At 34.2% G+C, this 288358-nt stretch overlaps 17 protein-coding genes and 1 pseudogene across 29 annotated transcripts; 10 read left to right on the top strand and 8 right to left on the bottom strand.

Annotated features, from left to right (window-relative positions):
• Positions 1-54404: 54404 nt before the first annotated feature.
• LOC129950034 (toll-like receptor 13) lies at positions 54405-72976 on the top strand. Of its 2 annotated transcripts, none has more exons than XM_056061803.1 (9): positions 54405-55607; positions 55946-56362; positions 61286-61508; positions 61579-61715; positions 66159-66311; positions 70960-71140; positions 71207-71346; positions 71408-71586; positions 71676-72976. In XM_056061803.1, exons 2-9 carry the CDS (start codon positions 55978-55980, stop codon positions 71703-71705), a joined length of 1428 nt encoding a protein of 475 aa, XP_055917778.1. In that variant the 5' UTR covers positions 54405-55607; positions 55946-55977; the 3' UTR covers positions 71706-72976. The 2 variants fall into 2 exon arrangements, with proteins under 2 accessions (XP_055917778.1, XP_055917777.1); XM_056061802.1 differs by having other exon boundaries at positions 54406-55344; positions 55403-55607; positions 71408-72976.
• A 12940-nt stretch (positions 72977-85916) lies between these two features.
• Positions 85917-87216, top strand: LOC129951023 (uncharacterized). Its single transcript, XM_056063012.1, has 3 exons — positions 85917-86158; positions 86226-86412; positions 86469-87216. Exons 1-3 carry the CDS (start codon positions 86139-86141, stop codon positions 87060-87062), a joined length of 801 nt encoding a protein of 266 aa, XP_055918987.1. The 5' UTR covers positions 85917-86138; the 3' UTR covers positions 87063-87216.
• Positions 87217-87357: 141 nt separating this feature from the next.
• LOC129950513 (putative nuclease HARBI1) lies at positions 87358-88703 on the bottom strand. Its single transcript, XM_056062446.1, has 4 exons — positions 88341-88703; positions 87847-88282; positions 87654-87795; positions 87358-87596 (listed from the first exon to the last, which is right to left on the bottom strand). The coding sequence occupies exons 1-4, from the start codon at positions 88460-88462 to the stop codon at positions 87358-87360; spliced, it is 939 nt and encodes a 312-aa protein (XP_055918421.1). The 5' UTR covers positions 88463-88703.
• Positions 88704-98061: 9358 nt separating this feature from the next.
• Positions 98062-113413, bottom strand: LOC129951050 (polyadenylate-binding protein 2). Of its 5 annotated transcripts, none has more exons than XR_008782126.1 (5): positions 112911-113412; positions 112380-112778; positions 109066-109211; positions 108930-109000; positions 98062-98684 (listed from the first exon to the last, which is right to left on the bottom strand). XR_008782126.1 is itself a non-coding variant. In XM_056063046.1 (5 exons), the coding sequence occupies exons 1-4, from the start codon at positions 112995-112997 to the stop codon at positions 108958-108960; spliced, it is 663 nt and encodes a 220-aa protein (XP_055919021.1). In that variant the 5' UTR covers positions 112998-113413; the 3' UTR covers positions 98062-98684; positions 108930-108957. The 5 variants fall into 5 exon arrangements, 4 of the variants coding, with proteins under 4 accessions (XP_055919021.1, XP_055919023.1, XP_055919022.1 ...); XM_056063046.1 differs by having other exon boundaries at positions 109078-109211; positions 112911-113413; XM_056063048.1 differs by having other exon boundaries at positions 108930-108997; positions 109078-109211.
• An 851-nt stretch (positions 113414-114264) lies between these two features.
• On the top strand, positions 114265-118423 carry LOC129950511 (viral IAP-associated factor homolog; annotated as a pseudogene).
• Positions 118424-121708: 3285 nt separating this feature from the next.
• Positions 121709-142179, top strand: LOC129950853 (uncharacterized). 3 transcript variants are annotated; one of them, XM_056062773.1, is made up of 4 exons: positions 133252-134175; positions 134240-134368; positions 140005-140081; positions 141893-142107. In XM_056062773.1, exons 1-4 carry the CDS (start codon positions 133998-134000, stop codon positions 141956-141958), a joined length of 450 nt encoding a protein of 149 aa, XP_055918748.1. In that variant the 5' UTR covers positions 133252-133997; the 3' UTR covers positions 141959-142107. The 3 variants fall into 3 exon arrangements, with proteins under 3 accessions (XP_055918747.1, XP_055918748.1, XP_055918746.1); XM_056062772.1 differs by lacking the exons at positions 133252-134175; positions 140005-140081 and adding an exon at positions 121709-121961 and having other exon boundaries at positions 141893-142179; XM_056062771.1 differs by lacking the exon at positions 140005-140081 and having other exon boundaries at positions 133511-134175; positions 141893-142179.
• On the top strand, positions 142061-144131 carry LOC129950852 (snRNA-activating protein complex subunit 3). The gene has a single exon (XM_056062770.1). It carries the CDS (start codon positions 142195-142197, stop codon positions 143440-143442), a length of 1248 nt encoding a protein of 415 aa, XP_055918745.1. The 5' UTR covers positions 142061-142194; the 3' UTR covers positions 143443-144131.
• Positions 144132-154911: 10780 nt separating this feature from the next.
• LOC129950190 (28S ribosomal protein S17, mitochondrial) lies at positions 154912-155628 on the bottom strand. The gene is made up of 2 exons (XM_056062038.1): positions 155417-155628; positions 154912-155341 (listed from the first exon to the last, which is right to left on the bottom strand). The coding sequence occupies exons 1-2, from the start codon at positions 155522-155524 to the stop codon at positions 154982-154984; spliced, it is 468 nt and encodes a 155-aa protein (XP_055918013.1). The 5' UTR covers positions 155525-155628; the 3' UTR covers positions 154912-154981.
• A 2077-nt stretch (positions 155629-157705) lies between these two features.
• On the top strand, positions 157706-172271 carry LOC129951133 (RNA polymerase II-associated protein 3). The gene is made up of 9 exons (XM_056063144.1): positions 157706-157971; positions 165039-165120; positions 165445-165640; positions 165694-165902; positions 166162-166289; positions 166366-166635; positions 171747-171836; positions 171890-172082; positions 172152-172271. The coding sequence occupies exons 1-9, from the start codon at positions 157822-157824 to the stop codon at positions 172235-172237; spliced, it is 1404 nt and encodes a 467-aa protein (XP_055919119.1). The 5' UTR covers positions 157706-157821; the 3' UTR covers positions 172238-172271.
• Positions 172272-172386: 115 nt separating this feature from the next.
• LOC129951132 (peptidylprolyl isomerase domain and WD repeat-containing protein 1) lies at positions 172387-178273 on the bottom strand. The gene is made up of 12 exons (XM_056063143.1): positions 177876-178273; positions 177618-177821; positions 177369-177552; positions 177068-177300; positions 174030-174124; positions 173845-173963; positions 173596-173788; positions 173426-173535; positions 173237-173355; positions 172957-173077; positions 172678-172897; positions 172387-172619 (listed from the first exon to the last, which is right to left on the bottom strand). The coding sequence occupies exons 1-12, from the start codon at positions 178009-178011 to the stop codon at positions 172473-172475; spliced, it is 1881 nt and encodes a 626-aa protein (XP_055919118.1). The 5' UTR covers positions 178012-178273; the 3' UTR covers positions 172387-172472.
• Positions 178274-180491: 2218 nt separating this feature from the next.
• On the top strand, positions 180492-189872 carry LOC129951582 (RNA polymerase II subunit A C-terminal domain phosphatase). The gene is made up of 7 exons (XM_056063813.1): positions 180492-180780; positions 180892-180985; positions 181054-181490; positions 181611-181792; positions 183960-184931; positions 188872-189054; positions 189350-189872. Exons 1-7 carry the CDS (start codon positions 180563-180565, stop codon positions 189484-189486), a joined length of 2223 nt encoding a protein of 740 aa, XP_055919788.1. The 5' UTR covers positions 180492-180562; the 3' UTR covers positions 189487-189872.
• A 2749-nt stretch (positions 189873-192621) lies between these two features.
• On the bottom strand, positions 192622-201091 carry LOC129952094 (unconventional prefoldin RPB5 interactor-like protein). Its single transcript, XM_056064523.1, has 5 exons — positions 200924-201091; positions 200564-200862; positions 193246-194530; positions 193007-193183; positions 192622-192951 (listed from the first exon to the last, which is right to left on the bottom strand). Exons 1-5 carry the CDS (start codon positions 200963-200965, stop codon positions 192826-192828), a joined length of 1929 nt encoding a protein of 642 aa, XP_055920498.1. The 5' UTR covers positions 200966-201091; the 3' UTR covers positions 192622-192825.
• Positions 201092-202521: 1430 nt separating this feature from the next.
• LOC129949750 (mediator of RNA polymerase II transcription subunit 30) lies at positions 202522-204130 on the top strand. The gene is made up of 2 exons (XM_056061385.1): positions 202522-203318; positions 203375-204130. The coding sequence occupies exons 1-2, from the start codon at positions 202616-202618 to the stop codon at positions 203593-203595; spliced, it is 924 nt and encodes a 307-aa protein (XP_055917360.1). The 5' UTR covers positions 202522-202615; the 3' UTR covers positions 203596-204130.
• A 5479-nt stretch (positions 204131-209609) lies between these two features.
• On the bottom strand, positions 209610-222032 carry LOC129948817 (ATP-dependent 6-phosphofructokinase). Of its 3 annotated transcripts, none has more exons than XM_056059883.1 (11): positions 221691-222032; positions 221400-221600; positions 219891-220232; positions 219667-219821; positions 219419-219527; positions 211856-212044; positions 211520-211798; positions 211290-211453; positions 210606-211225; positions 210312-210534; positions 209610-210259 (listed from the first exon to the last, which is right to left on the bottom strand). In XM_056059883.1, exons 2-11 carry the CDS (start codon positions 221547-221549, stop codon positions 210118-210120), a joined length of 2373 nt encoding a protein of 790 aa, XP_055915858.1. In that variant the 5' UTR covers positions 221550-221600; positions 221691-222032; the 3' UTR covers positions 209610-210117. The 3 variants fall into 3 exon arrangements, with proteins under 3 accessions (XP_055915858.1, XP_055915856.1, XP_055915857.1); XM_056059881.1 differs by lacking the exon at positions 219419-219527 and adding an exon at positions 217831-217939; XM_056059882.1 differs by lacking the exon at positions 219419-219527 and adding an exon at positions 218964-219072 and having other exon boundaries at positions 221691-222031.
• Positions 222033-235998: 13966 nt separating this feature from the next.
• On the bottom strand, positions 235999-255659 carry LOC129948845 (14-3-3 protein zeta). Of its 4 annotated transcripts, none has more exons than XM_056059949.1 (7): positions 255518-255659; positions 240578-240765; positions 240366-240479; positions 240178-240304; positions 238936-239059; positions 238652-238815; positions 235999-236516 (listed from the first exon to the last, which is right to left on the bottom strand). In XM_056059949.1, exons 2-7 carry the CDS (start codon positions 240637-240639, stop codon positions 236361-236363), a joined length of 747 nt encoding a protein of 248 aa, XP_055915924.1. In that variant the 5' UTR covers positions 240640-240765; positions 255518-255659; the 3' UTR covers positions 235999-236360. The 4 variants fall into 4 exon arrangements, with proteins under 4 accessions (XP_055915924.1, XP_055915922.1, XP_055915923.1 ...); XM_056059947.1 differs by lacking the exon at positions 255518-255659 and adding an exon at positions 250565-250722; XM_056059948.1 differs by lacking the exons at positions 238652-238815; positions 255518-255659 and adding exons at positions 238172-238335; positions 250565-250722.
• Positions 255660-260965: 5306 nt separating this feature from the next.
• Positions 260966-262009, top strand: LOC129951979 (mRNA turnover protein 4 homolog). Its single transcript, XM_056064380.1, has 3 exons — positions 260966-261102; positions 261158-261405; positions 261467-262009. Exons 1-3 carry the CDS (start codon positions 261075-261077, stop codon positions 261935-261937), a joined length of 747 nt encoding a protein of 248 aa, XP_055920355.1. The 5' UTR covers positions 260966-261074; the 3' UTR covers positions 261938-262009.
• Positions 261951-263280, bottom strand: LOC129951978 (SAGA-associated factor 29). The gene is made up of 3 exons (XM_056064379.1): positions 263121-263280; positions 262438-263056; positions 261951-262269 (listed from the first exon to the last, which is right to left on the bottom strand). The coding sequence occupies exons 1-3, from the start codon at positions 263157-263159 to the stop codon at positions 262067-262069; spliced, it is 861 nt and encodes a 286-aa protein (XP_055920354.1). The 5' UTR covers positions 263160-263280; the 3' UTR covers positions 261951-262066.
• A 5470-nt stretch (positions 263281-268750) lies between these two features.
• Positions 268751-284200, top strand: LOC129951321 (uncharacterized). Its single transcript, XM_056063415.1, has 9 exons — positions 268751-268991; positions 270051-270124; positions 270185-271215; positions 271280-271426; positions 271489-271632; positions 271693-271760; positions 282692-283293; positions 283363-283523; positions 283592-284200. Exons 2-9 carry the CDS (start codon positions 270056-270058, stop codon positions 284157-284159), a joined length of 2790 nt encoding a protein of 929 aa, XP_055919390.1. The 5' UTR covers positions 268751-268991; positions 270051-270055; the 3' UTR covers positions 284160-284200.
• The last annotated feature ends 4158 nt before the right edge of the window (positions 284201-288358 follow it).

The following is a 288358-nucleotide window of genomic DNA, read 5'->3' as shown; positions in this document are numbered from 1 at the left end:
AAACAGACGCACATATAAAACGAATCCATAATGAAACATCTCTCTTCTCTTTGGCACTTCTTCAGCACGATTGTGCCGTCTTCGCTTCGTTGTCGTCGTGTAGCATGATTGAGGAACATCAATATTAAGAAGCTATTCCAGGCCAGTAAAAACTAACTACTGTAGCAGGAATGAACGTCCCCGATTCCAATCCCCATTCCCATTCCCATCCCCATCCCAAACCCTTACCCGATTCTGTTCCCTTCTAATTCTGACTTCTGAGTATATGTCAGATAAATAGATGTGACGCCAATCTGAATTGATTGTGTTTGACTCTGACCGCATCAAGATTTCGCCAAAAAACATTTATTAAATGAATATCGATATGACGCATTGTTTGAATAATTGACTGGCAAAAAATTAAGAATATTTTTGTCGTGCTCGCTTGTTTAGTGTATGGCGTTGATGACATGGCGCAGTTGCACTGCGATATGCTATGCAACACTCTTTCTGTTCTCCTTCTTCGATGACTTTGGAGCATCAGGACGCAAAATGTGGCGTTGTTGTAGGTATGCCAAAGCGTAAAAGAAGAAGTATTCGGCGATCCATCAGAACGTTCATATACTCGCATGGGAAGGAGAGTATACGAAAAAAACTTTTATGAAGACATTTGCTAGTTCAAATGGATCCAAATTAAGAGTATATCTTTGTTTTAATGTTACCGTCATTATGTTATGGACATGGACGTGACGCTTCACAGTCGTATGTTTTATATGAGAACATGGACAAATCTTGCCAAAATGTTTAACATTCCATTTTCTTTTAATATTATATATATTTTTTTCCCGAAAAGGGAAAAGAAAAACTTCAAAACTTCAACCCGTTAAATTTTCAGTGGATTAGTCTTCTTCCGAGCATCACCAAAGTTTTTGAGATCATCAATAGGGCTTTGACATAGTGGGCTGCGGACAACAAAATAATTTTGGCAAACAGTTCGGGTTCAAGGCGGGTCATGACAACCAAAGGCGTACGCCGACGACCGACGCACGGTTTAATTTTTTACAGAAAGGCCCGAAAGGTTGCAGTTATTAGAATAAATTGAGTGATTTCGACAAGATTCGGCGATATTGCGAGTTGCGATGACTGGGGCCTGATTATGGGATCCGCGGCGAAATGTTTTGCTAGCGAGTTAGTCATTTTTCAATTATTGCATTCGCCTGCTTCGTTTTGAATTCGACCAATTAAAGAATTCGAAGGCGAATTTGAAATGTCATAATGTTTGTTGTCGAGTTGAAATCCGAAAGCTGTTTTTTGGCGGATTCACATGCGAAAAAATGCTTACTATTATTTACTGTTCGATTTCTTGATTGTAATTATATAAAAATGTGAGTTAGCTTTGTTTTAGTTTTTATATAATTTATCCACAATCCACAATAAAATGTTGAATAAATAACCACAAATTTCACAAATTCAATCAAAACGAAACATAATTTGTGGAAATCACTGGAATATTGGAAGAAAAAGTCAAATCAAAAGTGTCAAATCACTGTAGGGAGAACTTTTTTCGCTTCGCCACGAATTCGTTAATAAGGAAATACCACGCTAGTCAAGTTTGAAAGGTTGAATTGAAAAATTCCGCCGCGAACCTCATATACTCAGGCCCCTGGAAGTCCAAAAGTCAGACAAAATTCGATAATTCAGGACTCCGTTAGCTAAAGCCACGTGTAAGAATGGACGCAAATAGTCATCGTTGATCTTCATGGGCGGCGATAAACGTGCGAAAATGTAGTGAAATACAACGGTACTTGATGCGGTCTGCTTCAGATGGAATGGCAGTTTCGCTAATCTACTACGTCAGACGAAGTGGATAGACAAGCGACTCCTTTACAATCGGGACGTCATGGCACCAGATGAGGAAGAGTGTCTTCGGTTCCGTAGAACTGAGTCCTAACCGGTTTTGTTTAGAACTTACCTAACCAAATTCATTGAATAAAGTAGGAATACTAGTTTTGGTGGCTTCAATCAGCACTTGACAATAGATAGACAGGATGGGGTTTAAAGCCTTCGTCGGCTATCATACCTGTTTTATAGTTCTAGGGTTAAGTTTAAGTAGATAAGACATGATGATATAATACAAAAAAAGACGAATCAAATAATAAGATTTGCTGCTGTGGTTGTTTAAATAGTTTTTAGGTAGAATAGGTAGGCGTAGTCAGTTTTATTCTAAGGACCAAATTTTAAGTAGTATTTAAGTAAATAAAAAAAGATATTGAAATTAGTTAATTAGTTTGAATTAATGAATAAAAAAGAATTAAAAAAAACATTCTGTCCTGTCAATTTCTTCGAAGAATCCGAATTTTTGTCTATCATAGAAATTCAAACGCATTCAACTTTAAACATTTCTACAACTTATCAAATATAAAATCATTTATGCTTCCACATATAATGACTCAGATGTTTAAAAAAAGTAATTCCTCTCGTTTCAAGAATTCGGAGGGTGTCTCTTAATACGATCATAATATTTCTTCCAAAATGGCATTGTATTTAACTTGGTATTGCGTCCAAAGGTTTATAATAGCTTATTAACTATGCTTTTCTCTTTCTAAATGCTAGATTTTCATTCATGCGTTGTAATTTCTACCATAGCCTTGTTAATATCAAAAATTGTAGTACTATCCGTTTGTCACAACGGACGTTAGTTATTGCCATCTAGCTAATTGCCAGTACTTAACTTCGAGAGAGTTTGTGTTCTTTTTCTTTCAGTAAATATTTTTAATTCGTGTGGTAAGCGCATCAATATTTTAAATTTTTGCACATTTGTTTGCATTTGGTTCTACTGTGCGTTGCCGCCGCTGACGCTTCACATGCGCGATGAAAGAAAATCTTTCGGCTCTAAGGCCGGCCTGGTTCGTTGCAAAGTATGTGCATCAATAATAAATGAAATGTGGAATGCATTTTAAAATTGTTGGAGATTTCAATATATTAAATAATATTTTGAGGAATTCTCAAATATTTTCCCTGATACAATATACTTATGTACGTATAGTATAAGAGAGTATTTTTGCTGAGGATTTCCTTTTTGGTTAAACGAATATGACATAAACGAAATATCTTAGACGCATATACCTATAAAAGTTGGTTGAACTTAAAAATTATAGCCAACAAAAATTTGGTACATAACTTTTGTTTATGAGTCAAAATAATAGTTTAAATATATAAAAGACTATAATGTCTTCATTTGATCAAGTGACATCGGTATAGTGTGATGGGCAATGTACCAGCTGTAGCTCATGAATTTAGCCGTTCTTTCTTTCTTGATAATCATTTAACTAAGAACTATAACAGAAGGATTCCAATGAAAATAATCGTGATGACAGCTTAGTAATACTTAGACTTAGGACTTGTTCCACAATGTAAAAGTAAAGTCATAGTTAAGCTACTTGGAACATAATCAGCAGATAAAATTGACATTAGTATTTCACAATAGCTGTCTATTGGTCTAACCAGTAGCTAATGTGTCAAATAACTTTTTGGGTGGATTAAGTATAACTAATAAGCACAAATTAAAAAAAAAAAAAAATTGGGTGGCGCAACAGTCCGTTTGAGAACTAGGGCCTAGTGACTGACAACTCTCAACCATTCCTGTGTGCGAGTACTGTTGTTAGGGATGGAAGGGACCTACAGTTTTAAGCCGAATCCGAACGGCAAATTTGAGAAAGCACTTTTCATGACAAGAATTACTCTTGGAGAATTTGTCAATTCCTCGCAATAGGCAGTACCCGTGAAAAAACTTTAGATGACATAGGCAGGGATCGAACCCAAGACCTCTGGCATGACAGTTCAACGCACTAACCATCATGCTACGGGTACTACACAAATTACTGACACTTTATTGAAAGAAAAAGTGATACACTAAATGCTTTGTAATAAAAATTGATGTTTTTTTTAAAACATTTCAGGATGAATGCATTCGATAAACTTTATTTTCAGCATTATGAAGCCACGAAGAAATCGTTTAAGCAAACTTAATGGAATCTTTGGGCGAAGAAAGCTTTCATAGTATACGCGCGAAGTTTTCAACACCACACAAAGGCTTGATAAAAAACATTCGAATAAGTAAACTCACATCCTTGATTGACTTAACTTTCTCACCTGTCATTTGTCAAAACATTGTTGACACTGGAATATTGGAAGAAGTAACAAGTAGTTAGTCAACACATAAATTTATAAAAAGGAAATATGTGAAACGCAATATTTGCTGATGGAAGGTTTTAACTGGATAGTTTATTAATCGGCGGGTAACTGCTCACAACTTCACATTTACATTGTGAAACAGACCGTTGGGGTAATTGTTTGTACCATATTGATCAGGCAATCTATTACGTTGACCAACTTGAGATTTTAATACAACTCAAGCAAGTTAAAATTTCCTTTTATTCATCAATTAATAAATAAAACAAGAAATTTAATTTTGCATTAATGTAGTGTGTTCCAAAACTTTAGCTTCGAGTCGAAATTTAATTCAGTATTCAAGCTACATTCGTTCTTAAAACAACTTTTGTTCACTTATATTTCATTCTCAGTCATTGCTCCAATATTGTATTAGAAAATGTTTTTTTTTGTATTCTATTTTATTTTTTTGTATTTTGAAATGGTTTTAGTCGGACTTCGGATCAGTACCTATAAGTTAAATAATATATTCAATTAATTTAACAAAATTCAAACTTCTTGAACTAAAATTGTGCGCTAACGACCTGGCGCATGTCTAGAACATTATTGCATTACTACAACAACAACGTGTTTGTTTTACCACAAGGCTAGTTTAACATGTGTTTCACGGGTGCCAATCAGTTCTTTCATATTAATTAAAAAACTAATTGAAATAAATGCGTTTGCAGAGGGTAGGCCCACAAAATAACGCTAAACAGTTTCCTATAAAATGTATTTACAGATGCAGTTGTACTTTTGCAAGCACTGTAATTGAAATCATATCGAGTATGCACCTGATACATTTTGAAACTTAGTATAAATTAAAAAAAAAAGAGGCTGGGATGCGACTTACACTAATAAATTCCCATCCCTTCTATCGATTTGTTTTGCTTAAAAGTTTCTAGGTTTTCCTGTTGGGTTAAAAAAATTGTCAGTTAAATTATTGTTAAAAATTTTTAAATTACCAACACTATTTTCCTTATAAAGAAATAGTTTAGTTTAAAATCTAGTTTTGTTAAATAGATTTTTAGTCGAAAATAATTTTTTACCAATTTTAGTAGCACTTCTTTAATTTTTACAAATTGTATGAATGAAATTAATTTGAGAAATATCAAAAACCGAACATAAATTTTTACAAAATTTGAGTACTATATTTTGTAGATTTTATTTTTTCATGCAAATACGGACAGTTAGATTTTTATTAAAAAAAACTATTTAATATCGAAGACAATATTTTATGTTAAATAAAAAAAGTTTGAAGACAATATTTTTAATTTTTGATTAGCTAATTGGGTCGAAAGTAAATGTTTACCAAGTTTTAGTATTGTTTTTCTTTTAGAATTTAATTTTTTATAAAAAAAACTGTCAATTAGATTTTTCTCAAAATTTTAATAAATGTTGACAACAATATTTTTTAAAAGATCAAAGAAAAGATATTTGAGTCAAATATCAATTTTACCAACGTCTATTAATTTTTTTAATGTTTATTTTTAGGTTTTTTGTAAATCGATTTTTCGATTTCTTATAAGATAAAATAAGTTTGAAGCCATAATTTCAAGTATTTGAAAAGATATTTGAGTCGAAATTCAATTTTTACCAACTTTGAGTAATGTTTTTTTGGTTTTTATTTTTTAGAAAAAAACTGTCCATTTGATTTTTGTTAATATTTTACCAGATGTTAAAAACGTTATTTTTCGTTGCACAAAATTGTTTTTGAGATGAATTAATTTTTTATTCGCAAAATTTTCGAGGTATTCGACATTTTTTTTTCATTTTTTTTTTAATTTATAAAAAAAAAGCCGTTAATTGTTTTTTTCCCAAAAATATACTGGTATGGTATCACGCTACAATATATAATATAAAACTTAATTCAAGTCTCTAGCGTTATTGGTTCGTGAGATATTTAGGGTTTACCAACATTTTCACGTTTTTCTAAACTGCTATGGTAAAAAAAACCTACGCAATTTTCTTCTACAACAAAATTTATTTGAAGTCTATATCTTTTCTGGTTCTTGAGTACGGCGCGAACGTACGTACATAGCACGCACAGACGTCTTTCTAAAAATCTATTATTTCGACTCTGGGGACCTTGAAACGTCGAGAAATGTCAAAATTTTCAATTTGACAAATCAGACAAATTACAATAACTTCCTATGGGAAGTTAAAAAAGCAAACATTTTAAGCTGACTATGAACTTAAAAAAAAATTTAGTAAATAAATTAAACCTAATAACTTATCTGATATTGTTTTGTTGACCTTTCCTTTTGGGCAGGAAAAGATCAAGCAAATGCAGAAGTCAACATCCATTCATGGTTTTTACAAAACTTTAGATTAAAAATAAAGAGGATTAAAACCCATAAGACATCTCATAAAACCAAATACTACGAACATTAAATAAGATATTAAAATGATTAAATAAAGATTTGTTCTTTACAAAATCACCAAACAATATGTGGAAAAATGTGTTTAAACTTGTCTTAACCTTTAGGCTTTAACAATCGTTTTTGGTTGTCTAGAATGACATATTTTAAAAGCCTGATGTGGTAAAAAGTTGGCGAGGTTTGAACTCAGGTATCGCACCAGAAAAAAGACCTATTTTTTCGTTCATTATAATATTTATTTTTTTAATTTAAAAACAAAAAACGAACAAGATTGTTTTTTACTTGCTTGTAATTTCAATCCGGAAGCATATCTTGGGATATAATCATGTTCTACAATATTAACCAGAGCTTGGAATCTTGTCTGTAGATCCAATAGTTTCCGGCTTTAAACTGCCTACACATCATCGGTGTCACACATGAAACATGACTTTACACAAAAAATCAACTAATGGAAATGTAAAGACAAGTTTTCTATTAAATTCCCGAATTTTTCTTCTTGCTCCACCGTGAAACTTAGTTTTTCAATAGAATTTATACTACCAAAAAGAATATGAAAATGAAAAATATAGTACAAAGTATGTTGACTTTTTGTGTCCAAATTAATCAATTATTTGAAAAAAAATCAATATTTTGGGGTTTTGAAATTATGTCAGTGTACATTATCAGCGCGGTAGAGTAATATGAGCAACTTTCGAATAACATTGCTAAAAGATTTGAATGTCGTTTCCAAACCCAATTCTGGTAGGTTGAATCAGCTCTAGAACATTTTTTGGACCAACATTTTAATTTTAGATATGAAGGTGGTGACATGCACCTCAGGCCAACAAAATAGACTCAAGTTGCACACTAACGGTTAAAAGACTCTAGGATAAATATGTAGAGTTTCTTTTTTTTTGATTTAATGATCTTATGGCTGAAAATAATAGAAAATATCAGCTTGAGAATTCATTATAAAGCTAAAACAAAATATATTAATAAATAAGCTGGAGTGCAATCCCCACTGATAACTTTCTATCCCGTTTATCGAATTTGTCTAAAACTTTGAAAGCAAAATATTAATAATAATATTTTGAGTGAGATAATAATTTTGAAGTCGGAATCTTTCTTTTTTCTCCTAATAATTGAGTCGAAAACCATTTCTTATTAGTTTGTTGATGATTTTAACACTTGGACAGAATGTGGTTGTTTTTTTATGCTGTTCCTATGGGAGGATTTTTTGATTGTAACGCGAAACGAAGCCCCCCTTATGGTTTTACCATTTGTACCCTTTCTTTTTTTCATAAAATGTTTCTTTGAAGCGACGGGTTATGAAGAAAGAAGGTCCAATAATCCTTCAGCAACCTACTCTCTAAATTTTCAAATTTACATTGCACTTTTTGTGGTTTTTTTGTAAACTAAATAAGCATTTACAACTGCCATTCCCAGCAAAAATTCAATGGCAATTTTCCTGTACCACTTTAGACGTCTTCTTAGTGTTGTAGCATTTGAAGCCATTTGATCCGATAGATCCATGCACGACTTGCCTTTGTTATATTCAGTAGTAGCAAGAGGGTTTTAACGATTTCCCTGGCGTTGGTTTATTCTCCTGGCTCTACTGGTGGATGTAATATTTGGGCAGGAATCGATTGGTCTGATACGGCAGCCATAACAGAACCATGTTTTGTCGATAGCATCCTGACATCTCGCGTATCGTTCCACTTAAGAACAACAATGCTGTTTTCTTCCTCACGCACTTCCATTTCTCCTCACTTTAGATGTGCATGTTCGCTCGAAGTTGGAGCGTGCCAGTTCGTAGCTCGTATACAAATTGTCAACTAATAGAGTGCGACCTTCTCCATTCAAAAAAGAACTCAGTTCTTTACAAACATTTTTTGCCAAACCAACTTCTCGAACACTTGTTGAGCTTTTGCCGGAGTAAATTTTAGTAGACCAAGTGAATCCTTCTGTCGAGCAAAGTTTGAATAATTTAACACCATAAGGATGAGCTTTGTTTGGTTTGGTGCCTCTCCAAGGAATTACCGTTTCATCTGTGACCATATTTTCGCCGAGTATAAGCACCCTCCGAAACTTCGTGTGCAGCATGTTCGGAAGAGATTTTAGTTTTCCAATTCTATCTGCTGCCGCTATGGAGGTGTTGTCAGTAAAATGAATGAAGTTCAGAAGAAGTTGGAAACGATATCTGGACAAAGTTTTAGCAGGAATGCCAAAATTGTAAAGATTTTTTTTAGACCAATAGTCTTCCAAAATTCCCACCTTTACGATGCCCATCGATAGTAAAACCCCCAGGAATTTTCTTATCTCTGTGGCATTTGTGCGGGAACCCATTTCTTTTTTCTTGATGCACGAGTTATTGGAACACGATGTATTTGCTGCTCTGCATACTTATTTGTTTCCAAAACTATAAGTTATATAACCTCATCATCAACTAAAAGGTAAAAGGCTTCAATACAGCTTATAGTTGAAGGCAGGTCTATTAGGAAACCGGACTTTCCAGTAAAAGTAAAGGTTTTTTGGCGGGAAGAAAACTCCATCCAGCGTACGTTGTCGCCTGTATCAATCAGGGTTGGTGTTTCCTGGCGGTTTCTTCAAGCATCTCTCCCTCATCACTTTCTAGAATTTCCGCATCAACCGCATTCAAATCTTTACGTTCCGAGTCGGTATCTGAGTTAGGATCATCTTTTGGTAGCCAATTATCATCAAAGTCCAAATCGTCGCTTGAAAAATCTTCGACACTTTCTCCCTCTGCACCTCATTTTCATTCAAATTTTCTCTTTCCATTTCAAATGCGAACGAATCTCTATACTTGACAGTACGACCGAAGTTGGGCTCGAGCGTATATTGATGAACATTCCTAGAAGCGCGAGTATTTCGGTTGAATTGTTTAAGGGGAGGAATGCAACTGGCTATTTCTTTTGAGCATATACATTTAAAAATCGGTAAAAAAGCCTGAGACAAGAAACTTTACGATGTTCAAGCGACGTAAATTATCCTACGATGGTGTTATCACCGATTAATTTAAATGCTCTTCGTTCAATGCTGTCCAAGAGGCTTAAGTAGGTTGCAGGTGCACCAGCCCAGATATGGGAGTTGTATTCAAGCTGTGGACGTATATAAGTTCTGTAAATAACAGCCAGATCAGAGGTGGAGAAAAACTTCTTACACCGCCTTAGAAAACCCAAACATCTTGCGGCATTTTTGGCGATATCGCGTATGTGATCATTCCACAAAAGGTGGTTGGTGATACACATACCTAGAATATCGAGATGTTCAGTCTCCTCGATACAAGTGCCATCTATAGATAACGGCAAGGGGGGTATATTACGCTTTAACGAAACAAGACAGCATTGGGTTTTCGAAGGATTAAATTCCAAACGGTTTCTTATTCCCCATTGTGCAATAATGTTTAGGGCGTAAGTTAATGAGCTTATCACATTTTGTCGTCGCCGTTCTACATCCGAAGAAGAGGGATTTGAATCTGAAAGCTAAGAGTACTATCAGCGAAACAAATTATTGGACTTGAAAGTTGCAGATAGGAGATCATTAAAAAAATAAGAAAGAGTGTTAGGAATAGAACACAGCCTTGGGGCAGCCCAGCATTTATTTTGTGGTTTTCAGACTTGAATCCATCCAATACAACCTGTATTGAACGATTTGAAAGGTAATTATTAATTCAATGAAGGAGGGATTCATGAAAACCGAAAGCAATCATTTCAATAAGAGAGCCAGATGCCAAACCCTATCAAATGCTTTTGAAATATTAAGTGCAACCATGAGATCACCAGTGGACCTGTTGCTGCGAAGCAGTTCTGCAGGTCATTAAGAAGCTTTCGGTCTTCGAGATATTTCTTAAGCTGATAATTTACCAACGTTTCCATGACCTTGGAAAGGAGGGACGTAAGTGCAATCGGTCGATAAGTAGAGGGTGAGAAAGATTCGCCTTTTTTGGGAATAGACTGGACAAATGCAGTTTTCCATACGCTCGGAACGAGACCAGAGTAGTATGATAGATGAAAAAGCTTAAAAGGATACCATCCGGACCAGCGGATTTATGTGTATTAAGATCTTTTAGGACTCTCGCCACACCACGAGTGCGAAAAAAGATTGGCCCCATAGAATCACTAACGCGCTCAATGACAGGCGGAGTCATAACACCCACTGGCGCGTTGAATTGGCGGCGAACTGCCTAATGAAGAGATTAGCTTTATCTAAAGAACTAACAAATGGAGTGTCATTGACGACGAACGTAGGAAGCTACAAAGAAGAAGAATTCCTCATATTTTTTACAAATTACCAAAAATTTCTACTGCCTTTGGGACATTGAAAATTTGGTCAGTCGAATATGGGTGTTGCAGGCCTTCCTGGCTTGCTTGAACTTAGTGGAAACTAATACGTTCTTGACCCTAACAACATCTTTACAGCGCATATCGAACCATGCGTTTTCCTTAGGTCGGACGCTTTTAATTCTATTCGGGATAAAAGTTCTTATTGTCAGGAGAATCAAACTTGTGATCATATCTGCGCCAATATCTTTAATTTTTGCCAAGATATCCGAGCCAAAAATCAATTTTTACCAACTTTTAGTCATTTTTCGATTAGTTTTTTTTTTGTAAAAAGATGTCAAAATGTTTTATTCATCGTTGCATAATTATTTTGGATATAAGCAGTTTTGTTCGTAAAATATTCGAGGTGAAAAAGTGAATTGAAATGTATGGAAATTATATTTGTTTGGTGTCAAGTCACATTACATAATATAAAATTTAACTGAAGTCGCTAGCGTTATTGGTTTTTTGAGATATTTTCGTACGAACGTACGAACGTGCGAACATACTTAAAAACACACACAGACAACTCTCTAAAAATCTTTGATTTCGATTCATAAACCTTTAAACGTCAAGAAATGTCAAAATTTTCAATTCGACTAATCGGGTCGATTACAATAGCTTAAAAAACATTCTTTTATTTTTAACTATACTACTTTTTCTTTGGCTTGATTTTAGGTATGTTTTAGGAAATATCAATGCAAGTTTGTCAATAAAATTTCGGGCTGTCTTTTCATAACTATTTGGTAACTATAGGTAACTGCGAGTCGAACTTAATACTATAACTTGTACATTTTTAATATAATAATCATTTCAACCGCAAATAACCAACCACTATTGCATCGTCTTCTGTATCTTAATTTTAATTTATAACTTTTCCAAAACATATACAAATTCATTGTACCGTATTTGTATGATTTTATTCACGTATATTCCGCATTAAAAACATTCTGTGTAGTGGGGAAGGCATCACAATAGCCGCTTAACTTAATTTGTGTTATCTCATGAGCAACTTAAAAGCATAAATTGTAATTTCTATTTTAATTTACTTTTGAAAAGGCCAATCTATGTAGGTACTTGATTCAATTAAAATGAGGACGATTAATTACAACTTGCATCCTGTTTAAGGTTAAAGAAAACTTAGTGGTTCTTTGATAAACTCATCTTTACAAGAAGCAATTTTGTTCATATTTTAATCACATTCTGCAGGAAAAGCTGAAAAAGACTGATTTGGCCTAAAGGTCTCTCTCTATATTCCCATTACGAAAATACCCTTTCGATGTTCGCAGTAATTATCTAAATTCTGTGGTTAACCATCACTTGATAATTACAATTAAGCTTTGATATTATCTGGAGTGAAAATTTGTTTGTCCCCAAGCTATGTATGAAAAGGTAAACGCACAGTGATTTCATAACGTCGATTTATTTGACTAGCTTTTTGCCGACGAGACTTATTGTCCACCTGTTTTATAGTACCTTTGTGAAAATATATAAACCAACAACGTTACAACTTGTATCCATCAAATTCACTTATACGTTATAGTCTGTTTTCTTATTTTGTATCCTTAAAATCTTTATATAACCCAGAAAAATGAAAAATATAAAAATAAATGATAACACACCCTCAGGGTGCAGAAACACACACGGCTTGGTAGTCAACTTGTAAGGCAAGCAAAGGCAGGTAGACAGAATAAGTTATGCTGATCTATACGTCAGGAAGGAAAGCCGAAGCACCCATAATTCCATCCCTTTCTTTTGGTCCTTGAAACGATGTTACCAAATTAATATGTGCCTTTATGTAACAAACAATCGTTACACTGCATACTGAAGGTCGAGTAAAGGATGTCGATGTCGCATAAGGGGATGTGCCATGCCGCAGGACATCAACTTGATGTAGATATACAGGGAAGGTCTGTTCTCATTTTATCTTCCTGATATGTACTTTGTACAGTATACATATTCTGATGCGAAATAAAATTTGAATCCTCAATTTTGACAACAAATTAAGGTTTAACTTCAACTGAATTACAAAGGGATCGAAATTAGATTTTATCGTTAAGAGTATTTGAGATAACCTCATATTGGAATTGAATATATTTTTTAGATGTCACCCAAAACCTTCGTTCTTCGTATGCTTTTGTACATACATTAAGCTTTATACATTGAGAAGTGGGTTTATGAAGGAATCGATAACCACTTGGGTAAAAAGTGGGTTTTGTCTGGAATAAGTTTATAGTACCTATGTGTATGAAATAGCTGCTGGGGATACATTTTAATCAAAAAAGTATATACCTGTGCTTTAGATGGATTTATTGTGTACTGACCTCCTTAAAAGGTATAAAATTGAAATTATATGTGGATGAAAATACAAAGTTACCTTTTGAGCATGTATAACTTGATACTGGACACTTGTGGTGCGTGGTATTAATAGAAAATGTCTCATTTTTTTCCTTCGTCAATTCGTGGGGTTCTTAAATGAAGTTATTATAATAAACTCCTTGACATTTACCTATTGTATAAAATAAATTGATTTAAAAGTGGCATTTTACAAAAGTATAGTAGATGAACATTTAGTGTGGGTATCATTTTTTGTAGTACCCGTGGCGTTATGGTTAGTGCCGAAGGACTGTCTTGGCCTTGAAAGGTCTTGTGTTCAACCTTGTGCCACCTTAATTTTTTTTCATGTATACTGCCCCTCACGAGGAATTGACAAGTCCTCCAAGAGTAATATTTGTCACAAAAAGTGCTTTCTCAAATTGTTCGTCATCGATTTGGCCTAAAAACTGTAGGTCCTTCCATACCTGCTGGAGTTGTAAGTCACTATGCCCTGGTTTTGTATTCTATTCTTTTTAGGCACTTGACAATTGATTTCAGGTAGACTCAAGGTAGACATTATCTTTTCGTTAACTCAAGATAAATAAAGAAGAACATTATTTAAAACTTTTGGTCAGTTTGAATAAATGCTTGGGAAACAAGTTGTAACCATTAGTAAATAGTTGGTATAAAAATGTAATGCGATACTCATAGTACCTTAAAACTACTTTAAAAAAACTTGCCAAAACCCTTAATATTTTTCGGTTGGCCCTACTTTTTACAAATATAACGTCCCACGCTATTTAGAACTTTAACTGGGAATTTGATATGCACTTCTTTGGACGTGGCTATCCTGTTAGAAAATTAGGAGCATATGTAAAGAATCTTATATTATCAGCTTATATTCCATCATGCAAATCCTGTTTGTTCTCTAATTTCTACAAAAGATACAGATGACAATCCAAGTAAAATGTTTTACCGAAAAATGTTCTTTGTAACAAAGACATTGTAGGTTGTAGGAATATTCAACACAAATTTAGTCAGTATGCAAGGGACATAAGCATTAAAAAGCCAAAGAAGAAAAATGTTTTTATATAAAAAACCTTTCAATAAGGCATATTCAAAAAAAAAATTCTTACAACGATCAAGAAATTTCTATTATCATTTTCAAAACCATGTTCGGGTTTTTTTCGTATAGAAATTTCACAGAACAACAGCTTCAACTAACTTTTTAACTAACTTATGCCACTTTGGAAAAACCCAAATATTTCAAAACTAATTTTAAAATATGTAACGGAATACAATTTACAAAAGTACCGACAATCAACACTTTATTAATGATGTGCGCCCAACATTTTGGTATATGAAATTTTTCAATATCATTGATAGTTTTCGATGTTGATCCGTATTATGTTGATCCGTTTGCGAACGATCTTGGACGTGTAGACGGAACACAAACTACAATCATAGCCCCCAAAAGACTCAACATCGCTCAACATTCAGCCAGTTTCTTGTAAATTTAGCAGCATAAAAACGAACAAATGCCTTTTAACATTTGTATACACAAGTACTGCCATACTATCTCAAAGTTTATGCTTACATTTATGAAGTCAACTTTGGCAGTAGGTACTGCGGAAGTTTGAAAATTATGAATTCAGCCTTAGTTTCTTCGACCAACTGCAATTTTAACTGTTTTTTGGTACAAAATAATCAAACTAGTTATTCAAAAGTGAGTCCATAATTCCTAAACAGGCAATCATTCCGATCAGAACAGGAAAAGACGTATTTTTAAGACGTTTAATGAATTATTTAAACAATGAACAATATGGAAATATGTAAAAAAGCTTTTTAATTTATAGACAACAATAAAATCTTACGAGAAAAATACTGCCCATAAATAGCAAGTAAGCGATTTTTAAACTATCTTCTTTTAAGTCACTACGACTACTACGAGAATCATGTTGGTAGTTGTATTACCAAGGTTATATTTAACTTTAGACTAATTATAAGCATTTTTCCGGCACAAGCAATCATATCAACCTTTTTGCCGCCGAATTTTACAATGAGCTGCAGCCTTTGCATAATTTAAAAATCGGAGATCAATAATGGATGTAGCCAATTGGACTTAAAGATGACAAGTTAAGCCAGATGGTTCATTTGCAACACTATGCAGCACAACAGCTCGCACACTGTCTTAAAAACGATCGGCCTGAACCCCGTTCCTCTAAATAGTTTTAATTAAAATATTAGCGAAATTTTCAATTCATCATAACATTCATAACAAATCGTTGAAAAGAATGGAAAAAAAAAACAATACTTTTACAGCGGTCTTCGGTAACTGCATACGTCCATAATAACTGAATTAAAACCCGCATAAAAAAAGGAGTTCTTGTTTTACATTAAAAAAGCTATCTAGAAGATCGGAAGGTAAACATTAGTACCTAAAATTTGATTTTATCAACTCAATATTTCTTTAATTTAGCCTTTAAAACAACGTATTATCGATTGTAATCATTTCTAAAGATCTTTATTTCAAAAACTTAACCTTTTGAAGACTAAATTCGATAAAATCCTTGCGAAAATCCTTTTGATCATAGAAAAACAGCTTTATTTTGTTCCCCAGTGTTATAGTGGCCTTGTTTGACCTCCACAATTTAAATTCTCAACTTTAATACGAATAGTTAAGCTTCTCCCGTTGCCGCCGGCTTCAGTGAAAAACCTCAAAATTTCTTCCTTAAATCTGTTTCAATGTTAACCAATCAATGACGAATCCGTCCGCAACAGGGGCATGATTTGATTTTTTAGCTCATGGTGGCCATATTGTTTCTTATACTTTCTATCAAAATATGTTCTTTTAATCAGTCACTACACACATCATGGCAAGTTACAGCGTCGAGCAACATATGCAAATGATAAATTGGTTATCTCCAGTCGCAAAGATTTGGTCGAATCATCTTTAGCAATTAGGTCCATTTTTGAATGAATTGGTGCCCAATTGTTCCAAATGATCTCCACCCAGCGAAGTCAAGTTGGGCATTTAGGCGATTTTATATTGTTACATTATACACTTCAGAATTTTCAGAAAGTATAGTAAGCTTATAGCAAGCGTCAAAATACTATCAGAGGCTCATCATAAGTGCATCTGTTAGTTGTTAGTAAAAAATACAAAACAAAATTAGCATTTAACTATTACAGAAAAAAAAATAAAATGAGAACGTTTACGATAGTGGTTCTAAACAATGATTTTAATCCCCCTTATTTAAATTTAAATCTATCGATGAACAGTTTAATTTATATAAAATGCTCATTCGACCTAAAGCTTCATTCTTGCCATAGTTAGTTCTATGGAAGTCTTATGATTTGATGAAAAAATACTGAGTCATTATTAACACGCCTTTGATGGAGAGATTGCATTTGAAGAAGCAGAATACGAAGTTCATACTGAGGCAGATCATAAGGATCATCCCAAGAAGACCCTTTAGGGCAAAGCGAATGAAATCGAATGAAATTATGTTGAATTGATTCAATACGTTTTCTATGAATTTCGTAATAGGCAAGCATATTCAAGATGAGGACGAACATGGCAATTATACAAAGAAAGGGTAACATAGGGATCATTGAACTCCTCTGCCCAGCGTTTTATAAAACCAAGCATAGAACTTGCTTTATTAACAATAAAACTAATGTCATGTGTAAAGTTGGAACAGAAATATAAGTTTTTTTTGTAAAAGTTATCGTCTGGCATTTTAAAGGGTTGAGGTCAAGGCTATTTTTCTCACACCAAAATGGGAAACTATATCAATGTCGGCTTGTAAAAGGATAAGGTGGACTTTATAATCTTAAACATTTTCATGTCATCAGCAAAAATAAGAACTTCACTTGAGCGTAGACATTAGAATACATCGTAAATAGACAGGATGGACAGAAAAGGGCCAAGTTGGCTTCCCTGGGGAACACCATATTGAGCAACAAAATATTCAGAATGGCTATTTCTAAATTTTACCTCATTGGATCTGTTTTCAAGGTATGATTTGATCCAAGCTCTAAAAATAACGGTGGTAAACCAAGAGCTTAAAGTTTAAATAATATAATTCCGTGGGTAAGTCGGTCAAAAACTTTAGAAAAGTCACAGTCAACTTCATAACCTTGAATGTAAGGAGATTTGTAACGGTTTTTTCACAAAACCATGTTGCTCTTCGCAAATGAGATTTTTACAAAAAAATGCTACACTTTCACAAACAACTTGTTCAAACAATTTAGGAATGCAAGAAAGCTAGCTTTGCAATGTAGTTGCTTATTTCCGTCTTGTGACCTTTCTTGAAAATTGTGTTAGAAATGACTTTTTCCATACACTGGGAAATTTGCCTGTTTTTAGAGAAAGTTTGAATAAAAACGTAAGGGGTTCAACTAAAGCATTACTACACTTTTTTTAATACTGTCAGGGGAATACCATCGGGACCGGCAGAGCAGTCATCATTCAATGCGGATAAAAGATCAAGGACCGTACTCTGTAACACAGGAATGTGACTACAGGTAGTTTGCGAAAAGGAGTGCAAATTATGAAAATATAATTCATTAACTTCTACAGGGCTATTAAAAAATGATTAACGGAAATTTATTGCGAAAGCGTTACAGATATCAACAGTTTTATCTAATGAAAGGTTCTTGTAAATGAAGTTAACTGGAAAGCCATATGATTTTTTCTTTAAGTTTACAAATTTCCAAATTTGTTTAGGATCTTCTTTCAAAGAGGTGCCCATATCAGTAACATAGCTAGCAAATAAAAAAAAAATTGAAAAGAGTTCAACATAAAAAGAGAAGTTGGTTGGAGACAGAGTAAATACATTTTCCATGCCTTATTTCTTTTGTTACGCATCAGTAAACGCAATTCTTGATTTTCTTAAAGGTACATTTTTTTCCAAACAATATAATTAAAGAACTTATAAAAAGTTAAAACTGCTTCGTCAATGTTAAGCTAATGTATCAGCAATTCCAGAAATAATTCAATCTTCAGACAACATCTGGAAATTAGCTATTCTGAAAACAAAAATATATATAAGTAATCAAAGGAATTACTGTGTTCAGTAAGGTAGTCAAAAAAAAATCCAAAGGGGCGATATTTATCAATATTAGTAATTCCAGATCTAGATTACTAATAACGTCAGAAGAAAAGACTAAATCGAGAATTCGATTTTTTGAGTTTTTAATACAGCTTGTTTGCTGTAAGTCAGTAAGAAGGACTTTATCGAGAAGAAATATTAATATTTTGAAGAAGAAGGGGAGGCAGGATTCGTCTTCGGATGGAATCCAGTCAATGTTTAATAAATAAAAATCACCTAGAAATAAAATATTGGTCTCAGCGCTGGACAAATTTATGAGATAGTCTAATGCCAAGGAGAGATCGTTATAACCAGACTCCAAAATTTTTGGAGGAATGTAGACGTTTATAATGAAAATAGTCTTAGTCTGTACCATTACCTATATACACATACCAGTTCAATTGATAATACAAATGGAAAAGATACAGAAGAAGAGAAATATGTATTTTTTACCGCTATGAGAACACCTCCACCTAAATCCTTTGCATTACCAACATGACAATCGTTTCTGTAAACTTCGAACTCTTGACTGAAAAGTTCTGTGTCGGAAAAGCTTAAATTAAGCCAAGTTTCTGCCAAAAAGAATACGTGGTGTGGAAATGATTGGGAGTTAGGAAAAATGCAAGCAGTCTTGCTTCGAAGTCCATTAACGTTTTGGTAATAGGGACAAGCCTATTTAAGTTTTTTGACTTGGTTTTCAAAGAAACGCCTTGTTTTTGACATTGTTTAAATTCTTTGACTTAAGTCTCTGTGGGCGATATATTTGTGTTGCAAATATAATCGAAGAACGTAGGATGTGTTATTAATTTAAAATAAGAAACATAGCTTTTTGGCTTACTGATCTTAGAACAGCTAATGGATGAGGTGCAAGGTATGCTCTTGGTAGATATACTAAGTGGGAAGTTATATCTTATTATTTTTGGTTTCGAGACATTTTTGATAGGGATTGATAGGGCTCTTAAATAAAGATAAAACCTTACTGATAAAACCAATCTGCCTTTTATGGAAACTAAAAGCATGTCGGTATTTCAGAAGTATAACGTAATTGTGGAAATTGTAAAATGCTTTCATTTTTTGATTTTAAAAAATAATTAAAAGCAAAATTGTAACAATAAATTTAAAATAAATGGTGTTTTTCGGCGCCAATTATAGCTAACATTGAAACCGATCCGGAAAAATTCTTGAATCGATATTTGACGGTGTTTCCCTTTGATTAGAAATGAAAATTATATATATATTGGTATCAGAGTTTTTTTTGAGAAAAAAAAGTTTAGTTGCACATTTATTTCTTTTCTAAAAATGTATTTTTCACTTTCCTGAAACAAGGAGTTCGAGGCAAAACTTATAATGAAAGTGAAGAATCATATTTGTCTTTATGCGAAAAATGACCCTCATTACAGCAATAAATATCGAAAGCAGGCTGCATGGGAGGACATATCCTGTATTGTGGGTAGATCAGGTTAGTAAAATTGACTAATACTTGATTATAAATACTCAAAATATATACTTAAAATATACTTGTAGTGGAAGAATGCCAAAAAAATGGAGTTCTCTGAGGAATCCGTTCCGAAGCTACTTCAAGATATAGAGCAATGTTCCGAGTGGTTCAGGCTACTCGGACAGTATAAAATGGGCCCATTTCCAAAGCTTGCGGTTCCTTATTCCTTACATTCTCATATGCTTGCCATCAACTGCTGCTAAGCAATTTGGAAAGTTCCAGGTTTTTAAAAAGCCATCCGTGATATTTTGCCATTCCTTCGGATACTGACACATATGTTGGACTATAGATTTTCTTGGGACGATTATTGATAGCAGAAATTGTTTGAATGATGCAATTTCGAACAGTTGTTTTTTCCATCAAAAATCGGAATGAAAAATCAGCAAAACTGGCTCCAGGAGCGAGGAATCTGTTAGTAAATCAAGCAATTAAATATTCTTAAATAAAATATGCTTACAATTTGTTTTACCGTAGTGTGAGGCAAAGTTTTTCCTTTTAGCTTATAAAGTTCATCGTTTTTCGGAAAAAAGATTATTCTTTGGTGCAATATCATCTTGGATTTCATTTCAATGGATATTTTTCTAAACGCTGAAATAATGTAAAATATTCTCTGTGAAGTTCTCGGGCACGATATAAAGGATGTACTTGGTAAATTCGTCTTCGGAAACTGTAACTTTTTCTATTTTTTAATGGTATATTGCCAAAAGCAACAATAATTTCCTTCTTTTTCGTACATATACATAATTTTGGAAAAACACTTTTCTTATTTTCTAATATTTGTTGCAATTTATTTATTGAGAACAATAGAAAGAAACAAAAAAAAAAACAATTCATTTGAATCACTGAAAGAATTTTCAATGACAGAAATTTTCAATGATGGCTATAAACGACCTGTCAATAAAATTTCAATATTCCTTTTCAATGATGAAAACCAATGATAGCTATAACTGGCTAAATTGACTTTCTGTGGACAACCACTATTAAATGCAATTATTTTTTGGATTTTTGAAAGTTTAATTAAAAATTTGCCTTCTCTCAAAACTTTATTATCATTTTTATCAAGATCTTTAAGCTTCGTAATATATTCATAATTTTATACAGATCAGTTTTCATTCGCCCTAAGTCATTTTTTAATTTTGCTATAACTCAAAACAGTTCCCTTTCTAAAAGAAAAAGACAAAAATTGTCAAGTCCGTGCATATAAAACATCATTAAAGCCACTGCATCAACAACAATCTTGCAGTTTACAATCAAAAAAAAAAAAAACATCGTGTTTGCTTAGTTAAATGACACAAAGTTAAGGTAAGTACCTACTTACAAGTTAATTGTTTGGTAAGTTTGTGTGATTTAACCATACACCACCACTTTGTACAGAAATACCATCAACAACATTAACAAAAAGGCAAAATCATGTTCATATTAACTTAAGGTTTAAAAATGGTCTTCAGATCATTAATAATATCTTGTGTTTTTATTGCCACAAGAGAAGAGAATTGCTTTGAACCTAATTACGCGAAAACCATTACTAGAAGATAATTTTTCAAGATGGTTATCGTACCTTCATTAATAGCAACGGCAACATAGCAGCGAGCCTTCTCAAAACTAAAAACTAAAAACTGAAATCATGCAACCAGGACCATAGAGAAGTATAGAAGTAGAAGTGCGCATGAAGGTTCGTTTCGTATTTATATTGTGCTGCACCCTGCCTACTGCCACTAAGTTGTTGCGTCTTGTCCATGGAAATGGCCAAGTATAATAAATAATAAAAATGTGTTACGAAAACAATAAATTGCACGTCACATTTTCAGGTGAGAAAATTACAGCTAGATTGAATGATGTCTACAAGAAGTTCCGACAAAAGAAATGACGCAAAACCCATGGAAAGTTGTTCAGTCCGGTGTGCATTGATGTGTGTTTTGACTGATTGCCATGGGTTTTCGTGACATGTCATCAGGATATTTGTGTAAATGTCTCTAAGCACTGACATTTATCAGGAGCCATGGACTTGGTATTTAACAATATTAGCACCATTAAAATAAACACATTTTTTAACTTGACTTTGTTAATGTTTTTGAATATACTACTCGTATGTATGTAAATACATATGATGATGATTGCTTGCCCGAATTTGATGAATAATCTTGATGATGAACTAGTATAATAATAATTAAGCAAATTTGTGTGAAAAGGGGGTTTTAATGGATTTAATGTACCTAACTTTATAATAATCATAAGAGAAATCAAGAACCATTCCCTTTTATATATGCAATAGTAAAGGCACCCAAACACAATTTTGGTCAGAACAATTTAAAAAAATTTAAACTCTTACGTGAAATTTTCCTCTTATTTTATAAATACAATAAAATACAATAAATACCCCTGCATACATAATTTAGTGACATAATTAAAAGAGTTATTAAGTAGCTTTTTTAAGACAACTGTTCACTTAGAAAAGTAACACTGATAATGCATAACACGTCTTCTAAGATTGTAAGGTATATTATCCTTCTAAATTGGAATTTAAGAATGGTATTCATGAACTAAGATCTCAATTTCGGTTATCCTAATGCAGAGTCGACTAATGCGTTCAGTTTATTCTGATCGGTTTCTTATTTTTTGTAGACTTATTGTGGCATATTCATAGATGTTTGCTAAACTCTTGCTAGTTAGCACTGTTTGTTATTAATAAAGTCCAGAGTTTAGGCCATTTATAAATAAATTTAAACCCAAGTTTAGGGCTTAATCTGTGGTTTAATTATAAACATAGCAATATTTGTGTTTAAGTTGTCATTGTCACAGCTACATAAATGTCATATTTGATTTTTTTTTGTGAATTTTAAAGCTAAAAAAGTATATTATGTATGTACATATATCAAATAAAAATGTCGATGGATACCGCAATTGAAGAAGACATAGATTTCTTAGAGCAGTTTGAGTTATTTAGTGATCTGCCACCAAGAAAAAAAAAATATGCATAACGCGGATCAATACATTTGAATTAAGCGACAAGAGTTTTTAGAAATAATTTCGTTTGGATAAAGAAATTCGAGGAATGACAGCACAAAATATTAAGTTTGAAAATATAACAGTATTTTTTTGCTTTGACCTATTATTTTAAGTATAATTTTATGAGAATACAACCTTTAACCTGGTGTTTTACGTAACACATCTGGCAAATTGTCTATGACTGCCTTAAACTATAGATTAAGAAATCACGACTTTAGTAATGCTCTATGATTACGCCCCATTTAGTTTTGTTTTAGCATTTTATTTATAGAGAACCTTTCCTTTGATGGTATTGGTATTAAGTCCTAGTTGTATGGATTTTGAACTTTATTGGGACAATCAGTTGTAGACCTTTATCTTAGTTCTGTTTATACAAAATTGCAACTCCAGAACCATGTTGATGAAGATCCTGGAAAAATCCCAAGAACATCAAATCGATACCAACCATCTTGTCATCGATTTCAAAGCCTTTGGCATCCCTGTCAAACTCGTCTTTTGTGCAGGTGACCATCGCGCTTCTCCATAAAGGTTGGAAAAAACTTAACAGAACCTTTCCATGTCAAAAAAGGATTTAGACACGGTTATGCACTGTCATGCGATTTCTTTAACTTGAAAAAATAGTGCAGAGCATCCACGTCAACACAAGTATGTCCAAATACTAGCATATGCTGATGACATTGACATAATCGGAAGAACATGATGTCAATGGGACTTTTGCAAGCATTGAACGAAAAACTTGTTAAACGCTATTTCATTGGGCTAAGAAAGTAATTGAGTAGCAAAACCCTCTCTCGAGGGACCAAAGTGTCGCTATATAAATCCCTCATCATTCCCGTCCTGATGTACGGTGGAGAAGCATGATTAAAAGACCTTGGGTCGTTTCGAGAGAAAAGTTCTTCGCGTGATCTATCCAATATGCAAAAAAGGTGAGTGAAGTAGAAGATGGAACAACGACGAGCTGTACGGTTGTACAGCGAAGTAGACTTAGCCTGAAGGGTAAAAGTCCAACGACTGAGGTGACTGGGTCACGTAGAGCGCATGAAAACCAATGCTCCGGCCCGGAAAATCTTCGAATCCACACCCACAGGACAGCGCAGTAGAGAAAGACCGCGGATCAGGTGGCGCGCACAAGGATGGAAAAGTTTGTGGGGTGAAGCCCTAGTTCATACATCAGGACTGTAGCGCCAACTATAGTAAGTAAGTAAGTTAAGCCAGAATGGTTTCGTTTGGTAAAATATACGTGGATGTATGAAAAATTCAGTCATAAATATATCTTATTTTCATTCTTAACGATCAAAACCCCACAACCCCGATCCGAATGCTTATATAGGCCAGTATAAGTCTGTCTCCAACATGGGAAATCTGCTCGAAGAATCGCACAGTGTCTAATAAACAAATAATTCAGGGAAATACCGGGCAGCTGAATAACATGGATAGTGCACTGTGTAAGAAAAAAATTAATAAAAGCCTCTGTAATCTTTTCTATCTTTTAAAGAAAAAAGACAAATTATATGCCTACTTTGAAATTTTATTGAGCAAATATTTACGGTATATTTTGAAATTAAGCTCATTTACACATTCATACAAAATGAAATTGAACCAAGACATATTTTTTTAATTGGAAAAGCGCCTTGAACTTTTTGTATCAATTAGAGAGTGTTCCCGTGAATCTACGTTTTTCATATCACACCATAAGCACACCAAGCAAAGAGTTTTCTTTACCTTTTAAGATGCCAGAAAATCAGTGTGAGGTGAGCATTTTTATTTTTGCTTTCCCCATATAGAGTTGGTGACAGACAAGTCACTTAGAATGTTATCAAACAGTGTATTTGACCCTTTTGATTTCTTTTTGTAAGTTTATACTAAATACAACCAACTTAAACTTTTTATGCTGTGATACATTCTTTTCCCCGTTTCTATAAAATTCCTGGGGATCTTAAAAACTTAAGTCCGTCCTGTTGTAATTGATATACTCACAAACATTTTTATGTTTTTTGTAATAAATTAAATCTTACATAAAGTTATAGAAATAATGTTGTTCACAATTTTTTTATAGTGTTGATGCTAAAACAATAATCTTGTCTCTGCAAAGAATGTACGGAGTATTATAAATACTATATATATTATATGTGATTAAAATGGTTAAATTTAAAAATTTAAATTTTGACTTATGTCAATTTGCTTTTCTCGCGACGAAATATAAATTGCCTAAAGCCCTAGAATCCTTTGAATGCATCTTGAATATCTCTATTAATTACACACGTTTTTATGAGAAGCGACTCATAGGTAGGTAATGCTAATTCCGGACTCAAAGCAAACATTGCTGATCTTTTATCTTTTCTCTCCAGCAGGTCTATTGACATCAGTTGTCAATAATAGCTATTGCTTAACGTACGATTAAACATTTAGTTTTCATTGTATTAATAAATAATTTTGTAGAGAAACCTTTGAGTGTATTGTTTTTTTTTTTAAAGAAATTACCAATCTTCCACATATCATAATAAATTTAAAAAGGCGAAAGATGTGAAGCTTTCTGTTGGCAAAAGTGGAAGGCTAAATACAAATATGTTAAATAAAAAAAATTAAATAATGCATTTTGTTTTAGCGGATATTTGCAAAACTAGGTGAAGATCTCTACAGGACCGCTTTCTGCAAGGGATAACTAAGAAAAGAATAAAAGTGTACTCCCAGAAGAAGAAAAAATGAGATCGTGTCATTTTTGAGCCAATCAAAAAAATTGGAAAATGATGTTAAGGCTCTATTTCAAGATGATGTGAACTAAGCTGAAAAATCAACGTATCTTAGACAATCCTTTATTCTGTTTTCAATTACACTTTTTACAAACCTGAGGTTACTTAAAATGATGAATAATAATCTAAATGTTTTTCAAATGAAAAATGTAATTTACAGAAAAATAATCCGTATACGCTAGAGTGCACCTACAATTGTATTGTTTCTTTTAAACACATTAAATAATAATAATAAAATATTATACATTTTTGTATTTTTATTATATATACAATACATTGGTGTAATTATTAATTCAAACAATTAAACAACAAATAACATTGAAATACTCGAATAAAGAAAGAACAAATTGGATAGGTAAATTGGAAAATTTGTTAGAACTGTTTTTGAATGCACATGACTAAACATGAATATGAAGCTTTCGAACAGCAAATAGTCCTAATCACTAACGAGATGTTAGTTGTTGACATGGGAAAACGAAAAGTAGATCCTTTCCCGAAAAAATAATTTCAAATGTATTGTTTCTCGTGTTCTTTTAATTTGCTTTAACTATTTGTATAATGTTCTACATAAAACTACTTCGTTTAACTTTGGGTTTCAAAAAGAGAGGAGAATTCGAAAAATACAAGACGCAGCAGGAGCCAATGTTTTCATTATTCCAATTTTGTGTTTGTTACACTTATTTTTTGCAATATTATAGATTTGAACACGAAAAATAATCTCAATTAACTTTCATAATAGAGTAGAAAGAACTTTTGCAATAATATACGAGTACATATAAATACATTGGGTCAAAAGTAGCAGCCGCAAAACAGAAGAAGAAAAACCCAGGAGGTTGCTAAAAGCCAACAGAAGAAGAAAGAAGGCTTTAGTCTGTCAAAGCTTTTAAAATCCAGAATCCTTTCCATGACTTATAAGCTGGTACTGTACAGGACGTTGGTTCTGCCAGTACTTACATATGGACCCGAGACATGGGTGCTCCGTAAAAGGCACTCAGATTTTTCGGCTCGTTGGCTCTTGCTCAAAAATGTTGGCTCCTTACTTGGGAATGAAAAAGGGCGATGCTTTGTAGTATATAGTATGGTACGCAGCAGTTTGGTCATGCTTTCGCTGAAGAGATGGCGTAGACCAGAACGCCCGAAGCCTTGGGGTGCGCAACTTGATGGCGTCGACTAGCCATCGAGATAATGGAGAGACCTGTTGTATATGAGGCCAGGATCGGATACCGGATGTCGAGCAGAAGATGATGATGAAGAACAAAAGAATTTTTTATTTATAGTCGTATAAAATTATTAATATTCATATTAAAATATTTAAAAACAAAACATCTTGTCCACGAGATGTAATGTAATACGTTTAAGAAATCTATAAATAAATACCAATTTAACTTTAGAGCCCCATCCCCATGGACATGAAAAAATGAATAGAATTAAATGTTTTTAATAAACATAGTTTTATTGTCAAAATTGTTTGAGAGCAACCAGTTACAGGACCCTAGTGTCCATATTGAGGCAACCGGAGTAACAGTAACAGTTTTGCTTCAACTATAGACATTTCCTCTATAGTGATATATGGATTCAAATCGCGTGATCCTGGTACTAGTTGATATCGCCACGACTAGCAAATACGTGGCCAGGAAATTTCTCTTGCAATCATGCCATATTCTCTCGAGTTGTGTGGCATGTGGCACGGTCTTTTTGAAACCACATATTCTAAAAGTCGTATTCTGTCCAAAATACTTCAACTTTTTTAGGGGCACCTGGCCAAATAAGCGAGTTATATTCAAGTTTTGGACGAATGAAGGCTTTGTAAATTATAGCCAGATCAGAAGGGTGGACAAATTTCTTCGGAGAAATCCTAAGCACATAGCAGTATTTTTGGCAAAACCGAATATGTGATTATTCCATAAGAGGTGATCTGTGATACACATACCGAGTACTATTGATTAGCTTCCTGGATGTAAGTGCCGCTCATGGATAGCGGCATCGGGGGTGGGCAACGCTTTAACTACAGGAGACAGCATTGAGTTTTTGAAGCATTAAATTCTACACGGTTCTTAATTCCCCATTGTACAATGCTGTCGAGATCAGAATTTAATGAGCTTATCATACGCTGCCGTTGAAATTCCACATCCGAAGGACAAGGAAGTGAATCTAGAAACGAATATGAAAGGCTGAGGGTCGTCGTCGGCGAAACAGTTTAATGGATTGGAAGTGGCAGACAAGAGATCGTTTATGAATATGAGGAAGAGAGTCGGAGACAAAACGGAGCCCTGGGGAACACCATCATTTATTTTATGAATTTATGACTTCTAATATCTAATCATCATCTAATACAACTTGTATTGAACGGTTAGAATGGAAATTTCTAATCCAACGAAGAAGAGATTCATCAATACCAAAAGCACGCATTTTCGATAAGAGAGCTTAGTGCCAAACTCTATCAAATGCTTTTGAAATATCAAGTGCAATAATCTTACTTTCTCCAAAACGATGTAGAGATTTGTTCCACTGTTCGGTGAGATGAACCATGAGATCACCAGAGGACCTATTGCTACGAAAGCCATACTGCCGGTCATTAAGAAGCTTCCGTTCTTCAAGATATTTCTTAAGCTGAAAACTAATCAGCGTTTCCATGACCTTAGAAAGAAGGGACGTAAGTGCTATTGGACGATAGCTTGAGGGAGAGGAGGATTCACCTTTTTTAGGGACAGGCTGGACAAATGCAGTTTTCCATCCACTCGGGAAGAGTCCTGTAGAATAGGACAGATGGAAAAGCTTACGCAGTGGTTTTGCCAGCGTTGAAGAATACATCTTCAGAACAATAGGGGAAATACTATCCGGGCCAGCGGATTTGTGTGTGTCAAGGTCTTTCAGTACTCTTGCGACTGCACGAATGCGAAAGAAGATTCGTCCCATAGAATCATTTACGCTCTGAAGAACAGGAGGACTCATGACACTTTCCGGTAGCGTCAAATTAACAGCAAAATGTGCTGCAAGCAAATTGGCTTTATCATTCGAGCTTACATAGGGAGTGTTATTGTGGACGAGCGCTGGAACCGAGGATGACGTGGTGTTTCGTACGTTTTTTACAAATGACCAGAATTTTTTACTACCTTTGGGACATTGTAGTATTTTTTGACTTAATTTCTGATCATGCAAAAATTTAATTCGTCAAATATAACCATTACAGGTCTTTCTAGCTTGTTTGTGCTTATTCCGGTTTCCCTCAGTCGGGTTGGCTTTATTACAACGGAAACTTGCATCTCTTGAACCTAATAACCTCTTTACAGCTCGAATTAAACCATAATTTACATTTTAGTGTAAGAAAATATCAATTTATGCACATACATTATTAAATGTATTAATAAATATAAAAATTAATAATAAATTGGGTGGCGCAACAGTCCGTTTGAGAACTAGGGCCTAGTGACTGACAACTCTCAACCATTACTGTGTGCGAGTACTGTTGTCAGGGATGGAACGACCTACAGTTTTAAGCCGATTTGAACGGCAAATTTGAGAAAGCTATTTTCATGACAAGAACTACTCTTGGAGAATTTGTCAATTCCTCCCAAGAGGCAGTACCCGTGAAAAAAAAACTTTAGGTGGCATAGGCAGGGATCGAACCCAAAACCTCTCGCACTTACTATCATGCCACGGATACTACACTGAAAACTACATTCTTTTATATCTTCTAAATGTTGAGATAATTGAAAAATATATATTTTTTTTTAAACTTACTTCTTTAATTGTAAAAGAAACTCGTAATAAAATGTGAACCATCCCTAACGCTTATCGTGCGGAGTGAGTCCAATTAGGGGGATTTCAGTGGGTCAGGTAGTCCCTCCATATGCATCCCATTTTTTGCATCGTAAATTTCATATATACCTTTGTGATTTTAATACAGTTAATGCGAATATTTATAATGTTTCTTTTTTCTATACACACAAAGCTCCTATTTCGAGTGCGTGAAGTTAGCCCCCCTTTTTTTGATTTTCCAATTTTGGAAAGTTGTTCCAGGTTGTTCCCGGTTTGTTCCGCATTGTTCCAAAGTTTTTTTGAAAAATACCCAAAAATGGGGGTTTTAGACCCCAAAAACTGTTTTTGACCTAGCCCCCCCTTTTTCGAAAATCGTTTTTTTGAAAATTGTTCCAGGTTGTTCTAGTTGTTCTGAACATTGTTCTAAATTTTTGGACCTCTATGATCAAAATTTTAAAAGTTATGGAGTGCGTGAAGTTAGCCCCCCTTTTTTTGATTTTCCAATTTTTGAAAGTTGTTCCAGGTTGTTCCCGGTTTGTTCCGCATTGTTCCAAAGTTTTTTTGAAAAATACCCAAAAATGGGGGTTTTAGACCCCAAAAACTGTATTTGACCTAGCCCCCCCTTTTTCGAAAATCGTTTTTTTGAAAATTGTTCCAGGTTGTTCTAGTTGTTCTGAACATTGTTCTAAATTTTTGGACCTCTATGATCAAAATTTTAAAAGTTATGGGCAAAATTTGAAAAAATTCTAGCCCCCCCTTTTTCGAAATTCCAACTTTTTTTATTTTTTTTAGATTCTAAAAAGTGTTCTAACCATTGTTCCAAAAAATGAGAGTCGTAAAATGTATATTTTAAGAGATATTGCCTAAAAATTTTGTTTTTCAAAAATGCAATATACATCTCCCAATTTTTTTGTTTTTTTTTTTAAGCCTATATTTTAATAAAACGTGATTAAGCACATGCACAGCAACCAAAACTTGGCTTATAAACTATTATTTACGCTGATGATCGATCTTTCAAATAAATGACTATTTGGTAAAAAATATTTTAGCCTCCCCTTTTCAAAAATTAAAAATTAAAAAAGTGTTCCAAGTCAAACCATACTTCTCCCAGCTCGTATCCAAATTTCGTCCAAAACCATAAGCAAATAACGCTGAAAGCGCACAAAAAAGAAACAAATAATATTTACCCTCCCGAGTGCCCCCCCTCGAAAAATTTTAAAATTTTAAGCCAAAGCTGTATTCTTTCAGCAAACAACAAAATGTTTTTAAGATTCCAACTCTATGAAGTTAAAAATTAATATGCCTACATTCAAAAAAACATCCCCAAACCCCCCATTTACAAACTCCCAAACTTAAACAATATTTTTATATCCATAATCACTCACATCCAATTGTTCCAAAGTTTCATTCAAATATGTTCAAAAATAAAGATATTAAGTCCAAATAAAACTTAACAGTGTACTACTCTGTTAAACATATTCTGGCCCCCCTTTTCCGAAATTCAAAATTCCAAAACTTGTTCCCAATTGTTCCGGGGCTCTTCTAAATTGTTCCAGAGATTCGTTTCTTAATATTGATTTTTAGTATGAAAAATTTACAAAAAATGCACCCCCGCCCCCCCTTTTCCAAAATCGAAAATCTAAAACTTGTTCCCTATCCAAAATCACTCAAATCAAATTGTTCCAAAGATTCATTCAAAAATATTCAAAAATGAAGAGTTGAAGCCAAAAAAACACTTTAAGTCGAAAAATCATGTTATCCTTGTTCTGGCCCCCATTTTCCGAAATTCAAAATTCCAAAACTTGTTCCCAATTGTTCCGGGGCTCTTCTAAATTGTTCCAGAGATTCGTTTCTTAATATTGATTTTTAGTATGAAAAATTTACAAAAAATGCACCCCCGCCCCCCCTTTTCCAAAATCGAAAATCTAAAACTTGTTCCCTATCCAAAATCACTCAAATCAAATTGTTCCAAAGATTCATTCAAAAATATTCAAAAATGAAGAGTTGAAGCCAAAAAAACACTTTAAGTCGAAAAATCATGTTATCCTTGTTCTGGCCCCCATTTTCCGAAATTCAAAATTCCAAAACTTGTTCCCAATTGTTCCGGGGCTCTTCTAAATTGTTCCAGAGATTCGTTTCTTAATATTGATTTTTAGTATGAAAAATTTACAAAAAATGCACACCCGCCCCCCCTTTTCCAAAATCGAAAATCTAAAACTTGTTCCCTATCCAAAATCACTCAAATCAAATTGTTCCAAAGATTCATTCAAAAATATTCAAAAATGAAGAGTTGAAGCCAAAAAAACACTTTAAGTCGAAAAATCATGTTATCCTTGTTCTGGCCCCCCTTTTCCGAAATTCAAAATTCCAAAACTTGTTCCCAATTGTTCCGGGGCTCTTCTAAATTGTTCCAGAGATTCGTTTCTTAATATTGATTTTTAGTATGAAAAATTTACAAAAAATGCACCCCCGCCCCCCCTTTTCCAAAATCGAAAATCTAAAACTTGTTCCCTATCCAAAATCACTCAAATCAAATTGTTCCAAAGATTCATTCAAAAACATTCAAAAATAAAGAATTGAAGCCAAGATCACTCAAGATTGTAAAGTTAAACGATTGTAAGATTGCAGAACATATGCTTAATGCTCATCAAGCTAGCAATTGATTAGCAGAATAAATATTTGACCTGTTAATGTTTCTAAGTTCAGATATCTCTCTTTTGCTGTCCGAAACCTAATAACAGAAATTTTGAGATTCAATTTCTCCCGAATTATCTATCTCACAATTCAAAAAGAATGAAAAGAAATGAAAAGTTTAGTTGATTGCTTATTAAAAACTTATAGGGCATTGCGCTTTTGTTCTCCAGCTCTGCCTATCCGTCTAAGAAACCTAAGAAATATATTTATAAATTAGCTTATCGGCGCAAATTGAGGTTTACGCACCTAACAAACGTTGTGAATGGGGTTGTTGCAACACATTGCAGTTAAAAAATAAATAAATGAATTAAGTTAGTTGAGAACAATTGCCTAATGACTAACAACTTTCAACCATTACTGTGTGCGAGTAAAGTTGCCAGAGACGAAGCCCCCCACAATCTCGAATCCGAAAGGGTTAGTTGAGAAAGCACTTTTCATGACAATCTAAAACTCCACCATGGTTTGACACTCAATTAAAAAACTTAAAAAATAAAAGAAATAAGGCTTGGCTAAAATTTAGTAAAACTAGAGCAGAAGAAGACTTCAGGAGTTACTCCGAACTTAAAAATATTTTCATTGACTACTCGAATAATGTATACTCTGACTATAGTATAAAAATTGAAAATGAATTGAAACAGACCACAAAACAACTTCTGGGATTTCGTGAAAAGTAAAAGAAAAACTGACGGTTACCCAAACTCTATGTCTTTTAATAACACAACAAGTCATGACTTCCAAATAATTTTAAATATGTTTGCTAATTTCTTCAAAGACGCTTTCAACGTGCCTCCTTCTTTTCAAATTCCCGATTCGATCTTTCCAGTCCAAAATTATCCACACCTTAACTCACTTGACTTGACAATATGTGAGGATTCAATTGTTCGTTGTGTCTCAGAACTTGATAACTGTTTTCACCCTGGCCCTGTGTTTCTCATTTATCGTACCCTCTATTTGTTTTGTTCAATGAATCTCTTAGAAGCTCAATTTTCCCACAATTATGGAAAAGTGCATTTATAACTCCGATTCATAAAAAAGGGTCTAAAAATGAAAAAACGAATTACCGGCCGATTTCCAAATTTTCCGTTATTCCCAAACTATTTGAGTCCATTAGCTGTAAGATGTTATCCTTTAATTGTAATTCAATTGTAAGTGAAAATCAACGTGGTTTCGTCCAAAATAAATCAACAATTACAAACCTACTTCACTTCACTTCTTTCTGCCTTGACTGCTTCGAAGATCGTTAGCAAGTAGATTGCGTATTCACAGATTTCAGTAAAGCCTTTGACAAATTGTGTCACAAGACTTTAGTCCATAAACTTAAGGCCTTAGGGTTAAACGACAAATTCTTGACGTGGATCTCGTCTTATCTTAAGAACAGAAGCTATAGCGTTATATTCAGAAATGAATTCTCCGACCAATTTTACGTCAACAGGATAGCCATTTAGTTCCTTTATTGTTTATCTTATATATAAATGACATAACATCCGTTATAAAAAACTCCTCCGTTTTAATATACGCTGATGACATTAAAATTCTCACAGCTTCAAGAAGATCTTCATAGTTTTAGGGAATGGTGCAATACAAACCGACTTTTATTGAATATTGACAAATGTAAAACTATATGTGTTTAACACGCAAAAAACAATTATAGATTATAACTATTTATTAGATTCTTCCTCCCTTTGTAAGCTTCCCGTTTTCTCTGATTTAGGTGTTATTCTTGACAATGAATAAACGTTTTGTGACCATTATAACTTTATAGTTAAAAAAGCTAACAAAATTCTAGGTTTTAATAAACGTTTTTCTCTTGACTTTCGTGACCCCTACGTCTTAAAACTTCTTTATATATAATTTGTCAGGCCAATACTTGAATACGGCTGTGTTATATGGGCACCATACTATTCAGTCCATATTGACAGACTTGAAAATATCCAAAAAAGATTTATGCGTTTTTGTCTTCGTTTTCTTCCGTTTTCCCAAATATTTACACCACCTCCTTATTCTCAGAGGCTTTTGCTAATAAACCTCCCTACACTTTCACAACTTAGAAAATATCTCCAATTTTGTTTTATTTTAAAATTAATTAATGGTTCTATTATATCCGCAACAGCTCTGAATCGTCCAAATTGTATCTATAGTCAAACTAGCATAAGAAGGCAGATATCTTTATGTCCGATCTTTAGCAGAACTAACTATGGTATGAATAGCCCTTTAAATCAATTGATTTCAGTCTTCAATAAATTTTATAATTTAATTTCATCTGTTTATGACAATGTTAAAACTAAACAATTTAAAGAAAGCTTTTTTAATATGTTATAAAGGGTGATTTTTTTGAGGTTAGGATTTTCATGCATTAGTATTTGACAGATCACGCGGGATTTCAGACATGGTGTCAAAGAAAAAGATGCTCAGTATGCTTTGACATTTCATCATGAATAGACTTAGGTACTAACGAGCAACGCTTGCAAATCATTGAATTTTATTACCAAAATCAGCGTTCGGTTCGAAATGTGTTTCGCGCTTTACGTCCGATTTATGGTCTACATAATCGACCAAGTGAGCAAACAATTAATGCGATTGTGACCAAGTTTCGCACTCAGTTTACTTTATTGGACATTAAACCAACCACACGAATGCGTACAGTGCGTACAGAAGAGAATATTGCGTCCGTTTCTGAGAGTGTTGCTGAAGACCGTGAAATGTCGATTCGTCGCCGTTCGCAGCAATTGGGTTTGTGTTATTCGACCACATGGAAGATTTTACGCAAAGATCTTGGTGTAAAACCGTATAAAATACAGCTCGTGCAACAACTGAAGCCGAACGATCTGCCACAACGTCGAATTTTCAGTGAATGGGCCCTAGAAAAGTTGGCAGAAAATCCGCTTTTTTATCGACAAATTTTCTTCAGCGATGAGGCTCATTTCTGGTTGAATGGCTACGTAAATAAGCAAAATTGCCGCATTTGGAGTGAAGAGCAACCAGAAGCCGTTCAAGAACTGCCCATGCATCCCGAAAAATGCACTGTTTGGTGTGGTTTGTACGCTGGTGGAATCATTGGACCGTATTTTTTCAAAGATGCAGTTGGACGCAACGTTACGGTGAATGGCGATCGCTATCGTTCAATGTTAACAAACTTTTTGTTGCCAAAAATGGAAGAACTGAACTTGGTTGACATGTGGTTTCAACAAGATGGCGCTACATGCCACACAGCTCGCGATTCTATGGGCATTTTGAGGGAAAACTTCGGAGAACAATTCATCTCAAGGAATGGACCGGTAAGTTGGCCACCAAGATCATGCGATTTGACGCCTTTAGACTATTTTTTGTGGGGCTACGTCAAGTCTAAAGTCTACACAAATAAGCCAGCAACTATTCCAGCTTTGGAAGACAACATTTCCGAAGAAAATCGGGCTATTCCGGCCGAAATGCTCGAAAAAGTTACCCAAAATTGGACTTTCCGAATGAATCACCTAAGACGCAGCCGCGGTGAACATTTAAATGAAATTATCTTCAAAAAGTAAATGTCATGGACCAATCTAACGTTTCAAATAAAGAATCGATGAGATTTTGCAAATTTTATGCGTTTTTTTTTTTAAAGTTCTCAAGCTCTTAAAAAATCACCGTTTATAGTATTTATTTATTTCTATGTTAATTGAAATTTTAAATTCAAAATTATGTAAATTAAATAAATAAATAAAGAACTAATCTTGAAGGAATTTTCAATTCCTCGCAAGAGGCATTGCCTGTGAAAAAAGCTTTAGATTAGGCAGGTTTCAAAAACAAGAACTCTGGTATGACAGTCCAACGCACTAATCATCTCGCTACGGGTAGTACTTTTCCAGTTAACTGCTTATAAATCAAAACTGCAACAGCTTTAAAGTGGCTTAACCTGACTAGTTAGTATGCACCCTTGTTATTTTCAAAAATTTTGATTAAAATAGCTTTATTTAAAATTAATTACAAATTGTAGCATTTATAACATAAAACTGTTAGTTTTTTTAGATTTAAAGTAAATTTCTATCCTATTCTACAACAATTAATGGGGAGAGATAAATCTCTTCTCCTATGGTAAAAAAAGCTTGTATTCAGCCCTTCTACCGAAACCCTTTATTTGTTTGGCATCAAAGTTAATATCAAATATTTTGTATTTTAAAAATGACTTATTTAACAACATTAAGAAGGTTCTTGCACTTTCCAAAGACATCTCGATTTACAATGTCTGATTTTTAAAATTTTAATTTTTATAATCTCTCCAATTTTATTGTCAGTATAACTACAGATATTTACAAATTTATTGTTATGTACATATATATTAGTACCTGCTTTACTTAAATATAAATATTGTTATGTATTGACTTTAACAATAAATGTATCATTCCATTGTCTTTTTTAAAAGCAAAGTTATTATATGGGTGTAATAAAACTAAAAAACTAAAGATACTGATTATATTACATTATTATTAATCAACATTTTTTCGAAGCCATCAGGGGTAAACTACGGCGTATGCGCACTTTATTGCGTATTTGTTTCAGTCGCCATGAAATAGCGCAGAAAATTTGTTCCATTATATACCAAAATTAATTAATGAAACAAAAATGCATGTTCACAATTTTCCTCTTTGCCTGTATTTATTGAATTTTGATAATTTTGACAATCGTGATTTTGATCCTGGACCAGTCTTTAGTTTTCAAATAAGTATGCCTTGAAAATATATGTAAGACACATCTACAAAAAATAATTGTTCATAAGGGTTTCAGATTGTGGCGTTTGCGCCCCTTTTTTCTTAGAAATCGAAATGAAAATATCTACACCGCAAAAAGTACATTATCTAAGGTGACATCTAAAACCTTTGTGGCGACCAAAAATTATTTTCTTGTCTACTTTTCTAAGTAATCTTCACTAACAATCTTTTACGAATTCGTGGTGTTTGACACGTCTTGGCATTCGTATTCCAATTGAATCATACTTGAAGCATATTGTTTCTTTTATTGTCAAAATTTCATTCATTGAAAGTTTTTATCCTTCGTCCTATCGACACTTTTTGATATATTTTTTGTGTGTGTATATAGATACCTAAATGAATATAATGCGGAAAATAGATATTTTTACATGCGCCCTTGATATGGATTTAATGAATTATTAGTGGTTAACATGAACAGGGAAATATGATCTTACTTTGGTTTATTTCATCGCATGTACCTAACCTACTATAGAAATGTGATAGGAAGTTATAGATATATTTATTTTTGGTATACATCCCATATAGGTACCTACCTAAATCTTTTCCTAGAGCTCTATCTAAACCAATAACATCTACAGGAAGGGAAGGTTGGTATAGGTTTTTACACCGATATACAAAAATAATGCCTAATCTAATTTTAAAGTAAGTAAATTTGACACCAAACCTATCCTTACCTACTTCTGGTTTCTTTCAATAAGACCACAAAGTTAGTGCGTAGGTTTAGTTTGGGAGTTCCATTTAGGTGGGAGGGGCAATTTTCTAGGAAATTGTAGGTACCTACTTAAAGTATGGAAAATATACTCATTTCTGAGTGGAGGTACCTACTAGATTTATTTTTATTTTTGTTTTCTCATATTTCATCCCAAGATCATGCGATCTAGCTGTTTATAAAAAGGTATAGGTACCTATGTGGATATCTAACTAGATATTTGAGTTTTAAAGCCGTTATCTCAGTCTCGTCTTCAGAATGAACACTGCACACTGCACAGACACAAAGCCACACATAAGGAAGTCCTGACCCTAAATTGGATTATAATTTGCCTTTTGTATGCTTTTCCAGGAGAATAATGGGAGTTTCCTACTGAACAATGGCCGTGTAGCATACAACCCTTCAAAATCATTTTTATTTAATGTCATATTTTTAACAACGACGACGACGACGTGTACTTTAACTGTAACAGATTTTTGCGTTCTTTTCTTTTTTTTGTTGTTCATTCTTTTTGTTGGAAATGTGCGCCTCTGTGTGCACATTATCTAGGAATCATAGCCCCAGGGTTATAATATGTGCCATTGCTTAAAACAGGGGGTGTGGTTACAAGCACCCTATGTGTTCCCGTACGACACCTACTGTGCGCTTGCACATAATGTGTCATTTCATTTTAATACCCGAGCCCGATCCGAGTCGTGTAGTACTTCTATACCCAGCCACTCGCAACTCACAACTCGCAAGTTCGTTGCGCTATAACAAAGGCAAAAATATACTTTATGAATTTCATCCACTGTAGATAGGTATAGTTTCTATAGTGGAGGTATATTGGATACCCACTTGCGAGGATTTCATTGTAGGTTAGTCGCATTCGCACAAAAAGAGAGTAGGTATTATTCATTACACCATATTGCACTGATATATTAAATAAACTGGAGGGAGAAAATAAATAATGTATTAACTTTGAGTGAGTGTTTGATGAGGAGGCGGAGGCTGCTAGAGCCACGCCCTTTGAGTTAAATATTCATTTATTATGTAATGGTATAAGTTTTAGTTGTTGCTATTTTTTTAGGAAAAGAAGTTAAAAATATGGAATAATAAGCACTCTTATTCTTGAAATGAGTTAAAAAAGTTTGTTTGCACTCAGAAACTTAAAGAGAAAGTAGATAGGTATCTACTCATGTGAATTTCCAATATGGAGTCTCTAGCCATCTCCATGCGAAAAGAACTCAAAAAATATTGACTTGTATGAAAACACTCATAGCTAGGTATTATGGATAGGTTGATCTGGTGGTAGCTACTCAAGGAAATTGGAAGGTGAGGGGGATGCTGATATTTTAGTAATAATTGCTAGGTTGAAAAAAAAAGAACAGCTGTGACTTTTTCACATAATATTTTTGCTTAATTTAATTGATTTGAAAAGAAGTATCTATGTATGTAAGTTTCCATATGAACATTCTGCTCATATTTGTACATATTTACATTTCATTTTCCATATTTAATTTAAATTTTATATCTTGGTATACATATAATAATGAAATTCAAAAGTCTTTATCGCTATCAAAAATATATTGAATTTTTTAATGGACGAACATTTTACAGCAGAAAGGTAACTTATCTAAAACAGGCGTAGACGTAAGCATTTGTGTAAAAACACGGACACTTTTTGCGGCTGAATGAAACAATTTTGATTTGGGAAATTGAGTGATAGCTTTAGATAATTTTCAATTCAATTATTCGTTAAGATAACTCTGAAGTTAGCTAACAAAATCTAGGAATGAAGAGTAAATGGTGCCCCTTTGCATATATTCTCTTGTTGCATGTTTTACTTCATACAGTACTAAATACCTACTTAAGAAAACAAATTACAACGAATTCTATAAAACTAAAATTAATTTTATTTATAATGGTATATAGTTAGAAGAATGTACATATGTATACGACTTTCTTGTACAGATTTGTACTTAATTTTTGAAATATTGTTTTCTCGTTTTTTAGCAGCGGAGTCTTTTATAAGTTCATCAAAATCTATTTCATGAAGCCAATCACTCTTAATACAGAGCAGAGATGGTGCATCAAGTCTTTCCTGCGTTATCAGTGTTCGAAAAGGACTTTTAAGCGTTTTAATTGACTAAATGATCTTTCCGCAGAATAATTTGTCGCCATCAGACTTCAAAAATAAACGTTATGCCGTGTCTACGTTCGGAAACGCTGATGTAATTTTATCTTCAAACATAATCTTATATATAAATTAGCTTCATTGAAAAAGTTTAAATTATTGCTATTTTTATGTCAGTAGTGTTACGGCTTTGCAAAACCTTACTGAACTTTTTAAAAACTTTGTAAAATATCGTTCCAAATCACAAGCATTAACTCAAATGCCAGTTTAATCATTTTGTTAAGTAGATCACCAGCTTTCCTCCTAGCATCTCTTTTTAATGTATTATCTCCAGAAATGTCGTTTAAAGATGATGCAGAAAAAAAAATGTAAGGCGATTGTAGGACAGAAAAAAAATAAACTGCGATAGGACAGCAATCTACAGCACAGCGTCAACAAGATGTAAAGAGTGTGATGCACAAGGTCCATAGACTGCATATGGATTTGTCGGAAAAATTTGCGTTTGCATCCCTTTATATTGGCTGGAAATATTTGGAACATTGTCGTATGTTTGCCCTCTGTATTTCAGAATTGATATGTTAAGTTCATTCAGATACTTGAATGATTGATTAGAAATACTGGATCCAGTATGAGAATGCATCTCCAAAAACGTTAAGAAGCGTCTAATAGGCTGGCCATCTTTAACATGGCGCATAACAATACTTAATTGATTCGCATGAGACAAATCTGGCGTAGAATCTACAGACAAGCTAAAATACCCAGAAATATTTATTTGTTTAAGGATTTCCTCGCGAACTCTTCGAGCCATTATTTCAATCAATTCTTCATATATAGTTTTAGATCGATATGAAGCTGCTCCTGAACCAGGATGTCCGAATTTTGAAATATGAGTGTACAAAAAAGGTTCAAACTTTGCTATTAATTCAAGAAGACCCAAAAAATTGTCATTATTTGATGAACCACATTTTTCGTCAGATCCTCTAAATACTAGACCACGTTCAGACAATGTGCAAATTACAGCAACTATCCTTTCAAGTACATGTTTGCAGTATGAACATGACTCTTTCATTTGTTTGTCAAAATCTGTAACGTGTAATTTAATCTGTAGGATGCCGCGAACATAAAAAATGAGCCAAAGAAATAAAAGAGACGTTTTCGTTTCGACAATTTATTACAAATTGATTTGATTTTCTTTAAAATTATAGAATGATACCTTGGTTTAACAAAGAAAAGTATTACATGGATTAAAGAACAAATGAACAAATGTTTTATCATTCGATATTGTTCCGCTTTTCATTCGATATTGTTCCGCTTTAAATAAAATATTAATATAATATATAAGTTTTACAAGTTTATATAAGTAAGGTAAAACATAAATTTAATTATATATGATTTTATACAGGGTGTTTCATTATGATGTTAATCGCTCGTTATGAAGGCTTATAAAAAAAATGTGCTACAAATCCATCATCGTTTCTTTATGATAGCTTGATTTCTCATGATTATTTATTAAATACGCATTTCTCCAATCAGAAAAACCTTCATGATTTATAAAAGTTATTCCTGGCCTAGTGTGTTTAGGAAATAGCTTACAATAAAAGCAGAACAACGCTACTTTCGAGATGAAATACAAAATCCATTCACGTTGATAGCTCTCGCCATTTGCTTTTTTACCAATAAAATAAGACACCTGGCAACTCTAATTTAACCTTCTGCGTATGTTCGACGATCCAATATTCAATATCTATCATCAGCGAAAAACTTACTATATAGCGTAGGGTTTGTGTTTTTATAAATTTCTTTTATTTTATTTGTTTCAGTTCCCGATTTTCCATTGTTTATCATTCTTTCCGATCCAGATGGAACGTCATCTACATTTCCATGAGTACTTTAATTATCGTTATTCGAAGGTTCACTAAAAATTAATAACTTACAACTTACTTGGTATTGATATTTCTTCTTCTGAAGTGGTGTGAAAAAATTTAAAATCCACAAACGAAATCCCCAAATCTAATTTGGGTATACCGTATACCCCGATATATTTTGCAGTCCTTGAACTTATCAAGGACATAGTATCAAGTAGTATATGTTACTGCAACTGATGTTTCCAAGTCGTTCGATAGAGCTTTGCATCCAAATCTTTTAAAGCTTTGGTATGAATCTCTTTTTCGTTGCACTATAAACTAAATTTGTATTTTTTTCATCACCGCCGCGGTAAAAACGCGCCCTATATAACTTTAAAAAATCGTTTCCGTATATTATTTACGAGGTAGTAAAATTCATCCTTAAAACAAGTTGTGTGCTTTTATTGTTAAGGTTTTTATTGATTATATCAACTTCCTGCGGATCATTATTGAACAGTGCGCTGAATATCAATCACCGCTACACCTGCTGTTCATCCACTTCGAGAAGGCCTTTGATAGCGTTAACAGGGGTATATCTGGTAAGCTTTGCGGAGGAGAGGCATCCCAGAAACCTTAATTAGTATTATTAAAGCAACATATGATTGATCCAAGTGTCAAGTTCTGCACGATGTTGGTAGGTTGTCATATTTGTCAGATGATTTTAAAATTAGAAGCGGAGTCAGATAGGGCTGTATTCTGTCGCCAATATTGTTTTTGTTGGTGATAAGCGATGTACTGCGCGGAGCTTTGTCATGTAGAGGAGGGCTCCAATAAACTTTGAGATCCTATTTAAAGCACTTGGATTATGCGGACGATGTTTGCTTACTCTCTCATAGAATCATGGATCTCCATCAAATGACAACAAGTGTGGGGAGAGAAGCAGAATTTGTGGGGCTGAAAATTAATTCCGGCAAAACAAAAATGATCAGCCTCAAACTCAACCATCCTATCAAATAAATATTTCCTCGCTACCGGTAGAACAAGTGGAGAGCTTTCAGTCTGCCGCATCGGCAAATCAAAAGCGGCGTTCGGTACATTGTCGAAAATTGGAGGAATAACTCTATCAGCTACGACTGCTTTGCACAAATGTCGAATCTGTGCTTCTTTATGGGTGCAGTACTTGGAAGGTTGCTTCGGCCATTACAACAAAGCTGCAAGCAGTCGTAAATAGATCTAGTCGTAACATCCTAATATCCATTTTCTGGCCAAACCGTATTTCAAATGAGGTCCAAAATAGTAAGACAGGCCAGGAACCTATAACTCTATAATACGAAGGCGTAAGTGGCAATGGATTGGACATAAGATTCGAAAGGTAACGACTGCATTGCAGGCCAAGCAATGCAGTGGAATCCGCTCACATAAGAAGTAAGAAGAGCTGGACAACCGAGAAGAACATGGCGAGGCGGAATCAGCGTCACTAGACAAAAGTTGTAGGGAGCTGAAACACATCTCCGGAAACCGGAGACCCATTAAGGGGTTCCCAACGGACTTAACAGGTCTGAGGACCTAAGTAAGTAAGTACGTAATTCCAAATTAGCTGTGTAATTTATCAATTTTATATAAACCCTCTCGAACCATGTCTAATCATTTGAATATTAGTCAAAATTCCTTTAAGTACCCGCTTTTTCTTTTTCATTGATAGTTAACTTACATTTGGATATAAATATAAAATACGTCAATCAACAACCAACTTACTGCAAAAACTTTCCATATTGTCAAAAATGTGGTTACATTACTTTTTCAGTAATAGCTTGTTAAAATAAATATATCCTTCATAATATTCCTTTATGCCATGTTCTTTTTCTCAGTAATTAAAACAAATTTTTAAGTTCCATATAAAAAATAAGAAATAATCCGAAAGAAGAACATGACGCCACACACCACATACACGAAAAATGTCTTTCTCTCGACCTCATCCCTTCAAGTCGCCAATCATCCGCACTGTAAGATGTTCGAATTAAGATACATGGGCAGAATTTTACCTGTGTATCTTCTCTCCATGAATACTAAATTCATTTATCCTGTGTATGGTTACACGTCAAGTCCAACTATTATCCTTAACTTACCGTTAAAACGCATTTTATCATATAATCAGGAAGAACCATTATGTGTACGTTCCAAGTGTCAGGTAACTTCTTCTTCTCCAGTAAGCCGATATGTCCCCCATTAAATCTTTCGAAAATCCTTATAGCTCCCTAATTTCTGCGTGAATATAAAATCAATTGCGCTGTTGATGTTACTTCCTCAAGAAAGTTGGTTGGGTGTAGGTATAAAATTGTGTACCAAAGGTACGTATAACCAGCACCATCAGGCATAGCAGATATAGCTTTCGGATTGTCCATGTCTGATGTCTACGTTTAGTATTTTGAAAGTGTCAGATTTTCTTTGATGATCAGGTTACACACACGTGAGAGTAATTTTGTTGCAATTACAATATTATGTTAAAGGGTAATTGAAGAATGGGTTATCCTGGAAGCACGTGTCTGTTTGAGCATATACCGCATTGGCATCACCATCAACATTTCTCAACAGTCGATACGGGACCACAGTGTTTGTGAGATCGTGAAGGTGGAAGTTGGAACGTGGGCTGTGAAGGATTGTGCTGGATGAGGTATGGCCTTATGTCTCCTGTTTCTTGAATTTCAAAATGCAAAGGGTATAATTCTTAAGGGATCACGAAGCGCTTAGAAGGTCTTTCTATTTAATAAGCAAATTTTGAAATCCTTATGATTATTGTTTCTTGAAAGAAACTGTAAAATTACAGATGAAAATATAGGTTTAAGGAGAAAAAAATATTGATTTGGGCTGAGTTTTAATTTAGCGGTGCGTGCTGCAAGGATGTAAAAGTTAATTTTAAGCAAAATACAGAGGGTAGCATATATACTATATTATATTATAAAGACACAGACGTGTACGAAAGTGATTTTGAAACTGTTCAATATTTAACTTGTTACACATGAATAAGCAAAATGGGATATTGTTGTCAGATTGAAAATATACTTGTACTTTTGAAGGGTGGAACTCATGATATACATACATTTATGTGTATCTAGATGCAAAGATGAGAAACAGAATTTACATTGTTTATTTTGTGTAAGTAAGCAACCATCATCATCAGCTTCTCAGATTCACACTTCATTGATTGTGTTGAAGGCGATGATTATGGCAGTCACAATAAAATCATATTGATGACATCAATAATTTAGGACTTGGAAATGTTTATTTAAATGAACAGCTCCAATTTAAGATATTTGGAGAATATTTACATACATAAATAAATTTCTAAGGAAAATCGATTATTTATAAATTGACAGCTTTTTTTAAGTCGAGACTCTGCGCTGTTTAAAGAACGGGTATACAAAAGATACAAATAATAGTAAATACTATGCATGAATGTTAAATTGATGGTTTGTTGTTATAACTGATGGTTTAAGGACGGTGCATCACTTGTTGCGTATTGCATCAGATCAGAGCAGAAAGGGATTGTTTTGACACTTTGTTAATGTCAAACGTAAAAACGAACATCTCCATGAATTAGCAGATTTTGCGAACATGCAATAACTTTCGCGTAAAAGTTTATATCAGTTTTGTTTTTTTTTCGTTACCGTGGGCATATAATTTTACAAAAAGTTTGAGGACTTCGGTCTAACATTATAAGTCAGTAGAGTATTTATGATTCATTGATCTTGTCATAATATTTTAGATTATAAACTTGGGAAAAAAATTTGTTTTTAACTTCTCATAGGAAGATATTGTAATGGGTCCGATATGTCAAATTACAAATTTTGACATTTCTCGACGTTTCAAGGTCCCGAGAGTCGAAATAAAAGATTTTTAGAAAGATGTCTGTGCGTGCGTGTGTACGTACGTTCGTACGTCCGTACGTTCGTGACGTTTTTTTCGTCGTCCATAGCTCAAGAACCAGAAGATATATCGACTTCAAATAAATTTTTGTTATACAGATAATAATGCAGGAAAATGCAGAAAGGGCTCTCAAGAAAATTGGGTGGGTGTTTTTTTTACCATAGCAGTTTAAAAAAAGTTGAGAATTTTGGTTAACCCTTAACATCTGACGAACCAAAAACGCTTAACCCAACACAAAAACTATAAAATTTTAAACAAGACAAATCGACAGACGGGATGGGAAGTTGTCAGTGTGGGTCGCATCTCAGCCTCTTTTTCTTCTATTTTTTCATTCGTTTATTTTTATCAAAACAATATTATGAAATATTTTTTGATCAGGTCTTCAGTTAAACACGCTTCAGCAACATGGATGTTCGAGCCTTCAGAGGAGCTAACATCGACTCGCACCACTACCTCGTTGAAGTCAAAGTAGCACTTTGTGTTTCCAGATCCAAGGCAAAACAGGGAGATGCTGGGAGGAGGTACAACGTCGAACGGTTACAATCGCAAGAGATCGCCAAAAACAAGGAACCCCTGGTTTGATATGGAATGTCGGCAGGCAAATACAGCCAAACAACAGGCACGTAAATCGGGGCCACATAGAAGGACGAGGACTGCAAATGAGCTCTATGAGCAGAAGAAGCGAGAGGAGCATCGACCTCTCAGAAGGAAAAAGAGAGAGCATGAGAAGCTTGCGGTCGAAGATGTTGAGAGTTTTAAAAGTTCGTATGTTTTATGAATAGGTGAAACGGAATTCACAGGTACATAAACCTAGAACCAAAGGCTGCAAAGACGAAAGTGGAAACATCATAGACGAACCACAGTCAATGCTGAGGATATGGCGAAGTTATGATTGCCATACCTAAGCTGAAGTCTAATAAATCCACTGGAGCGGATGGCTTGAATGCCGAGCTCTTTAAAGCAGCTGGAGATAAAGAGTATGCACCAACTTATCTGTAAGATATGGTCAGAAGAAACCATGCCCGATGAATGGAACCTCAGTATTGTTTGCCCGATCCTGAAAAAAGGAGACCTTATAAACTGCGCCAACTATATAGAGGAATCAGTCTACTTAACATCGCCTAGAAAATCTTCTCTGCAGTAATATGTGAACGTCTAAAGCCCATCGTCAACAACCTGGTAGGTCCTTATCAGTGTGGTTTTAGGCCAGGAAAGTCCACAGTCTATCAAATACTCACATTACGGCAGATCCTGAAAAAACCCAAGAACACCAAATTGACACCCACTATGTTTTTATCAATTTCAAGGCCGCATATGACAGCATCTACAGGGACGAGCTGTATAGAACCATGTCTAGTTTTGGCATCCCTGCCAAACTCGTCCGTATGTGCAGGATGACCATGTAGAATTTACGCTGCTCCATAAAGGTTGGAAACATCTTAACAGAACCTTTCGATGTTAAAAAAGGTTTTAGACAAGATGATGAGCTGTCATGCAATTTTTTTAACATCGTACTTGAGAGAATAGTGCAAAACTCACACGTCAACACTAGAGGTACTATCTTTTAAAAGTGTGTTCAATAACTAGCTTATGCTGATGACATTGGAAGAACTCAGTGTGATGTCAATGGGACTTTTTTGAATATTGGGGCAGAGGCTTCAAAAATGGTTTTAACGGTTAATGAGGGCAAAACAAAGTACATGCTGTCGTTAAGGAAGGACCTTCAACACCAACGTCTTGGCCAAAACGTCACCATCGACAGACGTCATTTTAAGGTAGTCAAGGACTTCGTCTACCTAGGCTCCGCTTCTAACGCAGAAAACAACACAAGCGCTGAAATCAAACGAAGAATAACTCTTGCATTACCACTATTTCTTTGGGCTAAGAAAACAATTGAGTAGCAAAGCCCATCTCGAGGGACCAAAGTGTCTCTATATAAGACCTTCATCATCCCTGTCCTGCTATACGGTGCAGAAGCATGGACTATATACTTATAATAATATATAATTTATCGGCGAAGTGGCTTACACATAATAACCAATGGGAGTCCCTCCAACAGCAAATTAATTTTGTTTGTTGACTTTTTTACAGCTGTTGAGCTGTCAGACAAACCAAATGTTCAGAAAACTTGAACTAGAGCTTCCGTTTATAGTCACATTACGTAACATTACGTTATTTCCTTACGATTGTCAAATGAAACGTGAGGTCAAAGCTTTATTGAATTCATTTGGCTAATTTCGTTAACGTCAGGCGAAGCCGAAGCTGAAGCGTGTTTGTGCTCCAGCCCGGAATGTCTTCGAATCCACAGCCATAGGACCGCGCAGTAGGGAATACCGCTAATCAGTTGGGGCACACAAGTGGAAAGTGACCTCAACCAACTTGGAGCGCGAAACTGGAGACATCTAGCTAGGGACCGAGCTAGATGGAGAAGTTTATTATGTAAGGCCCTAGTTCACACAGGATTGTAGCGCCCACCTTAAGTAAGTAACATCTATTAAAATTCTAAACCACAATATAATTTTACGACACGCAATAATCGATTTACTAAACTTTATTTTATAAAGTACACAAGGTCAAAAAATATTTGTGCAACGTTAGAAAAGCAAATATTTTAGTAATTTTTGTAACAATGTATTACTTTTCTTAAAGTAAATTTATTTAAATTGTGATACTATTGTTTCTTAAACCGAAATTGTATTTACGCTAATGTATTTGCATTTCCGTTTCAAAAGTATTCTCAGCTTAAGTTGACAAAGCTTATGAAGTTTTCCATTGGCAAAATTAATCAATTTATTTTTAGCATATTCAAGCAATTAAAACGGTCTTTTCCCCTTTTTGCATTTCGTTGGGCTAAAGCAATTGATTTTTTATTTTAAATCAAATTTACGCATTCAAATATTTTTTCGAAACAAACCAACAACCCCTCCGCTTCAATTTTCATCTCGCTGGTGAGTTTGTGATATTTTTTATTTACATAATTTGATTATTATTTTCGAAGAATTCTGATTAAAAAAATTATTTTGAAATAAATTCATTGATACATTATGTTACTTTCAAAATATATAAATTCAAGTTTTATATTCCAGACAATCAGGGCCGGATTAAGGAGGGGCCCTCTAAATGAAACTTCGGAAAAATTTTGTTTCAAATTCACTTTCCATTTCGAGGGAGTTGGGCTACTTCTACTTCTTCTACAGAAGATGAGTGGTCTCAAAACCGCTTTGTTTGCAACATTTTGGACCGACATCTTGGAGCGATTCAACGCTACAAACAAGATGTTGCAAGACCCGAAAATGATTCTTGAATTTGTATTGATGAATATGTACAATCACGCACCAACAATCTATCGGAGAACTGAATTTTAACGAAATCATCAAGAATTTTTCGGCGAAAAAATCTCGAAAAGTTCCGTTCGTTAACCCTAAAATTTAATTTCAGATAATTCTTTTTTCTGTCCCGAGGCATCTGTACCTCTTAATCCAGCCCTGCATACGATAGTAATAAGGTCAAGATGTTATCTACGAGTATGTCGTTCAGTAGTAATTTTATTTTCAATTCTGTGGCTCGCAATCTTTCGAACAAATTTAGATGTAATTTCATTTAACTTGTGTTTTGGTGAGTTCGTTTAAAATTTTGAAGCTTCATATTTTTATTAGATGCAAATAAGTTCAAAAATTATCTCCCTCTATATTATTTTCAATATCAATTTTTTAAGTAATAATTCGGTGGTATTAAGCTACTCAAGTTTTTAAATTCGAGAGTTCTATCAACAAGCAATACATACATAACTTTGGACGTGGACAAAATGAAACTATTTTCAATATATCAGTTGGTCGGTGTTGATTGAAACAATATAAATGTGAAACGATGACAGACTTCTTAAGATAGAGGAAATATATTATCTTGAGTCCTAACCGGGGTACCCGTCCTACCTGAAATACCCTCAAATTGAATTCGAGGTGAATTCTCTCAAATACGCTATCGGTGAATACATGTGAGTGGTGAAAAAAAAAACTTATGGAGTTTTGGTGAACTGTCAAAAATGACAATCAATTTTGCAAAACAAAACAATTCGTTTGGGATTTAAAGAGATAATATCTTTCCTCTATGCTTCTTAATATAAATAGATTTAATTCAAAAGAAAAAGGTGTAAATTTTAAGCCTTTAGTTGGCATAATACATGGTACCATAATACTTACTCAATTTTCTCATTCTTGATATATGGTTTCATGTTCGTTGATTTTGAAGTGATAAGTTTAGCCTTAAATTGAAGCTTTCTTACTTCCCAGCTGATAACAAACCTTTGAAAAAAATGCAATCTTGATTACATTGACGCGTGAGCTGGTGATTTTCCCTTGACGGCTTCTCAGGTTTCTTTTTATAGTTCATCTTTAGGAGAGTGACTGTGTGAAAAACCGACTAAAATGAAACAAGCCTTTGGGATTTTATGGTTTTATTTAATTTTGTATATGGATTTCTACTAAAACGAAGTATGCTTAGAATATTCGATGTTTGTTCCTATAAATGTATACATGTAGATGAATCTATAACACAGAGCTTGGAGTATAGTTAACAAATTTATCTACCAACTTTTATTATAAATTACGTACAGGCTTATAAAATGACTTTAAAATATAAATTGTGCTCTTGTAATTTTTGCAAAACTTTATTTCTGTCGAAAATACGTAACTTAACAATTTTTGTATCAAAAACCTTTTACGAAGTTTGTTTTGGTTATTTATTTACAGATGTACATTTTGTACACATTTCGGCTTCCAGTTGAAAATAGATTTTAAAATTTTGCTCATAGTATGCTTTCTTCCGACCGTGTGTGACAGATAAGTTGGTGCAGGCTCCTACTCCTAACCATTTGCTTTGAAATGCACAGCATTGAAGCGATCTGCTCCCATCGGCTTTGTTAAAGTCTAGCTTAGATATAGTGACCTTAACTAAATCTAAGTCGGGAAGACGCGAAAGTAAACAATTTCATCGTCTACTTAAATGGATCATCCTGCCTTACAGCGGCATTTGGTTCTTCGTCGCCGTTATACAGTATGCAGAAGAGGTCCTCCTACATCCTCAGCATTGACAGCAGTTCTACTATGATGTTTCCATTTTCATCTTTGCAGCCTTCCGTCCGAAGTTTATGGCTGAAACACAAACACGCTTCAGCTTCGGCTTCACCTGACGTTTACGAGTTCAGCCATAGGAACTCAATGCATGCTATCACGATAGAGCTTTGACCTCACGTTTCATTTGACAACCGTAAGGAAATAACGTAATGTTACGTAATGTGACTCCAAAAGGAAGCTCTAGTTCAAATTTGCTGAACATTTGCTTTGTCTGATTGCTCAACAGCTGTAAAAAAGTCAACAAACAAAATACATTTGCTTTTGGAGGGATTTCCCTTGGTTATTAAAGGCTGTGCTACTTTCGCGATAAATTTAATTTTTTCGATTTCAAAACTCATGTTTTTTTATTTTGACTATAAATAACAGCTGCTAATGACAGAAGTGCCATTTTAGAAATGTCATATTGGAAGTGTCATTGAAAGCAACCTCAAAGCAGGCCCAACGTAACGCAGATGAAGCCGAAGCTGAAGCGTGTTTGTGTTTCAGCCATTATGTAATTGTGAATTCCGTTTCACCAGCTCATGAAACTTTAGAACTTTTTGTTTGCTTTTTAGCCCTCTTCCTTTTACCGATTTCGTCTCGTTTTTTCTGTCGCGTAGTTTTTTAAGTGGCATTCCATAAGTTCTTCGACGCGACGAATTTGTAGCGGTTTTATTTAATTATTGGCAAAATAAATAAGTAATTAAAATGATAAAAGTAGAAATGTATTACAACAAGAGTAGCGATATTGACGTTGATGAACAAGATGGAGTGCGAAGTTTTGAAAAAGCACAATTAATTATAAAAATAAAGCAGATAAGACTAACCTCAAATCCATTTGATTTGTCTGATTCAAAGTGAGTTCACTTTCTATATTAAATTGTAGTAAGACTTTTATACCCTTTAACAGATCCAAGTAGTACTTTAGATTGTCAAAAGAAGCATTTAGGTATTAGGTATGTGTTGGATGAAATAAATAACAAGGTACCGATTCGGCAACGTTCATCATCGATTCCAATAATATTAAGGCTCGCAGTCACCTTAAGAATCCTAGCCGAGTGAAGTTACCAACACGGCGCTGTCAACTATTTCAATTTAGGAATAGCTCAACCAACAGTTATCAAATTTTTTAAAGAAATCATAAACATCATGGAAGTTCATATTTGTTCCAAATGGACTCGATTTCAAATGACAGATGCAGACAAATCTGAAGCTAAGCTTTGCTTCTTTAATAAGACAGAATTTCATTGCGTTATTGGATGTGTGGCAGTTTTGTTGATTCCCTTCAAAAATACCCTAGCCAACTGCCCGTTGCTCTCCATCAGCTCGACACAGGCCTGAAATTGATTCTGATTTGTTAATGTCAACTGCAAATGTGAATAGATATTTCGTTTTTATTTATCGCAAATAAAGTACTAATAAATTCCATTAAATAAATTGTTTAAAAAGGAAGCTTACAGTTTTGCGAACTTCCACTTCTTCATCGTGAGCAAATTTCCAAACGAGAGATATCGTCGTTCTTTTTCATTGCCGTCGTATCCTTACGTCTTAAGGCCCAACTATAATAGGCATAATGAGTGCAGTATGAGCAGACACTTGCAATCCAGCCACAAGACGTCTTTGTCGCTAGTGTGGAGAGATGCAGTCAGAACGAGAGGAGAATATTATTTTCATTCCCTTAAGCCTCTGTATATGAAAACCATAGTACCACAGATAATAGAGTAGATAGGAACTATAGTATCTGTGATAGTACTCTCATGGTGGAAGTCGAATAGGGCGGCATCTACATATTTTTTCTGGAACGTCTAGCGAAGACATTCATGGCGAAATCCATTGCAGTCGGGAGACTTTTAAATGCTATAGTTTGAAATAGAGAAAGACTATAGTGAATAAACAAAAGTCTGAGTGCGAGAGGAATACACATTTGTTTCTTTGTGTTTGTATTTTGGTTTGGTTTTATTTTTACATACGCAAAACGGTAGTCTTTCTATACAAAGATGATAAGACAAAAGCAGGTGAATCGCGACTTCGTGTAGGAATTTTATATTCTTGGTTGAGATTTTATATTTTTGATGTTTTGAGGATTGTATTAGAGAATTATAACTTGAACTATTATAGGCAAGTAAATATGAAGTTATTGTGTTGTTATGAAATATTTTGATACATGTTAAATTTTGTACACACATAAAAAGATAGTAGATGGTAGTGAATTTTTAAATGGGATGGGAACTTTTAAAATCTTTTGTTTTAAAAATTAATACAAAATAAATGAGTTTATAAAGTACCTTGGTAGTTATAACTTCCGGTCAAAAAAGTGTTTTTTTTTCTATCAGAGCAAATTTTTTTAAATTTGGGGTAATTTTTCTATACATTTGGAATAAAAATAAAGTTTTACTACTGTTTTAAAATATAGATACTAATAATAACATTAAACTCCAAGAGAAATTTACGAAAAAAAAACAACATTTAATGATGCTATACATAACCCGAGATAAGTTATGTTGGAAAGGCAGTTTTAAGCTTTAAGTATCAAAGGTTGTAAACAGAATGGGAGAGTACAATAGCTTGGCCGCCAAGATTTGGTTAAAACCGTACGCTTTTGACTATCGAAACGGGTTTTTATTTCTTTTCATGCAGTAGGTACAGGCAATTTTAGAAGTAATGATTTAAATTGAAAAAAATCCTATAGCTAGTCTATTTAAAAATATTTACTACATTTTAGGATTGAAAAATATACCTGTTGAAAAATTTTGTTTTCACAAATGTTTATGCCATTTGATTTGTAGGTTTTCGTATCTTGTTAAAAAAGTCATTAGTTGAATTATTCTTAAAAAAACTTAAAATTATCAACAATATTTTGCATATGATGAAATAGTTTGATTTCAAAATTTATTTAACGAGATTGTTAGTCGAAACTGAATTGTTACCAATTTAGTAGCATTTCTTAAAAGTTTTTATTTCCTATATAAACCAATACAAATTTTATAAATGAAAATAATTTGAATTCAATATCTTCTGTTGTTCAGGAGATATCGTACACGTATAACATATAACGTATAACGTAAACATAACAACCCCCATATTCTTCTTCTTTATAAAAATCTGCAAGACAAAAATGTATAAAGATGGTACATAAGGAGAAGCAGCCTTATGAATGTAAATCAAAACAAAAATCGGTAAAAGATCCTTAACAGCTGATGTAAGCATGCACAAATTTCATTCATCCCCTTATTAGACACAATTTTGAGACATTTTTGTTTACTTGGCCGTTTTCCATATAAAAGTCCATTGATATAAAGAAAAAACAAAACCAAATTAATCGACCTTCATATGGAAGCTTTGTATATGAAAACATATACAAGAATAGACTCATATAGAATGAGGAAATTGTGTAGATATTTTGGGTGGAAAAATAATTATCTCCCTTATTCTGCTGGCTGCTTATGGAAATGGAAATAATATTTTTCTCTCGCTCCCCCGAAATGTCTCAACTATCGATACTACCGCCAACGACTCGACCATGAGAGTACTATAGTTTTCATATACAAAGGTGGTGCGAATGTGGTGGTTTTCACCAATGGTGGTGAACCGATTTATCAAGTACCCTTACTCAATTCATACTTACTCGTTCGACAGACAGATGGTGTGCAAGTCAATTCAAATTTTGGTTGCGTACTTTTCGTTAAATTCTCGAGATATTCCTTAGACACAAACCTGAAAATAACAGTTTCCTGAAGGTGTAGCTAGATGACATCATGCACAGTTCTAATCAAAAAGAGTCTCATTTCTCTCATGCTACCGAAACATCATGCTAGCCAGTATAGCTACATTCCACACATGCACATTTTCGTAGTGTAAATACACATACCATAGCTGCTATTAATTATCAATTTATTCACTCTTTGGTGTTTTTTGTTAAGCATTTTGTGCACCCCATTCGAATATCTGAAATCCACAACCGAGCGAGCTTGATGCCTCCCCGGCTGAACTGCGTATTATAAAATTGAAATAAGTGTAATGCACTCGTAAATCTACTTTAGTCGACTAACGAAGAATTATTCAATTTAGTTCTGTTAAAGAAAAGAGTTTAAAAAAGTAATACCTATTTATACGAACAAAAAAAATAAGACCTTTTCGTCTACAAAAGTATACATAGGTATTTTCTTTAAGCTCCTCGGCATAAGCACAATAAAAGAATATAAAATCCTCGAAAATCAGCGTTGTTGTGTTGGTGTGGTGGTGACATGGTTTCATTGTAGGAAAAAGGAAACGGAAAATTGAGATTTTCAAATTGAACTGGAATGTGTCAGTGTAACATGACATAAACGGATTTGAAATAGAACACTTAACTTCCACTTCAACCCCTAAAAGCTAAAACCTAACGAACTCTCATATTGGAAAGGTTGATTCGGCAGATAGTGTACGATTGGTGGTGTCGCTGGAGGACGAATTGTTTGAGTTCAATATATAAGTGATATTTGTCCTGTGCCCTTAAAATACATTTTCTTTTTTAATTTATTTTACACATTCATTATGCAATAAGTGTTACAGTAAGTGAACTCTGGGACTTAACTTAATAGAAAGTTCAAGTGCTCTCTGTGCGAAATGCCAAATTTTCACGGAAGCAACAACTTCTTTCCCTGAAAATATCGATTTCCCTCGAAACGAAAATTTTATTCTTATACATATACCTACCTTTAACTTATTGTGTATATACTAACCCAATGATGGTTGGTATTGCTATGTTCCATCATTTTGAATTAAAACACTTTTGTTGCATGTAAATAGGTATACCTACCTTTACCTATAACTTTTGGCCCCCCCAAAACTTCCGCGAACCACAAAAACCAAAACCAAAACCATCGCCATCGCGGTTAAGTGATTTTCCATCGTGAGCAAATCTTTTTATATTTGTAGTGATTATTAAGGAATTGCTATTTTTATGCCAGATAATATGCTAGTGAGGCAATAACAGTAGTGCTGGTAAGTCAGATTTCCTCTGTTCAACAAGAACTCCCAAATGAAATGAAAGCTGCGCTCTGATCTTCTATTGAAAAACGGGCCTTAGTCAAAATTCTTTTTGATCCGTTTCCATATGAAGTGTCATCCAATAAACAAAGCAGCAACTTTAGTTGAGCGTTCATTAAGCCTTTGGTAAGTTTTATAGACTTGTTAATCCTTTTCTTTTATAGAATTAGCTCAACAACTTACATTTTAGTATTTATTTGAAATATAAAATAACAACTGGATTGCGCAACACTTAGTTGACCCTATTTATCAATCGATTATATTCCTTTTTTAACATTGTTTCATATTAAATTTTTGAACTATTATACATTCACATCAAAAATATAAGAATGACACATAATAATACTTACTTTACTTTGGATGTGGTTTTTATTGTTGTTTAACAAATGATTGCGCACAGTTTTTTTTGTCAAGTGATTAATTTAATCTAATTTAATAAATCTTCTTCTTTATGGCTATCGCAGATATACAGACAAGCAAGCTCCAAATTGTCGAGATGATTTCAAATATGAAAAGCGGTAGTGTGTTCACCGAGGGATATTTATTTGTTTTGGTTCTATTGATGGTTGGACTCACTGGAATCTATGGCCAGAATTCACCTCAGCAACAGGTCTGTCCAGAGCAAAGCGATATTTCACCGTGTATATGCACGGTGAAGAAAAACGGTCTGGACATTTTGTGTGAAACTACCGATCTGCAGCATATCAATGTGGCGATGGGCATTCTAAAAGGGAAAAGTCCTATTATTTTCTATCTTAAACTTCGTCACAATAATCTGCCGAAGCTACAGGGATTCGTGTTTCTAGCTTTGGATATTCGTCATCTTACCATACACAACAGCAGTTTGGCAGCAATTGAAGAAAATGCACTGAGCTCATTAGGTAAGTAAGATAACTCATTTGGGCATTTTTTGTGAATTCACTTTCCTTCCTAAAACAGTCTAATTTTACGAAAAATTACAAAATTTAAGTAAATCCTGTTCGCGTACTCAAAAATTTCGTAGTTTTTACGAGAGAGTAAAATATTTCCCCTACTAACAAATTTTACCCCAAGAAATTTCCTTGGGCTGATTTGTAAAAAGTGTCAAATTTGATAGAACTTCAAATAAATTAAACAAATGCAATTTATTTGCTGTCACTTATAAAATTAAAAATTCTTTTTCAAAGAACAGCAAAAAGTTTGCAATTTTCATGTTGTCTTAATTTATCCATTTACAAAAAAAAATTATAACCACGAAATTAAAAGACAAAATTTTTGGTTTGTATATAAGAAGTGTCATTTCGTTCCCGCTACATAAGCACCTGTCAAATTTTCACACTTGATAAGTAAAATTTACACGCTCCAACAATTCAGTATGCAGGTCCATACGACATAAGGGACTTGAAAGAAAGGCAAACTTCTGGTACCTAATTCGCAAGATGCCAAGAAAAATAAGGCAACTTAAGGGCCTTGCACATGTGAGCGAACAACGAATGGACGAACAAACGTGATTTTACACATTTTAAAAGCCAATTTCAAATAAAAACACATTTAAATTATAAGAAACCAATTGACACTTATTTTAGCATAATAAAATTTGCATTTGTTCTCTAAAACAAAACAATTGCAGTGTGGTTGCTACGAACTGTCAAACTCTTTTCGCGTTCCACATACCATCCACACAATTATAAATTGACAATTCGTCTCTGTCTGCGAATAGATATTAAGCTCATATGAAAGAAAAGTCAAAATATGCGAACATCCACAGTTTGCAGTATGTAGCTCATCTGCAAGATGCTTTAATTGGAAAGTTGAATGAAAAGTTAATTAAGAAAAATATCCCTAGCTATCAGGTCAAGCCTTCTTATGTCAAAAAGGGCCTTCTTATGTCTTATAAAACGCTGGGCAAAGGAGTTCAATGATCCCTATGTTACGCTTTCTTTGTATAATTGCCATGTTCGTCCTCATCTTGAATATGCTTCGCAGGTATGGACTCCCTATTACGAAATTCATAGAAAACGTATTGAATCAATTCAACATAATTTCATTCGCTTTGCTCTAAAAGGTCTTCCTTGGGAAGATCCCTATGATCTGCCTCCCTATGAACATCGTATTCTACTTCTTCAAATGCAATCTCTCCATCAAAGGCGTGTTAATAATGACTTAGTATTTTATCATCAACTCATTAATGGTGAAATTGATGCACCTTATTTGCTATCTTGTGTACATTTGAATTACCGGGGCGGAACTCATCACCTGCGCACGTTTGATTTTATACATATTGACTTCCATAGAACTAACTATGGCAAGAATGAAGCTTTAAGTCGAATGAGCATTTTATATAACTTAAAATGTTCATCGATAGATTTAAATTTAAATAAGGTGGGATTAAAATCATTGTTTAGAACCAGTGCTCCACTATCGTAATTTTTTGTTCTGTAATAGTTAAATGCTAATTTTGTTTTGTATTTTGTGCGTGTGTTAGGCTATATTTGTATTATTTTTTACTAACAACTAACACATGCACTTATGATGAGCCTCTGATCGTAGTTTGAAGCTTGCTATAAGCTTACTACTTTCTGAAATTCTGAAGTGTAAAAAAAAAAATAATAGTTGATCATGTGTTTTCATTCAGATAAAAGCTTAACCTTTTTATACTTTAATGTATTTATTTTTTGCACAATTCAATTTAATATTTTGTGCAACAATGTTCTTTGCCAAATTGGAAATGAAAAAAGTGGCTGGGATGCGACCCACACTGATAACTTAAAAGTTTGTAGGTTTTTGTGTTGTCAGTTGAATTATTCTAAAAAAATTTTAAATTACTAACAATATTTTTCATATAAAGAAATAGTTTAATTTGAAAATTTAGTTTTGTTAAATAGATTTTTAGTCGAAAACAAATTTTTACCAATTTTAGTAGCATTTCTTAAATTTTTACAAATTGGATGAATGAAATTAAATGGAGAGATATTAAGAACCGAACAATAATTTTTACCAAATTTGCGTACAATTTTTACAGATTTCATTTTCTTTATGAAAAAACGGACTGTGGGATTTTTATAAAAAAAAAACGACTGAATATCGAAAACAATATTTTCTGTGAAATAAAAAGTTTGAAGACAATAATTTTAATTTTTGAAAAGCTATTACAGTCGAAAGTTTTAGTATTGTTATTTTTGTTTTAGGTTTTTATTTTTTGTAAAAAACTGTCAATAGATTTTTCTCAAAATTTTATTAAATGTAAACAATTTTTTTAAAAGATAAAAGTAGTTTAAAGCCAATATCTCAAAGTTTTGAGAAGTTATTTGAGTCGAAATTGAATTTTTACCAACTTTTATTAATTTTCTTGTTTAGGTTTTTATTTTTTGTAAAAATCTGTCAATTCGATTTTTCTCGAAATTTTACTTAATGTTGAGAACTATTTTTTTAAAAGACAAAAGTAGTTTAAAGCCAAAGTTTTGAGAAGATATTTGAGTCGGAAATCAATTTTTACCAACTTTTGGTCTTTAGATTTTTGTAAAAATAACTGTCAATTCGATTTTTCTCAAAAGTTGTCTGAATGTTGAAAACAATATTTTTTATAAGTTAAAATTAATTGGAAGCCATAATCTCAAAAAAAGATATTAGAGTTGAAATTATATTTTTTACCAACTTTTGTTGAATTTGTTTTAGGTTTTTAGTTTTTTATAAAAAAAAACTGTCAATTTGATTTTTCTCAAAATTTTACTTAATGTTGAGAACTATTTTTTAAAAGACAAAAGTAGTTTAAAGCCAAAGTTTTGAGAAGATATTTGAGTCGGAAATCAATTTTTACCAACTTTTGGTCTTTAGATTTTTGTAAAAATAACTGTCAATTCGATTTTTCTCAAAAGTTGTCTGAATGTTGAAAACAACATTTCTTATAAGTGAAAATTAGTTTCAAGCCATAATCTTAAATTTTTAAAAGGGTATTTATGTCGGAAGTGAATTTTTACCAACTTTTGTTAAATTTTCTTTTATGTTTCTATTTTTTGTTAAAAAAAAACTGTCAATTCAAAATTCAACCGAATGTTGAAAACAATATTTCTTATAATATTAAATAAGGTTAAAGCCATAATCACAGTCGAAATTCAAATTTTACCAACTTTGAGTAATGATTTTCTTAGGTTTTTATAAAAAAAAAACTGTCAATTTTATTTTTTTCAAAATTTCACCAGATGTTAAAAACGTTATTTTTCGTTGCACGAAATTCGTTTGGAAATTAAATCTTTGGTGACAATTTTTTTTTCATATTTTTTATTTATAAAAAAACCGTTGGGATTTTTTTTCCAAAATCATACTGGTTTTGTATCACATTACAATTTATAATATAAAATTTAATTCAAGTCTTTAGCGTCATTGGTTCGTGAGATATATAGGGTTAACCAAAATATTTACCTTTTTTTTTAACTGCTATGGTAAAAATACAACCCACTCAATTTTCTTGAGAGTCCTTCCTGCATCTTTCTGCCTTATTATCTGTAAAACAAAATTTATTTGAAGTCAATATCTCTTTTGGTTTTTGAGCTATGGACGATGAAAAAAACGTCGCGAACGTACAGATGCACGGACGTACGAACGAACGTACGCACGCACACACAGATATCCTTCTAAAAATCTTTTATTTCGGCTCTAGGGACCTTGAAACGTCGAGAAATGTCAAATATTTCAATTCGATAAATCGGACCCATGACAATAACTTCCTATGGGAAGTTAATAAGTAATATTTGCTTACAATACAAAATACAAATCGTGAGAAATGTTTTTTATGAAGTAAAGTTCTGAGTTTGAAAGGTATAACACCTGAAAAACTAGCTATAGCTGCCTCTGTCAAAATGTACTCTCAAAGAATGCAGTTGACTGCAAATAAAGTCCCTTATGTTGTCTCAACCTGCCCATTTGTCCAGTTAATATTTCTAAGATCTCAGAGATTCCCAAATTCTCAGAAATTTAAACAGAATTTCTTGAAGAACTTCACTTTTGGTGTCAAGAATTCTCTATCGCACAATTCAAAAAGGAAGAATGAAAAGTGTATTGTGTTTATATTTATTGCTCCTGTTCCGTCAATCAACCTGAAAAATTCTCAGAAATCTTAGAAATAAAAAATTTTCAGTTGAAAATTTTAAAATGCATTACAAAAATGTTGAACATTTTGCTTGTAACAATTGAAAGTTTTGTAAGTAAAATTTTCTTGACCTTTAAGGAGTGATCACAATTAATCACCGAAATCTTATTATCAAAACTTTTGGATTATGTTTTAAGATTCGCACATAAAAAACAAAGTTTATGCCAATGCTCCAAAATTCATTTAAAGTCTTAAAGATTGAGTTCTTTAAGTTCTGCTAATGGCTATTATTGGTTTCCATTTCTAATCGTATACACTCGCTACTTTACAACGAAATATGCATTGATGGATTTCTCTTATAAAAATGAAATCTCTTTATTGGAAACCCCTATATTATGGAATATCGAAGTATGCAAATAAGGTTTAAATGAATTTTAAAAGAACTTAAAAAACAACATTTGTAAAGTCAAAATAGATTTAGACTCGGTTTAGTAATTAGACCACTAAACCGAGTCTAAATCGTTTTTGACTTTACGAAGCTTCTTCTATCTTAAATTGTTGATACCTATACTGAACGTTTGATACAAAGTTTTAGCATTCTCAAAAAAGATATCTATATTTTTAGGGTTAACTTATGTAAGGATTACAATAATTCTCTTAAATTTTAGATCAATTATATTTAACAAATGTATTTCAATTTAATGTAATAATTTATTTTATTTTTTATATTTTTTTTCAGGAAAAGGTCTCACTCAATTGGATGTTTCTTTGAATCAACTTCGAAATGTACCTTCGCAAGCATTGAAAAATCTTCACCATTTATTAATTCTCAATCTAAATCATAATAAAATAACAAATATTCACGACAAGGCATTTGAAGGACTTGACACCTTAGAAATACTCACTTTATATGAAAATCAAATAAACTCTATTGAACCGGAAGCTTTTAGAGGATTAGAAAAGTAAGTATTATATTCGAGTATTATAAATAGTACTAAGTTTAAAAATAACGTAAACTTTCTTTTTCGTTAGAAAACTTAAACGTTTAAATCTGGGCGGCAATGATTTGAATCTTGTACCACAAAAAGCACTCTCTATACTCGACACACTTAAGAAGCTAGAAATACAAGAGAACAAAATTAAAATCATTCGCGAAGGTGATTTTGAAGGTAAGACAAATATTTTATTTTATTAAACTGTAATGTTTTACATTAAAGTAAAACAAAAAGTTATTATTATTTGCCCTACTATGCTTAACTTTCACGTGATCTGCTATTCACCGAATTTGTTCAAAATTCGTTAAGAACTTCGTTATAAAGTTCAAAATCCAAAATTATTTGATCTAAGCTCTCACAAAAAGTTTAAATGACTATACATATATACGATAAATGGAAAAATTGTCAATTTGTATCCATCCAAGCAGATGAAACAACTGATGTTTCTTGCAGCAATAAGCTTGGAAGCATATTGCTGCAGCGGTCAAATATTTGAACGTTTCTTTGGCTTTTTTAATATTTCAAGAGATAAAACAGCTAATGGTACAGCCAAAATTATAGAAAATGGTCTTGAAGAAAGAGAAATTAAACACACATTAATAAGTCAGACTTATGATGGTGCTAGTATCATAACTGGACATAAGGGAGGAGTGCAAACTCTAATCAAGGATATTTGTCCAAATACAGTTTTTGTGCATTGTTGGGCAAATCAACTTAACTGAGTTTTATTGTATGATTCGAAACAAATAAAAGACGGCAAGTTATTAACATGTGACTAGACTGCGTTCCATTATTTTTTCTCTCGCTACATCACGAACACTTTTACTTAAAGATGAAAGGTGGAAACAAGATGGAATTACCATCGAAGGGCTGTTCCCTTGGTATTTTCGTTTATATTAGAAAATGATAAGTTTAAAAACCACACTAATAATGCAGCTATAGGACTGCAATGACTTTAAAACCATTTTCTACCTTTGCTTCTATTCAAAAATATTTACATTTACATCAAACATTACAAACATCGAAGGGCTGTTCCCTTGGTATTTTCGTTTATATTAGAAAATGATAAGTTTAAAAACCACACTAATAATGCAGCTATAGTACTGCAATGGCTTTAAATTCATTTTCTACCTTTGCTACTATTCAAAAATATTTACATTTACATCAAACATTACAGTGTGCATGTCTGAAGCTTAATTTTCAATCAGCCTTTAAAAAGTGTCCAGTTTTTGGACTGTTAGAAGATCTCATATATAACTCCAATATTTAAGCCTGGCTCGAAGGAAAATGTAACCAATTATAGGCCTATCTGCAAATTATCAGTGATCCCAATAATGTTCGAAATGCTTGTCTGTACAAAATTATATTTTTTATTTGTTAAGGATTTAATATCCGAATAGTAGCAAAGTTCTACTGCTACAAACCTTTCAATGCTATGTGAATCTGTACTTTGCGGGTTTGAAAATGGTTTACACACTGATATTATCTTTACAGATTTTGCAAAAGCTTTTGATAGAGTTAATCATAGTATACTAATTTTTAAGTTTTCAAAACTTGGTTTCCATTCTAATATCATAAAATGGTTTCTTGTTATTTAAAAAAACCAAAAGTATTGATGTAAATTCAGGTGTTCCGCAAGGAAGTCATATTGGCCCTTTTTTATTTATCCTTAATAAATAAATGACATTCCGGTAAATTTTAAATACTCGAAGTTTTTTATGTATGCCGATGATATCAAGATATTCTGGCTCATAAAATCTTCTACAGACTGTGTGTATCCACAAGAGGATATCAAAAAACTGGTGTGAATCTGACAAGTTGTTCCTGAATGTTGCCAAATGTCTGAGCCTTACATGCCATAGAAAAAAACACCTATCATATTTGATTATACTATCAACAATATGGGTTTAGAGGGTTACAGCAATAAAGACTTTTTTGTTTACTGTTCTTGAATTACGTTTTTCTTTTTAACTACTAACTTTTTGTAATAATTACTAGTTAAAATACAAATTAATCACTAAAAATAAAATAAAATAAAGAATTGCTATATTAATTTGTAATTGAACTTATTAAAATACAAATTACTTAAGTAATTTGTAATAATTGATATAGAATTTAAAGCTAATTGAATAATTTGTAATTTTATTTTTCGAATAACAAATTAGATATTATTATAATCATAATTTAATTACAATAATTATTTAGATGGAAAAATCACTTATCATCAAAACGAAAAATAAATTGGGCTTCTATATAACAAATTGAATTTTAAGCACATAATATCTCTGAATTGTATAATACAAAAGCCCCTTAAAAATCAAAAACTGTTAAACAAAACAATAATCCATGGTCTTCTCATGCCATTAGAGACTTGATGCAACAGCGAAATGACGCCTATACGAACTAGAAAATATATCGACTAACCCAGCTCCGTCGTATGTTTTGCTCACTCCGTAACAGATTAGTAGCTCGATACCCGAGGCAATTTCGTTTACTTACCAACGCGACAGTAATGAGCCTGAATTTTCTACAGAAGATAGTGCTGATGTAGTAGAAAGTGTTATTTCTATTGATCCAAAAGCTGTTGGGCGCGATGATATACATCCTACCTTTTTGTGTATGATATTGCCAGTTGTTTTGCCATATATCACTTTTGCTTTCAATACTTTTTTGACGTCCTCGATATACCCTGAGTCATGAAAAGGTGTTAAAATCATTCCATATCCCAAAAACGCTAAAAGAGATGAATTTAGACATATTTCGGTATTGCCATTTTTGTCGAAAATTTTTGAAAGGATCCTTCAAAGGCAAATGAAAGTCTTATTATTTACAAACTCACTGCTCAGCCCTTATCGATCTGGTTTTCGGAAGACACAGAGCTGTATTACTGCACTTTTAAACGTTACTGATGACATTAGAAAAGCATAAGATAAAGACAAGAATACGTTTCTATAGTGTTCTTGGATTTTTCGAAGGCTTTCGATTCCGTTAATCATGTCAATCTATGTAGAAAGCTCATTCAAAATTTTAATTTGTTATCTAGAGCAACTAAATTATTTTTTTTCTTATCAAACTGATAAGAAACAAGCAGTGCAAGTTGGTGACACCCTGTCAAATTTGTTGCCGAATGCCACTGGTGTACCACAAGGTTCCATACTGGGTCCTCTCTTGTTTTCTGCTTATGTTATTGAACTTCCATCTTCATTAGTTAATTGCAGCTCTCACTTGTATGCTAATGACGTTCAGCTTTACTTCAGCTGTCCACTTGGCCTTATCGAACATGGAGCTTTCTGTGTAAATGAAGACATGAAGAGAGTCGCGAATTGGTCTTTGTCAACCGGACTAATGTTGAATCCTAAAAAATCTAAATGTCTTGTAATTAATAGAAAATCTCTTGACCTTTCTTATTTTCCACCGATTGTTCTGAGCAATGCTCCAATCGAATATGTGGTTACAGCAAAGAATCTTGGTGTGACTTTTAATCGTCTTTTGACCTGGGATGATTATATAAATGGAATCGTTGGTAAAGTTAATGGAGTACTTTGTACGTTATGGGTTACACAATCATTAACTCAATTAAAAACGCGTTTGCTTCTCGCAAACGTTTGTGTATTCCCATCCTAGTTTATGATTGTGAAATCTTTTGTAACTGCAGATTCACGAGCAGGCGAAAACTTAATGTAGCTTTCAACTCAATAGTTCGTTATGTTTTTGGATTTCCTACGTAGATATGATATCTGATTTTGCCTCGCGCTTACTAGACTAGACATGCCTTTCGAAAAATATTTGTTTTTGCAACCACAATATTGTTTTGACAGAGTAAGAAGGGCGCCTTCAAACAGATCTCATCAGCTAATTATCCCTCCTTATATTTACATGTTTAATATCGGAATGTCAATTTTTTGTAAATTCGGTTAAGCTTTAGAACACTTTACCTCGTAGTATAAAACAAAATCTAAACGCAACAAGCATAACCATTAAATTTTTGTATCTTATGATAGATTTAAAAATTAAAGTAAATTTTGCTTATTATCTTGGCTCAGCCTTTTTGTAAAATAAGCTCACAGCTACTTTATAAGATTTAAGATTAAGCAATTCCGATATTTAAAATAAAATAAAAATATTATTAATTTATTATTATTATTATTAAAATTATTGCAAATTAATAAAACAATGTTTATTTTAATAAATTTCATTACAAATAAATATAATAATTTAAAATATAAATAATAAGATTACAGATTATTAAATTAATTTCTAATAAAACTATTTAAAACATTGATTACTGTTGTAATTTGTTATTTTATTTTAATTATTATAAAAGGATTTTATAATTCAGTATTGGTTAGTTATAATTTTCACCTCAAGAACTCCAGTTGAGATTTAAAGTCCACCAAATTTGAATGGTGGCCAATCGTCCCTGGAAAATTTAAGTTAGGAACATAATTCAAATTCACTGAAACATTTACGTCTGAATCTAAATATTGCTTCGAGTTGAACAGTAGAATAGGACTGCATTTGCCTATACAACTGTCCAAATATTAATTAACATAAAATACCTTTAAACAATTAATTATTTCCAACTATTTTTAATTTTGTATCGATTTTAATTTACAGGAATGGAAAACTTAGATTCATTGATCTTGGCACATAACATGATAAGCACTGTTCCTGCTAATGTTTTCTCCCATTTAACACTTCTCAACTCTTTGGAATTGGAAGGCAATAAAATATCTGTAATCGATAAGGACGCCTTTCGAGGATTGGAAGGTAAATAACAATAAATTGTTTTAAGGTGATTTAATTTTAATAAGGTGACGAATATATTATATTTTAGGAATCATAGGGGGCTTCTTAAAAATATCTGCATAAAAGAGCTTCTCAGGCTTCAACAAACTTTTCTGATTATTAAAATCATAAAACAAAACGCACTAGTTTCTGCACTAGTTTTAGATGAAAACATTCGTTTCTAAATCCGAGTGGATTTTGGAAGGCCCGTTTAGTACTAGACCTCTTTAGTACTCTCAGCAGAGTCTTGTTTGGCCTTCGTAACTCCTTTACTTCCAAAAGAAGGGCAATTTGAAGGAATTTTAAAATTGTACTGAAGTCTCTATAATAACAAAAAAATAGAGTCGTATGTCTTTAAGATTTTACATGCAATCTACTAAAACAGCTGAACTTTTGACAAGTAAATTAATTTGAATTTCAAATTATCTAAGCAGCTCTTCGGTTAAAATAAATTGGCAGGTTCAGGCAACATAAGGGACTTCATTTGCATTCTTAAAACGTAAATTTCGGTCAAAAAAATTAGTTAGTTCTTCAAGTGTCGCATACATTTCAAACTCAAAACTTTACTTTACTAACCTCTACCTTCAGTTGACCATGCCAACAATTATTGTTATCTTCAAAACACTTTTTGGGCAAGCTACAAGTCCAAGAGGACTTGTATTTTGTATTGTAAAAAAATGTTTCTTATTCTTTTTTTTTCATAAAGAACCTTTTTACATAAAAAATTTAATGGAATTGTACAGACAGTTAATATACTACATTGTCAACTGTCATTTTGACATAAGTGGACGTTTTTTGAAAGTTGGGGAGACTTTTTTTACAAACTTTCCAGTTAACTTTGCAATAAAATTGGGCAGGTTCAGTCAACTTCATTCTTTGAACGTACATTTTGACCAAAACAACTAGTTAGTTTTTCAAATTTCATGAATTTCAAATTCAGAACTTTACTTCGTAAACTTTTACTTCAAGTTCATAGTACAAAAAGTACCAACAAAATTATTGTCTATAAAATACCCCCAGGCAAGCTACAAGTCCATCACAATTTGTATTTTGTATTGTAAAGAAATATTATAGTTATTTCTTTTGCAGGTTGACAAAGCACCCTTTTACAGAAAGCATTAAAAGAAGTTGTGCAGAAAAAAAATAAATCATAGAGTAATAAAGTTCAGCTTTCAGTTGAATGAAAAAACCTGATCAACTGTCATTTTGATAGAAGTGGACTTGACTTAATAGTTAGGGAGATTTTTCTTGACTAACTTTCCAGGCGACTTTCCATTAAAGTTGCCTTAATTGGAAAATAATTTGTTAGCAGCTGGCCAATCAGATGCTTGAAACTTGCCTAACTTTCAAGTCCCTTATGTAGTCTGAACCTGACATTTGCCTTAATTGGTTGTATTGCTTTAGGATTCATTGAAATTTGGCTCACCTAAAGCATTATGCACATGAGCACGACCAACAACCAACGAATGAACGAATATTCGTCGATTTTGACGATTCTTTCACATGAAAGTTTTTAATTCGTCGCGAATAAAGTTTGACTTTGACCACCGAAACCAAAACAAGAATGATTTGTTTGTACGCGCGATTATTTTATTCGTTGGGAGTGTGGATAATGTGGAACGCGAATAAAGTTTGACAGTTCGTATCAACTTCAATTTTTTCGCGACGAATATATTTTTTTTCTTAAATTTATGAACATATGATATTTAAAAGTATAAGTATGCATCATAAATCAAATATATTCAACATGAGTCACTTAAGTCAAAACATTTGAAGGCTTTTAAGAATCGGTGACTTCGTGAATTTGTGTGGAAGGGCAGAGAAATAATTTACGAGCAGGAAAATCATAGGAAATACCTAAGCCTGCCACAAATCCGGTTTGTTTGACTCACGACTCACTTTTGACTTTTCCTATAAACTTGTATTCGGTGAGGCAACCGCTATTACACGTTGAATCGTGCCCCATGCCTCAAATTTGTTGTTTTGTTTTGAATGATCCTTCTCTTTGGCTTTAATTTTTCGATAGGTTTTGATGTTGAGTTAAACTCATAAAACAAAATAAATAGGATTTTGGAAATGGATTCCGAAAAGCTGTTAAACTGTGCATCGATTGCCATAAATGACACGGACACGGACAGCAGTGAAAATGAGGCTGTTGTGATGAAATTGCTGGATTTGTGTTAGAAAATAGCTTTGGAATGTGAACAAGCAAAGCAGAAGAGACTCTGGGTTAAGACTTGGAGAAAAAAAAGAAGTGAACCTAGTTCGTTCAACTTTATTACAAGTGACCTTTTCTGGTTTTCAAACAAATTCGATTTTGTTTATCCCAGCAACAAGAAAATCGAATGAAAAAGAACAGCATAAAACGAATATGAGAAAAAAGAAACGTCAAAGTAAGTCTACTAAAAATTTGCCCCAGACTCACCGGAAATTTGTGCTTCCATCTCATTTTCTCACATCTGCTTCCTTTTTCTGACTCATTTGAGTCGTGAGCCATCGTGTAATAGCAGACTTATAGATAGAACAACAAGATCTGTCCATTCGATTTTTTAACGTCATTCAAACATTTTTATTTAAGGTCTCTTCCGCCTGTCAGATCGATTTCTTTTTTGTTAAATATAAATTTCTGCTTAACCTTGAATTTGGGGTCAAACCAAACTTGTAAAAAAAGTGTAAAATGTCATATACATTTAACAATATCCTTACTTTCTGACATTCCTTTCCGATTTATGTTGATCTAATAATCCAATACTGTTTTATTTAATTCCATTCACATTCAAAAACTTCTTTACAGATGTAAATTTAAATTAAAGTATTTTCGCAAGTTTTTTTATCGTTAGTTGTGACGACACTTTAAATATCTGGAAAATTATTTCCCATTTTTATTCGAAAATAGTAATACCTTCCAAAAAGTATCTAAATTCCACTCGTTTTTAACCCCTCTCCACTAGTCCTTCAGTCAAACCTATGAGACGAATAATGCTCATTTGTTTATTTTATAATTCTAATGATATGTTTTCTAAAAATATCATCAAATATTTGTGAGTACACTTGTATTTTGTTAATCAAATGTAGTAATGAAATTAAATGAACTTTTGATTAACCCTTTTAACTTGTTCATTGAACTTGAACAATCACTAACAATCCATATGATATCATCATCATTAATACAGAGGTTTTGAGTTGGGAAGCTGTATAAATTAAGTCATACATACAAATATAAGAATAGGTCTATTTATTCGATTGATTTATCTTCTGTAAATAAATTATTAGATTCTACAGTAAAAACCCTTCAATGAATTAGAATTAATGGCTGAAACATAAACATGCTTCAGCTTTGGCTTCACCTTACATTTATGAGTTCAGCCATAGGAATTCAATGGCTGCGTTCAATCTCGTGTTGGATAGGGTATCTTGGATAGGTGGATTTTAAGATACCTTGTTGAACGAGTTGTATAGCTGTATTTAGAAAGCTGTCAAAAAATTTAAGCAAATTTCAGCTGTTCACAAAAAGCAGAGAAACATTTAAGCTTCGAAGTCAAAATTGTTGTAAGATAAAACATTAACGGACGATGATAAATTGATATGTGCGTAACAATTTAATAAATAAAAGATATCCTTAATCTGTAATCTATGTTCATATGTGTGTTAAATTTGGTCTTAGCTCAATCGGAATTCTATATACGATTAATAATTTACTTACGAAATCTCCGGTTTTAAACGATTTACGTTTAACAGAAAACTATCCTAACAGAAACGAGGACTATTATGAAGTGACAATACCTAGATATGTTTTGGAAGAGTTTCGATCTCATTTCCGAATAAGCAGAAGTTGCTTTGCGGTAAGATTTTGAGTTGGTTTGTTCACAGTAAATTAAGTTTTAGCCTAGTGTGGGACCAACGCAAGAACTTTTGTTGCATGATATATCCGTTTGCTTATCCAACGCTTCTTTAAAAACCATTTAACGGGCACTATCAACTTGAAATCTGTAATGAATTGCTTATTAACAATTTCAAATTATTAGGATCTTTTGCACAAAGTGCAGCAAGATAATAGAACTTGGACAAAAACTGTTGTTTTTCGTTTGGATCTTGAGTAAGCAAAAAAGTTTTTTATCAGCTGGAGACAGGTTCAGTTTAGCTAAGAGTTCTTCTCATTTTTGTTTCTTGAAATTAAACAATGTGTTGAATCAGCTGTTCTGTCAGATACCTTCACACCCCAGAGATTTTTGGATACCTTTGGATTCCTTTTTTGACATCTGAGCTGTTATTTTACACGTAAAACACTTACAAAAAGGTATCCGGATACCCTATCTGTCTGAGATTGAACGCAGCCAATGCATGCTTTTACAATGAAGCTTCGACCTCACGTTTCATTTGATAATCGTTAGGAAATAACGTAATGTGTCTCAAAACGGAAGCTCTGTCAGCTGCTAATAATAGATGTGCCATTTTAGAAATGTCATATTGGAAGTGTCATTCAAAGCAACCTTGAAGCAGGTCCAACGTAACGCAGACGAAGCTGAAGCTAAAGCGTGTTTGTGTTTCAGCTATAAATCACCTCCTCTGTTGTTTTTTTTGTTATAAAATTACGAATAATATTTAACATTTCTTATCATATAATTATTAGAAAACCTTCAATATTTACGATTGGGCGATAACAACGTTCATACTATTCCAAGCGATGCGTTACGTCCCCTCCATCGTCTGCGTCATCTAGATTTAAGAAACAATAATATAAGTTTCTTAAGTGAAGACTCTTTCACTGGATATGGAGATTCTTTAACATTTCTTAACCTTCAGAAAAATGAGTAAGCTTAATTATTGCATATTTATCTTGGATAAACAATTTATTTTTTTTTGTTTAAAATCTTAAGCATAAAAGTTTTACCAGCCATGCTTTTTGAAAATTTGAATTCTTTGGAAACTTTGAACATACAAAACAATAAATTACTACGCATCCCAGAGGATATTATGGAACCAATAATGGATACGTTGCATGTGATTGATATAACAGGTTTGTAACTTTCAATATTATCTTTAAATGTGTGCATATTTTAACAATTATTTAATTTTAGATAATCCACTTATATGTTCCTGCGATTTGATCTGGTTCCCAAATTTATTGCAAGATCTTAAAAGTCGCGACGATGAAATGGCTCAGAAGAAAAAACCACTATGCCATATGCAAATAGAGAACCGCGAGTATTTTGTTCAAGCCATGCCCTTGGAAAAAATGCACTGTGCTGGACAAAAGGTCAGTTCATCCACATCAATAGGTGTTAGCAATGTTTTGAACACCAGACTCATTGCTAATATATGTCTTTTCAAACTTTGGCCTTTTAGATTCGTCTAAAGAATCAGCTACTGCTTTAAGTACTAAACAAAACAAATTTGAACAAAACAACAAAAATGTTGATGATTTTTTGAAAATACACTCCCTGCGGAAAAATTCATTAAAATTCATATTTATTAATTTCGAAAACCTAAACAAAAAAAATCCTACATAATTAATTTAAAGCATATCAAATTTTAATGTATTTTTTGTAATCAAATCACTACCTACAAACATTTATACAGATATTTTATTCAAGACATGACAGTACCTAAAATACAAACAAAAATCGTTACTAAATGTCTAAAAATAATAGACGTGTTTTTTAATCTAATGTCTAAGTAATTATTTTTTATTAATCAAGCAATAATGGCTTATTAAATATGAATAGTAAATTTGTTGCTTTTTGCTAAGAGAATATTTTGTATTCTTACTTAAATGTTACAATATTTTTGAATGTCAATTTTTTTACCTAAAATGTTTTTTACTCGTATTGGTGTGAAATACAATCATAACTTTATCGAACATAAAAGACGCTCTTTTTAGGAATATTGTCGTTTGCTATACAAAAAGATACATATCAATCAACACAACAAAAACGGGAAATGTACATAAAACGCAAGAACTGACTATACAATAAGTAGTTTGCCCTAAATATACAAATAATTAAATAAATATTAATAGAAAAAAGGTATTTATAGAAAAAAAAATAAAACATTGTTTATAAAAATAAAAAAATGAAAACATATCACTTTAAAAAATAATCTAGGACGAGCTGTGTTCTTAAAAAAAAAAACAAAAAACATATTTAAAATAATTATAATAAAAAGCATTAAGCAAATACTCATACATATCAAATTAAACATATCAATGCTGACATTTGTTACTCAGTAAAAAAAAAGAAGAATTAAAGTTTTCTAAATATTTACACGATAAGATTTATATTAAAAGAAAGGAAAAAACTTATATATTTCATGTAAGGAAATGGAACTTGCTAGCATTTGGAAGCAATATTTTGGGTCAGAGTCCAAATGCAGTGACTTTTATTTTATTACCAAAAATTGTATTTTTTTATTTAATAATGTTATTTTTTCATATTTTCGATGTGAGTTTTAAATAATTACTCCTTTCGTTTAAGATTGGAGTTTGGATGTTTTTTTGATCGCAAATTTAAATTTTTAAAAAATAGGTACATCTTTGGAGCTATTTGTCATATTGTATTAATGTAAAAACAAAATGTTTTAATTTAAAATGTACGTATTTAACGTGAAAGAGAACCACTTAAATAAAAGTTGCCCTACGCCACACTAAAGTTATGTTGTTTTATTTAATAATGGAGTATGATGATTTTTATTTGCTTTAAATTCGCGTTCAATTTCTATAGTTAATTGAAATTGCCAATGACTTACTTACTTACTTAAGGTGGCGCTACAGTCCGGGGCGGACCTGGGCCTCAACCAACAAGCGTCTCCAGCCAGCTCGGTCCCTAGCTAGCTGTTACCAGTTTCGCACGCCAAGTTGGTTGAGGTCCTCTCCCACCTGCGTGCGCCACCTGAGTCGCGGTCTTCCTCTACTGCGCCGTCCCTCGGGATTGGATTCGAAGACCTTCCGGGCTGGATCGTTGATGTCCATCCGCTCTACATGACCTAGCCATCTAAGCCGTTGGACTTTAATTCTGCTAACTAGGTCAGTGTCGCTGTACAGCCCGTACAGTTCGTTGTTATATCTTCTCCTCCATTCTCCATCTATGCGTATGGGACCAAAAATCGCCCGAAGAATTTTTCTCTCGAAGCATCCTAAGACCCTCCCATCTTTCTTTGACAGGGTCCAGGCCTCAGCGCCATAAATGAGAACCGGGATGATGAGTGTCTTATAGATGGTGATTTTAAATGCTCGAGAGAGGACTTTACTTTTTAATTGCCTTCTAAGTCCAAAGAAACAGCGATTTGCAAGAGTTATTCTTCGTTTGATTTCAGCGCTGGTGTCGTTGTCTGCATTAATAACGGTGCCTAGGTAGACAAAGTCCTTAACTACCTCAAAGTTATAGCTGTCCATGGTGACGTTTTGTCCAAGACGTCGTCGTTCAGTGTCCTTTTTTGATGACAGCATATACTTGGTCTTGCCCTCATTGACCACTAAACCCATCTTCTTCGCTTCCGTCGCAATGCTCAAAAACGCTCCACTGACATCACGCTTTGATCTTCCAATTATGTCAATATCATCTGCGTATCCGAGTAATTGGATGAACCTTTCGAAGATTATGCCTTTAGTGTTGACGGTTGAGTTTTGCACAATTTTTTCCAGAACGATGTTGAAGAAGTGGCATGACAGTGCATCGCCTTGTCTAAAACCTTTTTTGACATCAAATGCATCGGTAAGATCTTTTCCGACCTTGATAGAGCAGCGTGCATTCTCCATCGTCATTCTGCACAAACGGATAAGTTTGACAGGGATGCCAAAACTAGACATTGCTCGGTAGAGCTCTTCCATATAGATGCTGTCATACGCGGCTTTAAAATCGATAAAGAGATGGTGGGTATCGATTTAAAGCTCCTGGGTTTTTTCCAAGATCTGCCGTAGTGTGAATATTTGGTCGATAGTGGACTTTCCTCGTCTGAAGCCACACTGATAAGGACCAATCAGGTTGTTGACGAATGGCTTCAGACGTTTACATAACACGGCAGAGAGGATCTTATACGCAATGTTAAGGAGACTGATACCTCTGTAGTTGGCGCAGTTTAGAGGGTCTCCTCTCTTATGTATCGGGCACACTATGCTGAGATTCCACTCATCGAGCATGCTTTCTTCCGACCATATTTTGCAGATGAGTTGGTGCATGCTCCGTACCAAGTCATCGCCTGCTGCTTTGAATAGTTCAGCAGCGATGCCGTCAGCTCCAGCAGCTTTGTTTGACTTAAGTTTAGATATAGCTATCTTCACTTCGTCAAGGTCGAGTAGGCGGAATTGTTGATCTGCTTCGCCGAGGTTGAGTGGTTCTATCTCCCTTACAGCGGAATTCGGTTCGTCATCGCCGTTATATAATTTGGAGAAGTGATCTTTCCATATTCTCCCTCCCTTGGGAGGTTTTTTTACCTTTTGGTAAAATTTACGAACCTCATTCCTGTTGTGACATCCCTCTATCTCCTCGATCACGCGCTTCTCATGCTCTCTTTTTTCCATCTAAGAAGCCGGTGTTCCTCTCTCCTCTTCTGCTCGTAGAGCTCGTGAGCAGCTCTAGTCCTTTTGTGCAGCGCCGTTTTGTATGCCTCTTGTTTTGCTGCGTGCGCTTTCCGGCATTCGTCGTCAAACCAGGGGTTTCGCTGTGGTGGCCGTGTGAAACCTAGCACTTCAGAGGCGGCATCTCTGATGGCTGCAAGGCAATGTTGCCACTGGTTTTCAATGCTTGATGCAGGAATCATAGGTCTCTTTAAGAGGTTATTAGAGACTCGATCGGAAAAGGACATGGCAGTCTCTTGCGATTGTAGCCGTCTAACGTCGAATTTTCTCACAGTACTTCCTTGTTTTAGCTTGGATCGGGATATCCGTAGCCGTACCTTGGCTACAACGAGGTAGTGGTCCGAGTCAATGTTGGCCTCTCGGAATGTTCGGATATCCTGGATACTGGAGAAGTGTCGTCTGTATCTCCCGATTATGCCACCAAAGATGTCTTCTCTTCCTAGCTTGGCATTAAAATCTTCTAAGACAATTTTAATGTCATAGCCAGGGCACTGCTCATATGTCTTGTCCAAGAGCTCGAAGAATATGTATTTGGTGTCTTCATCTTTCTCCTCTGTTGGGGCATGCGCGCATATTAGGCTTATGTTCGCGAGTTTAGCCTTGATGCGGATTGTCGTGATGCGCTCGCTCACACTGTTGAAACTCAAGACTTTTTGCCTGAGCCTAGTTCCAACAACAAATCCACAACCAAATAGACGCTGTCTTTGTTCTCGGTAGTAGTCGCCGTAGTAAATATCGCAGTCTTTTAGTTTGCATTTGCCCGGTCCATCCCATCGCATTTCTTTGATGGCTGTTATATCTGCCTTGCAGCAGTTTAGGGCTTCCGCTAATTGTTCGGCTGCACGTGGTCTGTTAAGGGACCTAACATTCCACGTACATATCGGAAGTTCGTTGTCCTTATTTCGTTTGTGTGGGTTGTCAGCAGTGAATCCGTCCGTATCCGAGGCTTGTTGTTGCCTCGAAACTATGATGTTTTTACGTGGCCAGGAAGTCACCCCGACGGCACAACCCCCAACCTGGAGGGCCAGATCCTTAGTATAACTCCAAGGAAGGGGAGCCGGATAAAACCGCTCCTTACAGGCCTGGGCTCCGAATATGTCGAAGAAGCCCTATAAGGTGTTCACTAAGTAGTTCAACCTTACTGGAACTGTAGACGCCACCGTTGATTCTATCTCGAGAATTCGTCCGCTGCCGCCTGGATAAGGAGAGGTGCCTTAGTGGAAACACCTCTCCCCCCCTGTCTCGTTTGCTGACCACAACAACTTTCCACTGGAGTTGGAACCCAATCTCCAGTTGAGGTACTAGGCACCCGATGTTCACCACGGGGAGGTGAGAGTAGGAGTTGATAGACAGAGGTGGGTTTTGAGAAAAAACCTATGGACGCTTGTGTCCTCTTGAATGCACATGTCTACCATTTGAACATCATTGCCCATGAACTGTACGAAATTTGGGATATACCTTGCTGGGCGGTGTTCAGGTCAGGGGCGAATCCAGACTTTTAATCAGGGGGTCACACACTTAAGCAGTATTCACATGATCGTGACCAACGAACGACGAATGAATTACAAAATGTGAATTTATATACGTTTGAAGACATACATATTTCCACACGAATTCTAAACAAAACGATAGCAATATAGTTTCTAACTGATTTTTGATGCATACTTTTACTTTTCAATATCATATATCCATTCTCACACCATTAACCCTACTTCTTCATCAGTTTCCCAAGAACCTCAAGGATTCCTTGACCCAATGATCCCTCCAAATGTTAAGTTAACTAAACATTCATCTGAGGCCAATACTAATGATCGGTATGTTATGTCCCGTCTTAGAGACCACAAAATCTACATAATAATGTTCGTCTTTACCTAGCTTTCATGCTTTGAAGGTAAAACAAATACAAACATTAAGGTTTTAATCTCCCAAGAAGGCCTCCCTACCAAACGTGACGCACTTATGGAAATATTCTTAAAATTTCATGATGGCCTTGAAATTTCTCCTCAAAAAGTGATAGAAGACCTAAATTCTTTTGCGTCGTTTATCTCTTCAAAACGACTATCTCATATCCAAAAATCCCGTGCAGATATGAAGAAATACTATCGCCCCTAACCTAAAGACCACTAAACCTAAATGTCTTAGCCTTAACTATCAAAATGTAAGAGGGTTAAGGTCTAAAACTTCTGCCGTCTTTAATAACTCGCAAAACCTTCCTTATGATATCTTTGTCCTTACCAAAACCAACCTCACACCTGATATCCTTAGTACTGAACTCTTCACTAACGACTATTCCATCTATCGAATGGATGTAATACACACGGTCGTGGTGTGCTTTTAGCTATCACTAGTAATTTTGAAAGTTCATTACTCCATATTCCCGCTTCAATCGAATTTGAAGGTGTATCAGCTAAGGTTACACTTCCTAAGTTTTGTCTTTTTGTCCTTTGTTGTTATATTCGACCAGCCCAACAAATTAAAGCATACCAAGCCGCTGTTAATGCCATTGATTATCTGCTTGAACTAGTGCAACCTAATGATTTAATCATCGTTCTTGGAGACAAAGACTTCGTCTATTTGAGTGTGGATTTGTTGTTGGAACTAGGCTCAGGCAAAAAGTCTTGAATTTCAACAGTGTGAGCGAGCGCATCACGACAATCCGCATCAAGGCTAAACTCGCCAACATAAGCCAAATATGCGCGCATGCCCCAACATAGAAGAAAGATGAAGACACCAAAGACATATTCTTTGAGCTCTTGGACAAGACATATGAGCAGTGCCCTGGCTATGACATTAAAATTGTCTTAGGAGATTTTAATGCCAAGCTAGGAAGAGAAGACATCTTTGGTGGCATAATCGGGAGATATAGCCTGCACGACACTACCTCCGACAACGGATTCAGGCTAGTACGCAGTTCACGCATCTCAATATCCACAAGGGGACATGGAAATCTCCTGATCAATCAACCGTCAACCAGATTGACCACATTGCGATCGACGCACGACACTTCTTCAGTATCCAGGATATCCGAATATTCCGAGAGGCCAACATTGACTCGGACCACTACCTCGTTGTAGCCAAGGTACGGCTACGGATATCCCGATCCAAGCTAAAACAAGGAAGTACTGTGAGAAGATTCGACGTTAGACGGCTACAATCGCAAGAGACTGCCATGTCCTTTTCCGATCGAGTCTCTAATAACCTCTTAAGGAGACCTATGCTTCCTGCATCAAGCATTGAAAACCAGTGGCAACATTGCCTTGCAGCCATCAAAGATGCCGCCTCTGAAGTGCTAGTTTTAACACGGCCACCACAGCGAAACCCCTGGTTTGACGACGAATGCCGGCAAGCACACGCAGCGAAACAAGAGACATACAAAACGGCGCTGCACAAAAGGACTAGAGCTGCTCGCGAGGTCTACGAGCAGAAGAGGAGAGAGGAACACCTGCTTCTTAGATGGAAAAAAAGAGAGCATGAGAAGCGCGTTATCGAGGAGATAGAGGGATGTCACAACAGGAATGAGGTTCGTAAATTTTACCAAAAAGTAAAAAAAACCTCCCAAGGGTACCGGCCACGAACCGAAGCCTGTAAAGACGATCAGGGGAACATCGTAGTAGAACCGCAGTCGATGCTGAGAATATGGAAAGATCACTTCTCCAAATTATATAACGGCGATGACGAACCGAATTCCGCTGTAAGGGAGATAGAACCACTCAACCTGGGCGACGCAGATCAACAATTCCGCCTACCCGACCTTGACGAAGTGAAGATAGCTATATCTAAACTTAAGTCAAACAAAGCTGCTGGAGCTGACGGCATCGCTGACGGCATCGGAGCATGCACCAACTCATCTGCAAAATATGATCGGAAGAAAGCATGCCCGATGAGTGGAATCTCAGCATAGTGTGCCCGATACATAAGAAAGGAGACCCTCTAAACTGCGCCAACTACAGAGTCATCAGTCTCCTTAACATTGCGTATAAGATCCTCTCTGCCGTATTATGTGAACGTCTGAAGCCATTCGTCAACAACCTGATTGGTCCTTATCAGTGTGGCTTCAGACCAGGAAAGTCCACCATCGACTAAATATTCACACTACGGCAGATCTTGGAAAAAAACCAGGAGCTTCAAATCGGTACCCACCATCTCTTTATCGATTTTAAAGCCGCGTATGACAGCATCTATAGGGAAGACCTCTACCGAGCAATGTCTAAATTTGGCATCCCTGTCAAACTTATCCGTTTGTGCAGAATGACGATGGAGAATGCACGCTACTCTATCAAGGTTGGAAAAGATCTTACCGATGCATTTGATGTCAAAAAAGGTTTTAGACAAGGCGATGCACTGTCATGCACACTAGAGGCACAATCTTTCAAAGGTCGATCCAATTACTCGGATACGCAGATGATATTGATATAATTGGAAGATCAAAGCGTGATGTCAGTGGAGCGTTTTTGAGCATAGCGACGGAAGCGAAGAAGATGGGTTTAGTGGTCAATGAGGGCAAGACCAAGTATATGCTGTCATCAAAAAAGGACACTGAACAACGACGTCTCGGACAAAACGGCACCATGGACAGCTAAAACTTTGAGGTAGTTAAGGACTTTGTCTACCTAGGCACCGCTATTAATGCAGACAACGACACCAGCGCTGAAATCAAACGAAGAATAACTCTGCTTTTTTGGACTTAGAAGGCAATTGAGAAGTAAAGTCCTCTCTCGAGCATGTAAAATCACCATCGTTAAGACACTCATCATCCCGGTTCTCATTTATGACGCTGAGGCCTGGACCCTGTCAAAGAAAGATGAGAGCGTCTTAGGATGCTTCGAGAGAAAAATTCTTCGGGTGATTTTTGGTCCCGTACGCATAGATGGAGAATGGAGGAGAAGATATAACAACGAACTGTACGGGCTGTACAGCGAAACTGACCTGGTTAGCAGAATTAAAGCCCAACGACTTAGATGGCTAGGTCATGTAGAGCGGATGGACATCAACGCTCCAGCCCGGAAGGTCTTCGAATCCAATCCCGAGGGACGGCGCAGTAGAGGAAGACCGCGACTCAGGTGGCGCACTCAGGTGGGAGAGGACCTCAACCAACTTGACGTGCGAAGCTGGAGACAGCTAGCTAGGGACCGAGCTGGCTGGAGACGCTTGTTGGTTGAGGCCTAGGTTCTTAAGTAAGTAAGTAAGTCTTGGAGACTTTAATCTTCCCCATCTCAATTGGTCCACCTCAGATGATCAGATATCCTTCTTTCCAACTAACATCTCTTCTAAATCTGAATCGCTGTTCATTGATCGTCTGTCTGATTGTGGTCTTTTTCAGCTAAATGGAGTAGCAAACTTTATGGGGAGACACCTCGATCTCATATTCTCATCTGATTGCAATAACTGTGTTGTCTCCCCGAGCCCTCACCTTCTCTTAACCTTGGATCGATATCATCCTCCCCTTAATCTCTCCTTCCCCATTGAATTTGAAAACAACTTTTTTGAAATGCAAAATTACTGTTATGATTTTCGTAGGGCTGATTTCTCCAAACTAAACAATCTTCTTAGCTCAGCCGACTTTGAATTAAGATCCCTCCACTTAACAGCTGAGTCCTTTACAAATTGGTTTTATTTGATTCTTTCGTACTGTATTGAAGAATCAGTACCGTTCTCTCGTAGAAAAGATTTCACCTCTGCTCCCCCTTGGTACAACAGAGAGCTCCGTACCCTAAGAAATAACCGTAACAAGCTTTGGAAGATCTTTTTACAGTCCAAATCTGATACTGATCACAGCAACTATCTTCTCGCCTATAATTCTTTCTCTGAATTAAGGGAATCCCTTTATAACCAATACCTTAACCAAATGGAAAATAACATTCTTTCTGATGCAAGGAAGTTTTTCAAGTTTATAAATGTCAAACGAAAATCTGATGGGTTTCCACCTTCAATGTGTTTCTCCAACATAATCTCCTCTGATCCAACAACCATATCAAATCTATTTGCTAATTACTTTAGAAAGTCATATACTGAACATCTGCATGATCCTCATCCACACTACTTTAGTTATTTAGATGGTTGCACTTAAACCTCCCTTTCATCGTTTACAATAACTGAAGGAATGGTACTTACCAAAATCGTAAGCCTCAAAGAAAACTTTAGCCCTGGTCCTGATGGCTTCCCATCAGTTGTTCTAAAAAAATGTATGCATTCTCTGTCAAAGTCTCTAACTGCACTTTTTGAACTCTCTCTTTCCCAAGGTGTGTTTCCTCATACATGGAAAGATTCATTTATATTTCCCATTCATAAACAAGGCAATAAAACTGAAATTAACAATTATAGACCTATTGTTAAACTTCCATGCATTCCAAAACTTTTTGAAAGCTTAGTTTATGATTCCGTTTATTTCCATTGCAAGCCTTTATTCTCCCCCGCTCAACATGGTTTTCTTAAAGGTAGATCCACTACGACTAACTTAATTGAATTTATATCCAAAGTTTTGTCAGCCTGATTACAGCAAAGCTTTTAATAAAATATCCCATAAGATAATTTATCTCAAACTAAGAGCTCTAGGCTTTCCATCTATATTTATAAACTAGATAAGCTCCTATCTTGCGAATAGAACTTATAGAGTCCTTTTCCGTAACTCAGTCTCCAGTCCTATACATGCTTCTATACTTCTGGAGTCCCACAAGTTTGTCACCTTGGCCCCCTTCTCTTCGTCTTATCTGTTAACGATGTCTGTCTTTAATTAAAAAAAACTCAGATATCCTAATGTTTGCGGATGATAAGAAAATTTTTAAGATTATCTCTACTCCATCGGATTCTGTACTTTTACAAAATGATCTTAATATCTTTTTTGTTTGGTGCATGCATAATTTCCTAGAGTAAATGTAAACAAATGACCTTTTCGCGCAAACAAATCCCATCTCATAGAGTATACTACTTCCTTATTGACGCCGTCAACGTAGTCGATTCTATTAGAGATCTTGGTATCATGTGTGACAAACACCTGAATTTCCATTCCCATTTTGACCAAATTATTAATAAAGCTAATAGATCTCTCTGTTTTATTAAGAGATGGTCAAAAGAATTTTCCAACCCCTATGTAACTAAAGCGCTTTACATTTCCCTAGTCCGTCCTCATCTGGAATATGCATGCCAGGTATGGTCTCCCTTTTATGAAAACCATTCACTCAGAATTGAAAATGTTCAAAGACGTTTCTTTCGATTTGCCTTACGTGGCCTCCCCTGGGATGATACATCCAACTTGCCTCCTTATGCCGATCGATTAAAACTGATAGGTTTGCAGCCCTTATATATTAGACGCAAAAACGCTGATATATTATTTGCTTACCAATTGTTAATGGGCAATATAGATTCCCCGGCACTCCTGAGTGATATTCATCTTAACACCAGCCCTCGAAATCTGCGATCTGTTTCCCTTTTCTATATCCTTTCATGTGAAAGGAATGTCAAAATCGACGAATATTCTTTCATTCGTTGGTCGTTGGTCGTGCTCATGTGAATAGTGTTTTGACATATACGGCGTTTTTCTTTTTTAATTCAGAGCACAGCTCGAACCGTCAAAAAAATAATTGTATTTCTTTTTGAGCTCTGATCGTTCAGAACTTCAAATTCGAGTTTCTTTTTAGTTCTGAACATGTTCAGAGCGCGCTCTGTGAGCTGAGAACAAAATAACAGAGTAAACGGAGTAAAATGCTGAACACAAACAATTTGATATACGCACCACTTAAAATGTTCTTTAATGTTTTGTAAAGAGGCTGACAAATTTAAAATATCATAATAGGCATCTTAACCTTACATTTACACGTTTCAAGGGCTGAAGTGACAACTTTAGTTATAAAATTGTATAAAGGTATGAGAGAGAATAATTGCTTACAACATTAACACCTGGCGATGAGCCTTAATTTGACGGCAAGTTTTTATACTTGCTGCCCCTCGCATTCTATATTCGTTTAATTTTTGAAATTAACCAAAAGGATTTACGCAAAGATTGACTTCCTCTTTCTAAGCTAGATTAAGTTAGGTTGAGGGGCTGACGGTTGATGTATTTACCGTCACACTTAGATCAATACAGATCCATTGTGATACCCGTGGGTATTGCTGCTCAAGCTAATAAGAAAAACATATGTGTTCAGTTAGCCAAGCCATTTAGAGGCTTTGACGAAGTTCAGAATGTTCGTGCCTGTCGTACTAGAGAGTTCTTCTAGATCCCCAAAGAAATAGTTGCCAAGCAGTTTCTTCCTCTGATGGGAGAGTGCGAGGCAGTGACACAGAAAGTGCGGAGTGTCTTCATGCAACTCCTCGTCACCGCATTCTCTGCATAGATCATCTGAACTGATTCTCATCTTTTTCATATGATAACCTAACAGATTATGTCCGGTGATTATGCTTACAAGAGATCGAAGTGATCCCTTGTGTAGCTGCATAATTCTTTCCGTTCTTTGTTTCTTAAAACAGGGTCAGATCTTTCTTATAGTGCCAAAGGTGTCAAGAAGGTTCCACTTTTCATCGACCTTGATAGTTATTCTTTTTGAGATTTCCTGTTTTAAATAACAGTTAGGGGTGCTAACTAGCTGAGCTTGGCGTACATCAAGCATTGACCCTAATCTTGATAATTCATCGGCATTCTCGTTGCCTAGTATATCGCTGGCCTGAGACCCAGCAGAGTCTAATGTTGTGCTGTGCGCCAAGAACCTTAAGCTCTTCGCGGCAGCATGAAACAAGTTTTGATTTTACCTCAGTTGCAGTAATCGCTTTTATTGCCGCTTGGTTATCAATGTAAAAGGTGATATCACCTCGTGGTATCACCATCATTGTTACCTTTTTACCAGCTGTTGTCACTGCCAGGACCTCCGCTTGGAAGAACCTATTGTAGTTTGAAAGCCTTAGCAAGGCGGTTAACTTGAGAGCTTCAGAATAGAAGCCTGCCCCTACACCAGTGTAAATTTTAGAGCCATCAGTATAGATAGCTATTGACGACTCACTGGAGTATGGTATATTATCTATCCATTCCTCTCTGCTTGGGATGGCAGCCTGGAATGGTTTATGAAAACCAAGTTCGGGTATTTTATAGTCTGTTGTAGTACTATGACCCACAACTTTATGAAAGATCTGGGCATGTCCTATTGAGGGCACTTTTGGCCGCAGATTCTTGAACAAGTAGGTCTTGGGGAATTAGATTGAGAATAATTTCTAGTCCCGCAGTTGGAGTGGATCTCATTGCTCCCGTAAAGCCAGTGCACGCAAGTCTTTACATTTTTGTCAAAGTTATCAGGTTCGTGCTTACATCCATCTGATAATTTTAGGGTTTGGTCCCCAGGTTATCCCTAAAATTCTATTGCAAGAGTAAAATGCAATCGATGCCTTTTTAAATCTATCTTTGGTGTTCAGGCCCCAATTTAGTTTTTACCAAGATACTTTGCTTGATCAGAGATTTTAAGAGACCAGCCTTCAATTGAGGTATTTTAAAATCAGGTATTTTGTGCTTGTTAGTAAAAAGCACTTGTTCTATTTTGACTGTCAGCCCACAATTCCTAGTCCATTTGCTTACCAACGAGAGGGCATATTCGGTTTGTTCACTGATAGTGGGTAGGGACTTGCCAGTCGCTACTAATGCAAGATCATCAGCGTAGGCCATTATCCTCACTCCACTTGATTTCAATTTAGAGAGTATGCCGTTCATGACAAGAACCCGAAGTAGCGGTGAGAGAACTCCACCCGCTAGCTCAGAGTTAATTTGTATCTTTCTGAGCATACACATTATCCACTGTGTTATTGCCTTTTCGACTTTGTGGTCGTCCAAGGCTTGCTTCACTGTTTCGTTCTTCACGTTATTGAAGGCTCCCTCAATATCCAAGAACGTTGCAAGGGTATATTCCTTATCATTCAGTCATTTTTCTATGACGGTGACAACACTGTGCAATGCTGTTTCAACGCTTTTTCCTTTAATGTAGGCATGTTAAAATTCCGATATACAGTCCAGTTTCAGGGTGCTTCGGATGTGTATATCAATGCCTTTCAAAATAAACGATGTTAGACTAATGGGTCTACAGTCTTTCGCCTCCGTATGGCTATAGGTTTACCAGCCTGAGGGATGAAAACTACCTGTAAATCACGCCACGATAAGGGAACATATCCCCATTTAAGGCTCGTCTGCAGCATCATAGGGAAGATTCCGTCTAGACCACTGCTTTTATCCTTTCTTCCGTTATAATATCCGATGGTACTAGGGTTTCTGTATGAGACTCTTTTTTAGCCAGGAAAATAAGTATTCACAAGAAGCTCAAGCGTTTCGCCACCGGATTCGGTCCAGCTGCCTGTAGGTTTTTTGAGAGATCCTAGAGTGACTGAATATTTGTTCAGAATTTTCCTGAGTTTTGCTGATACATTTGAACTTTCTATTTCATCGCAGAAGGCCATCCATGAGCTACGTTTTGCTCGTTGTGTTTCTACCTTACGTTGACTGGTCTTATAATGTTCCCAATCAGCTTCTTCCCTAGTTATTTTGGCGACGTTAAAAAGTCTTCTAGTTTCTTTTCTTAAGTTACCTATGTCAGGGGTCCACTAGGTTGTTTTTTTCCTACCTTTCCTCATATGATTGATGGTACAACTTTTTTCTAAAGCGTGATTCAGAACAACTCTGAGTTTTTCTATGTCGGAGGGTTCTTAAATTAGAAGTGTGTCCGGGTTTTGAATCCTACTTCCCTACAGAATACATTCCAGTTTGTTTTCCTGAAATTCCTAAAGGGTTTGGGAGCTTTCTAAGCTAAAAAGATATAATAAATGAACCTCTTTGTTAACATTTGGTATTGGCTTTCTCTATATATATATTGATTTTCTGATTAATGAAAAAAATCAATACCCTATGCATATAGGATAGACCACAGCCAGCACAAGGAGGCCATTCAGCTATGAGCTTTATCCACAATGTATATCATTCCTAAAAATGATTTTTAATTCCATTTCAGATTTTTTTAAACTTTTATAAAATGTCGATGACACTACCCCTATTACCATTGGCGAGTCGAATGAATAAACGTGTGAGTGTGAGAAATTGGTATTACCGTTGGCGAATTGAGAACCGTTGATTCGACTTAAATGTCATTACTTTTTCGAAGTTTGGTCTCACTCTATTGTCGTTATCGAATGTTCGTTAATTTGAACGTCATTCGAGTTATTTTTTGTCGAACGTTCATATTGTGTGAGAAAAGGTCGAAGCTTATGCAAAAGAAATGTCGGAAAATAAAACAATGTAAGTACATATGTTTATTTCATTTCTTTTATAAAATAACATGAATCAATGAATTTTTTTTATTCAGCTGCAAGAGAACTAATAAAAATCAGTTCGAAAAGCTAGTCGAACTGATGGAATCGAACCCAAATCTAGCGAGAGGTGTTGGAGAGTTTGGTTCTTCCAAAAAAAACCAAAAGGAATATTGGGACCAATTTGCTACAACCCTCAACTCACTTGGGCCACCTACTCGTGATGGAAAAGAATGGAACAAGGTAATGTGAATTTGAAAAAAAAAACTTTCCGAATAAAATTGGTATTCATTCAACAGGTTTGGCTGGATTATAAGCTCAAAATCAAAAGGAAACTTTCGATGAATAAAGCCGAAGTGGTGGCAACTGGTGGAGGTAAATACTCTCAAGTTTCCTTAACACCTTTGGAACAAGCTGTGGATGAGCTGCTTGGACTTGAGCAAGCTGTAAGGCCAGAAGGTATGTGCTTTGGTTCATCTCACCAAATTTCAGAGGACTTAATTATCGGCTTACAAGACATTGAAGTGCTCAACGAAAAAGACCCTGGTGAAGCCGATAAACAAAAATCACCACCGCCCCCACTACCAGCAATGAAAAGAACCACAATGAATGAAAATTCTGAAAAAGAACGCCTTCGCTTGTTACAAGGCCAAACTGCAACACAGACAGAGTTGGTAAAAATCGAAAAAGAAAAGTTAAGTTTTCTGTCCGACATCGCCAGATTTTCCAGAAAAAGCTACGAAATTCAAAGAGAGAAGCTTGCTCTATTAAAAGCAGCAGAAAAAAGGAAAGAAAAAGAAAATTTCGATAAAAACCGTCGCCATGCTGAGTATCTGGAAATGGAAACGAAAAAGCACGAATTGGAGATGCTTAAATTTAATTTAAAAAATTAAAATAATTTTTTTTCCTTGTACTTTTCTTATAGTTATGAATGAATTCTTTTCCTTTTTTTCTTGTTAATAAAGAGTTACGACTTAATTTTTAAATCAAATATATTTTTTATTATTTATGAAAGCAAAATAAACTTGAACTTGAATTTCATCCCAATGTTGTTTTTTATTTACAGAGATTCCATTATTTGATTTCTTCTGCGTTCGGCTTCAGCACTGCTTGGAGTTTCGAGTTGTATTCCTTCTGTTGGTAAAGATATTTTCTCTTCTACAATCTCGGGATCTGTAACTCGGTATTTTATACAAATGTTATGCAAGCACAGCATGCATTCACAATTTGTTTTGCCTTTGAAGGAGCGTAATGCATTTTCCTTTCATTAAAAAGACAGTGAAATCGACTCTTAAGAACGCCAATAGTCCTTTCTATTATATTTCTGCCTTTGGCGTGTTGCTTATTGAATAAAGACTGCCTTGAACCGGAACTTACGTTTCTGAAAGGAGTGAGCAAACAAGACGATAGTGGGTAACCGGCGTCTCCTAAAAATAAGAAGAAATTATTGAACGACGAAATAAAAATAAAAATATAAATACTACCAAGGAACATTGAACGTTCTCCTCTTTGGTACCACGTTTCAAGAACTGACTTAAGATTACTGCAGTTCCATACAAAGGAATCATGGGTCGATCCAGGATATCTTGCGTCAACATAACGAATACACATGTTATGGTCACACGCCTTAAAAACTTGCATTAAAAAATAAAAGCTATTCTCAAGGAAAACACTTACTATCATTGCGTTTAAACTGTAATATCCTTTTCGGTTAAGATACTGATGACGTAACTCAATCGGAGCAACGATTCCTATATGGGTCCCGTCAACACATCCAATTACTCCTCGTAACCTGGACGTTGAAAAAAAATAGTTTCGTGCATTTTGTTTCTCATCGGATGACATGTTGAGACTGATCCAGGTTGGACATAATTTGTCTTCGATTGCACACACAACTTCTTTTAATACTATGGAAACCGAGGATTGTGACAGGCCTAAGTCAAAATCATTTCCTACGCTGCTTTGATAACTCCCACTAGCAAAAAATCTAAGGGCACAAGCTAATTTTAGTACAGCAGGGATTGAAGAGGTGCTTGCATTTTTAAATTGGCCTTCCAACTTGTTTAATACGAAAACAAACGCTTCCTTATTCAGTCGAAAATATGATCTGAAACTTAAGGAATTTATTAGAATTAAAAGAACTTCCTGCACAAAATATTGTTTCTACTTACAGATGATTAGGGAGTTCCAATACATTAGAGTTGTCTCGAATATTCTTGCGCAGTCGAAGTATTCTTACTTTGTTTCTGTTATTTTCGTTTTCTCCAAAAAACAAATCTATATTGCTTATCATTTTGGTTTATTTTGTAATTTTATTAAATACTCGTATGAAAATTATCAATTAATGAACACAACAGTTTTTTTGAAATTTCATGAGTTGACGTTTATTATGTCTGTTATTTTTTTTTTTTGTATGGTAGCACTGAATTTCGAACTCGAATTGTAAAGTTCGCCAACCGTAATACGTCGAATGGGTTAGTTCGCCAATGAAAACATCTCACGTCGAACGTTCGATTCGCCAACCATAATAGGGGCCTAAAGTCATTCGATTTGTATATTTACTGATACTTATTGGGTTTGTATATTTTTTTATCAGTAAGTCAACCTCTGGTCCCAGGAGAATGACGACAGTCCTGTGTTTACCATTTTTCATAAAATTTAATCTGAGGAAAGAGTTTTTATTAGTGCAGTTTTAAGCCGTGCCTTTTTCAATAATTATGAATTGTACAGCATCATTCATCATCGAGCTGCACTGATTTCTCTAACTTGCTCCGCGGGAGCCCCTACTTGGAGGTGCAGGTAAGCACTTCTTCCTTCCAGATGGCAGACAAGCGTATAGCATCCCTGCATCTACACGGAAGTCAGTTTGATTCCCTATATAAAGGTATGGTCAGCGGATTTATTGCGTTCAGAAAATGAACAGGCCTTATTGTGAGCTGGGACAAATATATGTTTGTTTTGACAATTGTTAAATAAGAATTTCAGGATAGAAAATTAAATTGTTATTTTTTAATAAAGAAAGGATAATTGTCATTACTATTTTGTAAGTATGCATTGCATAGCTCTGCGCATCTTATCTTAGGAAGACCAAATAATTGAGGAGCGAGCACTTCGAAGGAATTTAAGGGATCACTCTAATCCTTTAGAGATGCGTGAGTCCTTGTATGAATGAAAATTATTGTAATGTATGTGAAAAGGAATTAATCTTTATTTCTTCCACTTTGTATATCATTTTGTGGGCGAGCCAAACCAAAGGACAGCGGACTTCCTACTCCCTCCACTGCTTCCTGCATTCCTACAAGTTGGAATATGGCCTCTTCTGAAGGTGAAAACTTTTGCGTTTTATTTGGCCCACCTCCTGTACCTTTTTGATGCACTTTATTTGCTGATGCCTTTTTTCTAACGTATCGCTTCTGATCTGTTCAAACCTAAAAGCATGCATGTTTTCATTTCAATCGGTGGCAAGCACAATAAAATTGATTCTTACTTTTTTCCATTCAAACTCACTCTTCACCGGCGGCCCTGCACTATTTAATTCCAATTTAAGTCTCTTTCTCTCGATTTGCTTTAGTAAAGCCTTTGGCAATTTCAGGATTCTCCTGCATTTTACTAAGCAGCATATCACTTTGGTCTTTTTTTATTGTTTTGCTCCTGCATTATAACAAAAAACTTTAATTTAAACTTTTCTTATCTTAAAAAAATAAACAAACAACTTACATTTTCCGCCTTATTGTGTTCTCGTTCGCCTCATAAAAATAAGTGAAAATTATCACTGTTAACGGCATATCATTCCACCCGAAATGATCGGTCACAATAAGGGGAATTTTTCGAACATGAATATTTTTTCGGGTGAAACTCACAATAGGCGAAAAGTCAAATTTTCCGTTTGGAATTTTGTTCGGGCGTAACTCACAATAAGGCTGATTAATTTGTATTTCAACAAAAAATAATTCACATTCAAAATAAAATTAAAAAACAATGAATTAAGTTTCTTTAACTTTGAGCGACGCAGTCGTTTAATGAATGCATAAATTTTAGGTCTTCAGTGTCGTCAGATGTGGAATCGGCTAAGGTGATTGTGGATAAATGACAATCAAAATGATCAAATTTGATCTACATAAGGTGATAGTCAAATTGATACCTAAAAAGCTATCACAAAAAAATGTGACAGTCGTTTTCAAACAAATTTGTTTATTCCGAATAGAGTTACCAGACGCTTACAAAAACGGCTGGAAAATTTTCTTAGTTCACTTTGTTTCTTTTAAAAAAGCACATTCTTGTAACCGACAAAGCTTACGACATTCGAAAAAAAGCAAGAAAAGTAAGAATTTTATTCAAAATCATCCAATTTGAAACTTTTATTTAGATATTTTATAAGAATGAATTTAAAATTTCACCAAGGCAACAACGAATTTTGACAATTTGAATCTGAAATTGTTCAATCGAATTGAATTGAGTTGAATCATCTTACACAGACGGAATGAAAATGATAGTCAACAATCACCTTAGCCGATTCCACCCCTGGTTCATGAGCACTTATTCGCTAACAATTTTAACGCCGCTATTGTACAGGGGCCTGATTATGAGATTTGAGGCGAATCGTTTTCAATTGGACTTCCGTCATATTTCCTTATTAAAGAATTTGCGGCGAAGCGAAAATAGTTCTTCCTATATTCCAGTGATTTGACAGCTTTTCACGAATTTTCTTTTGTTTTGATTGAATTTGTGAAATTTGCGGTAATGTATTCAATAAATGTTATAAAATTTAAAAAGTAGAATCAATTATGGTGTATATTTACTCTGAAATGGATGAATTTGAAGAATTCCAGTAATCGTCAAGATTACGGGTGCCCAGGGGAGTGAATGAATTTTAAAATTTTACATTTTATTGTGGATGAAAAATAATAAACACTTTTGCCTGTGAATCCGCCAAAAAACATGACATTTTAAATTCGCCTCCGAATTCTTTGATTGGTAGAATTCAAAACGAAGAAGGCGAAAGCGAAAGCAATGATTGAAAAAATTCAAACTCGCTAGGAAAACCATTCGCTTTAATACTTATGCGGCTCAAAATAACATACCCTTCTCAATGCCACTTCTTTTGCATCATAGATTTTCGTATAGCAAGCGCCAACATTTGTCTTGATTACTTAACAAAAATACGTGTTCCAACAATGACCAAATTGAAAAAAATTTGGTACCTTATTTTTTAAAATATTTATTAATGACTTACCTTCCTTGTTTAAATTGTTCTGATCTGCAAAATACTTCTCTATCCTAGTCAGCTTCTGCAACTCCGCAAGATCGGCGGTCAAGTAGATAAGTCTTATACTTACTTTAGAACAAATTCCAAATCTATAAGTTTTCCATATCCGAGAATTTGAAAATATCGTTCCAATATATATGCATTAGTTAACAACTATTGTTAATACATAAATAGTATATCAATGTAGATTATTTCAGAGATGTAACCCTTGATGACTGGTAAAACCACGTATGTAGGTATATAAGAAAAATGTATTTATGTATTTCAATAATTATAAAAATGTGTTTTTTTTTAAGCAGGTTAAACAAAGGCAGTTTCCGCAACAAGAAGCTGTGGGAGGACTTGGGAGACAAATTTCGTTGTGTCAAAAATAATACCATTACAAGATCGCAAAGTATCGCATTTAATTGCATGCGTTGTTTTGTTTTGTCGGAGAGAATTTCCAATCAGCAGATCGGAGAACTACCACGGAGCAAAATGTCTCCTATTCATAGGAAATCGGAGAAAATTCCGCTTCGACGATTACCTCGATAGGGCCGAATAATTCGGCCGACTAGGGGTAAAATGTAATTCAATCCTGCTTAAAGGATGAATGGTGACATTCTGTAAGTTAAAAAATAAAGAACTTTTTCGCTTGTGCAAACGATTTACTTTATGTAATAATGTAAATAGTGTAAAAGTTACAAGATCTCTAATAACGTTTTTGCACACTATCTTTCGTATTTTAATCCTTTCCTTTAATTTACAAAAGCTGGGCCCAGTATTGCCACTGGGCAGGCTCAGGCGACATTAGGGACTTAAAAGTAAGGCAAGTTTCTGGTATCTGATTGGCTAGCTGCCAAAAAATTACCTTCCAATTAAGGTAACACAATGGGCCTTTCTTTTGGCCAAAGTGTGTGAATTCTAATCCGCAGCCACGGTAACCTAACCTAACCCTAAGGTAACTTTAATGGAAAGTTGACTAGAATGTTAATCAAGAAAAATCTCCCTAACTATCAAGTCAAGTCAGCTTATGTCAAAATGACAGTAAACCATGTTTTTTCCCTCAACTCAAAGTTGAACTTTATTTCTCTAAAAATTTTGTATTATTATCTGATCAATTTTATTTAATGTTTTGTCGAAAAGGGTTCCTTGTCAAATTGGAAAAGAAATAAGTAAAATATTTTTACAATATAAAATACAAATGTTAATTGAAATGCAGCTTGCCTGAGGAGTGTTTTGTAGACGATAAAGTAAAGTTGGTAGTTCTTGTACTATGAACTTAGAGTAGAAATTTGTGAAGTAAAGTTCTGAATTAGAAATTCATGACGCTTGGAAAACTAACTAGTTGCCTTGGTCAAAATTAACGTCCAAAGAATTAAGTTGATTGCAAATGAAGTCCCATATGTTGCTTGATCCAGGCCACTTTATTGGTCGTCAATTTTGATTGTCACCCTTTCTTTGTTCTGCGTAAACAGATCGCTAAAATCTTCTAAGTACTATACAGCACTGACATATTATAATGTCATTTTGATAATTTTTTAATCTTTTGTTATTTTATTCCAACTCAGAAAATAGTGAAAACCGAGATTCGATGAAATCGAACAATTTCTGAACGAACTTACAGGACAGATTAAACAAATGTTGTCCAAACCCAAAGAAGACAGTGAAAAGAGAATATAGTGGATGACATCTTAAAAAAACAATAATTGGCACTGCAAGAGAATTTATTTTCCAAGCAATTGGAAATTCTTATTAAGATTCAACATGCTACTCGAGAACTTGCAATTATTAGAGTCAAAGAATATGATTTAGCGAAGAAAGATAAAAGATGATGAAGATGTCAGAAAGTGGGAGTTGGAGAAAGTTTAAATGCAGGAAGTTATATTTATTTACTAAAAGCTTTTGTTTTGCATCTCATTTAATTGTTTTTTTTTTTTTTGAGGTCTTCATTTCAAGGTAATTGTTTTATTTAACAAAGTTTGGACGAATTGAATTTAATTTATTGTTCGCATACAAATCATCTCTTAAACCGTCATTGTCAACAAAGGTTCAGTTGTCGTTGATCGTTTAAAGAGAATCATGCTAAACGCCATGAGTGCTAAGTACGCGTCGCGCTACGAGGCTGTGTTCCTTTCCATCCACCCGAAAGGTCCAAAATGTAGCAATCAGCGGCTGCTAAATATATGAGAAAGTCGAAGGTATTTGTACAGAAGTGGATACAGCGATATAAAGTGGCTCAAAATTTCGATGATTTACCAGAACGTGGCTCGATGTGTTTTCGCGGAATCCTCCTTTAACACTGCAGGAAGGACAAGCTAAATTAATCGCAAGGTTTAGATATATCCTAAGAAACTATCCAAATCATAGTCTTGATCTGAAATGGCGCAACACAATGAAGAAGCCTCTGTTGACTGAAAAACATGGGACAAAGCGACTCGCATGAGAATATTGAGATTTTAAAAATGTCATTTTTACTGATGAATGTTCTATATGGGCACGTTTTGTCCTCACGCGAGTCTAGTCAACTTTCACCAATAGGCTAGCTCAGCGGACCGTAAAACTTGGAATAAAGGTGCATCTTTGGGTTTGCTTCTCAAAAGCAGGGATTTGGCACTTTGTGCCTCTTTACTGACAACCTAAATGCAAATGATAAAAATCTACAAAAAGGCTTCACTCTCATCTGCCAAACGATGGTTCATCACAAAAAATGAAGATTGGATTCTGCAGGAGGAAAAAGATTCTTAACACCACAGGCAGCTCTGTACTCAATGGAAGACTCAATCTGGCATCGTTATATTGGATTGGTCGTCGTCGTAGTCGCCCGATGCAAGCCCTATCGAAAATGTGTGGGCATATATTAAACAGAAGCTTCGTGGAAGAAGAACATTACTCGCACACAGGAATGGTTGAGAGTTGTAAGTCACTAGGCCCTGGTTCTTCATGAACTGTTGCGCCACCTAATTTATTTATTTTTATTTTATTTGTGTAAGACGCACATACACTTTGAAGCAGTTGCCTTATGAAATTCGTCGGATATGGAGATCCTTGCTACTTGAATACGCCGTCAAATTAGTAGAAAGCATGCTTCGAATATGGACACCTTATTGACGAAATTGCATAATTGTTTGTAATGTGTACAATGCAAACGAGAGAGGGGGGGAGAGGTGTTTCCACTAAGGCAACTCTCCTTATCCAGGCGGCAGCGGACGAATTCTCGAGATAGAATCAACGGTGGCGTCTACAGTTCCAGTAAGGTCGAACTACTTAGTGAACACCTTATAGGGCTTCTTCGACATATTCGGAGCCCAGGCCTATAAGGAGCGGTTCATCCGGCTCCCCTTCCTTGGAGTTATACTAAGGATCTGGCCCTCCAGGTTGGGGGTTGTGCCGTCGGGGTGACTTCCTGGCCACGTAAAAACATCATAGTCTCGAAGCAACAACAAGCCTCGGATACGGACGGATTCACTGTTGACAACCCACGCAAACGAAATAAGGACAACGAACTTCGGATATGTACGTGGAATGTTAGGTCCCTTAACAGACCACGTGCAGCCGAACAATTAGCGGAAGCCCTAAACTGCTGCAAGGCAGATATTACAGCCATCCAAGAAGTGCGATGGGATGGACCGGGTAAACGCAAACTAAAAGACTGCGATATCTACTACGGCGACTGCTACCGAGAACAAAGACAGCGTCTATTTGGGTGTGGATTTGTTGTTGGAACTAGGCTCAGGCAAAAAGTCTTGAGTTTCAACAGTGTGAGCGAGCGCATCACGACAATCCGCATCAAGGCTAAACTCGCGAACATAAGCCTAATATGCGCGCATGCCCCAACAGAGGAGAAAGATGAAGACACCAAATACATATTCTTCGAGCTCTTGGACAAGACATATGAGCAGTGCCCTGGCTATGACATTAAAATTGTCTTAGAAGATTTTAATGCCAAGCTAGGAAGAGAAGACATCTTTGGTGGCATAATCGGGAGATACAGACGACACTTCTCCAGTATCCAGGATATCCGAACATTCCGAGAGGCCAACATTGACTCGGACCACTACCTCGTTGTAGCCAAGGTACGGCTACGGATATCCCGATCCAAGCTAAAACAAGGAAGTACTGTGAGAAAATTCGACGTTAGACGGCTACAATCGCAAGAGACTGCCATGTCCTTTTCCGATCGAGTCTCTAATAACCTCTTAAAGAGACCTATGATTCCTGCATCAAGCATTGAAAACCAGTGGCAACATTGCCTTGCAGCCATCAGAGATGCCGCCTCTGAAGTGCTAGGTTTCACACGGCCACCACAGCGAAACCCCTGGTTTGACGACGAATGCCAGCAAGCTCACGCAGCGAAACAAGAGGCATACAAAACGGCGCTGCACAAAAGGACGAGAGCTGCTCGCGAGCTCTACGAGCAGAAGAGGAGAGAGGAACACCGGCTTCTTAGACGGAAAAAAAGGGAGCATGAGAAGTGCGCGATCGAGGAGATAGAGGGATGTCACAACAGAAATGAGGTTCGTAAATTTTACCAAAAGCTAAAAAAAGCCTCCCAAGGGTACCAGCCACGAACCGAAGCCTGTAAAGACGATCAGGGGAACATCGTAGTAGAACCGCAGTCGATGCTGAGAATATGGAAAGATCACTTCTCCAAATTATATAACAGCAATGACTAACCGAATTCCGCTGTAAGGGAGATAGAACCACTCAACCTCGGCGACGCATATCAACAATTCCGCCTACCCGACCTTGACGAAGTGAAGATAGCTATATCTAAACTTAAGTCAAACAAAGCTGTTGGAGCTGACGGCATCGCTGCCGAACTATTCAAAGCAGCAGGCGATGACTTGGTACGGAGCATGCACCAACTCATCTGCAAAATTTGGTCGGAAGAAAGCATGCCCGATGAGTGGAATCTCAGCATAGTGTGCCCGATACATAAGAAAGGAGACCCTCTAAACTGCGCCAACTACAGAGGCATCAGTCTTCTTAACATTGCGTATAAGATCCTCTCTGCCAACGTCTAAAGCCATTCGTCAACAACCTGATTGGTCCTTATCAGTGTGGCTTCAGACCAGGAAAGTCCACTATCGACCAAATATTCACACTACGGCAGATCTTGGAAAAAACCCAGGAGCTTCAAATCGATACCCACCATCTCTTTATCGATTTTAAAGCCGCGTATGACAGCATCTATAGGGAAGAGCTCTACCGAGCAATGTCTAGTTTTGGCATCCCTGTCAAACTTATCCGTTTGTGCAGAATGACGTTGGAGAATGCACGCTGCTCTATCAAGGTCGGAAAAGATCTTACCGATGCATTTGATGTCAAAAAAGGTTTTAGACAAGGCGATGCATTGTCATGCGACTTCTTCAACATCGTTCTGGAAAGAATTGTGCAAAACTCAACCGTCAACACTAGAGGCACAATCTTCCAAAGATCCATCCAATTACTCGGATACGCAGATGATATTGACATAATTGGAAGATCAAAGCGTGATGTTAGTGGAGCGTTTTTGAGCATTGCGACGGAAGCGAAGAAGATGGGTTTAGTGGTCAATGAGGGCAAGACCAAGTATATGCTGTCATCAAAAAAGGACACTGAACAACGACGTCTTGGACAAAACGTCACCATGGACAGCTATAACTTTGAGGTAGTTAAGGACTTTGTCTACCTAGGCACCGCTATTAATGCAGACAACGACACCAGCGCTGAAATCAAACGAAGAATAACTCTTGCAAATCGCTGCTTCTTTGGACTTAGAAGGCAATTGAGAAGTAAAGTCCTCTCTCGAGCATGTAAAATCACCATCTATAAGACACTCATCATCCCGGTTCTCATTTATGGCGCTGAGGCCTGGACCCTGTCGCATAGATGGAGAATGGAGGAGAAGATATAACGACGAGCTGTACGGGCTGTACAGCGACACTGACCTAGTTAGCAGAATCAAAGTCCAACGGCTTAGATGGCTAGGTCATGTAGAGCGGATGGACATCAACGCTCCAGCCCGGAAGGTCTTCGAATCCAATCCCGAGGGACGGCGCAGTAGAGGAAGACCGCGACTCAGGTGGCGCACCCAGGTGGGAGAGGACCTCAACCAACTTGGCGTGCGAAACTGGAGACAGCTAGCTAGGGACCGAGCTGGCTGGAGACGCTTGTTGGTTGAGGCCCAGGTCCGCCCCGGACTGTAGCGCCACCTTAAGTAAGTAAGTAAGTGTACAATGTATACATAAATATGAAAGTTTCATAAAATAATTGTTTTTTTTTTTTAATAAATTAACACGACCACGCTCTTACTTGACAGACTGTTAGACCCACAATCAAAAGCACCAAGTCTTTTCTTTTTATCGCTGAAGTATACAAAAAACTCTGGCGTAACATAGAAATTTCTTGTATTTTCATACTTTTTTTATATTCGTAAAGCAATTTACAATTAAAGGATCATATCATTATGTACTTTTGCACGTTGCACCTAAAACAATAACTCACGGACAAAAACCCAGCACCAATTAAGAGAGAGCTACAATATAAAATGAAAATACTCGTAGTTTAGTTGCTGGGTATGCAGCAACTGACCTACTTCTTATTTGTATTCCAAAAGAATAAGCCCCAACAAAATCCTGAAAGAAAATTTAATAAAAAGCAAATAAGCCTCTTGTCTTTAGTTTTATTTAATAATTCCTTTACAGTAAAAAAAAAACTCGGTTGTGTGAATTATTTTTTATTTTATCTTCATATCAATAATTTTATTTTATATAATCATTATATAGGTTATTATTTGGGATTTTCTCATTTCCTTGTTTTGCGTTTGTTGTTGATTTTTTTAACTTCTTTTTGTTCTTTTTTTTCTTTAAATTTTTTGTCTCCTTTTTTTTGATTCATCTTTTAAATTTTTCTTTCAATCTTTCTTTCTTTCCGTTATTTTTTCTTTTTTGTATATCTTAGATTTCTTCTTTTTTTTCTTCTTATTTCTTAAAACATTTTTTTTTTATTTTTATATATATTTTCGACCCATTCAAAAAACATTATAGTTGAAATAATAAGCGCTCGTTATTTTATGTGTTTATTTTATGTATATTTATTTTTTTAGTTTGTTTTCCTTTGTTTTTTTTTCTTCTTTTTATGAAATCTTTCATTTTTTATTTTTTTTATTCTTCTTAATAGCCTTCTTTTGTTGTGTTATTAAATATTTTTTTCCATTTTTTTTACTAACTAAGAAGACATATAATGTTTTTTGAACTATATATTTTTTTTTCTTTTCAATAAAAATCTGAAATAAATTGATTTTGTTAAAATTAAAAGTGTAAATATCTTAATAACTAACATGCAAGCTGATTCTATACAAATGTGACCGTGTTAACTTTCATAAAAGTGTTATGACTTAATAAGAAGCAAAACAAATGTTTAACTTATAAAAGTAGAAATAAAAAAATTATATGGTCATGAAATTGTATGTAATGTAATTAATTACAAATAAACTGGCATGACACATTTTTCTTGTTAATGAAAATAGAAGCAATTTAAAACTTATATTTAAAAAAAAAAAACAGAAAAAAACACAAAAAGTATAGAAAAAAAGTAACATAGTGAAATCAATGCTTTTAAGTTTTAACATGAAAGCGCAAGGCGTGTTGTGGTGCTCTTTCAGTTTGTAGAAAAAATATTATTTTTTTATTTCACCTAGTCTGTTTTCCTTCATATTAATTTTAATCAGAGAATGTGATCTTCTGAAAAATTAAATAAAATAACGATACCACATTAATGTAAGCTAAAAGATGATTTGTTTGTTTTTAAATATTAATATGGTATCTAATAAAATCTAAGAAAAAACAAAAGCTAAGCCCGGCCATAATTAATTAAGACATTTCAGAACATTACTACAATAGAATTTCGAAATTTTGATATGATCAAGAGATGGTTTACATAGTTGACTAGCCCTTGCATCAATTTCTGTCAACTTGATGGTGCTCCCATTATATTTGTAATCAAGAGTAAATAAAAGTTTTGAGGATTTTAGAGAATCTTAGTGACGCGCCACCTTAAGTAAGTAGGTAAGTGACACGCAATCAAAATGTAAACAAGAAAGACTGGGGTGCCAGCACGTAACTTGATACAACCGAGATTAGTCGATACAATCGAGCATTGGCAGCACACATTTTGGTTCAATCGATTGTCCTCGATTGTTTCGCCAGATTTGGCAGCACACAAACTTCAAATTGACGTTTAAAACAAAAGTTTTCACTCGACAGAAATTAGTTATCGTCGGCATTGATTTTTGTTTGAGACAAATGGAAAAACAAAATTATATGTCAATAAATAAAAAACAGACTGAGATTTTGATTTAGTGAGGGGAATTCTTTAAACTGCCAATTGGGGAAAAATAGCAATATGCACATCAGTTGAAATAGATGTGCTCGTTTTCTTTTTGTCTTAAAATAGGAATATCAGTACCATCAACAACCCACTATTTCCCGTAGTTTAAATTTCTTATAATAATACTCCTGTCTCTAAATTTAGAGCTATCAAATTTAATCCATTGCGGACAAAACTTAGCTTCCAGGAGACTTAACGTTCAGCGAAAGAACTTGGAAACTATTGTCTGTGCCAAAATTAGCAACACATTTGTTCCAACAGTGGTTTTGTAACTCACACTGGCTACTAAGCTGTAGAACTGGTGGAACTGATGTTCTTTGTCTGTCTTCTGGAAGATCTAACGAGCTGAGTATCGTGTGAAAACATTCCCTCTTGAATGTAAACTGCTGCACAAAGCTAAAACAAAATTGTTTTACAAATGTTATACATGATCTTTCTTTTCTTTTTGAATATTTACTCATTTTCACTCAATTCGAATGGGTTGCTTTATCTCTCAAATATCTTCTTTTAATTTAGCATTCACTTTCACTCTCCGAACCAAGAAAAAATATTTAAAAAAAAAAACTTAAAATTAGAACCATAATGAAATAATTTCAAAGAAAACTTATTTGAAATTTCATTTTATAGTTCACAATGAATTTTTTAAGTAAAAGTCACAATGGAGCTCGTCTCGAATTACGTGCTGTCAAAAATAATTTGTTTCGAGTTGATCGACGATCGACAATCCTCGATTGTATCAAGTTACGTGCTGGCACCCCTTTGTTAAGGTGGCTGTCCATTTGAGAGTAAACGTGCTGCGAGTCGCTTTCAAGCTACTCTCGAGAGCGATCTCGCAAGTGGATATAGTCTGGAGAGTAGCTCGCGGAGAGTTGACTAATTACTCTCGACATTCGATCTTTTTGAAAGCAAGTGGACACATGTGTTTATCACTATCCAAGGTAAACTCGCGGAATACCAACACAGTTCGTATTTTGCGAGTAGCTGTAGAGAGTAAACATGGCATTGGAAAAAACTAATCAACTTATTGTAAAATATGATTTAGTTGAATTATTGTGGAGAAATTGTACATACTGGAATCCGAAATAGGTACTGATGGCTGCCGTATGAATAACCTGCACAGGTCATACAATTAACTTTTAGTTTTTTCCTTCCAAAATGATTTGCGATTCATATGCTTCGGATGCTAAAAATGTAAGTGTTACCAGTATACGCTCGCGTATTGGTATGCCTTCCTTTAATTGGGTATCTTCTTTAAAAAATATGGGTCCAACGTTTTGTATCAAAAATTCAATTTCACTAAATTACAAACGGCACAAATTTCGAAAATGTTAAGGATCTTTAATTTGAAGCTCTATTGAAAGAGCATACAGAATTGGTTACGACGATTTACCCACGGTTTGACCCAACATTTGTTTTAAATCTTTTTTTTTCTTTAAGAACAGTGCCGATAATTAAAGCAGCTGCAACTCTTCGCCTGTAAGAATACATGGCCAACTGATAATATGCTAGCAGAAGAAATCTATCAAGTGGACAGGATTATGAGAGTAACCTCAGCAAGAAAACTCTAAATATTTTAGCAAAGAGCTCGCGATAGAAAAATTTCTAAAATTTGTCTCTCAAATGGACAGTCTCCCGAGAGCTGCTCTCGAGAGTTAACTAGCAGAAGTACTCTCAAATGGACACGCACCTTTAAGGCCATAATCATAGTTCTTTAAAAAGTTATGCTTTTCAGGCCTATTCTGCTATTGTTTTTGCTTGAATTTTCACTAATTTTGCTTTTCATTCGAATGAATCTGTATACGTCGGCAACGTCGGTAATATTGTGCGGTATTCTTCTATTCACGTGAAAGCATCATTCTATACAATTCAGATTTTTCATTTGATGTCTGGTTTGTTAATTTTGCTAAATTTAGAATAATTGTTTTTTAATAAATAAAAGAATATTAACATTTTTAGGGGAAGGAAGACACTTTTTAACATTCCTCGGAAGCTCTCTGTTTGAGGATTATCTTATTCCTCTGCTTACAATTGGAATAAAAAGTCCAATACTGCCCATTTCTAAAAATTACACAAATTATTCTGTTTAGGTGGATTTATTAAACTTAATTTTTGTATGAATCAAAACAATTTATCCAACATTCCCAAGATTTTTACATAAGCAGCGGTTTATTTGAATGTCAACAAAAATTAAAATGTCAATAGACTTGAGCATCGATCAAGATTTTGATATTTTGCTGGATGTTGAAATGCTACTAACGAATAAATGATTAAAAAAGAAACTGCCAAGTTTATGGTTGACCTTTTAAATATTTAAGACCCAAATTCAATTAAACATGTGCTAATATTTATTTGTTTCACAGGGCCAGCGCAAAGATTTCCTTCTTGGTAAATTTCCCAAAGTGATATGAGCATTTGAGCAATGTGGCGTTTGCTGCTGTATCCATCGCATCTTTACCACAATAAGTAAATATTTTGGCCTACATGAAATTTCTTAACAAACTGAAAGCAGAATAATTTCAAGGGTTTCATAGGTTTAAGTGAAATTGTACTAGAATTACAGTAGAAATACCATAAACCTGTTTCTAACTTAACAGAGCTGCCAAATTCTTTATATGAATACCAGATTCCAGTTCGAATAGAGTCGGGTTTAAAATATGACTAAGAATATGTCCCAATGTATGTCGTGTATCATTGCAGAAATGTTTATTTGGAATACTGTAACCATTCTTATTTTGTTAAACGCTCGCGGCTACCGACAAAATTAATTTGTCATTCCATTCGGCGAACGACAATAAAGGAAATTATTATAATTTGATATTAACGCTGCAATTTCAAACTATTTGCAGTGTATCAAATGTTCTCAACCTGCACTAAACAATGAACGAGAAGAAAGAATTTGAGCCTCGTGAAGCAAATAATAAACAATATGTCGATAATTATCGTTTTTAAACTCAAGAAATAGCCCCTTGGTTTACGTTCATTCGATTAAGCACGACATTAAAGCATCAGCTAGGTTAAACAAAGGAAGGATTCTAAATTGATTAAAGGTAAAACCACAAAATGTTTTTGTTTATTTTTATCTTGTCTCAACTTAATAAAATAACGCCAAATGACATTTCGACGTTTGTAAATGTAGACAAATTTAGCTGTGGTAATGTGTTTACTCAAAAAATATTTAACGGATTTTGATAAATATTAGAGGCCATATTTGTGGAGAATGTCACACTGTGGACCATATATTTGTTTAAACTGTCAATCACTACATGTTTAGAGATTTCAAAGAATTTAATTTAACACTATAAAAATAGTTCCAAACTGATAACATAATTTCAATGCTTTACGCCAACTTTTTTCCCAATCGGTATCAATTAATTTTCTTCAAAAAAGTACCAGGCAATAGTCCAATCGTTTTGAGTATTTGTTAGAATTCGATCCTAAAACAATCAAGGACCTAGTTATCACACCAGTTGTTGTTACTCGTATTGCGCCAACTGATTTCTTCACAAAAGTACTTAACTATAGCTCTATTAAATACGTAGGTAACGTGTATTAGTTGGTAGTACCCCTGGCATTATGGTTAGTGCGTTGAGATATTGGGTTCGATGCCTGCCTGTGCCACCTAAAGTTTTATTCACGGGTACTGCCTCTTGCAAGGAATTGACAAATCCTCCAAGGGTAATTCTTGTCATGAAATAGTGCCTTCTTAAATTTGCCGTTCGGATTCGGCTTAAAAAACTGTAGGTCCCCTACATTCCTTACAATAGTACTCGCACACAGGAATGGTTGAGAGTTGTAAGTCACTAGGCCCTGGTTCTCCATGGACTGTTGCGCCACCTAATTTATTTATTTGTATGTACCCGCAAAATCGATATTCTAGGGCGTGAACTGAAATCTCTTTTAGTTTGACAACATTTTGACTGTTGTTTTATTAGAAATATATAATAATCAATATTTTGTATTCTTTTGCGTTCATTTGTGTTCAAGCAATAGATTTGGCGGTAAGGATTTGGTTGAAGATTTTGATAATATCGTGAACAAATTAGTCGATTTTTCGACACATTTACAATATGCAAAACCGTTTTGCATTGCCTAGATGGACTTTTTTTAAAAGAGCATTAACAGCTGAGCATTAACAGCTGAGCTGAGGTGCAACATCTGATAAAAAGAATCAGTTTGTCATAAGTTCCACACGTATATCTGTACATTCACAGGTTCATAATTTAAGGTAACCAAACAAACCGAATGGTGGGATTTTAACCGTTTCGAAATCGCTATTCCATTCGTTTTTTTTTTGTCAGTTGTGCTAAAATGAATTAGAATGCACACGAAATCGGTATCAATTTTATGCCAGTTGGCACCGAATATCTGCACTTGGTGTCCGAATCGAATCTACATTCATATTTTAAAGAAAAAATCGATAATCCAAAACTAAAAAATGCGGCCAAGAAAAAAAAAACAATTCTTTTCTATCCTTTGTATCAATTTTCTATATAATAAATACACACAAATTAGGTATCGTAACAGCTCTTAGAGAACCAGGGCCAAGTCACTTTTTTTATAATTAACGGGCACTCAAGGGGTTATTAAAACCCTTAACATGTTTAAAGTTTAAACACAGTGCGAGGTTTAGAAAAATAAGGAAGAATTAAAGAGATTAATTTTCAACAAATATTTAAAAAATATTTTAATTCAGTGTTAAAATCATAATTAGACTAATTTTAGACGTATTAGTTCTAGTACTTGTTTGTGAAGTTCAAGTCCCTGGCCATATTATTAGACGCATTGCAGAATTTTTATAATTATTATATTATACACAATATTTTCAACGTTCCAGAATGGATGTATGGTTACATTTTTATGCAAGATGGAGCTTCATGCCACACAGCCCGGTCCATACAAACTTATTTGAGGGAAGAAAACATCCCTCTGTTGGACTGGCCGGGAAACAGCCCTGATATGAAACCAGTTAAAAACGTGTGGGAGCTGATGAAGAGGGAAGTTGCTAAAGACGCGGTCACTCTTTGAAAGAGTAATCACCACCCACAAATGCATCGACAGTATGCCACGCAGAATTGAGGCTCTTATTAAAGCAAAAGGAGATTCAACAAAATATTTAAAAAAAAATTACAAAAATAACAACAAAAAAAATAATTTAAAAAAAATCTTTAAATCTGTTGCTTTATTGTAGTTTATATTCTACATAGAAAATAATTTGAATGTATTACAATACTTAAAAACCTGATTAAAATAGCTGCAAACTAAGATTTTGCATAAAATCTAAAGTGCGTTTAATAATATGGCCAGACTGTAGATGGGGTACTAGTGATGTGAAAAAATGTACGCTTTTTATTATGGTTATAAGTTTTACATATCAGGCGTTGTACCTATCCTAGCTAGACTGGGAACTAGACCGGCTTGGAAGTAATGTGAAGAAATTGGGCGTTAAAGTTTTCCGTCATAACTGATTAATGAGTAATGTGAAGAAATTCGGCGTTAGTTTTTCTAATAAATTTTAACAACAAAAGTCTGCTGATTATACCCTTGAAAATAATGTTTTTTGTTAGATATTAACTGTATTATTATAACAAATAATTTTAACTTACGACACGTGTTCGTAATACTGAATTCTGCAACATTATTTTTTTTTTGTTGGTTTAAAAGGAAGAAGTTTAGAAGCTAGTTCATACACTCACTTTCATTTCAAATAAAATCGAGACCAAACGGAAATGAAATTCTTTGCTCCATTTGTAGAAATCAATTTTTGTCTTCACACAAATTTTTCGTAAGAGGCAGGGGTGGAATCGGTTAAGGTGATTGTGGATAAATGACAATCGAAATGATCGAACTTGATCTACATAAGGTGATAGTCAAATTGATACCTAAAATGTCAAATTGTCCCAAAAAAAATGTGATAGTCGTTTTCAAACAAATTTGTTTATTCCTAATTTCATACGCTTACACAAACGACTGGGAAATTTTCTTAGTTCACTTTGTTTCTTTTAAAAAACACATTCCTGTGACCGAAAAAGCTTACGACATTCGAAAAAAAGCAAGAAAAGTAAGAATTTTATTCAAAATCAGCCAATTTGAAACTTTTGTTTAGATATTTAATAAGAATCAATTTAAAATTTCTCCAAGGCAACAACGAATTTTGACAATTTGAATCTGAAATAGTTCAATTGATTGAATTGAGTTGAATCATCTTACACAGACGGAATGAAAATGATAGTAAATTTGACTATCAAAAAATTGATAGTCAATAATCACCTTAGCCGATTCCACCCCAGCATAAAGATCGCTTTACAGAATTCATGACAGTGGATCAAAATATGTCGTGGAAGCTTTGTGAAATGAACTCAAGAACTTACAAGCAGTCATTGAAAAGTGGCCGTTTATTTTATTGCACACAGCGTTGGATCTTGATTTGGCGGCAACGTAACAGAAATATTGAATATGTCAAATAAAATTGTTTTATTTAATTTTATTTTCATCCGACATAGAAAGTTTTATCCAAGTTGGAAACATTTCAATCTCCAAATTTGGTAGTACTTTCGTTAAATAAGGGAAGGAAGGCCCAACTATAATAGACTTAACCGAGCTAAAGCCAACTTAAGGGAACGAACCAATACGCAGCCTTATATGTCACTAATCATAATATACGTTCTGCTCAGTTTCGTTAAATTTGGCTAACTTTCGCGCAATTACGCAAGAGCTATTTAAATGGCTCGAGCTTAAGCAAATGTCAAATTTGCTCAAGTTACTTGAATCCATTATGGTTACTTTTTGTTTTGACGATAACTTCTGATAACTTTTCGTTCGGTTTTGACATTAGCTTACTTTCGGTTAAGTCTATTATAGTTGGACCATTAGGTATTCTGTCAGAGCCTTTACGTATCGTTATTTCAAGTTCATACATTTTAAAGCAATAATTGTTTGTAGCAAAGCAATAAATGTAAAATTCGAATTTTAATTTCATATAGACGCCGTTTTGTGTTGCAAATATAGATTGCTGATGAGCACAGAATGTGACAACAGATATAACCTTTTAATTGGGATACTATGTTTATAAAAACTGATGGGACATAAATTATTTATCGTCTAAAGAGAGATATAATGAAGAACTATTAAAAAAAAAACTGCAGTCAACTTTCAACGATAATATGACGAGTTTTTTTGTAACACAAAACTTTTTATTTCGATTCTAATTTAAAGTCTTTGAAAAATATAGATTTTTTAAAACCCGTAGTTCAAAGCCATACATTTCTTTTGTTCAGCAAAAGTACTAGATTTTGAATTTAAAAAAACAGAGTTTTAAACTTTTTATTATCATCTTAGTAAACAATTGTTCCAGACCCATTTATTAACAATAAAAGGTAATTTTAAGTTTTGTCCAATAGGCCATCAGTTTGCGATTCAAAATGTACTAGCTTAGTGGCTGGAATAGATAATGCACTTTTTTTGAAAAAGCCTTGTAAGCTTACAAAATAATTGCAGTGATTTATGTTTTGATGTTGGTTCTAACCATTTGATTAAAATAAATTAATACTAATCAAACAGTTTTTATTGTTTTATATATATTTTTTTTTTGTAATTCTTGATTTGATATTTGTAATGTCATACCAGAATTCCGAACATAATGCTGTTCCTTATTTCTTATTTAATAGAGATATTTCACCATTCCACGAAAGGTGAATGTAACTTCTTTCAGATTCAAAAAGAAGTAATTCAGAATAAAATCTAAACATCATTAGTAACAATCATTAATTAATGACGATCAGAATCAAAGAAATATTTATAATAACAATTACAACGCAACATACCGTGCAGGGCAAACGTGATGGACGCCAACTAACTCATAAGGGGGAAAAAGTTTAAAAAAATGAATGAAAGCATGATCAGAAAAATGTTAAGAGACCACCCACATATTATGTTATTTAAGCTTGAATGGAAATTATTATATTTAATTGATAAGCGATTTTGTTTAACCCTCAATAACTCATGTTTTGGATCTAGTAATTATAGTATTTTTGTTTGTTGTAACCAATGGAAACAAAATACTTAAAATTTAATTAAATAACTTTTATTTAAGGAGAAGATGAGCCAAAAAAAACAATTATTATTTGCACCGCATATTCAGATTTTAGATTTATAGAAGATTTTCGATTTATTTGAAATTCAATTAATACCACCAGGAAAAATCGAACCAAAATTTCCAGTGCGTATATTTGTTCTTATTTTTGAAACATCACGGGAACAAAAAAAGTGTGTTTGTCATTTTAATCATGTTACAAGAAACGACGGCGATTAGTAAAGTTATAACAATTAAATTAGTTAATCACGAATAAGATGAAAGATTTATTATAGTGAAATAACATTAAGTTGTCATGATAAATGAAACATTATGGAGTAACTTGTAACTTTAACTAAACATTTATGCAGACAATTTGAATTTAAACATTATTTTTTATTGAAAAGAACCTTGGATATTAAATTGACTAATATCGCAATTGATTGTTTGTCTTTTCAGATATTTTCTATTGTAAAACCTGCACCGAGTGTTATTTAATTCAAACTCCTTATAAAATACTCGCTTATTGGCATACAAAAATACATAATTGGTATTTTAATCTTTTTATCGTATTAACAAACCCGTAGTTATAGCTAAGTAAAGCTATAAATTATTATGAACTTAACGCAGTGAATCGACGATTAGTAACTTCCCAAATACTTATTTCAGGACGAAAAAAAAAATGAAAATTCAACTTTCCCTCAATAGAAACATACAATTTCATTTTCCATTTAAACAAACGAAAATTGTCAGATTTTTGTCACATAAAAAGCAAATATGTTTATGTAGTAAATATATAACCATACCATTTTACGTAATATGGAAAAATTGATTTGAAATTTACATGAATGATTTCATATTAAGTATGCGCATGCAGTCTAAGTATATCCAAAATAAACATTTAATAATGTAGATGTACTATAAGGTATAGTTTTAGTTATGTTAGGTAAAAGAGTTAAGCTTGATTTCCCACCCGATGTTACAGCTCTTCTTTTTTTTTTTTGCTTACATACATATATAGAAATATAAAAAAAAAAACAAAAAAAGTATATGAAAATAAAAGCCAGCACTTACCTTAAAAATAAGAAGGAAAAAGCAATAATCAGTAAGGTGCGTAATAGTTTGCCCTGCCACGGTAACCCCTTCTAAAACGAAATTCAAAGAAGAATGGAAAAATGGAATTAGTTTTAAGGACAAATTTATTTCATACATCCTAAATTACATTGGCCGTCTTGCGCCCCTAAAGGTACTGTGACAGCAAGCACGGGAAACTCGGGCACCTCTGCCTCTAAAACTTCCACGAGAAAAGCGGTTAGTCGTTGAAAGTCCTGGACGGTTTGTTCTCTTTGACATAACCTGAAAATAATAAATGAAATAAATTAATTAAAATATGCGCAACGTTATTGTTTTAATTGAAGTTATCAATTTTTTTTTTAATGTTTAAAGTTTAACCGGAAACTTGAAAATATCTGCATCAACGATACGCCGAACCATAAAGACAAATGCTACTATGGTTGTGTTGCCCGAAAAAAAGCTATTTATCAACAGTGAAGCATGGAGGCGGGCACATAATGGTTTGGTGACGCATTTCGGAAAGAGGCATGGGAAATTTATAATTCATCGACGGTATATTGAATAAGGAATACTATTTAAGGATCCTAAAAAATAATTTAAGAAGTGCTGATAAAATGGGCATTTTAAGAAATTTTAAATTTTTTCAGGATAATGACCCGAAGCCCAAGGCGCATGTTGTAACGGAATGGCTTCTGTATAACTGTCAAAAAGTTATCTAAACACCTTCACAATCTCCGGACCTTAACCCAATCAAGAATTTATGGGATTCGAGTTCGCGAAAAGCCTGTCTCTTCAATAAGTGCACTAAAGCAAGGGCTTCAAGAAGAATTGAGCAAAATAGGCACTGGATATCTTCAAAAATTATACAAAATATGCCCAAGCGACTGGACGCAGTTTTATCCAATCAAGGGTTTCCAAAAAAATATTAAAATCAATCGTAAGAAAGATTAATTCAAAAGTTTATTATGTAAGTATGCTCAAAAACGAATATTAATGAAGTGTTATTTTTTGAGTTTTCATATTCTTTACTTATTTTATTTTGTTAATTTGCTATTTTAATTAAAAAATGTATATACATAATATTGAAATTATTAAACCAAAATATTTTAAAGAAAAACTGTTTTTTAACTTTTTTGAAGTTTAAAGTGAAAAGTAAGTATTTTTATGGAAAGAAACAAAAACACCGAATATTAATGGCACTCACTGTACATACAGTGTCGGACAAAACTAAAGCACGAAATCATTTTATTTTGAAAAAAGTCAAATAAAACTACAAATTAAGATATAAAATTTTGTTTTTTTTTATTTATTTTAAATAATAATATTATTGTCTTAAATTTACGGATATTTAGATTTGCTATACTTATTTACATATTTAAAATACTACAAAATATTTAGAATTCTTATGAAAAACGATTGGACAAAACTAAAGCACATTTAACAAACACAATCTTTAAAACTATTTAAATTTCAATATTTAGTGGCATATCCTTTATTTTTTATGACGCCAGCACATCGATACGCCATGGAGTTGATAAGGTTTTCTATGTACTGGCTGGGGATATTATTCCAAAGATTGTGAGCCTGTTGAAAAAGTGAGTCTTGGTTTTTGCAATTGGAGCGATCAATCCTCTGATCTACATAGATTCTCTATGGGGTTGAGATCAGAGATTGTGTTGGCCATTGCATTACTTTAACATTATTTTAATTTAACTAATCCTTCACAACTTTAGCAGTATGTTTAGGATCGTTGACATGTTGAAATATCCATCTCAATGGCATGTTTTCTTCTGTATAATGATACATGACATTTTGAAGGATATATCTATACATGAAACGATCCATTTTACCTCTAGTTCTGTGGATCGGTCCGACTCCTTAACTGGAAAAACATCCCAAGACCATAATACTACCCCCACCGTGTTTTATTGTTCCTTTTCAATAGCGAGGATTTAAACGTTTACCTTCTGGCCTGCATACTGTATGAAATCCGTCGGATCCTTTCAAATTGAACTTCGATTCATCAGAGAAGAGGACCGTCCTCCATTTCGCCGCATGCCAGTTCATATGTGCTTTTGCAAATTCAAGTCTGGCACGTCTGTTCTTCGCAGAAATATATGGTTTTTTCGCTGTTCGATATGATCGGAGGCCAACATCAACCACTCTTCTCCGGATAGTCCTGCTTGATATTTTTAAACCCAATTCTTTTTTAATGCTTTCCAATGATATGAAAGGATCTTTTTTAATAACCCTGACGATTTTTCTGTCTTCGCGATTTGAAGTTTTTCGGGGTCTTCCACCACTATGAATAGTTTGCACTGTTCCTCGAGCACGAAAACGAGAAATTACTGAATGATCAATACCTTATTTTTTGCTTATAAATGTAACTGATTCACCATCTTTTAATTCGTCGGAGTACTTATCGCGAGCCATTTTAAAATCTCGACGCAATGCTTACAACAGATGACGCGGAATGGTGAACTATTCACATTTCTTAGTCGCAATGGAAAAAAACATAAGAAAAAAACAGTTATTTTCGTTGTTCTTGTTAAATAACTTTAAAATATAGACCATACAGATGAGTTATTTTAAAATAGGCTACATGTGCTTTAGTTTCCAATCGTTTTTCATAAGAATTCTAAATATTTTGTTCTATTTCAAATATTTAAATAATTATAGCAAATCTTAATATCGTTAATTTAAGACAAAAATATTATTATTTAAAATATATTAAAAAAAAAATAATTTTATATCTTAATTTGTAGTTTTATGTGACTTTTTCCAAAATGAAACGATTTCGTGCTTTAGTTTTGACCGACACTGTAGATACACAACCCAAAAATTAAATTAAAAAAAAAAACTTATTCTCAGTCATTTTAGGTCGCATTTATACCTAATTGAATTTAAAGCAACAAAAATGATGTACAATTTCGTTTTAAATAAAAATCAACACAAAATTTTAAAAGATTTCGCATCGTGTGTGGCAAAAACTAAAGAAACCTTAAAAAGGGGTGTTTTCCATGTACCGCACTTCCGATTTTGATTCCACCCAAAAAATGATTTTATAAACCAAACAAAATTGTTGTAGGTAAAATGTATCCACATTTTTTAACCTAATTACTCAAACTATAAAAAAGGACAATTAAAGGTACAAGTGCAAGAATTGCAAAACCATAATTCTTTGTCCTTCGCTCCCATACAATCTAGAATAGAACATGTATGTATCTCATGCCAACAAACACCGGCGTCAATTCTTAAATATTAATAAAGACTTTTCCATTCCTTCTTTTTCGCTTTCGTTCAAACCGAAAAAATACCTTATTATCATATTATTCTCGTTTTCAGTTTTAAATATCAAAACTAACTTTTAACTTTTGAGATTGCGACCATTATCGGTAAAGTTGTAAGAATTTATTATAATGGATAGGTAGAGAATTATTATTTAATTACCTTTATTTGTCGGCCTCGGAACAATGTTTCGTTCATTGCCAGAGCAGTCTCCACAAATTCCTTTGAGCCAAATTCGATGTATGCAAATCCTTTAGGATGGCCATCGGCCTTATTACATAATATTGTTACGCGATTAATAGTTCCACACCCATGAAAATGAGACTCCAATTCTTCAGCCGAAGCTCCATAATCAACGTTACCAACGTACACCGACCTTGTATCGATTTCTTGTTTCTCTTCGATGGAAAGAGGTACTGTAGCGATGCCAGTTGTCGAGCCGGCCATTTGCTTGTCTACTTCGGATTGCATTTGTTTAATTTTTTCAGCTTCTTCCTCCATTTCTTTAACTCGAGCCTTAATTGCTTCTAATTCTGGGTCAATTTGCATATTGGATTCCTCCTAAATCAACAACAACAACAAAAGAAAAAAGCCAACAAGACAATTTTTTTTTCAATTACAATTTAACTTTCTTTCAAACACACAAATTTAACAAAATTAAAAAAAAACTATCTATCCAGAAATACGACTCACCTCGTTCAAAATTTCCGACTCTCCGTTAGCATCATCCAAGTTATCCAGAAGTTGATCTTCGTTCAGTGATAGGTCTTCGTCTGCCATTTCTTGTCGCTTTTGTTTTTCACAGATATAGGCTTTTATGCAGCAGTATACTAGTTATCTACTCCGCGACGTCGCGTTAAATTTGTCTTCGTTTTCGTTTAATAAATATGCGAATGCGAAAACACGCCAAAGAAAAGAGCACAAGCTGAAAAATATCGATTCACCCAAAATGGTGGCCACTAATTTTACTTTTATAAGTAAAAGTTTTAAGATTTTGTTTTTTGGTTCAGCAACTTCTTTTAAACACAAAATAGTATTAAAATTAATTAATTATTTATTTTGAGTATCGGGAAAAGCACGGAAATGGAGATGCAGAGCTTTAAAAATACAGATGCTTTTCGATTCTTTTTTTTTGTAAAATTGCCTAGAAAAGATAATAAACGTAGGCAAAGGCAAATATATTTTTTCCCGGTAGAAAGTTGATTGAAAGCAGAGTGGAAAAACAAACAAATATGGCGGATGTGCGGCTAGAGGCTAATAAATTAGTTGAGTTCGTGTGCTTGTGGTAATAGAAATCTGTGAAGCATTTGACAGCATGGTTACACGATGGAATACTAGATCTGATTTTTTTTAGTTTGTAGTGTCAACTGAACACGATAAGTTCAATTCCCAAACTATTCTGACTTGAATATCCATTGTATGACAATAAAGTGTCATTCTTCTACCGGAGCGAAATCTCAAAAAAAGAATGTTGAAAGTTGAAACTTAATTGGGACAAAGTATGTATGAAATATTTTTTGTTGGAAATGGACTAAAGATCAGTGTTGTTCCTCTACGTTACGACTTTAATTGTCTATATTTTAACGTAGACAATTGGTCGACAATAATGTAGACAATGTGTCGACAATGTAGCCAATCCCTTAAATGTCACAACTAAAATCATTTCGAAAAATTCTGCCTAAACGGATAGACACGTGGACGTGGTTTGGTTGCCGTTGCCGTGATTAATTAAATTGAAGTTACAATTTAATTTATAGGAAGTGCATTATTAACAAGAAGCGAATATGTCTGGTCGACTCAAAAATAAAGGATTCCAAGAGCTTGGGTTTCTTTTGGGGAAAACAAAAAACAAATATTTTGCTTTTTGCACAGTGTGCAAAAAAAACCTTGCAAAATAGTGCGGAAAACCGACTTCAAAGGCACAGGTAATGAAATTTGTTATTATTATCTAAATATTGACTTGAAACTAAAGCTTTTGATGATATTTTGCAACAGGAATCGCTGCATCCCTCAATCGGAACCGGAAGACTTCTCAATGCTGCTTATAATGGATGACGACGACGGTATGCAACTTTTTGTTTAAGCATCTCAACGCTGATGGCATTGAAGATTGGGATTGTTTCAATAGAAAAATTGACTTTTTCAAAATCCTGTACAAAAAGGATATATTTATACTAAATTATCCCAACTAAAAAATTAAGTGAGTTAGGCGCAGACAACTTTTCACGAGTAAAAGCGTTAATATTTAAATTTCTGGGATCAAGAATATTAGAAAGAGAAAAATATTGTAAATAAAAAAGAGCCCTCCTTATTATGGTGGACACGTTCAGTTTTCAGTTCAGGTATCAATCCTGGGCCTGTTTGAGTATCTTGTCCTTTTTTGTTCTACATCAGCAACAATATAAAAAGCCCATAGTTTTTTGGAACATGGCTTCAATAAAACACCCGAATCTTAGTAAGCTACCGAAGAAACTCCTACATATTCCTGCTTCTTCCGCTCAAATTGAGAGAGTTTTTTTCAAGTTGGGCACATGAACATTCTGCACCTAAAAAACCGCCATATATTTGAGCGATAAAAGAAGCTCCTTCGCCTTTATTATTCTCTTCAAATTGAAGATGGCCAACGTGATTATTCCGATGAAGACGAAGTTGTATAATTTTTTGCTGAATATATATAAAAATAAAAATAAAAAGAACAATTAAGAAGAGATAAAATTAATAAATAAATATATCAAATTTCATACTTACGTAACTGCATCTGTCAAATCTACGAAAGAAAGAGAGGCCACTTTGAAAACTGAAATGCAGGTGATTTTAAAAAGCATAAGTTGGAAGAAGAAAATAAAACCGGGAATTTTTTCCCTATTCCAACTAATGCTTTTTAAAACCACTTCAAGCTATTTTTGTTAGCTAAATGGATTTCTTGGACTTAACAGATTCGTCTTCCTACAGAGATGACATTCAAATTTAATATTAGGAAACTTTAGAACTTATTCCCTATTCCATTTAAAAAGAGTTCTTGGGACTTCTATAGGATTATGAAATAAGAACGGTAGAATGGTATAGGTATAAGTGCATTTATCTACAAAAGAAAAATCGAATATTTAAGGTCTTTCGGGCGGGCGAGGTATCCACCAACTTTATTGGAATCGTTATGAATTGTGAAGCACTTTCGTTTCCTGTAGAAAAATGAAATTTGGTAGAGTGATATGACATGAAGTTCATATACATATGCAGTCTTATTTAATAGAATTCGCTAAACAGATGAATAGTTATACAGTGAATAAGGATTTATGTAGGCTCTATGTAACGTTGCAAAAATTCCTATTTATAAAAAAATCTGCTATAAATTTTAGTTATACAATGCTTATATCAAAAAAAGTGCCAAAAGTACTATAAAATCTGCTAGTTGTCATAGCAACTAAAATATAACAAAATAATTCCAATTATTTGTATGATATTCTCTTTCGAAAATCTATATTTTTTTTAGATTCTTCGTTTCTTCGGCTCACGAGCTAAACTCGAGAGGCATTATTGTTTTTATTTTAATTTCAAAAAGAGAGGAGAGAAATCAAAATGACATTTACGAAATAATAATAACAATAATTTCCTTATGTAGGCTCTATTCAACCTCAAAACGCGTTTAGCTTATTATGGGACTATGCAACCTTGTATAAGTTTTATAAATAGCATTTTGCGTTTAGAGGCATTATAGAGATAACATAACTTTATGTAGGCTCTATACAGCGTTTTTAAATAAGACTGATGGAGTATTAAGTAATTAAGGAAATTTTAAATTCAGGGCGAGTAGTTCCTACTAAGGTACTTTGAAGTTATAATATATAATATCTCCCATAATTTTTTCGATATCTTTATAAATAAAGAGCTAGGTAGGTACGCGTTTAGATTTAGATTGTATTTTTTTTTTAATTTTTGGTTCGATAGGTAGGTACATTTTAGTAGGATAAATTAAGAATTATAATGGTTTTTGCGAATTGACTACATTGTCGACAAATTTTTGTCGACAATTGTGAATTGTCTACATGTATGCAATCATACAAAGATGCAAGAGACAACAAAACTATGGTGAGTGGTAGCCGAAGTATTTAAAATTATTCAGTGCAAGCTAATGAAAAGGTGGATCAAATTCTTGAAAGTTCGGGAATACGATTCAATAAAGCAAAGGTAAACTTAAAAAATATTTTTGAAGTCATTAATGTTTGATTTTTCGATGAGACTGGATATTTCTTGTTTTTCACTATTTTTAGAATGTGCAATACTTAGTTAAGTTTTATAATCAATGATATACTAGATATGGACTGCTAGTAGACAACTTTTCTTTGTTGGCGACTATTCCTTAACGCTATTAGTACTTATGTAGGTTCAGTGGTAATATGGAAGAAAACTTTTTATTTTGTCAAACTTTAGTTTCTTTGAATAAAAAGCTTGTTGATGCCAAGAGATAACGTTTTAAAATTAATATTTATTCTTGCCACATTTCATGGGAATATGAATTCACTACCGTTCCATATCTAGTTTTTTTGTTCTGATGGTTTATTTGCATATACATGCAAAAAAGGGGATGCTGCAAAAATGAATGTTTGTGAGATAGAGACAAATTACCAAATCGTAGAAGATATTCATTTCTGCATTATATCAAATTCAAGATATGCAGAGTTCAAGATTAATGCCTGGTCAAACGGAATGTGACAAACATTTTGTCCCGTCCCGTTGCACTGTTTTTTAAAAATTGTATCAATTGTGATTTTCATACAAATATGTATATCTGCCTGCCTGCCTTTACTGCATTATACAGATGATGACACATGTTAATCCACGTATATATAAACATTCCTCGATTTCTTGCAATGATTTAGAACTTTAGTCAGAGTTCTTTACTAGAATATAACTGTTTTATCTCTTCAGAATCATTGAATGTCATTTTTATACCTTCACTGATCAAATCAGCGATAATGTATTCAAGCAAAATCATATGCGCTTGATTTTCTTCAAACAAAATTTATCAAATGTATGTGAAACCTACAATTCTTATTTTACAGTTACACGTATGCATATGATCTTACCAGTATTTTAATTACGTATACTTTTTGACCTACGTTTTCATGAATATTTTGATTTAAAAGAAAATCGAAACTTCTGAACACACTCCTGCAAAATAATTTGAAGACTTGACATTTAATGTGAGTTGGATTAGTACGGTATTATACAGCGCATGTTTTTTCCTTACATCAATGAAGTGCGACAGAGGAAGGAGTAAATAAAAAATTAAATAGAAATAAAATGAAAGTCGTCTCTGCATGCACTTACAAGCTCATAGACACACCATATAAAGACCGGAATCTGTCGTACGTTTTACCCTCCAACACCCATTTGTTTACATTGTTGTATTTGTAATTTTGACATTACGTCCATTTTGAAATTTGAAATCCAACAACAATTCGATGCGGTGCATTAACTTGTTTTGACAGGTTTTTTTTTATTAAATTGCTGTGGTGAGAATTTTAGATTCGATTTTAGCTGTCAAATAAAGCATTTGTTAATTTGTTTAAAAATGCAGGATCTAAAATTCTAAATGAAGATTCCGAATGGAATGAATTCTTCCGTGCAAAAGGTATCCTTCCACCCATGCTCGAGAATGCCATTGAGAAGAAAAATTGGTGGTGAGAAGCAGAAAAAATATCGAAGACATGAACATGGACGAATCTGAAGACTCCCAAGACGAAAGTGTTCGCGAGGAATATCGTCACAAACAAATGGCATAGATGCGAGCATTCGCAGACAAGGCTCTTTTCGGTTCAGTGTGGGAAGTTTTCGGACAAGATTACGTCAACGAAGTGACCAAAGCTATAGAAGGTATCTGGGTTGTGTTGCATTTGTACACAAATGTTGTGTCGCTCTGTTCGCTCATACACCAACATGTGCAACAGTTCCTGCAGTCGATAGCCACCACCTGCATCCCAAATTTAACAGAGAAGCATCTGCCAACAGTGTTTATCTATTTTGAAGGCGAAATGAGAAAGTAATTCATTGGTGCCTTGGAGCTTCGTCGTTAAAAATTGGCCACCGATGAATTGGAATTCATGTTCGGTCAGTGTGGATCAATTCCAACGGAAATCAAGGAAGATTCTAAGCAACAAGCTCGTAACAAAATGCTCAGCGACCTGGAATCCGTTGATTTCTATTGATTTCGCAATCAAGAAGAAATATTGTTAGATTTTTAATATTTATTTTTTTTGTGTGAATGTATTTTTAAATATTCAAATAATAATACAAAAGAAAATGGTACCGTAGGTTCCACTAACAATTAAAAGCCGAATGCAAATTTTAATAGTGTTTTATTAACTCCGAGTCAGCCGAAAAAAAAAATTAATGAAAAAATGCTTAAACATTTTTAATAGGAAAAAAAAACATTGGAACTCACTTGGACGTGTTCTTTTAAGTTGTTTTGATTTGTACTAAAAAGTGTGAATGCAAAGTTCTTACTCACACTTCAAGGATTCCAGGAAGGTATATGGTGTCTATGTACAAGCTATTCCTCGCATGTTTTTGACGTTTGTCTTTCCTTTTTTTTGTATTTTGCGCATTTGATTCACTTCGTCTTCGTGTTTAGTAGAGCTAATACCTCAACATGGAACACGGAAGTGTATTCAAGTGGACGATATAGGTAGTATACCCACGATTGCCAACTTGAAAAAAAATGTTTGTTTCCGAATTTGAAAATAAAAATGAGCCCTTGTAGTTAAATATTGTCAACATAATTCAAGTCCAAAAAATTTGTAAAAACAGATTAATGCGTTCATCATATTTTGTTTAACATATTTTCCATATTATGCAGATGACATTTATTTTTTAATTACGTACAAATAAACTCACAAAATCCCTCAAAAACTTAGTTAAATTAGATTAACCCAATAAAGTGTGTAATGCGTAGATAATTTTCTCTGTTGCCTAAGTCCAATTCTGATCAAAAGTTTACATTTTTAATAAAGTTATTATTTACACAAAGTTGCTTAAATGAGTTTAACCAAATTGAAAGTTTATTTAATTATACATTTTATTTAAATTAAAACTGCAGTCGTTGATGTTTTGAACAAAGTTTCAAAATATCAAAGTGTAAAATGTTTGTTTTGATAGCAGCCATCAGCTGTTTTGTTTACATTTAATTGAGTGCTGAATGTTTCAAAAGATTTGTTTGTTTAATTCATCTATAAATTGCTTCTAGTTTTCGGCATGTTTTATATAAAACAGGATGTTTACGAAAACTTGTAGCTTATAGGCTTTTCACACCAAACCCAAAACCGGGTTTTCGCAAAAAGTTTTCGAAAACCCAGAGAAGGTAAAGATATGTATGAGCTCCAAAAGAACGAATGGGGTCCCGTCATTTAGTGGCTTAACAAACGTTTCGAAACGAACATAAAAAACACCCAGTATATCACCACCCACCGTAGCGGATGCGGATAAAATGAAAATATTCAAGTTCTTCCTCTATTCACACAGTGAAGATGTTCTATATGGTATGTATTCACTCAAAGATTCTCCTAAGGATTTTTCTTTGCCATCGACACAATTGAGTCGATAATCCTTTCCTGTGCTGTGATAGAGCAGCATATCAGTGCCGTAACACTAGCTCGTCTCCAAAACAGAGTTTTAACTGAAGTTCTGTGGACGGGTGGAATGGGCCCATGACATGAACCAACAAGAACTACAACCTCGCTTTGCTGCAGCCATCCTCTTTGTTCACTTCAACCGGTCAGAATAATTCACCAAAAAGAAGCTAATTGTGTAGAAAATATACGATCAAATCAATAAAAAAAAAAACAAAACTGTAACAACAAAACTTAATTTTATTTAAAACATTTTCTTTTTTTTCACAACAAACTCAATCCAAAATACTGCTTATGACTATTGCTTCTGTTGGCCAAATGTGCCTTCAGAATCGCCATGTATTGTGGCCGTCCAAGCAGCTTATAAGCGAGGTTGAGAAAATTCTGAACGATTTCGTTTAGGTCCTTATGGCCGGAGCTGAAAAAGCCAATTCCTAGTTCCAGATTCGTACCAAAATCACACTCGCTTGGCTTGTCCAAGGCACTGAGGATCTTCTTGAAATTGGCATCGCTTTTCAGATTTCCTTTCATACTTATTCTCCTCCACAAATTAACTTATCACCTTTCTCATATCTCCCAAACCCTTGTGATTGAACTGAGTAACCTGAAAGTCTTTCTCCAGGTAGTAAGCGAAAGCGTCGACCATATTGGTGGCGACGAGTTGGAAGACGTCATTACACACTATGAGCAAGTGGTCCTCGTGTTTGGGGTCGTCACGCTAGTAGCCATAGCAAATACCGGTTCCTCACTTAACAAAGAGCATTTGAAACTCAGAAAGATCATAAAAGAACCACCAGTGCCGCAAATAGTCACCGGAGCTTTTATTTTAGACCTTGGAAAATGTTCCATATTTTGTAATGAAATTGTATAAATAATATTACTGACCACTACCAAATTTATTTCGAAATGAAAATTTAACAACAGCCATCAGCTATTTTGTTTACATTTGTTACATAAATTACATTTAATTGAGTGCTGACTGTTTCGAAAGGTTTGTTTGTTTAATTCATCTATAAATTACTACTAGTTTTCGGCATGTTTTATATAAAACAGGAGTCAACAAAAACTTTTAGCTTTTGAATATTGTATGGGAAAACTTGAGTGAGTTTTCGATGTAGACTTTCGGCCAAAACCGATAATATCTCGAAAATCGGATTTTTGATTTAACTACTATAACATTTTATTGGCATTAGTATTCATTACCAAAAAAGATCGGGAGCACGACCAACGAATGAACGAATATTCGTCGAATTTGACATTTCTTTCACATGAGAGTTTTTAATTTGTCGCGAATGAAGTTTGACAAGAAGCCACAGCCAAACACCATTCACCACTGAAACAAGAACAAGAATGATCTTTTAAGGTTAAGTACGCGCGATTATTTTATTCGTTGCAAGTGTGGATAATGTGGAACGCGAATAAAGTTTGACAGTTCGTATCAACTATAATTTTGTTTGCGACGAATAAATTTGTTTTCTTTAATTTATTAATATGCGATATTGAAAAGTAAAAGTATGCATCATAAATCAAAAAGAAACTATATTGCTATCGTTTTGTTATTAATTTTGTATTTCATTAGTCGTTCGTTGGTCGCGCTCATGTGAATACTGCTTAAGAAGCATGAGTCGACCTGACCATTATTCAACTTCAGCTTTTGAAACTACTTACTACAAACGGGGTTATAAATTGACTCGCTACTTAAGTTAGAGTCAAACCAAACTGACTTGAACTCCATGTAGATGTACAAAGTATCGAATCGATAGTCCACAAGAGGAAAGAGGATTGAGGAATCGAAATTGAATTGAGATTGTTTTTTGTTTGTGAAGCTGAAGCTGACTTGCTGAGTTTATTTTATTTTGCCCGGAGTAGTAATTTTCTTGTTCTTTAATTTTGAAATAAAATTCGGCTTGGAATTTACCGCTTTGGTTTGCGGTATAGTAATAAATTATGACTACAGAAGAAACTACATGTGATTCTGATTACGAAGAAGAAGAAATTTTAGTTTTTGCCGACTTCAAAAATAATATAAATGAATCCGAAGCCTCAAATGCTTTGGTAAAAATTATCGGCATTGATTCAGAAAATCCCATCGCAGAAGTGAATGGAAACATATTTAAGGGTGAGTTAATACACAAAACAGCAAACATTTATCTTAAAATCCATTTTTTGAATTTAATTTAAATAAATTAAGTATTACATATACATACGTAGATATACTTTAGATACCGGTTCCAAGGACCGTTTTTTTTTGTTAACCAATAAAATATGAAAACCATGTGCTTTAAGATTTGAATTTCAAAACTGTAATTTACTAGAGCAAACTCCCTACGCAAAAAGGTATCCGTATTAATAGACGTGAATTGTAAGTGCGGTCCCACTATCCAACTCTTCATCTTTATTAACCCCAGAATTCATGAGGGTTTTCGAATAACTTTTAACACATACCTATGCGGTTCCTGAGCACCCCAGTATTTTTGGGTTGAAAATATCAGCAACTTAAAACACAATCTTGTAAAATTTAAATATTTTATTATAAATAAGTATTCTGAAACTAATTTAACAAAAAATGGCACTCAATTCACAGCCTTTGTAATTAAAAAGGTTTCATTTAGGTGCTGTGACCATACGAGGCTTCAATAAATCTTGAAAATTTTAGCTTTTAAAGCTTCAATGTTCCAATTTTTTGTTTCTGAAAGAAAACATGTAAGGGAACATTAGTATATTGAAAAAGTTTAGGCTTTATAAGTCTTACCGGTATATTTTTAGTCCTGTTTCTCCAACATATAAACAGAGCTATTGGATACTTCGCTGCGGTTTTCGGGGCAAATGTGCCTTTGGCAAGTACAGCATATCGTTTTGGACTTTTTATCTCGTGTCCTAGGACACTAAGGTTCCCTTAGTAAAATATTATCGTTATTATGAGGATCGCCTTCCATTGATTCTCGAAGCACATTTTCACAAATGGCTGTGGATACTTTGTTGCAAACGCCTTGCATATATGGTTTTGCCAAAGACAAACCTAAATTTTGCAAAAAGATGCGGAGCTTATATTTTTTTATTTTCGAAATGTTTCCTATTGAATAGAGAACCATTGCATTGATTCCCGCCTGGTCGAGCATCCCATAGAAATACCTTATATGCCACCTACGAGTCTTTCTGGCAACGGAGTAATTATGAGCTAGCTGGTCAAATATGTCAACGCCACCTTTTGTTTGATTATAAAACACGATGACCTCAGGTTTTCTTGTAACCGAATCAACCTCTTTGCTTTTGGAAAGCGTGAATACCAGCAAAACTCCTTTGCCTTTTTTGGAGTGAAGGAAACCAAGGTAATTGTCCTTGAAAGCAAAGTACGAGGAGAGAGTAGTTCCTTTTTTCGGTTGGATAAGAAGGTTGGTGGCACTTTAACTTTATTTTTCCTCAACGTTCCGACTATAGTGAAATTATGCTGTGAATCAAATCAAATGGGGTGGCGCAACAGTCCGTTGTGAACCAGGGCCTAGTGACTTACAACTCTCAACCATTCCTGTGTGCGAGAACTGTTGTCAGGAATGGAAGGGACCTACAATTTTAGGCTAGTTTGAGAAATCACTTTTTCATGACAAGAATTACTCTTGAAGGATTTGTCAATTCCTCGCAAGAGGCAGTACCCGCGAAAATTAATTGTTTTTAAACTAAGGTGGCACAAGCAGGGATTGAACCCAAGACCCCTTGCATGACAGTCCAACGCACTTACCATCATGCCACGGGTACTACTGTACTGTGAACCAATTGTCCATTGTTAAATTCCTTCCCGTACCATGAATGATTTCACTAATCTTGAGTACCAACTGCAGCGGTATGGGGTCATTTGATCTTATTTTCCAACGTAAGGAATCCCAGATACAATCTAATAAGTGCCGGAATCACATCGTTATAAGTTGTATGCCGCATTTGTCTGGCTTCGACGGAATATATATTTTAAATGGACAATTACCTCTGAATCCTTAAAGCTGCTATCAATCGTACAATACTCGTTTGGCGTATAATATTTTAAACAATTTGAATTAAATTTGTCCCAAATGAACCGTGCTGGTGCCAGTTTATCCGAGCGACATCTCGTCTCCCGGTCATCAAATCGGATGCAATTAATTAAAAATTCAAACCAGTTGAGTTGAATTATAGCCTGGAAGATTGTGGAGCACTTTGTAGTCCACATGTCCCTGGTATTCCTTCGACCTTGCTTTTACACTCCAGCAAATTTAGAGTAAATCAATTACAGCACGAATCTATTTTTCTGTTGTGTCGATCATTCCGGAAGTTGGATGTTGGGCAGACGTTGAAGGCGAAAGAGAATCAGCTGGTGGAACACTTTTTTGACGCTGGTTGCTGATCTCAATGTTAGTATTTTTAACTAAAGCTTCGAATACAACATCATCGAAAAGTAGATTCCATGCTTCAACCTCTGATGTTATGAATTTTGCTTAACTTTTACAACCCGGCATTTACAAAACTATATTTCTCGCCCTGTCCGGCCAGTAGAGGATGAAGGCTGTGTCGTCCAACGGTATCTTTTTACCTAAGATAACTCCCAAGTGGTGCTTTTCTTCTGAAGACATTCCAGTAAACTGCAAAGCTGACGAAATAGGAATTAATTAGTTAACTTATGCTTAAGCATGACACAAAAAAACGATCCGCTGATGGATTAACATTACCACTTGTCATTCAATAAAACTAATTTAGCCCTGGTAGAAGGCTCCATTATAGGTGTTCTAGAAAGTTTTCGAAGAGACAAAGAATCTACTTAGACAAGGCTAAGTCTTGTTGCTTCATTATTAACTACGAATAGTTTGTACGAGTAGGGCTATTATCTTCTTTTTGCTGTGTTTCCTTCTTCCTTTATAGTCTCGTTATAAATGTGCAATGTAGCAAATGTAAAAAAATAACCAATTCCTTAAAATTGTATAAAACATAGAAGTTGAAATTTGAGTTCTATTTGTATCTCTAACTCCAATGATTTGTTAACCAAATTTTGCTTTATTTTCATAGCTCTTGTTGGGAATATATCGCACCCTTAGAATGAAAGTGACCTAACTCAAAAATTGCAACTTGTGGAAAATGAGCAATAGAGTCTTCAAGAAATTATAGTATTGAGTAATTTTGATTGTATTTCTCACATATTTCATTTGATGTTAATGATGAGCCAAATTATATTTTGAAAGTTTAAGAAATAATCAATATCCTCAAATTAAATTTTAATGTTTTTTGTTTAAGTATAATGTTGAGATTAACACATTGACTGCCATGGCTATCAAATTTAATAGCCAGTTATGTTTTCAGTGGTGCCATGGCTATCAAATATGATAGCCAAGTATGTATTCAGATAATGCTTTGGCTATCAAAATTGATAGCTACTAGGAAAAAATTTCAATACGCATTCAAAACCCTGTCACCCAGTGATGTGCTAGGTAAACTTGGTTTGAGCAATTTCAAGAATGTAATGATTTTACAGCCACTTGTTCTTTGGAATGAATAAAACTTAATTTTGTTTTTAATTATTAATTCAAAAAATTATACAGTTCAAAATAAATTAAAATTTCATTGCTTTACAAAATATAACTAAAAAGTAAATAAATTCAATTTTTATATTATAGCTAAGGTAAAGTTTAGGAACAATTGAAATATTTTAGAATTTTTTTTTAGAAATTGGAATATCTTGGAGTTTATTTATATTGCTGATTGAAACAATCGTGGCACATTTGAGGCTGTACTGGACAATCTTCACAGAAAGTGTAGGTTTGTCTTGCTTCTTTTCTAGCACAAACTCGACCTTTTTCTTTAGTTTTGCGGTTATAGCGGTTATAGCAAACACTACACTTTCCGCAAATTTTTATCCCAGGATCATTCACTGTCCTTCGAATGGTGATGCTTGGTTCGGGGTAGTTATGGTCGAGATGAAGATGATGGCATATTAAGAAGCTCAAGGAAAAGTTTTTCTCTGAATTTTCGAATGCAAATTTTGGTTGGTGTTATATTTTTGTACACTACCCAAGCGTTAACGACTGACGTTCTCAGCAAAAGCTCTATTCCTAGTTTACGGTACCACTTGACGCCTTTTCTCAAAGTTGTTGCGTAAGATACGATAAATCAATTCCTTTTATTGTATGCTAGAATTGCTTCAGGCTTAGTTAGTAATCTGTGAGTAGTTCTTTTTGATCTCGTAGGTGGATTAAAGCTCGTGGAAGGTTGACTACTACTTTCTTGAATGCGTACAGGTGCAGAGCGTGTGTTTGAAGTAGGTACCAAAACTGGAGCGTGTTTGGTAGAAAGCATTCTAACATCTCTGGTGTCTTTCCACTTCAAAACGACAATTCCATCATTATCTTCTCTCGAAATAACTTCACCTCTTTTCAATTTAGCGAGAAGGACTTCTTTTGGAAGGTTTCGCTTGTTAGCTCTAAGGGTGCCTACAACATGGGTCCTTTGTTGCAAGAAGCACTGGGCTAATTCGTAGCTGGTATAAAAGTTGTCAACTAAAAGAGAAAAGGAAGCTTTATTGAGAAGCCCTTGGCAAAGTTCCGTTACATACATTTTTGCCCAATCCGACCTCTCTCGCTCACCCGTACCAGATTTTCCAGTGTACACTCTAAGTGTCCATGTGTATCCATCATTAGAGCAGAGTTTGAAAAGCGTAACACCATACCGATGAGTTTTGTTTGGTATATATTGTCTAAATACAAGCCGACCTAGAATTTCGCCAATAACGAAATCTTCCGGGATAAAAAAGTGCTTTGAAGTTTGTTTGAAGATGATCAATTAGTTTTTCAATCTTCCGGGGGCGATTGGTTTGTTTACTTGTCTCGTTATTTTCGAAATGAAGCATTGAAAGCAGAACCTGGAAACGATTGCTGGACATAATTGTCCTAGGAAGCGCCATGTTGTATACTTCTTTCGTTTCCCAGCATTCTTCCATTCGGCCGAGTGGAACCAAGCCCCTCCAGATCATCAACGCAAAGAATTTCTTTATCTCTGCTGAATCAGTTGGGATCCTCTGGTTCATCCGAGTATACTTGGACCTCCGTTTGGCTGCGATGGTCTGTTCCGCGAAACGGTTAGTTTCATCAACTATAAATTGAATCAATGCTTCGTCAACAATATGGGAATATATGTCACTAGGTGAAACTTGAGTAGAAATCTCGATTAGAACTTCTGTTTTCCCCCAAAATCGAAGACTTTGTGCCTGCCAAATATCTCCAATGACATCGGACACATTCTCATCTTCTTTGGACGAATTTTCTTCTGGGTGCCAAACAGGATCTTCATTTGAATCATCGGTGCCAAAATCCAGGTCGGATTCCGAATCATATGACATTGTATCTGTCTCAACAGGTCCTCTACGCATTTTTATTTAATTTTGAATCAAAATCTACAAACCAAAGAGAATAGCAAATGAAAATATCCGAAAATAAAATAAGCAAACTGACTATCATATATAATAGCTATGGCCTCCGAAAGAAAGATAATGTCTAACTTATTGCGCTATGCCATGGCTTTCATATTTGAATGCCAACTAAAAATTCTTCCAGGGACCTCTCAGGATAACACAAAAATATATATATTTATACAAAAGAAACACTTCATATAACAAAAAACGTTTTTGGCACCCAGTGAAATGTAACGGAAAATGGATTGGCAGTCAATTTAAATAAAAAAAGCTATAAATATAAAACACTTCCAATAAAGTCACTAAAAAAAAATTCGCAACGAAAAGCAATAATTTCCAACGAATTATCATTTCTCCCAAGTTGCAATTTTTGAGTAAGGTCACTTTCATTCTAAGGGTGCGATATGTACATACGACAAACTTAAATAAATATTTTTTTTAATTATTTAAATACAAGGGTGATTATACAAAATTTGGGTAACTTTTGAGGATGTTTTGTTTACGATTTTATTAAATCGAACTTGTACTTGGGTGTACATTAGGGTGACCGCAACTCCCGAAGAAATTTTTTTTTTGTCGAATTCGTTACGGGGGAACCCCATAAAATGATCAGCCTTTGCAGATTTTTAGCTAGACAAAATTTCAGCTCGATTCGATAATGCTAAATGCTGCCGACACTTGCTCAAAGAAAAAAACTGTCTTTTTTCTCTGTTTTGCGAAGTAAACTAGCCCTAGCTCCCAAACAACTGTCCCTATTCTCATTATTTATACAGGGTGTCCCGTAAGTAATGGATAACCCTGAAATGCCGCATAGCAGACTTTATGACCGTCCTGAAAACTGATAAAAAAAGTTCTATCCCAACCACAAGAAAAGTTATATGCATTTTTTTGTTCTGTGCTTTATTTTTTTTTTCTTACTTTACATTTTTTGAATACCACGACTACAAGTGAATGAGTTCCATCATTTTTTTCAGGAATATTTTACATTACTTGTGCCAACACATAAGTTGAAGAAAATTATTATAACTGTTGGACTTTGCGGTTTCTACGATGTTGTCCTAATAATAAATCAAAGCTTTCAACTTCTAGGGCCGAATACATTATTGATAAAAATGTCAAAAAAGTGCAGCTGCCTCCACACGATTTCTTACTTCCTCTAAAGACCTGATCGGCTTGCTGTATACGATTTCCTTAATGCATCCCCAATGAAACAAATCAAGTGGATTTAGGTCTGGTGAACGAGGTGGCCATAAAATTGGTCCCAGACGTCCTATCCATCTGCCTGGATATCTGGCATTTAAAAATGCCCGTACAGGCACAGCAAACTGTGCTGGACAACCATCATTTTTAAGCCAATGGGATTCCTTTAGTTCTTGAGGCACTTCTTCCAGCAAGGTTGGGAGATCATTTTGGAGGAACTCCAAATAACCTTGGGCAGTTAAAATCAACGGCAACTCAAAGGGTCCAATTATTTTCCCATTGAGAATCCCAGTGCAATAGTTTATTTTGAATTGGTATTGAGACCTGTCTTCCCTCATGATGTTTGGGTTTTGCAGTGCCCAGAAGTGGAGATTAGTGTAGCCATCTCTTTTAAATGTCGACTCATCGCTCCAAAGAATTTTGTCAAAAAACTGAGGATCTTCTTCAATTTTCACTATCATTCACTTCCTTCCGAGAAACAGCTATGGACTCTAATAAACACTCGATAATCCGAGTGACGTGCGTTAGGGTACCTTTCCCTATACAGAGTCACAGCTTCGTTTGCGTTGCCTTAGCACACTCCATAAATGAAATGTATGTTTGCATATTCTTATGCAGAATGCAAAATACGTGGCATCGAAAAAGTTCAATCCAAAGTCTTAATTATCGAAAAGCAGGTTCAGGAAAACAGCTATTTAGACCGTTAATTTTTCTGAAGAATGAACAATAAAAACGATATATGTAAGTAAGTGTTCGTCGTGGTCTTAATCTTATGAATTAAGATCAAATTACAAAAACTTTGGTTCAAAATTTAAAAAACTTACGAATTTATGCGGTCTCACTTTCTCAGGATCTTACAATTTACTATTAAAAAAAAAACAATTAAAATTGAATCAGAAGACTTTTTGTTTGGAGAAAATAACAAATAAACTAGCAACCAACAAAATATTTGATGGGTTTGTTAAAGCCCAATAGAACAGGTAAAATTCAAAACAAGCTAGAAAATGTAACCGTTTTTTTGCACTTTTTGACATTTTTATCAATAATGTATTCGGCCCTAGAAGTTGAAAGCTTGGATTTATCATTAGGACAACATCGTAGAAACCGCCAATAAATCAAAAGTCTGCTATGTTCAACGCTTGGTATTATTTTAACGTTTACTGTGCTAATTTTGAAAACTTTTGTTTTTGCTAAATTTACTCTAGTATTGCAGATTTTTACCAATAACATGCTATTGACTCTAGATATAATAATAAGTAATACCATTTTGAAATCTGCATTAAACGCGCATTTTTTAAAATAGTTGGCCACTCAGTTCATGCATTTTTTTTTATACCAGCTATGATTTAACTTTTTCAAAAACTATTTGTTTTCACATTTTGCATTGAAATTCAATGTTAAATAATTTGTTTCTCTAAGAAGTCCAACAGTTATAATAATTTTCTTCTACTTATGTGTTGGCACAAGTAATGTAAAATATTCCTGAAAAAAATGATGGAACTCATTCACTTGTAGCCGTGGTATTCAAAAATGTAAAGTAAGAAAAAAAATAAAGCACAGAACAAAAAAATGCATATAACTTTTCTTGTGGTTGGGATAGAACTTTTTTTATCAGTTTTCAGGACGGTCATAAAGTCTACTATGAGGCATTTCAGGGTTATCCATTACTTACGGGACACCCTGTATAAATAATGAGAATAGGGACAGTTGTTTGGGAGGTAGGGCTAGTTTACTTCGCAAAACAGAGAAAAAAGAGTTTTTTGAAACTTTGAGCACGTGTCGGCAGCATTTAGCGTTATCGAATCGAGCTGAAATTTTGGCTAGCTAAAAATCTGCAAAGACTGATCATTTTATGGGGTTCCCCCGACCCAATTTCGAAAATCGATTTATTGCGGTCACTCTAGTGTACATATATGATGGCTAATCTAATGATATATTGTTCCAAGTCGTCCAGTCACTTTAGTAAGATATTTAAAAAATTCAGAATTTGGCTGACATAGTACTGATAAAATACATAGTTTTGAAAGTATTATAATGAAATTTAAGAAAAATCTCTTCAGATTTAATAATGGCACATGTGATAAACTGATAAGTAATGATTAAATAAAAATCCTTCCTTGTGGATTGGAAATATAATAGCATCTCGAAATTCATCTGGAAACAGTTCTCCCTCCAAAACTGTATTTAAAAGTTGTAAAAGGTGCTCTTTAAGCATGACAGTATTCCACAGGAATACCATTCGAACCGGCTGGTTTTCCATCTTCAAGCGGCTTCAATGTTTTTTTCAACTCGTTAAATGTAAATGCACAGTCCAAAAAGTCGACTACGAATCCAGGTGTTTGGAATTGCCACTTTGTCGGCGTTATTTCAGGATTTAAAAGATCCTTGAAATGGGAAAGCATTACATTTGAAGACAGTTTTGTGTGGATAGTAAAGCGTTTTCCATTCAGGAAAATCCTCAACCACGCAAATGATATTTCACGAGCATTCTTCGTCAAACAAGGGTTCTTTTCTTTCATTTCCTTTCTTTTGGCTGATTCCTTCTTGTGGGTATGAGGCTTTTACAATCCGTTCTAAGAGGAAAAAGTCCGATGCACATTGTAATGAGTGGGAAACATTGATTCTGGTAAATCACTCCACATTCGTGTAGTGCGTCTAAAAAAAGAATCTGTACTTTACGGTACGACCAGAATTGGGCTCAAGGGTAAACTGATGTGCATTCCTAAAAGAACGAGTATTACGGTTGAATTGTTTGAGAGGAGGAATGCAACTGGCTGTTTCATTAGAGCATTGCTTATGGAAGTAGCGATAAAATAATGAGAGACATGAAACCTTGGGACGGTGCTCGAGAGATGCAAAAGTTTCAGTTAGACAACGGTCACCTACCATTTTAAGAGCTCTCTTTTGAATTCTGTCCTAGAGACTCCATATAGGCTTTATAAATTATAGCCAGATCAGAAGGGGTAAACAACTTCTTGCATCTTCGGAGAAAACCTTAACACTTAGCAGCGTTTTTGGCGTAGTTTGTAATACACATACCTAGGACTGATAGCTGTTCCGTCTCCTCGTTGCAAGTACCACTCATCTTCTACCTGAGCGTCGAACTTGTCGAGTTGTAGAAGCTGAGTAAGGTCAATGATTCTCGGGAATTATTTCTCCAGAAGAGTCCTGAAACCAAAGGTCGCTCGCCCCTCCACTTCCCAATCCTTACCCCCTCCCCCGTCGGCTTTGTCCTATTATACTGGCTGCTGTCTCCTTATCTCCTGACTGTATAGTGTATCACTGTCTGTCAATACCTAGTTTCCTCCCTGGGACGCTTATGGCTTAATTGCTCTCTCTTTTTCCAAAACATATCCTTCCCTTCAACTTCCCAATTGGGCTGTCGGTTGACGTTACACCTGTGCCAAACACCGGAGAAGGGATTGTGCCAAGTCACTGCCCATCTACTTGTGCGGTACAGGTTGTATCTACACCGGACGGCAGTTCAGCGGCAACGTCGGCTGTAGTTACTCCTGTGCCAAACACCGGAGAAGGGATTGTGCCAAGTCACTGCCCATCTTCTAGTGCGGTTATGCTGGCTGATGTCTCCTTATAACCTGAATGTATAGTGTATCACTGTCTAACAATACCTAGTTTCCTTCCTGGGACGCTTATGGCTTAATTGCTGTTCGTCTCCCTCTCCAAAACATATCCTTCCCTTCAACTTCCCAATTGGGCTGTCGTTACTCCTGTGCCAAACACCGGAGAAGGGATTGTGCCAAGTCACTGCCCATCTTCTAGTGCGGTTATGCTGGCTGATGTCTCCTTATACCCTGACTGTATAGTGTATCACTGTCTAACAATACCTAGTTTCCTTCCTGGGACGCTTATGGCTTAATTGCTGTTCGTCTCTCCTTTTCCAAAACATATCCTTCTCTTCAACTTCCCAATTGGGCTGTCGTTACACCTGTGCCAAACACCAGAGAAGGGATTGTGCCAAGTCACTGCCCATCTTCTTGTGCGGTTATGCTGGCTGATGTCTCCTTATCCCCTGACTGTATATTGTATCACTGTCTGTCAATACCTAGTTTCCTTCCTGGGACGCTTATGGCTTAATTGCTGTTCGTCTCTCCTTCCCCAAAACATATCCTTCTCTTCAACTTCCCAATTGGGCTGTCGGCTGTCGTTACTCCTGTGCCAAACACCGAAGAAGGGATTGTGTCAAGTCACTGCCAGGTCGGCAGTGGAAAGTTCGTGAATAATGATCTTTCCACTACTAAAGAGGGAAAACCTCTCCAGAATACTCCTAGGAGCTCTTATAAACAACAGCGCTATGCGATGATTTTTCTAAAATCTCCTGGTTCAACATTGGGGGATCGAAGTAATCCCATCCTTAGCAAGAGGCAGGAGTGGGCTAAATCTATTCTTGACAAAACTAGTCGCTACGGATCCACGTCAAAGCGACAAAGGTATTTGGAGGAGTCCACTCCCGTCCTTAAAAAGCCCAAAGTGCAGAACACCAGCACTCCCAACTTTGCTAGAGTACCTCTCACTAAACCTTTTAGTGATGTACTTAAGAAGCTCAACAAAATCACAGTTGCGGTCATTGATAGGAGCAATATTGATGGCACAATTACCTCTGACCGTTGGCAGATGGTGAAACTGAGGCTCTCGGCTGGTTTCCTCAAAATCATGCGAGATTATATGGGTCCACCGCCTGTAACAAGCGATGAGGGTTGGCATCAAGGTCATGTCAAACTCATGGCTTGTAACGATCAGAGGTCGTGCGATCTCTATACGCTTGCTGTCGGCATGCTGGGCGAAGTTTGGCCAGGTGCAAAGCTCGAGGTCGTTACAAAGGAAGATATTCCATGTAGGCCGAGAGCTCGCGCTTGGATCCCTAAAGAAACCTCATGTCCTGATGACATACATACGTGAGATGATTAAGATCAGCAACCCGGACCTCCCTTGTCACGATTGGAAGATCGCGAAACTGGAGCCAAAGGGTCTTTATCGGAGTGCGATTATCGTAATCAATAAAGACTGTGGCTTCTCTTGCGCGAGTAAAGGCAGTGATAAGATACGGTTTCGAGACAGTTACGCTACGTATGTATGAAAAAGATGAGGTATACGCTTCATGCGAGCCTCCACAACCCTTTTTGAAAGCTGTGTCGCAAGACGTAGGGGGTCCTGGTACTACTATCACCTTCCCTTCCTTGGATGTAGATGTTGATGTATCTGGGCCCTCTTCTGTCGCAACACAGTCTTCTTCCGAACCTTCTTCAGAAGCTGTGTCGCAGGACGTAAGGGGTCCCAGTGCTATCATTACCTTCCCATTCTTGGATGTGGATGAGAATGTGGCGGGGCCCTCTTCTGTCGCAGCACAGTCTTCTCCTGAAAATGTCAAAAGTATATCCCTAATGGAGACTGATGACTTAACCGACAAAGTTCTCCCCAGTGAGGAAGATAATGAACTGTTAGGTTTCTCTTCGTCTGATCTGGATGAGCTGGGTTTAACAGTGGTGGAGGTTGATCTATATATTTGTAGCCAAAATGCTGCAAATACTACAGATTAATCTCCAACACTCTATAAAGGCTTCGGCCTCCCTACTTCTCCTCCTGTCAAAAACTGGGGAAGATGTCGTTCTCATCCAAGAGCCCTGGATTTTGAAATCCCTGGTTCGAGGATTGAGAACTCCTGTCTACTACGTGTTATATGTAACAGGAAAAGGTAACCCAAGGTCCTGCATACTAGTAAAACGTAATCTAAATGTATTTTTGCTCCCCTATTTCAGTGATAAAGACGTCTCCACAGACAACCATACCTACTGGCTGGTATCAGCATATTTGGGCTACGACCACCAGGGCCCACTGCCTGGTACCATACCATACTACGTGGGGTAGCACCGATATCAATGACAGAGGTGAGTCTCTTTTTGATTATATTTTAACAACTAATCTGGTAGTAAGTAACAGGTAGGGAACTAACTTTCGTTACTTAAAATCGACAAGAAAGATTAGATATCACTCTTGTATCGTTATATATATCTCTCAAATAAAATATTGAATTGGAGAGTATCAAAGGAGCACTCGTTCTCCGATCATAGATACTTCCAATTCAAAATTATTGAAGAGTCCCGAAAACCGATAAAGTTCAACGTTCAGCCTGCCTATGTATAAGCGGATCGCTTCGCACGACCCCGTCTGCGGCACTGGACACCTTGCTCTACCTTACACCTCTTGACATATTTAGTAAACAAAAAGCTGCAAGCTCTGCTATTCGCCTCAATGCTTCGTCGCAGTGGACTAACAACACCATTGGAAACTCCGTAATTCTAAGGTACTTAGAATCAATTCCAAAGCACACAGACTACACCATCCCCCAACTACAATTCGATAGGAATTTCCAGATTTCTATACCTACCAGATCTTTTTGGGAGGATAGGACATTCTTAGAGGATGAGTCAATCCACTTTTACACAGATGGCTCAAAGACCAAAGAAGGGGTTGGTGGTGGTGTGTACTCTGAACGACTGAAATTAAGTCTCTCATTCCGCCTTCCCAATCATTGTAGCGTGTTCCAGGCGGAACTTTTGGCGATTAAGGAAGTCTTGTCTTGGCTCAAAGAAAACGTGATATCAACATCTGATATCCGTATTTTCTCCGACAGCCAAGCCGCTATCAAATCTCTGGACTCAGTCTCTACAAACTCTATAACAGTCCATAACTGTCCATCATCTCTAATGGAGATGGCGCAACAGTTTAATATTCACCTTTGCTGGGTGCCGGGCCATAGAGACATTCCAGGTAACTGTAAGGCAGATGAACTCGCCAGGAACGGTACAGTACAACCCATCCTACCACGTTTGGCAAGTAATGGCATACCAATCGCTACTTGTAAACTGCTACTAATGCAAGACGCTGTGAGTAGGGCAGGCACCAGGTGGACCAACATCACCACGTGTCAAGCCACAAAAAACATCTGGCCAACACTGGATTTAAAACGTTCAAGGTGCTTGCTCTCTCTAAGCAGATCGCATATAAGCTCGATAATAGGTGTCATAACCGGACACTGTCTAATAGGAAAGCACGCCATGGGACTAGGCGTATTCTCAAATGACTTTTGCAGAAGCTGTATGGACGATTAAGAGGAAGAAACTGTTCTTCATCTTCTCTGCACATGCCCTGCTCTAGCTCGGAAACGCAAGAATTACCTAGGAGAATTCTTCTTTAACGATCTAAATCATATCGGGATAATCAGCCTCTCACGTTTCGTAAGAGACTCTAACTGGTTCCATTGAGCTTAGGAGAAAGCCTCAAGATTCATGTGGTATCACAATGGGCCATTAAACTGGCCTAAGTGTGTCCGTTCCATCTTGGACAGCCACTATAACCTAACCTAACCTAACCGAAAACCGATGCAATTCCGGAATTATAGGAAAAAAGATTGGACAATATATAGGACAACTCTGAAAAGTCTGATTAAACCAGAACTTTCTGATCCTCCCTTGTGCGCTCTTGAACTTGATCAAAAAGTCGATGAGCTTACAGCAGCCCTCAATAAAGCTATGGTAACTGCCTGCCTCCTTACTACAGTACGGGGAAAGAAGAAACCATATTGGTGGGCTGCTGAACTAGAAATACTCAGGAAAGGTTGTAGAAGGCTTTTCAATCGTGCAAAAAAATGTAGACACCTCCAAGATTGTAGGAATTTAAGGAATCCCCCAAATAGTATAAACAAGAATTGAGAATAGCCAATAGATCCTCATGGAGATCCTTCTTTAGCTCAATAGAAGAATCCTCAGAGGCCTAGTTGTCTTAAAAACTTACATGGACTAACTCTTGGGAAGAAATGCTAAACCTGCTATTAGACACCCACTTCCCAGATTGCTCCAAATCCGTTAATACAACAAACCGTCCTGGATCGTTTATTAACTTAACTTTTCCTCAAGGTCTTGTTACAAAAGAAAATTTGACATGGGCTCTGAACAGTTTCGAACCTTATAAATCTTCAGGTCCAGATCAAATCGTACCAGCTGAGCTACAACATACCATCGATATAACTTTGCCTATCATTGAGATGATCTTCAAAAGTTGTCTAGATCTGGTCTATATACCTCAGCGATGGAGAGTAGTGTAGGTAGTTTTCATTCCCAAGGCGAGAAAATGCTCGCATGTCAACCCTAAACATCTAAGACCTATTAGCCTATCATCATTCATGCGCACTCGGTAAGAACTATCGAATACTCCCTAGAGCAAAAGAAATATTCTATGGTTGCATTCCTGGATATTGAGGGTGCTTTCAACAACGTTGACACATCGGCTATCACTTCTGCTATAATGATGGCCTAATATTAGACAAAAAATTAATTGGAAACCTAATATTCAGGAAAGATTTAAAAAAGCTACAGTAGCTATTTTCACTTGCAAGAAAGCCATAGGATAGGGGTTTTCAACCTCGCATAACCTATTGGCTATACACATCGGTCATCCGACCAATACTTATGTACGGGGTTGCAGTATGGTGGACTGCAATGGAGAAAGTCACATACTTCGACAAACTTAGCAGAATCCAACGCACTGCATGTCTCTGCATAAGCGGGGCAATAAGAACCACACACTCAGCTGCGTTAGATACTCCTCCATCTGACACCCCTCGACATCTTCAGTAAACAAGTGGCAGCGAGTAAAGCTGTAAGAATCAACGCCTCTGTCAATGGACCAACAATAATGTGGGGCACTCTATCATTTTGAACCTCTTCGGTTCTTTATAAAGGTACATAGACTACACTACTCCAAACCCCCAATTTGGTAAAAACTTCCAGGTATTCATTCCATCCAGAGATGAATGGCAAGGCAAAAGCATTCATTTTTACACAGATGGATATAAGACAAATGAGGGAGCTGGTAGTGGTGTGTACCCAGAAAAACTTAATCTAAGCATCTCTTTCCGCCTCCCTAATTATTGTAGCGTCTTCCAACCGGACATTTTACCGATCAAAGAGGTCCTCTCCTGGCTAAGAGAAAACGTGGTATCCTTCTCTGACAGTCAGGCTGCTATTAAATCTCTTGACGGTGTCTCAACCAAATCTTAAACGGCCCTCTATTGTCGATCGTCTCTAATGGAGGTGGCGCAGCAATTTAATATTGACCTCTGTTGGGTGCCGGGCCACAGAGACATCACAGTAAAAAGTAGATGAACTCGCTAAAAATGGAACCGTCATACCTATTTAGCTTGAAAGGGAGAAGATAGTTATACCGTTAGCTACATGTAAACGTCTGCTTAAAGAAACAGCTCTTACGATAACAAACTCTAGGTGGCACAATTTACGAACGTGCGCAGCCACAAAACTCATATGGCCTTTACTGGACCTAAAGCGCTCTAAAGAATTGTTATCAAAGCAGACTTCATATTAGCTCCCTAATAGGTTTCTTATAGGCAGACACGCAATACGACTTAATGTAGCCTCAAATCACTTCTGCAGGAACTGTATGGATGGGGAAGAAGAGGAAACAATCTCTTACCTAAGACGCAGACTTCATCTGGGAAACTACCTTTTCGATAATCCCAGTGAACTAGCTAATAAGGATATCAAATATCTTCTTCGCTTTGTAAAAAGCTGAAAATGGTTCGACTAGCAAGAAGTAATTCTCTAGATTCATGTGGTGTCACAATGGGCCTTTTCTTTTGGCCCAACTGTGTGGGTTCTGCATCCGCAGCCACTTAAGCCTAACCTAACCTAAGTACCACTCATGGACAATAAGACTTTGTATATGAATTGGTTGATGACATCGAGTAACCCAACTTTTGAATTATCATCCATAATTATTTATTTATTTTGCGTTTTTAGTCTAACTGATTCCATCTGATCAAACGCTAAAAATAATTTGCAATTGAAACAAATGTGAGTTGATAAAAGCACCCAAAAACAAATAATCGATTATTTGAGGCATACATAACTTAAATCCCAGCACTTATAATTCTTGAATCACTCTTTCGTCTGTGTCTGGATAAAAAAGCCCAAGCAAGGTATTTAGGATACACAGAGTTAATTGTTGCCTCGATCAATGATCAATAAAATGCATGAATGAATAATAAATTTTCACCTTGCAGCTTAGCTGTTATTCCTGAATTATTTTTATTGAGTAGCTTAAAACGTACATGTTACACATTTATGTACACTACGAAATAGATATAGCCTTCTCTGTTCCTAGTCTGTCGTTACACTGTCGATCGGTTTGCCAAGCCTCGTGGTTCTGGGAGCAATTATTACCAAAACATGGAAAAACAAAATAAAACTCAACTACTTTGTTGGCCTGACCGATGACTAAAACTACATTAATATTCGTCGAGTATGGTTTCCGCGTCTATAATTTATTGAAAGAGTTATATTCAAACTTCTTGTGCCACTCGTATAAATAAATTAGAGAATTTTTTATTTCGTAGTTTTCAAGTACCCAATTGAACAATACCATGTTTTAAGTTGAGATCAAGCATTACCTCGAAACATTTATATAGAGCTTCAAAATTTTATTTTCAAATCATTTATTATTTAAGTGAATACAAAGACATTTCCTACACTAACGACTAAAAGTGATGCTATACTAGGTGTGTTCAAAAAAGTTGTGTTCAATTTTTGATATGTCCTTGAGCATTCTCAGCGATTCGGCCTTTATTTCTTCAATCAAGGAAAAACGTTCTTGCATGGGTCTCTTCAACTTTGGAAACAGGAAAAAGTCACACGGAGCCATATCTAGTGAATATGGCGGTCGGGGCATGACTACGGTATTGTTTATGGCCAACAAATTACGAACAAGTAACGACGAGTGAGCAGGTGCGTTATCGTGGTGCAAAAGCCATTAATTGTTTTGCATTAATCTGAGCGTTTTTTTTCGGATGGCTTCACGAAAACGTCGCAAAACTTCAAGGTATTACTCCTTATTAACCGTACGACCTTGTGGTAAGAACTCTTGATGTACTATGCCATTATAATTGAAGAAAACAGTAAGTAAAACCTTAACATTTGATCGAACTTGACGTGCTTTTTTCGTTGGTGACGTTGGATGCTTCCAATTGGACGATTGTGGCTTGGTTTGATATCATAACCGTACACCCATGTTTCATCACCAGTTATGACCCTTTCAAGCAAACTTGGATCGTCGTTGACGTCATTTTATAGCTCCTGAGCGATCTTCATGCGATTGTTTTTTTGGTCAAACATTGTTTAAACAAGCAAAAATCGCCGAGCTCATAAAAACACGTCGAACCTTAGCAACTACCACAAACAAAGTAAACAGTGAATATAGCTGAAAATCGCATCATACTTTAGGGACATGTATACCAACACAATACAAAACAAATTTTGACCTTCGGACTCTCAAGACCCGCAAAATTTAAAAATTCAGGGTACTTTTTGAACACACCTTGTATATCATTGTTCACACACGTATTAACATACACATGTAACAATATGGAATTGATGAGTTATTTTTCGTTTAACGTTTTTAAATAATTATCGTTCGCTTATATGTATATCAACGTCTTTTTATGTTTTTAAAGGTAAAATCAAATCAATATTGCATTGGACACTTGTGCATGTCATACCCAACGGGGAAGTAGAATCTTTTATAATGGAAGTAAGTATAACATAACATCAACTGCTTAAATTTAATCTTGATTTAATGGAATTAAAGAATTAGTAGCTTTTTATTATTAAGAATGGTATAAGACATATAATTTTATTGTATGTAGTCTTTACTTACATTGATAAGTAAGTAAGTAATTCATTTATTAACAATTTTTAAAATAAATACATCACACGTTTGTTTTTGAATTTAAAAGCTTTGGCTTTGTTGTCAGTGCGACGAGCACTTATTCATTGGTCTACTTTGTTTTAAATTTAAATTTCAGTTTTAATTATATATTGATTTTAACATGGCAACGGCCTAGTCACTGATAAAATTTCGGTTCCCATCGATCACCGAAATCAAGCATCAGTGAGCGTGGTTAGTAGAAAGATGGGAGACCTTCTCGAAACCTACAGCGTGTCGTCATGTGTTCTTTCTTTCTGTTTTTCTTTCTTTTCTGTCCTTCTGTCTTGTGTTGTTATCACCTTACATAGTCTAGTTGATCAAGGTGCTGTGTTCTCTGCACATTAATGTGCTGAGTAGTGTAAAATGTAATGATTTTAACATCATATATATACCTCTGCTAGTTTAATCTTTTTTTCATAATCAGTTTTCTAAATCTGCAAATTTCCAATCTGGTCCGTCCAATATTAGAATTGTCTCTGGTAGAGTGAGAGAGAATTTTTTAAATAAGAGAATCGCTTGTATTTGAAAATTGGACATACGCTTATAAAGCGAAAGCAATTTTCTTTGCATTTATAATTGCAGAGTGTGCAGAACTGGTTGAAACTCTACCGTCTAACGTTAAGAAATAAGACTTCGCATCTTGCTTTGAATATTAAAGACATTTCTTTGTAGCTTAAAGAATCGTTGAAATAGTTATTGTTACTCAGATATCCAAGTGCATACAAACGACGATGAAAAGGAAGAAATGAAAGCACTTAGCACCGTATTTAGATGAAGACCCATGGCATCTCTCTAAAATTGGTCAGCATCTACACGGTTTACAGAAAAACCCTTTGCTCCAATTAGAATATGCCCTTTATAAATAACAAAAAAAACCTCGTCAATATAACCAAATTCGTTTAGCTATTCACTAGAAAATATCTGAACGACACAAAATTGACATTTGATTGGAATAATTCGAAAGTTAAAGTTTACTTAGTTTTTTTTTTTAAATGAACTTTCGAATCGATCGAATTTCAAAATAAAACTTCTCGAATTTTAAAATAAAATCTTCTCGAATTCGAAATAAGTAAGGTTGTTCGTGAAAATCTTTATCCATGTTAAGTTTATTAGACTTTGTGATGTTTTTGGTTTAATGCCAAGGTGCCTACTAAAATTTAGCCGTGGGTTGAGGTTCACTCCAAGGTATCTATATTCGTTTGTCACTTCCAAACTTCTTTTGCTGTACTTCCAATTACTTTCAGCTTCAGTCCAATTGGATCGCGAATGGTACATAATGTTACCCTTGATAAATAAATAATGTATTTAATTATTCTTCTGGATCAATACATTTTTCTTTATGGTTTAAAATTTCCACTCATAAAACAGCCTTATCGTTAGTCGTCAGTATATTTTTAAAAGACTGTTATGCTAGCATTATTTAAAAGACAAACAAGATTTTAGTAATTATAAAATATTCTCTCAAAATTTAACCCTCCACCGAAGATTTCGATATCAGAGCTCTAAAGTTTCCAGAGAAATTGTGATAGAAAATAATATAAGAAATTAAATTAGTACATTTGTTTTATTACTCAACATTGCTTATTTTAGTATTTTTTAAAATTATAAAACTAACCACATACTTTTCATTTTAGGGAAATATGAATTTTCAATGGGAACCCATATTATTTTTGAAGAGAATCCAAGTCCACAACATATAGACCCTATTTACGAAAAATACTCAAAAAAAACATTCCAATATTTGAATAAAACCAATAAAGTCCTGAATTTTTCACGAATTTTTGTCGAATCCGAAAACAATACAACAGACACTACAATACCAGATAACATTACAATAAATAAACAAGCCGAAAAGAATCCTCTTATCATAGACATGACATACGAAGAAGCACTTAAGAAACTTAAACACGACCAAAACTAAAACATCAATTTTTCAATGGACACCATCTACAACATACCTAAATCGGAGACCGTCAGTTTTCGCAAATTTCTGGACGAATTTGTCAATGAACTCAAAGGAACTGAGTTTCCCAAAAACGATGAAGATGTACAGCGACTGATAGGAATGCAAAGTAAAAATTCTGAATATGAAAAGGTTAAATCTTCTACATCCTTGGAAATGTTGGATTCACCAGACGATGTACGTGTTGCGCCCTATGTACCAGGAGTTAATGAATTTAAGCGTAAAACAGCAAAACAAAATTTAACAAATGATGCGCGACTCAACTCGTTGCAGAAGTTAATTAAAGAGAAAGAAGCAAGTGCTGGTAGTCCATTTATTAAAACGCGAGAATCTTTTAAGCAAGTTCACAAACCTGTAAGCCCGGAAAATCATAATTTGCAGCCATACAGCGATGTTGTTGTTTCAATTCGTTTTTATAGACCTAAAACTGATACACCTCTTAAGCGTCGGACATACCCAACTTTTAGTGAAGAATTTCAATGTTTGGGGTCGAATTTCCTTTCCGAATTACGTGACAAAATTTCATGCGTCTGTAATAAAAGACGATTCTTTGAACTAAGCAATAATCCTAGAGTCGAGAATCCGGAGAAATTGAGTGACCCAGGATTTTTCTTTATTGAAAATACTTTTTATAACGATATGAGAAATCCGACCAACGCAGACTATTCTGAAGTAATTCGAGAATGGTCAGCAAAAAAAGCTAAAGGTTACGAAAAATTACGTTTCCAGACACGTTCAATGGAAGAAACTCGTTTCATTGACTTAGAAGTAAGCCTTGGTTTTCCACAATTGTATCAGCATCACGGAAACTGCGAACATCTGTTTATATTTTCCTATGTGGAACTACTTTCGAAGCATACCTGCCTTGTACGGGAGCTATATCCACTTCTGAAGTCTGTAAATACGTATAATGCTAAATTTTGTCACATGTGTGGGAAACGAGAATACGCGTATGTGGTGAAAAATAGTAAAAGGCAACTGCATGATCCAGCTTATCTATGTTCAGTGTGTTTTATTTCGTTTCACTATGTGAATGGAAAAAAAGTGGACGAATTTAATGCTTATAGACTTGTGTCGTATAAAGAAAAGTTGGATGACCACGAAAGTTATACTGTTGAGCACCTAGAAGTCTTTGACGAAATAGAGGATGATTTAGATGACGAAGATGAGCCTAGTCCGTCGAAGATGATCAAAAACGAAGCTGAAACTGCTATGAAGTAAACATTTTCATACTATTCTTGATTTATTATGTCTTGTTGGTTATTGATTTTGTTATCCCATTAAATTAAAAACTATCTTAAGTACATACTTTATGTATTTGTATTTTTCACTTGATTTGTATTTATTAAAATTATTTTAACATTGAATTTAAAAAAAAATACATTTCTTTTAATTGTTTGGAAACATGTTGGATAAACCATTTTTAAATCTTATATTATTGTCTGGCGGTAAAAAATGTTCCTAAATGTCTTACAATCGTGGGAACTTATAATTTGTTGTGACAGTATTGACAGAAAGTTCTCTAAATGAAAATGGTTGAAATTGTAAGATTACATTATTATATTAATTTGAATATAATAGATTGCCGCTGATGTTAAACAGAACTCGGTAACCATCTGACAATAAGATTTTTGAACTAAAGTTGCGATCTAATTGAGCAGTTTTAAAACTTCCACTGATCAATATGACAATCGTCAATACTTAGATTTAGATCTATTAGTAGTAAGCAATAGTAAGTACATTTTTTTTAAGATTTCAATACAGTTTGAATAAACATAACAAATTCTATAAAGCTTTGGCTTTTTGTTTGTAAACTAAAGTTTTGTATAAATATAAAATTTCAATTAACTTTATCACACTAAAAACAAATCTAATTTAATAAAGCTTTTGCATAGCCGTCTGCAAAAAAACAGTACAATAATTTCTAATTTACACCATTTAATAATTCTATTGTTTATGCATTGTAAAACTGTTTTTCTGGAGACTCTTAGTCTTTCGTGTCTTAACACTGTCTTCTTTTGCTTTCATGTTGCATAGGGTACAGAATAGCTGGAAATTTCCGCTGTATGTACTGCCATTTAAGATTAGGTGATCACATCTGGATTTGAATATTAACGATATATTTTTATAGCTGGATGTGTTTTCGAAATTTTTGTTTAAAATGTTATGATTTAGTTGCGAGTAAATTATTCTGCTCTCAGACTACTAAGCCTCTGCTAGTAATTTTTCTCGAAAAAAGTTTTCTGGTTTTTGAATTATCTTAACTTCACAGCTATCGCCAATATTTTGCAACCCACCAGTCCTTATTCCGCAATTCATAAAGGAGCATTTTCTTTGCCAAACGAGCATAATGTGAAGCAACTTTATGGTTCAAGTCGGCCTGCATCTTAACGGTGTTGGTAAACAGTTTTGCAACCGCCGTTTTTAAATAAATTGCGTAGTTAGGTGTTCCATTTGGCAGATTAAAAAGTTTTTTTTTTTATGAAATATCATTGAAGCTTTTCTACTTTTTCAAATTCATCCGTTCCCCAAACATGTGCCGCGTAACAAAGAGATGTTTTAACAACACATTCAAATATTTTGTATTTAGCTGACAGCAATTCATTTTGTTTTGAGAATATATTCCTCCATGCCATATTCAGCAAGCTTTGTGAAGGTTTCGCCTTTTCAATTAGGTGATTTTTGAAATCCATCGTTTTGTTTAACTACACGCCTAAATAATTGTAATCTTTGGTGATTTCAAGTCGACGGCTATTGAAGAACCAACCTTCTCTAACAAAACGGTGAGAAGATCTTGTGAATACCATGATTTTGGATTTTTTAATATTTATTGCAAGTCCCCATGTGTTGCAGTATGTTGACAACCGATGCATTATAAGCTGAAAATTTTCTGGTGACTGAAAGAATCACTAGATCAGATACATACAGTAGAACATTGATTGTAGTGTCAGCTATCCGAATTCTACCAGGAAGAGATTTGCCAATGTCGTTAACGAAAAATGCAAACAGCAAAGCACTCAGAGGGCATCCTTGTTTAACACCAGCATTAGTACCAATTATTGTGAGAACGTAGATCCATCCCAAACCGGTGCTTCTGTACCAGTATACATATTCCTTAATACATTTAAAAGTTTTGATTCTGAGTTATAGAGTTTACAAAAAAGTGCATTTCTGTTCACAAGGTCGAAAGCTGCATTAAAATCAACAAAAAAAGCATAAATCTTATTTCTGAATTGGAATGCTTAACAATTGACGTTAAAACAAGTTCACCCCTATATCTGGTCCACAGTACGATAGTTTTTCCTGAAACTAAACACTTCTATTCTGTTCACTAAAGCACCGCAAAACATTTTTGCCATAACGTTCATAAATGATACTCCCTGATAATTTTCGACGTTGTTTTGATCACCTTTCTTATGAATAGGGAAAATAACAGATTTTTTGAACGAAGAGGGAATAAAGCCGGTTGAAATAATTTCGAAAAGCTGCTTTAACTTATCAATGAAAGCTGGTGTTGCATTTTTGAAGTATTCACATAGAATTCCTTCTTCGCCTGGTGCTTTTCCATCTTTTTCTCTTTGAAGTAGGATTTTTATTTTATTTACGTCTATTTCACAGTCCAAAGTTTTATCAATATCCAGTGGTTCTGCATAAGCAAAGGACAAATCAGATTGATTTGAGAGCAGGGTTTTGAAGTGGTATGAAAGATTATCTGCAGAATATTTGCACCAATTACAAAGTTGGATCCATTTATTTCTTCGGCTAGATTCCAAGAATCTTTCGAATTACTGGCCAGACTTAAAGATTTTGCTTGAACATTTTCAAATTCAGCTTTTTTGTGCGACATAATTGTACTTGGAGTTATATTCAACGTACCAGTTTCTCAGTTCCTCGGTATAACAGTTGAGTAGTGCTTGTAAAAGGGCAAATGATTTTTTTCGGCATTCTTTATCAAAACACTTTTTTTTAAATCTTCTAATACAAGCAGAAGGTTGAGCTGATGAAGAATTTCGTATACACGATATAATTTCTTTTGAAAACAACTCGACAGATCCATTAACTGAAGAAGTCTCTGAAATATGCATATCTAGATTACTTTGGTAGGTATTCAAGCTTTAGATCTATTTTAGCGGAAACACATCGAAGCGTATAGTTGAAAAGACTTCTTCCTTATAATTGCAACTCATGTAAGTAATATTTTTTCATTATTTTAAGATAGCGAAAAAAATGAATCGATAATATCAAGGATTAAAATATCGTTAACATATTTCTCAAATTTAATGATTAAAAGTAGCTGTTGGGGGAGACACCTTTTTGAATATATGTATATTGTTTATGTAAGACAAATAAGATAGACAATAAAGAGAAGATAAGTAAAAACATAAATATCAATGAACGAAATATTTTAACGAAAAAATCCAATAAAATGGATCGTACGAGGTTGCTCCTGTATCCAAAGAGTCTGTTTAAATATAAGACTTACAAATATTCCTTTAAATTAAGTTTGTCTTCAAAAATTTGATTTCTCAAAAAAAACTACCCATATTACCTACAACCCTCAACACACTTGGGCCACTCGCGATGGGAAAGAATGGCAGAATTTAATGTGAATTTGAAAAAAAAAACTGTTATTCATTCAACAGGTTTGGTTGAATAATAAGCTCAAAATAAAAAGAAAACTTGTGATGAATAAAGCGGAAGTGGTGGCAACAGTTGGGGGTAAATACTCTTAAGTTTCCTTAACTCCTTTGGAACAAGCTGTGGTTGAATTGCTTGGACTTAAGCAAGCTGCAAGGCCAGAAGGTACGTGCTTTGGTACGTCTAGCCAATTTTCAGAGGACGATTAATAAGCCTTACAAGGCATGAAATGAAAAAGACTAGTAAAGCCGATAAAGCGTAATGCATTTTCCTTTCATTTATTTTTGAGATTTTTTTTGAAAATCGTTGGTAGATTTTTTTAAAAATATTTTTTGTTTGTAGTTATTTATAATATATCAATAAACATTTTATACTTGATTTTGATAAGAAAATGTTCACCCGTTCTCGAGATATAGAATTTTGAAAAAAAAATAAATATTTTTTTTTTAATCCAAAACAAAAATGTTCACAGTTTTGATCATCAAATGTTATTAAGACAATATGAGAGCTTGTACACAAAAAATCGGTTCATGAGTTCCTGGGAAAAATTAAAAACAAAATCACGATTCTATGGTGAGTACCCTTCTGGAGCAATACATACATACATATTTTTTTTATTAGAAGAAAAAAGAAAGTGTAACCGAATGGGCTGTGGTTTTGACAATTAAAAATTATTGATTTTATTACATCCAAATAAAAGAAATTCAAAATCAAAGTAAACAAACAAACGAAAAAAAAAACACCACCAACTAGGACAAGACCGACGACGACGACTCAACTGCTACTGCAGTTGTTTATATTACGAAAAAGTACAGCAATGCTAACTCGCTCCCCCTCTACAGGGGTAAGCTGAGTGACAAACGATTCTCCTTCTGGGCAGTAAGAGTTATGGCTGACATACGAATCACAATTGAGTGATTGTCAGCAAGTTCCCATAATGTGAGAATGTTTAGAGGGAATGTTGCGAAGGTGGAGAAACTCACCTCTGTTGCGTGACACAATTAGGATGCGATCGGTGTCATGACATATATGAATCCGACTCGCATCCAAAAGACGTTTGCAACAAGTGCGTAAATCACACCCACCAATGTTCACACCCACATAAAAAGATTAATAATTGCGTTATAACATTAATGTAATAATGCGTAATCTAGTGGGTGTGAAACGAAACAAAGGCTGGAAAATCCTGGTTAGGTAGTGTTAGTGAGATAGGTAGAGCTAGGGTTCTTGAGCAAATGCCGTCGGCAAGTACCTTCTTTTCAAATTATCCACCCTTGAATAAAGAAGCACAGAAGAATTTGAAGAAGATACCGCCAACCGACCGCTCAAGGAACCTAGTTCGAGAATAATCTCAATTCTTTTTTTGTTAAGATATATCCGCCAGCGCTGATTTTGGTTACATCGAGATAGGATGTACATACCTATAATATAAATCTTAAAAGCAAGATCAAATTTTATTTTTTTTATATGTATATACATATATATATATACGTCTACAAATTGGTTACTGAGGCCGTAAAAAAATTCTCTTTTCACGGCCTCAAATCTGTGTTTTTAAAGGAAACAGAAACAGGAAATTAACGTGCGGGAAATCCCAAAAAAAAACCCTGAAATCGTCTCGCCAATTAACCGCCAAACAAAGAAAAACCTAATAGTCATCATACATATATACAATTATAAAAGTGCTTTTTTTTTACTTTTTTTTAAATTCAAAAATTTAAACAACTTCAATCTTTTTATTGTTCAATTTAAATTTTTTTGTACAGTGATAATTTAACAATTTTTTTTTGTTTAACATTCAAATTGAAAAAGTAATTTTGATAAAGTAAGAAAGTGGTGTATATACATACCTACCTTATACGTATATATACATATATATATTCATATACATATATATATATATAAGTGTAGATCATAGTGCAAATTATATTTCTTTTGGGTGAAATGGTAATATTTATATATTTTTTCAAATAAAAATTCAAAAAACAAGGCGTACTAAAGATCGCCACATCGAACCACGATTCATCGAGGGAGTGGCCACTACATCGATATTTTGGGGTGAGTGATAATTTGTTTAACTAGTCGTATTGAGACAATTTTAAATATAAATATTGCCCATTACTTCCGTAAAATATAATAGTGCTGGTCTATAAATATACCCTACATTTTTTTTACCTAAGCTTTCAAATTTTACTTAAATATTTTTACTTTCAAATTTTAATTATTTTAAAAAAGTTAAGTTAAATGTGAGATATTTTTTTTTTAAATGAAATTGATAATAAAATTTGTCATACATTAGAGAAAAAATTATGAATCTCTAGATTTTTAATTAGAAAGGGGAAGATGAAGTGATGAGGAAACCGAGGTAGAAGGGCGGAGGAAGAGGAACGTTGTTTTTAAAGGGGTTGTTTAGCGAGGAAACAACCAGGTAGGGTGGGTAAAGATTATCTCGCGCATCATTACCAGCTAGATGGAAAGCCTGGCATATTTTTTTTTGATAACGAGGAGGTCAAAGAATCCACTCCTGAGCTAGCGAGGGATATTTTGTGTGCCAGCAATGACCTCAACAGAGAATAAACTCGTTACAAAAATGGCGCCCAACGTGTCGGTTTCACTATCGGAAGATGGTGAGACTAAAAATGTTTCGTTTTGATTTATAAGTCGAAAATTAATTTTTTGTCAAAACATTTTAAATTTTTTTATTTTTTTTTTATATATTTTTTACTTAGCAAATTTTGATTTCAACATCTTTGTGAGTCCCGGTTACTAAGGTCAGTTACCCGGTGCCGCGTTGCAACAAAGAGGTTGGAATTGATTTAAAAGTATTTATTTGTACAAAGGAATCATAAAAACCTAGTCTTTGGGCGTCTGAAGAAAAGATACCCAAATTGCAGGTGGATATGGTATATCCTTTTTTATATAACCACAAATTAAAGAGATCCCTTGATGCTAGCGGTGTCTTGGATGGTCCTTTAAATATTTCAAATTTTCAATTTTTAGTTTTCTGAGAATCTCCAGAGTCCTCAGTGATGATGCTCGTCATGTAGTGTCCTGGAAAAAACAATAGCAAACACTAGTTTATTTTATTTTATTTTATTTATATACATACACATATTTTTGTCGACTCAAATAACGTTCCTTTTCAATCCTCGGTAATTGTATCTCGTTTCCGGATTCATACCTCGTCTTCCCTTTTTGACTTTTATGAAAATTTACAACGCAAACTAATTTTTCTTTGAGATACTAAGGATTTCAATACTCCGATTATTTTTTTTTTAAAACACGATTTTATGAAATACAGTTTAAATTAGATATTTATACGCTTTTTATTTTCTTTATAATTTTTTTATTGAATTATATTTTTTTTAACAGTTTGTTTTACAAACATTTTCTTTTATTTTATTAAAACGTTTTTTTTATTACATTTTTTTAACCTAATTTTGAATTGCAGTTTTAAATTTGTATATATTATTTGATTTGGTTTTTTTTGGTTTTGTTCTTCAAGCTTTGGTTTTGGTTTTTCAAATTGGCAAATCCCAATTTTTTTTTGGTGGTACAGAAAATAATTTGTTGTTTTCCTATCAAAAATTTTTTTTTGGAAGCTTACGGATAGGTGATAGAAATTAGTAGGTTAGTTCACTCGAACCAAGTATGAGCAGGAGTCACCGAGTTTCTATTTACGACGACATAGAGGTTATAAACGCTCACAACGAAGCAACATTTGAAGAATTTTTCCAAAGGTTTCGTAACACGGTAGATAGGTTTAACTTGAACCATTCTTTTAGTTTTTCCGAAGAATTAGAATCAGTTATTTCCAATTCAACATCCAACATGGCGGATCAAGACGATCCCCAAGGGGTTGAAAATGACCCAAGCTATATAGTTGAGGGCGGTGATAGAGAGCCAGCAGATCGCGCTGATAATGATGTTGGTCGAAATGAAGATTTACTTGCTAGAATAGAGAGAAGCATGGTTCAGAACCAAGTTAGGATTTTCCAGCAAATGGACATTTTTATGGGAAATGTGCTGCAAAAATTGGAAGATTTGCGTTTTCCTTCGCAACAAACAATCAACCCTCCTCAAATCGAAAGACATAGCTCTTCCATGACCCAAGCTGTTCCACCAAGAAGCTCAAGCGCTTCCACTACGTTCAGTGCTTCAGGTCCATGTAGATTGGATCGTTGGAACATCAAATATGATGGTTCCGAAAATGTATCTGAGTTTCTTTTGAAGATAGGAAGAATGCAATCATGTTCACCTTATAGCGAAGAACAAATCGCAGCAAACTTCCACATTTTGCTTGACGGTAGGGCAAATAAGTGGTTTTGGCGTTTTGTGAAGAAAAATCCGAACGCGGACTTATCTTTCATAAAGGAAGCAATCAAAAAGGAATTCGGCAAATTGGAGTCAGAAATTGATATTTATATGAGACTCATGTGTCGAAAGCAGGGACCGAAAGAATCTTTTGATGATTTTTATGTTTCGATTTCAAGCTTAAACGATCGTCTAAAAGAACCATTTAGCGATAAAAAGTTGATTGAAATCATTAGGGGTAATACAAAGGAGAAGCTAGGAGAGATTTTGTTGTCGGCTGAGGTGAAGAACTTAGAGCAGCTTCGACAAAAAGCTCGCGAGGCTGAACGATTTTTGAATAAAAGAGCCGTCGGTCATCGAAACGTTAGTGAGATCGCGGTCGAAAACGATACTTCCGATACAGAATTGGAAGTCGCAGCCATGTATTCTACCAGAAAGCCAGTTTCAACCGCAAATTATATATGTTGGAATTGTGATCAGAAGGAACATGCCTATCACTTTTGCCCATCGGCAATCAGAAATTTATTTTGTTTCCTTTGTGGTGCTAAGGGTGTCACCACGGTTCAATGTGGTAAACATCAAGCGGGAAACTTTCCGAGGGACGAAACGAGGAGTGGGGAGGTTCGTTCCTCAAGGAATCTGACGAACCACTCTCAAAACTAAAAACTAAAAACCTAACGCATTCCTCCGATGAAGCTGATAACAGTTCAATCCCGATACGAATTTTAAAAAGGGAAAAGTCCAACGTTGACGTTGATCAGTTTCATCCGATAGAATCACACAATCTTAAGTCTCTTCACGAGCGAAAACTTAATTACGAAAAAGTTCGATCTCGAATTTTCGGCAACAACAGTAGAACAACCAGTTTAAAAATCCAAAAAGCTCGTTGTCGTTTTCGAAATCGAAAAAAGTTTCGAAAACAAATAATCGAAACGATAATATCTTCGGATACGGATGGTCGTATGTATGCCAATATTTTTTTGAATAATGAGTCAGTGTTTGGACTGCTTGATAGTGGAGCATCTATTTCAGTCTTAGGTGACGGGTGTTGGGAGTTAGTCCGAAAACTAGGGGTTGAAATACTACCCTACAAAAATATAGTACGTACGGCTGATGGTAAACCTCATGATATAGTTGGATATTGCGAGACATTTTTTTTTTAAAATGAAATTGGTAATAAAATTTGTCGTACTTTAGAAAAAAAATTATGAATCTCTAGATTTTTAATTAAAAAGGGGAAGATGAGGTGATGAGGAAACCGAGGTAGAAGGGCGGAGGAAGAGGAACGTTGTTTTTAAAGGGGTTGTTTAGCGAGGAAACAACCAGGTAGGGTGGGTAAAGATTATCTCGCGCATCATTGACAGCTAGATGGAAAGCCTGGCATATTTTTTTGATAACGAAGAGGTCAAAGGATCCACTCCTGAGCTAGCGAGGGATATTTTGTGTGCCAGCAATGACCTCAACAGAGAATAAACTCGTTACAAAAGTTAGGAAAGAAAAATTTAATAAAAATTGATTGTGCGTCTTTGAGAAATTGGGAATTTTCGAAATTTGAGTAAAAAAGGCCTAACACGAATCTGCTTAAAACCTTCAAATCAAATGGGGTGGCGCAACAGTCCGTTGTGAACCAGGGCCTAGTGACTTACAACTCTCAACCATTCCTGTGTGCGAGTACTGTTGTCAGGAATGGAAGGGACCTACAATTTTAGTTTGAGAAAGCACTTTTTCAATTCCTTACAAGAGGCAGTACCAGCGAAAATTATTTTTTTTATTAAGGTGGCACAGGCAGGGATTGAACCCAAGATCCCTTGCATGACAGTCCAACGCACTTTTTTTTTATAATTCATTTTTATTAATTCATTCTTAAACCTATCAACGCACTAACCATCATGCCACAGGTACTACGCTTAAAACCTTAACCTAGTTTAAACTCAATGGTTTTGGGCTGTAGGAGCGAGGACAGACAGATGGACGGACGGACTCTACCATTGTAAAATAGCATGCTTGATTAAAATCTCGAGTACGAATTTTTCCTATACAAACATATGTCGCAAGTAATAAAGTTAGATTAAATTTTTGTTTGTGTAAGGGTTAAGTTGCGTTTTAAAATCTTTATTTTTCAACTAGTATCGGTTTGAAGTTAATAACAGTTTGACAATGCCAGACAATCAGGAAAATTGAGGTTCTTCTAAAAAATATACACAAGTTTTATGTTTCAATTACTAACACTTTTTATCTATAAACTTACTGGCATCTACAAAAATGGCCTTAAATAAACATAACGACTATCTAATTTATTAGTTCAGAAAAACCTATTCATACATAAATTAAAATAATTTGACAAAGATAGCCAGATTTTTTCTGATACTCTCAACGCTAACCGCTCTTAAAAATAGTAAACATTGTTCACCGTTCAAGGAGCTAAATTACAAGTTATCTGGATCCCGAGACATGCCGGGATTTAAGGTAACGAAGCAGCAAACCGTTTAGCAAAATCTATCTCCATATGTCCCAATACAAATATAAGCCAAGAACGTCCTCTCAAAAAAGACCTAATGAAAATCATAGACACACATTGGCGCCATAAAAAAAAACAGGACTGGAACGCTTACATCCACCACTATGCCACAATTAACCCAGAAGGTATTTCAGCGTTTTATCCTTCTAATGCAACGGCAAAAATGAACAAGTGCTTCCTGTGCTTGAGACTTAGACACTCCTGGATAACGAACAGCTACGTACTGAAAAACAAACCTCCTCCTGCCAAATTTGTCAATCAAATAACATAATTTCAATAAATCATTTAACTTCCGAATGTAGTAAAATTAAACAAATTTTTGAAAAATTATACAATAAAACATTTACTAACCTACTTTCAATCTAATCAGAGGATAATATAAAAAATGTATTTAAAGTATTGCTAGATCTCGATACATGTATGTATATAATATAAACTAAGTTATGCTTTACTAATAGGGAGCGGTCGGGAGTGGCAGGAGCGAGCGCTTAGTGGCGCTCGTCCTTGGTACTCCCGATCGCTCCCCTACCTTAAGATTTTTAGCCTATATTAACATAATAATTTATTTTTAAGCAAAATTGTAAGATCCCAGCCTAAAGCCATAGAGCTAGTGCTTTTAGCTTTTAAGATTAAAGTGTACATTTATGGATCAATAAATAATAATAATAAATTACCATAATAAATAATATTTTTCTTAGAAAATCTTTCTGCATAAATTACTACTTGCATAGTAAGTATTTCTTTAATATAATTTATCCTCCTTAAACTAAGGAAAATGAAACTGAATATTACGATACCTGAACATATTGTATTAAATAATTTTTCATTAAATAAAATCGATATAAAAAACCAGCTTAGCGCCTAACAAGTTAAGCTCCTTTGCACCTCTGATAATTAATAAGTTTATATTTCATAATTAATTGTCATGCGGTCCTAACTGAAAAGGTTTTCTGATCTTGGACATATTAAGTGGCCTTATGAATGAGGTCTTAAACTTAAAGTTTTTGTAATATTCAATTTACCTTCACCTAAACTGTTTCAATATACAAACATCATGAAAATGAATTTTATTTAAATTATGTACAAAGGTACGCTCTTGAACCAAATGTGTCCCAGTTCTATATCCTACACTAGGAAAAACTAGAAAACATTTTTTAGTCGCAAAATCATCGATGAAAATACATAAGTATGCATTAAAATACATAATTAGTAATAAATAATTAACTTTTTCATGCATTACACACGCATTAACAATTTTATTCTAAGAACAGTAGTACAAAAATTATAAATCTAAACAGCATATGGCTGATCTTTGCCGTCTTCGTGATATTTAATATAAGTTTCACGATCTGTGAAATCCTTTGTACCCTCCAGTCTTCCTCTTGGTGGGGCTTTGTTGTAGTCAAAAGCTTTCTGGGATTTTCCAAACAGTTTGTTAGCCTCCTCAATTTGGTCACGATATTTGCCCACAACAACTTTTTTACCAGTAAGGGGATCTGTTATGTCACCCATGGGATAAACCACCTCCTCTACTTTGTGTGTTATTAATCGGGTTAGCTTTTGTGGTAATTTTTGTATTAGGACAATGTCTCCAGTTTTACACAATTTTTGTGGGTCGTGGGCAAAGTAAAATTCATCTTTCTTGAAATACTATAATAATTTCAGATAAAAAGATGTTTGTGTTAAAATCACATTTTTTTCATTTTAGTTTTCTGTTCATCTCACCATGTTCAGATTTGTATCCAATTCCATTCTGCGAACACGAATTTTTGAAGCAGTTTTCTTTACACATGGAACACATTGTCCTAATAAAATTGACCTTATGCTTGCCATTGTTTTTGAATTAGAAATTAAATGTGATCCTAAATGCTAGAATTTACATTAAGAATTTTGATGTAAGAAATAACCCCAAACAAACTATTTTGACATTTTGACAGATCACCAGCCACAGAAAATAAAAAGAATGTCAACTTTGAAGTCTGTTTAGAAACATTTACACAAAGTCCTAACTTTTGTATTTCTTATGTGATCCTTTCAGAACGGACTTTCTCAGAAGAGTATACACAAGTTTCATTTCATTGGAAAAAGATTATGGCTGAATCGAAAGAATCGAAAACACTCTTCAGCTTCGGCTACACCTGACGTTTACAAGTTCAGCCATAGAAATTCAATGCATGCTATCACAATGAAGCTTCGACCTCACGTTTCGTTTGACAATCTTAAGGAAAAGAACGCAATGTGGCTCCAAAAGGAAGCTCTAGTTCAATTATCTGAACATTTGCTTTGTCTGAAAGCTCAACAGATGTAAAGAAAATGTCAACAAACAAAATATTTGCTCTTTGGATGGGTTAAACAATAGAAATGTCATTCAAAGCAACCTCGAAGCAGGCTCACCGTAACGCAAACGAAGCCGAAGCTGAAGCGTGTTTATGATTCAGCCATTACTGCTTCAAATGGCCTTTTTCCACAATGGGCTTTTTTGAAAGCACTCATTATTTCTCTCGGTTTCACTTATTTTTATTTATTTTTAAAATGTCTGCCTTACATCCCTCATTGCCCATCCCGTGGAACAGAAATATTATAATATAAGTAGCCTTGAAAGAGTCCAATTAGAAAATTGTTCAAAGCTATAATTTTACTTAAGATTTATCATATCTTAATTTAGTAATTTTCGCAAATAGTTTAGCATTCAGTTATTTTAAATCATCCAAGATTGCACACTTTTTACTGCACTCAGTCCTTAACATTTGAACACAAAGGATGAAGCTTAAAAAAACGGTTGAAGTAGAAGCTGTCATTAACAACTCGCATTTGGAAGCAAAAGACGTCCATAATAGTGAAGCGCGACAAGAAGTGAAGTTTGAAGCGAGTTTTTTCCAAAACTTAAATGAATGATTGTGTTGAACGAAGCAATTAATGTGTTGAAAATCTGGAAAGCGTCAACTAAAATCTTTTCAACTTGACCTCTCAACTATCTATACAATGCATGCAAATTTCATAATTCTGCGCCGTATGAAATCAATAGTAAAAGTTCACACAAATAGTGCTTCAGCTTCAACTTCGCAACGTAGCACTGTGTGTTGTTTTCGTACTTTTCAACTTTGAAAGTATCACAAATTCAATTTATACAGTTAATTCTATGCTGATTCCTCCTTTTCTCTTTCATAAAATTTAGTTACACCTATGTCTGAAATACTGGAGAACTGAACTGTCAAAAGTTTTAGAACAATCTGTCTCGTTCATACCACACGAAACAAACGAGCAGACAGCCACACTCCGAGCTAGCTCTAACCAAAAAAAATATATACGAGCCCAGTGCTTTCATTACCGAGCTAAAAAAGAAAATGACAGTCTTTTTATGACAGATCAGTTCTATACTCTGAAATTAAAAAGAAAATCGCTTATTGATATTCCTATAAAATGTTAAAATCAGTATTTGACTGTGTTTTCATTTGGTTAGAAGAACAATATATTTTGATCGATTAAAGACAAACATTATTTTTGCTGGCTTAAATGTCCTGAGGAAAATTAGTTTTATTGAACAAAGCTGATTATGGTTTGTCAAAAAATGAAACTAATCGTTCCACTGATTTGTGGTTCAATTTTTTGCATATCTAATGACAGATTGTCAGAAAAAATATTACTTGTTTTTTCATATGAAATTTGTTTTCAGTGAAAAACTAAGCTACAATAATTGGCTTCAATAGTAGTTATCCCTGGCTCCTAGCAGTTTTAGGTATTCTATAGTTTTTATAAGCCTCACAAGTTATGTTTTAAAAGATTACGCACAAATTTACAAGAGTCTACCTTGATTTCACCAGTCCTTTGATTTCCGACTTTCTGAAAATCGAATCACATCATTTTGACTCTTTCGTTTATGACCACCTTAAAAGTTGCCTAGTATATCTGCAGCCTTAGAAAAATCCATATTTTACAAGCAGATGTCCTCTGATTCGTATTATGGGCAAAATGTCATTTACATCTGGTTCTTTCTATTTGACATATGAGCCTCCAATTTTAAGGACATGACAACGAGAATTCAATTCTCTTTGTTTTGGTTACAAAATATCATAAGTTTTTCATTATTTCCTTAATTAAATTTGCCTTTTAAAAATAATATAAAATAAATAATGGATACTGTTCAAAATAAATCTGCAGTGCAAATTCAAAGAATTGTCAATGCTGCTGAAGAGTTCAAAAACACTCGCAATGATCTGAACCGTTGGGTAAAAGATGTAAAAGACAAAGAACAAAAGTTAAGCGTGGAGCAAAATGCGGAGGTATGTAGAGTTTTAAATTAAGAAAAAGAAAACAGTAAGCAAACCATTTACGTTGTAAATCCTATTAGGTTTTAACATTTTAAAGAAGGTATTTTTTTCACTAAACAAACCTATAATTATACATTCATAAATGCAAGGCTTCTGGGTTTAATTATATTAAAAAAGAAGAAATTGGTGTGTACCGAAAGTTTGCGTGTTTTTGTGTAAAATTGTGAAAGTTAAAACTTAAAAAAGTGTTGCTTCTCGGAAAAAAAATTTAAATCCAAATCCAAATTCCATAGTACATTACTGTACGTATTAAAACATTGTTATTGGGTTCGAATTGGAATAAAACCTTCACTGTCACGCTGCTGTAACTTTTAACATCAGCATAACCTGTTACCAATAAGATATTGGTCATGGCCACGGTCACGGAGTATTGGAATACAATATTTTTTGAACTTACATTTTTTTTTATATAATTCGCACACAATAAATGTGTTATTACTGCCCTTAGTATACATATTTAAATCTAAAAACATCGCGGAGGAGGATTAATGACCAGATACCGGTACATACTAGTCTTAAAGTTTTGATTATCAAAATGGAAAGGAAAACTAATTTGGGTAAAGCAATAGCCATATCTGATTCGCGGTTAAAATAAAAATTGGTATACTTTAGATTATATCCATAATTGAGCTCTAGAGTAAGTTTATGGGCAGTCCTGGAAGTGCGAGTATTCCTGCAAAATTGTGAAAGGGGAAATGCAACTGGTTAATTGAGTAAAACAACGAGAAACATAAAACATTGTTGCAGTTTTCGAGCCGTGTAAAAGTTTTGGTTATAGTTATTTTCAAATCTCTTGACAAAATACCTAAACTAAACTAACCATCTACCTATTTCAACGTTTTTCTTTATATTGTATTCTTTGTAGACAACATTTTTATTCAAAACTGAAACCAATGTCTCAGGAATTATGTAATTATTGAATTGTATTATTTGATTGAATAGTTTGTTAATTGTAATGCAATGAATTAAACAAACTAATCATTTCGTTCAATTTCATCTTTAATGGACGAGTAAAGACTGCGATATCTACTAAGGCGACTGCTACCGAGAACAAAGACAGCGTCTATTTGGGTGTGGATTTGTTGTTAGAACTAGGCTCCGGCAAAAAGTTTTGAGTTTCAACAGTGTGAGCGAGCGCATCACGACAATCCGCATCAAGGCTAAATTCGCCAACATAAGCCTAATATGCGCGCATGCCCCAACAGAGGAGAAAGATGAAGACACCAAAGACATATTCTTCGAGCTCTTGGACAAGACATATGAGCAGTGCCCTGGCTATGACATTATAATTGTCTTAGGAGATTTTATTGCCAAGCTAGGAAGAGAAGACATCTTTGGTGGCATAATCGGGAGATACAGCCTGCACGACACTACCTCCGACAACGGATTCAGGCTGGTCGATTTCGCTGCGGGGCGAGACGTTCTGGTAGCTATTACACAGTTCACGCATCTTAATATCCACAAGAGGACATGGAAATCTCCTGATCAATCAACCGTCAACCAAATTGACCACATTGCGATCGACGCACGACACTTCTCCAGTATCCAGGATATCCGAACATTCCGAGAGGTCAACACTGACTCAGACCACTACCTCGTTGTAGCCGAGGTACGGCTACGGATATCCCGATCCAAGCCAAAACAAGGAAGTACTGTGAGAAGATTCGACGTTAGACGGCTACAATCGCAAGAGACTGCCATGTCCTTTTCCGATCGAGTCTCTAATAACCTCCTAAGGAGTCCTATGCTTCCTGCATTAATCGTTGAAAACCAGTGGCAACATTGCCTTGCAGCCATCAGAGATGCCGCCTCTGAAGTGCTAGGTTTCACACGGCCACCACAGCGAAACCCCTGGTTTGACGACGAATGCCGGCAAGCTCACGCAGCGAAACAAGAGGCATACAAAACGGCGCTGCACAAAAGGACTAGAGCTGCTCGCGAGCTCTACGAGCAGAAGAGGAGAGAGGAACACCGGCTTCTTAGACGGAAAAAAAGAGAGTATGAGAAGCGCGCGATCGAGGAGATAGAGGGATGTCACAACAGGAATGAGGTTCGTAAATTTTACCAAAAGGTAAAAAAAACCTACCAAGGGTACCAGCCACGAACCGAAGCCTGTAAAGACGATCAAGGGAACATCGTAGTAGAACCACAGTCGATGCTGAGAATATGGAAAGATCACTTCTCCAAATTATATAACGGCGATGACGAACCGAATTCCGCTGTAAGGGAGATAGAACCACTCAACCTGGGCGACGCAGATCAACAATTCCGCCTACCCGACCTTGACGAAGTGAAGATAGCTATATCTAAACTTAAGTCAAACAAAGCTGCTGGAGCTGACGGCATCACCGCCGAACTATTCAAAGCAGCAGGCGATGACTTGGTAGGGAGCATGCACCAACTCATCTGCAAAATATGGTCGGAAGAAAGCATGCCCGATGAGTGGAATCTCAGCATAGTGTGCCCGATACATAAGAAAGGAGACCCTCTAAACTGCGCCAACTACAGAGGCATCAGTCTCCTTAAAGCCGCGTATGACAGCATCTATAGGGAAGAGCTCTACCAAGCAATGTCTAGTTTTGGCATCCCTGTCAAACTTATCCGTTTGTGCAGAATGACGATGGAGAATGCACGCTGCTCTATCAAGGTCGGAAAAGATCTTACCGAAGCATTTGATGTCAAAAAAGGTTTTAGACAAGGCGATGCACTGTCATGCGACTTCTTCAACATCGTTCTGGAAAGAATTGTGCAAAACTCAACCGTCAACACTAGAGGCACAATCTTCCAAAGATCCATTCAATTACTCGGATACGCAGATGATATTGACATAATTGGAAGATCCAAGCGTGATGTCAGTGGAGAGTTTTTGAGCATTGCGACGGAAGCGAAGAAGATGGGTTTAGTGGTCAATGAGGGCAAGACCAAGTATATGCTGTCATCAAAAAAGGACACTGAACGACGACGTATTGGACAAAACGTCACCATGGACAGCTATAACTTTGAGGTAGTTAAGGACTTTGTCTACCTAGGCACCGCTATTAATGCAGACAACGACACCAGCGCTGAAATCAAACGAAGAATAACTCTTGCAAATCGCTGCTTCTTTGGACTTAAAAGGCAATTGAGAAGTAAAGTCCTCTCTCGAGCATGTAAAATCACCATTCTATAAGACACTCATCATCCCGGTTCTCATTTATGGCGCTGAGGCCTGGACCCTGTCAAAGAAAGATGAGAGCGTCTTAGGATGCTTCGAGAGAAAAATTCTTCGGGTGATTTTTGGTCCCGTACGCATAGATGGAGAATGGAGGAGAAGATATAACGACGAACTGTACGGGCTGTACAGCGACAATGACCTAGTTAGCAGAATTAAAGTCCAACGGCTTAGATGGCTAGGTCATGTAGAGCGGATGGACATCAACGCTCCAGCCCGGAAGGTCTTCGAATCCAATCCCGAGGGACGGCGCAGTAGAGGAAGACCGCGACTCAGGTGGCGCACCCAGGTGGGAGAGGACCTCAACCAACTTGGCGTGCGAAACTGGAGACAGCTAGCTAGGGACCGAGCTGGCTGGAGACGCTTGTTGGTTGAGGCCCAGGTCCGCCCCGGACTGTAGCGCCACCTTAAGTAAGTAAGTAAGGACGAGTAAAGGCTAAAGTTAGGTTAAAGTGGCTGTCCGTGATGTAGTAGGAAACACTAAGGCCAGTTTAATGGCACATTGTGATACCACATGAATCTTGAGGCTTTATTCTAAGCTCAATTAAACCAGTTTGAATACCTTACGGAGAGAGTGATTATGTTAATATGGTTAAGATCATCATAGAAGAATTCTAGGTAACTCTTGAGTTTTTGAACTAGAGCAAGGCATGTACAGAGGAGGTAAAGAACTGTTCCCTACTCTTCCTCATTAATACAGCTCCTGTAAAAGCCTTTTGAGAATACGCCTAGCCTGATGTTTGCTTTCTTCATAGCAACTTGCATTAGCAATAGTTTTATGTAGTGATTGGTATGCCAGCATTGGCCAAACGTGGTTTAATGGGTTGTGTTGTACCATTTATGGCGAGTTTATCTGCCTTACAATTTCCTGGAATTTTTCTATGACTCGCACCCAGCAAAGGTGAATATTAAAATGTTGTGCCATCTCCATTAGTGGTAATCGATAGTTATTGAATGCAATAGTGTTTGTATAGACACGAGTCCAGTGATTTGATAGCTGACTTACTATCTGAGAAAATGCAGATTTCAGATGTTGATATCACGTTTTGTTAAGCCAGGAAAAGACTTCTTTTATCGCCAACTCTACAATGATAAGAAAGGCGGAATGAGAGACTTAATTTCAGTCGTTCAGAGTACACACCTCCATCTGTGTAAAAGTGAACTGTTTCGTCTTCTAGGTATGCCCTATCATCCAAGAAAGATCTGGAAGGTATAGAAATCTGTAAATTTCTGTCGAACTGCAATTGGAGGATGGTGTAGTTTGTGTAGCCTGAGATCCAATTAGCGCTTTAATGCGCCGTTTTGATATGGAAATTGTGAAAATTACATTGTTTACAAAAATCAAAAAAGCATGGCATAAATTTGAAACTTATTTTTTATGAAATATAATTTATAAATAAACGAATTAGGTATATGTTTAAAAAAGTTTTTTTTTTATATAGTTTACTATTGAAATTAAATATTATCTTCAGAAACTTTCATTAACAATACAGTTTTTTAATGTCGACTTCGTTCAACAATGATACAATTTCATTTTCATTGAAAAAACCCGTTCCAAGAACATTTCTCCTGATGTCTTAAAGAATTGGACATTACCCATGAAGTGAAACATATCTTCTCTCACTTGTAGATTACATAAGGAGCATAATATTGGTAAATCCTCCCTATGTGGAATGAAGTTAAGAGGTACGAGTTCACCACGCAGCTTTATTATCATAGAAATCTCCTCTACGCTGTATTCATCCCGGAAATAGTTCTTCGCCTCCAAATTGTGAGTTGACTGTAAATTGCTTCATTAAGGCATTTTTCCCATAACATATCATCCACTTTTGCAATAAGGTGGTACAGTAATGCTTTCCATTGATTGAAATCAAAGTTATCTATGTTAAGGTCCATGTCACTCTCCCTAGCAAGTTTCATCCATTCTGCATACCATCTCGACCTCTCTCGAATAGTTTGAAGTGCCACTATCTTCGGTAACCGGTAATTATCCATATTCATGATTTTGAGCACATAATCAATCTGTATTTGAAGTGTTTGTACATAGAGTGACTGCAGTCCCGTTTCCAACATAACTATATATGGAATTCGGCGTATTTGGTGGCAGCCGGAATATCCTTTTAACGTAGAAGAGTAACAATATTTCCACATCTTCATATTGCTTCGCTCCCCACACTTCAGCTGCGAAGAACAAGATTGATTCTGCTACTGCCTTAAAAACAGTTTACTTACTGCTTTGTACAATATTTTTGTTTGAGAAACACCTACTCCAAGATTCCACCATTGTAGTTCCATTTTTATTAAAGCAGTTTCTACCTTCCCGTTCTTGAAAATCATAATCTTGGAATTTTCCATGTTTACTATTAGGTTTCATTTTTACAGTACTCAAAAATCCGGTTTATCATAAGCTTAGTGGTTCTGGAGATGACGCGAGAACCACAATATCATCCGCAAACAAGAGTGCTTTAATTAATTCTCCCGCATGTTCGATACCAGCAGGTAAGAAATCGACTAAGTCTTCGATAAATAGAGCGAATAGACTTGGAGTCATCGTACAACCTTGTCTAACGCCTGATTCAGTTCTAAACCAGTCCGAGCTTTCTGTACCATTCCAAACTGCTGCATCAGTATCCATATACAGGCTTGCAGGACTCTTCCAAATTTTAACGACATTCCCATACCAAAGAGCTTATAGAAAGGAGCTTGCATCTTCACCGTGTCAAATGCTTATTTTCATTAATCCATTTATTGAGCCGTGTTTACAGAACAGCTGTAAATATTTTATAACACGAATTTAAAAATGATATTCCTTGATAGCTCGACATCTCAGACCAGCTTCCTTTTTTGTGGATCAGATAAATGATTGATTCCCTAAATTATTGAGAAATCATACCTGTTTCCAACTCCCAGTGGTAAACTGCAGTAAGCTTACTTATTGACTCAACGGTTCCATACTTAAAAAATTCCGCTGGTATCCCATTGGAGCCTACCGCTTTAACATCTACTTCTTCGATGTTTGCTAAGTATATGAAGAGGTGTTGAGTAAAGAACCGCAGATGAGGTCTGAGTAATTCTTATATGTAATCAACCTATTAGAGATGGTCTGTGATACACATAGCGTACTAAGTACTGAAAGTTGATTAATTTCCTCAACATGGATAGCGGCATTGGGATAGATTACGCTTTAACCTCGGGAGACAGCCTTAAGTTTTAAAAGGTTTTGATTCTTCGCAGTTAGACAATGCTGTCGAGATTGGAATTTAATGAGCTTATCACAGGATGCCGATAAAGTTCCAATCGAATATGGAAAGTTGAGAATATGTCATAATCGAAACAGTTAAATAGATAAGAAGTTTCAGACTAGAGATAATGTTTTCTTGTATGAAAATGTTCATAGCTCAAGCATCGCGTTTGATATAATGTCCCCCTTTGTTATTACCTTGTTAACTTTCGGAGATGTTATCTTCCTGTTCTAATGGTCGAGTTAGGGAGAAGATTGATCCGTGAAACTTATTTAGCGAATAACGCAGTAGTAGTTACGCAGTGAAACAAATAAGCTAAATATGTAATATGTTTCTTGTGCTTTTATGATGACAATAACTAGATTTTTATAAACTTGTTATTGACTCCTCCACCAACAATGGGTGAAAATACAACCAATATAAGACTTTGTAAAAAATTGCACTAAGAACCAATACAAATTAAACATAATGACAATTAAAAATTTGTATTTCATTACAATGATAAATGAGTAATAGAGGAACCAACGAAAGTGTCTAATAGATATTTTATCTTTTATTTTTTTAAGCACATCAAAACTAAGCCGATTCGTAGTCATATTTCTAAGAGTGATCAAATGGGATTAAAAACCAACACAAATGTCATGGATGGTAAGTTTTTAAACAAACATTTTGTATAATTCATCAAATATTAGATTTTATTATTTTTCTCATGTTAAATTTGCTTAAAGTTTAGTTTAATCTTAAATACCTAATATATTTGTAAATACACATAAACCACAATCCTACCATGAAAAGAAGTGTTAGGATTTTATGCGTAGGATGATAACCTTTAAGGATCAGAATTTATATAATTGCTGAGTGGATGTTTTGTCTTTTTACCTAAAATAAAATAAAATTAAAATTAATTTTTTGCCCTCGATGAAATCTTGAATCCCTACTTATATCTCAAAAACTAAATCTTTTCCTTTGAAGAAAATAAAGTCAAAGTTGAGGAAGAACAAGAAAACAAGAATTTAAAAGCAGATGAATCTAACAGCCGAGGAAACAACCATGTAAAGCGGGGAGAATACGAAAAAGCAATATTGGAATATAGCACAGCTATCAATGCATATGACGGCGACCCAAAATTCTACACAAATCGAGCACTCTGTTATTTAAGACTCAAGAAGTATGTTTAAAATTCTATTTATTCGAAAAATTAAGTATTCAAATATTTTACAGATATGCGCAATGTATTGATGATTGTAACACTGCAATCGAACTGGATAAACTAACCGTGAAAGCTTATTACCGCCGAATGCAAGCTAATGAATCCCTTAACTTTAACACGCAAGCTCTTAAGGATTGTACAACTATTCTAATGATCGATTCAAGCAACATCGAAGCTCAAAAAAGCTTGCAGAGAATAAATCAAAGACTGAAAAAAACTGGTAACTTGATTATTTTAAATATACATTCTTTTTTGAATAAAATATGCGACAGACCCCGTTGAAAGATATTTGTACTACGAATAGCAAGAAAAAGTGTCATAGCTTTCTTCAAACGACAAAATTTGTCCCACAATTGGATGTCTAAACTTAAGTTCCAATTCAAGCGATGATTATTTTCCTTGTCATTCGTAATGCAAATCTTCTCAGACGGGGCCGATAATTTTCAATACAAATAAATTATACAAAATACAACAAAAAGGTGCTGTTCCAAAAGGATATCAAATGAATGAATCCAATTGTTCGAAGGAAGGTCCAAACTTTAGTCCCTTACGTAGTAATATAGTGGACATTTTTCCTGCCACCAAACTTCCCAGCTCAAGATCTAAGGTATGTTTCTTTTTGTTTTTAAATTAAATTACTAACTTCTACTCATAAATGTTTTTCTTTTAATTTAATTTTACAGAAGCAAATGAAACGCATTAAAATAATTGATGTCGTTGGACCTAAAGATGGAAAGAATTATGAAAATTCAAATATACAAATATCTGATGAAGTAATTGATAAACTTTTCAATGGTGAATGTGGTTCCTATGAGGAAGTGAAAAAATCAGATGTTACCCCGGCGGTGAAGCATATTGAAAAAGACACCAACATTTGTTTGCCAACAAAAATGGGAATTCAAAAAACAAAGGAGCCTAAAAAAGACAATGAAATACCTTCTGTCACAAAAGAAGTAAGTAATATTTTTATTTGTTTCATTGTATACAAATTATACTACATGAAGTTGTCAAGCCAAAGTCCTGTGAGGCTTGAGAATAAATACAATACATTTTCACCTCTCCAACTAAACAAAATATCAGTGCTTTGAATCTGCTGTCCCGGTTAATATTAAGGTGTGTGTCCATCCAAAAATTCTATCGAAAGAAACACTTTGGAAGTTACTCTCAGGTGTCTTTCTAGTTGGGAGGTAATTTTATGAGAGTTGTCATGTTCGATTTTGAGAGTAGTTTCATAACCGTGTCCACTTAATATTAATTTCCCTGCTAGTTGGGAGTTGAAAGTGGTAGGAACAAGAAAATTTCTTACAAGCGAAAGGTTGCAGCTGCATTGGTTGTTGGCATAATTTTAGGAAAAGGAAACAAAATGCTGGGTCAAACAATGGATTGGCCGACGTCGCATGTTAGGTGCGGTTTCTAACCTCACTTAAGAGCTTCAAATCGAAGACGCTCATTGGACCAAACATTTATAAAATTTAGAGAAGCCATACCAGTACGTGAAAGCGTATTGGATTTCTGGCATCTCGTGAGTGAGGTTTAATATGTATAATATTTTGTACATTCATATGTATTTTGTTCAGAAATATGCACCATCGAATATTCCCTCCATCATAAAGAGTTCACTATGGCTGCTTTCCTTGACATCGAAGGTGCTTTTAACAACGTGGACACATCTGCACTAATATCTCTCAATATAGAGAGTTCGCTTCGGGAGTTAATTCATTTAATGCTGACTAGCAGAATAATTAACTCAAAACTGGGCAACTCTTCAGGCAGACGATTCGTTAATAGAGGGATACCGCAAGGTGGTGTTCTATCCCCTCTCCTCTGGAACCTAGCGGTGAATGAAATCCTAACTGCTCTGGATGCGGAGGGCTTCAGAGTAATAGGCTATGCGGACTAACGTTGCTATAGCAGTTTCAGGAAAGCATCTTAACACCCTAAAAGAATTTTAACAAAATGCCTTGGACAGACTAATACTTTGGGCTGATCGGTGTGAACTGAGTGTTAACCCACACAAAACCGATTTGGTCTTATTTTCGAGGAGATACAAAATTCCATTTAAAATTCTCAGACGAGGTTAAATACCTGGGTCTTGTCTTAGATAAAAAACTAAATTGGAAACGCAACGTACAGGAAAGAGTCTAACAAGCTACTGTAGCTCTCTTTTCTTGCAAAAAAGCTATTGGTAATAAATGTGGCTTACAACCCAGAATCATTAGCATTAGCATTGGCTATACACATCGGTAATCAGACCGATTTTAATGTACGCTGTGGCAGTATGGTGTGCTTTAGAGAAAGCCATAAACCGCGACAAATTCAAAAAAGTACAACGTTCAGCTTGCCTATGTATGAGCGGATCGCTTCGACCCCATCTGCGGCACTGGACACCTTACTCTACCTAACACCTCTTGACATATTTAGCAAACAAATAGCTGCGAGCTCTGCTATTCGCCTCAAGGCTTCGTCGCAGTGGACTAATAACAACATTAGAAACTCCGTAATTCTTAGGTATTTAGATTTGATTCCAAACCACACAGACTACACCATCCTCCAACTGCAATTCGACAGAAATTTCCAGATTTCTATACCTTCCAGATCTTTTTGGGAGGATAGGACACTCTTGGAAGACGAGTCAAACTATTTTTATACAGATGTTAATGGTTCAAAAACAAAAGAAGGGGTTGGTGGAGGTGTGTGTGTACTCTGAACTACTGAAATTAAGTCTCTCATTCCGCCTTCCCAATCATTGTAGCGTGTTCCAGACGGAACTATTGGCGATAAAAGAAGTCTTGTTATTGCTTAAAAAAAACGTCGATATCAACATCTGATATCCGTATTTTCTCAGATAGTCAGGCCACTATAAAATCCCTGGACTCAGTCTTTACAAACTCTAAAACAGTTCATAACTGTCGATCATCTCTAATGAAGATGGCCCAGCAGTTTAATATTCGACTTTGGTGGCTGCCGGGCCATAGAGACATTCCATGTAACTGTAATGAATGCAAATGAACTCGCTAGGAACGGTGGAGTGCAGCCCATCCTACCACGTTTGGCACACACTGTCATACCAATCGCAACTTGTAAATTGTTGCTAATGCAAGACGCTATGAAGAAGGTAAACACCAGGTGGAACAACATCACCACGTGTCAGGTCACAAAAAACATCTAGCTGACACTAGATTTAAAGCTTTCAAGGTGCTTGCTATCTCTAAGCAGACCCCATATAAGCTCGATAATAGGTGTCATAACCGGACACTGTCTAATAGCACGCCACGTGACTAGGCGTATTCTCAATTGACTTTTGAAGAAGCTGTATGGTTCTTCATCTTCTCTGTACATGCCCTGCTCTACCTCAAAAACGCAAGTATTACCTAGGAGAATTCTTCTTTAACAATCTTAATCATATCAGCATAATCAGCATCTCACAAACGTGTTCCACTTAGCTAAGGAGGAAGCCTTATGATTCATGTGGTATCACAATGGGCTATTAAACTGCCCTATTTGAGTCCGTTTCCATCATGGAAAGCCATTTTAACCTAACCTAACCCATGTACAATTCTGCAAATATTTCGAAACATAAATTAAATCATTATTAAATTTTGTTTAATCTGTGCTGGTGATTCATATAAAAACCTTCAGTACCTTTCCGTATACCAGTTTGTACTTTAGGGAGAATTGTGAAAGAAGTCTGTCAAGCTATTTTCGATAGTTTAAAAGAAAAATATTCGAAGGTAAAACATACAAAATACTTTATTATCTGTTTAATTTAAGGTTTACAAAATACAAACATTTTACCTGGTTTCTCAAATTGCGCATTTTTCTTAAGAATTCACTTTCTATACATACAAATATTCGGAAAATTCCGTTAATATTTAATTTTGTTTTGGTTTCTGTCCCGAAATAACTTTTCAGTTGTTTTAAACAAAATCCCATTACATTCATATTTCTCAATTCGTTCATTTGTTTCTTGTAACGCCAACTGCCTAGCCATGTTGACTGTTGGAAGTAACTCGCATAATACGAACTATGTTTGAATAATGCAAGCTTTTCTCCGATAGCAGTTAAAAAGGTTGTCGACTTGATAGTAAGTCTCAAAAATTGGAATGTCGAGAGTGAAAAGCCAACTCTCCACTAGCTACTTTTAAAGCTGTGTCCAGAGTTTTCTCTCGAGAGTGGCCTGAGAGTGACTCTCATTGATTTTAGTCTCAAATGGACACGCGACTTTAGAATAAAAGTCGTTTTTTGTAATTGGAATATATTTATTTAAAATAACAATTATTCCTTTTGCTAAGGCGTCATTGAAAACAATTAATTGTCTATATTTATTGAAATAAACGCAACACAAAGTATAGCAGGGTGTTGATAGACGATTTATATTGCTTCAAAAGTTCCTTCATAAACACTAAACGAAAATTAAAATAAAATAGTTGTACTTGATCGATACTTACATATTTTCTTTCAAAGCATCCGTTTTCTTTAGCAACTCACTGCAGTCACTATTTCAGCTTCAGTTGTTGATTAGGCCACAGTTATAGAAGTAGCTACTCCAGTCGTAAAAGAAACTTCTCCGGTCGTTAATCGTCTTGATTGGAAGATAACGAAAATCACGTTTAATGCAACTCCAATCAATCTGGATAGGATTTTATTTCTGCCATTCTAAAGGTCGATTGTTTAAAGCTATGGGAAAGTTTTTCAACAAAAAACACATACAATTCAGAAATATGCATACAATCTGTATTTGAATCGATAGTACGGTCCATATAATTTACTGTATGAAGATTATTTCCGCTTAGTCCAATTTTGACATACAGGTCATTTCTGCTATTCATCGGGGGAAATTTTACTTGAATTTTCACTAATAATTATTCTGCTATTCATTCGAAGTCTGTGTATGTCGGTAATACTGCTCGATATTCTTCTATTGACGTGAAAGCAGTCATTCCATAAAATTCAGATCTGAATAATGCAGTGGGTTTTTCATTTGATATCTGGTTTGTTAATTTTTATAATCAAAATGTAAGTGAAAACTAATTTATTGCTAAATTTAGAATATTTATTTTATAAATAAAAGAATATTAACATTTTTAGGGGAAGGAATACCCTTTTTAACGTTTCTCCGAAGCTCTCTGTTTGATGATTATCTAATTCCCCTGCTTACAATTGGAATAAAAAGTCCAATACTGCCCATTTCCAAAAATTTCACAAATTATTCTGTTTATGTGGATTGATTAAACTTAATTTTTGTATGAATCAAAACAATTTATCCAACATTCCCAAGATTTTTACATGAACATCTGTTTATTTGAATGACAAATTGGTTTGGAATAATGTAGTTCACCCGATGGATAGCAAAATGCAAAGGTAGTGTGAAGGGGAATCGAATGGGTGAATCGAACAGGGCTGATACTCTTTCCAACATTTCGGCCGGTATCTCACGAATAAATGTTTCAATGTTGTCTTCCAGTGCGTCCATCAAAGCGGGCTTATCTGTATAGACATTAACTTTAACATAGCCCCACAAAATATAGCCCAAAGGCGTTAAATCGCACGATCTAGGCGGCCAATTGACCGGCCCCGAACGTGAAATAATATGTTCACCGAACTCGCCTCTCAATAAGTAGATTGTTGCGCGTGCTGCGTGGCATATGTATCCGTCTTGTTGAAATCACATATCATGCAAGTCAAGCTCTTGCATTTTGGGCAAACAAAGTTGGATATCATCTCACAGTAGCGCTCACCATTCACAGTAACGTTACGATTCTCATCACCTTCGAACAAGTATGGTCCAATAACCCGCACCAAGCTGTGACTTTTTCTGGATTCATTGGTAGCTCTTGCTCTTTTTACTGATATTCACTCCGAAATCGGTCATTCTGCTCATTAACGTACCCATTCAGTCAAAAATGAGCTTCGTCGCTCGCTTCGCCTTAACCAAAGGGATTTGAAAAGCCATCAAATAATCTCATTGTAATTTTATTACTCTTTTTATCAGTTGTGGTTATATAATTTAATATGACTGTTATGTAAAACAATATAATACAAAAATGTCCTACTTTATTTTTAGAAACCTCTTCCTCCAGCACCAACGACAACAGCTCAATTTTATAGCAATTGGAAGGAACTATCAGCAGAACAAAAATACCAGTATTTAAAAGTAAGCCTTATTTATATTTGATTAGGACTTAATACAAATCGATTTCTTCATAGTCCATCCAAGTATCTCAACTTAATAGAATCTTGGGAGTTGGTTTGGATTCAGAAACTCTCTCGAGCTTGTTAACTACATTCAGCGAATACTATTTGAGAAATGAAGACGATTTGTGCGAAACACTCTTAGAGGTTTGCAAACACAGTTCATTAAAAATCTTATCGTTAATGCTTTCAACAGAGGATGAAGCAGGTAAATAATTTTCATTTATAAATTAATAAAATATAGATTAATGTTTTTGAATTTCATTTCACTTTGCAGCTTTATCAGAAATATTGAATTACGTTAAAAAAGAGGCAAGTCCGGAGAACTTAAAATTAATAGAAAAATCGTTTAATTTAAAATAAACAATTTATTCGAAATAAAATTATTAAAAGAAAATGCTCCTTGTTTTTGGTTTTTTTAATTTTCCGAGATTCTTTTCATCATTTCCTTTATCTTTTAGAAATCAAAAAAAGTATTTTTAGAGCCTTTTTTAAAAATATAATAGAACATCGGAGATGGGAAAATGCAGGAGGAGTGGCAATAAGCTCGGTTTCACTTTTAAAAACGTTTTTTTTTTGTTAGTTTGTTTATTTCCCATCAATTGCTCAAGTACATTGAAATAATTTTAATATCGTCATAAGGCTTATCTGTTTTGGGATTTGTCTTTGAGTTACAAATGTTTTGAACAACTTCCATCCCCCGAAAGACACGTCCGAACACTGTGTGTTTATTATCTAACCAAGGCTGTAAGTAAAAAAATATAAGTATATTGAAAAAAATAATTAATGACGCTTTTTCTCACTGTTGGCAAAACTGTTATAAAGAATTGACTGCCATTTGAATTTGGGCCGGCGTTCGCCATGCTTACGGTGTATGGTCGATCATGCTTAAGGCTTGGCACAAATTCATCTTTAAAATCATGACCCCATATCGATTGGCCTCCCGTTCCTGTGCCTGTGGGATCTCCAGTCTGAATCATAAAACCTTTTATGACTCTATGAAAAATGTGACCGTTGTAATAGCTAAAAATAAATGCATAGAGGGTAATACAAATTTAATAATTTTAAGCTTCGAAATGTACCCATTTTTGCTGTGAACGCAGAAGTTTTCAACAGATTTTGGACATTCCTTATGGAAAAGTTTTATATGAATATCACCCATAGTAGTGTGCAGAATGACATTTTCGTAGACTCTTTGGCTACCTAAAAAATATCAAATATAATTTGAGTAATACAAAGATTAAAAGTATATAAAATAAGTTGTTTGAATTTTTGACCTTCGTCTGAGGCATGAAAGTTGAACAAAAATTATATTTAATATACTTTTAAAATCAGTTTTTAAAAGTTAAAATGAAGTTATACCTTGGCCCTCAGGTACTGCAATAATATCTTCTTTGGACGGTTTTTCGTTGAAAATATCTCTATCCACATCTTGAAGATCTGAGGGAAGACGTCTGCTATACAGATAAAATCGAGGTTTTCTAAAAATCAAAGAAACAAGTAACATTACGAAATATAGAACATTTTGCATGTACTTCTGTTGAAACTAACTTGTAAGCCGTACAAAATAAAGTTGGATCATTCGCTAATGACTGAAGTGTTGGATTATCGCTGGCTTCTTGCTCAATGGTTATTGCTGCTTTAGTCTTTTTAGCTTTCCCCTAAAAGTATTTTTACAAAAATATTTTGTTTGAATTACGTGAAATTTAAAATGTTCTAACCTGAAACAATGCAATATTAAGGGGTCTTATATTATCTGTTTTTCCCAATATTGTGATACATCGATTGGTTTCAATATTAACCAATTTAATACCAAGCATTGTTGGGTACATAATGAAATTCCCACTGTAATCAAAAATTATGTTACTATTCGTAAAGTGATCTGACTTCTCTAGATCACGCTCTGTAGCCATCCTAAAACAATTATAAAATGTTAAGTTATGTTCTTTAAAGCATTAAATAGTTTATACCTTCTGCCAAATTCCATATTTGGAAGAGCATTTGTTGTTTTTTGAATCTCTTGGAAACGAATCAGAGCTTCATCGAATACTCTGATGAGTTTTCCAGTAATAAATTTGAATACTCTAACCTGCAAATAGCATAAAAGTTATTTGTTTAATATATTTTTAAAGCACATAAATAGACACGTTTTTACTTTTCTATCGGTTGAAATAGCAGCAAATTTTTTTCCACACTTTGATACTGCCAAACCCGTAACACGTGTTTTGTTTTTGGAGAATTCATAAAGTCCTAAAAGTAGAAGAATACAATTTATTTGTAAATAATTCAAAAATCCAAAAAAGTTTTTTATTTAGAAATTCATAAAATTAGACTTGTAATATCCTCTAATACATTCAGGGCTAGATTCATTGTGGTAGGCTAGGTTAAGTTGATGAGATTGAACTTCCCTAAAAGAGTGATTAAACCTATGATATTATGGGTTGTGTTGTTCAAGCCATTTAGAGGCTTTGGGAATACTGCTGCTTCTTTGGATACCTTCGAGTTATTCAAGTTTATTGAAGAAGTGCTGCCTAAGAATTTGTTTATAATGGGGTATAGTGCTGGGCAGTGGCATAAGATGTGGACTATGTTTTCTTGTTTTTTTTTTTTATAACTACATCCTCTGCACATGCCATAGGTAGCACTTAGAACCAGTCTAATTAAGCAGGATTTTGTTTTTTCGAAATTGTGCCATAGTTTCCTGGCCGTGACACAGGTTTCAAGGTTTTTCCATCTTTCATTGGTTTTTTGGAGTATCTTGTTCACAGGATGTGATGTCTCTTGTTTGGTTCTGTTCTGGATTTGTTCTATTTTGTACTAATCTTGGGCAGCTTATCAGTTTTCTCATTCCCAGGTACACCGCCTTGACCTGGTACCTCAACTCATTGCGTTACATTAAACGAAAAAGTATCTCATAACAGGGATATATACAGTTGCTTTGATAAAATGAAATTGCTCTGAAATTATCTCATACAAATTAACAAACTCATTACTTACTTACTTACTTAAGGTAGCGCCATAGTCAGGGCGAACCTGGGCCTCAACCAACATGCGTCTCCAGCCAGCTCGGTCCCTAGCTAACTATCTCCCCCACCTGAGTCGCGGTCAGCTCTGGTGTCGTTGTCTGTGTTTATAGCGGTACCTAGGTAGACAAAGTCATTAACTACTTTCAAGTTATAGCTGCCCATGGTGACTTTTTGTCCAAGACACCGTTGTTCAATATCCTTTTTTGATGGCAGCATATACTTGGTCTTGCCCTCATTGACCACTAAACCCATCTTCTTCGCTTCCGTCGCAATGCTCAAAAACGCTCCACTGACATCACGCTTTGATCTTCCAATTATGTCAATATCATCTGCGTATCCGAGTAATTGGATGGAGCTTTGGAAGATTGTGCCTCTAGTGTTGACAGTTGAGTTTTGCACAATTATCTCCAGAACGATATTAAAAAAGTCGCATGACAGTGCATCGCCTTGTCTAAAAACTTTTTTTGACATCAAATGCATAGGTGAGATCTTTTCCGACCTTGATAGAGCAGCGTGCATCCTCCATCGGATAAGTTCGACAGGGATGCCAAAACTAGACATTGCTCTGTAAAGCTCTTCCCGATGGGTGCTGTAATACTTTTAAATCGATAAAGAGATGGTGGATATCGATTTGAAGCTCCTGGGTTTTTTTCCAAGATCTGCCGTAGTGTGAATATTTGATCGATAGTGGATTTTCCTGGTCTGAAGTCAGACGTTCATATAATACGACAGAGAGGATCTTATATGCAATGTTAAGGAGACTGATGCCTCTGTAGTTGGCGCAATTAAGAGAGTCTCCTTTTTTATGTATCGGGCAATCTATGTTGAGATTCCACTCATCGGTCATGCTTTCTTCCGACCATATTTTGCAGATGCGTTAGTGCATGCTCCCTACCAAGTCATCGCCTGCTGCTTTAAATAGTTCGGCAGCGATGCCGTCAGCTCCAGCAGCTTTGTTTGACTTCAGTTTAGAAATAGCTATCTTCACTTCGTCGACGTCCGGTAGGCGGAATTATTGATCTGCGTCGCCTAGGTTGAGTGGTTCTCCCTTAGAGCGAAATTCGGTTCGTCATTACCGTTATATAATTTGGAAAAGTGGTCTTTCCATATTCTCAACAAAGACGTGGTTCTACTACGATTTTCCCTTGATCGTCTTTACAGTACCTGGTAACTTTGGGAGGTTTTTTTACCTTATTCCTGTTGTGACATCTCTCTATCTCCTCGATCGCGGGCTTCCCGTGCTAATTACTAATTTCAATTTAATTGAATATAGATATACCGTCGATATCGGAAACTAGATGGTATTGCGCTTCATCCACCTGTCTTTGCGTTAAAGCGATTCTTTTTAGTTAACTTTGGTATTATTGGTTTAACTGTTGAAATTATATCCTTTGTGTTGTATCGACTAAGATACAATTTTTCATTAAAGCTAGATAACTCTTATAATATATACGAGTAGTTGATACGCGGCCTATTAACTTGTGTTTATTATCAAAATATTATTACTTTGGGTACTCCAAAGGACATTTTAATAAGATTAGAAGGAGAAACAATAACTCATGAACTATCACCTGTAGAATGTTTGTTACTTGTAAATTACAACTTAATTTTAATTTTGGGGAAACATAAAAGGACATTTTCTATCAAATTTTACTTTTTCAACAGTGCGTTGAGAACTAGGGCCTATTGACTTACAACGCCCAACCATTCCTGTGTGCGAGTAAAGTTGTGAGGGATGCAGTTTAATGCCGAATCCGAACTGAAAAATGCTTAAGATGGCACATACAGGGGTCGAACCCAAGACGTCTGGCATGACAGTCCTACGCACTAACCATAACGCTACGGGTACTATACCATTAGTACATTACAATGCAATAAAATGCTTACAGTTTTTACATCCATACAATTTTGTATCCTAAAGAAATTGGAAGTTCCAGCAATTAGATTTGCCCAAAACAATACCGAGCAATAACTCTTAAAGAGACACTAACTTAAGCTTAAAACTTAGTCCCTTTGGAAATCGTCGTTTGTTTTGAAATGCACATACTTTTGGCATGCATTTTCATTTGTTGCTTGTGAAAGCAAAATATTTTAAACATAATCTACCATAAAATACCTATGTTCCTCTCTAGATTTTTAAAGATTGAGATTTGCCAGTATTACTCACCTGTATCCAGTTTGGATTCGAAAGCAACTATTTTCGATGGAAATTTGTAATCATATTTTGAATTCATCCAATATTCTAAAATTCCATTCTTATCTATAGAAATAACTGTTGAAAATGCAGGATTATAGCAAATGGAAACCACGGGTGCTAAATGTAATTTGTCTAGAACATGCAATGCTTCTCCATTTCCATGACCATCATAAATATAAATTTTATTCGAGTCCTTATCAGTTCTGAAAATATTTTAAAAACAATTAAATATGTTGGTAGATTTTGATATTTATCTTTCGAATTAACATACACAGCAAGACTATTAATTGCATCGCCAGGGGAATGAATCCATTCTGTGCACAATGGTGTAAATTCTAACTTTATTATGCTGATCATATCAAAGTTGACTACATCAAAAACTTTAACACATTTGTCGGATGAGGCAGATGATAAAAGAGTTCCATTGCTGTTTGTAGCCAACGATATGATAGGCACTGTTTGAAATAAATTTGAAACATGTTAGTATTATTTTAATTATGATACTCTAGAGATAAATTACTGAGATGACTTCTAAAGTGTTTAACAAACTCGATTCCCTCTTCGACTTTTTTCCAGAATTTGATGTGGCCATCCACACTGCCGGTTATGATGAAATCAGTTTTCGTTGATACAAGATGCGATATGACGTCTCTGTGCATGTAACTTTTCTCGTAGCTCTCGGCATTGGGTAGATTTTCCAAATAGATTTTTTCGTACGGAAGAACTAAAACAAAACAAAATTAATGTTGACAAAGAAGATCAAAATCAAATGTTTTACACTTCTTCTTCTTTGGCTTGGCAGATTCAGAAGGTAGGGGTCCAATCCATTCCTCTTCACTGCCAGATTCTGCAGCTCGGCGTTTTAGACTAGAGTCTTCAACTGCTGGGCTCGTATTTTGGTTTTCATCTGACATTTTTGAGATACTTTTTGTTAAACTCTGGTCTTGTAAATTCTTAAATAGATGTTTGGTTAGGAAAGCTTCGTCTTATTTGATTCAGTGTAGCAATGGAACACGAGAGCACAACTCTACAGATTATACAGTGTTTAATAAAAAAAAATTGTTTTTAGTCAATGTTGAACAAATAACACTTGTTGAATTAATAAAGTAAATTTAATTATAACATTTTTTGTAGCATCGTACAATTTTCTCTGAAATGTTTTGGACTGTTGTTAGACGTCAGTGGCAATGTTCTATGCTTTCGAAAAAAGGATTACCACTTGTGATTGGCCAGCTGTCAAAATAATTTCATCTCTACGTGACGTCTTCTTTCTTGAAATCAGAACATCATTCTTAAGGGCTTGTATACATTACAACTACAAAAAGTACACAAATTATAACTAAAAATAAAAGAAGATTTACATCGTCTGCATTTGCATAATACACCAAAGTAGAGGGAAGCATTATGGCAGAACCCAGGAGTGGGAGAAAATTCGGGGCGACTTTCCATTACCGCAGCACGAATTACCTTCTGATTTTTTGTATAGTTAGGTAGGGGTCTCAATAGAACATGTTTTAAATATTAAGGCGAGGAAATAACTTTAAGTCATTGAAAAAAATATTTTCTTTTTCGGATCTAACCCTACTTTTTTGTATTGCATTTTTTGAGCCTAAAACAAGTTTTTTTTAATTCATAGCACGGCGTACTAACACCTAGGTATGTAAGGAGGCATTCTGACTCCATGCAACCCCCCTGCTTGTGGTCACTATAGGATTTGGGTTTGGTGCGAGTTTGGGTGTATACAAAGTACTTTTTGCATTTGAGCACTAAAATCAAAGAAATCCACTCAAAAAAAAGGAAGTGCGGTAATACTGAACAAAAAACAGTTGAAGAAATGTCAAATGTTGCCTTGCTCTTAAATTGCAATAGTTATAATTTATTTGCACATATCTATGAAATAAAAAACCGCAAGTCAAAATTCGTGCTGCGGTAATAGAAAGTTGAGCCCCTTCATGAAAGTTAAGTCTTAAAATAATAGCTAAAAGGTACTTTTAATTCTTTTAGACTTATGAATCTTACAATTAAAAGGAAATTAGAATGAAGTTCCTGAACGTAAAAATGTAACTTAGTCAGGCCTATCACGAATTCCATCTTAATTGGAAGCTTTTACGAAACCCAAAAACGTATCACGAAATCCATTCTACAGAGATAAAGAAGAATTGTAAAATTATTGCTACACTTCTAGCATCATGGCAACATGAATATGATATAAAAAAGATTAACATATTCGTCTTTACTATAATCTTGACTTCGGCATATCTCGAATTTTCTATCGTGTAAAAATGAACAGCGTATAATATAATAAATAGTGTTTTTTAACAAAAAAAAATTATACCAGTCCCCTCATTAACTTTACTACGGCTACGCTAAATTGAGTTGGAGAGGAACTGTGTTTGCATATCTAAAAGGGTTCTATCATGAAATAGAGGGGAGGCTGTTTTTCTATTGGCAGCTATTGTAGCAATTTGCGCAGATAATTAGGAATTAAATGTAGCTGTTATTGTAATTCACAGATAAATCAAGTTTTTAATCATAAATTCTATCCATTTGCTGTCAAAATTCAACTTAGTTTTTTTTCACGATTCTTGCTATGAAAAGTGCTTTCTCAAATAAGCCGTTCGGATTCAGCATACAAGCTGTAGGTCATCTCTATTCCTGACATCACTAGCATAAATGAATGGTTGAAAACTGTAAGTATCTAGGCCCTGGTTCTCTGTCAGCTGTTGCGCCACATAATTTATTTATTTATCTACATAACTGAGAAAAAAATGTTAACTAAATTTTTAGCTCGAAATAAAAGAACGAGAGAGCATAAAGAACCTTTGGCCAACGCAATCATCATCAAGCCACTTACTCTGTTAGTTTTACAGTTTACACTCTAGCTTGTTTGGTTTGTGGTAACATATAATGTCATTCATGCTTCGTATAAACTTGTTTTGATATCCAAAGGAATTAATTTAAATAGGATCAAATCTGTATTTAACAGAACTTTTATGAGTGCAGCTCCATTGTTGATATGTAATCAAAATCGACTTTATAAGTTATTATTATATATTTATGTTATCAGAGTTGAACCTCACGCGTCCCATCCCAATTGGTGAGTTAAAATTGCTTTATTATGGGTAAAATATTGAACCAGGATTGTATAACTGGTTCTCACTATTATTTAGGCAAATCATTGCATTGATAAACATCTATTATTTATGAAATAGTTCAATAATTCTTAGCCAGCAATCAAAAAACATATTTATAACAAAATTTGCAGTGAAAATGTGGTGAATTAATGCAGTAAGTGGTTATTCACCATTCGCATTCAACTCAGTGGTTTGATAGTAGTGTTTGTTTACTGGATGACATCACAGCTCACTTTACTTCCTCAAACGAATCTTGTCTCGTCTACTTGTTTTTCTCTTTTTATTTTCTGTGTTGTGTCAAAATCAAAAGCAAAGGCGGAATTTTAAAGAAATGACCGACAAAAACATTTTTATTTGTGCCCCAGATGATTGTAAAATTAAAATAATTAAATGGAAAGTACGCGAGGGTTTTCCCGTTGGCAATTCACAAGTAATATTGGTTTATGAAGTCTGTGATGGCGTTAATAACGAAGTTAAAAAACTCAAAGCTACTAAAGTTGGTGTTGTCAAAAAGCGTCTATTTAAAGATGGCGCTATCGTCGAAAAAGGGTTCGTTTCCTAAAACAAGTAATTTGCTAAAAACAAATATTTGTATGCTTTTTTAATTGTCGAATAAGAATTTATCACATTAATAATTTAACAATTACAAAATAATTACAGATCAGCCTTATTATCACTTTCTTCATGCGTCCATACGACTGTTATAAAAGACATGTGTGCCGATTGTGGTGCGGATTTGCGCCAAAATGAAAATGTATGTAGTTGCAGTATAGCTATATTGGGCAACATAACGAGATGTAAACAATTTCTTTTTCTTTGTAGGGCAATGCTTCTGAAGCCTCTGTGCCGATGGTTCATTCTGTGCCCGATTTGAAAGTGACACAGAAACTGGCTCAAAAACTAGGCCAAGCTGATACGAAGCGACTGCTGCAGGACCGTAAATTGGTCTTGCTGGTGGATTTAGATCAGACTGTTATTCATACGACAAATGACAATGTTCCAAACAATGTTAAAGGAATATATCATTTTCAATTATATGGTCCGCATTCGCCATGGTATCACACAAGATTGCGACCTGGGACCCCAGAATTCCTGAAACGCATGTCAAATTCATATGAATTGCATATTTGTACATTTGGGGCTAGGAACTATGCTCATATGATTGCTCAGCTGTTGGATCCGGATGGACAGTTCTTCTCTCACAGAATTCTTTCCCGTGATGAGTGTTTTAATGCAACAAGCAAAACGGATAATCTAAAGTGAGTAATTATTTCAATTGCGTGGTTATGACTTATGTCGATCATTTAACAAGCAATACAATTTTTAAAATATGTGCAATATTTTATTACGTATGATAATTATTCTGTTTTTAATTGCAGGGCTTTGTTTCCATGTGGGGATTCGATGGTGTGTATCATTGATGACAGAGAAGATGTATGGAATATGGCATCTAACCTCATTCAAGTGAAGCCATACCATTTCTTTCAACATACCGGTGATATAAATGCACCACCAGGACTTTCAAAACATGAGTTGGACGGCAAAGGAGTTGATTTCAAAGGTAAATTTTTAGATTCATAATCAAAGGTATATCAAAAAAACAAGTAACAACTCACAGAGAAACAATACAATTTGAAAATATTTAATAAATTTTAATTTGTATGTGGAATTTGTCATGTTTGGAGTCCAATCGGATAACTTAGAAGTTATATTTCTTGTTTTTGTGTATGGCAAAACAACTGCGTAAGCTTTTCCATCTGCCCTATTCTACTGGTCTCTTTCCGAATGGATGGAAAACTGCATTTGTCCAGCCAGCAAATCCTTCTCCCCCTCTAACTATCGTCCTATTGCACTTACGTCCCTTCTTTCCAAGGTCATGGAAAAGCTGATCAATTTTCAGCTTAAGAAATATTTTGAAGAACGGAAGCTTCTTAATGACCGGCAGTATGACTTTCGTTGCAAGAGGTCCACTGGTGATCTCATGGTTTTTCTCACCGAACAGTGGAACAAATCTTTACATAGTCTTGGAGATAGTAAGATTATTGCACCCGATATTTCAAAGGCATTTGATAGAGTTTTGCACCAAGCTGTCTTATCGAAAATGCGTGCATTCGGTATTGATGTATCCCTTATTCGTTGGGTTAGAAATTAATTCAAGTAGTGTTGGATGGGTTCAAATCTGATATCCACAAAATAAAAGCTGGTGTGCCACAGGGTTCCGTTTTGTCTCCGGCTCTATTCCTTATATTAAGAAATGATCTTTTGTCTGGAACTTCTAACCCACTACATTGTTTCGCTGATTACAGTACCCTCTGATTTTCATATTCGTTTTTAGATTCTTATCCTTGTCCTTCTGATGTGGAACTTCAACGGCAGCGTTTGATAAGCTCATTAAATTCTGATCTTGACAGCATTGTCTAATGGGGAATCAAAGACTGTGTAGAATTTAATGCTTCAAAAACTAGATGCTGTCTACCGTCACAAAAGCGTAACCCTCACCCAATTAATGGGTGGTACTTGCATCGAGGAGATTGAACAACTATCAGTCCTAGGTATGTGCATTACAAACCACTTGTGGAGTGATCACATATTTGACATCGCCAAAAATACTGCTAAGTGTTTAGGTTTGCTCCAACGATGCAAGAAGTTTTTTATTCCTTCTGATTTGGCTTTAATTTGCAAAGCTTTTATTCGTCCTTAACTCGAATATAACTCTTATATTTGGGCTGGAGCTCCAATAACGTTCTTGTGTCTTCTAGATAGAATGATAGAATGAAAAATGATAGGAGATCGTTTTCTCAGCGAGACATTTGCTTCTCTTGAACACCGCCGCAATGTCTCATACCTGTCATTGTTTTATCGTTATTTGTATAATCAATTCTCTAGCGAAATAGCCAGTTTCATTCCTCCCCTTAAACAATTCAACCGTAATATCCGTATTGCTAGGAATGCCCATCAATCTACCCTCGATCCCAATTTCGGACGTACTGTTAAGTACAGAGATTCTTTCTTGAGCCGCACTACACGAATGTGGAATGCATTACCTGACACAATATTTCCCACTTATTACAATGTGCAGACATTCAAAACCAATGTGCATCGGTTTCTCCTTTCTAATACTGTCCTCCTTTCCTAATTGCTCGCACTGTGTTTAATCATCATAAGGGTATTCATAACCCCTTTAGTGCGCGCACAATATACAAAAAAATGTATACATCTATTCATATTGCAAATCAAAACTCATTGTGTCGCTGAATAGTCTTGTTTTGCTCTGCAATGTGTACTATTGGTTTTGAGTGTGATAAAATCATTAATAAAAATTATTTAAATTAAATTATGGAAAATTTGATTTTAAAACATATTTAATGATTATTCTATTTGTACCAACAAATATGCACCATCAGGCTTTGAAAACTAAGGGCTGGAATTTTGGTGTACATTGCTAGCAAATAAAATTAAATTTTTCTCAAAGCCAGTTGAAAAATTGCACACAATTAAAAAATATTTAAATTTGATTTGGATCATCCGATGAATAGCTTCGGCAACTATGATTATATAAGTAAAGGCAAATCTGAAACCTGGATTCTCTCAATTGTATTTATTTACTTTGGTTTCCTTTTTTAAAGCAAATATTTAATTTATTTTATATTTTTTATATTCAAAACTACCAACTAAATAATGAATAATTGTAAACAATACAAAATTACATTTTTTTGCCATTTTTACAGATCTAAAAAATGCAACAACAGATGATGAGAGTGTTGAGGAGAAAAGTGTATCCGAAGAAAACCTTAAAACTGAAGAATCTGAATCAATTAATGAAGAATCAAAAGAAAGTCCACTTCAACCAGAAGAATTCAAAGATGTTGCTGAAGATGCAATTGAGAAAGATTTAAAAACAACTCCAAGTGAAACTGACACAACAAATAAAGAAGAAAAAGAAGATATTGACCTTTCAAGTGATATTTCTGACGAGAACATAAAGTTACCTGATATTCCTCAAAGAGTAAAAGTGTGTACGGATAGTGCAACAAATGAAATTGAAATCGAAGATCCCGATGATTATTTACTCTATCTTGAAGTTATATTAAATAACATTCACCATAGATTTTATGAAATCTACGACGAGACTAAAGAAATTCCCGATTTAAAAATTATTGTACCGAAAATTCGTTCCGAAGTTTTACGTAATAAGAATTTAGTATTCTCTGGTTTGGTACCGATGAAAATGAAGTTAGAACAAAGTCGGGCCTATTTTATAGCGAAAAGCTTAGGAGCTAATGTAAGTCAGAACATTGGTGAAGAAACTACGCATTTAGTTGCTGTGACGTCGGGAACGTTTAAAGTTAATGCTGCGAAAAAGAAACCAAACATTAAAATTGTAAACGCTAACTGGCTTTGGTCATGTGCTGAACGTTGGGAAATTGTAGATGAAAGACTGTTTCCGCTTGATCGTAAAAATAAGAATAAAACTCGTCAACCACCAGCACATTGTCACAGTCCTGAACATGTTGTAAATTATAGTGAAAAATCGGAGATATCCTCATCATCGAATATGCAAGACGACGAGCCGGAAAAATTCATTGACACCATCAACCCCCTGCTTAGTTTTTCAAATGCAGACTTGGCAGACATGAACAAAGAGTTTGATCAGTTCTTTGAGTCAGACTCTTCTTCCGAGGATGAGCATGTAAATATTGGTAATAATTTTATATATATATTGATTTGCTAAACAGAAAACGATTTTCACTGAATTTTTTCATAAGTAGCTTTACTAAAAATTAATTCGAAATTTAGCAAGATTGTTTGATGTCTTTCGTTCTTAAAACTAAATAATTTATTATTCTTATTAATATTTACTAACAAGCATAAACATACAAAATTTAACAAGCCTAGCTGCAGATACTATTGGCTTTTTTGCTTGAAAATTCAAGTTACATTTTTTGCCTTTTTTAGAAACTCAGTAATATTATTTATATTTGTTAAGCTGGGATTTTTGAGGATTTCATATACGGGAATATTTTTGAAAATTTTTTAATTATGGGCTGTGTCAACAATGTACCAATATATGTTTTAGATCAAGGCGGGTGTTGCAAGTATAGCAGGTTGGAGGGTCGTTTTTGTTGAGGAGGTGTTGGTGGGAAGCAATAATGTGTCCAAGTCGAAGTCTAGCGAAGCTGGTTATTTTTTGTTTCGAACAGTTAGTAGGGTAAATCGGCATAGATTTTAAGTGGTTTATATCCTTTAAGTGATGTTGATATAGGCTCCAGTCGTGACTATTTTTTGCAGAAGATATTTTTCCGGTATGCTTGAGGAGATAGGATTTGGTGTAAATGTTGAAGGTGAGTAAAGGTGCGTTTTTGGATGAGTTCGCTGCACTGTCGGCATATTCGTTTCCGAGTATTTCAACATGGGCTTGAGTCCACATTAGTGTAATGTTTTTTAATTTTATGAGTTTATATCTAATTACTGATGATTTCGGTGTTGTTGTTTGCGTTGTGAATTGCATTGATGCTGTCGGAGCAAATAATTCATTTTTCAGAAAGATTGGCTGCAGCTTTAGTAGCTTGAAGTATGGCAAATGCTTCTGCTGTAAAGACCGAGACATAATCTGGGAGAATAATAATGCTTATGGTTGATCCGTTTTCATCAGTCACCGCATAAGATGTGGTGTCTGGAGTTTTAGAGCCATCGGTGAAGATAAATCTCCATCCGTCAGATCTTAATTCACAGGCGATACATAAATAAAGTTGGCGGTATGTTAGATCCAATATCAGCGATTCAGGATTGATGAACCATTCCGGGTAGCGTGGGGTGATGTGTCGTTCTCTTTTAGTTCGCAGATTGTTAAGCCTTCTTTAAGAATTTTAATTAGTTTTTGATTCGTTGTTTCTTGATGTCGTTGTCTATGATTGAGTTCTTGGGGAATACTAGTTTTGCGAGAATTCTTAAAGTTGGTGTGCCTCTTCGTTCTTCGTTGCAGAAAAACAGAACGTACAAAATTAAAATAAATATTTGTTGTATGTAGACATTATAAATATTCCAAAGAATCCTCCTTAGGTTAGGTTAGGTTGGAGTGGCTGTCCAGATATCATTGACACACGTAGACCTCAAGGGTCCATTGTGATACCACTAATGAGGTTACTCATGGGAGAGTAATGAATTTAAACAAACCATTTTGTACTTTTAATAAAGTTAGAGAGACGTTTTGTGTCAATCGTTGCCAGTTCACTGGTATTATCGAAGAAGGGTTTACCGAGAAAGTAATTCCTTCTAATGGAGAGTGCTGGACATGTACATAGAAGGTGTTGGACTGTTTCCTCTTCCTCCTCGTCCATGCAGCTTCTACAGAAGTCATTTGTGTAGACCCCTAGCCTCAGAGCATGTCTACCTATGAGGCAGTGTCCCGTTATTACTCCAATTGTAGAGCTTATACTTTGTCTGCTTAGTGATATCAAGCCTTTTGACCGTTTTAAGTCAATACTTGGCCATATTTGCTTGGTTGCCAGGCAGGTGGTACTTTGTGACCATCTAGTATTTGTTGTTTCTAAAGCATATTGCTTGAGAAGATATTTGCATGTAGCAAGTGGTGTTCCTATGTTATGTTTTTGTCTAACATAAGGCAGAAGTGTTCCGTTTTTGGCGAGCTCATCGGCTTTGCAATTTCCCGGAATGTCTCTGTGGCCCGGCACCCAAATGAGGTGAATGTTAAACTGTTCCGTCATCTCCTTCAGAGATGATTGACAATCGTGGACTGTTCGAGAGTTTGTGGAGACAGACGCGAGAGATTTAAGAGCGGCTTGGCTGTCCGAGAAGATTCGTATATCCTTACAAGATATAACGTTTTCTTTGAGCCAGGATAGTGCTTCTTTAATCGCCATTACTTCTGCCTGGAATACACTACATTGATTGGGAAGTCTATAGGATAGACTGAGATTCAGTTGTTCTGAAAAGATACCACTTCCAACTCCGTGATCGGTCTTTGAACCGTCAGTATAGAAGTGTACCGCATCGTCTTCCAGGGGTCCCTCTTCTTCCCAGGAGGATCTTGAAGGGATGGACACATGGAATCTTTTACCAAATACCATTTTTGGGGTGGTATAGTCTAAGCGATCTGGGATAGATCTGAAATTGTCTAGAATAGTTGTATGTCCAGTATTGTTACTGGTCCATTGAGAGGTGGCTCTAAGCCTTACACATGAGTTGGCAGCCACCTTTTTAGAGAAGATGTCAAGTGGTGTTAGGTTTAAAAGCACTTCCAGTGCTGCGGTTGGTGTTTTGCGAAGTGCTCCTGTGATGCACATACCTGCTGACCGCTGGACTTTAATGAGTTTATTTAGATTTACCATCTTATCCAGTGCGGTCCACCATACGACGGCTCCATAAATGAGTATCGGCCTGATTACCGAAGTGTATAGCCAGTGGGTTATTTTTGGGGAGAAGCCCCATTTTGATCCTATGGCCTTTTTACAAGTAAAAAGCGCTACAGTAGCCTTTTTGACTCTTTCATCAATATTTGCCTTCCAATTTAGTTTTTTGTCTAAAATGAGGCCCAAATATTTAGCTTGGTCGGAAAAGCTTAATGGTATTCCATTAATCTTGGGTGGGCTAATCTGAGGAATTTTATATCTTCTCGAGAAGAGTATTAATTCTGTTTTGTGTGGGTTGACGTCCAATCCACATTGATTAGCCCATTTAGTTAGCCTGTTTAGGGCATTTTGTAGGAGTTCCGAGAGAACTTGGGGGTGCTTCCCAGATACGGATATCGCAACGTCGTCAGCGTAGGCAATCACCTTGAAACCTTCTGTTTCCAATGTTGTAAGTAAGTCGTTTACTACCATGTTCCATAAAAGAGGCGAAAGGACTCCACCTTGGGGAGTGCCTCGATTCACCGATCTGGTGGTAGTAAAACTTCTCATGTTAGAAATTATTGTCCTGCTTTTGAGCATGAGACTTATAAGATCTATGAGTGACTTCTCTAATTTCAGCTTATCCATTGCTTTTGTGATCGCCTGGTAACTGACGTTGTTAAAAGCTCCTTCAATATCTAGGAACGCTAAGAATCCTCCTTACTAGCCCAGGAAAATTTGTTTGCAAATAAAAGTACAAATTAAATACCTTAGCTTTGAAGTAATAAATGCTGACTAAAAAGTGCATCATAGACGTGTTACGAGTTATTAAAATGACGAAACTATTTGTTTTTCGAATATAACTTTAAAAGTGAAGGTTTTTGAAAAGTGTGCTATGGAAAACTTAAAGATCATGTAATTTGCTACCGAAATGGTTATCGCGGTTTTTTCCCTAAACCGAAAAGTCGAAATTTCCAACAAAAAAAAAATAGAATAGGCAGTTTGATTAAAAAAGTATCTGTAAAACTAAGATACGAGTATTTTTGAATTAATTGAAAAATTGAATTTTCAGCAACAATGCTTAAAGTCTTAAGCACTTTTTTGTTGCACAAGATTTAAAACTGCCTTTATTTTGCTTTAAGTAGCACAGTATGGCCTAAAGCTAAGAACAGAGAAAGTAACATTTATTATACAGTGAAAAAAATCTTTTTTTTGCTAATGTTTTTGCAAAACAGTTTGATCTCATATACATTAAGTACATATTAACAGTTTTAATTTTTTGTTGTTTTAGAAAACCCACCAGTTGATAAAACTTTGAGAAAACGTAAACGTCAAGAAAAAGAGGAAGAACGTCAACGTGAATTTTTTTCAAGAGAGCAGAAGAGCCTTCTTATGAAACAAACAAGCCCAGAAAATGAGGAGAAAAGCTCAGCTGAAGACGAGGATGAAATGCCGAGTACAAAATTCCGTAGAGGTAAAAAATATTTTAAGGCAACTGTCATTAAGGCAGTCAGTGTTTTTGAATATGTAAATGTTTGAAAATTGTTGGGTTGGCAATTTTTCGGTATTAAAAGTTGGTGTTCCTAGTTTTTAAAATTGAAAAGAGAAACTGACGCACTTATATCAACTTTAAATCAAACAAAAGATCAAACGAAACTCTTAAGAAATCTAAGATTTATCTTTAAAAACTTCAAAACTGATAATTATTGAATTCAACACTGACTGACTAACCATATATAATTAATTCGTAATCATTTTCTTTCTAACAGGAGAGCATTTACCATCTGACTTGGATATTGGCTCTGAATCAAACGATGGATCTGACCCGCAAGATAATGAAGATGATGGTGATTGGAATATGATGGGGGCCGCATTAGAGAGAGAATTTTTGGGACTAGGCGACTGAAAATTAGGTGTCGCCTTAACATCGTAAATTTGATGTTTTTTTCGGTTCAGATGATTCGAAAACGTTGTTAAGAATTAAATTAAATTTTTTAAATACACAAAATGTTTTACTCCTATGGAGTAAATATTTAAGCCTTAAGTGAACTGTTATTTATAGATATTAGTGTCACTTGTAGTTTTTTCGTATTTAAAATATGCGGGGAAAAATAAATTATAATTTTAATCAAAAATTTTGACTACTTTCATCCTAAATTTGTTCACTAGTGAATTTTAGCGTGCAATGAATATATTATTTGTTTTTCCTTTGAAATTAGTTATATTTAAAATCTCTTAAGTAATTCCTATGATAAAATGAAGTTAAACAAAAAAGAAAAATATATTTTATTTTCTGGACGTCTTTTTTGCATACATTTTATTGGCATTTTTTTCTAGCAAAATGCGAAAAGTATGTAAAAGATGCAAGTTATACGACCACTTAAAAAGCCGTGAAATTATCAAAGCTGCTTTCAATTTTCATGATGACGAGTAAAAGTTTAAGAAAAAACCGTTTTGTACATAGCATTTTATCGAGGGCAAAACTGTTGAATAAAAGTGTTGAACATTTAAAAAGAAAACACTAAACGACTGTAGAAAAGAAATTTGTCTCCAATCTTTCAAAAAATACAGGCCAAAAGCAAGGTAAAATAAAGTGGTAAAATCTTAACAAGCCTTGCAAATCATAATATATGAAGTCAGGCTAAATGTACATATCTACTTATTTATTCATCAATGGGTACGAGCTGTTAGTCATGGTACATAGTTTGAGCTCGATAAATATATAAGCATTGTAATTTATTTACGTGTTAATAAAGATATAAATAAATAAATACAACAAATAAAGTTAAAGTCCATAGTCTTTCATGTGACTCGTAACCAGGATGACAAGTCTGTCTCTAAGATTTCTTTTTGTAATATAAAAAGCTAAAAGATTTAACATAAGGCGCTGGCGCTGTTAATGAATTCATAATAAATTTTATTTATAATTTTACATAGCACTTAATATTTGTTATAAATAAATAATTAAAGATTTAACTCGGTAAGTTTATTCTTCCAATAGCAACAAAAGTGAACATTTTATTTTGTCTACTGCTTTCAAAAGCCATTTTAAGTGTCTCAATCCAAATCTACTGAATTTTTATGTTTAAAATTATGTGCTGCATAAAAGAAAGTTCGGAATCAAAAAGAACGATAAGATCGTAAATTTAACAACAGGATAAAATCTCTTTATAAAGGCTCTTAGAATTTTGCATTTAAAGATATTTAAATTGAGACTATTTTATTTTCACTACTTAAAAAATGAATCAATTGGGGTTATCGGGAACTTCTTTTCCCATGGATTTGTTCCCATATTCTAAAAATTGGTATCGGGAATTTTTCGAAATTGGGAAAAAATCCTATGGAAAAATACCTATCGGCAACTTTTTTTTTCATGGAAAAATCTTGTTTTTCTCTCTGAATATGTTCCCGTTATTTAGTTGTCGGAATTGAAAGCGGAGCAAACAATGTAAGCAATTCTCAACAAAATAGTGATGAAAATATTAGTACAAATTTATCTTTTTAAGGTCGAATTTAACAAATACTCACCAAATTCACGTTTTAATTAGTTTCATGGAAAAAAAACGAGATATTGCTAATGGTTTCACAACAAATCGGTCTAAGGAAGATGTATGACAATTTTGGACAGAAGTAGAAAAAGAACTTAACAGTTTGGGCCCATCAACAAAATCTATTTCTGAATGGAAAAAAGTAGGTGATAAGTTGATAAATATGATTTTTTTCTTAAAAAAAAATAATTTAAGGTATGGCTTGATAAAAAAGTACATGAGGAAGAAACTGTCTGAAAGCAAAAGACAAAAAAAGCAACCGGAGGCCCATACAAGGAGTATAAATTTAGTGCGTTGGACGATACGATAATACAAATTTGTGTCTTACAAGAATTGGTTAAAAAATGCCCAGACGCTTTAACTTTTGGTCTTCCAGCTGAACATTGAAAACAGAACTTCAACTCCTCGTCCTACAAAATTAAATTAGTGAGTTTCAAAAGAAAATGTTGGATGAAACCTTAAGACACAACCTTGAAATGGTAGCGATAAGAAGTTCGAGTTCCATTTGCTTGAAATCGCCTTATGGATTAATAATAAAAAAAGATATTCTTTTCGTTTTTAATTAAGGATTAGGTTTTGGATGAAAACAAACAATTTTTTTCACTAAGAACCGACTGTCAAATCATTCGAAAACTATGTTCGAAAATAATTTTTTTTTTCTTGTTGGCAAAATATGTTGCCAAGAAAAAAGAATTCCGTGGGGAATTCCCGATAGTAGGAACTTGCTCCCGGGAAGGGAAAAATATTTCCCAAGAAATTACCGATAAGACTGATTATCTCTTTGAAAAACCCAACAATATTTATTTAAGGATGTTTGACGAAATTACATTTAACTATTTTTAAACTCCAAAAATATCATTAACAAAAAACTCAAACAAGTACGGGCACCAAAAGACTATTCTGCGGAAGACCAATACCTCACTATGAAAGACTTTGATCTATATATACCTAAAAAGCTGTCCCAAAAAAATGTGATGATAGTCATTTTTCTTTGTTTCGTTAAAAAAAAAACATTCCTGTGACCGACAAAGCTTACGACATTCGAAAAAAGCAAGAAAAGTAAGAATTGTATTCAAAATCAGCCAATTTGAAAGTTTTATTTAGATTTTTTATAAGAATCAATTTAAAATTTCACCAAGGCAACAACGAATTTTGGCAATTTGATTTTGAAATTGTTCAATCGAATTGAACTCAGTTGAATCATCTTACACAGACGGAATGAAAATGATAGTCAACTATCACCTTAGCCGATTCCAACAATAATACAAAACTAAGAATTCAACCCAATTTATTAAATTTTCTGATAAGCTTATGATGTGCTATATCGAGTGCTTTGAAAAAAAAAAATAGAACATCTTCCTGCGTATGACTCCTTGGACAGCAAATTAAAGCCTGTTGTAACGAAATCGAAGATGGTTTCCATAAAGGAAAACACTACTATCCCGGGATTCAAAAATTATAATTAATTTTAAAATGAACGGAATCAAAAACAATTTTTCTTTGTATAAATATGTTTATTGTTTTGTAGCCTTACGTCGATAATGTCAATTACTTGAAACATTTTTTTTGGTTTTTAAAATTTAAATTCAAAAGTAAAAACTATTCAAAATGTTAAACTTTTTCTTCTTTGAACAGTTTCTATAGACACTATATTACATAAATCTGTAGATATTTCAAATTTATATTTACAATTCGAGTTAATCGTTTGCCGCTCGCATTTGTTTGAATCTACTTATTCTTTTTTTTGGAGCATGCATATCAACAAATTTTTCCTTTGGCAAGGGATCTGGTTCGGTTACATTTTCAACAACATCTCCCATAACCTAAAGACGAGAACTTTTAGTATTGAAATTTATTGAAAATAATGAAAGGAATTACTTTGTTATAAGAACTGAGATACTCTTCTTCGTTCACAGGTTTCTTTTTTTGTTGTTTCTTTATAACTGTTTTTTCTTCCTTCTCAACAACATGATTCTCTCGCTCGACAGCGGATTTGTTTTTTAAGATCGATTTTGAATGGTTAGCTTCGGAGGCTTTGTTTTTTGGTGCTAAAAACTGGAAATAAATGCGAAATATAGATAGCTTTCTTGATATTCATTTAAAATCATGGGACTTACCTCCGATCTCACATCAACGTAAGCTCTTTCACGGTCACTCTCTTTTAAATAGAAATTGTTATCTGCATCTTCCGATTGATCGTTGTTTTCATTTTTGGTAACTAAATTGCATAAATCTGCAGGGGTCATGGGAGTTTCTGTTTGTACATTATCCAAGCTGGGTGCAGAATTTGACGAGTGTTTGAAATGTATATGGAGAGTCTGGATATGGTTGGCACTCGAATCAATGATTTTATTTACTAAATCTGCATCTTCCAGGTTATTGTTCTTTAAGTTTTCCTCAACCTTCTCAAGAATTGTTTTTCTTTTTTCTAAGGGAGCCGTTAGTATTTCTTCGGAATTGTCTACGACTTGTTCGCTGAGAATAGGTTCATCTAGGCGAATAATGTCTCGGTTCGGAGTATTCTCTTTTGAAATTGGATTTGGCAGCATTTGTGCGACGGTCTCATTTTTTCGAAACTCTAGCATTTCGTTTTCTTCTGCAAATGATATTCGCCTTTTGGGGGCGTTAGTTAAATTCTTTACCGCGTCATCTTCTTTTTGTACAATATTTATTTCAGAATCGGGCTCCAAAACAGGTAAAGCATCCTCGAGAAGTTCTTCCAAAAAATCCCTTACTTTAAATAAATGCAATTTTTCTTCTAGCTCTATATTGTTGGTGAATGTGCGTTTAGCTATTTTTTGATCAATTATTTGAAGCTGATACTGATAGAAACCGATTCTGTCGTTTTCGGGAAGATATTCTGCTTGCTCTTCAATCAAACGAATTTCTTCTGGGATTTCAGAAGTGGAAGTGTCCGAGTCGTTATCATCTTCTATCGTCGTACTTTTGTTTTCACAAATTTTAGAAGAATCATTTAATTTAAGCTCAGCTTTGTGACCCTTTTCAGTATTGATTTGTTCCAAATTTTCTTCTACATCTTGTTTTACTGTTTTGTTATGAGCAATTCTTTTTTTTGGTGGAGGTAAATTTATTTCCCCATTTATTAGCTTATTTAAAAGATCATTCGTTTCTTTTGCGTATTCCGTTTCGAGTTCGTTTAGTTCATCATTAAGTTCACTGATGGATCTTTCATCGTCTTCTAGTGATTTAAAGACATTGTTGACGGCACATTTACTCATAAGTTCTTCACGTTCTTCTTTTTCTTTGAGTTTTGCTTCTTTTACGCGTTGTCGATGTTGTTCCCTCCAAATTCTTTCCTTTTCCTCATCGTATTCTTCTATGATTTCCCGTTCTTCACTTTGTGGCAGAGCTCCGTCCAAGTACGGTTTTTCTAGTTTGTTTCTGTAAATAAACAATCATTTAAGGACATGAAAAGGCAATTTGGGTAAATAATCATTGTTGCAAGAGGAAATATTTCTTAAATCGGGAGAGTATTAAAAATCTGCAAAGAACACTTCGATTCATCTTTATAAACTTTTTTGAAAAATACCTTTCACATATAAAGACCGGCTTACATTACATTACATTTCACACTACTCAGCACATAAATGTAAAGAGTAGAGAACACAGCACCTTGAGCGACTTGACTATGTAAGGTGATAACAACACAAGCCATTGATACAAGACAGAAGGACAGAAGAGAAAGAATAACAGACAGAAAAAACACATGACAAAAGTACGCGGTATGTTTTGAGACGGTTCCCCATCTGTCTACTAACCACAACCACGCTCAGTGATGCTTGATTTCGGTGATCGAAGGGAACCGAATCTTTATCAGTGACTAGGCCGTTGCCTAAAGACCAGCTTATTTGTAAAGAGAGGGCTGGAATGAATTGAAAATTGTTTTTTTTTTTTTTTAAACATATTTCTCTTTTCAAGTCAAGGACTTTTTTAGTTTCAGAGCATGTGATATCGTCTGCGACTAACTACTCTCTAGAGCAGTCGGTTTTTTTTTCTCTTTTGAAATGTCTAAGACCTGCGCTACTTGCAATATTTCAATAAATAAAAGATCTAAAAACATCGAAGTTATTGAGTGTGCCTTATTCTGTGGCCGTGTATTCCATAAAAACTGCGTCGCTATTTCCGACAGTGATTTTAAATCATTATTAAATCAAAACTTCTTTTGGAAATGCAACTCGTGCGCAAATTTGAATTTCTCATCATTACTCAATAATTTCAATGATCTCTCTAAGACTGTTCTTGATATAAAAAATGAACTTTCCTCTCTTAAACTACTTCTTAATAGCAGTTCCCCTCCCCGTAAAACAGCAAAAAAATCAGTATTAAGTAGTAAAAGTGCAACAACTGAAAATAATGAGATTCCTCATACTCAATTAACTGATTTAATCTCAATTCCAATATTGCATCTTTCGTATTCTGCTGCTGCTGCTGCTGGATTACATAAATCAACATCTTCATCAACATCTTCATCAACATCCTCATCATTACCATCATCATCATCTTCATCAACTTCATCGTCGTCATCATCATCCTCATCACTATCGTCGTCGTTACCTCCTTCATCATCGTCAACCATAACAAATCCATCAAGTGCCCTTCTACCTACTCTTGTACCTATCAAGGAGATTATATGTCAACATTAATGTACCAAAAAACAACAAAAGTGTGTCAAGAATTAAAAAAATTGTTGGTAGTGACCCTTCTTCACTTTGTGCTCTCCCCAATATAAAATGGCTTCATTTGTCAAGATTCGATAAAAATACAAAATCTAGTGACATTGTTGACAGTATTTCCCAAAAAACTAATATTCCAAAGGAAGAGTTAAAATGTTATGCTCTCATTAAAAAAGATGCAGATTTATCGACTCTTAAATTCATAACTTTTAAACTGAGTGTGCCTACACATAAACTTTCTCTAGTTCTTGACCCGTCTGTATGGGGTTCCTTTGTGCAAGTACAAGAATTCATCACACATACAAAAATAGAGAACCCAAACCCAACCCCAACAACAATAAATGCAAATGCACCTCCACCTACAAAAACAATATCAACTGCACTTCCATCAACAGTATCACCACCAACACCGCCATCACCACAATCAGCAACACACCGAGTCGTACAATAAGCCAGCAACTATTCCAGCTTTGGAAGACAACATTTCCGGAGAATTTCGGGCTATTCCGGCCGAAATGCTCGAAAAAGTTACCCAAAATTGGACTTTCCGAATGGACCACCTAAGACCCAGCCGCGGTCAACATTTAAATGAAATAATCTTCAAAAAGTAAATGTCATGGACCAATCTAACGTTTCAAATAAAGAATCGATGAGATTTTGCAAATTGTATGCGTTTTTTTTTTAAAAAAGTTCTCAAGCTCTTAAAAAATCACCGTTATCAAAATTCTGGTGGACTTCGTACTAAACTGCAACAAATACTTCTCTTTTCTTCTTCTTCGCAATACGACATAATCGCTCTCACTGAAACCTGGCTTAATAACAATCACCACGATGCCGAGATGTTTAATGATAATCAGTATGCTGTCTTTCGCAAAGATCGAAATTATGATTTACTTGGTTGTGAGAGAGGTGGAGGAGTTCTTGTTGCTGTGCGCTCTATTTTCCATTGCACTAAAGTTGTGTTGCCGTCATCTGATAATTCTCTCTCTATAGTATAAATAATATTTTTTTATCTATAGTAACCTTTAAAAAAGATCTAGGGATAATTTTTGATCAAAAACTTGATTTCTTAAAACATATAGACTTTTTAGTTGCCAAAGGTAATTCTATGTTAGGATTTATCTTGCGCAATTCAAAGGAATTCTGTGATCCTCACACTTTGAAATGTCTTTTTTTTGCGTTTGTTAGATCTACTCTTGAGTATTGCAATACTATTTGGAGCCCTTTGTACGAAGTTCACTCTTTTAGAAGTGAGAAAATTCAAAAACGCTTTACAAGGGTATTAGTAAAAAGGCTTCATTGGAGCATTGATATGCCTTCCTATGAAACAAGGTGTAAATTATTTGGAATCTTGCCTCTTAATATTCGTAGAAAGTTTTCTGGAGTTATGTTTATTCGTGATGTTTTAAATAATCATATTGATTGTTCGGAAATTTTGAGCTTAATTAACTTCAATGTTCCTGCGGGGATGCTTAGAAACCAAAATTTATTTAACATTCCATTCCACAGAACAAATTATGCTGCTAATGAACCATTGACCAGGTGCTTAAAAGAATCCAATTCTGTTTGCGATATGATCGACTTTTGTCTTGGTAGATTTTCATTTAAAAACAATTTACTCGTTATTTTGAGAAACCTTAATGGTGGAAATGTTTAATATATATTTATTTATTTATTTATTGTTTTTTATTCATTATTGATTTTGTACGTATATTATTATTATTTTATTATCGAGTAATCACTAAAGTATTGTAACTTTGTTTGATGAAATAAACACTAAACTTTAACTTTATGAAATCAATATTCAAATTAATAGATTTTGGAAGTTTTAATTTATAATTTAAAAATGGTGCACCGTAAAGCTCAAAGAGTTTTGAGACAATATAAATTTTGTCATTTGCATGGGCTTAGGGAGTTTTTAAAGAACGACGACGATATGATGTTACGACTTTTTTTGACCCTTTGTTTCCTAGTGGTTTCGTTGTGGAACCATACAATTGCTACTTTTAGGTTATGGTTTAGTGACGAAAACCAAACTGTGAACAATGGGTTAAAATACTTAAGGTGCCGTTAGAGCAATACGTTGTTCATTAGTGATCTTATAAAAATAATTAAGTATTATACAATATCATTCTGTTGGAAAGAAAAAACTACATGAAAAAACTTAATGTGAATTTAGTTTAAATTAAAATTAATCGGAACGAAAGGCCAATATAATAATTTTTTAGTGAACTTATAGACCGCAAAGTTTATTTACATACAAATTATTTTTGAAAATCATTTTAATTTAATTAATTAAATCAAAACGAACAAACTTAATTGCAATTTAATACTTGAAACAGCTTTGAAAAGCAGTTACTGTCATGAGTGTTATAATCTTTAAAATTATTTGTGCTGCTACCCAGATTATGATTTATCGACGGCGTGGTGGGATATGTTGGGTTTGCGGGATGATTCAGTTTGGAGTTGCAGAGGATTAGTTATGAAAATCTTCAAAATATCAATATGTTTTATTATTATTTTTATAATTTTTATGACTGAGCTTATGTGGCTTTAAATTAAATATAAAGCTATGTATTCTTCTGCTGCTAATGCAAGACGCTGTGAGGAGGGCAGGCACCAGGTGGAACAACATCACCACGTGTCAAGTCACAAAAAACATCATGACAACACTGGATTTAAAACCGTTCAAGGTGCTTGCTCTCTCTAAGCAGATCGCATATAAGCACGATAATAGGTGTCATAACCGGACACTGTCTAATAGGAAAGCACGCCACGAGACTAGGCGTATTCTCAAATGACTTTTGCAGAAGCTGCATGGACGAGGAAGAGGAAGAAACGGTTCTTCATCTTCTCTGCACATGCCCTGCTCTAGCTCGAAAACGCAAGAATTACCTAGGAGAATTCTTCTTTAACGATCTAAACGATATAAATCATATCGGTATAATCAGCCTCTCACGTTTCGTAAGTTACTCAAGCTGGTTCCATTGAGCTTAGGACGAAGCCTCAAGATTCATGTGGTATCACAATGGGTCATTAAGCTGGCCTAAGTGTGTCCGTTTCCATCTTGGACAGCCACTATAACCTAACCTTACCTATGTAAACAAGTCTTCATGATATACATAGCCTTCAACATCAAGAAAATTGCGGTAATAAGTCAGTCGATAAATCATGGTTACTAACCCAAATAATTTTAAAGCGCGCCATAAAAAGTTTGAATTCGAATAAATTTGTTCGCTTTTAAAATTTGTGTAGGCTTTACTTCTCTTTGATAACTTCGACTCCAACAATGAGAGAGGGGTCTTGTTTCCAATCACTCACGTTGCCACCTATAAGTTTTTTATACTGCCTCCCTTACTGGGTACTGCCTCTTGCGAGGAATTGACAAATCCTGCAAGAGTAATTGCTGTCATGAAAAGTGCTTTCATATAATAGCCGTCGCATTCGGCATTAAAACTGAAGGTTCCCTCTATACCTGACATGAATCGCACACAAGAATAGTTGAAAGTCACTAGGAACTGGTTTTCTATGGACTGCTGTGGCAACTTATTTTCTTGCAATATAATGCTTAAGCCTAATGGTTCACAATTCTGATTCTATAATCAAAAATTATGAAGCTGTACATCACAACTATGGGCACTATAAAAACAATTATTTCCATTAATTTCATTTAATAAATGAAATAATAAAAGGAGGATTCATACTGTTATAGGCCATTGGTAAAATTCTTATATTTTAATATTTAAAATTGTAATCAATACTATCATTTCTATTGCAAGTTATGTTTGTTTTAATTGCAATCCTTGTTGCCCCATGGGTTGTCTATAAAAAAAAATTGTACTAGGACTATACTTTCCGAGGAAATATGTATATCTCAATTGGCAATTGGTAGACCAAAATGTCCTGACCGACCGAATTTAAAGTCAATCTTTAAGGTGGAACAAAACAATGGTTCATTACGAGACATTATTAGAATAACAGAGAAGCGAATATTTCAATGTCTAGAAAAAGTGTTGTGTATTTAGGTATTCAACATTCGCGTAATAGTACAGTAGGGCCGAATTAGGGCTTGAGGGTTTACTTAGAGCACTCCTGGACGCGTGAGTATAACGATTGAATTGTTACAGGAGAGAAATGCAACTGGCTATTTAACTAGAGTAAATAAATAAATTAGGTGGCGCAACAGTCCGTGGAGAACCAGGTACTAGTGACTTACAACCCTCAACAATTCCTGTGTGCGAGTAATTGTAGGGATTTGGAGACCTACAGCTTATATGCCGAATCCGAACGGCTAGTTTGAGAAAGCACTTTTTCATGACAAGAATATACTCTTGGAGACTTTGTCAATTCCTCGTAAAAGGCAATACCGCAAAAAAACTTTAGGTGGCACAGGTGGAGATCGAACTCAAGACGTCTTGCATTACAGTCCAACGCACTAACCATCATGCCATTTAACTAAAGTATAATCCGTTAAAACACCGATAAGCAAATGGGAGACAAAGGATATGACGAAGGTGTTTAACCGAGCGACGTGTAGATATAATATCTCCAAATCAGCACGAGCCTAGAAATTGCAAAACTTTGAGCCAAACTTAGTTTTCCTCCTAACAGAAGTTTATTTATTTAATACGATATACATTCGCCTATCGAAGGCTACTTTTTCCGGCTGGAATTAAGAAACCCGGTAATGGTATAGCAATAAATGTTATGGATGCAGGACATGACAAGTGTTAATACTCACTGGAATAAATCCTTTTCGGCTTCAATTTCTTTTAAACGTTTTTTTCCATTTTCAATACGCTGTTTACAAATTTCTGTTGCAACATACACCGAACATTCTGAAAAATAATCTTGATAATGAGCAACTAGAACCTCATTGGTGTGTATAATTCTGCCAGGGAAGAAGGCTTTTTTTCCAAATGGGACCATAACATCCACAGTTAACTTTTTACTAAACATATTCATATTATTAATTGCAGTCTCATTTTCTTCAATAAACGTTTTCCATTGCTCGGTTTCTCTTTCATTTTCATCGAGAGCCTGTAATATAGAATAATTTCTTTGATACTAATTTTAATACATATTCCATTGGACAGCTAACCTCACGAAGTGCGTTTTCCCTTCTATCCATCGATTGTAACATTTAAAAACTATAATACAAAATTAAAAAAATTAAAAAAACAAAATTGCAATGATAAAAATCAGGAACTTTGTCAATTTTTGGCATGCGGACCAAAATAAACTATCCTTCAAAAATAAAATAAATTAAATTGGCCAGTTCATATTCCTGAAATCAAGGGACGAGAGATTCTTAGCAGAGACTTGAATCTTATAAATATTGGTACGATATGTTGTAAGGACCGCACACCTTGTACGATTTGCATGCGATATTATTGTATGCTTGTAAGTTATTTTTTTGAAATCCAGCCAAATTTAATTTTCAGACAAAGTCCTCATTGTTATAGAAATCAACCAAAAGAGAAATCAGTATGACGATAATGATTGGAGGTTTTGTATAAAATGGTTATGTCAAAAAATTCTGCACGAGCAAAAGGTGCCGCTTCTGTAGAGCGTAAAGTCTTCCCGATTATGATCCACTGGAGCAGATATTTGTCAACAAGTTGTAGATAATAGTTTTGAACTTAAAAAAAATAGAAACATTTTATAATTAAAATTAGTAATACCAACTATATAACGTATAAGGCTAGGCACGCACATGCAACTTTTTCGAAACCAATTAGTTTGGTCGTTAGTTGCCCAAACATCGCGCATATAAGCAACTCCGAAAGTAATCAGAAAAATAAACCAATACACAGGAAACATTTATTCACCTTGACTACATTTTTCTCTATCTTGCACTTATAGAAAATTATTCAACGATTAAGTTGAATATCCGTGCAGTTTCCTATAATGCCTTGTGATTGTAACACAATCTTAGGAATTGGTTCGAGGTGATCGTCTAGTTTGTGTCAAAACACAAACTAAAAAGTTCCTCCGATGGGCAACAGAATGGTTTCTGCATGTGCGCGTACTACTCTCATATAAGTCTATAGTGCTCAGTTTAGAAACCAAACAATTTCGAAACTAAAAGTTGCATGTGCGCGCCTAGCCTAAAAATCATCTGGTTTTGATTCAATTAAAACTTTTCTGCGTTGCCGTTAACAAAGTTCTTCTTGCAACTTAAATTTCTGGTGTCCGCACCTTAATATGGCAACAAGGCAATGGTATTGAAATGTAAGCTATTAAAGTTGCTTGAATGAGCAATTAATAAAACCCATCAAATTGGTTCCACAAGCCATATGGTTATCAGATTAACATATTTTGGTGTATCACATATGAACTAAATGTTGGTTGTAAACTCTATTAAATTAATTAAGGATTTATTTAGACCTAGAAATTATTTTTTAAATTACGTTGATGCTTTATAAAAATAAAAGAACTTGATATATTAGCCTTTTTATTACAAGTCCATTAGAGGAATCATAAATTGAAAATAGGTAAGTGTAGGCCGTGGCTAAGTCTCCAGTGCATACGGAGTCTGAGCAAAATAATGTTGAACACTACTGTACAGTGTTTTGTAAGTGTAGGCCGTGGCTAAGTCTCCAGTGCATACGGAGTCTGAGCAAAATAATGTTGAACACTACTGTACAGTTATGTTTTGTGTTTTCATTTCTTCTGAAATTCTTCTAATAGAACTGTCAAACTTGATTGCTGTCATTCTCAAATAAGTTTGGGGAAAGAAGTTTAAAATTACAAAATTACTTGTTTGGCTCAGCTATAAAATTCCTTTGCAATGTCAGGACAATATCCAGGCGGCTATAATAACCCGGTAGGTGGCCACCGAAGCAATTTCGGTAGTCCAATGGTCAATATGAATCAAATGGTCCCCAATCAAATGGCTATGATGGGCGGCTATAATCAAGCTGGTATGATGCAGCCGTCTCAGCAACAACCCAATGCGATGCAAAATCCCGGCATAGGCGGTATAATTCCACCAGTTATGAATACTGCAGGCATTCCAAGTCCATCCCATGCACAGCAAACTGGCAATTCGTTAGTTCAACAACAGTTACACCAGCAGCAAATACAGCAGCAACAAATGCAACAGCAACAATTGCCTCAATCCCAGCAACAATCGCAGCCCCAGCCCCCAAATCCACAGCAAGCTCCACAACTAAGTTTGCAAACTCCGTCGACACCAACAACGGGCTCAGTTATGTTAACCCAGCCGTCTGCACAAACACAACCCCAAGTTAGTAATATGCAGCCACCGAAGGAAATTAACATTGTTGGGCTTTCGCGTTTGGGACAAGAAACAGTTCAAGACATAACTTCACGCTTTCAAGAGATCTTTGCAGCTCTCAAAATTATACAACCTACATGTAACCGAGAAAACAACACAGAGAAAAAAGTTCAGGAGTACTTTAGGACCATTCGATTGTTATTCAAACGCGTTCGGATTATTTATGAAAAATGCAATGATGGATATCCTCAGGGTAAGCTTGAAAATCAAAGTAAAATAAAAAATGATTCTATATAAACGTTTTATAAGGAATGGAGTATACACACATTGAAAGCCTGATTCCTTACAAAGATGAACCAGACCATCGTTCCGAACCCACTCACTGTGAAGAATACCGAAAGGCGATACAGGAAAATCGGGAACTTATCGAAACTGTTATGCTAAAAAATAAACAACTCCGTGAAATAATCGATCGAACTCGGATCATTATATGGGAGATCAACACTATGCTCAGTATGAGGAGATCGTAGATTTAAATTCAAATTAATTATTTGGTATATAAATACGAACCCGATTCTAAAAAAAAGTTCTAATATCATTTCTCAAACAAAACTTGTGGAAGTATTGTTTTCCGTCGACTTTTTTGGTCACTCAAATTTCCTAATGAAACAATTAAGTTACATTAACTTTCCCAACGTTTCGGCAGGGGCTGCTGCCTTCTTCAGGGGAATCAAGAAAAATAGGAAAACAATTTAGTTTTAGTTATATTAATTAATACTGTTAAGTCAATTGACTTAACTTAATTTGTAGAAGTGCTAATTATATTCATAGTTTTATTTTTAATTTATATTAATTAATATAACTAATATCAAACAAATTGTTTTCCTATTTTTCTTGACTCCCCTGAAGAAGGCAGCAACCCCTGCCGAAACGTTGGGAAAGTTAATGTAACTTAATTATTTCATTGCGAAAATTACAGTGACAAAAAAAGCCGACGGAAAACTATACTTCCACTAACCACAATTATTACACAAATTGGTCAACAAATAAACTAAAATAACTCTAGATAGTGTATTTTTATTGTTACTTGTCCTGGCTGTCGGATGTTACTTACTTACTTAAGGTGGTGCCACTGTCCGAGACGGACAACATGACCCTGCCATATAAGCCGTATTGCTTTTATTATATCTCTGTACAGCCCGTAGAATTCATCGTTGTATGTTCTCTTCAACTCTCCATATATACAGACGAGACCAAAATCATCCGAACAATTTTTTTCTCAAAACATCCTAACACGTTCTCATCTTGCTTTGACAAGTTCTAAGCCTCAGTACAATAAATGAGAAATAATGAGAAGTGTCTTATAGATGTTGACTACTAAAGAGAAGAATTTACTACTCAATTGCATTCTACATAAATCCAAAGAAGCAGAGAATTGTTATTCTATTGTAGTGTTACATTAGGAGACAAAGTCCTTAACTACCTCAAAGTTATAGTTATCCATTGTGACGTTTTGTCCAAGATGTCGTCGTTCAATGCCTTTTTTGATGATAGCATATACAGTTGTGTTCATAAAAATAGCAGTGCTGGTCACATTTTATTAGATTGTCAATTATTTAAATAACGGAAATTCTTACAAACAAAATAAACATGTTACTCTTGCATCTAACGGTCTTTCGTTTTCATATTAGAGACTTTTAACTTAAAGTTATACTCTACTTTTCCCGGTGAACACACATTATTTCTAACTCTCTAGATATAGAGTGTTCATAAAAATAACAGTGCTTTTGGTTTTATAATTAAATAGTGTTAAAAATTCATTTTTTTTTTATTTTTCGGTAAGAAAATATTTTCCATTTAAAGTTTTGAGTATTTGTAACATACTAGCATATACAAAATTAATAAATATTAGTAAAAAAAAAAATAACAATGGGACTGTCAAGACACTGCACCGAAGAAATTCGAAAACTTATTAGAAAACTGCGTTGTGAGGAAAAACCTAGCAAAATATTCAAGACATCCAAGGCTGCTCAGCAAACATGGTCAATAACGCCTCAAAACGGCAAAATAAACCGAAAACGCGAGGCCCAAAAAGATTAGCAAAACAGAACCCATCCATAGCCTCTATAGATCGATCTTTTATAAGCGAAGTTACCAGCCTGAAGTCCACGTAAGGTACCATTGTTGACGAAAATGCATGTGGCAAAGAGAATGGAGTTTGTTAAAGCGCATAGAGATTAGGCAAAAGAGAAATGGACGAATTTTCTGCGGAGTGATGAAAGGAAAGTTGTCCTTTATGGGTCCAAGGGTCGGGGGATGTGTGGGGGATGTTAAAAACGCAGTTCATAAAGCAAAACCCAATAATTCAAAAGAATTGTGGGAAGCAGTGCGTGATTCGCGGAACGCAATACCAGTCGAGAGGTATCAGGTTTCAGTGGACTCGATGCCACTTAGATGCGAAGCAGTCATAAAAAACAATGTTTATGCAACAAAGTACTAATTGTAAGCTAACATTATTTGTATAAGTTCATATAACTTATCCAGTACTTTGTCATGCACTGCTATTTTTATGAACAGCCATATATTTAAAATAAACGGTTTTTACAGTGATAAAGCTAACGGTAAAAAATCGATAGTACTTATTTTCTGTTATTATGAATAAAATATTTTAGTTTGTTATTAAAAGTTTAATGAAATATATTATAACTTTGATATTGAAGTTCTTTTTATTTTATTTTTATGAACACAACTGTACTTGGTCTTGTCCTCATTTACCACTACTCCAATCTTCTCCGCTTCCGTAGCAATGCTCCGAAACGCTTGCGGTTCCAACAAAGTACGCTTAGCCCCAATATGATATCATAAATTTACTATGTATTTGTGTTTGTTTAGGGTTTTTTTAAACTACTTCTTGTGCTATTGAGGTAAGACAAACACCAGGGGCCCTACTCTGTAATGCGTTTAGAAAGCAAATATTTTTGAAAACGAATATTTTGTACTCTCTATTTCTAAGGCGGATAAGAAATCTAGTACTTACGCAATGACAAATCCGCATTCGGATTTTTCGAAACGCATACAGAGTAGGGCGCCAAGAACGTATGATACTTTTTTGTTAATTCAAATGTCATAATGGCCACAGTAATATTATACGTTTCCTTCCGATCCGAGATTTTCAAATTTATAACACATTGACATTCGATTATAAAGATATTGTAAAATGCAACAAAGCCAATTTCTTGAAAGTCAGCCCAAGTTCATTTGGCCACATTGTACTTGATGATAATGTTAACTAATATTCAACGTTATCATAAACTTGCATTTTAATGTTTTTCAAAAAGCTTTTCATTGGAATTGATGTGGGTAATATAAACCACATCGAGCAACCTTTTATGCTACTTTAAAGTATTTGGGTCATAAACCTACTGGTTTATGGTAAAATTTTCAATTTTCTATTTAATCATTTTGTTCTGTTATATAATCTTTTATCAAAAACGCCTGCCATATTATTGAGTTGTGAAATCTCCCATTTATTTATTTTTTATCTACTTTAATTAATAAAATGTTATTGGTATGAGCTGCGACGTTATGATTCCCTCGCCATTTTGAGTTACTTAAGGATGTCATCCTATGTGATGGGTTCAAAAAATTGATTTTTTCATAAATTGCCAGTTTTATATGTCCAGAATACGGTAGTAAAGGGATTTTTCAAAATTCGAAGTTGTTTTAAATAAACAACAGGTCCATGGGAAAATATGGGGTAAAGTATCTTACATACATCGTCATACTGATAGTTGAAATTGCTAGCTACTTATCAGTTATCATCTTTAATGGGTTATGGGATGCCTAATACTCCGCGAAGCCAATACTTATGTTGAGAAACGTGATAAAAAGCAAATCTCACGTTCTGAGCGGCGCGTAAGTGATTCCGTTAAACAAGCCAGAACTGATTCAAGAGCTGAACAATCTGCTTTGAAAGAGTTTCAAGAAGAAGAGGAAGGAATGATCTATGGACCAGGCATCGCCGATTGAAAGGTCAGTTTATATTTTCGTAGTTAAGAGGACTTGAAACTTTAAACGAGTTTTTCAAACTTTCCTCCATCGTATCTCAAAAAACGGCTTGATCAAATGACTTGAAATTTGGTAGTTTGGAACATGTAAACGCATGGAATGAACTATCGACAAGAAAAAATTTCGATGTTTTTATAGCAAAAAACAAAAGAAAACGCAAAATTCTCGACTTTTTTTAAAAAATCACAAAAGTCCAATTTTTTGTATATTCATTTGATGATAATTCATTCCATGCATTTAAGCTCACTGATTAAAATGCCGTTTACTTTTTTTCTGTTTAAAATAAGCCAACCAGCCGGAATCGTGGAGGAAGTGCGAGCCCATTTTTTCAAGGTGGAGTTGTTCACACCGGTGTAACTCGTGTTCTTAACAATATGTTTAGTTCAAATTTAATATTTATACTGTCGAACTATATTAATAAATGATAATAAGCTATATAAAGTTGTATCTATTTACTGGTCGTAAAAAAATCCTTAAAATACAAGCCTTCACATGGGATGACCCCCTTAAAATAAGGACCAGGGACTGAGTAACAGCTAAATATACAAATTATATTTAACTTCCCATAGGAAGTTATTGTAATGGGTCCGATTTGTCAAATTGAAAATTTTGACATTTCTCGACGTTTCAAGGTTCCTAGAATCAAAATAAAAGATTTTTAGAAAGATGTCTGTGCGTGCGTGTGTACGTACGTTTGTACGTCCGTACGTCCGTACGTTCGCGACGTTTTTTTTGTGCAACGAAGAATAATGTTTTCGACATCTGATAAAATTTTGAAAAAAATCGAATTGACAGTTTTTTTTACAAAAAATAAAAACCTAAAAAAAAATTTATAAAAGTTGGTAAAAATTGATTTTCGACTCGAATATCTTTTCAAAACTTTGAGATATTGGCTTTAATTTACTTTTATCTTTCAAAAAATCTTGTTGTCAACATGCAGTTAAAGTTTGAAAAAAATCGAATTGACAGTTTTTTTACAAAAAATAAAAACCTAAAAAAAATGTATAAAAGTTGGTAAAAATTGATTTTCGACTCAAATATCTTTTCAAAAATTGTAGATATTGGCTTTTAACTACTTTTATCTTTCAAAAAATATTGTTGTCAACATTCAGTAAAATTTTGGAAAAAATCGAATTGACAGTTTTTTTTACAAAAAAATTTAAAACCGAAAAGAAATTAACAAAAATTGGTAAAAATTGAATATCGATTCAAATATCTTTTCAAAAGCTTGAAAGTTAGACTTCAAACTTATTTTATCTTATAAGAAATATTGTTTTCAACATTCGATAAAATTTTTAGAAAAATCGAATTGACAGTGTTTTTACAAAAAATAAAAACCTAAAAAAAAAATTTATAAAAGTTGGTAAAAATTGATTTTCGACTCAAATATCTTTTCAAAAATTGTAGATATTGGCTTTTAACTACTTTTATCTTTCAAAAAATATTGTTGTCAACATACAATTAAAGTTTGAAAAAAATCAAATTGACAGTTTTTTTTACAAAAAATAAAAACCTAAAAAAAAAATTTATAAAAGTTGGTAAAAATTGATTTTCGACTCAAATATCTTTTCAAAAATTGTAGATATTGGCTTTTAACTACTTTTATCTTTCAAAAAATATTGTTGTCAACATTCAGTAAAATTTTTAGAAAAATCGAATTGACAGTTTTTTTCACAAAAAATTAAAAACCGAAAAAAATTAACAAAAGTTGGTAAAAATTGATTTTCGACTTAAATATCTTTTCAAAAATTGTAGATATTGGCTTTAATTACTTTTATCTTTCAAAAAATATTGTTGTTAACATTTAGTAAAATTTTGAAAAAATTCGAATTGATAGTTTTTGTAAAAAAAAAATAAAAATACTGGCTAAAAAATTATTTTATTTTACAGAAAATATTGTTTTCGATATTCAGTGATTTTTATATAAAAATCCAACAGTCCGTTTTTTCATAAAAAACAAAATCTACAAAAAATAGTACCTACGCAAATTTGGTAAAATTGATACGAGTACATATAAACAAACTTTGAAGCAAGACAAATCGACAGACGGGATGGGAAGTTATCAGTGTGGGTCGCATCCCAGCCTCTTTTTTTCATTATTTTTGACGCTAAACCGGTGAAATTATGTAATCTTAATTAAAAACCTAAATTGTAATCAAAATGGAAACAAAATAAAAAAAAAACATTTTGCGCATAATTAAATAGGGCTAAAAATATATTTCCTTTATTATTTTGTTTTGTTCAAATTAAAGACATTTTTATTTTTAGTACAGTTTATTGTTATCAGCGTATGTATATATATTCAACATCTTCATAATTTATGAATTTAACTTTTTTTCTTAGGACAAAATTTGAAGATTTATCAAAATTAAAAATTTACTAGTAACTTCAGCACATTGAACAATATAAAACTTTGAGACTTAATATCATTTTTCATCCTTGTTTTTGTTATAGGGTAAAATAATAGAAATAGAAATGAGAAAAAATGTTTAAATTTATTTGTTTGTTTCTAATAATATGTATATTTTGTCTAAATGGTGAAATATTCATCAGAAAATCGCTAGCTTAATACAAGACAAACCAACAAACGAATATCGAGGTAAATATTGAAATAAATTAAGCAATGAAGATCAAACACACGATGGATGTTTAAACTCTGGTGATCATATTTCTAAACCTGAGTTTTATATTTGTTTAATGTTTACTTAAAACTACATAACTTTTAGTTATTTGTAATTTAATTTGTATGTAATGAACAGTAACTAATTTTGGCTCATAATTTATTTATGTGCGTTTAACATTTAATGTTTTTCTTTTCTTTCTCTTCAGATATAATGTATATTTATAATATTTTATTTATTTTTTATTCACATTTTACTTAGTGAGTTTTCTGAATTTTGGTGAGTGAGTGAGACATTTGCGGTCTTACACAAAATACTTAGTAAAAATAAAATAAATTATATCAAAGCCCAATTTTGAACTTATTAAACTACAGCGGCATCGCCAGCCAGTTCTTCTTCAACTGTAATATACATACCCTCTTCTTCGTAGGCAGAATCATGTTTGGCAAGGATTCGCAAAAGTGGACGTAGTTTCAACCACCACTGCTTTTTAGGGATACGCTGTCTGTAAAATTATGTTTAGATTTTATGAAATCAATGATAAACTATTAACTTACTCGAAATTGGTTTCGGTGATTAAATCTGCCAACGGAGTGAATTTGTATTGACGCCTGACGATTCCTAGCAAACATGCTGAATCGTTGCCTTCACACCTGATAGTGCCATCGGGTAGAGTATTTTTCTTAAATTGATCAATGAACCAGTCAACACATTTAGCAGCCATTTTTGTTCCCATATTACGATCGAATGGTGTTGGGGAGCCACCTTGTTGCATGTGGCCTAAACAATACAATTTATATGACATTACGAAATTCTTCATTATCTCATGCATAATATTTTGTAACATTTACCCAAAATATTCATACGACAAGAGAAGAGACCTTTGCCTTCTTCAGTGTATAATCGGTGGATAAAGTCAGTATTATAGTTGTCCGAGGCCTTTTCGTTTCGCAAAATCAAACCTCTTTGAACACCTTCGGCCATTTTTGATGCCATGTGATAGACATCCTGTTGCAGGTCTTTAATAGAGAACTTTTCTTCGTAAATGTAGGCAGCATCAGCGCCACCAGCTAATCCAGCCAGGGTTGCTAAATATCCACAGTAGCCTCCCATTGTTTCAATGACAAATACACGGCGTTTTGTACCTTGAGCGGATTGACGTATGCGATCACAAATTTCAGTTATTTCATTGAGGCCTGTATCGCAGCCTAATGAAAATTCTGTTCCGGGAACATTATTCGAAATTGTGGATGGAATCACAACCAAAGGAATACAGAACTCTGGGAAGTTAGGACGTTGATCAGAAATTTGGCCGCATGCATGATAAGCTTCAAATCCTCCAATGATGAGAAGGGCCTGGATTTTGAATTCCTTAAGACGAGCTGCAATCTCCTTAAACTTTCCCTCTGGAAGAGTGCGCTTAGTACCCAAGAATGCACCACCTTGGCCTACCCAACCAGTCACCGAGGACCTTCAATGAGAAATGTTTATGTTTTAGCTTTTTTGTATTGTAACTAATTTGATTAAAAACTGACCATCCCATTTCTTTGATATTACCAGCAATAAGACCTTCAATTCCGTCATGAATACCAAGAACCGTATCTCCGCGGTAAATGCAATTACGTACAAACGAACGAACGGCGGCGTTCATTCCACACGCTGGAGCACCAATATGCATCACCGCTAGTGTGTATCCTTCCTGTATAATATTATTTTGTTCATTTTAATGGATCAATATAAAACAAATTTAAGATTATGAACACACAATGCCTTTTCCAGATGCATCAAAAGATTCCTTTGGTGGCTTCAAACGAGTCAACATCTTGTATGTTTCCAAGTTTCTTTCAAATGAACGTCCTCGGAGTTTGACAGCTAATTCCCAATTCTTGTCTTCCATTGCCTTAGCAACAGCTTTTGTGCGTTCAACACACTCCATCAATGGAACACGAACTGCCTGGTTGCCGTCCAAAGAAACAACACAAGACACACTGGTATCTGTTGCTTCCATCAAAGCCATAACAGCTTCAGCACCCATACGGCAACCCTATGGAGACAATTTAATAACAAACAATATTTAGTTATGTAATTCATGCAAACTTACTAGAACACGATCAAAAGCACTTGGATTTCCTCCACGCTGTACGTGACCAAGAACTGTTATACGTGTGTCCTGTTGTAGTTTATCAACAACAACTTTCTTAACATCTTCAGCGGTAATAGGTTTGCCCTCACGATCGATTGCACCTTCGGCAACGATGATAATGTTCAATCGTTGTCCTGCATTTCGTTCCTATTTTTTTAAATTATTTTTATAAATTTATTTTAGCTTAAACTCTAATGATCCTTAAAAATTGCCTTTGATAAAGAGCTCGGTTGTTAATTTTGTTTTTGCATACAAACAATTATTCGGTGTTGTAAAAATATAAAATTGAATTTATGAGTGGAGGGATATCATTCAAGTGAATAAGTAAGTAGTAGTAGTAATAATTGACTTTATATCATTATAAAAGTTCCAAGCAATTTTAGTTTTCTAAGTCTATTTTGGTTTGGCCCAAGGCCGTCTACCAGATTGGCATTGATTTAAATAAAATGTTAAGTCTATGATTTATATTTATATTATTTTAATTTATATGGATGGATTAGAAGTCACCCTCGATTATGCGTTTCCTGTAGTGAAGTGCACTTACGGTGTAGTTGTACAATAGGTTCCAGCCTTGTTCTCCGTTTAATATATCGATAGGAGCAACGTTATTCAGAACATATGAACCGAAAATTGTTTTCGAATTACCTTTAAAATAGGACATATTCCTAGAAAGTGTAACACGTCTTCCCTTACTCACATATTACATATGTTGCATAACATAGGTAGTTCTGGTCGGTGTGGAATGTAATTCAAATTAACTAATTCTCATATCATTTTAAGAATAGTGCTTATTTTATTTGTTGTGTAGCAGTTTAAAAGATATGTTTGTTTTTCAAGATTGTATTTAAGTTTGCTATAGTACACACTGTATTGGTAAGTTTGGGCTTCATTGACATATTTTTGATACGAGTATGCAGTGTTGCTAGTTTTTTCTAATAAGTTATCAAACTGTCTTCTTAGAGATTCAGAATTAAGATCTGGCCTAATGTCAAGGGCTACTCTACATTCAGAAGCTAGACGCTCCCATTCTTGCATTAGATTTCCTTGTGTTCTTATAATACGCTCAAGGACTTCTTTAGGTAACCTTTCTTCCTCCATCGCAATCACTTTTACCATGTAATTGAAATGCATTTTCAATATGTTCAAAAACATAGGAGCCGTTCCGGTTTCTAAATGTAGCATGTAGTTAAGGGTACTACTTGGAAATCTAAATATTCGCTTAAGAAAGAAGCGCAGACATTTTTCAACTGCTTCAAATGAACAGTATCCCCACACTTGGGCTCCATATAAAAGAATTGTGGATTCTGTCGATTGAAATAGCTGTTGCTTAGCACTGTGACTTACATGTCATTAGCCCCAAGCTGAACAGATCGAACGTTTAGCTTCAGATAACTTGCTTTTAAGATGTTTGTTTAAGCTAACATTATGAGTGATAAGAACTCCAAGGTACTTGTATTCTCGAACAATTTCAATGGGTTTATCTTGCAAGGTCTACTTTTCATTTCGACTGTATCTTCCGCCACCATTTCTAAATATCAAGATTTTGGTTTTTGTTAGGTTTACAGAGAGATTTCAAGTGTTGCAGTACCTATCAAGCCTGTTTATCATAAGCTGTATACATACTACAGTATCTGCGAGAAAAACGAGGTTATCTGCAAACATAAGCGTTGGAATACTTGTTCGGTCTATCTCAGTCCCATCTATTAAGATCTTCGTTATGTCGTTTATATTCATTTATTTTGTGGAATAGTTCTTCCTGAAGCCCGCTTTAAACTTATTAATGATTTTTCCTTATCTTCCCATTGAATAAGTCTATTAAAAATCATTGCACCAAAAAGCTTGGTTGAAGTATTTAAAAAAGATATTCCTCTATAGTTTGTCGGGTTATTACAATCACCTTTCTTGTGCAGTTTAAATATTGATTTCAAAAAACTCCCTGGTATATCAGCATTTTCAAAAATGCGATTGAATTCAGATACAAGCACTGAAAGGAATTCACTCGTATAGTTCTTATAAAATTCAAATGAAATGCGGTCGTCTCCTGGGGCTTTGTTATTTTTAGAGTTAAAGATTACTTTTTGAATCTTATCTAGAGTTATCGATGAATCTAGGAATTCATCAACAATCCAGGTGCTGCATATTGAAATGGCTGGGAGATTTGTGTTGTGTTGAACAAGTTTTTAAAGTGATATTTAAGTTGTTCCGCTTGTAAGCTTAGTGCGATATTGTTCCTTCTACCAGTGACATGCTTAACAGCTTTCCAAAACGCTGCTGGGGATTTTGCTTTGTTTAAAAGGGCAATACTTTTCTCGTTAAGCGCTTGTTTTTTAGAAAGACATACGTTTTTGAAATGCTTATTGGCTTCTGCATAAAGTGTTAGTTTTGTTCTTTCTAACAAGCTTGCAGTCTATATCAAACAATTTTTGTTTGATCCTACCTTTGGCATTTTTAATGGTGTTATTATGGGTACGGCTTTTTTTATTATTTCTGTAAGGCTTTCAATATTTGGTGGCGCATTAATATTTGTCAGAGCTACGAGTTCTTTGTTGAGGTTTTTTTGATCGATCTACGAAAACTATCTCTCCAAAGTAGTTTCGGTAGGAGTCTCAACTGTGTTATGCTCCTAATAGTGGGTTTTCGTGCAAGTAAAACGTAACTTCAAGAGGCATGTGGTCAGAATATGTCTTTGTTCCTACCTTGAATTCCTTAAGAAGAGAGCACAAGTTTTCGGTTATAAAACAGTAATCTATGACAGAACATGCTGTCCCACGTAGAAATGTGAACACCCCACGCGAAGTGAACATAAAAAATCATGATACGGAGATTTGAGTTTTTAAAAAAGAAAATTTGATTGAATAAGGTGCAATATGGTGTTGTAAAGTGCAGAAAGACATGCATTACTTAACTTTTAAGCTTGAATTAATTATATTTCGATCTCCGTCATATTTAAAACCATAATTAAAACAAATTCTTAACATGGTCCAATTTAAATGCAAACATTAAGTTAAATTGGAAATGAATAGCCTTAAGCTTAATACAATCAATAAAATAGATACCCAATTTAATTTTAAAAATTAACTAAGTTATGAAGGTATTTCTGACACCGTTGTTTGTAGATAAAACTAAGGAAAAATCATTAAATAGTTAGTTATTACCAAATAAATTGTATTTTCTATACATTTCAAAATTAATAACTCTGTACATTTAAACTATTTTTGAATTTAAAAAGAAAATTATGAAAACTATTTTCGGCAAGTTTTTGTAACGTTTGTATATAAAAACATATCAACAATCGAACTCTTTTCAACTTCATATATTTTTATATATTTATTTAATAGATCTGGCAAAATAAATAATAGTAAATTATGAAAGAATATTTAGGCATGGAAAATATGATGGTAAATAAACAAAAGAAAATATAAATATACTTAAGCCAGCACCGATGAAATGAAGAAACAAACTTACTATGAAAGAAAGACAAAATAATAGGAATTTTAGTTTCAATTTCGATCAACTTTCTTATTGACATACAAACACAAACATCGGTAGTATAAACAGTACATACATAACACAAGTGTTCCTGCCAACTGCTAGAAAGTCTCAAGCTTTAATTTTACAGGTAAATGTCCGAAACACTATGAAATCACTTAAAATATTTTTTTTTGTAAATGTTAAAAATAAAGCACCGGCAAACAATAACTAAAAGATTACGTTGCTGACTTATTTTTTGAAACATTTTTGAATGATGATTTCCCCAATGAAACACTGCGATGCCGAATGTATTGAGATTTTGTTGATAAATTTAAAAAACGTAACTAAAACTATAGTTTCAGTTGAAATTGCACCACATTTTGTACTCTATTAGAATCGGTACAAAGTATCCATACTCAACTGATTTACTTTATTTGATGGGTTTTAAAGTACTTAACCCAAAATATTTAACTTTTCAATTATTTCTATAAGCCATAGAAATGTCATTGATACACTAAGAATCTAATCTTTAAGTGTATCTATATACAGTACTGTGTATTTGAAAACATTTGCAACAAGAAGCTTCAACATTTTTCATTAAAACACACATGTTTTAAAAATCAAACAGGAAATTTTTTCTTCAGTTTTCTAAACTTTTTTGATATTACGTTATAATTGTTGGAAAAAATGAACACATTTCACTTGAACAAAAAATAAACCACTAAATACTTTAATAGTTGGTAAAATTACTGTGCAAAACATTTGCAACTTAGACTTCACAACTAAATTTCAAACTATTTTCTTGCTTCAAGGCAAGGAAATGTTAATATTTAATTGCGTTCCCTTTAGTTTTTATTACGGCTGAATATCTTCTGGGCATCGAAGCTATAAGGTTATTAATACCCGATTTTGGAATGTCATTCCACTGCCTCTGAATTCCATAGAATAGGTAATGTGATCTCCCAAAGTGCTCTCAATTCTCCTCTTCACATTTTCCCACAGGATCTCTATTGGGTTAAGGTCTGAGGATTGGGCTGGCCATGATAAAACCTCAATATTTTTTTTCTGTAATCTGCTTTGTGGTCAACTTCGACTTGTGTTTGGGATCATTGTTGTGTTGAAACGTTAATTTCCCAATGGGCATAAGGAAGCATGGTGTTACAAAGGATGACTCCATAGTCTTCGACTTCATTATGCCCTCCACTTGTCGAATTGGAAAGATTCCTTGGCCAGAGAAGCAGCCCAAGACCAAAATTGAACCACCTCGATGTTTGACCGTCTCTTTAGTATATTTGATTCGTCAGAAAACAAGACCGTTTACTATTTTTGTGGACTCCAATTAAGAAGATTTATTGCAAGATCCGAACGAGCTTACACATTTTTTTTTAAATAAATGGCTCTTTTGTTATCAGAAAACCAAGCAATCCAGCCTGCAGTGCGCGGCGTCTGATAGTTGATGGGCCAATTGGTAACCTAAGTTCCATCTTTGCTTCCATGGATGATGGCTCGGGGTTTCTTCGGAAGAAATTTGTTATTTTTCAATCATCTTTTGCTGTGGTGCTTCGAAACATTCCCCCTCTATGATGGAATAACACATTTCAACTTTTGATGATTCTACAAATATTTGATGGAATATTTATCTGAAATTTTTGTTTGTGATGTTACTTTTTTGAAATCACTCTAAATTCTGGATTTTTCATCCGATGAATATTTTTTCCCATCATTTTTAAAACAAAACCTTTTTTTCCAATTTAAAACGAATTTATAATAAAAAAAACCGTTTCTCGATCAAAGTCGTAGCAAAAACTAACTAAACAAATCAAGCTACACGTATAAGCTTACCAACCTAAAATAAATGAAATTAACCGTTATCAAAATGAGACAAAAGTTGCAAATATTTTGCACAGCTGAAATCATTATTGTTTTTGTAAAAGCAGTGCGTTTGTAGAAAATGCCTGTGAACCAGTGCTTTAATATTATGAGCAGTTAGGTGACACGTACAAAAGTCTTAAGCAATAAAAATAAGTTCATTGGTACAACTTTTATACATACGCAAAAATTTTGCACAGTACTGTATATAATAAGTTTAAAATAAAAAATATATTTTCTTTCTTTCTAAGTAACAAAATAACAAAGAAAAAAAACAATGATTTCATTTTATTTCGGATTTTTACCAAAAGCATCAGTTGAAAAAACAATTTTTTTTCCAAATCCAAGCAATTCGAATCATAAAATTATTTGTTTTTAGATTTAGAATAGTTAACAGTTTTTAACGACAGGGCATTATAGACTTTATTATCCTTAGAACTGCAGACATTATTAGTTTAGATATGTGTATTCTTAAATGTTGGAATAGTGTTAGTTGAATGAGTGTAAAGTATGTATAAGAATTTAATTTAATTTTAGTACTTAGGTGTTATGTAAAAATTTAAATAAAAAAAAAGACTGCGGCAAATTCTGACCTGATACAGTTTCGAGCATAACTTTTCCGGCCAATTAGTAACTGCTGGATCTTCTGGGATAAAAATGAAATCAGCTTCGCTTGCTAACGAAGATACAATAGCTAAATAACTACAGCGGCAAGAAAAAAATAAAAAATGAAGGAAATGAAATCAAGCATAATTTAAATGAGTCCCTATGATACTACCGTTTTTTCTTCGTTGATCAATATTTAATAATTTCTTAGTATTTACAACATGAAACTAATTAACTAACTATTCTATTTACTTTTTCCAATGAGTTAACTATTGCTTTCTATTCTAAGACGAAATTTTTGATCAACACAGTTTAATAGCAGGGCGCGATAAAATTATTGAATTATTTAAATATTTTATAATTAAATTAAGTTTAACATATTGAAGATATGGAGATATGTATGCACAAACTATATGAAGTGCTGAAAATTGTTTCATTCATTTTGTTTATTCCGAATTGATGCGAAAACTCTACATCTCGAAAAAAATCGATAAGATATAAACGCTAGACAATAAGTTTGATTAGCAGATTTTGTAGAGACTTCAACTATTTTTCGTTTGGAGACACATTTCTTGTAATTACTGAAGATAATGTTTCGACGGTTAAATTGTTACAAATTTAACTAATGATTAAAATCACAAATAAATACGATTCCCTTTCAAACTTATCTAACGTCTTGTCGACTAAACAGTTAAAAATATTATTATTTAAGATGAATAGCGAAATCAAAAAGAAAATAGAAAGAACAAAAGAAAATGATTTTTTGAGAAGCGTGAACAAAAAAAAAAATAACGTTACATTACAACTGTGGACACAACAAAAATATAGCTAAGATTGTTCTGTAATATTTGAAGCATATTTTAACAATTAATCAAAAAAGAAATAAATATGGAAAATTGTTAATCAAACAAGTGCTCGACTTGCCATCTGTCAAGTAAAATTAGCTACAAACACAATAATACTTGAGCAAATGCACAGACTGCTTAAGAAAAATAATAAATAACATTCCAATTTGATTAATTTTGTAATTTTGTATTATTAATAATATCAAATAGCCAAATGGTGCAATTTTAAAAATAAAAATATACATTAGTTTATTTTCACATTTATTTCTTCTTGCCTGACTCAATTGCTGACATAACCTTTCTGGCCAGTCGGCCTTAGGTGGAGCTTCGGGAATAAAAATGTAATCAGCCTCAGATGAAAGTCCAGCTACAAGGGCCAAATAGCTGCAAAATATTATATAAATTCAAAATGCTTTAAACAATTTTATGGTGTTTCAGAATTGGTTGTGTTTCTTTGTATGTTTGTTTGCTCTATTTTTGTTGTTGTTGTTTGTTTTTGTGTTTAATAAACATAGGGAGATAAGGTTTCATAACTATTTAGACAATACATTGTTTTGACTAAGCACTTCAATCAACACTCAAACCTCTTGACCAAATTGACAGAAAAAAAGTTTCGGTTTCTATACTTTTTTGCTTTTGATGAAAATAAAAAAATAACGAGCAGGTTGTAAGTAAATGTGATTGAAAACGATTCTTTATAACATTCTCTGCAAAAAAGAAAAACTCTTGCCTGTATCAATTTATCGCAAAGCTTCGTAGGCCAATCGTTTGGAGGTGGTGATTCTGGACAAAATACATAGTCAGCTTCTGAGATGACGCCTGTTACTACTGGCAAGTAACTGCGATAGTAGTTTCATAAATTGACATTTAAATAAAAACCATCTTTAAAATAATTAACAATCTACAGTACAATATTACTGACTCTATACTAATCTTAATTGTATTGCTAAACGAGATCGTATATTAGTTTGAACTCACCCGCAGTGACGTCCCATTACCTCCATGATGAATGTTCTCTGATGTGAATAGGCTGTACTTACAATGGCATCAATGGCCTCAATTATCCGATGCAAGGCCGAATCGGTTCCAATAGTCATGTCGGTACCGCAAAAATCATTGTCAATGGAGCCAACCTTGAATAGCAATTCATAGAAAAATGTTGTAAAACTCATCTTACGCTAAATTAAAATTAATTAAATTACCATGCCCACAATATGCAAAAAGGCATATTTCTTCCTTTGCTCAGCGGTAATTCTTTGAGTTTTAAGAAGCTCATCGAGTAACTCTGACCATTCACTACGGAACAAGTTAGCACCAGTTAAGGAACCGTCACCACCAATAACCACCAAATTCGTGATTCCTTTTTGAATAAGGTTTTGAGCAGCTTTTAAACGACCTGCTTTTTCTCGAAAATCTGAACAACGTGCAGATCCAATTACTGTTCCTCCACGATGAATGATACTTGATACCGAAGACCAGTTAGCCTCGGTGATGTTGTCACCTCCATCGACCATACCTTGATAGCCTTCACGAATGAAATACACCTTAAAAAAGTATTTTTTTAATTAAATAACGAAAAACTAATATAGTAAATAAAATCATTGAATCACAAAGGCTAGCTGATAATGCATGAGTTAAATACTTATAAATTTATGTAAATTTATAAATTGAGAACAATTTAGAATTTATTTGATGACATCAATTTAACTATCAGTTAAATTGATGTCTCGGTCTGTTCCTTTTCCTTTTAGAAACTTAATCAATTAAAATTAAATAAAATCACCCTGTCTCTTTAGACACAAATTTCGAAATTAAATCTCTTTTTTAAATGACCAATAATAAAGCTAACTTTTTAAAAATTGAATCATTTCTAACATATTTGTATTCCCAATAAATTGTTTTAAATGGTTATGTATGACGACATCAAACATAATCTGCTTAAATATGTTCAACAAAAAGTATTTCTGATTGGGATTATGTTCAATTGCATACCATTTGTTTGCACATTTAGGTTTTTGTCAACTTATGAGTGTTTATCCACCACAAAACTATAATTGAACCGAACAAAGCTGCTTTTTGCATAAAATTAAAAATATGTTTGAATAAATGGTTTTAAATCAACTGCCGGCTTATTAATGTTGATGACAAACCCTTTATATCTGTGTTTACATAGAAATGTGTTATCCCGGGTAATTGAGTATTCCCTGTGGATGTATGATACAAGTTATTTTTCCTAGAAGATATTTCGATTTATTCAGACTGAATTTAAAAATACCGTTAACTTTCTAGAATACAAGCTTTACTTAAAATAGTTAAGTAGTTTTTTAACTTCCCTTCTAAACGGTTATCATATTTTTTGAATAAAATATTCTCTATCAAATCAGAATTCGTTGGATAAATTATGTGACTCACGGTTCAAGTCTATACGAATTCCTCAAAAATGTAAAGCTATATGAAATAGAAATGAATATTATTTTTAAGGCAAACATGTTTTACTAAACAGCTTATATTATTGAAAAAACCGTAGGTAATTGGTTGAAAATACTATCATATGAACTACTTGGAACATTAAGATCAAAGTTTAAATACTTATATGGACTTGTAACTATGTATACCTTTATGATAAAGTTTTTGTTTTGTTAGACGTTTTTAAACAGCAACATATAAACTAAAATAAAATTAACTTCTTCAAATAAAACAATATATTTTACCTTACATCCCAGATATATTCCCATGCGCACCACTGCACGAACGGCAGCATTCATTCCTTGAGAATCGCCACCACTTGTAAAAACAGCGATGCCTTTGCCCTTGTGGGAGCCACGCTCGATGAAACGTTGGGTACTTTCGTCACCGGGCATCCTGAACTTTTTATTTTGACTATCTAATTACTTGCACAAACCACTTTCTTTCTGCAATAGTTGATTGAATACAATAAATGGTCAATGTTAACAAGTTCAATATTAACATTTATTAAAATGATATTTATTTGATTGGAATACCTGTAAACCGAACTTGGCTGGATAATTTATTGTTTGTGCTATTTCAACCACTGGATATATTCTCTAAACTGATCTTTGAATTTTGGTAGTTTTACGAAAAGCCTAATTGGATTGCAAAGACTTTACCAAGGTGACACAAGATGACATTTCAAGGTGACCTTTTGACTAATCGATTCTATTCAGATGACAGATTATTTAAACAAATAAATAAAAAGACGTTTGTTTCAACAAATAAAAAGGATACAGAAATATGTAATTAATATGTATTAGTTTTAAACTTGAACAAGATATTAAAACAAAATAAATTCAAAACAGTTAATTGAATTTTAATTTTTAATTGAGAATCCAATGTTTGAATTTGAAAAGTGTTAAAATGACACTGACATTTACGACAAGCTCCAAATGCAGGTGGCGTACTACAGTAATTTGAGCAAGTGGTTAAGGCTCCGTACCAACCTTTCATTCTGATTTCACGAGAATACTAGTTTTTTAGTTATGTTGTGAACTTGGTTTTTAAAGCTCAACTATATCAAACTTTAACATTCCACATCTACATTTTTGTCTGTTTTCTTCTATAACCGGGAGTATTGTATTTGTATCTTTATATCTTTTTGTTATGGGGTTTTTCATGGATAAAATAAATCAATTTAAGGAGGTTTTTGTGTGAAATTTTTATACTCGCAGTTTAAGGCAGCTGCTTGCCGAATTTACAATTGAAAATTTAGAATGAAACAACAACAACTTGTGTGTGCTACCACCAAGTTTATAGGCTGGAGTTATAGCTATTTCACGGGGACCAAAAATTAAATTGAACATAAAAAGCGATTAAGCACCACTAAAGGAGTCTGATGATCGGGTTGGTCCCCGTGAAATAGCTATAACTCCAGCCTATGAACTTGGTGGTAGCACACACAAGTTGTTGTTGTTTCATTCTAAATTTTCAATCAATTTATTTTTATATAAATATGTTAAAACACGAATTTCGAATGTGGAAATTTGACAGCTATACAAAGCACTCGTTAACACGTACACAAAGTTACATTGACAAAAAAAAATCACGTCCCACGCGCAAATAAAAAAAATATTTTGATGGAAATCAGAATGTACGTGTAAACAACAGCTGATCCAAAACAGCTGAAATTTTGAAAAATGAGTTCAAAGGTATCCAAAAATGTCTGGTATAAGCGGGTATCTGAAAGACCAACTAATTAAACACATGGTTGAATTTGAAAGAACTTAAAGTTTGATTTGTCTGCGTTTTTTAAACAGCTCAAAATTCAATTTTGGTTTTCAACATCTAATAAAATGCAACAGAAACTAGGTTTTAGACAAGGCGATGCACTGTCATGCGACTTCTTCAACATCGTTCTAGAAAGAATTGTGCAAAACTCAACCGTCAACACTAGAGGCACAATCTTCCAAAGGTCCATCCAATTACTCGGATACGCAGATGATATTGACATAATTGGAAGATCAAAGCGTGATGTCAGTGGAGCGTTTTTGAGCATTGCGACGGAAGCGAAGAAGATGGGTTTAGTGGTATGCTGTCATCAAAAAAGGACACTGAACAACAACGTCTTGGACAAAACGTCACCATGGACGGCTATAACTTTGAAGTAGTTAAGGACTTTGCCTAACTAGGCACCGCTATTAACACAGACAACGACACCAGCGCTGAAATCAAACGAAGAATAACTCTTGCAAATCACTGCTTCTTTGGACTTAAAAGGAAATTGAAAAGTAAAGTCCTCTTTCGAGCATCTAAAATCACCATCTATAAGACACTCATCATCCCGGCTCTCATTTATGGCGCTGAGGCCTGGACCCTGTCAAAGAAAGATGAGAGCGTCTTAGGATGCTTTGAAAGAAAAATTTTTCGGTTGATTTCCGGTCCCGGAAGGTCTTCGAATCCAATCCGAGGTCTTCCGAGTAGAGGAAGACCGCGACTCAGGTGGCGCACCTAGGTGGGAGAGGACTGCAACCAACTTGGCGTGCGAAACTGGAGCTGGCTGGAGACGCATGTTGGTTGAGGCCCAGGTCCGCCCCGGACTGTAGCACCACCTTAAGTAAGTAAGAAACTAGTGAATATAATAAATCTGAAACGGGTCCCTGTTTTATAATTTGGCAGGTGCAGACAACATTAAGTCAACATTTGCAGTCAATTGCTTTCTTTTAACGCAAAATGAGACCAAGGTAGCTGATTAATTTGTTTGGGTGCCCTTAATTTCGAACTTGGAACTTTATTTTACCTACTTGTGCAGTTAATAAATAAATAACAGAGTTATAAAGCTCAGCTTTTAGTTGAATGTTGGAATATGATCAGCTAACATTTCGACATACATACGTAGACTTGACATGATAGTTAGGTAGATTTTTTTTAATAACTTTTCAGTCAACTTTTGAATAAAGTTAAGTATTAATTACTTATCTTACCTTTAAGTCACCTAAACCTGACCAAAGTAAGTCAAGATAATAACATTTTTGAATATGGAATTGAGGTCAAAGCAACTTGTTCATCAGGAATATACCTTGACACTACAATGCGAAGCCGATTATAGGAAAGTTATGCAAATCAACATTAGAACTCTCCTAGTACGGTGACTAAGACCAGCCGCACATTTCTTAAGCATACCTGAACTTGTGGAGGAGCGTCCCCAGAACTAATATATTCATAGCGCTTTTAGGCCTTTTTCAGACATCATTGCAAAACAAAAGCAAAAACTTGTTTTTATAAAGATAAATTTGTTAGCAAAAAGTTATGTTTTATTAAATATATAAGTGGTTTTACAAAGTTAATTTAGTTAGAGTGAAATATAAAAGGTAGCGAGATGCAAAATGGTTGGCGGCTTGGTATCGAGTGAGAGGTTACCGGATACATGATGAAGTTGGCGATCATACATGTGTAGTATGTCAATGTTGGCGATCCTTGCTAGCTGTGTTCATCGCTCTGCAGCTCATAGCTTCGTTCAACACTCCTCCTCGATGAACCATCACAATTAAAAAAGGTTTAATTGTTTGCAAAAACCTAATTGCTTTACAGGCCCCAGCGGCTTTGTAAAAATATCTGCTAGCATTGAATCCGTAGGGCAGTATTGCAGATAAACTTCATTATTTTGACATAGGTCTCGAACATAGCGCTCTCTCGTTTCAATATGCTTTGATCTTCGACTCAGTCGTTCGGTGTTTACGAAGGATATGCAGCTTTGATTATCCACATTCATTAGTGTGGCTTCATGTTGAGTTTCACCAAACTCCTTCAGTAGACGTCGCAGCCATACAACCTCTTGACAAGCTTCGCTGAGTGCCACATACTCGGCCTCCATCGATGAAAGTGAAACGCAATCTTGTCGTCGACTCGTCCATGAAATAGGTCCTCCGAACACAAAAACATTGCCGGATGTTGACTTTCGGCTGTCTCGGTCACCTGCCCAGTCTGCATCTGAGTATCCAAGAAGTTTCCACTCACAGGCTTCGCCAAGACAAAGTTTATATTCGATAGTGCCTTTAAGGTAACGCAAAACTCTTTTTGCAGCTATCCAATCTGCTTCCGAAGGATTTTTGAACTTTCTGCCTAAAATAGCAGTGCTAACTGCAATGTCCGGCCTGGCATTTACCGCTAAATACAGTAAGGCTCCAACAAGACTTTGATACAATGCTGGATCGGAAAATGATGTGCTGTTATCACCTATCTTCATGTAGCCGGAGTCCATTGGCGTCTTTGCGGGCTTAGCGCAGCTCATACCAAATTTCGTTATTATTTTGTTGCTATAATTCTTCAGCGAGACATAAAATGAAGTAGCTGATCTTTCAATTTCCATCCCAAGAAAATGACGAACATTTCCGAAGCAAGTTATCTGGAAGTGTGTTTTTATATCAGAATAAAATTGATCTATCTTACCTTCATCGACACATCCAGCCAAAAGGTCATCAACATATACGAGAAGATATAAAATCTGATTCCCAAATTTTTTCATGTACAAACATGGATCCGCAGTTGATACTTCAAAGTTCAATTTTCGTAAACACTCATCCAATGTCTGGTTCCAGCAACGTGCAGATTGTTTTAATCCGTAAATGCTTTTGTTCAGATGGCAAACCAAATTTTCTTTTCCATGAACTTCGTAGCCAGGTGGTTGCTTCATGAAGATTTCCTCTTCAACAATTCCATTTAAATATGCCGTCTTGACATCATAATGTTTAACAAACATTTTTTGTTTTGCAGCTACTGCCAAAAACGTCCTTAAAGTTGTGATTTTCGTTACTGGAGCAAACACCTCATCATAATCAACGCCGTATTTCTGTGTGTATCCTTGTGCAACGATGCGGGCTTTGTATCTGGATATCTCATTATTTTCGTTTAGTTTAGTTCTAAACACCCATTTTGAACCAATGGCTTTCCGTCCTGAGGGCAAAGTCGTAAGCGTCCAAGTTTCGTTACGCAGGTGGGCTGCCATCTCCTCGTCCATAGACTTTTTCCATTCCGGAATCTTCGCAGCTTCAATGTAGTCTTTCGGCTCATCCGAAGCGAGGGATGCCATATCTACAACATAATCATTAAGATGCGTGGGGAGCTTACCTTGCGTGTTACGCGCAGAACGTCTCGTTGGAACTTGCTCCTCCTGATTTTCACAAACGGGCTCGTCAAATCCAAAGAATTCATCATCACTAAAGCTATTATCAACTTGAGCTTCAGTTGGTTGGTTTTCATTAGGTTTGATTGAAACAGGAGCAATGCTTACTAGAACTTCGTCAAATAATTGTTTAGCTTCTGTACTTGGAACTCTGACATTAATCTTCTCCTTCAGTTCCAAAAAACGAGCATCACGACTTATCGTTATCTTGTCAGTTTCACAGTTTAAAAAACGATACCCTTTATGCTCATCAGAGTACCCGACGAACGTCAGCTTCTTTGATTTACTATCAAACTTTTTTCGTTTGACATCAGGGACGTACACATACGCTTCACATCCAAAGACTCGTAGATGTTGCAACGATGGTTTGGTGTTATTCCATAACTCATATGGAGTCTTTGAAATGGATTTCGATGGCATTCGATTTTGTACGTAAGTTGCTGTTAGTACAGCTTCACCCCAATAGCGTTTGGGCAAACCAGCATCCAGCAGCATACAGGTGACCATCTCGATAAGAGATCTATTTTTGCGTTCGGCAACACCATTTTGTTGAGGCGAGTATGGAGTTGTAAACTGCGCCTTAATGCCTTGTGAACGGTAAAAATCACGTAACCTTTTGTTATCATACTCTCCTCCTCCATCAGAGCGAATGACTGTGGGCTTCTTTCCGAATCTGTTTTGTACTTGACGAACATATTCCTCAATTCGTTCCGGTGTCTCAGACTTATGCTTCAATAGATAAACTACAGCGTACCTACTGAAATCGTCTATCATTGTCATGATGTATAGATTACCGGATGGAGTTGGTGTACTGATTGGGCCACACAAGTCGGTATGAACTATATCCAGGATTTTCTTTGATGTTCTCTCCAAAACTTCAGGAAATGGCTTTCGACTAAGTTTTCCTTCCATGCAGCATTCACAGATGTTGTTCGCACCACATTTTTTCATTTTTAGACCTTTCACCAAATTTTCATTTTGCATACGCTTCAGTACTGCTGGATCTCGGTGCCCAAATCGCCTATGCCATTGATGTTCACAGTTTTCTTGATGTTTCTCCGAAGCTATCGAGCATTTTTCTCGGATTTGTAACTGGTAAAGGTTTCCACTTCGATTACCTAATGCTACAGCTTTTCCATCCGAATTCAAAATCCGACATCCAGTATGGTCAAACTTAACACCAAGACCCTTGTCTACCAATCTACTAACAGAAATAAGATTACCTTCTAATCCTGGCACAAGCAGCACATCGTGAAGTGTAATTTTAACTGGATTCTTGTTTTCATCTAGGCTCCAAAGAACTCCTTCACCTCGACCAGCAGTTGCGGTTTGTTTTCCATCAGCCAAAGTGACGTGCGCGTCGTCAAAATGCGTCAAGGAGGTAAAAAAACTTTTATCGCATGACATATGTGAACTGGCTCCACTGTCAATCAGCCATGATCCTGATTTTTCACACCCAGCTACAAAAGCCACGTTGGTTTCTTCAACAGACTTAAAATTACCCTTGTTCTTCGATGACAAATATTTACGGCAGCTCGATCGTATGTGCCCCACCTTCTTGCAGTAAAAACAAGTTCTGTTGTCCACAGATCGTTTGGAATCTGTTTTCAGGGCCTTTTCCTGCTTTGATGAATCTGTTCTATTGATTCGACGGTGATATTCATCGATAAGTTTCTGTTTAATAAAATCGACAGTCACATGCTTGTCCGAAATACTATCCAAGGTTGACACCAATGTCTCAAAGGAATCTGGCAGACTTTGCAACATCATACAAATTTGTGTGTCCGTATCCAACACATGGCCAGCTGCAGCCAAGCGGTCGAAAATCTCTTCGATGTCTGAAAGATGCTTTTATTGAAATTAATGTGTACGCGCCTTTATAAATGTTTAGTTAATGTATCAACATCACGATGGCGCTCGTGTTTAACTTTTTGAATTCAATTAACGATAACGACTTTGTCTAGACTATTCTCATTCCTTTATTATTCTTTTCGTCGAACAGATGTGCTGTTTTGCTTTTAGCTAAATAAAACTTTATCTTTTCCAAATATATCTTTTGTCTTTTATTAACAACAGGTTATGGGCCCAGACCATACCAGAGAAGTAAAGTAAATTAAAATAGTTATCTTATTGAGTTTTATTTTGCAAAATAATTATTGAGACATGGAAGGCGAGCGTTTCCATATCGATAGATTGGAGGGTGGCTCCAACTGGCTTACATGGAAGTTTCTAATGAAACAGTATTTGGAGGCAGGTGAGTTGTGGGACGTTGTGGATGGATCATCAGTTGCTCCAGTGGCTGGTGCAAAAACTAATGCAGAAGATATATCTGTATGGAAGAAGGCTGATGCAAAGGCACGTCGTACAATTTCGGGTGCATGTCTCAAGCAGCCGCTTTTGCAAATAATGAACTGCGAAACAGCGAATGAAATGTGGGCGACTCTGAAGAGTACCTATGAACAGGCTTCAAAGTCAAACATTTTGTTTTTGCAACAGAGGTACTACAGTTTCTCCAAAAGTTCGTCGGATGATATAGCTACTTTTCTATCAAAGCTAATGGAGATTGTCCAACAGATGAAAGATCAAAAGGAATATATCTCCGATTCAATGGTAATGACAAAGATACTCATGTCACTGCCAGCTGAATTTAACCATTTTCACAGTGCCTGGGAATCAACAAGTGCGTCTGAGCAGACGATGTCCAATTTGCGTGCAAGGTTGATGGCAGAAGAACTTCGATTAAAAGCTCAAGGTGAAGTAGAAAGTGTAGAAGCTTTGGTTATGAAGAGACAGTTTTCAAAGAAAAACAATTCATCCAACCGTGTCAAAGATAGTCATATAAAGAAACATACGAAGCCCAGAGGATCATGTTTTTCTTGTGGTGAAAAGGGACACTGGAAGCGAGACTGTCCAAGCAAACAAAACGAAACCAAAAACAAATCTACTGGTGCTTTTTTGAGTCACATATCTTTTTCTCCTGCAGACAAAGATATCTGGGTAATGGATTCTGGAGCAAGTGACCATATGAGCCATCGTCGTGAGTGGTTCCAAAATTTTGAGGTAGCATCGATGAACGTTACTGTTGGGAACGGTAAGAAGATTGTAGCTCAAGGAAAAGGAGACATTCAAATTCTTGCGTACAATGGTAGCGAATGGATTCGAAAGCATATTACAGATGTGCTGTATGTTCCAGAAATTCATTTGAATTTGTTTTCATCAGGAAAGGCTATGGATCGTGGATATGTGTTGCGATCAGATAACAAATTTTGTGAACTATTGAATGGAGATGAAGTCGTTGCAGTGGGAGCACGTCATGAAAAATTGTTCAAGATGTTTTTCAAAGTGGTCCAGAACCAGTCAATGCATTTTGAAGACGTGTCTGCAAATGTGGTAACAAACAAAAATTCAATTCGTATTTGGCATGAACGGCTCGGGCATCAACACTTGCCGCATGTTAGAAAGTTCCTGCTTAGAAAAGGTATTGATTTCATTGATGAGGAGTTCACATGTGAAGCATGCGTCTATGGAAAGCATCATCGTGCAAGTCATAGGAGTCGGGACGAGGTATCTAAAACTTGCGGACAAATTATTCACGCTGATGTATGCGGCCCGATGGAAGTACAGTCTCTTGGTGGATCGAGGTTCTTTTTGTTGCTAAAAGATGACTTTTCTCATTTTCGTCATGTTTACTTTTTAAAGCACAAATCTGAGGTCGTGCACAACATCAAGAGTTTTGTGAAGTTAGCGCAAAAGGAACAAGGTCACAACATTCGTGTTCTGAGATCGGACAATGGGACGGAATTTGTCAATGATGAGCTGAGGTCGTTTTTCAACAGCATGGGTATTCATCATCAGCGTACAGTGCCATATACGCCTCAACAAAATGGCTGTGCTGAAAGAGAGATGAGAACAATTGTTGAGTCGGCGAGAACAATGCTTCATGCGAAGAAAATGGACAAGAAATTCTGGGCAGAAGCTGTCAACACTGCAGTTCATGCATTGAACCGATCTGGTACCAGCACTGTTCCAGACAAGTCACCGTACGAGTTGTGGTTCAACATGCAATCGAAAGTTGACCACATGCGCATTTTCGGTTCTGAAGTCTTCATACACATTCCAAAACAGAAGAGGCATAAATTGGACCGAAAAGCAAATAAATGTATTTTCATTGGGTATGATAACAACACCAAGGCGTATAGAGTTTGGAATCCAGAGACGAATTGCATTGAAGTGGCACGTGATGTGGTTTTTCTCGTGGAAGAAGCAATGGCAGTTGTTGATACTGGTAGCGTTGAAGTAATGATTGATGACGAGGCAGGCGAAGAGGTGGTTTTGGAATCAGAAGATGATGCTGAGGTAGAAGAAACCGATTTTGATTCGCAGAAGACACCAGTGAGCCAAATACATGATGGTGCTGTTTGTAGTTTGGACAACAAAAACATCATCAAAAGGCGTCTCAGAAAACAAGTTTTGTCACCACCACGCCGGCGTTTATCTTTTGGTGAATTGGCTAATCATGCAACAGCGTTTATGGCAGTTTATGAAGAACCAAAATCGTATGAAGAAGCAATTGCATCACATGACCATGAGCAGTGGGAGAAAGCGATGGACGAAGAGATTGAATCCCTTTCCAAAAATCAAACTTGGACATTGGTTGAACCGCCGAAAGATTATAAGGTAATTGATAATCGTTGGGTATTTAGGTTGAAGCTAAAAACCGATGGCAGCATCGATCGCTTTAAAGCACGTTTAGTTGTGCGAGGTTTTGCACAACAATATGGCGTCGACTATCAAGAAACGTTTAGTCCTGTTATGAAATTTACATCATTAAGAACCATACTTACACTGGCAGCATCGAAACAAATGTCATTGAAGCAGTTTGATGTGAAGACCGCATTTTTAAATGGAGACTTGATGGAAAAGGTGTTTATGCGACAACCGTTGGGGTATGATGATGGCAGTGGAAAGGTATGCAAATTAAATAAAAGCTTATACGGTTTGAAGCAGGCTTCCCGTTGCTGGAACAAGAAATTTACAGCTTTTATATCCAAATTTGATTTCAAAACTAGTATTTCTGATCCTTGCGTTTTCGTTCACCATGGTGCTGATGGAATAATCCTTTTAGCCATTTACGTTGACGATGGTTTGATAGCAGCAGAGAACGAAACCAGTATTCTTCAAGTTGTTCAGCATTTGCAAAACGAGTTTGAAATAAAAGTTTCTTCTGCTAAATATTTCTTGGGATTTGAAATTGATCAAAATTCTGATGGGTCAATACTAATTAACCAGCGAGCATATGTAGAGAAAATAATTCACCGTTTCAGAATGCAGGATTCAAGTCCAGTCGCAACACCATTAGATAACTCTCAGAACTTAAGTGATTTTGAAGCCAACAAGAGAGTTGATTTTCCGTTCCGAGAGGCAGTTGGCAGTTTAATGTACCTGGCTGTAGGTACGCGGCCAGATATAAGTTTTGCTGTGGGGAATATCAGCAGATACACGGAGAATCCTGCAGAGGCTCATGTCAACGCTTTGAAAAGAATTTTTAAATATATTAAAGGAACATCTGACATGGGATTATATTTCAAAGGTGGTACCAATTTGACACTGAAAGGCTACAGCGATGCAGACTATGCAGGTTGCAGAAAAACAGCAAGATCAACATCTGGTTATGTCTTCCTATTGGGAGGATGTATTATTTCTTGGGGATCAGAGCGTCAGCGATCAGTTGCATTATCAACCACGGAGTCTGAATACATGGCAGCTTCACATGCAATAAAAGAGCTGATGTGGTTGAAAAGGCTTCTGGCAGAGTTATTGCAAGAGAAAATTAAGCAGCCGATGTTCTTCATGGATTCTCAGAGTGCCATTCGTCTTATAAAGAATCCTGAATATCACAAACGTACTAAACATATTAACGTTCGTTACCATTTTATACGTGAACAATTCGAAGAGGGTATGTTCAATCTTGAATATGTACCAACGGATGAACAACTGGCGGATGTCTTGACAAAGCCTTTACCAAAGTTCAAACATCAATCCTTTTGCACAATGATGAATTTACGTAGTTCGAGTCATTAGTAAATAGCTCCGAGCACAGTCAATATAATTTATTTTAAATGATTAACTTTTGAATTAAAATATTTTTGTTTATTTTTATTTTTAAAGAAAACAGATTGTTTTTGATCATAAATGTAAAGTTTGTTTTACAGTTTAATTTTGATCATAAAATTTTTGTACAAGTATGTTTGTGGAAACTCTTAACTAAAAGTGGGAGTATTGAAATTAATGTGTACGCGCCTTTATAAATGTTTAGTTAATGTATCAACATCACGATGGCGCTCGTGTTTAACTTTTTGAATTCAATTAACGATAACGACTTTGTCTAGACTATTCTCATTCCTTTATTATTCTTTTCGTCGAACAGATGTGCTGTTTTGCTTTTAGCTAAATAAAACTTTATCTTTTCCAAATATATCTTTTGTCTTTTATTAACAACAGCTTTTCAACATTTCCATTTTCTTGCAGCCTAGCAGAGCACAATCTTTTGAGAAGAGCTACACGAGTCGATCGAGAAACCCTTTCGTGGTGGTTACGAAGGGCATCCCACACATGCTTTGCATGCACGCAATTTTTCACCAAGGACAGCTGGTTATCTCCCAAGAAGAGAATAATTGTTCCTTTCGTCTTTCGATCGCCCGTCTTCCAAGCAGCATCCTTCAAATCGTCTGTAGCAGGAATATCTTCCTCAATGTACTTTGATAAATCATCTCGTGCGAGGAAACTTTCCACGCGAATTTTCCATATTTGCCAATTCGTACTATTTAATTTCGGAATACTTACTCTGTCGTCAACCATTTTGCCAATCACGTTCATACAAGACATAAACAAAAAAACTACTAATAAAACCAGTTGCCTGGGCCCATAACCTGTTAGCAAAAAGTTATGTTTTATTAAATATATAAGTGGTTTTACAAAGTTAATTTAGTTAGAGTGAAATATAAAAGGTAGCGAGATGCAAAATGGTTGGCGGCTTGGTATCGAGTGAGAGGTTACCGGATACATGATGAAGTTGGCGATCATACATGTGTAGTATGTCAATGTTGGCGATCCTTGCTAGCTGTGTTCATCGCTCTGCAGCTCATAGCTTCGTTCAACAAAATTAAGTAAAACAATAATATAGCTTATTTTATTTTCTTTCTGATTTATGCTTTCTCTCTCTTACATATGTCCTTTTTATATAAGGTTTTGTAATCGAAAATTAATTAACACAATTTTCCTTAATGTAATCAAACTTGAACTAATTTTTGTTGGGTACTTCAAATAAATTTTGGACATAGAAACGACGTTGATCATTTAACAAAAATGAAAGTTCTGTCATGATTTTGTTTGGATTTAATAGACTACTGTAAAATGAGCAACGGATTAGTAAAAAAGGGACACAACCCGAAAGGGCCAATTTATATCCTAAAAACCCACGTGTCTTACCAAAAGCAAAGGTTTTGAGATTAAAAATATTTACAAGGTTCGATACTAATTATCTAAGGGGTGCTTTTAGGTAATTGCAGTGAGTTGAAACAAATTTACTTTAATCCGAAAAATAAAATATGTATTTACTATCATGCCTCAAAGGTATTGAGAGCTGAGGCACTTACCTGACTATACAAAAATAACATATATTCCCTTCCCTTAATGGAAGTCACCAATTCATCTTATTATGGGACAAACATATTTGTAAGGTATGCTATCAGTTCTTTTAGCTGTTATAAACAGTGTCAACGAAAAAATGTGTTTTTTAATTACAGCGTTTATTTTACACCTTCAATTACTTTATGCAACCATATTAAGCAATAGACCTACGCTCCAGGCATACGAAGTGTAAATTTTGAGGTGTACGACTTTTTAAAAATAAATTTCACTTATCGCCTATCAGAAAAAAAAAACTGATTGATCAGCTTGATGGGGCATGAGTTAGGTATCAAGTATTGATAATTAATGAATTGGATATAATTCCCGCACTGAAGTCATAGAAATAAAACAATATTTTTTTTTAATTAAGAAACTGTAATTTCAATAAACATAAATAATCTTTTCCCCTCTTAATTAAACATAACGTTCTGTTTTTTTTTCATGTACAATCATTTTAGCTGGACAACAATTGTTTAGTTTTATTTTTTAAATTAAATCCGCATTACTTATTGTTTTTTTTTTTGTCTTAAGCTTGTTCTTTTTTTTACGTTGTCGATATTCTTTATAGTTTTAGCTCAAACAAATTCCATTATTTGAAATAAAATAAAATAGTATCAGTCCCTTTTGAAGTGATTTTCTTTTCGTTTTTATAAATAATGTAGTCTCAAATATTTGCAATAATTTTTGTCTGTCCTTACGAAAATACACGTATATTTGCATGCAATACATAAAAAAGTTTGTTATATTTTATATTCATTTTTGCGCAAGAATTTTAAAAGTTAAAACTTAGAAAGCAAATTATGTTATGCTTAACACAACAAACATGCTTCTTTTCTTTTAAATGAGATGAATGGATTTTTTTTTAAAGATAAAATTGCGAAAGTGTTTTAAAGTTTTTCTGTTTCTCTTTTAAATATTTCAAACCTAATCATTTATGAAAGTAAGAAGTTTAATTAAAAAAAATATACTTTTAATCCTACTCTTAGAGAATTGTGCTAATCAATTTAATAAGTCTTTCGAAAATCCTTTTCACCTGATACAGGTTGTTAACAATCCGTTTTTTTTTTTGTATCCTTTCAAATTAGCTCTTATCTCTTTAAAGGATGGGTCAACATAAACTCCAATAAAAACATCAAAACAAATCAAAACACAAAAATTATTCGTGGATGCCCAAGTAATATTTGAATAACAAGATTAAGATGCACATTTAATGATCTATGCTTAATGAAAAACAATATATTACTTACCCAGACTAATATAAAAATATAATTTAACATTGCTACAAAGTATACAAGGTTGGGTGTTGTAAGTTTGTTAAAAACTAAAAGTGGAATGACTCATATATTCGTTAAGAAATATGGGTACCAAAATAAATATGGAAATATTTAATATTTTAATTATCGAGTATCAATAAAGTAAATATTTATCAGATATAACCACGGTTGGTAATTACCGCTTTAAGTATTATTTCATACTTAACACCCAAAAAACATTGCTCATGGTTTCCATTTAATAATCTTTTCACTAGCAAATAGGATTATAACGTCTTTTATGTAAAGAAGAGAAGAAAGAAAGAAGTTTTAAAACTCTTATAAGAGAGTTGATTTCTGGTAGAAGTATAAATGAACTTCAACATCAATACTTGCACAAAACTTAAGGCAGGATGAAAAGAAGAGTAGGAAATATACACTCAAGTAAAATAGAGAAGATAATACAATTATACTGAAATATAATTTAAGTGCATAATTATGGACAAGAGAACAAAAAACATAATAAAAAAATCATTATCTTATTTAATGTGCATCCTCATATTGTAAATTCACCATCACAAACTTTTTCAAATTCTTTACAAAAGAAATAACAGACAATTTTGTTTATATTTTTGACAAGTAGGTAAACAAATTATATAAAACTATTTTTTTGAACATCCACATTATAGATGAATCAAATTATCGTACAAAATTATTCATAATAAAAGAAAAACAAAATTTATAGTTAAAAAACAAACAAAATATTTATTAAAAAAATAATAAATAAAGCGCTATTTCAACAGATAAGTTTTTTTTTGACAATTAATTGTTTCACTGACATTTAATTTTTCTGCAAATAGAACTAACAGAAAGGAGAAAGAAACCGTTTTTTCTGTCTCTTTTCTATTAATTTTTGGTTTGCTGTTAGTGCCATTTTGCTGTATTTCCTTCAAAGATTTTATCTTTTTTTGAATTTTGTTTTTGTTTTTTTTTTGTTTCCTTCTTATATTTTTTTTATGATTTTGTTTGTTTTTATTTTGTATTTTAATTGTTTGTTTTATTATTATATTTGCATAGTCAAAAGGGAACATTTAGTTTGGTTAGTTGTCACCACCTTCCTGTGGTTCATCAGCATCCCCTTGCGTGTCCGATGTCCATAAAGTGAGGTTGTCTCTCAACAGTTGCATGATAAGTGTTGAGTCTTTGTATGAATCTTCATTAAGAGTGTCTAGCTCAGCTATCGCGTCATCGAACGCCTGTGTAGAGTTTTGAAAGAATTGTTATATAACAGAATTTTATAAAAACTTAATAATACAAATTTAACATTAGTAAGAAAAAAAAATAAACACGATACAAGGAGTAAAATCTTTGCTGCAAAGCATCTCTTATAAATAGTAACTATATTTACTAACTTGGATAGAGACTTTTAAAATAAAGCCATGATTGAAAACACACCATTAGTTGGAGTTTCACAATAAACCAAATTATTCTGCGCTGCTATAATATCACTTTGTCTTGTTTATTTTTTTTAAATTTGACTAACCATTAGAAGTATAACTATTATTGCAAAACTTCTTACGTTTTTTTATGTTTTTTTATATTTAATATTTTTAAACGTCGTTTATGGTATCAAGACCGTAATGTGCATACATATTTTATTTTTTTTAATGAAATTGTATCGACTAATTTCTGAGTAACCAACTAACTAATGACTTCTATATGTGTTATTATTTTGAATGCAGTTTCCATTCTTTTAATATTTAATTTAACTTTGTTTTTAAAAACGAAACAAAACACCATTTTCTTCTTTCAATTTAAAACTAGAATATAACTTTTCTCTGTTACGATTTTTTTGGGAAGAACTTAAAATCTCTTTTGCTCACCGAAGAAATTATATGTGTGAAAATAAATAATTGTTTGATGTCAGAAAATAAACGCAAGTTTGATAAATAAGAAATACAAAATTTAACACATTTCGGTCGTAGAAGTTTTTAAGTTGTATAATGTCTGAAATGTCACTCATAAAAATCATGGAATAGAAACGGATTTGAAAGAATAAGTTTTTGAGCATCCAGTTATGTGTAATCAACCTAATCTATGATCTATCTATGATCTATTTCTTCAATCTGTGGGTATTTTTCCCCAAAAAATTAATGATTATAAAAAATGTATTTGAATAAAGTTCATATTTAATTCATGCAATAGATTGTTAAAAAATTAAAAAAGGCTTGTTGCACGTCTCTAAAATAAATATGTTAAAACAATATGGCATTCACATTCAACAAAAAGGTCATTAACTCGTGTTTTAAAAACAGAAAGTTAGTAGTTAAAATATTTTCAGTCACTTAAATCACTCAACACAATTATGTTGATATAGCTTGAAGAACTAAATCACCCGAAATGTTCAACACAAATCGAAGATGTGTAACTGAACGATTAATAAGATAAAGTTATTTTATTTTTATTAACAAATTTCATCAACAGTTAAAATGAGAAACGTTATAAAATAGTTCTTTTGGATGGGATGGGGGTCAGAAATTTGCTATATATTTTTCGATAGATAGAAAAGTAAAAGCGGAGTTTACTTTATAAGTCCGCTATTTCTTCAAATGAACTATGAAAATGAATATTTTTGGGAAACATACAAATATTATTTTCATAGCGTCTTGCAAGCTTTACGGCAATTTTATAATTTATTTAAATTATAATAATAAGGCACATGTTCAATTTTGTTAAAAGGATAAAAACTTAACGTTAGTTAATTTTGAATAAAACAAAAATCAAACTAAATAAATAAAAAAAAAAACTTGTAATTTATTATTAAGCAAAAAAGAGCCACAGAACATATAAACTCTCATTAATGCAATTTTATTAATATGAAAGAGAAAATTGTTGTTTTGAATATATAAACCTGTTTAGCTAAGTGGCAAGCCCTCGCTGGTGAATTTATAATTTCATAATAGAAGACCGAGAAGTTGAGTGCGAGACCTAATCTGATTGGATGCGTAGGTTGCATTTTTGACTTAGCAATATCGAACGCCTCCTGATATGCCTTTTGAGAATCTTCGACCACAGCTGGTTATTGTTTATTTTTAGAGTAATGATGCCAATATGTTTAAGTTTTTATTCGATTTCAGTTATATGTTTAAAAATTAAAAATAAAGAATTAGAATAAATTAAGAAAAATAATAAATAAATACATATATGTAAGAATTTATAGATTTTTTAAAAATATGTTAGGAGTTTTTAGTGAAAATAGCAGTGATTATACGTAGATGTTTTCGAAAAAAAGAAAAATATTTGTAAAGCGCAATTTCCGATCAATCTGAATTACTGAAAGCTTACTCCTATATCGTGTTTTTTTTTTATTCATTCGTATTTTAATAATAACCTGTTTGGCCAATTGGCAAGCTTTGTCTGGAGAATTAAGAATCTCATAATAGAAGACTGAGAAATTGAGTGCAAGACCCAATCTGATTGGATGTGTTGGTTGCATTTTACCCTTGCTAATTTCAAATGCATCCTGGTAAGCAGTTTGGGAGTCATCTACCACGGCTGTTTTAATATTTTGGGAAATTTGTTAATGCTTCAGAACTTTTCTTTTCAAACATATTTTTAAATGTGTATATGAAAATGTATTCATATAATTCAAATAAATATATAGAATTTACTTACTGTTGCGCGCGTCTCCTGTAGCCACTTCAGCTAAATACCTGTAATAATCTCCCTTCATTTTTAGGTAGAATACCTTACTTTCTGGATTGCTGGCTTTGGGGATGAGATATTTATCTAAAAGACCCTGAAAACAAAAATAGAATGATTAATGAAGTGGTTAAAAATAAAAATCAACCCTTAAATAGAGAAGAATAACTAGGTTTTCACTTATATTAGTTAAAATTTTTATACTGCCATATTTATGTACACATAGACAGGTTGAAACGAAGATGTAAATGCTATTTGCGAGTAAGGTCATGCGCTTGTCAGCAAATGCCATAATATGACACATTAGATTTTTTTTTTTATTTTGTAACCAAAATTATAAATAAAACTTGTTGAATCTTATTTAAGGGTAAGTACATAAAATCAAATGAATTGAAACTAATACTTATAATGATAGTTAAAATTCTTGCCACTTCACTTGTTTCATAGATTTTAGAAAATTAAACATTTTGAACTGGATCAATTATTATGCCACTGACTCATCATTTCTGAAGAAGTAAATACAAAAATCAATCATCCGTCTACTTTCCATGATGTTATTTTCTCAGGATATTAACATATAGACGAAGTTTTTGTAAACAAATAGTTTATGTAGATATATAATAGATAGAAAATATGTTGCCAATAGCAAAAGAAATTTAGAAAATATTAATATGTAATTTTACTAAGCATTATATAAATGACATAATCAATAAACTAAAGTTGGGCATTAGTGTTCGTTTTCGAGAATGTTATCGATTTGCATAAAAACCTTCAGGAATGAATTGTGATTTGTATATTGGTCGTAGCATCTTGGAAACGTTGTTGGTAGTTAAAGTATATAGATATTTGAAAATATTTAGCTATATAACTTTTAAGCTTGTTGGCTCAAGTTTCAGTGTTTTATATTTTTTAATTTAATTTCCGATTAGTTAGATGTTTTATGCAGATAATACATTTTTGTGAAATATTTTGGACGCAAGAATATCGATTATCACTTTTAAGCGGTGGGTATAGACATTTTCCAATAATTATGGAAAAGAAGTAATTCAAAGAGCAAACGCTGAACAGAGACAATTTTTTAGCAAATAAAAACCAAACAAAATCGGTTTTAACTTCAAGAACTTTAAAAAAGCGTTTAATTCTTATTTAAATCTTTTGAAGACCACACTGAATTTTAAATAATTTTAACTGAATTTTCTTTTAATTTTAACTTACCAAAACTTCGTAACAAATTTCCCTAAGTTCTTTTTCCACACGCTCTCTGTATTCTCGGGCGAGCTGTTGTTTTCTGGCAGATGCTTCCGTTTTTTGTTCAATTGAGGAAATTACTCTCCAAGATGATCTAAATGGTTTTTTTTTTTCGTAAACGAACAAACATATAAAATAAAATTGCAGTTCCTTACCTGCGGGCACCAACGACATTTTTGTATGCAACTGAAAGAAGGTTTCTCTCTTCATTAGAAAGTTCAACTCCTGTTTCTGTGACCGATTTCATAGCTTGAGCCATGTCATCATACCTTTATGACAAAAGAAAAACAATGCAATATATTTTATGTTTTTTTTTTTATATATATATATAAGAATTAAAATAAGGAATATTAAAACAAGTCTTTACCTTTCGGATTGTTCGGCAAGTTTAGCCTTTTGGACCAATTCCTCTTTATCGACTGTTGACATTTTGATGTGTTTTTTATATTAAACTGGGAAATTTATCTATATAAATGTAAAGTAAGGGAAGTTCCGAGATTTTAACAACAGATATTTGTATCTGTACAGAGATAAGTGCGCCGCTCGTAATAACCCCTGGAAGAAAAAAAACGTAAACAATAAATTAAATAAAGGGCTTAGTAAAAAAAAAAAAAACAAACAAATATGAAATACATACAACCTAGTTCATTACAAATATCGATTTTTTTTTCTTTTATTTTAATAAATATATGATTTATTTATAGTCTGTTGTTTATATTATTTACTATATACCCATTCAATGAAGCCTTCAATACCGATAACATTTATTTTTCTACAATTCATCGTGATTAATTCTTCACTTTGCATTTAAATTAAGTAACATAACATCGTAAGGTTCGAACTAAACTTGGATTTTAAGCAATTTATATGCAAATTTAATTTATTTAAGATAAAACTGAATATAACTATTAATTCGACCGAACTTTGTTGTAATAGCTACAAATGTACATATGTATAAACATTTTAATGAATTATAATTTTAAAATATGTATTATGTACATACTTTCGATAAATACAATAATTATTATTGAGTCTTACACCACTACAAAAACGTAATTGGTTGATTGGAAATAAATTACTGAGTTCAACAAAACTTACAGAACAGATATGAACAGGTAACCAACTAGTGCAGTATCAATCTTGTTGCGTAATTTGTTATTAGATTTTATATTTATGATTTTTTTTTTCAAATTTAAAGATAAGACAAATACAGAAGTAAGTAAAACTTAGAGTTGTTTTCAAATATGAACAACCTCGTATTCTAACATAATGTATTTTTGTTTGGGAACGTAACATTAATAGTCGCCATGGCGATACCAAATAATTTTGGTTTTTATTTCCGATAAGATATGAGATTAGAGGTGCTTGCTGCTAATCATGTGATTCATTAGAGTAACGATTTTATATACAGTTGTAGGTTTAATCTTTTAAAACAAATATGTTTCTTCAAACAGTTTTCATAAATAAACCAAAGGTAAATAGAACACGGTCAAGTCAGGAGGTAATTCTACTTAAATATAGGTTTATGGAGAAATAGGAGGTGTACAAAATAATGAAAACTATAATTTTTAAATGAGATGCGTAAGGAGTTTTGTCACATCATAGTGTGAATAAAAAGATACTTTTCTTTGAATTTGTTCCCAATATTTGTGAGTTCAAGTGGTTCTTCTAAATCGGAAACCAGAGTGAAATTATAAAGCACCACTTTGAAATTACTTCGTATAAAAATAACCTTTAAACTATCAACTCATACAAGGACATTTGAAAACTAAATATTACGAGGTTTTAAATTAAGAGGAGTATTTTTAAAGAATTCAATGGATGTTTATTTTATTTTAATAATATTTAATATGCTATGTTCGCGACGGTTCCTTTTCATGAAATTTTCCAAATCGCACATTTATGGTTGTATGTCCTCGATAAACTCACGAATTCCATTCTGTTAAGGTTTTGAATGGATTGTGGAGCATTTGAATAGTGATATAATATACATGGTTCCAAACACAAACAAATACAAGCTGTGAGATCATAAGATTTCGGTGGCCAATTTTATTACTTCTTTGAGAAATAACAAGGTCAGGAAACATTTGTTTTTAACATTAAGCAGGCTATTAAAAAGGAAGAAAAGCGTTTTTGGAAAACAATTTACAATTTATTTGTATACGAAAAGATACGAGTACATCTTGAAGATAGAAATAACATATGTAGTGACTAGGCGAAATTTTGTTAACACCTCTTTTTAAAAGGTTTTATTAAATAACATTTGATATTTAATGACATTTGTATCGTTAAAGGTAGTTACGTTATTGAATATAAGGGAATCATTTTGCGTAGATAAAAATAAGCATGAAAAATGTTAATTATGTACGGTTTTGTCAAATCGATTTTAGAGACAGGATGAGGACCTATTTAAGTTTAGAAAATACAACAGAGTTATATTTTAAAGTTAAAATTTAGTTTGAAAGTTATTTTCAGTACGAAACAAGCAAGTAATTCAACTTATCTCAAAAAATATAAAAAAAAGTAAAACATCAAATATTAGATAAACGAAAATCATTTTTATATAAATTATGATGTTTCTTTTTCTGGACTATTTATTAAATCTGGAAATTACAATAACGACTTGAGAAAAAGTATAAAATAGAACCATCTGAGCAGAAGACCTGTGCTCCTGATATTTTAAAGTTTAGGTCGTAGATTATCTATGATTATTCCTTTTTTCTTTGTAGTCATGGAACGAAAAGAACTTTTATTGGTTCGTTTTTGAGTTTTTTTATTTGCATCACTCGTAGTCGAGCATGTGTACTGAACATACTATTCAATTTTTTGAATAGTACTTTTGCTTCCTACAATAGATTCAACTATTAACCGAAATGACTTTAAATTTTAAAACTTTTATTGAAGTTTATAAAATCCATTACATATATCAGTTCTTAATAATTTTATAGAATAGAAATAGAAAATCATCCCTCAAATACAAGGCGACACGGTAACTCGAGGGAAAAAATTTGTATAATGTGGTTCATTAAACTTTCGACGCAATTTCAGCATAGCATAGCTTTGGATAATTCTTGTGCGAAATGAACAAAAAAGGTTTTTTGTAGTCTGATAACTACAAAGAAATTTGATTTCTCCAGAAATATATTTTTGAAATAAAGTATAGTTTTTCAATGATTCAACAAAATAATCATATTATCTATTTGCCTATATATCTTTTTTTGAACATTAAAAAAATTATTGAATCCTAGGACATTATTATTAAAAATTATATAGTTTGAATTTGAGAAAATATTTTAAAAGAAAATACATTATTTTAATAATGAAAAATATCACATAGTTAATTTGCTCAGAAAGCAGAGGGCCAACATATTTTTTACATCTCTTTTCCCGTAATTTATCTCATTGGATGTATCGATTTCTTTATTTAAAGAACATTAATTATGATTTGTTGTACTTATATTAATCTTGGGTAAAAACATAAAAACAAAAGAAGTCTGTTTGTTATAAATAAAAAAAACAAACAATGTCTTTTATGAATTGTAAATATTTCATTATAAATAATTTTATGGTTTAAAATAAAGGATAAAATCAGTTAATAAATCATACAACAGCTTCACTTCTATGTCGTGCGCAAGACTAATAACTTTTCATCTCGATTTCAGGAGTATATACTTTGTTAAAAAAATCCTTAGCAACTGAAAAAGCCTTGTGAAAAAGAAGAATTTGAAACGTCTTTCAACCAATTTTAGAATATACGAGTACAATTGAAATTAGTAAGAAGGTATCGTATCTGATTTAAATGGGAATCAATTTTTTTACTTTTCTTCTCAAAATGCTTACTTAATACAATTAATTATTAATATAATATTGAACGTTAGTTTCTTTTATAGATATGTACACATTGCGGTACCAATTGCTTCACAATTTTAAATAGAAAAATCAATACATGATAAAACAATGTGCAAGAATATACACAAAAATGATTTTCTCAAACGAGTCACACAACCAGCAAGCATATAAATCCAATATTTCGCTGTATAGTATGCAAAAATCGATACAAATTATAATTACCTTTTATAATAAAAAAGATTTACAGAGGAGCACACACAAATGTTCACTGGCCTGCACCAAAAACAACGCAAAAAAAAGTTGTAGGGTTTTCTTTTTTTTTTTAAAGATTTCTAAAATTTTGTTCGCAGGCTATATTATACATTAAAAGAAGTTTTTATCACTTGAAAAGATCAAAAGACAAAGCTTTTATTTGATACACTATTAAACACATACAAAATTCTCACTTATCCTAGGTCTAGTTTCCGTAAAAAAAATATTTGATTTTGTATAGCTATGTATTTAATTTTTTTTTTAATTTATTTTAATCATCTTCTGCTTTCGATTTCGTAAGTGCTTGACTAAGAACACTCGAAAATCATTTGAGAACCGAGGTAGTTGTGCACATCGCAACAAGGGCAAAAACGGAATGCGATGTTAATGACATTATTGTATTTGTTGGATTCATCATCAACAATGTTGTTGTATTTCTGGGATTTCGATGATTCGACGTAGTGCCAACTGACAATGTGTAATGACATAAGACATAAAAGAGAGAACAGAGACAAAGCGAAGAATACACTGCGTGCAAAAACTGTTTCTAGTGTTTTTTGTTTTTGGTTTTAATAATGCTCTCGCGCTCAATGAATAATATTTTGAAGTTAATATCAATCACTCTTGTCTGCGATCATAAATTGACGCAATATGTTGCGCAGCCATGCGCAGTATTGGCCAGCGAAAGAAAGCTATTTTGGCGCATAAGGAGTGTCCTTTGTAGAGATGACTACAATAAAATTGCACTAAAGAAAATCTGAAACACTAATTCTACACAAAGGCTTAACCAAAAAGGTCTAGACTAAGTCCATTTTAACATTTGGGGAGCATGAACCGACTCACATGTTGAGTGAAATATTTAATTGTATCGAATCTTTAATGCATTCATATAAAAGGCAACAACGGATTTTATTATTATTAAACACAAATCTTTTTTAATAAATTAGAAAAATATAACATTGAATAAAAAGAAGCACTGTTATCTTTAATGCTATCACCATATCCTTGCTATTTTTAGAACTTTTTCATTTTTTCCCCACTAAGGATAAAAATATATGATTTTTATCGATTATAATTTATAATATATACCTGCATATCACTCAAGTCTTAATTCCTAATTATGGAATCTACTCCAAACCATTTCTGTTCATTTGTCTTCAAAAATCTTACTCGGAGTTAAAAAAAAAGTTGTTTTGGAATTTAGTAGAACCTAAGTTTAATTTGTTTCGATTAATAAATGAAAGTAAATTATGTTTATTCAGTTTGCTGGAATACTTCTACATACAAAGAAAAAGTTTTTATTAAAAAAAATGCCCGACCCCTTATTATTGTTCTTTATTTTCTGTACATACTTTAATTTACAGATATAACTCTTTATTTGGTTCACTAAGGGCTAAATCCCAACATAAAGCTCTACATCTTTAACAAAAGATTGCATGACAAGAAACTATACAAGATAAGTTGGAGGTCGAAGCTTACCATTTATTGTTAACATTTTTATGATTATTTTGATCCTAAGAAAAGGAATTATTATAATAAATAATGTTTATGATGTTTAACATTAAGTTCCTTTTAAGCATTAAAGGAAACGTCTCTAAAATCAGATTAAGCATTATAATTCTTTCACCCTTAGGTGTCAAATGATAAGAAAAGTTACTTCAATGAGCCTTGACCGACAATTACTGATGAAACTTTGAAAACAAAGTTATGAACTTATACTATTCCTTTTGTGACTAATGCATTACGAGATTATAAATACAGTTAAATTATATTTTCAACAGAAACGAATTAATAGTAATAGAAGTAAATGATTGTTATAGAAAAATAAAGGCAACTTTTAGAAGATTGTTTATTTTCAATTAACAGATGAATAAAGTTTATCTAAAGACTTTATATAGTAGGTGTCATTTCAGGAATAGATTTAAGTAAAATGCTTTTTTAAAAGATAGAGTGATCAAAATGCTCTAATTTAAGAAACACATCAGAGCATTTACTGAAAATCTCTCATTTTTATTTGTTTGCTTCACATAAAATAAGTCAACCGCGCTTAGCTTTTTACTCAATTAACTAAGTGGTGCCTTTTTAAAGGAACTTTAAGATGGAGTAAAACCAATGATTTATTTAAATTGATGTTAAAATTAATCGAAAGATAATCAGGTTCAGACAGCATAAGGGACTTCATTCTTTGAACATACATTTTGACCAAGCCAAACAGTTAGGTTTTAAGTGTCATACATTTTAGACTTGGAACTTTACTTCACTAACTTCTACCTGCAGTTTATCGAAAAAAAAACTACTAAAAACACTCCTCAGGCAAGTTACAAACCAATCACGACTTGTATTTATTTTGTAATGTAAGGGAATATTGGTTATAACATTTTTAATTTGGCAAGGAACCCTATTAAACTTAACATTAGATGGAATTGTGCAGAAAATAAATAAACCATAGAGTAATAAAGTTCAGCTCTCAGTTGATAAAAAAAAACATTATAAACTTTCATTTTGACATAAGTAGACTTAACTTGATAGTAAGGAATATTTTTTTCACAAACTTTCCAATCAGACACTAGAAACTTGCCTTACTTTTAAGTCTCTTATGTCGTCTGAATCTGCCCTATATAAATTCTTTTTCTGACCGCCATGGCTGGCTGCCCCAAATTTCAATGACATTTAGCAACATTTGTTGTCGGTCAATGTTGTATAGCCAGCACAACAAAAAGTCAGTTCCTCAAAATACTCTTTGGGATTATCAACACTCCAATTAAGCCAATGCAAGCTTAATTGCAAAACTTAATTCAATACGTATACACAACCATGATTTCAGTATTAATGTTCAGGCATCAATCTATTAATGTTGAAATGCCAAACCAAAATAAAAATAAATCACTTGCAAGCCAACTAAAAGTTATATACCTCTAAAAAAACAATCGATACTAAAGTGGTGATTCAAACCAAGACACTTTTTGAGCACTATGCGCTGACAATGGTCGTCATCGGTGTGAAGACATTTGAAGAAAGTCAAAACCTTACTGATATCGTGTCGTGTAGCCTGTGCATTATCATAATGCGCTCAGTTTGAAATATGTCTGCTGTTTCAGTTGCTAGAGATGCTGAAGATCCGAATTTATGGATTTGCTGGCGAATTCCTTGAATTCCTGAATATTGCAATGACTAGGAAACACAGAGTGTGGTAAGGCATTCAAAATTCGCGTAGTACGGCTAAAGAACGAATCTCTGTATTTGAGAGTACGGCCGAAGTTGTGCTCGAGGGTATACTGATGAGCATTCCTAGAAGCGTTGGCGCTCCTGCAACTTACTTAAGCCTCTTGGATAGTATTGAAAGTAGAGCATTTAAATTGATAGATGATAATATCATCATAAGTTCATGTTCTTCGCTTGAACATCGTCATAAGGTGTCTTGCCTGATCTCTAGTGAAATAGCCAGGTGCATTCCTCCCCTTAAACAGTTCAACCGTAATACTCGCACTTCTAGTAATGTTGGACAATATACAACAATTTTTCCAATAACATTTGCTTTAGAGCTATGAGGCACATTTCCCACTCGTTGGATATGTAAACAAACAAAATTACCTCACATGGGGCTCATAAAACCCACAACTCATCGAAAGGTGTCATTGGTCCGTATTTACCCGAAGATTTCAATGGAAAGACGGCAACAGTCACCTCGGCCGGCGATTGAATATCGTGACTTGGAGGATATGTGATTTCAACAAGTCTTTTTTTAGACGTCAATTGGCCACCAAGATCAGGTTTCTTTTCTATTAGGCTACGCAAAAGACGAATAACTTAAATGAACAAAAAACAACAATAATCAAAATATGGGCGTGATACAACAGAATCAGAATCTTATCGAGGCGGTTATTTCAATAAAATTATTTTTCACACCTAAGACAAGGCCCAAATTTTACGTTAAAATACAATTTTCAAAAAAATGTGTGAGCCCTGATCCCCCGTTACAAGGGAATCGTAGTTGTTTGCATGCAAACAGTTTAAAGTTATAATGAAAACCCCAATATAGTTCACTCATAACTCCTAAATTGCCTTCCACACTGTTCACTGCATTAAAAAAAAATTTAAACAACTTGAGCCTAAATTAAATTGTTTTTTAGATAAACAAAATATGTAAATAAAATATTTATATCAAAAATCAATCAACTTTTCATAATATTTATTAATAATACAGTAGTTTTAAGAAATGTTAGGTAAGGTAATGCATTTTTCTGGATAATCAACTAACGGTCCCTATAGTTTTGAAAAAAACTCATAATGTAATTTATATTGTTTGTGTGTGTATGTGTTTTTGTGTTTTGGTTAAGTAATTGAATTCAAGATTTTCCAAAAAAAAAGAATAATTTAATGTAGGTACTACTTCTTTTATTCTTATTGTAAGTACTTCGTATCTTCTTTTTTTCAATCTCTTTTGACCGTGAAACTATATCCATAGTGAAGTTAAATTTATAATCAATAATAAATAGCAAGCAGAGACCGGAATGCATTTATATAAAATAAAACAAATTTTACAATTTTGTAAAAAAAAAAATATGTCCCAAGTATGTACTTTGTATTTTTAGCCTATGCTAATATACCGAAATCGCAATCAATAGAATACAGCATACAAGTATAAGAAACTTGCGTAGCACATCTTTGCGCTTACTTCTGTTTTTGTGCTTTTCACACTTTTCTGAAGCTGAAGTTAAAAATAAAATTCGTGAGTTCGTATTTTTGTCTCCCGAAGAAATGGACGCGATGATTTCTGTTTCCCTACCAATAAAATATCAAGTGGAAGTGTATGCGTGGCTTCCTCACTACTGTTGAGTATTTCAAAGATACAAATTCTAGCAGAGAACGTGCCGCTCGTACGAATAGTAAAAGTCAAATATCAACACCAAGGCGAACATACAAACATTAATACACACATTTTATCTGTAACTATTTTGTGCATCACAAATGAAAAGCAAAAGCACCACAATAGACCGCAGGTACGTGAAACCCATAAACTAAAGGAATGTTACTTTAGTTCCAATCCCAAGAAAACCCATTTGACAGAGTAAATAAAAATAGGTATAACGCATAAGGGAGAGATATATGTAGTAGGATATCTTATGGAATTTATCTAGATAGATGTGACCATTCCTTCATGAACAAATCAAATTATTAATACATTATATTTTTTTTGTATTGTTTGATATAATTCATAATATTCCTGTTTTTCTTTTTCTTATTCTTCTTACCTATTGAATGCTAACACACATTCAACAAGAAAGAAAGGAATAAATTAATTTAAGAATGCGGGAAGAAATTAAGTGTGATGAAAATACGGAAAGCCATTTCATTCACCGAATGGATACTGGATATCAACGCCTCGACAGGCGGAAATGATGTCAACTTTTCTTAATTAGAATAAACGTTAGGTTTGATTACGTACTTGCGATACAAGGTAAAGACCAACTAATGAACTAACGCAAATAGTAAAATTTAAAGAAAACAACAAAACGCAGGGTGCTGAGACTGGGACGTACAGACTACAGATCTCGATGCCTTTTTGACAGATGGTATTTTTTTTACTTCGGATTTTGACATTGCCTTTGGTTTTTCATAATTTATTTTTAGTTTTTCACTGCATGAATGTGTAAAATGGCGGACGGAGTCGTCGCTCGTCGTTCGTCGCCGACTTAGATGTAGATGAACACTCCTCAATGCGTCACCTCGCTAATATTTAATGAGCAATATTTTCTACGAACCACAAACGATAGTCTGTCTACACCCAAGCATATGAACTTGCGCAGTAATATCGCGACTCAGAAAATATCTTTGTCTAGATATATAGTACACGAGTTTATCCATATATGTAGATATTTAATACGAAACTCATGAGATACCGCAACATTTTGTTTTTAACTCTAAACTTCCTCAAGAATTTATTATGATTCCAATTTTTAATTTAAATTCTTATCAATATTTTTATTTTTTCAACTTAATTCAAGTTTTATTTCAGTAGATACTTGCTCATCAGAGGCCGATGTATGTATTTTTCAATCCATAGATGGTATTCGACGGCAGTGGAAGAATTTGCGTTGTATTTTCTAATCGATTTTTCTCCGAAAGAATTTTTGACGTTTTCATTTAACTAACGACTGGCAAGGAAAGGAAGTTCGCGATTGTGGGTTCAAAATAATCCAATTTTGAAAATCAAATTCATACCAAATTATTTTTTTTCTTGTAATTTACTTACTTTTAAGTGACGAAAGGGACGAAAAGAATTTAGCACAGATAATCTAATGGCACAAGTCTATACACTATTTTAAATACACACTCATCAGACTGCGATGATGGTTCGTTAAGTTCAACCTCAACGACGACGACAGCGAGAAGTAAAATCTCTCTGCTCTGTAGAACTGTAGACTCGAAAGATTATAGATTGGTGCTGCTTCTACTCATTGGATAAGAAATGTGCAAGTGAGCAAGGAAGTGTTTTTCGAATTCATGGATAATTGTAGCAGAATTTCAATTTTTCACTTTAAAGAAATGGAGTAGAATTACTGCATTCTAAATTTCTTGTTTTAATTAAAGTGAAGTTCGAACTTCAAACGATTTATTTCATAGAGAAAATTATTTAGATTTTTTAGAGAGAACGATACAAAAAATATATTCGTTTTCTTGTGTGTAGCTTACTTGTTGTCCTTTTGAATTCGAACCAATTTCTATATCTATGAACAACAAACAATGTTCATAAATGTTTTCTTGCTTGATTTATGAATTTAGCTTGACCCTATAGTTTGACTAAGTGGGGCACGTTGTTTTTATCTATTTTATTACGCCTTCTTAACTTCTTTGGTCGTTATACAACTATGTATCTTTAAAGCCACGGTTGCCACTCAAAAAAAATAATACTACATACATAAATATATTTTTAAAAAATATCCGAAGCTTTATTGAGGTAAACAAATATCTTTTTTATTAAAATAAATAAAAGATGGATTTTAAGTTGTAAATGTTAAGTATATGAATAAACCCATTCAAAACAAAATAATTACAGTTTAATAACGGTTTCATTTTATCTCTTGAGGTATATCAGAGTTTCCGTTAACTGTCAAAATTATTTTATTTGATCAGATATCGAATATATTAAAATGTCATTTGACTTTTTCGAAGGCAATAATTTATTCATACCTCAGATAATTTGTTCTTTTAAATAAAAATTTAATGTGAAATAATTTAAGAAAAATAATTTATTATTATTATTTATTAATTATTATTATTGAAGAAAAATTATTTATTATTTATTAATTATTATTATTTAAGAAAAATAATTTATTATTATTATTTATTAACAGGTAATTAAAATTACATGGTAATACTTAGTTTAATGAGCCTAGCTGCGGAGACTATTGGCTCTTATTTTAGTATTAATTTAAATTAAAATGTTTGCTTTTAAAAGAAAATCTGATATTTTCTAGATATTTGTGGAACTAGGGTTTTGGAGAATTTCATAAATACATTTTTGATTATGGGTTGCAATACAGGGCAGTGTTCTAGGATGTGATTCAGGTCAAAACCTGGTATTGCAATTTGTACAAAGTAGTGGCAGATTTTTGTTGAGAAGATGCTGATGAGAGGTTGATGTGTGTCCAAGTCGAAGTCGTACAAAATTAGAGATTTTGTGTTTGGAAACGTTTGTTGGGTAATCCGGGGGGAGTTTATTAGTATTGAGTTTTTTGTAATGATGCTGGTATAGGCTCCAGTCGTTATGACGGATTTTGACTCTTTTTGAATGATTTCTAGCAGACCTTGTTTGGTGTGGATATTAAAGCTACATACAGGAGCATTATCTAATTTCTGATATGAGTTCAGTAACGTTGTTAAGAATTTTGTACGGCGTTAAGTACGGATATGCTATTAGAGCATATAATGTGTTTTAGAGTTTCTAACAGTTTTAAGTGTCATTTTGTTTGGATATAACACAAAAATCACATGTTTTTCTTTTTTTTTTAATTTCAAAGGCAGTTTTGAGCAATAGTTTGAGTTTTAATTTTGTTTTTTATTTATCTTTATAATATTTTTATTTGTATATGCATATGCAATATGTTACTTCTTTTTTTTAAAATCCAATTTCGAAGATTGTTTCCAATTTTGACAGATTTAAAAGGTCATATCACTATAATTTTGTATTTACGTACAAATTAATTTTTAAAAGTAAAAATTGAGTTCAAAATGAAAACGTTTACTTATTTACTTCTGATTTCAAATAAATCTTTTGTGAAACCGTTTTAATATTTCGCACCTCCGGTGCAATATCGACGCAATTGAAATTTTTTCTGAAATTGAGTTAAGAACGCCATAATGTCCCAAATGTCAAGTTTTATCCGTGGTAAAATTGACGTGATTGTATCTTTGCTAGTGCCCAAAAGAGGCCACGTTTTTGTTTGACACAAAAGTTTAAACTATAAAATTTTTCGGAGCAACAAAGTCGTAATGTACCTTGCGCTCCACAATAGTTTAAACCCTTCACAAGCTCAAAAAAGAAACAGATGAAAGATATAAAAGGTAATAATATGAACTCTATCTCACTGAATAGTCAGCTATTTTTAGGACTCTTGAAGTCCATTCTGTAGGCCTATTTTATGGCGATATAGTATTTTCAATAAGCAAGCAAACTTTAACAGTGATTCCTAAACATTTAAGAAAATTGCATTTACGTCATTATTGCACCGGAGGTGCGATTTATCATTGAAACCGTTTCAAAAAAGAAAACTGTGTAAACAATGAAAATATTTTATAAGAACAACCCATAGAAAAAGTTGTTTTCAAAAGGTAGTGTAGCAAACGAAAAAGATTAAAAAAATTATTTAAGGATGTTTTCTAAATCTGGTCACTACAAAACCAAATCCATTTCAAATAATTCACAATTCATTTTTTTTTTGAGGAATGTGTAATTTAACCGAAAACAACTTAAATATTACTTCTCTTGATAGAAACTTGACATAAATTCTTTGATATTAGAGAAAAAAGTAAGTCAGAAACTGGTCACACAGACGCAGTGAACTTAAGACGTTAATATTAACACAAATAGGTATGAATATTTCTGTTCTGTGTGTAAAGACTTACATTTATACGATATTTAGCAGATATTCTAGACTCAAGTTGTTAGTATTAAAGGATAGACACAAAAAAAGGCTATTTCAACAAATCAAAAATTACATTTTTTACCTAACGATAAGGAATTAACAAAAGTGTTTCGTGATAAATATTTATTTATTTCGTGATTTTAACATAATAATGGTCGATTCACGAGACTTCTTAAATAATTGTAAATATTTATTTTTAGCTTTCTTTATCAAATAATATAAAGCGGTCCATAGAAACCACACTTGTGTGCACACTGGTGTACTGAAACCCGGTGTAGCATTTCGACACACACAACACACCAAATAGTAGACACATGAATTGTGAAAGAGATCTCAAAGGGAATAGATCAGAATGAGTGACATGGAAGCTTTTATTTAAATAACTTGCCACACACTGCACTCAACAACGATTCACATGCTGAATACTAAATTTGAGAGCGTAACCCTCCCTACACATCACACCAATCGAGACAACGGCGTAGACAAATCGAAAACTTTTGATTTTACTAGCTCAGTTTTGACACCGAAAATCGGTGCCTGCCCAAGCCCACACAGCACACCGAAACAAGTGTGAACACAAGTTTGGTGTCTATGGGCCGCTTAATTAAATAATTTGATTTCTAATTATGCTATAAATCGAGTTAAGAATTTGTAACGGAATATGTTCTGTATGAAACTATTACAATAATACAAAATTACATCTAAATAGGATGAAAATGATGAAAAATGGAACCAAAAATGATGCATTCAAAAATCTCTCATAATAGTTATTCTTAAATAACGGACATTCAGAAATATTTACCAAAAAACTATCATCATTAAAAAATACTTGAGTTCTTTTTACTAGTTTCTAATAAAATTTTTGAAACGGATTTTTGATCATATTTTCGACCAAAAATCTAGCTTAAAAAAAGCATTTTTCAGCACTCTATAAAAATTGTATCTATGTTCATTACCATTTTTTGCGGGCATCAAAAACCAAACAAGTTTTTAATTAATTTTCAGAATAAATTTTGTTTTTAAAAAAATGTATACCTACGATCCCTTTAATATCAAAGTTTTGCATGTGCAAACTTATGTCACTTTGTATAATTTAAAACTTTTAACCCACGGATTTAATGCAATTTTTTAATAATAAATAATAAAATTTGGTCTCAAAAAAATCTATCTTCATTGTACTAAGAAATACAAGTATCAATATTTTTTTTTCCACCCACTCGTTGCTATTCATACATGGATGACAAACATCATGAATTTCTAGTTCGGTTTTTGGCATACATTTTCAATTATCTAAGAATGGCTTGGACCACAAATATTACTGTTCTAAACCAAGTGTTAATAGATGTAAAACAAAATATGAATAGTAGACAACGATGTCCATTGTGATGCCGCAATTGGACGACTGGATGTCACGAGTATTGACTGTGATTGAGGCATTGGATTTTATAAGTAAGTAGATTCTTTTTAGGTTTAATATAAATTCTTTTGGAATACCTGTTTCAAAGTGTACACACTCATATAATGCGTAACTACAAGTTATTTTGTAGGTACATTCCTATCAAACTTTGGTTGTCAATGTCTGAATTTACAATTGTTACACGGTTTTTAAGAACCTTACACCAATGCGTTCCACGAAACGAAAATATAAACTCAAATGTATAAGTTATATCCAACCTAGTTACGTCACTGGATACTAGCTACTTACTATAATCTTGAAGTTTCAAAAAAGAAAAACTACCTACCTACTACATACCTACGACTCAAATTATGTGCACTGCGCATAGCGTAGTAATCAGCAAGAAAAATGGTGGAATATGATTCAGAAGAGCGCTTCCAAAATTCCAATTTGTGCAATAATATTCTTTATAAATGAATATAAAATTTTAGCACATAAATATATAAATTACTTAACCTTATAATTATGATTTTTTTTCAACCGAAAAGAACATGCTCATGTCTCTTGAGATCTTAACGATTTCACACATTAATTTCGAAGGCACGTATTTTATACCTAGATAGTTTTTTGGAAAAAAATCTCTATTTCTGTAACCTTAACTCACCACAAAATAATTCGGATAAACACACAAAAATAATTAAATAAAACTTTTCTAGTTTTTCACAGTATTTCAAACGAAAAAAACAATTTGCTTATTGGCACAACTTCTACTTACTTTCGTGCTAAGATTTAATATAAGTAAGGTTAAATTTGGTTTTTAAAGTAATAAAACAAGTAAATTGGTCAGTTTACAAATCTGAAGAATCCACATTTTTTCTGAGTCAGGAAAATGCTGCTACTGAAGACATGTTCATTTTTATTCTATTTATATGATGGCTTGAAGGTTCGAGTTGGAATTATTTTGTCTATTTGGGATCGAGTGGAAATGGTGTTAAGATTATAAATAGATAGAAAAAGCAATTGGTAAATGAAAATCTTGAGCAAACTAAATTGATATGTATTTCGTATAAACCTGTACGTACTTAACTTTCACATTAAAATTTTAAACAATCGATAGCTTTGTATAATTTGCGGTCACGCTAGGCCTGTCTATTGCTATGCCTAAAAATGATTTTAAAATAGTTTTTCAATATTAAAAGCGTATACAAAATTAACCTGTTTTGATTAATCAGATCTTTTTTTATATTGTACGAGCACTCAAGGGGATATGAATACCCTTATAATTATTATACACAGTGCGAGTAATTGGGAAGCCAGGATAGGATTTGAAAGGAGATACCGATGCACATTGGTCTTGAATGCCTGCACATTGTAATGAGTGGGAAATATTGAGTCTGGTAAAGCATTCCACATTCGTGTAGTGCGAGTAAAAAAAGAATCTCTGTACTTTACAGTACGACTAGAATTGAGCTCAAGGGTAAACTGATGGGAATTCCTAAAAGAACGAGTATTACGGTTGAATTGTTTGAGGGGAGGAATGCAACTGGCTATATCATTAGAGCATTGCTTATGGAAGTAGCGATAAAATAATGAGAGAAATGAAACCTTACGACGGTGCTCGAGAGATGCAAAAGTTTCAGTTAGATAACGGTCACCTATCATTTTTAAAGCGCTCTTTTGAATTCTGTCCACTAGACTCAAGTGGGTTATAGGAGCACCTGACCAAATGTGGGAATTGTAATCCACATACCCAGGACTGATAGCTGTTCGGTCTCCAAATACCATTCATGGATAGTGGCATTGGGGGAGGGTTACGCTTTTGCAACAGCAGACAGCATTGAGTTTTGGAAGCATTAAATTCTACACGGTTTTTGATTCCCCATTGAACAATGCTGTCAAGATCAGAATTTAATGAGCTCATCATACGCTGCCGATGGTAGTCCACATCCGAAGAACAGGGAGAATCTAAAAATGAATATGAAAAGCTGAGGGTACTGTCATCAGCGAAACAATTTAGTGGGTTAGAAGTTTCAGACAAAAGATCATTTATAAAAATAAGGAAGAGCGTCGGAGACAAAACGGAGCCCTGGGGCACACCAGCGTTAATTTTGTGAATATCAGATTTTAACCCATCCAATACTACTTAAATTGAACGGTCCGAAAGGTAATTTCTAACCCAATGAAGAAAGGATTCATCTATACCAAAAGCACGCATTTTCGATAAGAGAGCTTGATGCCAAACTCTATCAAATGCCTTTGAAATATCAGGTGCAATAATCTCACTTTCTCCAAAGCGATGTAAGGATTTGGTCCACTGTTTGGTGAGATAAACCATGAGATCACCACTGGACCTATTGCAACGAAAGCCATACTGCCGGTCATTAAGAAGCTTTCGTTCTTCAAGATATTTCTTAAGCCGAAAATTGATAAGCGTTTCCATGACCTTGGAAAGATGGAATGTAAAGCAATTGGACCATAGTTAGAGGAGGAGGAGGATTCGCTTTTAAGGGACATGTTGGACAAATGCAGTTTTCCATCCACTCGGAAAGAGACCTGTAGAATAGGACAGATGGAAAAGCTTAAGCAGTGGTTTTCCCAGCGTTGAAGAACACCGCTTCAGAACAATTGCGGGGATACTATCCGGGCCAGCGGATTTTTGAATGTCAAGATTTTTAAGTACTCTAGTAACTGAACGAGTGCGAAAGAAGATTCGTCCCATAGAATCGTTAACGCTTTCAAGTACATGCAAAGTCATGTCACTCACTGGCATCATCGAATTAACAGCAAACTGTGCTGCCAGTAAATTGGCTTTATTAATCGAGTTTACATAGGGAGTGTCATTGGAAACAAGCGTCGGAACCGGCGAAGACGTAGTGTTACGCACATTTTTTACAAATGATCAGACATTTTTACTACCATTTGAACGTTGTAGTATTTTTTGCCGTAATTTCTGGTCATGCAAAAATTTAATGTGTCCTATATGTCCGTTACAGGTCTTTCTTGCTTGTTTGAACTTATTCCGGTTTTCCTAACTTGGGTTGGCTTTGTAATTCCGGAAACTAACAATTTTTATCCTAATAACCTCTTTACAGCTCGAATCAAACCATGCGTTTTCTTTGGATTTGATAGATTTTACCCTAATCGAGATAAAGTTTCTCATTCCGCAAAGAATTAAGTTGAAGTTCCTGAAGAATTCATTGAGATCGTCCCAGTTGGCTTTCTCATATTGCCAAACGGTTCTCGTAGGGGTTTTAACTTTAACCGTCGATTTTTGGCCTGAGAAATTTTCAGATATGACACAATGGTCTGATGTGCCTAGAGGCGATAATACACAGTATATTTATTAGGATCAGAAGTAAGAAACAAGTCTAGAGTGTTGGCGGATTGACCTGCAACGTCGGGAATCCGAGTTGGCTCATCAACTAACTGAGCCAGGTGGTTTAACTCAGCAAAAATCTCGGCATACCTTCCTTCGGATGTTGTCTGACCCCAATAACGTAGCCACGAAAAGTTGTGTACATTAAAATCGCCCGTAACAACGATCTCAATCCGCGGAAAATAGGATACAATTCTCTAGATAGAGTCGGTCAGCGAATCGAATTCGTTTGAAGTCGAATTACTATCCAAACTTAGTCTGCGATAAATAAAACAAGTATGAATGATGCGTCTTTGAACAGTAAATTTGAACCATATATAATTAAAATTTGTATTAATACATTGGCCATACTGTGGCAGAAGCTGGTAGGCAACATTATTACGGACGTAAACGGCTAAACCATGGTGAGAAAAGAATAATGGCACTAACCTATAACCATGCAGGTTAAACTCCGTATGATCGGTATTTTGGCCAACCTGGTTTCACTTAGTGCCAGAACAGCTGGTCTGTTTAAAACAGTATGGACGTATACAGAACACACATTTTTTCTTAGCCCCCGAATGTTGCTATAAAAACACCCAAAAAAAACAAAGCAAGACAGTTATCTATGCAGAAAATTCATTTTGATTATGTAAATAATATTCAGGCAGAGAAAAATATTTTACATTGGGTTTTGACTCAATTTTTTCTTCAAAATTCGAATGTGTACTTAGTTTTGTTTTGCAAAATATAAATTCAATGTTAGAAAAGACTATTTGGATATCAAGTTTACTTTTCTACTTACCGCATCAAATTCCTGATATAAATTTATCTTCTCCTCAAAAAAAGTCTCATACATTTTGACAATTCGTTTGTGCTAAGATAAATTTATCTGGTTAATAAGGTCTATCCAAGCATTCGGAAGTTTTAAAGAAAAAGTTCAGCGGTTTTTTTTCAATGAAATTGGTCAATCGAAACCAGCTGATCAGCTTAAACCATCTAAACCTTTATGAAAAAAATTGGTCTCGATTAAACCAACTCTGGATATAGATTAAAGATGACACCCATTGTGAACAACTAGAATATACCTGCTGAGCAAGTAAAGTATTCCTCATTGTATTAAAGGGTTTTAAATAAGGACTTGTATAAATAAAACTTCAATCATTTGAAATATTTCCAAATTTATACTATCGGCTTGAAGAACAATTCGAAACTGTTAGTAAAACTGGACTTCATTTACACGATCACCACAGACACATTTAAAGCGGTCTTTTATTTGGACCTTGGGCAAAATTTTTGATTACGCTGTGTTTAAAAAAAAACAAAGTTCTCATGTAAGATATGTCATAATGTGGTCTGAGCAATGGCTCATTCTTGAGAACGTCGTGAAATTGGCTGATTAGACCTGCTAAGGTCTTATGGACGACTGGACGGCATAGATGTTTTTGACATTTTTACCAACCGGTTGAAAAACTAATATCACACAACATTTATAGACTTAAATTTTTGCACTATACTTGTTAGTGCCTGTTTACTACGGCAACACATTCGGACGAAAAATGGAGTTAACTATCTTAAGCTAATGTCCATACAAAATAAAGATAATTGTCTCGAACAACAGTTTTACAGTTGTTACAGACAAATCCAAACGGCTTATTTGAGAAAGCACTTTTCTTGACAAGAATTGCTCTTAGGGCATTTGTGAATTCCTCGCAAGAGGCAGTACCCGTGAAAAAAAACATAGTATTCACCATATAAAAGGGTTTTATAAAATAAATTTCAAATAAAAATTCATTTGTTCAGAAAAATATATTCAAATTACGAAACTTGTAAGTAGAAAAACTACCTTAGCTGTAAACTGTCCAGAGGTAAACTGGCAGAGGTAAGTCAGCCATGGTAAACTGGTAGAAGTAAACCGGTGTAGGTGAGGTAGGTTAAGTTGGTAACTGAACCAGAAAGAATTAAAAAGGAAAGTAACATTAAGGATTTGTTTAATTAGATTTTAGCTAGGTAGTTTTAATATGGGTAAATAAGATTGAACAAATAGACACTTGACTCGTTGATTCCCCACTCATGGAAAACCCGCACCTTCGCTAGTTGACTAGGGCTCTTTGTTTTTTGACTAGTTGAAAATCCAAAGAGATCGACAGAGCCAAACCTTACACACGGTCGATTTTAGATCGGCTCTGAATTTCTATAGAAATTTTATATATTTGTAGACGTTGCTCGTTCGTTTACTTTACCATGATGAAATTGTTGAGTTCACTGAATAAGTTGACAATGACATTATGTTGATTTGTGAAAGGTTGCGTTCAGAAATAATACTCAAAGATGTCAAATCGTTCTTCAAAAAACTGATTGTACAAAATAAAACAGGAGTAAGTTTCTAAAATACACGTACATTGGTTTAATTCAAATATAGAACTTTGTGTTGAAATAAATTTATAACCTTATTTAAATTAATCTGGCATATAAAAAAAATATCAGCTTGAAAAGAAAAAGTATACTGTAGCAACTTAATGAATTAAAATGTTTCGCCATGTTGACTGTTTGTACGATATTCATACGGAACCAAGGTTATGGAGCAAAAAACAAGTTAAGTTTTCCTGAATTCACCTCAACGATTTTAAGATCAACTCGATCCAAAAATCTGCATGTAAAGAAAGTAAACATGAACTTCAGTTCTTCCCTAGTTTTGTTAAGAACAACTAGATGGAGTTGTTACAAGTACAAGTGTCAAATTATAATTTGTTTTGGATTTTAGCAAGGAACAAGAAAATAAAATACACGTGCTCAACTAAGTCGTTGTTCAAGTCGTTTATTTAAAAAAAATTAATTTAATTCTCTAAAAAAGTCCACCTCCGACATGCCGAAATCAAAAAGAGATAAGAAAAGTTCGTGTTAATAATAAGTTACTAAAATTCTAGTGTATAACCTTTCGTTCTTTAGTTTCTTTGACAAAAACAGATAAAAAGGGTCTTGCTTGGAAGCAACAAATCATCGAAGACATACGAAGATGCGTTGAGAAATACCCAAATATATTTCTTTTTTCAGTACAAAATATGAGAAACAATATTTTAAAAGAGCTTCGTAATGAATGGAAACAAAATTCAAGATTTATATTTGGAAAAAATCGAATAATGCAAATAGGATTGGGACGCACCAAAGCTGAAGAAATCCAACCTGAACTACACAAGGTACCCTTCAAACACTTTATTATAATTTAATAATTATTCATTTTGGTGATTTCTCCGTAAGGTCTCTCGAAAATTGCTGGGACAATGTGGTCTTTTGTTTACAGAAAAATCCAAAGAAGAGGTTTTAGAATGGGCTAAAAATTACTGGGCGGAAGAGTATGCTCGTAGTGGATTTGTAGCAACGCAAACTGTTGTATTACCTGCTGGACCCCTTAAAGATTTTGCCCATTCGATGGAGCCACACTTGCGCTCTTTGGGAATGCCAACAAAACTTGAGAAGGGAGTTATTACACTTTACAGTGACTATACCGTGTGTGAGGAGGGAAAAGTGCTTACACCAGAGCAAGCGAGGATACTTAAACTAATAGGTAACCAGATGGCGAAGTTTCGTCTGACAATAAAATGTTCTTGGAATCAAAAAGACGGTTTCGAAATGCACGATTCAAGCAAACAAGACGAGAGCAATAGTGAAAGTGAAGACGATGTTGAAATGGAAGAAAAGGATGATGGTGACGATGGTGATGATGAATAGATTTAAACTACCATTTAAAATAAGATTTATTTTTTATATTATGGTTATTAATATACAATTCGATAGATTAAACTGTTTTTCATTTTGGGGCTACAAGTTTTCGCACGAGTTATCCGAAACGATTTGATGTCATGCAGAAGAAAGGCCTCCAGCGTTTTTCTTGGTCGGCTTGTATGCAATAACGTAACGTTGGGCTACTGGAAGTGGTGGTGAATACCCCGATGGGTAATTGCTATCTTCAAAAAGAAGTTCATACTCTTCTGTTGATGTTTGGGGTAGTCGGCTTACTATTGCTTTGTAGAAGCAAGTTGTTTGAGGGTACAGCGCCATTACTATGAAAAAATAATTAAACCTATTTTACAAAAATTGGTCAACGCTTCTTGTGAAGTCTTAAGTACTTTAAAAGCTGTTTGCAAAAATGTGGAAACAGCTTTATTTAAGACATGCAAACTAATTGACTTCGTAGGTAAAGAAAAAAAAAACAATAATCTTTTTCATACCCATCGTATCCTTTGGAAAAAGTGCGTGGCCATCAGTTTCCGGATTGGCTCTCATCAGGGGCAAAGGAATTATTTTGCGTTTGCTTAATACATGGCGATCTTTTTGTTCGTCATCGATGTCGTCCACCTCGTATTTATTTTGCCCACTAAGAAATTGTACCACCTCAGCAAGGATCCATTCTTCGTCTTCCAAACCTTTTACCACTGCAGCAACAATATCTCCAGCTCTGGCAATATAATTACTCTCTGCGGGTACAGCTCCACATAATGGTGGAACCTTTTCACCAGGTTTGCTCACGAAGAGAGGTAAGGTCTGAGCTGATACCTGTAGCATCTTCAGCTGGGCACCACGGCGAATTGCTTCCTTGTTTCCAGCATTTCTAGCTTGAATACGCCGTTCGTTTCTAATATTTCTTATCTCTTGAATTTTAGCTAGAGCTTGTCTTATGACTAATTCCTCTTGAGCAGCATCTTGGAGACCAGTTTTATAAAGGCTCTTCAATTTTTGTGGTGGCAAATTGGACATCTGAGCCCTAATTATTCCATTTAAATTCGTTTCGCAGCGCCTCCTTTCATCTTCAATTTCGTGTATAATCCTCTGAAGTGATTTAAGGCGATCCTAAATTAAATTATTTAAGTGTTTCCATTAAATTGAATGCAGCCAATTTATTAAAAAAAATTACTTGTATTTGTAATGCAGCGCTCTCCGCTGTTAATGGCATTATTATCTTACAAACTTCAAATTTGTATAATGTAGATGAAAATCTTATCAAAAGAGTATATTTTCACTTTTCGTAAAACTTGATATTTTGTTTGGTTTACGTTTTGTTTTGTTTTGTACAAAATCAAAGATTATGAATTGGAGGGATAGGATAGTTCAACTGTCATTGAGATTTGGACCCAAACTGAAAATAAACAGCATTAGAAAATTGGCCAGTTTATATTTTTGATATTTCTTAGAATTTTCTCAGGGATATAAGCACAGTTCACTATTCTACTCTTTCAATAATCAAAAATAAGCTTTGTGGTATTATCACCTTTTTTGAATTGTGTGATAGAAGGTGAACTTTTTTTTCGAAATTGTTTGGTTTCTAAACTTAGCACCATAGACTTGTGTTCTGTCTCCGATTCGACCAACTTTTTAGTTTGTGTTTTGACATAAACTAGACGATCACCTCGAACCAATTCCTTACTTTGTGTCACGAGGAATAACAGCTAACTGCGTGGACATTTAACTAAATCGTTGAATAATTTTCTGTAAGTGCAAAAGAGAGAAAAATAGAGGCAAGGTGATTACATTTTTAGTGTGTATTGGTTTATTTCGTTAATTACTTTCGAAATTGCTTATGTGGACGATGTTTCGGCAACTAACGATCGAACTATTTGCTTTCGAAAAAGTTGCATGTGCGCGCCTTACCTAAAGGGTCTTTCCTCGCCTTAAGGAAATTCTTTCTGCGGTAATGGAAAGTCGCCCCTTGATTGTATTTCTAAAAAAACAGATTTGGTTTGTGATTTGTTCTATTTAATCTCATTTTCTTGCTGAAATTTTGTTAGTAAAATTGCTAAGCTACGTGTTAAGAATTCAAATATGATTGTGTTATAAGAATTGGAAAATAATTCTTACTCAAATTTGGAATCTGGTTTAATTGAATAAAATACTAAGGATATTTATGCAGCAAGACTTATTTCAAATAGTTGTTTGCATTTTTGTATCGGTGCAATTTTAAACGGTACGTGACTCTACCAGTTTACCTTTACCAGTTAACCTCTGGCAAATCATTTATAAAAACTAGCCGTGTTCAATTGGCTGTGAATAATGGTCAAGTCCAAGATCACGCACGTGTATTGTTGTAACGATCTTAATGAAAAAAAAGAAACTTAAAACTAGCCTTCAATTGACTTTCAATTGTTTCAATAAATAATTAAAACAAAACAGGCCACTTTTCGTATCAAATATTAAAAAAAAACTAAGGGGATGGAAATAAACTTGACAGTGGTAATCTGATGGCGGTGGAAAGCTGGCAGAGGTAAACTGGCAGTGATAAACTGGCAAAGATAAAGTGTCCAGCTTGGAATTTTAAATTTGAGTTAAAATTTAAAATTTAATTTGCAAACAAATTTTCTGAATTCATTGCTTTAGCATATTCTAATCTATACAGCAAATTTTTGAGACAAGATAAACAGCTTTGTATTTAAAATGTCGATAAATGTATCTAGATTGGACAGGTATCCTGCTATGTATGAAAACCACTTATTAAATTAAGTTAGTTTTATTTTTCTAAAGTCCATCAAATAAAAAACAAAATTGAATTAATATTTGACAGATATGAATCTAGTTCCAATAAACAAAACGAGTACTAATACCATGGCAAAAAAATGTCAATCATATTTTGTATTGGTAATTTGTTGTTTGATTATTTTATACAAGATTTGATAAATTTATAATTTTATGTAGAGTGATTTTAAAGAATACCATGTATTCTTAATAATTTGTTTGGGATGTATTTTGTTTTTTCTAACTTTAATAAGAGTTTATTTTACCTCATTAATATAATATGCAAGTTTACTAAACCAAGAAATAAGAGGTAAGCTGTGGGTTCAAATATTCCATGAATAAAACCAAAATGCTCGTGGAACAGTAAAGTGACGTTTACAAAAAATTCCTTGAACAAATCTTCTACAACAGCTCTACCAAGTGAAATCAAATAAACTGGGTGGCGCAATAGTCCGTTGTGAACCGGGCCTAGTGACTTACAACTCTCAACCATTCCTGTGTGCGAGTACTGTTCTCAGGAATGGAAGGGACCTACAATTTTAGGCCGAATCCGAAGGGCTAATTAGAGAAAGCACTTTTTCATGACAAGAATTACTCTTGGAGAATTTGTCAACTCCTCCCAAGAGGCAGTACCTGCGAAAATTATTTTTTTTTTTTAATTAAGATGTCACTGGCAGGGATTGAAGCCAAGACCCCTTGCATGACAGTCTAACGCACTAACCATCATGCCACGGGGCTCCACCAAGTTCCGTAGACTGAAATTTGTGTATGGTTTTATATTGTGTATAAACACACCTAGTTATTATGTCGTTCATGTGTTTCTGTCAAAATTAGTATCAATTTTCAATAGTTTGTATTGTGTCTATATTTTGTCCACCTTTTGCAATAATTTAGGAAAAATTAATTTTGCTACTTCTTTTTAGTGAAAAAAATGCAGAAAGTATAGACGCACCAGCTGCAATGTGAACGTGGCTAGCGTCTGTCGTTAAAAAATTGATATTACTTTGTTAAGAGAAATATTGTATGAAAAAATGAATTTGTAAATCAGCTCCTTGTTTGCTTTGTCTACCAGATTCTTGAGGAAAGTTGCTTCCTTCATAATGGTATGTAATTGGCAGCATCTAAAATGAAAATACAGACCATAAAATAAATTGTATTCTCTTCGTTATAAACGTTTTTGCTCTGAAAATATCAAATTATGTTAAATATCGAAACAATTAACTAAAAATCCCAAACTCATTGTTTTTTTTTTGCAAAACTAAATTTATGGAATTGTCATATTTCACAGGTCACAACAATTCCATAAGTTGTTTTTGTAGCCGAAGAATACGATGTTCATAGGGGGGCAGATCATAAGGATCATCCCAAGGAAGACCCTTTAGGGCAAAGCGAATGAAATTAGGTTGAATTAATTCAATACGTTTTCCATGAATTTCGTGATGGGGAGTCCATACCTGCGAAGCATATTCAAGATGAGGTCAAACTTGGCAATTATACAAAGAAAGAGTAAATTGAACTCTTTTTCCCAGCATTTTATAAAACCAAGCACAAAACTTGCTTTATTCGCAATAAAATTAATGTGATGTGTAAACTAAGTTGGAATAGAAATGAACACTACATTTTTAAATGTGGGGAAGCGACAGAGTTTTTGCTGTGATATACAATAATCAAATACACTTTTCGTTTTTTAGTAAAAGTTATCGTCTGGCATTTTGAAGGGTTGAGGGTAAGGCTATTTTTGCCACACCAAAATGTGAAACTATCAATGTCGGCTTTTAAAAGGGTACGATCTTGGGTGGACTTTATTATCTCAAAAATGTTCATGTCATTAGCAAAAATTAGAAATTCACTCAAGTGACAGGACGATACGTCGTTAATAGACAAGATAAATAGAAAAGGGCCAAAATGACTTCCCTGGGGAACACCAGATTGAACATCTGTTTTTAAGGTATGATTTGATCCAAGCTAAGAAAAATTGTAAATGGTGGGAAACCAAGAGCTTTAAGTTTAAATAAAATAATTCCGTGGCTTAGTTGGTCAAAAGCTTTAGAAAAGTCAGTGTATACACAGTAAACTTCATAACCTTGTTCTAAAGCGTTTGAACATATGTTTGAGAAAGTAATAAGATTTGTAAAGGTCGATCTTTTTTCACAAAACCATGTTGCTGTTTGCAAATGAGATTTTAACTAAAAAATGCTATATTTTTACAACAACTTGTCCAAACACTTTAGAATTGCAAGAGAGCTTTGCAATGAGCCTGTAGTTGCTTATATCTGCCTTGTTACCTTTCTTGAAAATTGGTGTTAGAAATGACTTCTTAAATTAGCCTGTTTTTAGAGAAAGTTTAAATAAAAACATAAGGGGTTCAACTAAAGCATTACTACACTTTTTTAATACTATCGGGGGAATACTATCGGGGCTGGCTGAACAGTCATCATTCAACGCGGATAAAAGATTAAGGACCATACTCTGTAGCACAGGTATGTGATTACAGCTTGTTTTCGAAAAGGAGTGAAGATTATGAAAATATACCTCATCAACTTCTACGGGTCTATTAACAAATGATTCACGAAGATTTGTTGCAAAAGCGTTATACTACGTTTCTACCGGGCACAAACCGAGATTTAGCTAGATTTGTCACAAATCTTCTTGAAATCTCACAGATTTACAATAGAGATTTTATACTACGTTTCCACCGGGCACTAAACCGAGATTTAGCTAGATTTGTCACAAATCTCCTTGAAATCTCACAGATTTACAATAGAAATTTTAATCTCCTCAAATGAAGATTTCAAATAAAACTCATTGAAATCTACTTGGAAACATTAGTTTGTCAAATCAAACAAACTTTTGTTTCGGAGAATAATTGTTGAACCGACAATAAACAATAAACAACTCAAAAACGAAAACGAAAGAAATCAAAAACGAAATTAAATGTAAGTATACAAAAATAATAAATACATAGGTACAAGAATAAAATAAAACTTTTTAAGATTGGTTGTTATGACAACGTCAAATTAATCTCCTGTTCTTTGGTGGAAACACCTCATGATTTATTTTAAATCATTTGCCTTAAATCTCGGATTATTTTTTGGTGGAAAAGTACTATTAGAGATATTAACAGTTTTATCTGATGAAAAGTTCTTGAAAGTGAAGTTAACTGGATCTGATTTTTTCTTTAAGTTTACAAGTTTCCAAAATTTTGTAGGATAACTTTCAATGAGATTCCCATTTCAGTAACATAAAGAGCATTTGCAAAATTAGAAATAAATTAGTATCAATTAAGTTCTGTCGTGGCTGTATTGATTACTCATCAAATAAAAAATGTCTAAAGCAAAATTCACATGAGCACGACCAACGAATGAACGAATATTCGTCGATTTTGACATTTCTTTTACATTAGAGTTTTTAATTTGTTGCGAATGAAGTTTGACTTTGACAATTGTCACCACCGAAACCAAAACAGGAATGAGTTTTTTAGGTTAAGTACGCGCGATTATTTTATTCGTTGCGAGTGTGGATAATGTGGAACGCCAATAAAGTTTGAAATTTGTATCAACTACAATATTTTTTGCGACGAATAATTTTATTTATTAATATAGTGCAAATTAAAGTATGCATCATAAATCAAATAGAAGCTATATTCCTATCGTTTTGTTAAAAATTTGTGTGAAAATATGTCTTCAAACGTATATAAACTCACATATTGTATTTCATTCATTCATTGTTTAGAATTTGTGTGGAAATATGTCTTCAAATGTATATAAACTCCCATATTGTAATTCATTCGTCGTTCGTTGGTCGCGCTCATGTGAATACTGCTTAACTCACCTCAAAATGAGGCTTTTAAAAATCAGCATTTAACGAAGAGATCACACCTTTGCAGCTGTCAGTTTCTACATAATAAGGGCTCTGAATAAACATATTGACAAATTGCTTAAATTCCCTATTCAAGTTGAACGCACCCATATGCTTGTTGTCTGGTTGTAAGTTTTTCATGGTTGTCATCATTGATAGTTGTCAAATTGAGGTTTGAACTTTGAAGCGCGCAATATGTAATTTAAGCCAGCAAGGCATATAACTTTTTTGTTTTCTTTTATCAAAACTATAATATATATTTAAAATATGAGTAAAATCTTGAATAAAATGCATTCTTATTCATTATTATAAACAAAATTGCCACATTTCTTTGGGGCTTTTGTTAGTTTTTAATCAATAGTGTTCACCTTAAATCAGCTTTTTTACCGCCCTTTCTTCAAGTTTTAGTGTATTGCATTTTGTAAGTAGAAATTAAAAATATTAATGTACCTAATATCTATGAAATAAATATAACTTTTTAAGATTAGAGTAAAGATTATTGCATATGATTTGTTTAGAAATACTTCTTCCTTCTATTTTTTGGGCATACAATTGAATTAATCAATTATAATATAAAAATAGTCTTTAGAACAGATTCTCATAGATTTTTATTATAAGCTATTTATACTAGTAAAAAGGTGATACGCTTTATTGTGCATAGAAGAACGCATATCAATTGACAAAATTGCTGTATTTAAGTTCAATAGACAATAGTTTAGGGTCTTTTAATTTTATATTTATATTTTTATATTCAAATACCTTACTAGGTATATTCTAAGCTCTACAATTAATCAATTTCGCTCAGATTTATACATATTTCTTTCACAGTTCTAAATAATGAGACAATGTAGTACATAGTAAGTTAAAATTTGTTTTCCAATCCTACAAAAGAACTTAATTTTCATTAAAATTATATTTTAACTAACTAGATTTTGTTACAAACATAATAAGAAAGATAAGTATACGTACAATGCATAAGATATATGTAGGTTCATTATATAAAATCTAATACATCTTTTTGAAAGGTCATAAAGTTTACTATAACTGGTTTCCATGTTAAACATAATTTACCTAACACAAAGTATTGGAAGAAAATAATTGAAAAGAATTACTTAAAGGACTGAGCACGTCCTTTACCATATTGTTTTTCATATCGATTAAAAAATTCATAGTTATATGGCAAATCATTTGTGTTGAAATACTTTAAGAACAGCAAATTAGAAGTTAGTCTAAAAAATCATATTACAAATATTTGTTTGTGTTTTTCATAAATATAACACACGTGTAATTGAATAAAATGGTGAAACGTTCTTATTGAAAACAATGGGAAACTTGAAAACTTCGTTTGCTTCAATCAAGAATTAAAAAAGAAAACAGACAACTTTGCGTATCAAGTATTGAAACAACTTAAAAGGAACTAAAGTCTTAAATATTATTATAAGCATAGGTATTAACAATTTGTTGTTTTTTTTTTTTTTAGAAAATATGACAACAGTAAAATTGAAAATCAAGATCAATAACAGTTATGAATCAGAGCCATCATCTGGGAGTGGGGTGAGTCTATAATGTTTATTGCTAGAAAAATGTGTTGAGTTTTAAATTGATTGATTTTAGTCATCTATCAGTGAAGTCATTGAGTTTGAAAAGGATCAAAATATTTGTACAAAACTAAATACTCATTTGTTTACCATTACAAATAATGCAAGTGAAGATAAAAATGATTCGCTTTGTAACACCAGCAGCGATTCGAAATTTGGTTCTAGCCAGGAATCAAATTTCAAAGGTTTTACTGAATGTGAAATGAAAGAACGAACTTTTCCAATTAGTAAAATGGGCCGCAAACCAAAAACGAAGTGTTATAAAGAATCTAGACAAAATCAAGACGCTGTTAAAGCTTCGCGAAATCAACAAACAAATTCAAGTTCTTATGATGATATAATGATAGAACAAAATAGTTGCAATGCCGTAGACATTCAGCTAATGAACAAAAACTATTTTGGGAACCCGGAAATAAAAAAGAAATTTCCTGATCTTCTTTCGACTGAACTGTCTTTTAATGGAAAGATTAAAAGTATGACGATAGCACCACCCGAAATAATTTGCCAAAAACAAACAACATTCAAACCGCCGAAATTGCTCAACCCTGTCCTCGAAATGGGTGAGTCATCATTTTTGAAATATTCAAACGACAGATCTCCTGATCTGTTTGAAGACGATGAGACTGATCAAGGAGAGGCAGATTCAGTAATCTATGAAAACGAAGAAAGGCTAACAGAGGATATAAATAAATCTCTTAATTGTCCGACAGAGTCGAGTTTTGCCGAGGAAAATGTCGATGGCACACTTGATGATGCTGCAAATTTACTTCGACAGAACATCAAAAGAGAGAAAGAACTTTTGAAGCGAATAAAAACTTGTTTGTCGGGTATCCCACCGCCTCCATCATTAACTATTCCTCAATTAGATATGTTTTCTGCCATTGCAAATAATAAGGAAGAGATACTTAACTTTAAAACGGAAGTAGAAGAGGTAGCTTCGGTAATTGTTTGCGAAGAAGATGGGCTTTTTAAACCAACACATCCTCTTGACGAAGTCTTAGAAATGCCATGGAAAGATACACTTTATGTTCGAGGACATGGCCTGAGGTACATACTTAACAAAACAAAAAAACCGTAATCAATACTTACTAACTTACTAACTTTTTTTTAGCTATAATTTATGTAAAGCCTCAGAGAGCATAGAACTACTCAGTTTAGCGGTAATTGAAAGATTTATTGGTGCAGAAACTTCAACTTCATATACTTCTAATAACTCAAGCTCTCCTTCAAGTGCTAAAAAGCGAAACTTGAGACAAAAGTAAGTTTACTGCTTATGAATTAACTTTAAATATAGTTTATTTTTCTAAATATTACTTTTAGAATGCTAACACAAACATCGGGCTACAATAGGCTTAGTCACTTGGCAAAACGTCGTGCTGCATTTTCATCCGCAAATCTGGCTACCAATTTGCTTAAGCCACAAAGCTGTTTCTTGGGTGGAATGCAAATCTTATTAGATAAAAAGTAGAGCTTTATAATTTCCAATATAAACGAATCTTTATTTTCTTCTTTTTTTTACGATAGAAAGGGGAAAAGTCGTCGAAAGGGAACTACACCTAAGAGAATGACACCCTCAAGCAAAAAGAAAGCAGGTAAGATTATAAACAGAAATTAAGATATATTTCAACGAGATCTGTCTCTTAAACTTTTTTTCAAATCATAACTAACCTATTCATTACATGTATAGTACACATGTATATTTAAGGAATTGAAGGTCTAAATTTACAACAAAGCAAAATTGGTTTTAAATGGTTGAGTATCATAGAATAGGAATTTTATTTTTCGTAAGGATTCGAATTTTTATAGAATTTTCACTGATCAGTGTTCTGCTATTCATCCGAAAGGAATGTGTATTAAAATCGGTAACGTCGGTAATATTGCGGGGTGGTCTGTCTCTTTTTTTTTATCCGATGGAAATCTTCAAAAGACACTCGGTAAGAATCGGTACCGAGTAGTGTGGGACTCTTACCGCACTAAAACCACCGGTGAATCAGGACCAATCTATGAAAGATCGACAAATGATTTTTATTTCTTAATTTTTAAATCGCATTGGGGAAGTTTAAGGTTATAACACTTTCCCGTAGCTTTTAGCCCATCAGCTCATGAGGCTTGGTTCTTCTTAATCTCCGAACATTGTCTCGTACATTTAATACGATCTCCATTTCAGAGTTAGTATGACTTTGCAGTCGCTGATTGTGTGATACAGCGTGTTTCTTAACCACTTCTGTAACCATTTCAATTTGAAGGTCACGATGTAGATCGCTATTTCTTATATACCAAGGGGCATTTATTATTCCACGAAGGACCTTGCTTTGGAATTTTTGGATGGGTTCAGCATTTGTTTTCTTTGTATAGCCCCATAGTTGGATGCCATATGTCCAAACGGGTTTCAATACTTGCTTATATAACATTAGTTTGTTCTGGATAGATAGGTCAGAGTTCTTTCATATTAACCAGTACATTTTTCTGTACTTCAAGTTTAGTTCTTCTCTTTTCTTTTTGATGTGTTCTTTCCATTTAAGCTTTGCATCCAAATTCATTCCAAGGTATTTGGCGGTATTGGAATAAGGTACTTCTGTACTGTTTATAAAAATTGGAACATTGTTTATGTTTTTGTTTGTAAAGTTTATATGCGTCGATTTTGTTTCGTTTAATTTGATACGCCATTTGTGCGTCCAACTACTAACTTTATCGACTGCATTTTGCAATTTTTGTGTAGCCTTCGTAAAGGATTTATCTGGCACCAATATTGCAGTATCATCAGCAAAGGTGGCCATGATAGCGTTGATGTCCACTGGAATATCCCTTGTATATAACAGATACAGGGTTGGTCCTAGGACACTTCCTTGTGGTACACCGGCTTCAATTTTCTTAAGTTCCGAGTAATTTTGGTCGTACCGTACTCTAAAGAGTCGGTTCGTAACGTAGGATTTCAGTATTTCGTAGTACTGCCTGGGGAATTCCCTATGCAGTTTGTACTCAAGTCCCAAGTGCCAAACCTTGTCAAAAGCTTGAGCAACATCTAAGAATACAGACGAGCATACTTGTTTTTCTTCAAGTGCCATTTCCACAACATCCGTAATTCGATGCACTTGGTCTATCGTGGAATGTTTATTTCTAAATCCAAACTGATGGCTCGGAATTAGTCTTCTTTTTTCAATTATTTTGCTAAGCCTTTTCAGTAGCAGTTTTTCAAAAACTTTTGCCATGATTGGTATAAGCGATATTGGTCTGTAAGATGTAACTTCTGTTGGTGGCTTACCTTGTTTAGGTATAACAATGACTTCTGCAATTTTCCAATGATGTGGCACATATCTTAGTTTAAGGCATGCGTTTATTATAAATTGGAGTTTCTTGAAGGCTATAAGAGGCATTTCTTTCAGAACCTGAGCAGTTATAAGATCGTACCCTGGTGATTTTTTGTTTGACAACTTATGTTGACACATGCTTCTTACTTCTTTGAGCGTGACAAAAGGTATTTCATATTCGTCGTTTCTGTCAACAAACTGTAAGGAATCTGTAGCTGTGCTTGCTGGGAATGGCTTGAAAACATTCGGGAGATGTTCAGCGAAGAGATCAGCCTTTTGTTTCGGGTTTCCGATCCATTTACCATCTTGAGATTTTATCGGCGGGTTTTGTGTCTGAGGTCTTTTTAGGCGCTTAGCTGCTTTCCATAAGGAGTATTCTGTAGAAGCATCCGTCGTCAGACTTTTCAGGAATCTACTTAGTGAATCATTTATAAACTCACACATTCTTTTTTTTAATTCGTTGTTTAGACAGTTAAAAACTATCTTATCATCTGGGAATCTCGTGGATTGCCATTTTCTTCTAGCTCTTCTTTTTTCCAATATCAACTCCTTTATTTCGATAGGATATTTTATTTCGTTTTCTCTCGCATTCGAAATAGTTGGAGTACTTTCTTCTGCAGCCTGCTGCACATCAGCAATAAATTGTTCTACTTCATGATCAATTTGTTCAATTGTTTGCATAGGGGATCTTAGGTTTATTAAATTTTCAAGTTTGTCTCTTGAACTCATTAATTCTATACTTTATTAGTTCCTCCGGCTATCTGGTTGGTTGTTAGTAAAACGAGCGTAAAAATTATTTTATTATGATTAAATTAAAATATTTGTTTGATATTATCTTTTATGATTACATTTTTGAGCTGTAAACAAAAAACGAAACCAATTCACTGCGATCATTTTTGAAATGAAATATAATGTAAATATTGCTAAAAATAACATAATTGTGCTTGAAATATGCACATTATCACCTGTAATACTTTTCTAAATGAAGAATTAACAAAGCGCACTTTAAAATTCTGCTCATGTTGTCAACTAACTTCCTTCAGCAAAAAATCTTAAAAAAGAAATTCAATTAATTTCTTTTTCTTAAAAATGGAATCATTTCGCTGTGTAGTTTGAAAATTCGATTCAATAACATTGAATTCATAACAAAATGCTATTTTATTTAATTGAAATATGATTGGTTTATTATCAATTTCAAAAAGAAATTCAATAAACTGCAGTTTCATATATTTTTTTTATTAAGAATGGGATGGTGGAGGTGTGTACTCTGAACGACTGAAATTAAGTCCCTCATTCCGCCTTCCCAATCATTGTAGCGTGTTCTAGGCGGAACTATTGGCGATAAAAGAAGTCTAGTCCTGGCTTAAAGAAAACGTGATATCAACATCTGATATCCGTATTTTTTAGATAGTCAGGCTGCTATCAAATCTCTGGACTCTGTCACTAAAAACTCTATAACAGTCCATAACTGTCGATCATCTCTAAAGGAGATGGCACCACAGTTTTATATTCACCTTTGCTGGGTGCCGGGCCATAGAGACATTCACCAGGAACGGTACAGTGCAGCCCATCCTACCATGTTTGGCACACACTGGCATACCAATCGCTACTTGGAAAGTGTTGCTAATGCAAGACGCTATAAAGAAAGAAAATACCAGGTGGAACAACATCACAAGGAAGAGGAGGAAACAATTCTTCATCTTCTCTGTACATGCCCTGCACTGGCTCGAAAACTCAAGGGTTACCTAGGAGAATTCTTCTTTTACGATCTAAATCATATCAGCATAATAAGCCTATCACGTTTCGTAATAGACTCAAACTGGTTCCATTGAGCTTAGGAGGAAGCCTCAAGATTCATGTGGTATCACAATGGGCCATTAAACTGGCCTAAGTGTGTCCGTTTCCATCTTGGACAGCCACATTAACCTAACCTAACCATATTTTTTTATTTTTAAACATTTCTCCGAACCTTCATCAGTGTTTCTCTTTTTGAAGAAAAAATAGTACTGTCCATTTTCAAATTTAATTAATAAATTAAAAAATTACGAAGTAATTGAATTTAGATGTTGTATGAAATAAAAACAATATATTCAGAATTTTCACATAAACAGCTGTTTACATGAATGTCAAATTAGTTTAAGATAATTTATTTCACCCGATGGACAGCAGAATGCGAATTCAGTCTGAAAGGGAGTCTACAAATAAATAATCAGGGGGGGGGGGGGTAGTGAGGGGTTCACAAGTTCAACATATAGACGAGTTTTTACTCACCACTTAAAAATATTCCTTAATGTTTTGTAAAGGAGACTAACAAAATTTTAATAACAAAATGGCTGCGTTATATCTTAAACAGATAGGGTATCCTGATAGTGGTTTACGTGTAAAATAACAGCTGACCAAAAACAGCTGAGATGTAAAAAGAGAATGTAATGGTATCCAATAATTTCTGGGGTATTACGTGGTTGAAACTACTTAATATCGAAAACAATATTTTTTCTGTGAAATATAAAAAGTTTGAAGACAATATTTGTAATTTTTGAAAAGCTATTTAGTCGAAAGTAAATTTTTGCCAACTTTTATATTTTTTTGTTTAGGTTTTTATTTTTTTTTTTAAACTGTCAATTCAATTTTTCTCAAAATTTTTCAGAATGTTGAAAACAACATTTCTTATAAGATAAAACAAGTTTGAAGCCATAATCTTAAATTTTTGAAAAGATATTTGAGTCGAAATTTAGTTTTTACCAACTTTGAGTAATATTTTTATTTTTTATAAAAAAACTATCAATACGAATTTTCTCAAAATTTTACCAGATTACATAATCACATAATTATTTTGGAGGTGAAATCATATTTAAGTCGTAAAATTTTCGAGGTGAAACATTTTCTTTCTTCAGGTTTTATGATTTATAAAAAAAAACGTTAATTGGGTTTTTCCAAAAATATACTTGTTTCGTATCACGTTACAATATGTAATATAAAATTAAATTCAAGTCTCTAGCGTCATTAGTTCATGAGATATATAGGGTTAACCAAAATGTTCTGCTATGGTAAAAAAAAACCCACGCAATTTTCTTGAGAGCCCTTTCTGCATCTTTCTGCTTTTTTATCTGTATAACACATTTTATTTCTCTTCTGGTTCTCGAGCTATACGAACGTACAGACGTATGAACGTACACACGCACACACAGACATCTTTCTAAAATCTTTTATTTCTGATCTAGGGACCTTGAAACGTCGGGAAATGTTAACATTTTCAATTTGACAATTCGGACCCATTGCAATAACTTCATATGGGAAGTGAAAAAACAAACAAATTATCTCCACTGACCCCTACGACTCCCCTCTCCTTGGGCACTATTGACAATAATATTTAGTTTTGTTTTCAAAACACCATTTAAAGTTTGTTTACTGCTGGGACTGATCCAGAAGAATCAATACTTTGCAAGTCTTGTTGGTTGGTAGGAATTATTCTCTTTTGAACCGTTGACACACAATGGTTGCCTTATCTCCGTCGTTCCAGAGCTAGGATAAAGGTAGCAACAAACTTTTGATATGCATTGTATTTTAATTTATAAAAACGTGTTAATATTTTAAATAAATAAACACGAAGGGAATGTCAATTTTAGTATGGACAAGAGTGTACATAATTAAGTTTTGTATCAAATGAATCGTAACCTTTCTCTTGTTATGTGAGTGTCAAATTTTCAAAATCGGTTATGGGAAAGCTAAGATCTTTTAACTTAAATTAGTTGTAGTAAAAAGAGTGTTTTCGTGTTTCCTGAAGTAACTTTTTATATCCTGCCTGATACAAAAGATAAGAAAATAATCTCTATTGCATAAACAGTAAGATTTAAAATTAAAAAAAGTATTCTTCTCTGTGTTACTGATTTCGAAATACATATTTGGAATTTAGTTCTTTAAAAACCTATTGCCTGTTGTAGGGATTTATTTTTAAAATGTCAATGATATCTATCATACCATATATTGTTTTGGCACCAAAATAAATTCAAATCGATATAAAATTTAGATTTTCAAATATAACTTCTTTCTAAATACATACACATAAATATTCCAAACACTTAGGAAGATGTAAATCTAGGGTAAAAATATGAATTTATGAAATCTTGAATTTGAAGGATACTTAAAGTTTCATCCTTTTCAACATTAATCTGATTTTTATAGTCTCCCTCTTGAAGTTTAGAACAAAAGCACACAAAGTTGGAAGCATTGAACAATTACAAATAGAAGCGACAACGGGCAAATCCTGCTCTAGATAGCGACACTTATTGCTCATAAGTCGCTAGTATCGCACGGCGAGTTATTTAAACATTGTATCGAATACAACACCCAATTTTATAGATTGGGTTCTTATGGGAAATTTACTTACAATTTGTTATGGTCCAGGAAGCTAACGCAATATTGTTATTGGGAATAAGAAACAACAATAACAAACTGTTTAGGTATGTCTGTTGAAGTGTGGCATTCAAGGCCAAATCGTTCGCTGCAGAAAATGTATTTTTATAGTTTTTATTTCGTTCTCATTAATAAATTGAAAACGATGTTGGTGCTTGCATGTAATTCGACATGATGATGATTTGTATGTTTAGTTGTGGTTTTCTTTAATTTTGTTTTTAGTTTGATATGGGTTGGGATGGGTTTATTTTTAAATATCTTTTTTTTTTTCAAAACATCATTATTAAGATCATAAACGAATCAAACTTTACTAGAAAGTATAAAATTGCAAATGTACATACCTACATAAATATAGGTAGGAATATTGTTTAAGCTAATATTAGGTAGGTAATTTAATTAGTAATTACATATATGTAGGTATTCATATGCACAAATGGAGATTAGTAGGGTAATATGTATAACATAAGTTGGGGGCGTACCTATTATATATATATTTTTTTATTATTTTAATAGTATTTTAGGCAGATTTCTTTGCTTTAATAATACTGTGGAGTGAAGAAAAAAAGATATAATTAGAGTGGAGTAAAAGGATTCTTTAAGCCTTTTTTATCATGTTAACATTCACCAGTGCACTGTTACTTACACAATTAACTTACAATTTTGTCTCGCATTTATGAATTTTTGTATAAACATTGACATTTTGTAGTAAGTACATGGCCTTAAGAATTATTTATTTACTTTGTTTTTGCTTTTACGTATTTTGCTTAGATTGACGGTTGCATGGAAGAAGTTTTTCTTTTTGCATTCGCATGTCAGTGGTAAAGAAATTTTCTACTTATTATACCTACCTCCCTTTTTTCGCTTTATTTTTAACATCCCATAGGAATTGATTGTCGGATTGAAAATTTTGACATTTCTCGACGTTTCAAGGTCATTAGAGTCGAAATAAAATATTTTAAGAGAGATGCCTGTGCGTGCGTTTGTATGGACGTACGTTCGGACGTCCGTACGTTCGCGAAGTTTTGTTTTCGCCGTCCATACCTCAAGAACCAGTAGAAATATAAATAAGCATATACAAAAACTAATGTGAAAAGATATTAAAACTACTAATGGCACTCACTGGATGCTCATAAGTCGCATGGGTCGTTGGAGCAATGTTCGGTATCCACTTCTATTTGTAATTATTCAATGGTTGGAAGCAATCAAATCAAATGGGGTGGCGTAACAGTCCGTTGTGACCCAGGGCCTAGTGACTTACAACTCTCAACCATTCCTGTGTGCGAGTGCTGTTGTCAGGAATGGAAGGGACCTACAATTTTAGGCCGCATCCGAAAAGCTAGTTTTTGAGAAAGCACTTTTTCATGACAAGAATTACTCTTGAAGGATTTGTCAATTCCTCGCAAGAGGCAGTACCCGCGAAAATTATTTTTTTCTAAATTAAGGTGGCACAGGCAAGGATTGAACCCAAGACCCCTTGCATGACAGTCCAACGCACTTTTTTTTTTCAAATTCATTTTTATTTATTCAATCTTAAACCTATCTTTAAGCTAGACAAAAATTCATAAAACTAGCCTAGTTATCCATAACTTACAACTAACTTAATGGTCCCTTACGGACACTCTAAGCTAAACTATAACACTAATTACTAATGCCTTTCGGCCTTAAGAACTATTTTACTTCAATCTAAATTTTATTTGTTTTGTTTTTATTAGAAAATTTTGAAAAAAACTAATATCAATAACCTTTTTTATTTTTACTTACAAACTACTTAAAATAAGGTCCTTACATAAAACTTAAAACTAACTTAAACTACCTATTCTACCTATAAACTACTTAAAACTAGAACAACCACAGCAGCAAATCTAATTATCTAACATTTTTGTTTTTCATATTTTGTTGTCTTTTTTTTTGTATTCCATGTTTTTTTTTTTATTTTAATGTTATCTTTTTTTTTAATTATTTTTTTTTTTTGTACTTTTTGTATTTTTTTTCTATTTCTTTTTGTGCCACCATGCCTATTCTACTTAAAACTAAACCCTAAAACTATAAAACAAGTATGTAAGCCGGCCAAGGCTTAAACCCCATCATCCCCCGACTACCCACTATCAAGTGCCGATTGAAGCCACCAAAACTGGTTCTCCTGCTTCACCCTATCAGTTCGGTCCCGCTCGGACACAACCCTACTGAACCGAAGGAGCTCTGCTCCACCTAGTGGCATGACGTCCCGATTGTACAGGAGTCGCCTATCCACGGTTCTTCGTCTGACGTGGTAGATTAACGGAACTGCCAATCTATCCTGTATTAGACCGCATTTGTCTAAAAAGAGGAATGCCTCTGGTGGAATGAAGCCGCTCAAGCGTGCACTTGCAAAATACTCGTCGTTCGGATAGAACGCCCCGAAAATTAAATTTTTGGTCGAAGACATACCTCTTGCAATGTGACCTCGATAGAGTTTTATCACGAAATTGTCAATTCTGTTGATTCGAGCACCGTTGTATAGGACCTCGTTGGAATAGTAATGCATATAAGAAGATTCGGCTGTTCGATATAAGCCGGTACAGCGTCGTAAACACTGCCGCTCAAACACCCGAAACTTCTCCATCTGGGAAGGGGCAACGTTGAACCACACACGACAACCATAAACGATCATTGGCCGTATGAGGGCCATGTAGCAAATTAGCTTCACTCTGAGGTCAAGCCGACTGCTAAAAAACAGCCGTTTCGTCAGAGCAAAGGCTCCTCTAGCCCTGGTCAGAGCAGCATTTATATGTCTGTCGAAATATAAATACTGATCTAACCAGATACCGAGGTACTTCACTACACTTTTGCTCGCTAATGACTGCCCGTGAAGATCAACGATGACCATCTTGCGCCAATTCTTACACGTATCCCTCGTGGCCCTAGCCAACGGAGTCCGAAACAGAATTGTCTCTGACTTCTGGACATTTATTTTCAGTTTCCAGTCGTCGCAATATCGCTGAATCTTGTCGAAATCACGCTGCAAGAGAATTCTAATAACCTTAACCTTTCGGGCCGTTCTGTACGCAATTAGATCGTCGGCGTACGCAATTGCCTTTGTAAGACTACCTATCAGATCGCTGGTGTAAATGCTGAAGAGAATCGGCGAATTCACCGCTCCCTGTTGAAGACCATTTTTAATTGAGAATGTTGTGGTAGAAGTTACATTGCCACTTTTGACAACAAACTTTCTACCGTTAAGCATATTATCAAGTATATACAACAATGGTTTGCTTATGCCAAGCCTGCTCAGTTTTAGGTAAAGACCCTCTAACCATACGGTGTCAAAGGCCTTTTCCAAATCAACCAGAACAGCACCTGTGCATTGTTGTTTTGATTTATTCCATTGGATATCAGAAACGAGTTTAGACGCAGCATGAATTGTGTCATGACCCGCCTTGAACCCGAACTGTTTATCCGGAATTATTTTGTTGTCCGCAGCCCACTTAGTCACATCCATATTAATGATCTTTTCGAAAACTTTGCTGATGCTCGGAAGAAGACTTATCGACCGAAGATTTGACGGGTTGGAGTTGCGCTTTCCCTTTTTCGGGAGAGGATGAACCACAGCAGTCTTCCAATGCACTGGATAATATGCATTATTCAGTGCATTGTTGAAGAGTGTGGTGTAAATGTCAATTGCTTCCGTCGGTAAATGTCTTAGTACAACGTTGGATATACCATCGACACCTGCTGACTTTTTATTTTTTATTGAATTGAAGATGAGTTGAAGCTCAACCTTCCTCACTAACAAGGGAATCGTCATTGAACCGCATGAAACCGCGGTTCTCAGATCGCCAATGTGTGATATCATTACGGAGGTAAAAGTGATTAAGTAGGGCTCTGTTTTCCAGGTCGTGGTTGGGGCAGTCCAACGCACTAACCATCATGCCACGGGTACTACGGGGGGGTTGGAAGCAATGCTTGATTGTTAATTATAAAATGCAGAGTATGAATTTATTTTTGCAACAAAAATAATCTTACTTGAAATAATTATTTCAATTTATAACAAACAATCAAGTCTTCTCTCCTTTTCTGTTTTAACTTAGATGTACAAAAAATTCATGTTGAGGACTTTTAAGAAATTATTATTTTTCGTACATGATGAAATTGTAAGATCATTTCAATCTGAAGGTGTCGTAAATTCATGTATTTAGCATAAAATATATATGTATGTACCTTTGTACATTTTTAAACAATGTTTATTTAAAGATATTTGCTTTTAAAATGGAATCAAATTATATATCAATTTAAAGGCCTTGAAAAATTGGTAAATATTGATACTGAAAAAGTAAAAACGTAGCATACAAAATACGTTAAAAATAACTAAAATCTAACTCCCTACTTCAAGTTCAAATATCTCAGCTTTTCACAAGCTAAGCGTTAACCTTTCATTTGAGACTAACTTTGTTTGTGTACGCTTTTGGCCAGAAATGAACGAAAATAATTTAAAAAAAAATATAAAATTGTACTCCTATTTAAAACGGTAACATTCAAATTCAAGTACGTCCTAATTTATTTACTGCAATTTTGTCCTGTTCTTTTGCTTTCGAAACTTTTACTTATGGTCATAACTACCTTTAGTTTTTGAAGTACATTGTAATAGTAAAAGCAAAGACCTAGGTTTTTATATTACGATGTATATAATTTATATAAAATTGGGAGAAACTTTTTTGCAATTATAAACAAGAAATACTTATTTCATTATGTCTAGACTAAGCCAAACATTCTAGTTGTAAAAAATAATAAATGACTTTTTAGTAATTTTTGTTTTATTATTACAGGTCGAAAAACTCCTTCTTCATCTGCTAGAAAGCGTCTTGTATTTCGATTCGATCCTGCGAAACCTGGTCCTTCTAGAGAAACATCAAAACGAGCACTTTTCCAAAGTCCGGCCAAACAACAAAGAACCCAAGCTGCAGCACTTAAATTATCTCTGAAACCAGAAATAGCAACTCGAGTGGAGAAATCTAAGCGAGCTTTATTTTCGCCAGACAAACCGCCCCAAGGGTCAATAAATCTTAATGAATTTGGTAGTCTAAGTCAAACTTCACAATCGAGTCTGTTTGGAGGAAACCTAGACTTTCTATCACTCAAACGAAAACGCACCGAAGATGATGAGGCCACACATAATAGTAAAAAGATATTCCGTCATGAAAACGAAAGCTTGACTCCGCGTTCACTCAAAATAAAAAGCCAAAGTTTTTGTATTGGGGCAGGCTCCACAAATGCTATAAGCAACAGTAAGGATATGCTGCGAAGCAACAACAACAACAACCCTTCAATTATTCCATTATCGAAAAATAGTAGTGGACGGCCAATAACTAAAGCTTTTTCAGATACAACTTTTCATAGTTCTAATCTATTAACAGAAAACCATAGAAAGGTATTTAATGAGAAGAACCTTAGAATTCAATAATTGTTTTCTAACCAAATATGTTTTTTTTTTTTTCAGAAATTGTTGTGGGCAGTTTCACAAGCCTTGCAGTCAAAACAAATCAACGTAGCACATGCTAGTTTTAAACAATTCGCCTCGGTCTTAGCCCGAGTTGTTAAAAGGATATTTCAAGAGTATTTCCTGAAAACCAATACCAGCACCAGTGATACAATGCTAAGGTTGTACTAAAATTTATATTTTTACATGAATGTTCCTTTATTGATAGGTAATATTTTTTTTTCTTCAGATTGGCAAAGAAATATGTTTGCGATGTAATTTTTGGAAAGAGTGCCGATGAGATATATATTTTTGCTAAGTCCAAAATAGAAGAAGAAAAGAAGGTGTCTTCGGTGAGATTATCGGGATACATTGCACCTGATGAATTTGAAACCCGTAAATTAGTCTTAAATCAAAGCAGTCTGTGCAGTTTTGAAAACTCAATGGACTCTACATTTGTGTTAAGTCAAAATTCATCAGTATCCGTATCCCAACCCGCCCATAACATCAAAAATCTTGATGATGTATTGATTAAATCAAAAAGTGCAATTAGATTAGCTATACAGCCGAATGCTAGCTTGCAAAAGAGTTCTTCTAAAAACAATATCGATGGGATACCTCTCAGGGAGAATTTGGATTGCGAGCAACGTTGGTCAGATCAAAAGAAATTTACTGGAGTTGATCAACAAAACGTCAGCCCCTATTCGAGTTCAAAAGTCAGATCGGCCAGCCAAACATTATCTTTTCGAAGCAGTTTGTATGATCTTAGCACCAGTACTGCCAAAGCTAAAAGGCAAATTTCATTTGACACCCTATAACCGCATTTTGTTAAATAAATAAAAGATAATTCAAAATTAAACCGCGCTTGTATGTATCCTATTTAAATTGAAAGAAATACTATTTTACACAAAATATTAATCATTTAAAAGGTTGTGAATCATGTTTTATCTGATGTTGTATCAATCAATTGAGTAAAATGGAAAAGTACATTCATTCATATACATACATACATTATATTCATTACATTATTTTAATGAAAAATTGTATTTATTGATAGTCAAAATGTAGAAGTATTGTTATTTAAATAAATATTAATTTGAGATCGAACCACTTATAAATGAAAGTGTTTTTATTTTGTTGATGCATAGCGTACGAATTTAAAAGTCCTGTCCTGAAGACTTTTTTTGTTGTACTGAGGTCAGAAGAGTACGTCAGAAATCATGTATACGCAAATAAGACTTCAATGTCAGAACTTAAATAATGTTGATGAATTTATCTCATATTTGAAAAATTCATACCAAAAGCGGTAATAAACAAATCTCAATACTGCAACACGAGATTGAACCACGAAATTTGAATAAAAACAAAGACATTTTGGGTATCCACATTTGTACCTTTCCAACAACTCATATTCCACCCAACTCCCTCAGCAACGTGAGACCAGACGAAATATGATCTTTAATAAATGTTGAATGTTTTGCCTCACGCGCTGATATTTAATATTTATGTAGACTGACCACAAGCTAATGCCTTTTGCAAACCTTTCGTCAGTCATTGTTGTTATTCACAATTATTTAATACAAATTATAATTTGTTACCATGATTATTTTTTTGTTTCAAAAGCTTTATTTGTGTAAACATGGATATCAAAACAAAAAAGAAAATCTAATGAAGCATTATTTCGATGAATGCATACTTTATAAATAGTAAACATTAAAAAAAAGAATGTTTCGCCTGGGGATTGAACCCATATATTCGTAGTTTCAAATCCTTATGCAAATTATGCGGAGCCGGCAAAAAATTTGAAAGTGGTGATTAAAAAAAGTTTCTAAGTTACAGATAATGAGAAGTGTTTTGAAATAGAAAAAAATTTTTACAAAGAACTATTAAAATGGGTCCTGCAAGCAGCAATTGTCGGATTGTCAAAATCAAAAAAGGATCATTTTCTAACGTTCACCCCAGTACGCGGCTGAAAAATAAACCTAAAAGACGCTTGAATTTGATACATTGTTGCGTATATCTAAACATTCATCTTAGAGAACTTTGGTTATCACTTCACTCCCATAATTTGCTGCCGGCTCTTAAAAAAAAAAATTTGGTGGCGCAACAGTCCACTGAGAACTAGGACAACTCTCAACCATTCTTGTGTGCTAGTATTATTGTCAGGGATGGAGGAGACCTACAGTTTTAAATCGATTCCAAACGGCTAATTTGAGAAAGCACAAGACAAGAATTAATCTTGGTGAATTTGTCAATTCCTCGCAAGAGGCACGATCCGTAAAAAAAAACTTTAAATCGCATAGACGGGAATCGATCCCAAAACCAACAGTTTTTTTTTTTAATTCATTTTTATTTATTCAATCTTAAACCTATCTTAAAGCTAGACAAAAATTCATAAAACTAGCCTAATTATCCATAACTTACAACTAACTTAATGGTCCCATACGGACACTCTAAGTTAAACTATAACACTAATTACTAATGCCTTTCGGCCTTAAGATCTATTTTACTTCAATCTAAATTTTATTTGTTTTGTTTTTATTAGAAAATTTTGAAAAAAAACTAATTCAATAACCTTTTTTATTTATTTTTACTTACAAACTACTTAAAATAAGGTCCTTAAATAAAACTTAAACTACCTATTCTACCTATGAACTACTTAAAACTAGAACAACCACAGCAGCAAATCTAACTATCTAACATTTTTGTTTTTCATATTTCGTTGTCTTTTTTTTTTTTTTTTTTTTTATTTTTTAATAATTATTATTTTTTTTAAATTTTTTTTTATTTATGCTTTTTGTTAATATTTTTTATTATTTTTTTTTCGTGCCACCATGCCTATTCTACTTAAAACTAAACCCTAATACTATTAAACAAGTATGTAAGCCGGCCAAGGCTTAAAACCCCATCCCAACTACCCACTATAAAGTGCCGATTGAAGCCACCGGCCACTGGTTCTCCTGTTCACCCTATCAGTTCGGTCCCGTTCGGACACAGCCCTACTGAACCGAAGGAGCTCTGTTCCGCCTTGTGCCATGACGTCCCGATTGTACAGGAGTCGCCTATCCACGGTTCTTCGTCTGACGTGGTAGATTAACAGAACTGCCAATCTATCCTGTATCAGACCGCATCTATCTAAAAAGAGAAATGCCTCTGGGGGAATGAAGCCGCTCAAGCGTGCACTCTCAAAATACTCGTTGTTCGGATAGAACGCCCCGAAAATTAAATTGTTGGTCGAAGACATAGCTCTTGCAATGTGACCTCGAACGAGTTTTATCACGAAATTGTCAATTCTGTTGATTCGAGCCCCGTTGTATAGGACCTCGTTTGAATAGTAATGCACATAAGAAGATTCGGCTGTTCGATATAAGCCGGTACAGCGTCGTAAACACTGCCGCTCGAACACCCGAAACTTCTCCATCTGGGAAGGGGCAACGTTGAACCACACAGGACAACCATAAACGATCATTGGCCGTATGAGGGCCATGTAGCAAATTAGCTTCACTCTGGGGTCAAGCCGACTGCTAAAAAACAGCCGTTTCGTCAGAGCGAAGGCTCCTCTGGCCCTGGTCAGAGCAGCATTTGTATGTCTGTCGAAATATAAATACTGATCTAACCAGATACCGAGGTACTTCACTACACTTTTGCTCGCTAATGGCTGCCCGTGAAGATCAACGATGACCATCTTGCGCCAATTCTTACACGTATCCCTCGTGGCCCCAGCCAACGGAGTCCGGAACAGAATTGTCTCTGACTTCTGGACATTTATTTTCAGTTTCCAGTCGTCGCAATACCGCTGAATCTTGTCGAAATCACGCTGCAAGAGAATTCTAATTACCTCAACCTTTCGGGCCGTTCTGTACGCAATTAGATCGTCGGCGTACGCAATTGTCTTTGTAAGACTACCTATCAGATCTGGTGTAAATGCTGAAGAGAATCGGCGAATTCACCGCTCCCTGTTGAAGACCATTTTTAATTGAGGATGTTGTGGTAGAAGTTACATTGCCACTTTTGACAACAAACTTTCTACCGTTAAGCATATCATAAAGTATGTACAACAATGGCTTGCTTATGCCAAGCCTGCTCAGTTTTAGGTAAAGACCCTCTAACCATACGGTGTCAAAGGCTTTTTCCAAATCAACCGAAACAGCACCTGTGCATTGTTGTTTTGATTTATTCCATTGGATATCAGAAACGAGTTTAGACGCAGCATGAATTGTTTCATGACCCGCCTTGAACCCGAACTGTTTATCCGGAATTATTTTGTTGTCCGCAGCCCACTTAGTCAGAGCCCTATTAATAATCTTTTCGAAAACTTTGCTGATGCTCGGAAGAAGACTTATCGACCGAAGATTTGACGGGTTGGAGTTGTCCTTTCCCTTTTTCGGGAGAGGATGAACCACAGCGGGTTTCCAATGCACTGGATAATATGCATTATTCAGTGCATTGTTGAAGAGTGTGGTGTAAATGTCAATTGCTTCCGTCGGTAAATGTCTTAGCACAACGTTGGATATACCATCGACACCTGCCGACTTTTTATTTTTTATTGACTTGAAGATGAGTTGAAGCTCAACCTTCGTCACTAACAAGGGACTTGATCCCGTTTGCTCGGCGATTATGGCATTTGCCAAGGAATCGTCATTGAACCGCATGAAACCGTTCTCAGATCGCCAATGTGTGATATCATTACGGAGGTAAAAGTGATTAAGTAGGGCTCTGTTTTCCAGGTCGTGGTTGGGTCGAATGCTAACATTCACCTTGTACACTTGCTGGAAAGCAGCTCCTACCGCCTCCACTTTTTCCTTCGGATCTTCAATTATATAAAAGTCATCAAAGATGGCTTCTTCTGGATCTATTTGCGCTGTCCTGAGTACGTCTCTGTTCTCTTCGGTTCTTTGGAGTTTTAGACACGGAAGGTCATTGTCGTTTTTTTTCCTGAATATCTTATTGATTTTGGAGAACATACCAGGGTCACTCGAATTAACTGACCGGATCTTGCGGTCCCAGTACTTGTTAA

This window comes from Eupeodes corollae, chromosome 3 (assembly GCF_945859685.1).
Source record: "Eupeodes corollae chromosome 3, idEupCoro1.1, whole genome shotgun sequence".
NCBI classification, from domain to species: domain Eukaryota; kingdom Metazoa; phylum Arthropoda; class Insecta; order Diptera; family Syrphidae; genus Eupeodes; species Eupeodes corollae.
The sequence above is the reverse complement of the archived record's forward strand: the minus strand, read 5'-3'. Positions and strand labels throughout refer to the sequence as shown.

What these genes read in the sequence shown, in the direction of transcription:
- LOC129948845 (XM_056059949.1), bottom strand. Translation starts at nt 240,639, where the DNA reads ATGTCAACAGTCGATAAAGAGGAATTGGTCCAAAAGGCTAAACTTGCC. An exon ending in AATGTCGTTGGTGCCCGCAG is followed by an intron (nt 240,305 to 240,365) that starts GTAAGGAACTGC and finishes AAAACCATTTAG; the next exon opens with ATCATCTTGGAGAGTAATTT. An exon ending in TACAGGAGACGCGCGCAACA is followed by an intron (nt 238,816 to 238,935) that starts GTAAGTAAATTC and finishes ATATTAAAACAG; the next exon opens with CCGTGGTAGATGACTCCCAA.
- LOC129951132 (XM_056063143.1), bottom strand. Translation starts at nt 178,011, where the DNA reads ATGTCAGATGAAAACCAAAATACGAGCCCAGCAGTTGAAGACTCTAGT. An exon ending in GCAATTAATAGTCTTGCTGT is followed by an intron (nt 177,301 to 177,368) that starts GTATGTTAATTC and finishes AAATATTTTCAG; the next exon opens with AACTGATAAGGACTCGAATA. An exon ending in CGAATCCAAACTGGATACAG is followed by an intron (nt 174,125 to 177,067) that starts GTGAGTAATACT and finishes TTCTACTTTTAG; the next exon opens with GACTTTATGAATTCTCCAAA.
- LOC129950190 (XM_056062038.1), bottom strand. Translation starts at nt 155,524, where the DNA reads ATGGCAAGCATAAGGTCAATTTTATTAGGACAATGTGTTCCATGTGTA. An exon ending in TGGATACAAATCTGAACATG is followed by an intron (nt 155,342 to 155,416) that starts GTGAGATGAACA and finishes AAATTATTATAG; the next exon opens with TATTTCAAGAAAGATGAATT.
- LOC129951978 (XM_056064379.1), bottom strand. Translation starts at nt 263,159, where the DNA reads ATGCCATTAACAGCGGAGAGCGCTGCATTACAAATACAA. An exon ending in GCGCTGCATTACAAATACAA is followed by an intron (nt 263,057 to 263,120) that starts GTAATTTTTTTT and finishes AATTTAATTTAG; the next exon opens with GATCGCCTTAAATCACTTCA. An exon ending in TTTTCCAAAGGATACGATGG is followed by an intron (nt 262,270 to 262,437) that starts GTATGAAAAAGA and finishes ATTTTTTCATAG; the next exon opens with TAATGGCGCTGTACCCTCAA.
- LOC129948817 (XM_056059883.1), bottom strand. Translation starts at nt 221,549, where the DNA reads ATGCCCGGTGACGAAAGTACCCAACGTTTCATCGAGCGTGGCTCCCAC. An exon ending in TTTTGCATATTGTGGGCATG is followed by an intron (nt 219,822 to 219,890) that starts GTAATTTAATTA and finishes TTGCTATTCAAG; the next exon opens with GTTGGCTCCATTGACAATGA. An exon ending in ATCACCGAAACCAATTTCGA is followed by an intron (nt 210,260 to 210,311) that starts GTAAGTTAATAG and finishes ATAATTTTACAG; the next exon opens with ACAGCGTATCCCTAAAAAGC.
- LOC129950852 (XM_056062770.1), top strand. Translation starts at nt 142,195, where the DNA reads ATGGACACCATCTACAACATACCTAAATCGGAGACCGTCAGTTTTCGC.
- LOC129951023 (XM_056063012.1), top strand. Translation starts at nt 86,139, where the DNA reads ATGTCGGAAAATAAAACAAT. An exon ending in ATGTCGGAAAATAAAACAAT is followed by an intron (nt 86,159 to 86,225) that starts GTAAGTACATAT and finishes TTTTTTATTCAG; the next exon opens with CTGCAAGAGAACTAATAAAA. An exon ending in ATGGAAAAGAATGGAACAAG is followed by an intron (nt 86,413 to 86,468) that starts GTAATGTGAATT and finishes TTCATTCAACAG; the next exon opens with GTTTGGCTGGATTATAAGCT.
- LOC129949750 (XM_056061385.1), top strand. Translation starts at nt 202,616, where the DNA reads ATGTCAGGACAATATCCAGGCGGCTATAATAACCCGGTAGGTGGCCAC. An exon ending in CAATGATGGATATCCTCAGG is followed by an intron (nt 203,319 to 203,374) that starts GTAAGCTTGAAA and finishes ACGTTTTATAAG; the next exon opens with GAATGGAGTATACACACATT.
- LOC129951582 (XM_056063813.1), top strand. Translation starts at nt 180,563, where the DNA reads ATGACCGACAAAAACATTTTTATTTGTGCCCCAGATGATTGTAAAATT. An exon ending in GGCGCTATCGTCGAAAAAGG is followed by an intron (nt 180,781 to 180,891) that starts GTTCGTTTCCTA and finishes AAATAATTACAG; the next exon opens with ATCAGCCTTATTATCACTTT. An exon ending in CAAAGGAGTTGATTTCAAAG is followed by an intron (nt 181,793 to 183,959) that starts GTAAATTTTTAG and finishes CCATTTTTACAG; the next exon opens with ATCTAAAAAATGCAACAACA.
- LOC129950853 (XM_056062771.1), top strand. Translation starts at nt 133,998, where the DNA reads ATGCTGCAAATACTACAGATTAATCTCCAACACTCTATAAAGGCTTCG. An exon ending in GTTATATGTAACAGGAAAAG is followed by an intron (nt 134,176 to 134,239) that starts GTAACCCAAGGT and finishes CCCCTATTTCAG; the next exon opens with TGATAAAGACGTCTCCACAG. An exon ending in CACCGATATCAATGACAGAG is followed by an intron (nt 134,369 to 141,892) that starts GTGAGTCTCTTT and finishes TTTTCATTTTAG; the next exon opens with GGAAATATGAATTTTCAATG.
- LOC129950034 (XM_056061802.1), top strand. Translation starts at nt 55,978, where the DNA reads ATGATTTCAAATATGAAAAGCGGTAGTGTGTTCACCGAGGGATATTTA. An exon ending in AAATGCACTGAGCTCATTAG is followed by an intron (nt 56,363 to 61,285) that starts GTAAGTAAGATA and finishes ATTTTTTTTCAG; the next exon opens with GAAAAGGTCTCACTCAATTG. An exon ending in CGCCTTTCGAGGATTGGAAG is followed by an intron (nt 66,312 to 70,959) that starts GTAAATAACAAT and finishes TATAATTATTAG; the next exon opens with AAAACCTTCAATATTTACGA.
- LOC129952094 (XM_056064523.1), bottom strand. Translation starts at nt 200,965, where the DNA reads ATGTTACAATCGATGGATAGAAGGGAAAACGCACTTCGTGAG. An exon ending in ACGTTGATGTGAGATCGGAG is followed by an intron (nt 193,184 to 193,245) that starts GTAAGTCCCATG and finishes ATTTATTTCCAG; the next exon opens with TTTTTAGCACCAAAAAACAA. An exon ending in ATCTCAGTTCTTATAACAAA is followed by an intron (nt 192,952 to 193,006) that starts GTAATTCCTTTC and finishes TCTCGTCTTTAG; the next exon opens with GTTATGGGAGATGTTGTTGA.
- LOC129951321 (XM_056063415.1), top strand. Translation starts at nt 270,056, where the DNA reads ATGACAACAGTAAAATTGAAAATCAAGATCAATAACAGTTATGAATCA. An exon ending in CTCAAGCAAAAAGAAAGCAG is followed by an intron (nt 271,761 to 282,691) that starts GTAAGATTATAA and finishes TTATTATTACAG; the next exon opens with GTCGAAAAACTCCTTCTTCA. An exon ending in TAACAGAAAACCATAGAAAG is followed by an intron (nt 283,294 to 283,362) that starts GTATTTAATGAG and finishes TTTTTTTTTCAG; the next exon opens with AAATTGTTGTGGGCAGTTTC.
- LOC129951979 (XM_056064380.1), top strand. Translation starts at nt 261,075, where the DNA reads ATGCCGAAATCAAAAAGAGATAAGAAAA. An exon ending in ATCAAAAAGAGATAAGAAAA is followed by an intron (nt 261,103 to 261,157) that starts GTTCGTGTTAAT and finishes TTCGTTCTTTAG; the next exon opens with TTTCTTTGACAAAAACAGAT. An exon ending in TCCAACCTGAACTACACAAG is followed by an intron (nt 261,406 to 261,466) that starts GTACCCTTCAAA and finishes TTTCTCCGTAAG; the next exon opens with GTCTCTCGAAAATTGCTGGG.
- LOC129951133 (XM_056063144.1), top strand. Translation starts at nt 157,822, where the DNA reads ATGGATACTGTTCAAAATAAATCTGCAGTGCAAATTCAAAGAATTGTC. An exon ending in TACCTTCTGTCACAAAAGAA is followed by an intron (nt 166,636 to 171,746) that starts GTAAGTAATATT and finishes CTTTATTTTTAG; the next exon opens with AAACCTCTTCCTCCAGCACC. An exon ending in TTCAACAGAGGATGAAGCAG is followed by an intron (nt 172,083 to 172,151) that starts GTAAATAATTTT and finishes TTCACTTTGCAG; the next exon opens with CTTTATCAGAAATATTGAAT.
- LOC129951050 (XM_056063046.1), bottom strand. Translation starts at nt 112,997, where the DNA reads ATGGCAGACGAAGACCTATCACTGAACGAAGATCAACTTCTGGATAAC. An exon ending in AGTCGGAAATTTTGAACGAG is followed by an intron (nt 112,779 to 112,910) that starts GTGAGTCGTATT and finishes TTGTTGATTTAG; the next exon opens with GAGGAATCCAATATGCAAAT. An exon ending in TCCGAGGCCGACAAATAAAG is followed by an intron (nt 109,212 to 112,379) that starts GTAATTAAATAA and finishes TATTATTTTCAG; the next exon opens with GTTATGTCAAAGAGAACAAA.
- LOC129950513 (XM_056062446.1), bottom strand. Translation starts at nt 88,462, where the DNA reads ATGATAAGCAATATAGATTTGTTTTTTGGAGAAAACGAAAATAACAGA. An exon ending in TTGGAACTCCCTAATCATCT is followed by an intron (nt 88,283 to 88,340) that starts GTAAGTAGAAAC and finishes AAATTCCTTAAG; the next exon opens with TTTCAGATCATATTTTCGAC. An exon ending in ACAGTTTAAACGCAATGATA is followed by an intron (nt 87,796 to 87,846) that starts GTAAGTGTTTTC and finishes CAAGTTTTTAAG; the next exon opens with GCGTGTGACCATAACATGTG.